General features: G+C 43.3%; 8 protein-coding genes across 25 annotated transcripts; 6 read left to right on the top strand and 2 right to left on the bottom strand.

The window, feature by feature from the left end:
• The first annotated feature begins 985 nt into the window (after positions 1-985).
• On the top strand, positions 986-6,462 carry clic5a (chloride intracellular channel 5a). Of its 3 annotated transcripts, XM_041032153.1 has the most exons (7): positions 986-1,276; positions 1,319-1,537; positions 4,565-4,674; positions 5,041-5,166; positions 5,241-5,347; positions 5,452-5,633; positions 5,740-6,461. In XM_041032153.1, the coding sequence occupies exons 1-7, from the start codon at positions 986-988 to the stop codon at positions 5,902-5,904; spliced, it is 1,200 nt and encodes a 399-aa protein (XP_040888087.1). In that variant the 3' UTR covers positions 5,905-6,461. The 3 variants fall into 3 exon arrangements, with proteins under 3 accessions (XP_040888087.1, XP_040888086.1, XP_040888088.1); XM_041032152.1 differs by having other exon boundaries at positions 986-1,537; positions 5,740-6,462; XM_041032154.1 differs by lacking the exons at positions 986-1,276; positions 1,319-1,537 and adding an exon at positions 3,083-3,328 and having other exon boundaries at positions 5,740-6,452.
• Positions 6,463-8,817: 2,355 nt separating this feature from the next.
• Positions 8,818-74,805, top strand: mgat5 (alpha-1,6-mannosylglycoprotein 6-beta-N-acetylglucosaminyltransferase). 4 transcript variants are annotated; one of them, XM_041032173.1, is made up of 18 exons: positions 8,818-8,974; positions 18,711-19,194; positions 24,227-24,391; positions 36,791-36,867; positions 39,194-39,283; positions 41,400-41,471; positions 42,573-42,608; positions 43,872-44,033; positions 45,236-45,405; positions 45,969-46,103; positions 50,241-50,374; positions 56,143-56,276; positions 65,252-65,401; positions 70,259-70,405; positions 70,501-70,617; positions 71,034-71,108; positions 71,230-71,387; positions 71,744-74,805. In XM_041032173.1, the coding sequence occupies exons 2-18, from the start codon at positions 18,954-18,956 to the stop codon at positions 71,940-71,942; spliced, it is 2,262 nt and encodes a 753-aa protein (XP_040888107.1). In that variant the 5' UTR covers positions 8,818-8,974; positions 18,711-18,953; the 3' UTR covers positions 71,943-74,805. The 4 variants fall into 4 exon arrangements, with proteins under 4 accessions (XP_040888107.1, XP_040888106.1, XP_040888110.1 ...); XM_041032172.1 differs by having other exon boundaries at positions 18,708-19,194; XM_041032175.1 differs by lacking the exon at positions 8,818-8,974 and adding an exon at positions 9,080-9,242 and having other exon boundaries at positions 18,708-19,194.
• A 2,270-nt stretch (positions 74,806-77,075) lies between these two features.
• On the bottom strand, positions 77,076-90,743 carry LOC121178128 (transmembrane protein 163-like). The gene is made up of 9 exons (XM_041032654.1): positions 90,642-90,743; positions 89,714-90,057; positions 88,366-88,485; positions 83,606-83,649; positions 83,408-83,499; positions 81,153-81,249; positions 77,686-77,797; positions 77,251-77,392; positions 77,076-77,148 (listed from the first exon to the last, which is right to left on the bottom strand). Exons 2-9 carry the CDS (start codon positions 89,898-89,900, stop codon positions 77,088-77,090), a joined length of 855 nt encoding a protein of 284 aa, XP_040888588.1. The 5' UTR covers positions 89,901-90,057; positions 90,642-90,743; the 3' UTR covers positions 77,076-77,087.
• Positions 90,744-91,977: 1,234 nt separating this feature from the next.
• On the top strand, positions 91,978-98,076 carry LOC121177739 (cyclin-T2-like). Of its 3 annotated transcripts, none has more exons than XM_041032062.1 (9): positions 91,978-92,189; positions 92,742-92,823; positions 92,912-93,040; positions 93,336-93,396; positions 93,525-93,587; positions 93,824-93,869; positions 95,734-95,897; positions 96,224-96,294; positions 96,387-98,076. In XM_041032062.1, exons 1-9 carry the CDS (start codon positions 92,032-92,034, stop codon positions 97,425-97,427), a joined length of 1,815 nt encoding a protein of 604 aa, XP_040887996.1. In that variant the 5' UTR covers positions 91,978-92,031; the 3' UTR covers positions 97,428-98,076. The 3 variants fall into 3 exon arrangements, with proteins under 3 accessions (XP_040887996.1, XP_040887994.1, XP_040887997.1); XM_041032060.1 differs by having other exon boundaries at positions 95,734-95,933; XM_041032063.1 differs by lacking the exons at positions 95,734-95,897; positions 96,224-96,294; positions 96,387-98,076 and having other exon boundaries at positions 93,824-94,202.
• A 187-nt stretch (positions 98,077-98,263) lies between these two features.
• Positions 98,264-168,329, bottom strand: zranb3 (zinc finger, RAN-binding domain containing 3). The gene is given in 25 exon segments (XM_041032806.1): positions 98,264-99,946; positions 112,518-112,618; positions 113,289-113,420; positions 116,595-116,787; positions 117,794-117,952; positions 120,643-120,783; positions 125,432-125,574; positions 127,834-127,938; positions 129,831-129,834; positions 131,392-131,494; positions 135,827-135,893; positions 136,416-136,657; positions 141,289-141,640; positions 142,715-142,855; positions 142,942-143,121; positions 143,759-143,878; positions 146,847-146,966; positions 150,593-150,709; positions 153,829-154,000; positions 155,353-155,438; positions 158,772-159,003; positions 161,558-161,736; positions 162,000-162,018; positions 166,325-166,476; positions 168,224-168,329. Coding segments are annotated over 24 exon segments (3,297 nt in total). The 5' UTR covers positions 168,263-168,329; the 3' UTR covers positions 98,264-99,946; positions 112,518-112,519.
• On the top strand, positions 167,850-209,370 carry LOC121177737 (R3H domain-containing protein 1-like). 11 transcript variants are annotated; one of them, XM_041032054.1, is made up of 27 exons: positions 167,850-167,951; positions 176,435-176,594; positions 180,513-180,711; positions 184,044-184,061; positions 184,695-184,784; positions 188,204-188,327; positions 189,823-189,901; positions 190,227-190,286; positions 190,980-191,120; positions 191,432-191,540; positions 191,755-191,850; positions 192,331-192,356; positions 192,641-192,694; positions 193,350-193,582; positions 195,432-195,701; positions 196,272-196,426; positions 196,785-196,910; positions 197,923-198,270; positions 198,455-198,590; positions 201,319-201,476; positions 201,849-201,979; positions 204,004-204,107; positions 205,521-205,705; positions 206,381-206,543; positions 206,736-206,833; positions 206,963-207,047; positions 207,991-209,370. In XM_041032054.1, exons 3-27 carry the CDS (start codon positions 180,553-180,555, stop codon positions 208,308-208,310), a joined length of 3,468 nt encoding a protein of 1,155 aa, XP_040887988.1. In that variant the 5' UTR covers positions 167,850-167,951; positions 176,435-176,594; positions 180,513-180,552; the 3' UTR covers positions 208,311-209,370. The 11 variants fall into 11 exon arrangements, 8 of the variants coding, with proteins under 8 accessions (XP_040887988.1, XP_040887986.1, XP_040887993.1 ...); XM_041032052.1 differs by having other exon boundaries at positions 201,846-201,979; XM_041032059.1 differs by having other exon boundaries at positions 201,846-201,979; positions 206,963-207,034; positions 207,991-208,120.
• Positions 209,371-209,735: 365 nt separating this feature from the next.
• On the top strand, positions 209,736-213,328 carry LOC121177740. The gene is made up of 3 exons (XM_041032064.1): positions 209,736-210,065; positions 211,327-211,421; positions 211,511-213,328. Exons 1-3 carry the CDS (start codon positions 209,849-209,851, stop codon positions 212,807-212,809), a joined length of 1,611 nt encoding a protein of 536 aa, XP_040887998.1. The 5' UTR covers positions 209,736-209,848; the 3' UTR covers positions 212,810-213,328.
• Positions 213,329-225,450: 12,122 nt separating this feature from the next.
• Positions 225,451-236,824, top strand: rnd3a (Rho family GTPase 3a). Its single transcript, XM_041032624.1, has 5 exons — positions 225,451-225,729; positions 226,095-226,182; positions 233,386-233,495; positions 234,539-234,673; positions 234,905-236,824. The coding sequence occupies exons 1-5, from the start codon at positions 225,580-225,582 to the stop codon at positions 235,151-235,153; spliced, it is 732 nt and encodes a 243-aa protein (XP_040888558.1). The 5' UTR covers positions 225,451-225,579; the 3' UTR covers positions 235,154-236,824.
• The last annotated feature ends 7,319 nt before the right edge of the window (positions 236,825-244,143 follow it).

Genomic DNA, 244,143 nt, shown 5'->3' with positions numbered 1-244,143 from the left:
TTGAAAATATCATATCTATGAGATAATATAGTGGTGAGTCTAGATTAGAAGTGCATGACCAACTCCCTCACAATGCCTCTTAGCATTACATTGCAGCATTGTATTGCAGTTTGCAAGGCAGGCAGATTTTCTACACCCGCCTGCAGCTCTACATAGGAAGTGATCACAAATGTAGTCTACAATGCGTTGAGGATTCCTCTAGTCCAGCACAGCTTCACTGATGACAGATCAGATATGGTTAAAATAAATTATTAAAGGTAGTGTAAGTAAACATTTTATAAAATATTACAATCCTCCACATACTGACATAAATTTCTCCCTCATTCCTTCTGACATGGGGTTTAACATTTTACAAATTGAAAACATTTAACAGGCAAGGAAGATTGATTGAAAGATACTGTTAAGTTGCATTATGGGAAATGTAGGATCCAGCTCACTGCCAAACACTTCTGATTTTACACAACTGATAAGCCTCCAAATCTAAAATTGCAGAAGTTGAAACTACTTTGAATAAACAAAATCATTGTCTCTGCTTGCATGTGCATTGTGTAACTTCAAGGCAACAGGATCAAGTTTCAGATCTCTGCAAGCTGATTGTCACATTAAATTGAAACAAATGAAACCCAGTTACTTGCTGAGCTAAATACTGAAACTGATGGTGTTCTTTGTTGTAACTGCCAGATGTAATGTGTTGGTTATAGGTAAGTTTTTGGTAATAGGTGCAAAATATTGCTCCTAGTGGCTGAATAATTCATATTTTGAAGCTACTTTCTTTCCACTCAACAACAGCAGTAAAAAGAAGACTATTCAAGTTGTATTCTCCTTTAAGGATCACCGCTGTCTTTTCTTGGCATCACCTTTCCTGTTCAAAGTCCTGGGGTGCTTTTTGATAAGGGAGGCACTGTGTGCATTACAGTCACTCTGCTATACACCCTGACACTCTCCGCCGTCCCAGGACGACCTCTGTTTAACTTCTTCCCCCAGGATGGATCCCTCAGAGGAGAATGTGTATGAGACCCCAGAGGTCACCTATGAGAACCAGTCGTCAGGTATATACGACGTGACCTACGAGGTGCCATACCAGGAGCCCTCAGACCTGACACCAAAGTATGAGAACACTGGACGGGCCATAGGAACAATACCAGCTCCCCCTTCTCTCCCACCACCTCAACTACCCACCGAGGACAGGCGAGGCAGTTCATCCTCTTCCTCATCCTCCTCGTCTTCCTCACATGTTACAGATGAAGAGAAAGGGGAGGTGGAAGCCTGGAATAGGGTGGAGGACATGGAGGAGAAGGCGCAGGAGGAGAAGGCGCAGGAGGAGAAGGAAGAAGAAGAGGAGAAGACAGAAGTGGAGGAGAGCAGCAAAGAGCTCAAATGGGAGAGGGGGTCTCCAGAAATGGAGGTGGACGGGAGGAACTCATCACGCAGGTCCTCCTCATCATCGTCCTCATCCTCATCAGCCTCTGAGAAGGAGACAGTGGAGGAGAAGCCACAGCATGAAAATGATGAACTAAAGGTCTCACTTTTTGTTAAGGTAGGGAGGAAAGAGGACAGGTTTATTATAACAAGTGATTCTGAATTGATTTCAGTTTTTCCTTTGACATTTTATGGTAAATCTAAGCAAATATATTGCACGCACAAAGGTACACACACCGTTTGTACTAAACTAACTCGTAGGCCTCATTAATCTCAGTTATAATCCCATTCATATCAGTTGCTTATGAACAAGTGTGCAAGGTCAGTGATCTCCTTTCTAATTTGACTGTTACACATCTAGAGTTGGACTTTATTCCCTATTGTTTGGGCCTAAACACACCTCAGTGTACTGCTCACACACACTTCTTTTTATAGATCATCGTGTGTAGTCATTTCTGAGTGTGTGTGTGTGTGTGTGTGTGTGTGTGTTGGAGGGGGTTACTCTGGTTCTAAATATAAATTAAGTTGAACTGACAAGAATGTTGTGACTCAGTGCTGGGACAGTTGGGGATGGTTCTCGTCACAAGGCCATGTGACTTCACGTGTGTGTCTGTGTGTGTGAGTGGATTACACTGTGTGCTGGTTTGTGGACTTCCCGGAAAAGCTGTCTATCTTTCTACGTATATATCAACCTAGTAGAAGTAGACCAGCTAAACATTGTACTTTCACACACGCAAACACACACTAACTGAGTCTATTACATAACTGGCAGATTCCTCACTGAAGTTCAGTTGCACTGGAGAATACAAAGATCATAAATCTGACACTTTGAAACCACAACTGCATAAATGATAGTGATATAACCATAAGGTGATTGCAAGAGAACAAGAGTGATTCAGGTCTACAGCCAAGTCAAACCACTTCCATGGTGAGTGTTATCATTGGGGCTTAACTTTTATTACTTCATTAGCTTATTTATTTAGTATTGAGACAAATCTAGCAAATTAAACATCATCAAACGTCAAGTAAAGGTTACTTTTTCTCATTACACTGTTTGCCATACATAACAAAACCAACAACATGACCATCTTTCAGTATTTTCCCAGTCTGTCATACGGTGGGTGAACATCCACCTGTTCTAATTATTTTCGCAGATAAGGAATTGAAACATGGATTCATTTGCATTTCTTTTGCTGAATTTTTTGAAATTCTGTTAAGATTTAAAGCATAACTACTGGCACTCAAGCCAGTTACCTAAAACAGCTGGGCTTCTCAGTTTTTAGCAAACGTTGCTCAAACAGGACGTCAGCTTCCAGCAGAGGCCAGTGAAACAGCTCACATGCAGGCTGGGAACTCACAGCATGGGACCCATGGGTGCTGATGAGTCTGAGGAGGAGACAATGACTCCTGATGATTCAAAGTCACCGGGCTGTGTTGTCAATCAGAGCTATAAGAGGTGAGAGGGGCAGGGCACCCTTGGGTGGCTTGGTCTGCCCTTTCCCTCTTCACTGCATTAGTGCTTCCACTGACATACCCCACCCCCACCCCCCACCCCGGGGGTTATTTTTGCCTGACACTGTCCCGCCCCGCTGCTGAGGCCATGGGTACAAATTGAACCCCTAACACACACCATCCCTTGCTCTCTCTCTCTTTTTCTCACACTCCCTGGTATTCGTCCTCAGCTGACACTCTGACAGAGGTGCTATGGGACTAAGCGGACTTCACCGAATGGACCTGGAGTAGAATCTGAAATTGAGACGGCTCACACACACACTCAAACAGACACACGGACAAATACATCTACACACTTGTAGAAAAAAAAACACTTCACTAAAGAGTGTTTTTCTTGACCATGACGGATACTGCAGCTGAGGAGGACAAGGACCCTGATATTGAGCTTTTTGTCAAGGTGGGGACTTTTAGTGTGTCTGTTTTGGTGTGTGTGCATCGCAAGCTGACAGCAGATCAGTTTTCTTCTCACTTCTAAATTATATTTATGTACAGTTTTTACAGTCTTACCCTGCATTCTTTTTGTGTGTGACAAGTAAAATTTAAACTGCATATGCACATTATATAATCTGTGAAACATCAGTTGTGTGTGTGTGTTATGTTGGGGGTGGTTCCTTTAAGCGTGTGCATGCCATGTTGTTGTTGTTGCGTGCTGATTTTCCGTATGTTAACCTGACACCCACGTGCGTAGACAATCTCTCTCTTTCTCTGTCCTACTGAATTATTACTGGGGTCCTTTCAGTATTGAGAGCAGCAGCTTTAAATGGTCTGAGGTTATGATACAATAACACTGTGGGTTAGTGTGTGTAGGTATGCCTGTGTGTATGTATGCATAGGTTTTTGCATGGGCCTTTTCTGACCAATAGCTTAAACATGATGCTCACTGATGATCTATTTTGAATATAGCCAGGATATATTGTTGTACTTTAAATACAATATAAAAGATTGATACCACTTTTAGATACTTTCAGCTGCCTGTTAGCTTAGCACAGCACAATGACTGGAAATGGGGGGAAACAGCTAGCCTGCCTCTGTACAAACATAAAAAATCTGCCCAGGAGCTCTGCTAAAACTTCTGCTCTTTATGCTAAACTAAACTAACTGGTAGCTTCTCATCTAATTCTCACTGAGAATTAGAATAAGAGTATTTCAATGTTCACAACTCAAAGCAAGTTTTAAGAGTATGCTAATTGACTGTCATGTTGTACTGAAATGCTATGTAGGAACCAGAAGTTCAAATAGGCAGTGAGGCGGCTAATGGAAGCAGCGTGGATTATTCATGTTGGACTCAGTGTCTTATTACAGTGTCCTGTTGCAGCTTTGCACACATACACACTACAGGCTCACATACACACACAGACACACACGCTCATCCTACTGTATTTGATCATATGCCAGTCATAAATTTGTGTATATACACACAGAGACACAAACAGATCACCGGGAGCCTCAAAGACACTGATTCTTGTTCATGTGATGAGTAAACCGATTTGGATGCCTGTCAAGAGTGTGTACCTTGTGTGTCTAGCTGTGAATCAGTGTATGTCTTTGGGCATGCAATAAGTTTGTATGGGTCTTACAGTGTCTTTGCGAATTAATATGCACCTCTACTACAAGTGTGTGTGTGTGTTTACAGGCTGGGAGTGATGGGGAGAGCATTGGAAACTGTCCATTCTCTCAGCGCCTCTTCATGATCCTCTGGCTGAAAGGAGTAGTCTTTAATGTTACCACTGTTGATCTCAAGAGGTAATAAAAATGTCATAATATGAAACTATAATATTATAGTAAAACAATTTGAAAGAGTAAATACTAAATGTTGCAGGCTAAACAGTTAGCATAACACATTTTCAAGCTTGCTTTGAGAAATACATGAGGGTCATGAGCAAACTCTCAAAGGGTCACAGTTAAAAACACTTCACTTATAACAGTAATTGTAACTGGGACATGAGGCGCATGGTAGCTAGCATTAGCAGCAACAGCCACTATGGCTGAACAGACAAAGAGAAGTGAAGAATTCGTTCCCTGACAGCTCCACTATTAACACTCATATTGAAACTGTAATTATTCACGCCATATACAGATGAGGTTGTAAAATGATTCCACTCTGATTAGGAAACCGGCTGACCTTCACAACCTGGCCCCAGGGACACACCCGCCCTTCCTCACCTTTCAGGGGGAGGTTCTCACTGACGTCAACAAAATAGAGGAGTACTTGGAGGCAATGCTGGCACCACCAAAGTAGGTCCTACACACAAAAACGCACAGGCAACAGGAATACAACGCAGAGCTAACAGCATCTTCCTGTTTCTTAGGTATCCCAAACTTGCAGCAAAGAACCGTGAATCCAACACAGCAGGAAACGACATATTTGCCAAGTTCTCAGCCTATGTCAAAAACACAAGACCAGATAAACATCGAAGTAAGCTGTACCAAAACTAACAAATATACACAGTATATCCAGCAAGCATCTGTGTCCATCTATAATCAAGCACTGCTTTATTAAATGTGTTCTTTCTCTTTCAGGTTTAGAGAAAAGTCTTGACAAGGCCTTGGCTAAGCTGGATGAGTATCTGATGAGTCCGCTACCTGATGAGGTTCAAGAGGGACGCAACAGTGGAAAGGGAGAATCTACTCGCAAATATCTGGACGGCGATGAGCTGACATTGGCTGACTGCAACCTTCTGCCCAAACTCCATGTTGTCAAGGTAACCTGCTCTGTACTGCTTTAGTTTGGTTTGGTTTGGTTTGGTTTGGTTTCATTTGATCTCACCAATTTGTGGCTGACAGTAGCATTAAACTTGTTCTTGGCAGGTGGTTGCGAAGAAATACCGAAACTATGATATCCCGTCCGAGTTCAGAGGGGTGTGGCGTTATCTTGGCAACGCCTACAGCCGAGATGAGTTCACCAACACATGCGCAGCTGATGTGGAGATCGAGTTAGCCTATAAGGACGTAGCCAAGAGGCTGGGAAAATGAATTCGTCTCAACCACAGTCCCTATTGTACCTTTCTTCTTCTTTCCTGCTATTAAAACTGATAGACCAGACAATGTTGTTGGAAAATGTTAAGAATGTGTTTAAGCCAAAGTAATTTGTCTTTCATCGGGGCAGTGTCAGCTTCACAGTCACCCAGTGTATTTCAAATTAAAACTTTACGTTCAAACTGATAAATAAGGCTATAATGAAAAGCTGTTGTGTTGACATGTTTAGTGCAAACTGATGATAGTGAATGTCATTTTAATCATGAGTGCCTTAGTAGGAATCAAGCTCTCCTCTGATTTTAGCTCTTTATGTCTGTACAGTATATTATACATATTTGAATGTAATTATTGAAGGATGCTTCCTGCCCCGTGGAGCTGTATGATAATGATATAAACTTATATTAATATGTCTGTAAATGATTATAGCTCAACTATATTCATAACCTCTCTGATGATTAGAACCATAACCCCACTGTGTATATGTCACTTATTTGAATAGTAAATCTATTTTCTCAGAGACTGTGCTTGAGAGTTGTGGTTTTTCACATGAAACTGTCTTGTTGATTCACTAATATGTCTACAGATACAAGGGAATGGATGTTGACTGTCTCTCTCCCAGGAAATCAAGTCGTTATTGTGCACAATTTCCCAGAAAAAGAAGCAACTAAGTTTACTGCTGATTTGTTTATGGAAATACATGCAAAGTCATCGTAGGCGTGTCACGTCTAGATAATCCACCTTTCTTAATGAATCGTGGAAACGTGTTCATGCTGATCGTGAGAAATTTCAAAACGTGTATCCTGCATGAACAACAAAGTGAAAACAATAAGGACTAAGCTTAGATGCTAAGAATGAACACTGCATTTCCCCAAAGGTGCTGCTGTGTACACAGCTCCTCCTCTACTCTTTGCTTTTGGTGTTTATCTCCACACAGCCCTCTGCCTCTTTTCCTCCCTCGATCCCACCCCCTCTTTGCAGTGGTGGAGGAGTACAAAGCTTATTGTATTTCTCCACCTCTCTGTTGCCTATTTTTACTGTCTGAATACTGGTATAAATATCAGAACTCAATTTCCCGGTAGTAGCTGAGTCACAGCATGCACATCTGGAGGATATACGTCACAAGACAAACATAAAATAATGTCACTGAACAAGAGCACTGCTTTTCATACTGAACTTTTAACAAATGCAAAACCTAATTTGTCTTCCAAAATAACTCAGTAATTTAGCTGGATTGAAGTGGCTCTACATAAAGATACAGGGGGCTCATTTATGTGTGTAGCGTCTGACAGTCAGCAGGTGGCAGTAAACACAAAGCTTTTATGGCTCTGTAGTAAAAGGAACAGTTAGTTAGGGATCATCCTGTTTTATGTCTTTGTTTTCTGTTTAACTACCTGTGAGCCAAACGTTACTGAATGTCACTTACATTTATATTCACCAGCAAGGCTCTATAGAAAGTAAAGTAATTCATTTATAAAGGCTGACCAGCAAAAGAGATTTAAATATAAATGCTGTCAAAAAGTGTCTAAGGTTTACATGATAAAGAAAAGAAACTAAGAACTGTATTTGACTTTTATTATATTTCACATGGTTTGGAATAGAAGACATTGATGGGGCCCAAATGTTTCCAACACCTGTTTCTCATGACACATAAAACTCTACTAAATTCCATTATAACTGGCATTTCACGTTCTCACCTGATCATCTGTGTCTCCAGATCATGTCCCCGTCTTCTGGTCACAGCTTTCAGCATCTCTGTCCCTCTTCCTGTCTCTCTGTGCTGCCTGCATTGTGACCAGATAGCATTATTTTACCACAGGAACAATGATTGAGCTTGATGAACATTTTATTTTGACTGTTGTGTTTGTATTATAAGTTTTACTTACTGTAATGTCATCATGCTGTTTAGCTAGCTATATACTAGCAGTATACAAAAAGAGCAGTGTACAATGTACAGTAGTCAGTGGTGCAAGAAGTATTAACGTAGGAAAAAGTATAAATGAGTAAATATACTTAGACTACTTCCAGTAGTAACAGTTACCGGAAACATTAGCTTTGACTTTTAAGCTAAGCTAATGTTAGCTTCTTTCTCCGTTTTTCAGCCGTTACTTCCTCCATGTGTTCTCCTCCGCTGAGTGACGGAATGTAAAAACCCGTTAATTTAACACAACAGGATAAAACGACGAACAAACAAAAGCGACGAACAAAACAGGATAACGGAGCTGTGTGTGCTAGTTAGTCACGCTAATTAACCACGGAGGCTACCTGGTGTACAACCGGGAGGCGGAGTCACAAACTCATGTTTTCATTAGCGAAATTAAACAGGAAATGATGAGTGACAGATCCCTTGACTGGGTTCATTAAAGGAGGACACACTTAACATATTTAGTTTAATTTACTATAATGTCATCATGCTGTTTAACTAGCTATATACTGAGTGTATAAAGAGCACTGTACAATGTACAGTAGTCAGTTGTGGAAGAAGTATTCAGATCCTTTACTAAAGTATTATAATTATTATATATGACATGATTAGATGATTAGTACTGAGACGTCAGTGTCAGCAGCATGTTACTGTTGTAGCTGCTGGAAGTGGACTCAAAATTATGGAATTTCCTTGTAACATGGTGTAGTTTAAGAATAAAGTAGCATAACATGGAAACACCCAAGTAAGATTGTACAACTCTACAGTACTTGGGTTAAATAAATATAGCGGGATGAAAAGTCAAATGTGTCTCTCTGCATTGTAGTGGAGTAGAAGTATAAATACTCAGGTAAAGTACAAGCACCTCAAATTTGCACAGTATTTGATTAAACGCACTGGGCTGCCTGTTACAGCTGTCCTTCTACGTTCCCTCAGTGGGCCCTGAACAGGCAGACGGTCCCTTAACCGTCATCGCGCTGTGCAATTGGGCAGAGCAAAGACAGGGGCTCGTGCGCTGTGGCTGGAATCTCATCTTTTCTAGTCTGCTCCACACAGGGACGTCTCCGATCGCTCCTTCCCGGGATTTTAAGTGTTATTACTGCCTTATAACATCACCCTGAGATACCTACACACATCGTTAAATAGGTAAGCCCCGTTCTGTCACCGTACCCGCCCGGATCTTGTTTTCTGCCCCACTGTTGAGGATATTAGGCTGGTTGAAGAGGCGCAGTGTTTAGCCGTGTGTTGTCGGGAGTGGGCGACTTGTCATTGCGGCGGTGCGTGTTTTGTTGTGAAATGAGTGGTGGTCGACGGAGGCAGCTAGCCGTCGCCAGCCCCCTCAAAATAAAGCGAATTCAGCCAGAAACGGTGATCGCTGGTATGGAAGACGGCTGGCCATTTTAAAGCAAAGCTGGTGGGTAATATATCTGAATAGCTAACCTCTACGCTAGCTGGCTTTCTAGATCCAGTTATGGAATCGAGACGTTAATCGCCGCAGCAAACGGGGGGTCCCATTGTTCTTACACTGTATCTGTAGCTCTAGCTCCAGTGTTATTGTTATTACACGTCAGGTTTAGCTAGTTTATAATACAAGTGTAAATAACACGGCGTGGTAATGTTGACGCTGTCAATAGCATCCTCGTATCGGGAACATGTCTCGAACAGGTTGTTAAAGAATAACGTTCAACTCTCGGTCATTACCAAAATCTTTTGGTCAAGGTGCATATTGGCAGCAGTGCCACGTTAATGATGTACCTTTAGGCTGTTATCTGTAATGCCCCAGCAGTACTCTTAGCTGTTTCAACCGTTTATTACTCCACTGTTCACTTAGGAGGAAGAAGGTAGTTAATAATTACAGCTGGATTCGATGGTGTGTCAGTGACAGACGACCTTCCTCTTCCCCGACAGTGTTGCACTAACTTGTGTTTTCGATCAGTTTTAACATGCAGATGTTTCACCTTGTTATGCATAAACCAGAGAGGAATATTTTCTTGGGGATTTTCTTTTAGCCTCCGGAGATGATGTTGCGTTTCGGTGACACAGACTCAGATAACAGGATTTGAAAGTTAATCATGTTAATTCATAACCTGGAGGCTAACAGTGTCTTCTTTGGGAATACTCACCTGGGAAAAGGGTAAGATCTGTATTTTCGGCCAACATTATAAATAACTCCATTTATGATATGGACTAAGGTTGACATTGAAAGTAAATGTCCAGGGGACAATGTCTGCTGAAACATATTTATCTAATTATGGTAGAGGTAAAAGCCTTATTATGTTATTATAGGATTATTTTTAGTTTTCAACTGTTCATGCCAGACCAGTCAAACCTTATAAAGTGAAATCAGTCAGTAGAAAGAATAAGAAGCTGTTTGTGTTTTGCTCATTGCAAAAGCACTTAGCTCACCAGTACAGTAATTTTCAATCTGCAACATGAGTAGTTTCATATAATCAGGTTATGACATGCTGATGTGATTATATGAGATGCATCCTGTGTTATTATCCTGCAGGCTGTAAAATGTGATTGTGTGTTCTTTCTATAGGGAACTGGTCAACATCTTTATGTGTTCAGGCGAAATGTGTCAACGGGGTCATTAAAGTACATCTTATCTTGTGACCCAGCAAAAAAACGTCCCTCCTTTCTGGTTATGATCCTCGACTTTAGGCTGTGAGCTAATGTTGAGTGTAGTGACCATCTAGAGGTGAGCCACCGACTGCCCCGGCTTTATAAAGAGCTCTTTCAGTCGCCTTTTTGCTGGAGCTCTTGGGATTATAAATCCTGAGGAAAAGGAGCTTTGCTTCGGTGGCATGCTTCACTGGCAAGAAATCGTTGGAGGGTGTGTGTGTGTGTGTGTGTGTGTGAGGGGTGGGTCGAGGGTGTGTGTGCGGGGGGGTAGGGTGTTGTGTTGGCGGACTCGGGTGGAGAGCCAGCAGAGGCAGTGGAGGGGTGAGGAACGAGGGATTGAAGATGGAGGGATCGAGGAGAACTGGGCGGCGGTGATGGATGCCATGCAGGGAAGTGGAACACTTGGCCTTTCTGTGATTAAAGGGCTCCTGTTCTCTCAGCACACAGACACATACACACACCTGTCTTTTCTTGTTTGTGTGGTCGATCTGGTTACTGGTCACTAAGCCAAAAATTTCTGTATCTCCAGTGTCAGCGCTCCTTGAAAGAGATTTGATTTCCAGTGTCGGTACAAAGTATTCTGAAGGTCAGACTGACGTATAAAATCAGCTTTTTGGGGGGAAGATTGTGTACTTTAGTCAGAAACCCCACTCCACCATGGCTCTCCACACTAAAGAGGCTCTTTCCCATTGTGCTACTCTCTTTTGCTTGTTTAGAATCAGTCTAGTGTTTGGAGCTCCGTAGCCGCACAGCACTGATTTACTCATGCTGCACATTTGAGCTGCAGAGAAATGATCATCAGTACGGCAAGTCACAAAGAGTACAGTCAATCCTCTTGAAAAGCTGTTTTCACATCCTGGGCAATGACTAAGACTGAAAAAGAAATGAATGGAAGGTCAGTGATTTTCTAAAGGCTTGTCTGACTTTGCAGGTGGAAGATTGAACTTTTAACTTGTTGTTGTTGTTTTCCCAGTAAGCTGCTTCTCTCAACAACTTGTCAGACCTGGAATACTGGAGTTCTGTGGTTAAATCATTCAGCCCATGGAATCCAGTAATACCAGCTTGTTCAGGAAAACCACTGTCACTGTCAGTAACATGATGTAGTAATAACTGTTTGACAGCTATGTCACCAGATTGTGAGGAGGTGAATAAGCAAATGTTCAGGCTGTAGTGTGGTCTGATTCTCAGAACAACTAAGAACAATCAAATGGGCCTGGCTGGAGTGTGTGTGTTGTTATACTTTATGCCAGAAAGACAGAGAGTGAGGAGACTTTGCCACTCCTGACACGTTTAAAGGGTTTTAGAGGATTTGGACTTGCATTAAGAGTTAAAACCAGAATTAGGATTAGTTTAATGTTAGGGAGAGTGTTAAGAGTTTGACGTGGAAGCGCAGAGGGGTTGGGGATTTCAGGCTTGGTGATATCAGTGTGTGTGTATTTGCATACATCTGATTGCATAACAGTTCATTCCCTTTGCACTTAATTCATAGAATAGCTGGGCTAGCTGATAATATACTTTCCTTAAATTTACATCAAGAGCCTCAGTGTATGTGTGTTTGTATGCATCTTTTTTCACTACTCTAGTGTTGTTCTCTACGTATTGTAATGCGGCCAACCTGTGTTATCATAACAACAAAGCTTGCATGAGGTGGCGAGAGGAAGAAACAAAGAGCCACATCTACCCTCAGCGGCTCATTTGCAGTTCTTACCCACACTTGTCACCCGGCTTGTTTTCGACATTCAGGTCATGTTCAGGGTGGTCTTGTCCTCTCCGTCTGGTCTCATGGCATGTTGTGGCAGGTTAAACCTGTCGGTTCTAGTCTGAGGAAAGGGGTGTCTTAGCTGTGTGTTTTTTTTTTTCTTTTTTTGGCATGGTAGATGGCTTTATGTGGTCGTGAACAAGTATGTCTGTTCCAGCTTCCTTAATCGCAACAAAGGACACCAAAGTATCACAAGTGCTATGGAATACAAAGAGCTTGAGTTTAAGTGTTGGTGCCACAGACAGAGGGGGAGCAGTTCCTGTGAAGTCAGCGTTGTACTTCCTAGGTATTCACCTCATGCAGTTATCAGTGGAATTCACCAGAAATGATAACTATCTTTTTTGCACAGTGTTTAAATACATCTTTCCAAGACTGTACGACCTACAGTGAACTATTCTGTCTTTGTATTTTGGTTTCACATGGTGTTTTATGTCTATATTATGTCTCAGTTGAAACAAGGATTGAAGCATAATTAAAAAGGAATAAAACAGAACACAGTATTGAAGGTAGACTTTTGGGTCACCTCCTACTTGGCTTCCCTTTCCATGACCATGGTGTGAAATTCAGCATGTTTTGTTCTTCCCGTCTCCAAAACTGCTTAGGTAATTCCTTTTTCTGAGGACAGTCAAGGGTTCAGTGATTCTCACCAGTGTGGGAGAAACGCCACTCTTCCCAGGCACTCTGGGTGTCTCAGCTGTCTTTTGCTTTTTAGCTGATAGTACTTAAAACAGAGGAGATAATTTCATAGATATCACACAGATGTAGATGTTTTGAGCTCAGGTTTATCATGATGAAATGAGGCTGCAGCACAGAACTAATTTATGCAACTTTTCTCTGAGTCGTTATGAGATTAAAAATCCGACATGAAAGCTTCAGTCTGGTTTGGCAGAATGTTTCGTGAACACAGAGGAAGCAAATAGCAAATCCACTCATTTAAATGGATGTGTAATATATATCCAGTTGTATAAGAGGATATATATATAGTGGGTGCATTTAGGCTGCAGAGGAGGCAGTGGCACCTTTATCAGACTGATCACAAGAAAGAGATAGACGTTGATGTGACAGTGTTAGAGGTTTCGTTTATTTTTAGATTACATTGTTTTCTTGTGTGTCTTGCAAATGAATGCATGCTTGTTTTCATGGTAATGAAGGCTCAGCTTCCTGTGGTGGGGTTTTACTTGGTCTCTTTGACGCAACACCTCCCCCCTTGATCTCATCATGTGACTTACTGGAAGACTGACTGCTGACTTTTTTCAAAAAAAACCTTTTTTATTTTATTGTATGATTTTTTTTTTTTGGCATCCTCACCCTCACCACCACTGACTGTAGAAACTCCAGGAAGCTAAATTTGTCTGTTATTCTCTTCAAGTCATCAAGTCCACGTGAATATATGTGAACATTTATATGGCTAAACCTTGAAATTGGTACCATTGAGGAGCTGTTTAAGCCCCTCAGTGACTCAATCAAGAACATATTAATATTGATCTGGGTGCCTCTCACATTTTAGACAAACTTCTTGAGCCTAGCTGCAGGGAAAGCCTGTCTCAGACCACGGTGTTAGCTGTTTTTATCTGGTTACAAGCTGGATTCACACCAGTAAGGTGGTGAAGCTGCAGCAGGGCCTGTTTCTTTAGAGGGCCCAATGAATAATTAAGAGGCGGGGCTTATGTGAAGAAGGCCATTAAGATGCAGAGTCACACCGGTCTCCATGGTAGCAGAGCCATATTATCAGGATCATGTCTCCTTCAGCCAGGCAGCAGGCGAAGTAGTACAGTCTCAGTGTGGGAGAAGATTGACCGGGATGAGGAATTTCATTTTTCTGGATGAGGTTTAGAAACAGGACTTGATAATAATCATAAAAACTGAGCCTCTAAGCATCTTTGCTGAATGGAGCTAAATGGAGGCTCGTTACAGTAAGAGAAAAAGGTGGGCTAAGTTCAGCATGAGGCCATTTTTACATTTACATTTTACATTTACAAAAATGTCACTGATTACTTTGACACTGAAGAAAACTTAAAGACATGACGATTCGGAGTTCTGAAGTTCTGAAGCGTCTTTTTCCCTGTGATTGCTCAGTGAGTTTATCACTGCGATGGACAGCAGAGATAATGATATCCTTACTGAGACTAAAAATACGTGTTTAATAAAAAGGTACAGAGTAAAAGTAAGGCTGCTCGTGCCACCACCAGAGAGCTCGGATGTTACCTTTGTGTCAGAAGTCAAGCTCTATGAAAACCTTTTTATATCCAGGAAAAAAAAAATGGATACTTTTCCAAAGGTGATCCATAATTGATGGGCGAGGCTACATCTAGAGCATATTTCACTACTTTCTCTGGTTATACAACAAGCTCTCAGCGTATATTATTTCAGTTCAGTAGAATGCTCTTTCTTTTAGACCTGGAGTAATGCACTGGAACTAATGTTGCCCCCCACCACACTCCAACCCCCCGGCCTGATTCACCTTTATGGAATATCCCCTAACCTACACTTGCAGTTATTTTCAGCTCCAGTCACAGATGCAGAGGAAATGGACAGAGTCTTTACCTCCCTCGGCCATCTGGCTTGGTCTTCAGCTTATGACAAAACAAGGGCAAAGGCTGCATGATTAGGACTCAGCTGAAGAGATATTAAAGCCTTAGATGATTATTTTGAAAATGATGCAATATCATTGTTTACTCTAAATCCCTGTGACTTTACAATAAACCAGTTATGTCTGCAGGGTAAATACACCAAGGACTCGTCTTTGCCGAGACGTACCACTCATTGTTATCATTCATATTGGCTATTGCTCCAACCTAGAGCCCAGCCTGTAGGTATATGTCGATCTGAACAGGTGTTTTTATTTTTTTTTTAAGATGGAAAATGGAGAAACAATGCTCTGCTTTGTTATGTAAATGCTTAGTCAGGGGTTGTTGGTATTCAATTAGAAATTGACTCAACTTTATGTGGAACTTTCAGCATCATAATGAACTCTGTTTCTGTACGTCTGTCTTCCACTTTTCAGTCTGTTACTTGTTGTTGCCTTGTAAACGGCCTCGTAAATTTCTTGTTATTGGTACTTTTTTATTGCCGTTGTCATGGATTTCTTTGGGAGTTTTGCATTCACAGTGCAGTTCCTGACAGGACGTTGAGCCGCCATCTGTTTTACCATCTAGAAGCGTGTGAATTTAACATAAAATTTCTTGTCGCACCTTGATTACAAACAGATGGTGTCCATTTGATTTTTTTTTTATGCAACTCTTAAATATAATCAGCTGCAGCAGATTTAGGTGCGTGATTTTGTTTTTATATTTCTACTTAATTTAGATGCCTCTCTATTCTTGTAGGCTAAAGGCTTTCTGCTGTGCTTAAATTGAAAGGTCACCAGAGCAACAATAAAATAGAAAATAAACAGTTTTCATTAGGAATAGGAGCGTGAAGGCTGTGACACAGGATCTAGGAAACCGATTAAAACCCAGTCTGTAATTTCAGAAAGGAAACTGGGGCAACACGTAGAAAATAAGCACCCTTTTTTCTTCTTCTTTGCTTTGCTCTCTCTTTTTTCAGATGTATGTTTTATGTCTAATAAAAAACTGCAGGATTCCAGTCACAGTTATCAGGTCCATCTTTCAGAATATTTATTTTTTATTTGTTTCTGTCTGGCTCTGCCTATGTGATTGGTACTATAGGCTGAACAAAAAAAATGCAGTTTAGGAGCTGAAATTTTAGCTCTGTTGTCCCCAACATGAAGACGTCCTTTGTAGCAGATTTGGGAGGACACTGATTTCTCCCAGGCTTGAATGATTCAATTGTTTCTGTCTTCACTGCCTCTTGAACCTGCGGGGTTTTATGTGCTACTTCTTTCAACAATGAAAAAAAACCATTCAGCGGGTTGTTTCGTTATCATCTCAAGTTGCAACAGATCATATATTCTGCAACCTTAGCTGGCTGTCAACACACAGTTTCACTGGGCTGTTGCTGCTGAGAGCCAGAGGGCTCCCTGCCAGACAAATTAAGATCCTGAATTAGAAACCAGAAGGTAACTGAGAGGAGATGTATGTGCTGCTGTGTGTGTTGGGGGGGGGGGGGGGGGGGTGACTGGCTGCATCGTCTCTTTCTCTACTGATTACAGCACACAGCCTGTGATTGGACAGCTTCCCTAACAAAGGAGTGATGTTGCGTGATCAGTTTCTGTCTTAAGTAAGATTGATAGGCAGAAGAAATCAGGCCAGACACGAGAGCCAGCTCTGACTGAGAATGTGTGTATTCCGAAACGGTTGAGTCAATGTTCTGTGTAGGTTTTGGCTCGTGCTTCTTACAGCGATGTACCACGGGGTAGTCTGAGCAGCGTTCCTCTCTGATAAACAGCCCCTAAGCCTCCCATCCTTGTCGGCGTCCAACCAGTGAGTGCTGCCAGCCTTTTCCTGCCTTCCTCCAACAGAGTCCCAAGCAATGAGAGACATCCGATGTTATCAGCACTGCAGATTGCTCAGCGCTACTGCCAAGGGCTCGTCTCATGAATTCACAGTGCGATGCAGAGATTTTTTTTTTTTTTTTTTACAGAAGTATTAGAAAAAAAAAAGGGATTTTTTTTAACCCTCTTTTCAGACAATCAGTATTTGTCCCTGCTTTATTAAAATGTATGAAACATCCCTGCCCATACAGGAAACTAACACGAGCCTTCATCTTAAATGACTGAACAGTTATGGTGTGTCATAACCTGCTGTGAGATTCCAGCCCTGTTGGAAGCTGCTTGCAGCTGTCTCTGACCTATTTATGAAGCTGATGGGTATAAGGTAAAAAGAGGCTTTTGTGTGACTGCCTTTTGTGTTTCCTTACTGACAGATCAGTGCTCTTATAACCATCTCTTACAGTCCTAGTAAAAGATGCATAACCACAGTGATTAAAGTGTGGACAGGTGAGAGGGTTATAGTTGTCTGAGTCAAGTTAATATTAGGGTTTTCTGCTCTGATAGAAATGTGTGTATGCAATGATCGATACATAGTTAATAGCAGCCTTAAAGGCTTTAAGATTGTGTTCAGACACTGTGACAGGAGAAGTAAAAGGTGCTGCAGCAAAGTAAAAAAAAAAAAAAAAAACACAAAGTAAAAGTTGCAGTAACAGGAAATGAGTAAGAGCTTGTGGTTCTGAAAATGACTCGAGCTCTTATTGTGAGTGACACTGTCTGGTGTCTTGGATTCAGATAAAATCAAGATGAGGTTTAACGTTCACTTACACCCAAGCCCAATTCATGCCTGCTTAATCTTCACGGCTGCAAGGATTGATGTGATGATAATTTTATCATCCGCCAATGTCAGCGAAGGTCTGTTGCCATTTATTTTCAGCAGGTCTCTTTTTTATATCATAAAAAAATAATGGAATATCTTTGAGTTTTGAAGAGTTGGTTGGATAAAAAGACTAAGTGACAGATTAATCAATCATTAAGATAATTGTGAGCTGTAACCCTCGTTCTATTTAAGGCACAGAGTTGCTGCTGTGAATAAGCATTTGAAACTTAGCATCTCGTGCTTGACCTTTTGCCTCCTACAGATTTTTTTTTTCCTATGTGAGAGTAAATAAGTAAACCTGTGACCTTTATATCTCAAATATATGTACATGTGCTCAACCACACAGACACACACACAGTCCAACTGTGGGAGAGCTTCCTTCATTTGCCTAGCAGAAAGGCCTGTTAAAAAAAATTGGCATTAAAAAAAAAAAAAGAAAATGTAAAAACAGAAAGAGACAGTGTATTTAAAATTCAGTTTGTGCTCTCGCTTGTCAGTGAGGAAGATAGATTGTGGCCTATCCAAATGTTTATATTTTGAGGGATCTATAAACCCTCTTGCATAAATTCCATACAGCCCCATCGATCATAAACGTCACACTGTCTGAGTGGGACAAGGCCGCTCTGTGTAGCTTCTCTTTCAAGAATCAGAGAAGTATTTTATTACCTTGTTTTTAGCAAGTAGTCACAAGTATTTTTGCTTAAAGGCTGTACGGCCATCCCCTCACACATAACCTGTAAAACCCTTTGAAAGAGAAGATGTTAGTTGGACACAACCCTGTGTTACAGTTGTTTTCCTGTTTCCAGTGCATCTAGTCAAATGGTGTGTCACCATTCAGCGTACATACCGTAGGAGCTTCCACACACAATGACCTCCAGTTGGGATACAGTGTGCCTCTGTGCTGTGCGGTCTGCCGCAGCTACAAACTGGCTGCTCGGCTTAAAGCGACAGTCATGAAGATGAAACATTACTTTACGTAGCTGGACAGAAAGCTTTGCTATTTAATTTTGATCATCCAGTAACAGTTTCAGTGGAAAACTCGGAATATTTGCTAGTTTCAGGTCCACATGTGTGGGGAGTTTCTGCTGTTTCATTCCTGGTTCATTCCAAACGTCCGTGTTTCAATTGTAACATGTGAGATTGGATTGGGAACTCCCTCATTATCTTTGTTTACCAGACAAACCAACTAACCACTCATCTCTCTGTGCTCTCTCTGTCTTCTCTGCAGCAGGATGCAACAGGTCAGACTCAGTCCCCTGAGATGCTGCTGAGCGATGAGGATGGGTCAGAGAAAGAAATCATGCTGGTGAGGCAAACAGGCTGCACACCACCCGCCAGAACCCACCGCAGCTACACCAACTGACACAAGCCATGCCCCGTCTGCCCTCCTGATTCTCCTCCCTGACCTGCTGCACCTTCCCTCGGTCCAATCAGAGCCACAGCAGCCCAACAACAGCCTCCCTGTCAAGTCAGCATGGCTACACCCTTTCTGTGGAAGCTTTCATCCCAGAAGCTGGGCTTCTTCCTGGTCAGCTTTGGGTTCATCTGGGGCATGATGCTGCTGCATTTCACCATCCAGCAGCGAGCCAGCCACGAGAACAGCGCTGTGCTGCGGCAGCAGATCCTGGACCTCAGCAAACGTTACATCAAAGCACTGGCTGAGGAAAACCAAAGCGTCATGGATGGACCCTATGTTGGTACTATGACCGCCTATGGTGAGGAGCAGACTCATAGAACCCAACTAGTTTTACCTTTGACTTCCACTGTAGAAAATGTAGGGTTCATATCTGAAAGGAAAGGAAAGCATTTTCATTCTGTGTCTTCATACAGGTTTGCTTTATTATAGCAGAACTAATGTATAAAGTGATGTTGCATGAGCCACAGTGTCTTTCATTTTAATAAAACCATCAATACAACCACAGAGACACCCTTTAACAGAGTTATGATGCTGGGCTCTTCTTTGCTTCCCCTCCCTTTCTCCATCCTCTTTAAACTGGATGGGATGGTTACACTTGTTTACCTCTTGAGGAGGCACAACATTGTCTATATTCAAAAAAAAACTTGTCAGGGTGATTTAACACCGATACAGCTGCATTGGAGCATAATACCGCAATAGTGCAGGTCCAGAAGAGCCTTCAATAAGTTATTCATGCCATTAATAGACCTGTATGGCTCAATGGGAGGCTTCATTAGAAACCTGAGATTGGAATTGATCGTTCTTTAATGCCCAGAGAAACAACAGGATACAGTACAGCTCCTGGAGATTAAATCAGCTCCTGGAGAGCGTAAAGAAGACGGAGCGTGCAGAGAAAGTGGTGCTGTATTTGCATGTAGTTTTGAGGTTACGTTTATTGGTCTTTCTTCTGTGGGAGTATTAATCCGCTGGTGTTTGGGCACATGCAAACATGCGGATAATGTCAACTCACTATGTAAAGTACTACTATACCCCAACCAAACAGTCTTCAACAGTATTGTCTGAGCAGCTTAAAGAAAAGCAAACATCTGACATATTTAATCAAGTTATTAGTAATGGGTAGTTCAATATGACCTGGTATTAATAATGCAGGATGAAGAGATAAGGTTATTAAGGGAAAGAAACAATGCAAACACAGTATATACTGCATTTGCATAGGCATTATCTCACTGTAAACCATGTGACTCATTTGTGTACATGTGATCCAAGCCCTTTCCTGTAATCTCAGCCAGAGTTTCCGGGGGGAGCAGTGTCCTGTCCAGTTGGTTGTGTTCTCTTTATATGATGGATTGATTTTCATGGTGCTGTCAGGGCTGCAGCTCACAGTCTGCTGACTGCCGCCCAGGATCACATCAAAATCCATTTCATGTCCTTGATTAGATAGGGAGGCCGCAAGATACTGTGTGTTTCCTGTTTTCACTCATTGCTCGATGATTTGCCTTGATGCGATTTGTAATGAGTTTAAGGGGAAGCAGGGTTTCCTCCTTTCCTACCCATAAATGACCCATAAAATCTTAATGCATGTGGATTTAATATTGTAGCTGCTGAAAGCCCATTGAGAGCTCGGTTGGAGCGATTGTGTTATTGGGTCGGGCTGATTGTAAGAAACACACCTGTTGGATAATGTGAAATCAATGTGTCTAAGGCAGCTGGTGCCATGCCTGTTTAAACACAGCCGGGATTAGATATTTTCCGTTTATTGTCTTAAATATTTCAGCGATGCAGCCTTTTTCCTGAATGTAGATTTGTCTGAAAAGGTCAGAGAGGTTTTACAAGATATTATACAACCCTCGTGCCATTAATTGAAGTGAATCCATCTAAATATACTATTCTTCATTAAGATTCATCATTTTTGCTGGCGAGAAACCAGTCCAGGCCTAAGACGTGTTTACAGATGGTGTCTTAATTAATTCCACTCATTTAATGACTAAATGGGATATGTTCTCAGCTCATTTCTTTCAGTCACTTTAATTAATGCATTGTGCATCTGTTTCCCAATTTTCCTCTTTAACCTCCAACATGCCTCCTTTAAATATGAGCCTTTTCACAAACATTTGGTTTCCCAGATATATACAAGCCTTATGAACCAAATGTTCATCTTATTGATGAATATTTTAATGCAGAGTTAAAAGCAAACCTCTCCACCCCTCCCTCTGCCTGCTCCCTTATGCTCCGCCCAGCCCTTCACCTACATCCTTGTCGTTTTCGCTGTCTCAGCTAATGCAGGAATCGGGAGCTTGCTAGCCTGTGACGTTGCTGCCATGGCGACATCTTCCAGCAGCTAATCCTAGCTTGAAGCCGCAATTCAAGAGGAGTGGTAGACCAGAAGTGCGTTCACATTTTGTTTGATAGCTGCGAGCTCACACCCTTGACTTTGCCCTTTGCTGATTGGTTAGAAGGGCGAGGCTTACTCAAAAACTTATGAAGGGAGTATTTCTGCTCTGCTGCCAGGCTGTTCAATGACTGTGGCTCACAGAAGCCTTTCCACATTAAGATATGTTTGTTTTCATGCTACATTTGGGACTAGATATAGTTGGATTAGATATGAATACACCTCCGTTTACTGTAGTCCTATAGAACATGACTCTGCAGTATCTAGAAGATTCCAGTAGTCGCCCCATCTGTGCCACATTTACATCAGAAACATCTCTCCACCTGTTCTAAGGTGCAGTTAAACCAGCTTCCTCCTCCACATCAAAGTCAGATGTGGCAAGGATCCGATCGCCCTGAAACTGGTCCGAGCAGCCGAGCGTGACAAGCCACCTGACACCGCATCTTGTTAAAGCACAGTTCAGCAGCTAGTGTGGATTTCCTTTGTGGCGTGGACACATATCACACTCGTACTTCGCGCTGCGTCCGGCTCCGTGTCGGGGGGGTGGCGGGGGCAGTATCGGAACTCAGGGGAATCCTACAGCCCAGCAGCGAGGACTGGGTGTGGTTTGGGCTTATATTGCTGGTCTAATCCTCTTCGTCCTCCCCAGCGTGGAAGGTCATTGTGTGCTCCTTCTGCTTGTGTCTCCTCTTTGTGATATTAAGTCGGTCAGATATGGACACCACTGCCAGGCTAGGTTGAGACTTGCCTTACAGATGACAATAAACCACAGGGATCTCTGATGAATGCCTCTGGCTTATGTTCCAGAGTAATCACTTCTTTCTAACGCACATGGGCTTAATGAAAAATCCCAGGTCGTCATGCATCCAGATTATTATCTTATATGACACTATTCTTTAAAGCAAAGTGAAGTTCAGAGTGTTTACTGCTGCAGGATTTGTTTTGCTACTGCATCACCTTGTTAAAAAATATTGAGACAGGCAGAAATGTGTCCCTAGGTGTGCTATTACTCATCTGGTTACCCAGCAGCAGTGTTAGTGTACAGGAGGACAAGTATTATTCACAGCACCATGGACACTTTTCTAAAACACTGGCTAATGAAGGACTCTGACTCAAAACCTCACATTTAATTTATGTAAAACTTGTGAACATGATTTTATGATGTGATTTTAGTGTCACATTGGGTGAAAAATCCTTATTTGTTGTAATAAAGATTTTTCAGTTTGGATACCTTCACTAAAGGATTTAGTATATACTGATTTTTTGTTCTTGCTGACATCACTGTCTTAGTCTGGCTGTGGTGAATACACTTCAACACAATCGTACACCTGTTGTGTGACAAAATAATCTCCACGAGCAACATCTTTTATTAAGCAAAACACTGAGCTTTCATCTGCACTGGCTGCGATACAGTCAACAAACACAGCTGTTATCTTCATTCGTATGATTTACAATAAGACGACATTTAATTTACATCGCACTGCCTCTGCTTGGTTTTTATAAATATATATTTATTCATTTTCATTGAAGTGTGTTTAGATCTGTACAAAAAAAGGCCTGAAATTCCACAGAGGCTGCACAAGTTTACAAAGCTAGCTGTCCGATAAAAACGTGAAATTTAAGTTTACCTTCAGGCAAACCAAATGGGCAGCAACAAATATTAGAGTTTAACTCAAAGACCAAAATTTATCTTTCAAAACACACAAAACAAAAAAAAAAAATCCCACACTTGATTTAGTAACTCAGTTATATGTACAAGAACTGTTTTTCTCTTTCCCTTGACATCAGCTAAGCTTCAAGCTGAGATATTAAACAAACCTGATGAATTTCTGAAGTGCAGCCTGAAGTCAGTTGGCACAGGTCTGTGTTCCTGAGGTGAACAGAGGGGGACATTAAGTCTGGACTCACCCCTTCTTTCTCAGTTATGTTCATTCTGATAGCTTGGAGCTAGCTTTCAGTTTGGTTTCTCCCTGGTCTCACTGTGCTGCTTTCTGTGCATCAGCTCCTCCGAGCGCACACGGCTCGTCCAAAGCAGACAAATGCTCTGGCATTTGTCTTCGCACAAATCGGGGCTGGTGCTCTCTGCCAGGCCTCGTTGCGCCTTTGCCAATCTCTCTGACGTGATGAAAACTGGCGTGTCAAATGCGTCGCACTGAGGGAAAATGTGGAGCTTGTATGTGATAGACAAGCTGCAATTATCATCATCTGAGGAAAAGCAAGCATAGTGCACTTTGGATCAGGCTCTGTGCACACACAATAGAAGCCAGTGCATAAATAATATAGTATGGGTTTGATGAGTTCTTTGCTGAAGACAAATAGCATGGGCAAACAATATAATATTTGCCATTATACTGTAGGTACAAGGTACAGCAGCTTGAAACAACATCTCTCTGTAAATGTCACTGCAGTTGCTCCAGGTTACTGTATCAGACAAACACCATAATAAATAAGGCTAGAAAATGCCATGCATTAACCCATCCCTCCTGCCCAGTCAACCATTAGCTGTGTCCTATGCAGATAAAGGCCCACAGAAATGCAAGGACCCACATTAAACAATAAGGTCACTTGCAAAAATGTTTTACATTTAAATAACCCTCAAGCTGGATTCCTGAAATCCAAAATCAAGTTTCTGAAATTGCACCACTCAGAGTTCCCTTTTGGAAATTTCACAGATGGGAATTCAGACCAAATAATTCCAGATTTTTTTGTTTTGTTTTGTTTTCAAATCAAAAGCGCAATAACCACAAGTGCCATAAACACAATTGTGGTCAAATGTCACATTAGGTTTCCGCTTCCTTTGAGACTCTAATTATTACAGCTGTTATTTCCTTCCATACCCGCACTTCAGACGCTTCCATTGTCAGATATCTCATGTTATTGGTGGATATATAAAGAACATTAGCACTTTAGCCTGCTGACTGATGCACACTGTCATTTGCAGACTTGAAGAAGACCCTTGCAGTGCTGCTGGATAACATCATGCTGAGGCTGGGCAAGCTGGAGTCAAAGGTGGAGAACATCTACAATGGTACAGGGGGCAACCTGACCAATGGCACCAGCACTGCCACACCCAGTGCCACAAACTCAGAGAAAGTTAACGTGGCAGGTATGTATTACATTTTTTTTATTTTGTCCAGACTCAGCCTCTTAGAAGAGGCTGACTTGAGTAAAGCTGTTATTCTTATGACGTGTGACTCATCTATGCTCAGGCTTTCTGTACTTTCATTTTTCCACAGAAACTCTTCAGGGTATAAAAGTGCACAGTGCGACATATAATAGTTGAAACCAATTAAAGAAATGAGAATAAGCTGATTCTGGCTGTTTTGTATTAGTCTCGTTTTATTTCAAAATTCCCATAGCGAAAAACATTCCCAAGGCATACAGCCAACTAAACTCTGCCAGTACTGCACAGTGCACACCAGGCACTTTATAGGACCAGACCGCATCCTTGGACATAATTCAAATAAGGCCCCCGTTCACGCTGCATGACCCTTTTATTAGTTTTCATTGATTTTCCTGCCAGCTTTCAGATGATGAATTCAGCCCAGTTGAGAGAGCGAGGTGTTGGTTTTTCTGGGCTCCTGGTGGGACCTGCTCTCAGCTGTTTGTGCAGCATTAAACAGTAGGAATGTGGAGTCTGTACTCTGAAGCAATATATGCAGAAATGGATTAGGCTGATTGAGTTGCACAAAGTCACATTTGAATGGATTTAATTCTAATGACAGCTGCCGCGCTGCCATCTTTGAGCAAACTTTGACGCTGCCTTTGCAACTTTTCTAAAACATTGAGTGGAATAGCAATAAGTTAGCTTCCTTATTGAGACTGACTGATCATTAGCAAGACAGTTAACACCGTTGTCTGCCCCCTGAATGTCGAATGACGCAGTATGAAAATCGGACTTCCTTGTTTTTGGATAGTGAACCACTAATGCCACATCCTTTCCCATCTAACACCATCTCGTTTCATCAGCACACGCTAAAAAACCCTTCAGTTTGGTTTGCTTTGTCTTTGGTTGGCTGTCTTTGTGTAAAGCTGCCTGAACCTCTGAGAGCTTTTCTCTTATCTTGGAAATGTTTGTACACTCACATAAATTATAGAAGATACAATCATCAAAAAATATACTTGGGGTTTTTTATAAGAATGTTAATTGCTGTCAAAACAAGTTGCAGTTGTCAGTGGAGCTGAGATGATTAGCTGATTAATAGATTAGTTAGATGTAGTTAGTTGCCATTAGTTGAAGTTAAATGTACACAGAACTAACAATTGTTGTATCTTTTGTCAATTTTTAAGCAAGAATAGAAAATATTGACTAATCTGTAATGATTATCTTTGGGTTATGGACTGTTTGTCATTTGAAGAAGCACAGCATTTCTACTATTTCCTTACGTTTTATAGCAAAGTTAGTGGCAGCCCTAATAAAGACCTACTAGGTGTAAAATAAGGCCACATGAGAGGGAAACAATAATAGAACAACTACAGGGTTAAACAGATTTATATATATAAAATCTTTAAGAACTGACGGCCTAGTTTCCTCCTCTACAAGAGATGGTTCTCAGACAGTAAATGTCTGCGCTCAGTCCGGCCATTGTGGACACTAAAAATGAGACACTAATCTTATATACTATTGTCAGGGCACTCTTAGCCTGAGCTCCTGTGTTCTGGAGCGATCGTTCCTGGACCTGTGACACATGTCAGTAAATCTGCAGCACCTTGTTCACTTTAAACATCCTCCGGTACCTTGAGAGACAACATTTGGATCCTGAAAGCAGGTCAGGCTGACAAAGCGGCGTCCACATCTCTCTCTCTCTGCAGTGAACTAAAGGCGCCAGCACTCCAGAGTCTCCACTGGAGCATGTCTCCTGTCCTGGAGTGGGTGGCAGGCAGCGCTGTTGCCAGCTTCCCTAGTGCTACTCCTTGACTGGAAGGCAATTACAGAGATAAGAATCTGGACAGTGAGGGGAACACGCCTGCCTTTCAGAGAGGCTGATATCAAGATGGAGCTGAGCAGCAGCCCTGGGACTGCGTTGTTTCCACCTCAATTGTATACATTTTCTTACCCAAGGACTCTGGCATGTCAGAGACCAACCCTGGGTCTTGTTAGTGTTCACATAGTGTTTTTTCCTGGCTGCGAGTCGAGGATGGTTTGAAGTTGGCCGCATAAGGAAAGTTTCCATCCAAAATTAGCACAAATTTTCAGGAAATCTGCAAAAATGCAAATGAATGCATGTTTCCATCCACAGCTGTTATGCAAATATTGGGAGTCAGACACACTGAGAACAACCGGTGACACTAATTCTCCAGTCAAGTGTCAATAAACCGTTGCAGAGGAAGATGCTACAGTGAAATAAGTCAGAGTGCCATTCAAACGAATGATGATGAAGTGTTCATTTCTCTGTATTTCATGTATTAATTGGAGTTATTAACACCATGTTGTTAAGACAACATGGCGTTCATTACTTCCTCCCTCTTTGAAATCCCACAATGCACAAATATAGCTGAGGCTATTTTGAAAGAAAAACATCAATGAATCCCACAAATGCTCAGGGACGCCTCCAGAAGCCTCTGATGATTTCCTTACGATGACGCTGAAATTAGTTTGTAAGAATCTGTTTACAACAGAACTTGTTTAATAATATCCCCGGACCTCACTGCGGGCTGCAGCTCACAGACGTGGTTGACAGTTTCATCAGAAAACTCCCATCACAAAGCCTCACACTTCACGCTGAGCCTCGCGTCAACGTCTCTCTCTTCTGCTACTTACTGCTGCTGCTGTTGAACCAACCAGCTGTGCACACATTGTGGAGCACGGCTTCCTTTTTTTTTTTTTTTTTTTTTGTGATTGGTCATCTCGCAAAAATGCGGCCCTGCTCTCTGTGCTTTATAGTCCAGCTCCATTGTGTGAAAACTGCCTTGGCAGTTTGAGGAATGAGGAATGGTGCGAACAGGCCGCATTTTTATTTGCTGCAACGCACGCTCTGTGTGTGTGTGTGTGCGTGCGGGAGTTGCTTCGGCCTTGTGTTGTGTTGCATTTAGCCAAGGACAACAGGCGCAGAAGGCTCCTTATAGGATCAAAACAAGTCGATCTGGGCCTTGGTTCCTGCTCAGCAGGAGGCAGATCGGACGCGGTCCAGCAGCAATCTGTGACGCCTTGTCTTGCCATGTCTCACTGATGTGGCTAATCAGCCTCCACAGTGGTGTTTCATCTGTGGGCCAGCCCATGGAAATGTAATCTCCTCCTCCCACACACACACACACCCAGACGGATAGAGACAGACAGATGTAATGAATGGTCAGGTGCTTATTTGCAGCTTCTTTCTCTTTCTACGATGTATTTCTCCAGCCCGTGCGAGTGTTTAACATTATTGAAGTCCCTTCAATCTCAGCCGCACTGCCCGTGCCGACTGATTTGTCCTGTCTCTGTGACACTGCTGGTCCTTTCAGTAAACACAGACCTGTGCGTTCACAGCTCAGGGTATCTTCACTGCTTTGTCTCTTTCAGCCATTGATCCGGCTGCATTTCGGTTTGCCATTCACAGTGAAAGATGAGATCCAAGGCCTCAGTGTCAACAAAGGAAAAGGGACAAGGATAGGGTTTCAGCAGGGGACTGCAGGCATCCTGCTTACCTCATGATTTCATCGGTCTCTGCACTTCATTTTCATTTCAGACATTTAGCCGATGTTTTTATTTGTCCAAAGCAGCCGAGAGGAGGGAGGCATGAGTGTGTTAGACTCAAGGATTCTTTTCCTGCTAAATCTGCAAAAGCATATCTGCAAACAATCACCACACAATTACCATTTTAATACTGAAAACATCTCATGGGCTTTTCTTGGATTTAGAGTAAAGTCTGTGGTCTCCATTATGTTCTTGAAGGCCTGTTTACTTCCTCAGTGTACAGATCAATACTAATAAAATACACACACGCACACACACAAACACACTCAGTGCTAATAAGTTGCTGAGAGATGCTGTCTGCTCCCACACACTTTCAAACACAAGCATGAATCCTGACACTTATCAGCCATTACTTTGACTTTGTTCACCTTGTCGTTAGGACTCTGCAGGTTGCAGCATCAGGCTGTCGTGAACAGAGTTACTGAAGGAAAAAACATAGGAGAACAATTGGGATTCTGCTTAATCAGTCAGAGCAAACCTCAGCATCATAGACCACAGATTACACTGGAAGTTGTGTCTCTGACGCAGTGAGTTAAAACTGTAGCAATATGAACCTGTTATTAGAGCAGCCAGATCTGAGTTTCGATGCATTTGATGTAGATCTGGAGAGGAAGTGTTCCTCGCCCCCGCGTCATGCGTTTACCTGCCTCTACGAGAGCTTGACGTAGACCGAGGCTCTCCAGGACTTTCCCTCACACGCCGACAAGCACAGGCAAGCTCTTCTACTACTGCTTCTGCCGTATGAGCATGTTTTCTTTTGCGTATGGAATCCGTCACAGCAAACCATGCACACAAGTGTGACTTTGTGCCTGTAGCACGCGTTCTGCTATTGCAGGTCCCAAGAGATGCTTCCCATATGGAGTGCATCCGATCTTCTTATAGCAGTGTTGTAAACAAACAAGAGGAAGCTGCAGACAGTTTTGCATTCATTAAGTTTCCTGCCTGGCACTGTGTATATAGAGCCTGGGAAAGCTTCCTGAGGCGGTGAGATCGTCACACACTTAGCTCGAAGTATGAGGTGCACATTATCTTTTGCATGTTAATACTTAAATCTCACTGATTCCAGTGCTCCTAGAAGCAAAATGTAGAAAACACACCCTCAAATCCCCCAAAAATAAAAATGTTGTCATGAGAAATTTGCATATAAACATATATATAGATATAATGCACCTCCATAGCCATGTCAGATGTCATGGGGACAGAGGGGTAAACTGAGAATGCATGCTATTTCTAGCAGCACACTGCTTCACAGTCATACAGTTCATACCAGAGATACCAGTGTGATTGCAGCCACTGTTTTAGACACTGAGCAGATTCACTGAGGGAGGAAGGCACAACGCTCACTGCTTAAATTCAAGGCTTTATTTAACCAGTTAAAGAAGGCAAAGACAAGATAAATGATCCAAAATAACAACCAAACAAAGCAACTTTTGTTAAAAATAAATATAGATATCAGACATCATTTTTAGACTGCTCTAACTGCTCTCGTTCTTCCAATCAGCAACTGGAAATCTATTGTTTTGACCTTCGGGCTGCTGTTGCTCCTGCCGTTAGTAGAAAAATAGCCCACAGAGCCATTAAAGTGCTCTATTGGACCCTCAAAAGACCTGTTGCATGTTTAATCAAATTTAATGAATCTTAATAGCAGAAGCATCCACTCACCCATTGTTGCAGGGGGCACTGCTGTCTAAGTACACCATATTTAGCAGCTGACCCAAAAAAAAAACCTCACTTCAACACAACAACAACACACACATGCTACAAAGGAAGGAGCCTTTTCTGTTGTGCAGTCATGACTCCAGACAATTTTAGATGGAGGTAATCTGAAACTGCCCCTGAAGAAATTGTGTTTTATTGAAAATGAAAAGGCTCAAAAACGCATTTAACACCTGTTTTTTATTGTGACTCTCATTTATTTAGTTAAACTCCACATTCGTTCCCTGGTGTCTGTGATATAGATCAGCATCTTTGTTACTGTGGTGTTTTTCATTGAAACAGTGGGTTGGAGCAAACTGCAGCATAACAGGAATTATCAGGAATTAAATGAGATTTAGCTTTTTGGTTATCAACCGTAAATTGAATCAATCAAATCGCACGTGCGTTGAGGCCGTTCCAGGGAAAACACACATACAAAGCGTATCCCTCGCATCCACATGCCAGGCCCCTTCGCCCCCGCATCCACACACACACACACAGTTTCTCTCTCTCTTTCCCTGCCTTTCCCCACAGGCAGGCTCGGTCCTCTTGAGGCTGAGGCTGATTGAGGGGCAGGGGTGGGATGGGAGGAACATCTGAGTCTTACACACCATTGGCTGGGACACGTGCACCCCCACTTTTCCCCTGTCTGTCTTTGTCATTCTCTTAACGTACATTTTCCTTCCTTAGTTCATTCCAGTGACTGTTTTGCAGACACTCCACTGATTATGAGATTTCAGAAATGTGCCGTTGCCGTTTCAGGGAGCGTGCGGAGAGTTATGGTCAGAACAGCAGCATTTGAAAGAACAGATTTGCTAAAGGAAAGCAAATAAAAATATACACTATTCTTTCCCCTCTGTGCTCATTGTATTTTGAGTCTCCCTTCTCTCTCCTCACTCTCTGCATACTGTATGGCTCTGCCTCTCTTTGTATGCTGCACTCCGTCTCTCTCTCTCTACATCCTCTTTCCTCCATTGTCTCCTCTTTTGCTGTGCCAGTATTGTTCTTGTGCTGGTTAAAGCCACAGCCCAGGCCCCAGAGGAATATAATCTGCACTGCCTCCTTCTACCAAATATCAGCCATTTCCCTGGGCACAATATTATTATTATTATTTATTTTATAATAATCCACATGAAAACAGTCACACGTGTGTACATAATACACACAAACATCCACAGCACCTCCAGCCTCATCCTACATTCACTGCAGCTCATTTTGCTCCAGGCAAGAGCAGCAGGATCCAGATCAGAGGATGGAGCACCAGATGCAGTAACACACACTTGAACTGAGGATATAATAAAAGAATGCATTAGCACACAGTGACTAACAAGTGTATGATCTCACACACCTGTTCATAGATGTGTTACAGGCTTACAGGGAGCTGAAAACCAGCTCTGTGGCTCTGAGGCTACTTCTCTAATGAATGTTTTCTGCTTGGCTGCGGTGCCCGTGTGTTAAACCAAAGCAGACTGAACATGTTGTCATTTTGCTGTTTACAGGAAATACATATGTGTAACAGGTGACCAAAAAACATTTCTTTAAACGTAGGCTTTCAGAGGAAATGGAAATTTCTGTGAAACCTGTTTGTGGCTATATTTACTTTAGAGACACTTGTGGTTCAATTTAAAGTTCCTGTCAACACAACAAGTTCTTAATAGGGGAAGCACTCGAAGCCCGGCACGTCTCAGAGCTTAAACCCACAGCTTTCCACCAGTTGTCCAAATCAACAGTGGAACATTAGTCATAGCTCTGCAATGATGAGAGCTAATCAAGGTTTTCTGGCCGCCTTGTGTCCTTGCACTGCTCTTGGTGCAAAATCCCGAATCTTGCTCTTGGATATTTTGGGAGAGAGCTGTGGGCCGATCAGATTGCTCGAGCACAAAAGAGGGATTGATTACAGCCAGACGTTGGGCTCTTTGCAGCAGAGGAAAGGAGAGAAAGAAGAAAGTCGATGTGGGCCTGGAGAGCGGGGTTACATGGGGAAATTTGGATTTGGTGTTTTTTTGCCTCCAGGCCTTTCGCTGTGGAACAGTTGTGTGGACCAGAGGCAGTGTGAAACATGTGTTTCGACCAGCTCCAAACACGTGCCCTTCACACTGGGAAGCCCTTCTGGTGTGCGCTGCCCCGCTGTGTGCCTTCAGGTGGCAGACAAGTGCTTTTCAGTGGGTTTTGGGTAATAAAAGGAGATTTAACCTGATATGTACAATAGATCCTCACCATGAACACAAACAAGCTGGGCAGATAGGATGCTGTTTATCGTTTGTTGACTGGGGCTGAGTTTAGAAACTGACCAGTGTCACATCACCTCCTGTCCCTCTCAGAAGTGATGTCATGCTATTTCTTTCTACCTTCATGAGCCATTTTTCATGCTCAGATGAGGAAGTAAGAGTGACAAGGAAGTCAGTCATAGTTTGTAAGGGAATGCAAGAAAGCCCGAGTATACACAACAAATGCGTGTCCTTTCCAGAAACCTGTTTTGCGTCTGATCATCAGGTTTGCCTGCCATCTTTAAGCCTAGCCCAAGCCGTCAGCTAACCTGCTCTGGAGCAGATCAGAGTGGAGGTTCTGTGAATAAGTCACAGAAGAATAAAACTCTCCTAGTGATTAATCATGTTCTTAAATTTTCCTCAGTATCTCAGTAGTCTAAACTGTACTCTACATGTAACATTCGGTCTGACTGGCGTTACCAGATAAAAGCACATGACAAGCAACGTATCTGATCTCTGATGCGGCGTGTGACACTGAGGGGATGATGGGAAGTGGTGAGGCGAGCACCAAACCACACCTCAGTCTAGCAAACACAGGAAACAAAGAAACCAAGGCAAGAAAAAAAAGCAAACAGTGCATGGAGCTAAAAATGACAAAGCTCGTTTACAGAGCATTCTAACAACATTTGTCTTCGACAGCCGATTGAAAGCAGACAGCACAGAGGTTCATTTGTAAGAGATGAAAACAAAAGGTAATACATATAAACAGGACATGAACAGCACATAAAAAGGAAAAATAACGAGCCGAAAGTAGTAACTTTAAATCTACAGTGAACTAGAAGCAGAAAACAAATGAGATCATTCAAACTTGCGTAAGATGCTCAGCGGCCTCTCACAGCACTGAGGTCACCATTAGCCTGCTCCTAGCACACAGTGTTGGCCATCTGATAGCCCTTAAACAGCACCATCTCCGAACAATAAGTGATATTACACACGCAGGGTTATTTTTCCCCTCTCCCTCCCTATGTGTGTGTGTGTTTGTCCAAGTCCATGAGGTAATTTGACATTTGACAGCTCCAGAATTGGATTGAGGACATCTGGTTTATGTTACATCTGGTTTATGCTGTTCTCTTTCTTGTGTACTTCTCTTTTTCTTCTCTTTCTTCCCCCCATCTCTCGCCTTCATTGATTTCATTTTCAGGCACACTAAACTAAAAAAGCTCCCCCAAAATAATATGAAATCTGCTACAGCCTCAGCTTCAGTGACTCGGTTTGGTCAGTGGATGTGACACTGACTAAATCTATTGGCAGACAAGAGGAGATTTATACGTTTGTTACTATTAGGCCACTGGTTCTCAACAAACAGTTTGAAATGAATGGATGTGATTTGAAATAAACGACGTGTAGAGTGTTACCATGGTGATTCAGCTGAGGGGAAAAAAAAAAAAAACTTGAAAGGGTGAAAAGTGCAGCTTTCCTCATCTCTGTGTCCTCTGATTCCACTGGCTCAGAAACACTAATTTTAGATGCACTTTGTGTGAGTTTGTGCGAGCTTTGTGTACGTCTCAGCTGCAGCTCATCAATTAGACAAAAGGCAGAGGCTGGCTGGTGGACGGTGTCCTCGCAGCCACAGAGAATCAACAGCTTGTGCAGGTGGAGAGAAGTCAGGCCTAAAAGTTCAGCTTAGTCAAGGCTCTGCTAATGCTTCCTGACAGTCTGCCAGGGTGTGTTACTTTAACCATGTACAGCTCAGCTTTAATGCACTGCAGCGAGCGATTGACTGTGAAAGTAATAAAGCTTTTCTATGGGACAAGTTAGTCTGTCTCAGCCAAATTACTGATATGAGAATGTAGTCAGGAACACAAAGGAGAGGACCCCAACGCAGACACACAGTTTGCTAACCCAACAACACAAGGACAAACACAGAACTGACAAGGAGAGCAGGGGAGCAGTGAGACTTAAGTACATGAGAGGTAATTAGCAACAGGTGAGTCGCATTAGGGCAGACGATCAACAAGGAGGGAAAAAAAAAGGGACAAAGACAGGAAGTAAACCTTGGAACAGAAACACAAGGGATGTAACTACCAAAATAAAACAGGAAATACGAAACAGAAATGCAAAAACCAAAACAAGAGACCAAAAAGAGTCCATAAGGAGTTCAAAGACAGTCACCAAGGGGGCTAATCATGACAGTTTCTTTGCTATGTTGTAGGTGAACGATGAGGAATCGTCTCCCTTTGACACAGCACCTCCTCTTCTGTGTTTGATTATGAAGGGAGCTATATTTAGTCACTCCTTGGCAGCAGCTTCTTCTGCTTGATTAAAGCTAGGAGAAAATTTGCCTGGTGGCTTTGGCGCTCGCTGACTGACTGGCTGAATGACAGAGTGAATGACAGGCCGCCCAGCTGGTTTTCTGCTTGTATGGTTGGTTGCTGGACGGACTGGATGACTGGGCAAGGATGAGATAACAGCAGCTCGCTTTTCGCATGCGCCTCTTGTGTGCTGTAAGATTGTGAAAGCACTAGACAAGAGGACTCCACAGGATGTGCTTTAGCTCAGGGATTTTCAGAGTCTAACACTGTGTGCCCCCCCCCCCCCCCCCAAACAAAATCGAGACAAACTGAGGGGCCAACACTTTTGAATACCTTAATCGCCTCCATGAATCGTGTGTCACAGCCACTGCTGCAGCTCCAGCTGCTCATTGTGTTGAAAAGTGGGACAAATGAAGGGGACAAAAACAACAACTTTCTGGTTTTTCTAGAACACCGGCATTCACCTGTCACTTAGAGAGGCATCCGCCTCTTTCCCTGATCCCCCACCCCCCCCAGGGAGATTCACTTCACAGTTTGAAAACCTCTGATTCAGCCCACACACACATATAATAAATGCTTGAAATGTCTCTGTTACAGAGTTGGGTGTGTTTATATGCACACCACACGCAGCATGTTACAACTCAGAGCTGCAGCAGGTCTGGGCTCCACTCCTCTTCAGCTTTAATCCTCCCATTTGCTGCCTGACTCCTGCTGGCCTTAGAAACAATAAGACAATAAGAAGCCTTTATTGTGAACTGTGTTCGCCTTGTGACTGGCTGACTCCATCAGAAATGGCTCACTGGCCTAACATTTCCTTTTTACCACATAGCGTTAAAAATCACATTAATCACCTCTATTCATAGAAAGAAATAACACTTCCATTGTTACTCATTTCAAAATATCTCCTCTTAGTTGGCCTATTCCAGCTCTGAGTGGAGTGCTGTAATTCAGACTACTTCTCCACTGTAGCTCTAAAGCTAATGATCAGGTTCATTTTCCCTCACTGTGGATGGTAATGGAAACAGTCCCATGTACTGTACTTGTCATCTGTCAGTTTGAAAACTGATTTTACATGACACACCAATTCCAATGCAGGTACACAGGCTCCATACCCCGTCTTCTCCCTCCTAAGGTGGTGACTGAAGCACCTTCATTGGTAGCATTCCATCTAACGGGTGGTGTTTTTAGTTGTAGCGCTCAACACCTCTCTTTTTATCTCTCATTCTTCGCTGACACACACCCTCAAGGCAGAGAGCCAGGGAGTGTCAGTGAAATATTTTTTCACTCTAATCTGGGTGATAACAGCACAGAGAGAGTGGGGGGGGGGGGGGGGGGGGGGGGGGGGGGGGCAGCTTGTCAGTGCAAATAAACTGAATCAACGACTGAACATGATGTAGGGGACCCCTGCTCCACCCTCCACCCCCTCCCACCCAGCCTGTCATTGTGCTGTAGCCTCTGATTAGCTTCATACACACACACACACACACCTCCATAAACACACACACCCTCCTCCTGAAACACCACCCACAGACTCATTACATCAATCTGTTGTTTGCCTCAAAGCTTTTATCTATTCACTGCACAGCCTACCGTGATGCATTATTTATATTCTTGATATAAAGGTCAGTGCTGATGACGTTAACGTCTCTGAACCGGGTATCAAAAAGGTGATTATATGGAGGGGAAGCCTGTGTGCAGGCCCTGAATGTTAATCCTACGGTGATACTGGCTTCCTGGGATATAGAAAGCAATGTGGAAAAGATATGTGACTCCCTCCTCCACTGCTGCTGCATGAATTTGGTTTATTGTCGAAAGCAAACGGTTTAAAAAAAATAAAAAAAATGTTTTAAATGCTCCTCGACCTGTGTTTGCATCACCGTTGGCTCGACCCATCCCTCGGCTCTTTGTGGTTTCCATTGTTATTGGAGTTCAGAGGTGATCCCTCTGGCTGCCAGTCATCCCTGACCGCAGAGTAATGGGCAGTCTCCAGCTCTCAGTCCAAACGCTTACACAAAGATGATGTAGAGTGTACCACAAACTGGAGAAGACCATGGAAAGCTGTAACTCAGCACAGTAGTGATTTGAGTGCTAAGATGCTCACAATGAGATTGTATATTGTTTATCTTGTCTCCTGAGATACTAGAGCCAGAAAATCACATTTCAGTACTTAATTCGCATATCGAAATCTATTTTCTTTGTTTTTTTATTTCCTTTTTTTTCCTTGGAGCCAGCATCTAGTCTTGTTTTTGTTTGTTTTTATGTCTCTTTATTATTTCTCAAGATGTGCTTTAGAAAAACAACTTTAAAATGCCCTGTCATCTGTCTGCCTGCCTTTTTGTCTCTCTGTTGAGCTGGACAGGAGATTGATCCTGGCTAGGGGATGGTAGTTTTTCCTGTGACCTGCTTTCCTCCCCCCCTGTTCTCCCTCCCACAGACCTCTGAAGGGGAAGGCATTGTGAACTGCAGGGCAGCAGGGTGTATTCCTGAAATGTTAAAGTTTGCATCAGCCTCGTCTCCAGTGTGACCATCACACGTCCTATTAAAGCTACAGACAGTGAAAGACTTTTTGGAGCTGACTATCTTGACCTTATTGATTTTCTCTCTCTCTCTTCCTCTAGACCTCCTAAATGGAGCCCAGGAGAAGTGTGAGCTGCCTCCTTTGGATGGTTTCCCTCACTGCGAGGGCAAGCTCAAGGTGAATCACACATAAAAATACACACAAAGACAGCCTGTACATCTCACGCTCTGTGTCTGCCTTTCACACTGCTACATTGTTTGGAATGAGTAAAAAAGGGAACTAGGCAGGTAGCCGGAGCGAGGAGAACAGCACTGCCCACAGAAATTTTACCCACATAACCAGAAAATACAGAGAATACGATGGCATCTTACCCACAAACCCATAATGTTTGACTGACAAATTAGCTTATGGGAAATGCAGGACAAAAACACCAAAAGTATAAACAATGACCTCGATCACCACAGTGTTTGAGTGTTTGAGCCTCCACGTAGTTAACTAACATCTCGTGTTGATATGCATTGGTGTGGACTGCTGCTTTGTAAACTGTGCCTCAGTTTGATGTTGATCAAGGCAGGAAGCGGGAGTGTGAATGCACCTGTTAGGCTGTGAAACTTGGTGAGCACACTGCAGAAATGCAGGTGTTGGGAATAAGTTTAAGAAAGCGATTCTCTCCTTTTTTTGGTTTTGGTTCGTGGTGGAGGTATTAGGCGATGGACGAGTGCACAGATCAAGAAAGGAAAACAACGAAAAGAGGAGTAGTTACACATTTTTTAAAAAATCGTGCTATTTTTCAAAGATGAATTAGCACATTCGTCTTCCTGCAAATTAAAAGTTGAATTCATGAGCAATAAAAAAAACCCCGGTTAATTCAGTTCACTAAGAGGTTTTGCAGCTACAGCTTTACATGGTCTGGTATGAGCAGTAGCTTAAGGCGGATAACGTTGATGTTACTGTAAAAAGGATTTTTGCTTAGTCAGTTAGCTGACTCTATGACTCTTTTCTCATTACGGATTTCACATCTTCCCGTATTTGTCGCTCATGCAAAGTGGCACCTGTTCAGCAAACGTTACACCGGCTGTTTTTAAGTAAGCATGAAAAAGACATGTACTGAACTGTAACTGTATAAATATTATTATGCTATCATTCTTTCCATTGGTCAATATCTATTATGCGAGTGCAGGTGTTCGCTTGCCTTTTAGTTCAGTTTGATTGGCCAGCTCCTGAGAAAACACAGTGGAAATAAAAAAAACTCTCATACACCTCCATGCAACCCTGGAGTCCATGTGCGTGCTTGAAGATCAAAGGTCATGGTGGTTTAATTTCTCTTTTAGGGACAATGGGGGCAGAGTGAGCCCACACACAGACACAGGTGCATACTCACAAATAACATGTACACACAGATGTACACACAATTTCAATCCAATGTCTCAGATTTTCTGTGTTTGTGTGTGTGTGGGGGTCGGGGGTGGGGTGGGGGGGGGAGTCTTCCCTGGAGCTGATACGGCCCTATCATACACACCATCTGCTCAGCCAGTCCCAGTCCTCCACCGATACTGTCAGCATTTCCAACTGGGTGCCAGGAGATGCCAAAGCTTGTTTTGCACACACACACACACACAGACACACACAGAGACTATACGTGAGCCTGTTTTTTTGCTTCCACCATTTCAGAAAGGCATCAGATTTCACTAAACTAGTATTCCACAGCAGTTTCACTATCAGCGCTCATTTTATAACATCTGACAAATCCATTTTCTTATGTTGTCATTTAAACAAAAGCGATACAGTCTTCAGTGTCTCATCCAGACCCATCTGCCAGGTCTCCTCTCTGTGAACAGCTTTTACATGTCCCTGTGCCCCGCTCCCTTAGGTTACTGTTAGTCAGCATGCATGATGTACTCGAGCCTATGAAGTAGGCAGGATAGCTGTCAGTCCACATCTTAGCTCAGTAGCTATTTGACTTTTCATGTATCCCAGTATGTCATTGACAACACATCAACATGGCTGCCAGGGGTCAAATCAGAAGAGACAGTTTCTCTTTCAAGGTCAAAACTCTCACTCTTGTTCTTGGATATGTGTTCTTCCATCTCAGTCCAGACTATTTTTACATTGATTTATTTCCACACATGCACAGCTGGGAGCTGCGCGGAGCCACCTCACTCTTCTCCTGTTGGCGGCTGAGCACTTCCACTGGATGACTTGATGAATGTGAAATTCTGCCAGTGACTTTCAAGTCACTGTCTTGTGTCTCTAACCTTTCAGCCTGGTCTGATTCAGTGAGGATGGAGAAAACTAGATAGGTCGCTGGTGCTGCAAGTTATGCAAGTGTGCATTGTGTATTTTCTCAGCTTCACAACCCTCCCACGCACCATCACACACCACAGTAAATCATTAGAAGATCCAAAGAAAAGTCTCTAAATGAAAACTTGTGTGTTTGGGTTTATAAGTATGTGTGGTTCAGATTTTAATCTTGCCTCTTCCTCCTCTTCCTCCTCTTCCTCAGTGGATGAAGGAGATGTGGCGCTCAGACTCCTGCTACGCCAACTACGGCGTGGATGGATCCACCTGCTCCTTCTTCATCTACCTTAGTGAGGTGAGTCCTGTGTGTTTATTATAACACATGCATTTGTTGGGGACTGTTATTGAGTGATGTGCGGTGAGTATAAGAGTATAGTAAGATGCAATTGTTGCAACATAGCAGCACACCCGACCCAGAAAAATGGATGTTTCACTGGCACAGTGCCCTGACAACGTTGCTGTAACCTGAGAATGATCACATTAGAATGAAGCGCTAAAAATAAGAGCAAAGGAGAGAGGTAGAGGGGATTTCATTTTTTATGAGAGCAAATTAGAGCGTGTTGAAGGGGACGTGGTGGGAAAAAGAGGAGATGATTCACTGGGTGGGGAGGGACACGAAGGATTGGTGTGAGGTGCTTCTTGAAGAGATGAGTTTTAAGCCTACGAGGCAGAACTTGGAATGACTTTGCCACCCTGCCTCAGTCTCTACATTTCCTCTGCAAACAGGAAAAAGCAGCCAGGTCATACATTATTGACGGCCACTAACATATAGAAGCTCTTGTTGCTTCAAAGGACACTTTGAGACTCTCGGTCTCGGTGTCCTTGCCAGGCCACGGCCGAATATTCATCCCAAGTGATGAAATTATTCTTGTCGTTAATTCCATTTAAAGCCTGACACAGAAAACTGAGCAAGTTTGGGGAAAAGGCTTTAATGCTTTGCCTTTCAGCTTCTCTGTAATGGCTTTCATTCATCCAGGAAATCAACTAAAATTCAATCTGATAATGAATTGTTTTTACACATCACCATCTGAATACAAAGCGTGCTGATGAGACGGTTTGACTCTCTTTAAACGCTCATATTCTCAGACCCAGAAAACAGCTCTGCTTCCCATAAGATGCACCTGTGATTCATCACTGCAAAGATCCTTCGTCGATCACAGCTTTGATCACTGTTCTGTTTGATTGTAGATGCAACAGTGCGTATCACGTTCTCCTTCTCTTGTGCTGTAAGAACATCCATCTTAATAAGCTGTTTCATTAAGTGTTTCATCAGGTGTTTTTGGCGGAGCGCTCTTCCTTCCGTCTTCTTGAAATGTTAGATAATGGCAGAACATTTCTTCAGAAAAGGAGCATTTCAGCTCTGGAAAGGTCAGTAGCCCGTTATGAATATTGTATATGAGCTGAAAGCATTGCAGTCAACTAAGAAGGAACGCAGAAAGCCTGGCCTGCTCTGTATGAAAATAGAAGTGAGATGGACAAGAGCGAAATCCATTAGGAGGAGAGAAACCTCTCCTTTATTTTTAGTTCTATTCACGGAAACAGAAAACAAACAGAATTACTTGCTAAAATGAACAGTTACGATTCAAAACAGATGCATCTACTCTGTGTGTGTGTGTGTGTGTGTGTGTCTCAGTCGTGTTGGTCTAACAGCTCCTCAGCCTCCAACCCTGGTCGCGTGATCCCACGGTTGCCGTAGCAACATGCATGTATTTCAATTCTAGAAACAGCTGTGATGGGTCTCTCAATCCGTCGTGGCTCGTCTGTTAAAAAAACGCAGACGCTCGGGCTCAGATGCACACCCTTTGCCATGTATAATTCATACGCGTCGACCACCGCATTAACCTTGCAAAGGGGCAAACCAGAGAGGGCAGCGTATCATGATGGATGTCAGCGGTGGAAGGTCAAAGCTCAACTAGCGTGGCGTGTATGTTGCAGTTTGAGAAGGAGAATAAACCACACCTACCTGGTCTCTGGCCGCTTTCACAGCGCTGTGTTTTTTTCTCTTGTTGCTGAGATAAGCAAAACACACACACACACACACAGATATACTTCCTCTCTGTGGTCAAACATCAGTCGTGCATGATGAAAGAGGAAGGAAAGAGAGGTAAAAGATGGGGAGGAGAGGCACACCTTAATTTACATCCGATACAAGCATGTGAGTAAATGCTCGTAGTGGCAGCACAGTGACAGCAGCGCAAAATTCTTTTTTTCTCCTCTTTTTATACATGTGTCTCACTTTTTGTCTGCTAGATGGTCAAAACAAACTGTCAGACAATGAAGACATTATCTGCATATGCATTATCTTGCATATATTTGTTTGTGCATCTGTCATCGTGTTTTTGAGCATGTGTTCTCCAGTGCTATCATCGTGGTTACGAGTTGCTAAAAATTGTTTTTGGTTTGTTTAACAGGTGGAGAACTGGTGCCCTCGCCTGCCCTGGCGGACAAAGACCCTGAATGAGGAAACAGACAGGAGGGGACAGGTGAGAATGGCTGTCGTCACAAGACAAGCGAATGGTCTCTTCAGGCTACAACACTGTTACACAAAAAAACCCCCACATTTTGTGTTGTTACAAAAACAAGTTCTGTTAGTTAGCACGTGCTGCTGCTGCTCTTTGTCCACATTTACCCTTAAGGAAAAAAATCTGAGCGCAGCACCATACATGGAGCTTTGTTTAAAATCTAACTTGCATAACTACTGGAAATAAATGTTACTTGGGTGTCAGATTACATTTCAAGTGTCATGGCTGTGGTCCAAGTGTCTTGAATATATTAATTTCAAAGAGGCTTGCATGTGTGTGTGAGAACTCCAGACTTTGTGACGAGTTTGCCATTAACATAAATTTTTTAAACCTGTCGAAATTAAGCCCCACTCCATCACCCTGTGTAAAGCACTGAAGAAAATGACACTATCAAGGCCATTTAATGGAATATTTAATTTTAAGAAACACCAGAGCAAGCAGACAAGTGTACTTTAAAATGCTTAAAATGACTAAATATACCAAAATAATTGTATTTTAAACCGAGGCAGCAAATGGACGAGCAGGCTGAGGCTGATCAGCAATGTCAACATGCCTCGATAGCATAAAAGAGTCGAGCGGCTCCCGTAGACCAAAGCCGGAGTGACGGGACCTTGGGACAAATCTGGAATAATGATCTTCTATCCCTGCCAATGCGGCAGCTCACTCAAATCCCACTTAGAGCTCCTCTCTGGGCCGACAGGCTTGTGCTCAGTCCACAGTATCAGCGCTCCTCGAAAACACACCCCCTTCCCTCTGCCACGGGTGAATCAATATTAAGCACTCTTCATCCCCCTCTCTCTCTGGATGCATCAACAGCACACAGAGCCCTCCGTGGTGGGGGAGATGCCATTTGACAGGCTTTGGAGATTTTAATTCAGGCCCAGATTTTAATAGGTTCAGTCTGCAGAAGTGATTTCCTGTCGTGATGAGGGATGCTAATGCTCTTGCAACAGACTTGTTTCAGCCACCTTAGCAGCTGGTAATGGCACTGTGGTTTCTCGTGTGCTTCACTTCATCTTTCTCTCACTGTCTCATTCACTGCTTCTCTCTGTTTTTTTCCAGGCTGTCCGTGAATCCTTGAATTTCAATATGGGAAAAGTATGAATATTTTCACCTTATAATGATCCTTGCGGTATTCAGATGAGGTGATATTATAGTTTAGCCTGATTCAAAATATTCTGTGAAGTGGACAGCAGCGGCCTCACTTTCATTTCCTCATTCTGCATTACGTTAGTTCCAGTTAGTCACCACTCTCAGGACACAGGAAGGAACTTGAACAACATGTAGTTACATGTTCCACAGCATGATTTGTTTTCTATCACATCTCATTAATGAAACATTTAGATAAAATGTACTCAAGTCTGTCCTTCAGATATGTCCTAAAAATCTTTATTTTGGCTCTTGGCTCCTGTCCTCTCCTGTCCTCTGTAAAGCCTTCAGATAAATGAGCTATTAAAGGTGTGACTGATGGATTCACTCCTCTCGGACCGTACAGCCAGAGCACACATTTGCTCGTAACATGGAGCACTTGGCTCTTTGAATGCTCCGGGTATTCGTTGTTCCTCTCACCATAAATACAGCACGGCACCTTTCTCAGTTTAGCATATTTTTACTCTCTAGATTTATACCAAGGTTTCTTCGATCTCTGGCTCTCAGGGGAGACGTTGTCATCCATTTTTTTTGTGAGCCCTCAGTGTATAATTTCCCCTGCAGATGTCTCTGACAGTTTATGATAGTTATTATCACCTCAGCAGAATCGCTTGAATTCCAGCTTCAGTGATCGTAGAGATGTTTCTTGGACGAGTAGCCCACACAAAGGCTGACGAATGTTGCACAACACATATTAAACATTCAACAATCATTCATCCTCCCATTTATCTGTAACCCATCCCTGCTTTCTTTTCCCTATTCTATCACCCCCCACCCCTTATATTAGCAGAGCTCTTCTAGAAGGGTCTCACTCAAAGAAAACAGCCCTTTGGCAATTAGGAAATTATGGAAGTCATTATTGTAATTTTAAATTAGGTGAGATAAAATTTTAAAGATTGCCTAGGGATTATGTCATGGCAGCAGCAGAAAGGATAAAAGCAGCTAGACACAAACACAAGCGCTGGAGATGATACAGCAAGCGACACACTGACTGAGTCTTCACATTATCTGGTGTACAGATGAAAGAATGCACTGCACATATACAGATTTGTGCAAATGCACCACGAGGGAAAGTAACATTATCAGATTATAGTTACCCACAGCCTTACAGCAGCGTACAAACACACACTGTATGGGTAGCACTGACTGTACCACTGATCTGTGGCGTGTCTGTGTGTGTGTGTGTGTGTGTGTGTGTGTGTGTGTGTGCAGGCGGAGATCCGGACCAGTTTTGAGGAGCTTTACCGGGTGATGTCACAACGGGAGGAGTTCCGCTGGATGATGCTGAGGATCAAACGCATGGCTGAGCCGTGGGTCAGCGCCATTCGCTCGCTAGCTGCCAAGCAGAACCTGGCCAAACGTCGGAGGAAGAAGGTGGCCATCACATACAGTGCATCGTACTACGTTTGTGTGGTGACATTTTGGTTGTGAAAAAAAAAAAAAACTCCCCAGTTGAAATACACACCTCAGACACACCTGTCTCAGGTGCACGCACTCACTCACATACACACACTTATTCACACTTGTAGATAGCCCCACTTTTGCTTGAGGAAGAAATGGTGGTAGGAGAGGTCTGACATGGATATTCCATTGTGTCCCAAGCTGGTAGCAGCTCCCAGCACTGAATAATGTACTCCACACTTTCCACTGGCCTTGTGAATAATTCACATCACATTCCCGTGATACCTTGGTGCTGATGCAAAGCAGGGAGTACAAGAAATGAGAACCCCTGTCTATCTATCTATACATCTATATCACCTCTCACTCCATACTCAATTGAATTTACACAGTCTATAATTAGACAAAGTGTTTTTTTTTTCTCCTGATACTTTCAAAGCCAGGTCTTTATTTCAGCTGCTAATCTCTTCTGGATATTAATCCTCACATATTAATCCTTGAATAGTGTGTGCTCTGGGACTGGGACTGGGGCTGGCTGTCAACAATGAAAAAGTGCTGGTCACTTCAAACAAAGCCTGCTATTACTTCCTGCTCCTGCTGTGGAACACTGTGTTCCCTTCAGCAACTGTAAACCATCCTCTGTGTGTGTGTGTGTGTGTGTGTGTGTGTGTGTGTGTGTGTGTTATTCATATTTTAGTTTAGTTGCATGTGTTTTTCTCAGCATGTACATAGAAAAAGTGGAACTCCTTTCACCGTCCCCTGCTAGGATAAACATGTTTTTTGTGCTCCCCATTTAGTTCTGTTCAAATCCAAAACCAGTGGGGTGTCTTTGAATGTTTTGTCCCCCATTTTTTTCCCCTACATTCTCTTTCTGTATTCATTTGTGTAGGAAAGTGAAGCTGTCAAAATGTCAGGGATGTCTTTAACTCCATGCTCCCTCCATTATTACATTACACATTTACATTCAGAGGATAACAGTCACATTTCTAACTGTTGTCTCTTGCAGTCTTGTCGCTTTTGCATTAGCCTTGAGTAGATATTTTTTCCCATAGAAACCCTTATCAAGTGTGTAACATTCTTATCTACTGTCTCCAACAATAATCTACAAGAAAAAAAAAGACAAATTGCTGATTAAATGCTAAGTAAGTTCACTCCCTACTTTTTTCCCCTTCTGTCAGATCCTGGTTCACTTGGGCCTGCTGACCAAGGAGTCCGGCTTCAAGATAGCAGAAAACGCCTTCAGCGGTGGCCCACTGGGCGAGCTGGTCCAGTGGAGTGATCTCATAACCACGCTGTACCTGCTGGGCCACGACGTTCGCATCTCTGCCTCCCTGGCTGAGCTCAAAGAGTCAGTACCACACATACACACACACCAAGTGCTGTGGTAGTTTGTGGTTGGCAAGACACTGGCTGAACCGCCGCTGGTGTTTAATCTCATTGTTCTGAAGAAAAGGTGATAAATGAGCTGTGAGGTCATTTGAATGAGGGCAAACAAATGTATCTGCCACGTTATTTGTTTGACATTTGTTGGCGGTTTTTCCAGATACAGAATCACCTGCTGACCAACCATAAACTTTTCCAAAGTAAAGCTGCCACACCGACTCGCACTGCCACTTTCAGCATGCCTCCTTTTGTGCATCTCCAGTCATGGGTTTCAAACTAAACAAAGCGGTATCACCTTCTTCTCTCCACATATGGTCCTCATGATGTCAGGAAGGATTTTTATCTGTTGTTCCCAATGATATCAACAAAAATCATAAATACAAGTGCTACAAAAAGATGTTCGGTTCAAACATTCTGCTTCTTAGCTTTGTAGAGCTCTGTATGCCCTTTAGTTAACCCCTACATGCTTTAAACCTGAATGCGTGATCATGATTGAAGTTGATTTTAAATCCAACGTTTCATCCCCAGGATCATGCGCAAGGTTATGGGGAACAAGTCCAGCTGCCCAACTCAGGGCGATAAGGTGGTCGAGCTCATCTACATTGACATCGTGGGCCTCACACAGTTCAAGAAGACACTGGGACCTTCCTGGGTCCACTACCAGTAAGTCTGTAATATTTTACAGTTACATTCAAAACTTATTTTCTCAGTGAGTGAAAAGTTCCTGCATGAACACACAATGCACACACACACACACGGTTTCAGTCTGCAAATTGTGTCAAGGAAATTATTTGTTAAGGGACAAAACCGCTTTCTAACAGACAGTTATAAAACCTGCTGAATCAACACTATTTTTTTTTAACAAACTTTTTTTCAGGGAGGTTTTGCTGAGCATGCATGGTCTCTTTCAACCCCCCCCCCCCAACAGTTTCAGATTGGGTTCCTGGTTCAACCGCTGTTGTCTACCACAGGCTTTTACGCCACTGTTTGATTCATTGATGGTTGACTGTCCAGCACTGTGACTATTTGACATTACTCTCACTTTTTTCATATCATCATGTCCACCGCTCAGTGAATTCACTCATTTGTACAGTTCTTTAACCCTGTGCTATGGCACAAAGTGCTCTGAGTTGAGGCTTGTCTGGTACTTAGTGGGATAATGAATCTATTTTCTTCTCATACATTGCCACCATCTCCTAAAAAGGCTGAAGGAGCGTCTGTTGTTTGTGATGTCTTCACCCACTGAGTCTGTTCTCTCTCTGACAGCTTAGTTTTGAACAAAGCTCTCATCAGCTCCGACTGACAGGAAAAGAGGAGGGACAATAAGTCTGGGGTCTCTAATTGCCCTGCTGACTCCTCCTGCTTGTCACCAGGTTTTGTTTGGCACCTTAAACCGCATCCGCTCCCTCAGGAAACTGCTTCAGCCTCAGGCATGATGTAAGGTCCAGATGTTGTTTTCTGAATTATTCCTCCTGCCATTATTGAACACTTAAGTCGGAGCAGTTCGTACCGCTGCATGCTTTCTAGGAGCTTTGTGAAAGCAGACCTAGACCTCAGGTTGGAGCTAGTTTTCTGTTCCCTTTCTTCTGTCACTACGTGTAAGCTAGTGTGTCTTTTTCTGTGCCGTCTCCTGTCAGGAGGGTATTACATGTCTTGCCTCTGTGGCCTGAGAATCCCTTTGTGGAACCATCTCAATCTTCTCCCTTGACTTTATTTGTCATACAGGAAAGCAGGGAGATGCCCTATGGACAGAGCATGCCAGTTCTGTTTGCATATCAAGCCCTGAATTCTGGAGAACAATAAACTATGTCATTATTGTTCCATTTGTTCTGGTTTGTTGTTTTGTTTTTTTGTGTTTGGGGAAAAAGCAAACCAGTCTGACAGGCCTTTGTGTGATTAATGTGTTGTGTTATTGCCCCAGTCTTCTGGCTATCTGTCTTACAGTAGTGTATCACTCAGCTTTGTACTGCTATAGAGGAAAGGGAATACTCTGAGCTGTTGTTTTCTTGGTGGAAGGTAGGTACAGTGTTGCCCTGTTGTTCGATTTCATTTAATCCTTTCATCCAGTAAATGAATCGGACGATGCACTGCATTCGCAGAAAGCGTGTCAGTGTTTACTGGTTCCATAATGCAGAAATGAAACTGGACAGATGAAGAGTTAGTCACCAACGATGTGATGCTGAGTTTGATTTCATCATTTTGCCACTTCCTCTCTTTCTTTTACCAAGAATTTTGTTTTGACATGTTGTTATGTGCGTAGCTTATGTGTGTATATGGGTGTGTGATTTGTGCCTCTGAGCTTATTCACAGTGTCAGTGTTGTTGAGGTTTTTATGGAGCTGTCAAGACAACATATATAACACGTTACATAGCGGATGTGTCAATCCATTCTAAAATAACCTGAAACATCACATTATGATAACGTGATGTGAAATAATAAAGTCTGTTTTGGCTAAAAGTGAATATTTATGGTTCATGAGAAGGCAGTGTAAACTGAAAGTAACTGAAAATGATCAGATGTTGTTCCAGTAAGAACAAAAAAAAAAACATTACGCTAACTTTTCCCAGCTCCAAGGTTTTTTATAACCAAATCCCGATGTTGTGCTGTAATTCAGCCTGAGGCTTTTATGGGACACGCCACTAACTCACATGTCTGTTTATCATCCAGGTGTTATGTTAAGCCTCAGGGGTGTGCAGACATGTAATGGACCCTCAGGGAGATTTATACAAGACAAGAATTCACATCTGATATCACTGTTCTCTAATAACCCTGCTTTATTTATTGCTGATTTCACATGGGAAATAATTGAGGCAGGAGACCTATCATTCACCATGGCCATTGTAACACACTATCCATTTGGGATCACGTCAGGTGGATCGCATTATGGTGAAATTACACTGTTACTTTGAAAGCAACATCCGCACTCGGCCCAGCTCGATTGCACTATGGCAGCAAGTGTCACTAAGTGCGTTCTTCTGCCACATTATCACGCCCACTGTCAACTGACGCGGCCTCGCTGCAGCCATATTTACATCATGTTCTGGTTCCAGCAGCATCTCCCCATCTGTTGAGAATATATATCTACCAGGGAGGGAAGAGGGTTGTTTTTATCTGCAGCGAGTGGAAATGGCATGTGGGCATGTTGTTGTTGTTCTGCTTTCAGTCTAAAGTTTCCTCATGGTGAATGTGTTTCCCAGCTCTACGCTCTCTCCCAGGGCCTTCCACAGTTCACACAACCAGCTGCACAGCATCTGCCTGGGCGGAGAGACAATCTCTGAGAGAGAGAGAGAGAGAGAGAGAGAGAGAGAGAGAGAGAGAGAGAGAGGGGGATTTTTTAGGTGCAGATGTCTACGTGTGTGAGAGAGTGTGTATACGCTTGGCGTCCATGTCTGTTTACACCTGGCTTCTTCTTATCGTAATGATTAATGCTCAGTATTCTACCTTGAGCCAAAGTGGAAATCACTTTACTTTATTTACCCACAACAAAATTCTGTTCACGGACAACGTGCCAAATAAAAATCACCCTTTCAGGATTTTGTTGCTGTTAAGACGACTCACCAAGGAGACAGGAGATCGTAGGAGAGACAGATCAGTGAATAACATGTGATTAATAGCTTGAGGGGCAGACCTAGATTAAATCATTTGTGGCAGCAGATGGATATCAGGTTTTCTTTCTATCACTGGCCCTTTATCTTCCCAGTCAAAAAGAAAGGTAGATAGCCAGGGACAGGGCAGGCCAGACATCATCAAACTAGCATATAGAAAAGAGAAGTGAGTAGCAACGAGTGAGTTAGTGAATGCAGAGCATGGAGTTAAAGGTCATGAGTGAGTGGTTCTCAGCATATATCCCACTCTGTCTCCTGGTTGTGGTCTAATTAATCCTGTGCTCTGACCTTTGAGTCAGACATGATGTTCATTCACAGCCTCACACCTCCACAGCACAGGCTCTCTCAGTCTCTCTGTCTGAGGATGGAGCCTTTAGACATTAGGGAAAGCAGGGATATAAAATAAACAGTGATATAATGAATTGAGCTCAAAAACCAGATACTTTCTTGCACAGTTGTTAATATTTTATACTGCATATCTAACTGAGAGAGGCTCATGCTGATCCAAGCTGCAGAGGTGCTCCAGCTGGGAGTCATTTAACTCTGGCTATGTGGAAAAATGAATCGGACTTTTACTTCCAGAACCAGGGGCACTTCGTAACTCTATACCACCAAGATCCGGGCCATTGTTATCCAAGAAGGGCTGAACTGAGGCCAACGGGGACTTTGTTGTTGATACCAAGTCCATCTGCCCTCGATTCAATTGTTTTCATTTTGAACATAGCAGCTGGTGTCAAACCGGGGTAAACTGCGTACCTGGGGTCATTGTGAGTCTATGATTACATTCAGTAAAGCGAGCTAATCCATGGCAGCTTTACTGTACTACCAAAAAGTTCATTTTCTAGGTCTTCAGGCTTACTACTGTGGTTTATATGGTTGTAAAATGAATTAACCATAAGTTAATTTCTAGGACTGGTGTGAAAATTACTGGGAGAGCAGTGTGGACAAGGCACTGTGTTGTGGCTTTAACTGTAATTATGTGCTTAAGGTGTGAACAGTTTGTCTTCCAGCACTTATTATAACAACACTGTTTGCATAGAGATTATTTAGAGCAGTGTTTCTAGGTTTTGAATTGATTTTCAGAGCAAACTTAAATGAAAGATATGATGTTAATGTTTAATGCTTATTGTCCATATGTCTGTGTCCTCTGGACTGGGGCAGTTATTTAAACGGCTGTCTTTCTGTCACGTCACAGGTGCATGCTGCGGGTGCTGGATTCGTTCGGGACGGAACCAGAGTTCAATCACGCCCACTACGCCCAGTCCAAGGGCCACAAGACGCCCTGGGGGAAGTGGAACCTCAACCCCCAGCAGTTCAACACCATGTTCCGTAAGTCGACAGGATGTCAGCACACACGGCAAAGCTCTAACCAAAAGCACTTCTGTAAACGATCACTGAAGGCCTAATCGTTTAAAGAAGAAATAAAAACAGGCTGTGTGGTGCAATTGTGGCCTGTGTTGCGTTTACTATAGGTTTTTTTTTTTCAGTGAAAACCATCACAGAGAGCTTTGCTGGTTTCCTCTCAGGCAACTGACGGACTGGAAACAGATCCCTGATCTGTCCTAAATGCAAAGTTCTTTAAGCATTTTGTGCAAAACTCTTCATCTTAACTTTTCATCACCTCTGTAAGTCCCCCTCTCTGTTGTCTAAAAAAAGGTCAAGCTGCCAGACACAGCTACTTTCACTATAAATCAGTTTACATGTTCATTACTCCCTTGGCTGTGTCCTATGTCCTCAGTTCCAGTGAGATTTTCTCTTATGAATGAGATGTTTTGGTTGGAAAAGAGGCATAAAAGACTGAAAATCCAGCACGGTGCGAGCTAATGGAATATTATCAAGCCGATTAAAGGAAAAGTAAGAGGTCAGACACTCAGCTCTCCATTTTGCTGTGATTATGAATGTAGGACGTACGGGTTTTATTGCTCTCTGTGTGTGTGTGTGTGTGTGTGTGTGTGCATCGCTCCTACTCTGAGATCACTCTGTAACTGGAGTCAAGCACATTTGCTGTGGTGGATGAGTTGGTGGCAGTGCAGCAGAGGAGAGAGAGAGAGAGAGAGAGAGAGGGGAGCCAGCCCCCCGGGGTATTGACCTTTTCCCCATGGCTAAGAGAAAGTGAAATGTTACCCCTGCAGTCCCTGTTTGTGAGGTGAAGCCCGGAGCTATTCAGAATACCACTGTACCTGAATAGGCCCTTTTGTCCTCTGAGCAGAGTATGTCTTTCTCATAACACACTGGGGCCTTTGCACAAAATCCAGTTAAGAGTCGCTAGGTTAGATGATATCGCTGGCGAAACAAGTGCACCGTGGTCTGACTGAGTGTTAAAACCACAAAATGGCATCACTTCCAGGCACGAGAGACGAGACAGACATGGGTGTTTTTGCCCCCCCCTCCTTCCTCTCTGCATTGTGCTGCACAACAACTTGTCCCGGAGCGAAACAATTTGTGTACCATGCAACACAAACAGCATAATTTAATAAACACATCCAAGGATGTTGAAATAGCCATCTGAGCTTTCTCCTTGTTACCTGTCCCGCCACAAATGATATTTGCACACTGCAGTGGAAGTGTGTGTTTCTGTCAGCTTGGATTTACAGTGGGTATAGCTCACTACTTGAGGACATTTTAGTGATGGCGGCAGGATGTGCTAAGGTGCTAACTCCTAAATTTAGTTGGAAGCATGTTTCTGCCCCACATTTACCCAACCTAGGTGGTTCTGCAAGCATAGCCACAAGAAATACATTTAATATTTTAATACTATTTGCAAAAACAAAGAAACGGTTTAATCAGTCCAGGTTCGTTTCACAAAAGTGAAACAGTCCAAGAAAGCAGAGGTAGCACAGGGAAAAGGCTAGCTCGAAATCCAGTAAACCAGACAGGGGTCATACACAAACTCAAAAAACACACTCGAACTAGTAACAGCAAGGAACACTGGAAAGCTTGGTAGGAACACACAAGACAATCTGGCGACGAGTGCAGGGGGGACGGGGACTAAATACATCAGGAGGAGGTGCGACAATTACAAACAGGTGAAACACATTAAGGGAGGAAGGGTAATCAGGAGGTGGGAGGAGCACACTGGAGAGGGAAGTCGAGACTCCTGAAACAAGAGGGAAAAACAGTGAACAACAGGAAACTAAAGCATTGTCAAAATAAAACAGGAAACACTTAATAAACAAAACAAAATAAGAGCACCCTGGCTCCCAGGACGAAACCTGACAGAAAGTTAGAAAGTAACTAACTAACTTGTAACTTAACTCTTATCTCACCTATGGAATGTAGACGTAACAACAGACAAATCAGGTAACAGCAGGTTATTTATTCTAGATTCGGATTGGTCCATTTGTTACGATTAGGCAGAGCTCCATAAATCATTGGTTGGGGGAATTGGGAGTATGTGGCCTCTGGCCAATAAGACAAGACAAGGCCAAATTGACCTCATTAATCTATTTCAGAGTCGGGATAGCAGCGAGTGTTTTCTGGTGTACAGTTTGTGTTTCGAATGGGCAGCGCGTCTTAGTTTCGTTGGCTCTGTTTGCCAGCACAAGTCATTTATAATCAGGAGAGCTTGAAAATATAATGTAGTTAACCTTTCCTGTAGGTCAGAGTGAAATGTAGAGACTCAGGTCCGACCAGATCGGTTTTATTTAGTGTACACACCATTACCTTAAAAACAAGTTTGTTAAAAAGGACTTTTTGGTGAAGGATATAAGCCTGAAGTGAAATATACTACACTGTAATGTAAAACATACAGTAGCAGTTGCTTCCATATATCTGCTTATGTCCGTTTTTTTCCCTGTGTATTCCTGTGGCCGAGCGTTTAATCCCTTATAGAACTGATGATTAATACCGGCCAGAGGTCAAACACAGCAGCAGATAATATTTATCTCTGAAGCACAGCCAGCTATGTAATTGACCCTGAGATCTGCCAGGCTGATAGAGCCTGGAAAGCTTTGATTGATAATGTCTCTGGCACACCCACTGACTTAAGGTTTTCAGTCTCTCATCTGTGCAGGTTCAGTACACTGCTGTCTGACGTCTTCAGCACATGCTGTCCAAACCACATATACATATTCTGCAACACCTGAAAACACAAATAATGTACTGATGTAAGTGATTTTGTACTGTAAGATGTAGCAGATGGAAACATTTATATTCTAATTACTAAAGAGATGACTGACACTTCTGACTGTAGTGAATTACTTTTGGATTAAATGCACTTCATTTTCATCACTGTGATGTTGTAGATCCAATGTTCAAATTTCACTTCACCCCACGCACGAAACTTACGAGCGGCCTGAAATTCTCATCAAGTAAAATGCCAGAGTTTCTAGTGTGAAGGCGTTTCAGGTGGAGCTGATTCATTTCCACCCTTCAGGCTCAGTCAGACAAGTCACAGAGGCACAAAGTCTTTTGTGAGAACTTAACTGCTGCTTTAAAGAGCACCGAAGCAGCCCTCTCCCTCAGAGGAGATACCCTGCCCTCCTTCACCCCTTTCCTCCACTCCGCTTGACCTGGTTGTTCCAATATTGACTCCCAGTCAAACAAGAGTGAATCCAGGCTTCCTTACAAAGCAAATTTGTCCCTCCGCTCCCAAGTTTGTCAAGAGCAACAAAGCAGCTGCTTCTCCGGCAATGCTGTCCTCCCAGGCTGTTTGTTAGCTAATAGCGAATGAAGCTGTGGCAAGTTGAGTGACATTTTGAGTGGCGGCTCTAGTGGGAGAGGAGGCATCTGTTGCCAAATGCATCGAGAGGGCTGAACACTAATTAACAGTCTGCCCTGTTTACACAGTTAGTTTGGTACATGAGTGTTAGCGCCGCCTCCTTCCAGGGCCCAGGACCGTCTCTGCCTCTGCCATCAGACACACATCACAGTTACTTGTAGTCATCTGAGATGCTGTGCTGGCATGTTTGTATTTGTTTTTGTTTTGTTTTTTAAGTGCTGGAAATAGGTTCTGTTTTTTAGTTTGTCCTGATTCTGTTCAATTAACCTATCACATCATCTTTGAATTGGCACTTTGTCATAATTAGTAACATTATACCAACGTAGAGTGTATGACTAAAGATGTATATTATTTCTAATTAACAGTATCATGAGTACTACATAGATTTAGTGGTTGCTATTTTCAGGCCAGTCATAAATAAAAAGGACTGAATTGAGGTGAAGACAGAAATACAATCAGTTCATCTCAAATTTAGACTTGGCTGATGTTCTTTCAGCCGTCAACCCCCCACAATTCATACTGTTCTTACTAATGTTATTGTTTAATCACGCAGCATTACAGAGACACTACAGGTATTTTGGGAACAGTTGTTGCGTTTGGCTCCTTCCCACACTAACTCCTCACCCTGATCTTCATTACATCTACTCCCACACTCCTTGCGCGTTCTCCCACACTCATACAATCCAAAGTGAGATCAGAGCACGGCAGCGACTGAAAGGCTCGTCTTTGCATTGTAATGCTGGGAAAAGAGCAAAACAGGAACAGGATTTGAATACAATAGATTATAAAATGCATATATTTTACAACACTGAGACACTGAGCGTCTTTATCATGACAGTCTGGCACTTTTCCCACAGTACTGCATGATAACCTATCAGTACATACCTTGGTTAACATGCTTAGTCAGAGCACCGAAGGGAAATGATGTCAGTGTGATATGTAAAGTTGCCAGTGACTGATATGAATGATACTTTGAGCCTTGCTTCAGTTTAATGTGACGCTGATGTGAATGAGGATCATCACAGGGTTTTGTAGCAGACTCCCGTTCGTGCCCTTTTCAAGTCGCTGGGAGAAAAAAAGCGACGGCACATTTGTGTCATTGTTCAGTAATTGCTTGAGCTGGTGCTGGTGCTCATTTACACTCTGTTTCTTTTATTGTGTGTGTGTGTGTCTAAAGATATTTAGCCAGAGTCAATATGTGAGCTGACTGGAGAGATCGAGAGAACAAACTGTGGCTTTTTGTCGAGTGGGACAAAATGTCACATTCCAGCCACCTCCCTGACAAACACCTTCAACCTTGCTTGTGAAACTGCTGTTGAACTTTGACAGTACATCGTTGTTGGTGCCGTTATCTCCTGCAGTTAAGTCATGATAACAGCACCTATAGCTCTGCTGTCCTATGTTAGATGTATAGATCCTGCTTGTCCTATTACATAAGGTGTTATATAGTCCAGAGGACATTTGCAGTCGCTGAATCTGACTTGTTTAAATTCTCTCAGACACCTGAGTTTGCAGCTGCAGTGTTGAGATTCTTAGCTGAAACAATCTCAATAAATCCTCCTTTTATTTACTGAAGCAAACTCCATCTCCCTGACTGACTGACCCTAATTTGCTTCCGTAGTTACAGTGTTGTGGTAAATGTGAGGTCTGACCACAGCAGCTCCCCCCGGGGGGCTCCAACACAAACCACAACTGTTCACCAGAACACCTCCCTCGCAGCCTGTGCCCTTCACTTCAGAGGGGTGATAGTGGGGTCTCCTGTTCAGCCTGTTTGAACCGCTCATTTTTAAATTTGAAATCATATTATGAAGCTTTTTGTTTCATTTTTGGCTGAGTCCTTTCACACGCCATATCCTTGTCCTCACATTTGTTTTACAAGCCAGATGGCAGTGAGGTAAAGCACTGCCAGCTCCGGGCTCCACACTTGACCTGCTCATCTTGTGGTTCCCATAGTAACCGGTCATCGCTGGGCAATAAGGAATGGTAGGGAACAAAAACCCAGAGTGCCTGTCGAATGGCGTTGTGCTACTGCGTCTGTCCCTCTCTCTGGAATTATGATCTGTGCCAAACGCTGAGGTTGAAATGGGTTTTATTTTAGAGGACTGTGCAAAGCAGACGGGAGTGTGTTAGATTTATTTCAGGCCTTTTTGTTTTTACCTCAGTGGAGCATAAATGAAGATGTAGCTCGCTATGCCTGAAGTCATTCATTGTTGTATTCCCTAAGATTTGATCCCCAACTGTATCTTCTCATCCCCTTTTCTTATTCTTTCTGTAACACACATTATGTATGTGTGTGTATATATATATATATATATATATTAATATTATCTATTTATTTATTTATGTGTACTTGTGTGTGTCTGTGTGTGTGTTACAGCTCACACCCCAGACAACAGTTTCCTGGGCTTCGTAGTGGAGCAGCACCTCAACGCCAGCGACATCAAGCACATAGATGACATCAAGAGACAGAACCAGTCACTCGTCTACGGCAAGGTGGACAACTTCTGGAAGGTACTGTGATCCTTTATACTACATATCCACCTATAGACACATTCACACAGATTCACGCTCACATGCTCCGACGTAGACTAATGTACACACAGATATATACATGTACAAATTCTTTCTGAAGATGAAAGTGACAGACTTCACTGGGCACACCAAAGATAACCTATTTTCAGACCTCTGAGAGCTCTGCAGTGAAACTCTTTGAACAGCCTTCGGTAAAACTTTCACATGAAACTTAATAACGGTCTGTTTTAGGAGCTCAAATTCAGCTTATCGCTTTCTCCGTGGAGTTTTTTAATATATTCAAATGCATGCTCACACTGCGGCACAGAGACCAAGGGATTACTGTATCCAAGACAAAAACGACTTAGGGACTTGGAGAGATTTGCACATTGTTTGGCATGCCGTGGATGGCTGGATTACTGCCCGCGCCTTGATGAGCTTTCAGCCGACACCATGTATGTTTCATAGTGTGTCGCTCCAAATGTCTGACAGAGCAACTCAGTGCAAACGATGATAGAAGCTACAAGAGAGAATTGTCTTCATGTAACATGCCTGTAGTGTAAACGCCTTCTGACTTCAAGATGAAAATGTAGAGAATTAAATAAGACCGATGATCTTGAACTGTAAACACTGTCCCGTCAGACAGTCAGGGTTTGTTCCACGAAGCTTTGTCTAACTTAACCAACTCATTGGCTATACATATAACAAATGGGCAACACTCATCAACTACAGTTCGAATTTTAAAGCCACTTTGCAAGAGTCTGAATCCCATGGTGTTCCGGTTAATCTGGAGGTAGCTGCTGTGGTTTGTGGCTCCTCATACAGAGTCAGAGTCAGAGCACACGCAGTCGTGTGCCATTCAGCTGAGCTTTAAAAAGGGCAGACAGGGGAGCCCATCAGCTCACAGCAAGCGGCATTAGCTGCTAATCAGACTCCCAGGCGTGTTCATTACCTCCTGCTTTTAATTAAAGGGCCATTTTGGGGCCAAGTGATAACGAGCTGACTGGCTTGCTCCGTTTCCCTCCCCCTTCCTTTGAAATCGCGCTGTCCTTCGATCTCTTTCTTCACTTGAGAGGAAAATTATATATCTGGTGTTTAAAAGAGAAAGTGGGACCTGCTGGAAGAAAAGAATTTCTCGCATGAAGAAACGAAGGTAAAATTCACAATGGAATTATATTCAGGTTATGAGATTAATGAGCTAAAGACCAACACTTGCAGAAGGTGCAGTCGGTTCTTTAATATGTAGCTGTAGGATTACAGGGCCTCATATAACACAAGGTTACTAAAGCAAAACTCTAACAGTCACAAATTGTGACTAAATATACAGAAAGTCATGTAGCTTCTGTACATGGACAATTTTTTTATATGGTACACACACACACACACACACACACACACACAAACAGAGATCCTGGGGATTAAAGAGCCAGGTCAGCAAGTAATTATTTTGTTGTTGAGTGTTGATGGTGAGACCCGAAATAAAATGGCCAGACCACCTCTGAGGGAGCCGTTTCCATAGCAACCCAGTTGGAGGAGTAGAAAGGCAGAGCGAGGGAGCTGAGAGGGACTACCTGTCTTTTCTTTCTCTTTCTCTTTCCATACGTACACACACTATAGAACTGTGCAGCTCTGCTCTACCGTTTCAAATAAAGTCAAAATATTAAATATTCTCGCATCGTCTGCATGTTTTCGTCTACATCTCCTTTCTAACTGGCAAAGGTTTAATAAAAGAAGCCAATAAAGCATAATGGCTTTTACCTGGGCTCACCTCATCACTGAGCTACACGGAGATAAAAATCAGTCTGCGTCCCTATTTTTCAGAAGTCAGTGTGTAAGAAAGCGTTTGATGAGGCGGGAGGGAGCGTGGAGAAAGGTGAGGAGTAGTAGGATGTACAGAGAAGGAGAGCTGCAGGCCCTTGGCAGCAGATCAGAGGACATGGTGAAGAAAGACAGATCACACCGATCTGACATGGACACACACATGCATACACTCACACACACACACACACACACACACACACACACACACAGAGCTGGCATATGCAGAGCAGGAAGGGCAACCATCCCACACTCTTACCCTCGCAGGCTCATGAACAGACAGCAGTGTGTTACATCCCTCTTTCATGAAGGATAACCGAGCTGAGTTGAACATTAAACCTTCCTTAGTTTTACTGTGCTTGTCTGACCTGATGAAGCAATCCCCTGTGCCATTAAACTAGCCGTGAGTGCCAGCGTAGAAAGCTCAATTTGACGTTTGAGGAAGGAGCTGTGTTGGAGTGGGAAATGTTATTAAATCGGCTCCTTCTGTCACAGATCTTTTATTGAATCAGGCCCCAGATATTTCCAGAAGGTGCTGTTTGTTACCGCTTTACCTTGTAACTCAGCTCTGTCGTGGTAAATATTATGTTTTCCATTTATCTGAAGCATATTACATCAAGAAAAGGCAACATTTCCTGAAGAAAATTCACACGTGAAATAGTTCGATTCACGTTTATTTATTTCTAAAACTCCCTTTAACAGGAAGAAGCCTCAGACAGAAACGGACTCAGGGTGAGCGAGTGTCTGCTTCGACCAGTTGTGTTGTGAGGAGAGAAATGGGGGAGAGAGAGGGGGAGAAGAGAGAGAGAGAGACCAGGAACAACAACAAAAACAACAACAAAAAAATTCTCAAGAGCCCTTCTCAAGAAAAATCAAAATAATACACAACAGAAGAATTCACTCTAAACTTTAAGCCTTTCTGGCTATACCCTTAAAGCAGTGGTGTCCAAACTGTTCCACAAAGGGCCGTGTGGCTGCAGGTTTTTGTTCCAACCAATCAGGAGCACACAGTTTGACCAATCAACTGTCTGAAGACTGAGATCAGTTGATTAAATGAGTCAAGTCTGGTGTGCTGCTGCTTGGTAACAAATTCTGAGTAACAAATACTCAGAATTTTTGTGCTGAAACTGCTTATATCATTTATTTGAAATTACTCAAAAATATTAAGTACAACTTAAAAAATATGTCTAGATTTAGATGAATGTGTTGCATGCAACCACTTTCAATATTAAAATTGAGTAAATTCAACAAAACATTTTTTTTCAGTGCATAAACTGTATTCGTGCTCTGTGAAGGATCATGGGAGCAAATTCCATGACTCTTCACAGAGGCAGGAAATGGCCTTTCCAGATTTATGAAGGCCAGACAGGATGTAAACAACAAATGTGAGCATGCAACAGAATAATAATCAGTGAAATGAATTAGAAAAACTACAGGAGGGCAACATTAGTATTTTAATAAAAAAACAGGTAATTAGCCCAACTCCATTCACACCACAGTGACCAAGGACTTTTTGTCAGCCATCAGCAGATTTTGTGATAATTAGGCTTGAAATAATAACGACCCTCCCAGTGGCACCTGTTTCCTTCCCTGAATGCTTCAATAAGTCGCACTGTAAATGTATGGAAATGGTGCCATTAGCTTCTCTATACAAGGTGCACGGCTTCTGATTGCACCTAATGAAGCTTGTGACGTTGCAGGTGTTTCGTTGCCGCAGGAAAAGCAGGAGTATCATAGCTACCTTGTGGTTTTTTTTATTTATTTTTCCTGCACTGGGTTTACACTCACCGCGCCCTCGCGTGTGTGCTCAGCATGTTACACTTGGATGATTATGCAGTTCACGTATACACAGCACGGACCAACTTGTCAGCGATCATGTAGCAGCTCCTCTACTTTCTAACAATCAAAAACATGTTCTGGCTAGCCACCAAGCTCCAATAGGTTATAGACTGTTATGTCTAATGGGGCGTGGCAGGGCACTGAAGTAAATAACATCTCCTGACTGCACTCCAAGCACTTCTGTGTACTATTTTACCACCAATGTTCCCCTAGGGATTTCTAAAGTATCTGTTAAAGTGTCTGTTGGGTTTTACACCACATCCATTAAGCTGTTAATTTATAAGTCCAGTACGCGTGTCATAAATTCATCTGATAGTATATTTTTATTTGTAGTGGCCTGCAGCAGTTCCTCAGACGTTAATTGAGTCACGCAGCTGGTCTAATGATGGCAACCACAAACACGCAGCACATATAAAATGACACATGTAGCGAGCGCGCTGATTCAGGGAGCTGCGATGCATAGTGTCTGAACTGTTTTTAAAACTTTTAACATGAATGTTTAAAGCTGCTTTCACAATGTCTGGACCTGAAAACGATGTAAGACATCAGCCTCCTCAGCTGATCTCATATAAATTATGGCCGTGACGTTATATCACACTGGAACAACTTTAATCATTCGTATAAATTTGGTCAAGTTTTGAGGATGATGTCTGTTCCATCCCCCACGTTTATTTATTCAGTGGAGACTGAGTAAAGTAGAAGACGGACCACTGGGACAAAAGGTCAGACTCTGCAGGAGCACTGAGACGTCCCGATAGCCCTGAGAGATGATTAGTATTGCTAAAGTGCCCTTGTGCAAATCACCGCATTTAAAATGAACTAGCACCATTATCACTAACTGACTCAATATTATGACATCGCTGCAAAGAAGCGTGTATAATGGGCTCTGCATGTAAGAGTGTGTGTGTGTGAGTGGTTGAAGTTCCAGTTTTGGGGCCTCAGAGTCGTTTGATAATAATTTGGGATGGGAAGACAATCTGAGGTGCGTTTGATGCTGAAGGCAGCTTACAGGTCAAGTAAATCGCACCAAGGGCACCTGTCTGCATTCTGATGAGCCAATAGCTCCTCTCGCCTCCTGAGGCTACCGCAGAAGACTAAGAAACTACTGCACATTCAGTGTATTTCTTTTCCCCCCATTCAAGATCTGGGTACAGTCGCTATGGAGACAAACACTGAAGTTAAAGAATCACAATGTACAGTGATGTACATCACCAAAATACAATACCATTCATATGGAAGGAAGAACATAAGGAACAAACACAAGGCAGACAGCATCAGTATCAAATACAGTGTCTCAGGAGGAGGGAGACGTGGAGTGTTTCAGTTGAAAGATTAATCTGATCCATCCCCTGTGTCTTGACGCAGCTACCTGTCAAGATAAAGCACTGAAACATCAAAATGTGCTCTGAGCGCTGGACCCGTCTCCCTATACGAACATATAGAGGAGAGGTTTAACAGTGAAAGGGGAGAATGTACTGAACACCCACATGTCAAGTGAGCTGGTTCTCATTTAACCACAGAGGGGCCTGACAGCTCCTGAGCTCAAAAGAAAGAACTGGCCTCGTACAACCAGTACGGCGTACAGTTCCTTTAACATGTAAAGGTGTAGGAGGTAGGACAGGATGTAGGAGGTAGGACAGGATGTAGGAAGTAGGACAAGATCCACCCAGAGTGTAGACATAATGGTGGTGGCAGCAGATGGATGATGGAAGCGTTCATTTGAAAATCACTGGACTTCCTGGAAGTCGAGGTGGTGACAGGGACAGAAATAAAAAGCAGACAGGGACTAACTGACTCGTGGAGCAAGGGCAGAAGGAGGGTTTGGACAACTACGGTGAAACTGTGAATGTAGGGATTTTGATAGTGTGGGAAAATGGACGGTTAAAAATAGAAGAGCTGGAAATATTAGACATCAGCCCACACAGTAATAAAAGCAAGTCATGAGCAAGCAGAACTTCCTTTTTGAACTTTTGCCAAAACATCATTTTGATTTTTTTAATTCTCATTTCCTGCTGGTAAACTGTTGCCTGGTGTGATGTTCACAGTCACAAAGACATTATCAGTGGCTTCAGTTGCATGTTAGCAGTGTATCTTAGCCTCTTTTGTCTTTATTTCCTCGCCGTGTCTCTCAGCCAGTAAGCTTTCTTCCCCTGACACTCATTCCTCCACCCTCCCCTCTGCCGACAGCAAGCAGCCACCGCCTCTCCTGTTTCCTCTCTGAGCCAGGGTTTACAAATTCCCTCTGATTTACAAGGCCATAAAACTCGCCTCCTCCTCTTCCTTCTCTCCTGCTTCAATCAACCTCTCCAGCAAACGCAGTTATTTTATAACTCCCCAAGTATGTGCTCCTGTACAAGGCTGCCGCTATCGATCTGCTTCCTGGTTTCAGATTGCATATGCTCGGAGACGTATGCATGCACACGCAGTGCAGATGAATGCACACACACACACACACACGCACACGGGCCCTACGAGGACATGCAGGGGAACAGTGTCTTGTAATGTTATCAGTCTTCGTGCCTGTTAGTGTTAGAAAGTGGTACGTTTTTTCTGCTTCGCAGTGTGCTGACAGCTGAGACAGGCTTCTGAATTGGAGTTGACATAATATCATTATAAGAAGGAAAAGCAAAGAAAATCCTCAATGGATCTGAAACTGGCGATGCACCCTGCAAACGCGCTGTTCTCACATGTTCCACCTCTGCGTTCGTGACAGACATTTTCATATCGTCCAACCTGTTTCTAGGTTGTTGTTTGTGCTTGTTACAGACCTGGCTCATGATCTGAAACAGAAAATAAATGTCTGAATCTAAGCATAACTGTGTGGATGTGCGTGGGGTTTTTTTTTTTTAATCTGTGAGGGAGAATCCAGCCATACTCCACAGAGCATCTGGAGAGTAATGTCCTCTGACCGTGAAGCTTTGTGTGCGGCTACTGCCTGAAGGGTCATGGCTGCCCACTGTATGTTCCTCATCCATGTGCACACGCACAGTCACGCAATAAACACACATCACACATATCCAGCTGCCTTTAGTGTCTTTATGTCTTACTTTAGTCTTGTTTTTGGATTTTTTTCTTCCTTCCCCTGCTGGCGGTTACAGCTGTATCACGTTACAGTCTTACAGATTATTTCACCCTTTAAATACTCACTGAATTAGTTTATGAGTATAAAAATAATCCATAATCAAATCTCTACTAAACATACATCTTAAGTGTAACTCAGCCCTTAAATTACTAAGCAAAATTAATCTAAACAAAGCTAAACTAAGCTAATTGTGGCTAATTTTTAAAGGGACAACTCCAGACTGGCAGTATTGACCAGTGGGAGGACCGTGCATCCTCCCATCCTCTTCAGAGAGTGGGCATCAGTCTCCCACACCTAGCCATGCATCTCCTGCTTCATTTCAGAGATGTGCTCAGTTCCCCTAACCCTAACCCTCCCCCAACCCTAACCCTAAACAAAATTAAAATAAAAAACAAAAAATAAAAATGAAATAAAGCCTAAGCCTTTGCACCCTAACTCTAATGCAACTAATATCCCAAACTATTCAAAATATTGACAGGAATCAGCAGACAGCACAGGAATCACTGTGTTTTTTTTGGGCCACTTCAGATACCTAATAGTAACCTTCATTTATAAATCCCTCCTCACACACGCATAAATCCTAGCTCAGCTCTCCTGAGTGAAAAGATTACAGGGTAGTGATTTCACCTTCTAATTAGGACTTCATCACACACACACACACACACACACACACACACACACACACACACACACACACACACACACACACACACACACACACACACACACCAGGCTGCTTTAGTTACAGCAGGCTGGCTGGAGGCATCTGATAGCCAGGCCTCCAGGGACCCTGACGAGCGGCTACCTGAAATTTAAGCCTCAAAAGGAAGCAGTGAGATACACACACACACACACACACACACACACACACACACACACACACACACACACACACACACACACACACACACACACACACACACACACACAGAGTGAGAGCAGGGAAATGTCCTGGAGGCAGAGCTGTTTCAAAGGCAGGCTCGTGTGTAAATTTAAAACATTTGATCTGAACAATAATGAGGACTTTCTACCCAATGAGCGTTGAAACTGATCAGTAATATTGCAGCTTGTATGACTGTGTACACACACACACACTGGTGAGTGGGGCCTCTGAGGCATCCTGCCATCATGGAGAAAACAGCCAGCTTTCATCCATACTGCTCGAAGAGCACTCGGCTGTGCTGTGCTCTGCTTCCATACGGCTCAGTCTTCAGCAGGTACACCACAAAGTGAGAAAGACAGATTTTGTACTGCGGCTCAGCAGGAGACACCGGGGACTATTTTGTGTGCAGATTTGGCTGGGTTAGGAAGCAGTCATGTCCTCGTTTTTTGAAAATCAAAGACCAACTGTGACAATCTCAGCGTGGGGACGATCAAAAGCCTTTTATTATGGCAGTAATGTTTCCATCCAATCTGATTAACATGACTTATTTTTTTTAAAAGACGCTCTTAAAAGTTGCTTTATGAGCAAATGATATGCGGAGTAAACACTATAAGCCAGTGCAGTAAACCGCTGACATATTATTTTAAGGTGATCAACACTTTTGGACTTCATCAAGAAATTTTATGACATGAGCTCACGCCACATCCTCAGGCTTACTCCAGCACGCACGTAGCCTTGAGTCGCTTTTACTATTTTACAATATCCTTTATATCTTTTATCATCCTGTCTTAGAACATGCTGAACACACACAACTTATCACTTGGACCACTTCATGGTCAACAAACATGAAAGAATGCAAAGTGCATCACAGCAGCACTTGTGTGGTGGTGAAACCAGTTTGATCTGGACTTAAGGTTTAAAGGAAGCTGGTTTTATTGGAATCCTTTGACCACTTCATTGTCTTTTTGATCAAGGACATCACAGATCAGGTAGACTTTAATAACAACAGCAGTCCATTGTGTGCACGGGTGCTCCTCATACAGGGCTATTTTTAGCCCTCCCCACCATCGTGGCCAGATGGTCAGTCAGGTAGCTCGAACAAAGGTTCACCAGGCTGCATGACAAAGTAATGATACTGATCCGCTCCCGCTCCCTTCAGAAGGTTTTATCCCAGGATGGGTTTTTTCTGGATTGCACCAGCTTAACCTAAAAAACTTAAACTGAATTTTGCAAGAGTAGATGGTATTTTTTTTAAATGAAAGTAATTTACCCTTTCAGGGATCACTTTATTTCCAGGAAAACATAACCAAACTGAATGTGCCTGTTTTCTTTCTCTCTCCCTGTTTGTTCCAGGACAAGAAGAAATACCTTGACATTATCCACAGCTACATGGAGGTTCACGGCACCGTGCACGGCACCAGCACCGTGCACCTCCCGAGCTACGTCAAGAACCACGGCATCCTGAGCGGCCGAGACCTGCAGTTCCTCCTCCGAGAAACCAAGGCGAGTTCACCTGGCTGTAAATTCTCTAACATGGAAAAATGAATCAGTGACCCCGCAGGGAAATAAAAGTGAGAGGGGACGGTTCTTATTAGAAGGCTGCGAGAGCCACAAACCAGCTCCCACTCTTTTCCCTTTGACATTTTTTATCCCTTTGACATTTTTTTTAAATGACCTGCAGACCACTGAGGACACACTGTGTCTTTTTCACATAATCCTGCCCTTTTTCTAATGTACCAAGGCTGTGAAACTGCTGTAAGAAGTGCTCAGATATTATAGATTTACAGCAGATAAAATTACCTAACGAGACAAACACTGATTCTGATTTAGATGTTTTCTGTGAGGGTGAAAAAAAAGGAGTCTTCATGTGAACAGAGGCTCTGTTCTGAAAGAGCCTCGAGCCGAGTGGCTGTAGTTTCTCTTCGTCTGTCCTCACAAGCATTTCCCTCATTCACATCATGACTTGTCCCTTCCTCTCACTACTCAAACCACTCTCCCTCACAAAGACAAGGACTCAGCCACAGAGGCTGTAGCCAGGCTGGAGTGTAACTGTGTGGAGCGCGCTCTCCGGAGGTGCTGACGTATGAACACGCGTCGAAGGCAAAACACACTTAACATGTTCACAGAACGCGTGGTGAGCTGTGGAAACACAAGTAAGCTTTGTTTTGTGGCAGCACTGAGAGCTGTGAAGTGAGGAGCGCGGTGTTACCACAGACTGAGACACAACGAAATAAAAACCATGAGATCTGAAGAGGGCAAGAAAAACTAATAGATTAAGTTAGTTTATTTTACAGATTTCAGGAATTATTTCCAGGTTTATCTCTGGGCTTACTTTTACAGCTGTAATTTCTCGCATTTATGAAATGCAGTGCATTGAATTGTGGGATTTTCATAAGAAAATAGTGCTGGACAGAGCTGTTTTCTTTCCACTGAGGATATATAGCCGATAAATGTCCACGCTCCGTGGACAGTAAATGTTGTGACATGACAACATTTACAGGATTAAAACCTCAGAAAAAAAAAAGTGATTTTGAACTTATTTAACTGTGGAGCTTCCATTTCCTCAGAGAAACAGAGAAATGGAATTAAAATGACATGGTTGTCAAACAGCTGACAGCAGTGTCTGCTGAAGGTGAAAACTATCATTAGAGCCGGAGTCTCTAAGATGGAGTCTGTCTTTTGGCTTTGGTCTTTTTTAGAAGAATGAGGTGGAAGAGCGCTTCAGTTTCTCGATCCTCTGAAACCAGATGCTTTCTTTGTCAGACCAGGGAGGCAAGACAGGGAGAGGAGAGAGACATCAGACGAGAGCTGGTGCAGGGATCATGATTCAGACAGCTCCAGAAAAAGAAAATGGATAGAGATTTAAACCCCTTTCGTATCAAAAAGATTCCGAGCGTTGCTTCAGCCATGAAGCAGTTCTTGGCTGGAAAATCCAGCTCTGTGCTGAACACATAAAACCAAGAACCCAGAGATGTTAGAGACCTTGAGACAGGAGAAAATCAAAGGTGTATTCTGCAGTGGAGCAGATCATTAAAGTGGTGCAAAGGCTTACGATAGACTGACAGGAAGCAGAGCTGTGCAAAGAAATGAAGGGCTTCCTGCATCCAGAGTTATATTGGTAAAGTGTGGCAGGTTAATTTCCACCAGAGTTAAGATTCAGAATAAACTTCTCTATATTCTCATTACATGTGGTTGTGCACAGAGACCCAGAGGAGAACGGCCAATTAAATCCCACAAAACCCGAGCGTTTTCTCCGCATTGTTGTTTAAGAGCTTACAAGGGAAGCAGGAGGTGTTGTAGGCAGTTTTCCTCCGTGCTGCTTAAACAACACATTTACTGTTACCTGCAAACAGACTGCCTGAGCTAATTGGCCTCGTGGGGTTTAACTATCTACAGAGCGCACTGTAAAAATACTCGCCGAGTACGTTGCCGCTGACGTCTGACATTTGATTTACTCTCAAACAGAATTTCCTGAAATAAACTCTGACGTGTTGCGCCGTGCCGTGCCGGGGGAACAGTGTCAAAGATCAAACCGCTCAAGTGCAGCAGAACTTCACTGTGTCATGTCGCAGGCTGATGGAATCAAAGTTTTAGATTTTATTTATTTATTTATTTATTTGCTGCTCCTGGTCTGTCTTCCATGTGTTTCTCACTTTCTTTCTTTTCCCCCCACTCCTCCACACGCCTGCTGCATTATATATTAACCGTAGATTCGTATGTAAGACAGGGATTTAGTCCTGTTACCAGGCAGATTTGAAAGCAAACACATCCCATGGCAGGCGCTGGAATTAGAAATACCAAGGACAAACAGGCTAATTATCTGACACGAAGACATGAGACTCCAAACACCATGTGTTGGAGCACATGAGCGAGTTGGTTCATGTGTGATGAGGGGACCCGCTGAGGGAGACAGGGAGGACATGTCCACGTCCAGGCTGATGCTGTGTGTGGTTCTGGTGAAAACTTTTGGGACCAGTAATGATCATATCAGATGTGTCACAGTTTATTTGAATGTAGCTGTGACACATGCTGATGCTTCTGTATCCAGAGTATTCATCTCCATGAAACTGCCTGCAGGGGGGAATTTCCCTTTCCACACACACACAGATTCTTGTCCTATATTAGCTTTGAGGACCCGCATTATAACATGATGCATTCACCAGCCTCTTAACCATCAAGCAGCCTTTATGGACTGGACAAACACACTCACACAGGTGAAGCTGCTTCACTGATTGAGGTGGGTTGGTTTGGCTCAGTCACACAGGAGCAGCTGCTTCTCCTGAACTCGTTAAAGGAAACTAACTGTTTAACTGATTCAAGTCAAAATTCCCAATGATGGAAAATAACTAAGCACATTCCCTGATGTACTTCAGTACAATGTGTGAGGGACTTATACTGAACTTGCATATTTTCAATTTAAGCTCCTTTATTTTTCTACTAAACCACAGTTCAGCAGGATTATTGCTCTTTTTACTCCACTGCTTTTATTTAACAGTATAACAGTTATAGTGACTTTTATTTGACATATAGAACATTTGATCAACTCACAGAACACACTGCAGTTTAACATGTTAAAGCCCTTGCACACACACACACACTCACACACACACACACACACACACACACACACACACTCACACACACTCACACACACACACACAGGTGTTTTCAGTCAGCGGCTGATCAGACCTTGCTCATGTTGGAGCTGTCACCATTTACTAATAAGAAAGATAAACCTTCTAACTTAATGCACGAGATAATAATTTATGTCTTTTCTGCACGAGAGGTTTAAAAATATATCTTTCAGGAACCCAATGAATATTTTCAGATGCTTTTCAGTACATGTTGCAGGGAATTAAAGCTGCAATGAAAACAAAGGTTTTTGATCATCATGTCATTTTATAAGCAAAAATGTCAAACATTCTCTAGTTTAACCTCTAAAATATGACAGTCTGCTGCTTATCTCTGTCATGTTTGACAGTAAATAGAGTAAGTGAACATTTTATACTGTTAATTAGTCAAAAGCAAACTGAAGACATTACCAAGATCTCTGGGAAACTGTCAGGACCACTGTTTAACGATTTTTTAAATGTTTTATCATCAACTGAAGATAATTCAGATAATTAAACTAGATAAATATTGTATATTGTACATCCTGAATAATTGTGTTCTGTCACATTTAACCCATGTGGTCCAGCATTTCATCCTTCCTACTGGGTGTTATTGCACTTGGCAGTGAGTAAAGCTCAGGATATAAATTTACACGAGGTAGGACACTTCAGCAGGGACACAAATCAATACAGCAACAGCTCTGATCAGCAGCTCCGGCTCTTATAAGCAGGATGTCCTTGATGCACAGCAGCCAGTCTTACTCTGCACATGAACATGAATATGTAAAACTGCTTTAACGCGCACTGATCAATAGCTTTCAGGTGAAGGCCACGATTCTTATTGATCTCTGTTTCCAAATCTGTGCGAGTCACAGAGGAGATGCAGGCGACGTTCATCAGTCTCTGCCTCTGTGTCTCCTCTCTTCAGCCCCTCCCGTCCTCTCTCCCTATAAATAGTGGTCAACTGTTTCTCAGCAGCGTCGAAGAGCTTTTGCATGCACACACACAAACACTACACACAAACACACACACACTACACACAAACACACAGGCTGGAAGAGGAATACATGTACTTTGCTGCCACCTGCCTGCAGAAGTCTGCTGTTAACGAGGCTGTAGGTGTTAATATAGAAACGCTTACGCTAAAAGAGCTAAAAGAGCATCATTCATAACCAAGGTCTGGGTGTGTGTGAGTGTGTGTGTGTGTACAGACACACCTCATGGTGCAGCAGTGAACACTTAAAGAAACAGCTTTTTTTCTCCAAGTCTTTTTAATTTATTTTTCCACTTTTTCCTTGCTGTCATTTTTTTACTGGATAATTTTACTTCATCCAAGCAAAACAAAGAAAATCACTCTCTGGTTTAACTGGTCACAAACATCAGTCACATGACACCAGTGACAAGAGGTCGCACGCAGACGTAGCTTTGTTTTTAAGGAGCAACAACCATTTTTCTTTCTTTGGCAGAAACATTAGCAGCAGTAAAGTTAGATCAGAGGAAAAAAGACGACGGCAGGGCCTTCATACTGTTCTCCTTGTTTTCCCCTGTTTGTTTTAAGGAGAAAAGTGCTGCCTCAGCTGAATTTTGTGCTGAGAACATGGGAGGTCCATTTCAACAAGGGCTAACTGCTGCTATCAGCAAACAACAGAAACTCCTCAACGCAGCCACTGAAACTTTGTTATTCTGGTTATTTTGGCACCTGAAGGCCAGTCCATTTAATTGCTCTTGATATTTCTACTCTCTGCTACAGTTGTTTGTGGGCCTGTCCTTCCCCTACGAGGGTCCTGCTCCTCTGGAGGCCATTGCCAACGGCTGCGCCTTCCTCAACCCCAAATTCAACCCACCAAAGAGCAGCAAGAACACCGACTTCTTCAAGGGCAAACCCACCCTGAGAGAGGTGAGAGGAGGACGGCTGCAGACTCAACATGTGACTTTTACAAGGTGTTAGTTTTTCCTATGATTTGTGTCTTTTTGTTGTTGTCCTGTCTGCAGCTGACCTCTCAACATCCGTATGCTGAGGTGTACATCGGTCAGCCCCACGTGTGGACGGTGGATATCGAGAACTCTGCCGAGGTGGAGAGAGCCATCCGCTCCATCCTCAGCCAGAAGGTAAAGACGGGAAACGACACTGGTTTTTCCAATGAAACGTCTGCGTTGATACGTACATAACAGATTAAAAAGACATGGAAACGTTTAGTGGAAGAGATGATAAACAGGTGGATGGAGGCCTCTCCAGAGACAGAGGGTGAGTGAAAGCTCGGGGAAAAGAAAGAGAGATCCTGTTCCGTCTTCTGGTTCAGGCCCATGCATTTTTAAAGTCTGCACCCCAGACCTCGTGTTGTGCCGCGCTCCGCCGAGCGGGTCGGGGACAATGGCTCTGTTCACCGGACAAGCCTGAGGAGCCTCGTACGCTTTGTGATCCGTGGCGAGCTGCAGCCTACCAGGCTCCGGCACACACACACACACACACACTCCCACGTATCACCCTCCCTGACAGCAGTGTGTGTTTGTGTTTGTGTGATCAGATTGAGCCCTACTTGCCCTACGAGTTCACCTGTGAGGGGATGCTGCAGAGAGTCAACGCCTTCATTGAGAACCAGGTATAGAACCAGCAGACTGTACAGCTCATACAGTAAAATGTAACTGTGGGTATCAAACAGCTGTTGATCTTCACTGTGTTGGTGTGTGTTCCCGTTGTGTGACGTCCTGTTGTGTTGTCAGGACTTCTGCCACGGTCAGGTGATGTGGCCTCCTCTCAGCGCTCTGCAGGTCAAGCAGGCTGAGCCCGGTCGCTCCTGTAAGCAGGTGTGTCAGGAGGAGCAGCTCATCTGTGAGCCCTCCTTCTTCCAGCACCTCAACAAGGACAAGGACCTGGCCAGGTACAACACACACACACATGTATCACATGTACACACATGGACGCACAAGCAGAGACTCACTTCCTCCCAGTTCCAGCGGTTGTTTTAAAAGTGTCCAGCAGGTGGCATCACAACACAGGTTTGAATTCATGTGTGCAGTTTGACATTCAGTTCTGAATTTAGATGAAAGTGCAGTATCATCCTCTCACCACTGGAGGGCCCAGTTTGTTTACTGGGATAAATGGGTCAGAGCTCATCATGACTGATGCCGAAGAACATTACTTTAGTAGCTTCTCTGTCTCTTCTTCTTCTGTCTTTCGGATTTTTCCTAAAGTTAAACCACAGACTGAGGAAAGTGTCTCTCGTCTGTCTCTCAGGTTTGGCGTGGACTGTCAGACGGTGGAGTCCAGCGCAGACACGGTGGTCCCGGCCTACAGCGAGACCCGCCACCACTGCATCTTCCAGTCCGACCTGCTGCTGTTCAGCTGTGCCGGCGCCCACCAGTCGCTGCGACGCATCTGCCCCTGCCGCGACTACATGAAGGGCCAGGTGGCGCTGTGCAAAGACTGCCTATAGCACCCAGGCACCGGTGGACGGGAGGGGGCGGGGCGTGGATTGGGCGAGGTTTGGGGGGGCGTGGCTGGATAGGGTTAAATGAAGTCGGAGCAGCTTAACAAGTGTGTGAGTGTGTTTGAGAGATCACAGTCATGCAGCTGTCAAACACACACACTGGACTCCTGTATGGGCGGACAAACATTCATGAGACTGCGTTTGTTCTTTAGTATTTATTGTTTTCCCCCAACTGAGCATCCGTCAACCCTCCGATTCTCCAGCGGCGGCGCCGTTAGTCCTGGAAGTGGCGGGAAATTACTTGAATCAACAAAGGGAGTGGTGTTCCGCTTCCACGTGGCAGCAGCTGAGCTCTCTGCGTCCTCCTTGGTAGACTGCACATATCAGTGACTGGCTGCCGGTTGGTCTCCAGGTTCACCAGGGCAGCAAGAGACCGAGGAGACTCCACCACCACCACCACCACCTCTTCCTGATGGCTGCCCCATCCCTCCAACCCCCCCCATCTGCTCCACCCTGCGCCCATCACTCCATCCACCCCACCCCCCCTGCTCAAATCTGAAACTGTTTATTCTTTAGGTAGGTTTGCACTGGACTGGCACACACACACACACAGAGGCGCCTAACAGACGGTGGCTAAAGACAAAACCAGTTTTACACTGTAACCAACTTGTTCCTCTCTTCTGGACAAACGCGATGAGAGCGGACATGTAATATATAAATATCTAGATTTTTATTCTGGAAGTTTTATCATTTCCTGACACTTGCTCCGGACGTAACACTGACTTCATTCCCCCTCCACACAGGAAAGTCCTGCTCTGGATCAGTCACCGGCCCCCGGTTGGTTCCTTGATTTTCATACATTTTACTTCCACACCAAAACGAGACGTCTTATTTAAAGTTGTAAAGAGGACCGAGTGTGTGTTTCCATAAGAGGCCAGTAGAGAATTATAAACATGTTGTTGTTGTTGTTCGATGCACCATCCGGTACGACGCACACACCGAGGGGTGAGGATCGGGGAAGGGGGATGAGGGTCATTCTCTGTAGCTAAAGCTGTCGCGTAGAGAGTCGCCGTGTCGTACGATTGTCGTGACGTCGTGTCGTAGATGACAGGCCGTCGTCAGTAGCAGTGGTAACACCCAGCTGCATGGCAGCACAGGCTACGAAGCCTTAACAAGAACTCATTTTCCAAAGACTCCACAGCCTGCAGAGAAACAGGAAACCCTGATCCAGATGTTTGTCTGTGTCTCTCTGTACACAAAGTGAAAAGCTACAAACACACAAAGCCGCGCTCGTCTCCCATCGACCAGGCAGCAGCTGTAAATCCTTTCAAGCGAAACTGTAAGCAACAGAAACGACAACATGCCAACGAAGCGTTCCCGCAAACGCAAAACCTCGCATCTCCTCCTTTTCTTTGGATCATCGTTAGGATCTTAATTTGCCTGCAGGTTTGCAAAGAAAAAAAATATTAAGATAGAAAATCAAATTTGTAGTTCTTTGTGGTGAATGGAAACAATGCACTACGTTTATCTATTTGCAGAGGTTTAACAAGATATTAGTAACACTGTATATTGTTCATATGGGGTTTAAAGTTTCTTTTTTATTTATTTTGTTTACAGATCTTTATCTCTGTTTTGCTGGAAAGCTTTGTTTTTATTTATAGAAGGGGTGTCTTTCTTTTTTCCTTTTATAGATTTTTATTTATGGAGAGTAATTAAAAAAAAAAAAAAAAAAAGCCTGCTTATCTTCAAGTGTATGACCGAGAGAGGAGGGGAGCTTCGCCTGCTCCTGTTCGACTGTGAGAAATGATGTGAGGAAGAAAAAAAAACCTTTTCCATTTAGACCGAAAGGTAAAAAAAATGAAATGTTATAAAGCTAAAAACACAAGTGAAGTTTGGTTTAAAACTTTTTCTCTTCCTCTCATCACTGTCTCTTGAAGACGGACAGAAGTGGACAGATGTCCCCTCAGGAGCAGGAGCCTCATGCACTTTGTGCTTTGATTTCCAATCTCAGTTTCTCTGTTTTGCACACGAGTAAATTCAGACTGAACGGCACCGTCCAGCGACCACCTCTTGCTTCCTCACTGTGTCAGCTCAGACTGTTGTTATGTTTCCTCTGTTTTTTTTTTTTTGTTAAACTTTTATAAGCAGGTCACCGATCTGCCGCCAAGTTAGTGTTTCAAGGAACATGATGTGCCTTTTCATGGTTAAGTTCGCTTCTTGCTTCTGTCTGACTGTCACTTCAACATGTTGAAAACACACAGCTCACACACTCGAGGTGCAGCCTTCAGCCCCAGCGTTGGCTCCACACGCACCTTCGCTCCTAAATCACTTTTATTTAATTCACATGAGTAAATGTCGTTGATCTAAACCTTCTAATTTAAGAAGTTCAATCAAACTGTTCAGGTTCAAAACATTAAAAAACCAGACTGATTGGTCGTTCAGTGTTAACCATCTGACCATCAGCGAATCACAAGTAAAGATAATATCAGTGTTAATTGTCAGTGCAGTGATAAAAACCCAGGAAGCCTGTTATCTTTCCATTTAACTTCAAATATTTATGATTTAGTTCAAAGTAAGAACCATTTTAAAACCTGAATGAAAGGACAGTGACGTCTTAAACCTCGTCTCTTGCCAACTGAGTGAGCAGCTGTGAAGACAGAGTCAGTTTAACCCGATTAGTTGCAGCTAAAGCCTTATTTACTTTCTGTTAGTCTTATTCAAAGCATGCAGTCGATCAGATTATCAGCTCCAACACAGAGCCATCAGCTCTGTGGTGTACGACACCGCGCTTTCTTCACTGTATTTGTCTTTGTTAACCTCAGCATCGAATGTTTCCAGTGTAAAGAAGAAAAAAAAAATCTGCTACCTACAGTCAAACAAACATGAACCAGTCTTTGTTTTCCAATCTCGACCTCTGTTTGAAACCGTCAGCATCCAGTGTCTGATGACTGTGGTCCAAGAAATGAAAAGTGAACAACGCAGTGACATTTTTTTTTTTTGTTTGATTTGTTTTCACAGTCCTTGATGAGTAAGAGGGATATAACTTTATTTTTAAATAAACCTTTTTTCTGTGACAAAAGGCTCTGACTCTGGTTTTACACTTGTTTTACATCACAGCAACACAGGTTCATATTTACACCAGTACAGAACAGTACAGTCAGCACGGGGGCCAAAGAGCAGCTCCAATCCCGCGGTGTGTAAGTGTGTGTGTGTGTATACACGTCTGATGTGTTTGTATACTTTATAAAGTCATACAAAACTGATGGAGTTATGTTATGCCTCATTTCTGAGAACGGGACATTCAGAGCACAAGAAAATGTTTCTTTGAAAGTACAGAAATGAGATTTTGTAGAGACTATTATTACCAATCAATCACTTACTTAATAAAATTATTTTAAAAACATTTTCTGTGCTCACAGATTTTAGACACAAAGGAAACTCTGTGAGCTCGGAACGTAAAAAATATCACTTCTGTTTTCAAATAAAAGCCTTTAAATGTGATCAAACCCAAACAACACTGTCACATATTTGTTTTAGCCATAGAAACTAGCCTCACATCACAGTGTGTACATTCAGTTACAGTCACTGCAGCAAGCACAGACTTCAGGAAAACGTATGAATACTCAGAAAAAAAAGAAGAAGAGAACTTCCTCCCTCCTGTCGTCTCTGACAGTCAAACTCCTGACAGGTGAAACTCCTCCTGATCATTACATTCATGTTCCGCAGTCGCCAAACACTCATCAGTTAGATTAAGGCTTCAGAGTTCAAATGAGGAGGAGGAATGGAAAAGAGTGGAGGACCAAAGGTCTGTCTGCGAAATGTGAGGCTTTGCATGGAAGCGAATTTCCACCGGATGAAAAAAGACAGAAAGTAACTATAAATAGCTGACAGCAGCAGCCTGCCCGGCTCTGCTCTTCAGTCCTAAATTATTAACATAAATCCGATTTATTACCATGTTATTAATTCAGATGTCGACAGGCTTAATTGGCCTGAAAAATTAGGAGTTGCCGTTTAAAACCCCAAAACAAACAGAAGCTCCAGATAAGAGAGGGCACGTATTGACTCTGGGCGCAATATTGGAAAAACAAACATTGACTTGTCTGTCGTCCAAAACCATCACTGCAGCCTGTGAGACGCGACGGGGGGCTCACGAGCGTGGAGTCGTCCGGTGCGAGTGTACAGCTCAGAACAGCCTGGTCTCGCCGTGGACAGAGGTGGGTTCATGCAGGAGAACACAGGTTCAACCAGCACCTTATCAGTAACCCGCCACTGACCAGCAGAACTACAGCACTGAAGCTGCTGGAAAGTGGAATCCTTCACAGTATGTCCAAGTATCTGTAACGTTTCCAGTCAGGTCGACTCCGTCACACCACAACAGTCGAGATAAATACTGTAAACATAAAATCATGTCACTGTGCCTCTGAGTGTGTGTGTTTATGTACCAGATGGGCCTTGTATTGATATATCCTCTCTGTAGTCATAAAAAAGGTAAAACACTATTAATACTCCACTGCTACATGAGCTACATCCATCACTTCAACCTGCAACGTTTCATAGCACAGCTGAGCAAAGGCCTCTAGGAACCATGGGAAAAATAAACGGCTGTGTTTTGACAGGGCGATGAGGTGTAACTGAGGTATTGTACAGCAGCGCGCTGTACGAAAATCTGCTGCTTTTATGGAGTGATGGACTCTCGGGGTCCATAGATCTCCAGTCCACTACAGTCTCAAGCTCATCTCCGTCCAGTTTGATGGTTTCTTTCTCGGTTTAACTTCTCTCTCCACAGCTCAGATCTATTTTACCCTCAGGTTTTAACACGGAGGCATGAAAGAACAGACTGCCCCGTTCACCGGTAAAGGACAGATACACATATTATATGTACAGCTAATTGTAAAACACTTAAAAGGTGCCAAGAGTTGTTTAATCCGCCCACTCTGTCACCATCCGTCCAGATCCTCAGGTCACTGAAGCCTCCACTGGCACCATGAGGACTGAATGTGATTGTCTGTGGAGGGACAGTGGGGACTGTAATCCCCCATCCCACTCCCCTCAGTCAGTCAGGTCAGTCAGCACCCCCCCCCCCCCCCCCCCCCCCACCACCACCACCCGCCCCCCCCCCCCCCCCCCCCCCTCCTGAACCCTCCTCTTGCGTCACTCGAAGCGCTCGTAGTTCCTAGTTTGTCGGATCCGTGGGACCATGTCCAGCAGCAGCCTGCAGGAGGACACGAACAAGAGGAAGCAGAGACAAATTCATTTTAGTCTCTGCTTGAAAAAAAAAATCTGATCTGACTGATGACCTCCACTCGGAACTTACTTGACTCCATAGCCAAGGATGATAAGACCTATGAGGACACCTATTGTCCCGTCCAGGTACCACACCTTGGGTTCATGCTTGAACACTTCAGCACTGATGAGGATGGAGAAGCCCATGACTCCCCCGACCAGTGAGTTAAACCCTGGAAAAAGAAAAAAACAGCTGATGTAATCTTCAAGAGGATCTCGTCCAGGGTCAGCTGACGAGGGGTTTGAAGGCTCAGTGATGGAATTCAGCCCTCGTTGCGTGCAGGCTTCCCTCGGACTCCCGCTAAGAGTCCAGAGGACATGTGATATTGACAGACAAAGGGTCTGACAGATTCCTGAAGTGCCTGACCGCGACCCCGTTTGAGTCGCACTGTGACGTCTGGGATCTGTCAGGTAGGAATGTCAGCGTGTGCCTGAACGGGACAGACGTGTGAGACAGTCCACCTACCATCTGTGATCAGGGCTCGGCTCGTGAGCACTTTCCCAAGCATGAACTTGATCACAGCCAGGATGATGCACACCAAGCCGCTGACAATGGACACGCTGAAAAGGAAGTCGTCCTGAGGGGGGACGAGAAGAGACAGTGAGAGTCATAGTTACCTGAGTTTTGCCTCTCAGGCTACATTCAGGCTGCCCTGAAGATGTTACAACTGAACATCAGTCAAATACATACGCAGTGAAGAACAGACAAGACCACGCCTCAGATGTAAATGCACACAAAGGATGGATGGAGGAGGAGCAGGGAAGGACGAGAGACGAGAAAGGGAGCTGCAGAGCACTCAGTGCCTCTGCGGCAGCATTAATATTGCACTATGGCCTTGGAGCCATGAAAAGCTAATTTGGCGAACTCACAGACATCAAAGCGGAGACGGAGAGAAAACCTCAGCGTGCTGCATAGACCTGAGTCAGTACTGTGACTCTGCAGTGAAGCAGCTGATGTAGGTATGTGTTGGTTTGCAGTGCATCATGTTTCATGGTAATACTCAGTAATCAAACTGGCTGGTGCACGTTTCATCTGACGCACAGACCAACTAAATGTCTTTGTCTTTGCAAGAGAGAGAGAGTAGGAGAGACAGAGCTCATGACAAACAGACCCTGCCCAGAATGTGAACACAGCACTTGACATTTACATTTAACAGCTCGACCCCTGAGCAGAATATGAAAGCAGCACTAACTGTTGTGCTTTCCAGAGGTGGAGACGTCAGGTGAACTCATCTACAACGAGTTTATCACCTACAAGAAACCAGACTGGGACAGAGAGGAAGGAGGTTTTTCATGGAATCGTATGTAGGTCTGAATGTTCAGGACGAACTCTTAAAGGAGGAGACATTTCAGGAAATCCAGTTGTTCCTGCTGAGAGTTGGATGAGAAGATCGATATCATGCCTATGCTTGTACTCAGAACATAATGCTGCAGTTAGGTTAGCATAAAGAGTGGAAGCAGGGGGAAACTGCAAGCCTGGCTCTGCTAAAAACATATAAGCCCAGGGGTCACAGCATGAAAACTCCTGCTGGGAGTCACAAAGTTCTCACAGACCGGTGAGGAAACTGCCTGTGGGAATGCTAAAGCTTCCTTTTGGAAGCTAACTGACATTAATTGGGCCCAGGGGATTAGCAGAGCAGGAACAGTCAGGTGTCAAAAACCAAACATCCTCCTCCACATGTTCCCTCCTCCACTCCCCTCTCTGTCTCACCCCTGCATACCTAAGCAGCTGCTTACCTCATTAACATTTCATAGCAAGGAGGAAGAGAGCGAGGCGGTGAAAACAAACCTTATTTCCAACATCGGCACAGGCTATATATATATATATATATCTCCAACGATGATGCACCAGAAACCAGTCTGGTATAACCCGAGTGTGTGACAGAAGAGGAGCAGGTCGACTCAGAAAAACACAATCTGTCTGCCTGGGTGCTCCCACATTCTGCCTTTGTTTATGCTTTGGTGCTCGCTGTCTGTCTCTGTGCCTCACTGCAGCCACAGATGAATGGATGGAAAACACAGTCGGTCCAATAAATCAATAAGGGATCTAAAAACGAATTGAATTCTGAGCCTGAGTGAGTTACAAAGGCTCAGTGAAACCCTCGAAATGTGCATTTCCTCGTCATGGTATACTTTGGTTCTGCAGCTGAGACAGGAATATGAAAAATATGATTAAAGTGCATCCAGCTATGTTGATGAGTTCAGGTTATCTATGTGCCAATCCTCAAATCCAGCCTTAACTGTGTGTGTGTGCGTGTGTGTGTGCAGCAGCCTCCTGTGAAGTCTTTCTTTTGCAGTAATACAATCAGAGATCGTAATCAGAAATGTAAACAGGATCACGGGGCGAAGTTTGAACGAGGCAGTGAAAAGCCCGAGCAGCAGCAATATCTCTGAAGTAATTTAGCCAACCAAAGCATAATGTTCCCACATTTAACCATTATCATCCTCGTTACGTTCAGATCCTCCACAGTGTTTCTACGGAGATGAGTATTGCCCGGCAACAGGGTGATAAAGCTATTTCAGGAAGTGCGAAAGCTCCTGAGTCTTCACACCTGAGATTTGTGACATTCTTCATCCAGCAGCAGCAACAGCAACATCAGGATTTAGCAACATGTGGAGCTTGTTTGGTTACTTTCAATTAAACCCGATAAAAATATCTTGATAAATAACAATGAGGAGGATTTGTAGGATGAATCTTATAAATATTGATTAGTGCAGAGCAAAGATATAGCTCCACAGCCTGACTTATCCTCTTTGTGTTAAACTCTGCCTGACATGCATGACCCCACAGCATCCAGCAGAAGAACATGAGAGTTACTGTGACAGTCATGTGTACAGTACATAAACATATACAGCTTTAAAAAAAAACTAATTTCCCAACTGCAAGTCTGACAAGATCCCCCACTGATCCCCTCTGCAGCCTCAACATAAGATTAAATTAAAACCAACTCATCTAGTCTTGATGTTAGATTGGTTTTTTTTGCCTGGAGACAAAGTGCCAGAGTCCAAACCTTCCATCTGCTCAGCAGCAGCAGCAGCAGCACTGAGCTGAGAGCTGAGGACTAGCAGCCCTCTCTTTCTCCTTATTGCCGGGGAGGCTGAACCACCAACCCCTCCGGTGACCAGCACCATGTGATGGGCCACAGCATTAACTATGTCGTCTTACTATCAGATCCACCGCCAGTTCGAAATGGCAGGACGGGGGACAGAATCAGCCATCTGCAGCTTTGTCCAAATCCATGAGAAAAGAAAAAAAAGCAATAGCTGTCTGCGTGTTGTTTGTCTTGGATGCTAAGAAGTACGCTTGGATTTTGGCGAGATATTTTTCGATCCAGGCACAAAATCAGCAGGGCTGTTTTTTTTTGGGGGGGTTCTAAGTGAAATCCTGGTCTCTGGCAGACTGGTGGTATTACAGGCGAGCAGATGAGTTCTGGCTGGACAAAATGGTCTTTACTATCTGGCCAAGCTTTAAAAACAGCCACATATTCCACTGAAAAATCAGATTATACACCAAATATTTGGCTTAAATTCTGCAGCCTGAGTCCAGTGAGATGGACAAACCTGATAGTAATACAGCTGTCAGTGCACTACAGTATGTTAATATTAATGTGTTTAGGGTTTTTTTCCCCCCTGAGAGTTAAATGGATAACATAATCTGTCCCATATGGTGGACGCTTTAATCCAAAGCTCTCTTCCATCTCCAATTTGAGTCAAATTCTGACCCCTGCACCACAGTCAGAGCCGTTTTCTGCTCACTGTCACATACTGTACGATCCGTCAGGCAGGAGAATAACATGGGATAATAAACTCTGGCATAATCTAGTCTTATCTAATGCTTTGTTGTGTACATATCATATATAAGTACATATAAACTCACATGTGCTCTGTGACAGCATCTGTGTATGAATGAGGGTTTTGTCGATGGGTTCTTACCACTTCAGGCAGCAGCTTGGTGGCCAGGTCGTGGATGGCCTTACCCAGAATGCACAAGGAGGACAGGATGAAAATCACACCTAGGATGACGCAGGCTCTGCGGAGGAAAAGAAACGAAGAAGACCGCGGTGAGAGAACGTCAATAACTCCAGAGCCAGACAGGAAAAAAATGAAAACCATCCCTTTAAGACAAGTTTCTTCTTTGAGTTTTAGTTCTTTATTCTTCAGATGTTTTGGCAGTGAACAGATCCTGATGCAGCAGTCTGCTCCTGACACTGAAAACACAGGTCGATAATGAAAGTGGAGAAAGTAGCACGCAGCTGCTACCTGCAGGGCTGGAGCCGGGGTTGTAGGAATATAGTTCAAGAGGTCAAGAGAACAAATTCCTCCTGCACAACCCAAACCACGGCACAAATGTTGACTAGACAGCAACCAAACTCAGTGAAAAAAATCAGTGTTTTAAAAAAATCATAGAACTTTTTTATTCCTTTAACTGGTCAGTGATTTTTGAACAATTGGAGCGTATGCCCTCGTCATGCATGGCTACCAGTGTGTGTGTGTGTTCCAGTGTAAAGGCTGCTCTGGAGCCACACTTGGCGTCCTGGGTTTTGACCAGATGAGGTAACCAAGGCAACGCGCAGCATCACTCTGGGAAGTTCGGACGCACACACACACACACACCATGAGAGCGCTCTATCCCCACTAACAGGCCCCCCCGTTGTTTCTTGCACACTACGGAGGTAAAAATGACACCATATCTCTGCGCTGCTGTTTTCTCCACAACAACAACAACCGAACTGTAGTCAGACCACTGAAGGTTTCCAGCAAAATACATATATATTCTGTTTCAACTAATCCATAATGTCACAGGAGGATGAGTTTACTTTTTAATATCAATTACAGCACAGCAGCATCTCGTTCTAACTCTGCCACCATCGCGTGTATGAAGGTGTTTTTGTTTCGAAAAGCTCCACGTCTTCACGGAGGGACCAAACTGCCTAATTCATCTGGTTGTGACATCTTGAGCTTGTTACCTTGGCAACCAGTCAGTACCTGGGCATCACTATTCAGCCAAATCTCCTCTGTCAAACACAGACAGATGATTTTTTTAAAAATCATAATAATATTGATTCTCTGGTTATGAATCAGTACTTTTCTCACTCAGTCTGATGAAGCAGCCGACTGTTAACAAACACACTGCTGGAAGAAAAACAGAGGCACAGTTATGGTGTGTGTGTGTCTGTCTGTGTGTGTGTGTGTGTCTGTGTGCAGTACAAGTGTTTTTCAGTGCCTGTAAACTTGTGCATCCACATGTGTGGGTGTTTTAGTTGCTTGTAGGTGATTCTAAGTTTTCAGGACATTTATGCATGAATATATCCGAGTGCTCAGAGTTGTGAGTGCACAGAGTGTGTGTGTGTGTGTGTGTGTGTGTGTGTGTGTGTGTGTGTGTGTGTGTGTGTGTGTGTGTGTGTGTGATGTAGGAGGAAGCCTGGCCTCTCGGTGAGGCCAATTACTGGCTGAGCAGCTTCCTGAACTTGGTACAAATTCTCCAATTTAGCTGCTGAAGTGACATAATAAAGGCAGCTTTAAAGTGGACTAGTGTAAATCTTTAACACTCAGATATATGTCACTTCTATCAAAACATTTTTTTCTTCAGATTAAGAAAATGTGCTGCTAACTGGAATTTTATTGTTTGTCAGATATTTGAACTGACTCTTGAATTAAAGTCTGTGTTACTGTCTCAGCTCCAGAGGACGTGATCTCATCTGTCGTCTCTACAGCAATTAGCAGTCATTCCTCTGAGACCACGACACGTCTCCGCTCTTGAATGTGGGTGTGTGTGCTGTGTGTGTGTGTGTGTGTGTGTGTGTGTGTGTGTGTGTGTGTGTGTTTGGCACTGACAGATTTATGAATCCACCAGATGCTCGGACAGTCAGGGGAAAATACAGCGAGAATTTTCATTCATCTGATTCATTCGGTAACAGATGCTTTTGTTTGGTGGAACTTCAGTCGGTTTTTATTTTTAGGTTTTTTCAATCAACAAGTTTCTGTTGTTTAAGTGATTTCAGATCATTTGCTTTTTATCTTCTTCATCTTCATCCAGCTGAGCAGAGATAAAGTGACAGACGAGTGGGTGACACTCCTGGCTTTCAGTGGCCTGCAGCCAGAACCCTGACCGTCCTACAGGCTTTGAAAAGTCCATCTGACCTGACACACACACACATCTTGATCTTGATTTTAAAGCATAAACTTACATGTACTCGCGGTGTGCAGAGTGAACAGCTGCGGCGTTGCTGTACCGCCACAACACAATGACGGAGGACAACACATCCAGCGTGGCATCAAACTACAGAGGGAAACCAAAAAGGAGACATTTAACACTCTGTTCAGGAGCAGCACGCCGTGTTATCCACCACAGCTTTAGTGAAGCGGAGGCTTTGCAGTTGACTTACAGCGAATCCAAAAGCTGAAGCGCTGTGGCGCATGATGGAAACAGCTGGAAAGAGAAGAGAGAGAAAGACAATGAGACGTGATTTTATATCAACAAGTAACAGACGCGACATGTTTGATCAAACAGCTGCTTATTTATAACACATCCACAAAAGAATTTAATAAACAAGTGCTCTTTATCCATCCATCAGTCTGAAATCAGCACCTGTTTATGGATTGCCTGATATGAATCTGCATTGTACATGAAATATATTCAAACACTTTCCAGTAACTGTGTGCTTAGCCTCTGGGAGTTTATTCTGTATGCTGCTTTACATGCATTTATGTTAAGTTTCCCTCTGTAATGCTTATTGCTTCTCTGTTGAACACATACGTTCTCTCTCCTGTTTAACTACAGTGACAGATGATTAGCATTTATGTCCAGATCTTCCTGTTTTTTTTTTTACAATTCATCTGTGAAGAAATCCCAGCCAATCAAAGAGCTGCAGATGTGTTGAAAACATTGTGTATAATTATCCACACACACCTGCAACGAGCAGAGAGATGGAGGAAGAGACAAAGGAGAGAAAGATGCAGACAGATAGAGGGGAGGAATCCTCTCCTCTCCTCCCAGGTTTATTTTTAGCTAGACTCACTGGGGGCCAGCAGCTCGCCTCAGCCCTGCATGCAGAAACACAGCATCGTGTGGTATCTTTCCCTGTGCTTCCCCTTCAGCTGCTCATTTTCTTTCTGCTGCAGAAAACTCATTCCTCTCTTTTCCTTCTTGTACCCCCCCTCCCTCTTTTCTCTCCTCCTCCTCCAGTCACCCCCAAACTCCCCTCATCTACACCCTCTCTTTTCCTCCCTTTGTTGTTTCATCTCCATTCAGCTGCTCTCTCTGAGCTGAAGGCACAATCATCCATCCTCTGCCATCGCACTGACCGAAATGAAAACAGAAACCCGTGCTGCCTTCACATTCTCTGGCAAATACTTCAGCATCGATGAACAAGCCTTGAATACAAATTAGTGTGATACCAGAGATCTGCAGAGATGCAGCATGGAAACATCGTCGACAACTGAACAATCAAAATTACCCTTAAAACAGTTTAACTTGTGTATTTTACCTGTCATCACACAGCGTGAACTGTTTGTCGCATGAAAACAGATCACACCATGTTCTGCCTGGCTGACCTGTTCCTTAAACATCCAGGGTGGATGCGTGCCTGAGCTCTCCGTGTGGGAACACACACACACACACAGACACACACGGTACAGCAAACAGAAGTTGACAGCTGTTCAAATGAAAGTAAATAAAGAGGGAGGGACTGTGGAGAGACCAAAGTGTCACGCATCTGCCAGAGTTGACATAAGAAGATAAAAGCAGCAGTTGACATGAGGCGTCCGTCTTTTGTTTGCATGTGAAGGACTTCGACACATGAACCGAGGTGAGCATGTGCACTCATGTGAATTTTCCAACTTTTCAGATTGAACCCCCACAGACCTGCCTCTTAATGTCATCCAGAAATGTATATATGCCCCCCCCCCCCCCCCCCCCTCCCTCCCCCCTTTCCTCCCTTTCTCTCATCCTAGCTCCTTCATTAGGCGCAAAAAGAAGAAATCGTGTATAACTGAATCTGCTGTGGCTCCACGGCCGTCAAAGCTGAGCCTGGCGATGGCTAATTGGCTCCCAGGAAAGCTGGGTGGGTGTCAGCAGGGACGGAGCTCCAGCAACGCATCAGGCTATCACACACACACACAAAGCTGAGATCTCTCATCTCCCTGTCTCCCCCCTCCTCCTCCCTGCCTGTCACATCTCACAAGAGAAGCAGGAGAACAGAAGATAAAGCACAGCTCGAGTTCTGGAGCTGCATTGTGCATATCAGTGAAACACTTTGCTCTCAAGGTTGTTTTCCACTTGGTGGACTTCTGGCGTTTGTCTCTCTCTCTCTCTCTCTCTCTCTCTCTCTCTGTGCTGTTGTGACTCGTTATTAAAGCTGCAGCGAGGGGCCTCGATTGCATTTTCATTCATTCATTCAACTCAGTTCTGCTCCGCTAATTTTATTCTGGGGCAGACTCCAGCTAGCTTCAGCTTCAGCTTCAGCTTCACCTGAACAGGTGTCATCTGTATGAGGAACTTAAAGCTGAACCTGCCTGCCCATAATAACATGCATACACACAAACACATATGCTTAAGTCAAAGCAGGTCTTTGCCACATTTGAATAATGCTAATGTTCTACACCCAGCGGCTGTGAGTCTGCCATCATGTAGAGCTGACAGGGAGCAGCAGCAGGTGGCGATGACTGGTCTGACGCCCTGCAGGGCTCTGCATCCACGACAGCCGGCCACCGAATAAAGCCAACGCCGGGAGGCCCCTTCTCTGCCGTTCGGTCGGGCTTATTTTGTGTCCCGATAATTCAACCTCATCGAGCCGTCCCTGTGCTCCGAAAAATCCCCAGGGTGCAACTGTGGTTTTCAAAAGCAGACTTTTTGAATTGGCGTCCTTCCAGGAAGTTAACAAGAAAAAAAAACTTTCTTGGTATGTGGTATGTTCATAGTAAACTTCTCAAAGTTAATCAGAGTTTTTCCAATGTACTTTAGTTTAGCTTTTACTTTATGAAAGGTTTCAAATGTCCATTTATGCTGATGCTGATATCAGCTTGTCAGTTCAATAATCCATGACCTGCTGGTCTGAATGACGCTGCTGGTACAGTATTTAAAATACAGCACTTCTTATTCATGATCTCTTTATAACTCAGGTCATTAATGATGGACAGTTCTACAGGAGGGCTGATGTTTAACTTATGCATGAAGCTCCATATAAAAACAGACTGGGACTATCTAAGTACAGAGCTAACAAACATGGAGGAGTGTATAATGTGAAGAGATCATGAGCTGCTTAATAACAGCTTTGCACTTTAAAATGTTCCTGTTTACAATGGGACTCAGAGCCAAGGACGTACTTTACATTCAACACACCTTAGCTTGTTTTGCAAAGAGCCGGTGACAGTTTTATAGAAGGTTTAACAAGAGTTTAATGAGCGATCACGCAACTGGTGCAGTGGATTGTTTGCTAATAAATGTTCATTTTCACAACAGTGTCAATCAAACAGGAAGAGCAAAGAGAGAAAGACTCTGCGCTGCAATAATAAGATCGTACCGAATCTAATTTATGCTGCTGTAAACTGGGATAATGAAACTGCTTAGATCTGAATATCAGCTGCAGTAATGTAAGTCTTCAGCTCCGAAATGATAAAATGATACCTCATTGTTTTAAAAGATAAAATCCAATCAGTTATACAATTTTTATTTTATATATTTGACCATATTAAAGCAGACGAGACGTTGCTTACAATGTTTTTTCACCACAATGCAAAGCATCTGCACCACAGCTGTGTGGGACTGGATTCTCTTATTTGAAATGAATAAACCTCTTTCACTCTGAAATGTATGTAACACATAACTCAAGTTACTCTAGACGCACGCACGCACACACACGCGCGACAGGGGAGGAAGTCGTAAGACAGGCCTGTCATGTCCTGTTGCTCTACCAGCATTTCCTTATCAGAGCAGGAGGTGGGTTACATGTTTGAAACAACATGGACTGAACTCAGGGAGAGGTTTGATTTCCAAAACAATATGTCACCATCTTCAGCTTCTTCACTCAAACCACCTGCTGGGTCACTTCACAAATTCTGACCTCAAACAAGACCCCAATATATGCTACAAGAGTTAATATGAGAATTTATACTGCAAAACATTTAAAAAAACAAAGTCATGAATAAGAATAACTTGCTATCGGACTTGCTGTCTAGTCCTCAGCCGTGCAGGAAACTCTCATATCTCTGCACATCTGCAAACCAATGTTGAGGTGATCAACCACACTGCAGCAAAGCGTGTCCTCTTTACTTGTGTATCTGTCAAGTACTAATCTGCATTTACTGCAGTGGGAGAAGAAGGAGCATTAGTTGAATATTGCAGTAGGTGATGGGTAGTGATTTCTGAGACTCGCTAAGTATTTGATATTTCGATAAAGTATTTCACAAAAATCAGAATTTCAAGCACCACTTCTCACTGAGACAAACAAAATACCTCCATTTTATCCCAGATTAGACTCAATGAGAGCGACATGTGACATGCAGAGAAATGAAAAAGAAGTAAGGTAAAGTAATTAATTTCCCTCCTCTTCTAAATCTAAAAACCTTGAATGAGTCATCGTATCCATATTGGGGGGGTGGGGGGGGGTTAACCTTGACACGCAGAGGTTTGATGAAAAGAAAAACCAAAACACTTCTAACAAAGACAGATCCTCCAGCTTGTTCTGCCACTAAAAAAATAAAAGAAAAAACTTCAGTAACTGCAGCAGGATTCAAGGTTGACTTCACTCTCGACACAAAAATGTTCCATCTCGTTTTCCTAATTGAGAGAATTTGTCATTTGCAGTGGAAGCAGTTGGAGGCTAAAGGTTTAAGAGGGAATGAAACAGGGTCTTAGCGTGAGACATGGACTGTCAGGGTTGTGTTATTCAGTCAGCTGCTTGTCCTTCACGTTGTCTTTCATTTTCAGTATGACTGTTTAATCAGGCTTTTGGGTCTCACATTGATCAACAGGGTGTCACAGTAATTAACAAACCTGTCCTTCAGCTGAAGGACCAGGCAGCAGGCACCAGTATCTCCTTGGATTTGGATTTGGCAGATGTCTTTATTTCCTGAACACACGCCAGAAATATAAAAAGCAACACTTCCTTGAGATTCATCAAAGGAGACACCTAGAGGTGGTACTCACTGAAAGCAGCGATGGCCAGGACAATGGTGACCACAATGGACACCCAGGACACCCACAGAGCTTTCTTGCGGTAGCTCTGAGCTTCATGAGGCTTCAGACGCATGCTGCTCTCCAGAAGACCTGCAGACAACAACACAGGACACGGTGACCCTCAGTGTGTAGATGAGACTCACAGAGAGTAGAACAGATGGGGAAACTTAACTTGGTTTTCAATATGATTGTGTGTTACCTGCCTTTTGATTTGCTGTAGCATTACACATGGAGAGGGGGGTGATTACTAGTGCTAATAGAACTATAGTACCATGAGCAGTGAACTGTTATTTACTGATAAGTACCAGTAATAATGAGTGATAATCCATATATCTTCCTTGTTAAACAATGACATTTGCTGAAATGTCTCTTCAGCGGCTAAAAGCTCAATTGCTTTCACCTGCTATTTGCTAACTTTGTGTGTCTGCTGTCTGGTGCTGGTTATGGTAGTGTACCAAAAAAAAAAACAACAAAAACAAAAAAAAAACAGCTGGCTGTTGTGTCTGGAAATAAGATTGATGAGAGCAATAAAGCCTCACAGAGCTGAGGGGACCTGCTGAGTCAGATAATTCTCTTTGGGTTCATCACTATGAGCCACTGCTTTGATTAAAGTTATTAACTTTTGCAGTATAAGGCTTGTTTGCACACAGACATGCATTAAATTGGGTACAGTTGGTTTGAATGACCACATTGTGTCTTTCCTATAAGAATTTATCTGTCTATACTGCTGATATTTTACATTTCTCAAAGCATGCTGCAGTGTTTCTGGTGAACAGCCGTTTTTAGTTTGGTCAGAGTTCCTGGTTTGTTGTGTTGTAGGAACAGATTGTTCTGACAAGTCTGAAACATGAACACAAACCCGTCTGTGCCATATTTGGGATGTGGAACACCTGCCGCTGTTTAAATGGTTGCCCGTGGCTTTCACTCTTTTTTTCCCGAAAGGCAATCCACTAATTTATTCACCAAATCTGTAATCACAGCACAACGTTTCAGACAGCATATGTCGACCAGAGTGCAGGTATGCAGACTCTGTAGTCCATTTCTAACCAACCCTGTCAATAATTTAGTTTACTGACCATCACATTAAGGTGTCAGTCATCAGTTATATCACCTCTCAGTTTGGAACCTTTGGAGGTTAATTATAAGAAACAGAAGAGCAACATTTTGCAGTATAGTTGAATGGACACAAGTGTAAACAGATTTCCTCTGCATGTACAGTAAAATAATGTATTTTCTCCGTGGCGTTACGCACAGTGTGCGCCCCGGCCACAGGGCATCTGCTAAATCCTAAACTTTGAACCTATTGCACACCGCCTACCTCGGTCATCTATGCTGTCTGTTATCTTCATCTCCTGGTCCATCTTGAAACCCTCTCCCTGACTTTCTGTGCTGGGCTGCTGCTGCTGGGAGTCCGCCTGCTCACACTGCCCGTTCACCGCCGCGGGGTCCACAACTACAGCCGAGTGCGGGACGGCGGTGGGGTCTGGCGGTGTGGAGTCCGTCATCTTCTCGGCAGGTTGCGGTTCCAGTGAGGCACTCCAAGAATGTCACACCTGGGCGAGAAGTGCAGGCTTTCAGCTGGGGAGAGACCCAGAGACGGAGAGGGATGGAGGGAGGGAGACTCCTTGCCGGGCTGCAGGTCCAGTTGCGCCAAATTACACACTGTGAAGCGAAATGATACCGGAAATGAGAAGATGTGGACATCAAAACAAACGTCCGTCAGCTGAAAAAACAGTTAAATTTAAATTCCTTGTTCAGAACACATAATTAACATATAAAATTCGGTGCATTATTAAATAAACTACCTCATAGAATATAAGGCTGTTAAAATTAGCTCTATTTGGAGGTCTGAAATCATTAAAATGCTGCAAACACATTAAAGTGTCAGCAGACAAATAAAAAATGTGTTTATCATTAACCACGATAAGCTATAGCCTGATGGTCATACCACACCACTTAAAGCTGTACCACTACATGTAGCCTATTGAGCTGAGCAAAGGTATGATTTACTGTTCTTTAATGAGAGGAAGAATGTGTTATTTTCTCTCTGTCTATATAATTTTGCTGTTTATAAATTGTTGATGCTTCAGTTCATTTGTAATTAAGCAGGCTAAATGTAGCCCCCTAGCGGGTTTGCTTCGAAGTAAAGGACTTGAATATTTATTGCACCTCTGAAAAACAATTTCAAGTGAAAATTTGTGTCGCTCTCATGGAAGAAACTGGCTATTTACTTTGAAGGCACTTACCGGAAATTTTATGTCTTCGTGCTCACAAACCTGACAGAAGATGTTGCGCAAAGACTGGACAAGCAAGAGGAAAAACCAATTTTACAAGCGGCTCCTTTTCGCGCTGTCGTGAAAACAACACACCTGGTCTCTAATTAGCTCAGGAGACCTCCGCACGTGCGAGAGAGACGGACAAAGATGCGGAGCGCGCGCGCGGCGCAGCGGCAGCAGGGAAAAAACACCTGTCCCATGTGGATTGAGCGCGCCGGAGGACGTGCAGACAGACGGGACCCGTTACTCACCTGTCACGTACACCGCTCAGAAAAAGAAAACACAGTTGTCATCTACGGCTTTACTTCTGTTCCGTCAGATAAACAGTTATTTCCTCCTCTGAGGCCAAATCACTGACGATGGATGGCGTGAGAATTCAAATCTCACAATTCAAGAGTGCCTCTGATTACGTTTTTGATTGGGCTAATTATTACACTACACTGGGAAAAGTAATGTCATTCGGGTTGCTAAGATACAGGGCAAGACTACTTGATAAGCATGTAGACGAACATGTTTACTTTAGATTAATTTAAATTTTTTTAAGACACGTAGTAATGTAGGGAGGGTCCATTATGTGGTGTTTCATTGAACATGCTGTTGTTTTAAGAAGCTACATCAATTTGAAAGCAATCAGGGTAAAAGTTTTTATTTATTTATTTTTTTAAGTTGGCTTAAATGCTGAATGTGTCCTAAATGTAGTCTTAACTCTTTGTTAATTGGTGCACCGTGCTGCTTGGTGGTGTTTATGTAAATGCTCCACAACAATGTTAGCTCTCTTACTATTATTTAATTATGAAAATTTTATCATTATAAAATAAATCATTTTTAAATGATTTATATTCTGTTGACTTGGCTACGCAAACAAAGAGAAGAGTGAATGTAGGCCTGTAGCCTGTAATGTCCAGGATTAAAATCAAAATGACAAGGTCTCAAATACATAACTTCTCATGAGTGCTCCTCAGGGCTGCGCAGTAATGATGATCATAACTGGTCCAAAGTACAAGCCTGACCTCTAGTGGTTAATCCGGACATTTCAACCCCAACTGCTTTATTTTCTTTGACACATGAACTAGTAAAGGAACAGACGGGTTATCAGTGGCTGCTGGCTAAATACACGGACCTAATAGATGTGAACGGATGTATTTTGTAGTGGAGAAAATGTTTCCGACAAGATGGCTGTTTGCACCACTTTGATTTATATAGATGTGCCTATGTGCACCACCGACCGCTGGAGGCGCTGCTCAGAAAATGGATCACCGGTTTTTGAATCGGCCTCGGCTGCTCATTTCGTCCTTCCGGTGCCCCCGTCGCCCCACTCCCTCCCGATGCTAACACCGTCGGGCTTGGCTGTGGGAGCGTAATGGCGGTGCACCGGGGACCCTCTACGAAATGGCTCTTCACCCGGGAGCAGCTCGAAAACACACCGTCTCGACGCTGCGGAATAGAGGCTGACAGGGAGCTCTCTTACCGCCAGCAGGCCGCCAACTTAATCCAAGATATAGGCCAGAGACTCAACGTGTATCCTTTCTGAAACGCGAAGGCTAGTTGGCCGACAGACGGTTTAGCCCGAGTTAGCATTAGCCGATAGAAGGCTCGTAATCGCAAAGCTTGTTGCAGTTCATATTTAAACTCTTTGATCACACTTAAAATCTATGGATATCACGTACATAGTCCTCTGTGACAAGAGGGACAACGGATCTCTGTTAGCATTATGCGTATAGCCTGCTAGAGGTGCAGAGGCCTGCATGCTAGCTTAGCTATTGTTTTGTCTCCTGCAGATCCTATTGTTACCGTTATGTCTTAAGATACCACTGATTAAAGATCGGTGATTCTGGTTGTTTATGCTGTTCAAACTCAGGACAACGTTACAAATCGATTCCTACATAGTTGGACAAATCGAAGCTAGTGATTTGATTTGCGCTTGGTTTTAACTAACAGGGCACACGTTTTGCTAGCTGACCACTCAACGCTAGCTCGATGCTAATGTACCAGGCTTTTTACACTCTAGCTGTCAATCAGCTTATATTTACTATATGTCATCCATGTATTATGCCTTAACTGTGTCAACAGCTCTCAACTAATTATCAACACTGCTATAGTATATATGCACAGGTTTTATATGATTCACTCCTTCACCAAATTCCATAGAAATGTAAGTACCACAGCAGGATTGTCTGATACCATAATTATTGGTGGTGATACCAGCTATGAAAACTGACCCGAGCTTTTCTTCTTTATAGATCATTTCCCAGACCACGTTGTTCCTGGCAGCTAAAGTTGAGGAGCAGCCCAGGAAGCTGGAGCATGTTATTAAAATAGCCCATGCCTGCATTAACCCACAAGAGCCTGCCCTCGACACTAAGAGCAACGTAAGTGAAGTATAACAAAGATGTAGATGTTGTTTTTCTACAAAAGTACTGCTCCTGTTTCAGACTGGATGTGTGGTAATCTGGTTTACATGAATGCTAGGTTGTTAAAATTCATCTGTGGCCAAGATACATGCTATAGAAAACATCATTTTCTGAACTGTTATATTACATTTGTTTTTATTTTGCTTTGCTATATGCTTTTATTTTGTAGTAATGCCGATAAGAAGTCCGGGTGTCTGTGTCAGTTTATTGGGAAGCAAGATTTTAAATTCTCCATTGGTTTTATCTTTTCCAGGCATTCCAGCAGCAGGCACAAGAGCTTGTAGCACTGGAAACGGTAGTGCTGCAAACACTGGGTGAGTGCTGCAGACTGGGAGGTGTATGCTGACAGCGGGTCATTAAACGGGACTTTTCCTTTCCCATAGTTTGCGAGCGACATTGTGCTTGGACCAGTGGCTGATCATTTTCAACGTGTTCGTTGCAGGTTTTGAAATAACAGTTGATCATCCACACACAGATGTTGTGAGGTGTTCCCAGCTAGTGCGAGGTATAATCTTTTTTTTTCTCCACTTTTCTTACTTTAAATCACTTTTTTTTTGTGCTCAAGTTTGAGTTGTCATATATTAAAAAAACTTTTTCTTAGTGCAGATCCCTTTTTTGGAACCAAGCTTTTGATCTGTATGAACTGCCTAATTTAAATCTGTATAAATGCAAATGGGAAAAAATTAATGTTATTTTAAAGATCAACTCGGTTCTAAAGCAAACTTTCTTCTTCTTTTACAGCAAGCAAGGATTTGGCACAGACTTCCTATTTCATGGCTACCAACAGGTTATTATCCTGTTCCCATTATTGCACTGTAATGGCACACTATAGCTTCCTGTCCTGCAGGGTCCCCCTTCCTGTGTCCAACGCCCTGTTTGCACCTGGATCCTGGGAACCCCCATTGTGGGGGAAGTACCAGCCAGGCTGCTGTGTGCGGTGTATTGTACAAGGGCTCTGTGTTGGCACATAGGGGTTGAATGCACAATGTGGAGTGTAGTGGTGCTGTTTACCTCTCAAGGTTGTTTGGTACGGAGTGCATATGTCTAAAAAAAAAAAAACTCAAATGGTAGCCTGAATATAGATTGCCACTAAAGATTCTTAAACTTATAGAGCGTTTTGGTAAGTATAGTTTACAGTTCTTTTTAAAATTTTCATTTTTTTGCAATTTTTTTTTTTTACCCCAAAAGCTAACAGTGAAACACCAAACTATACTGCAAACTGAATGTGTATTCTGTGGGGTAGAAACCAAAAAGCAAGTCTTTTGTATAACTGTGTTAGGTTCATTGAGCCCCATACAAAAACATGTTTGTATTCTCATCTTAAATTTGTTCATGAGCACCGTAACATTTGATCATTAGCATAATTCATTCCCTCAAATTGCTGTAGAGCTTCACTCCATTAATGGACACGAAAGAGGAACCTCACCCCATGTAGCTTCCTGCTGTTCGGTCAGTAGTGGCATTAAAGGACCCAAAAACCACTGCCATCCAGCTGGCAGTCACCTGTATGGTGACAGAAACAGGGGAATGTCTTTGGAGATTCGGTGCCCACTGCTGTTGCTGACTTTGGATCCACTGAGTTTACTGTGCTGTTGAGGTTTTTGTGTTTCTTGTTTTGCAGAGTTTGCTATTTTGATATATGAGTCTGGTAGATTGATGGTGGTCTTTACATTTAATACACAATGATGACGATCTGACTTTAGCATTGCACTTAATCTCCAATAATAACTTTTTCCTGCAGTGTCTTAGGTTATTTTTAGCCCAGGGAGGACTTAACCACCATGTTGCTCTTCTTCTCTCGTCATTCATGTTTTGGTTCCAGTATGTGAGAACCGGTTTGCAGTGTAGTTTGGGATTCTGGGTGCAGGGGAAACTAACCTTAAAACAACGTAAAGCCTAATCATTTGTCTTGGCTACCAGCATCAGTGTTTCTCAGTCTCTCTCATTGAGTTTCCATGTTTGCGGCTGTGAAGTTTCAGTGATGATAGAGTTCAAATGTCGTGGCATCACTAATTTTACACCAAAACAAGTAATGTATACATTTTATTTAGTTGTTTGAGTCGAGACTTCCTGGATATTTTCTCCATTAAGAGACTGATAAACACTGCTTTTACTGTTTTATAATTTCCCCTCTTTATATCAAAATCAAAATTAACGAGGCCTGGTACAGGTTAAAGAAATCAACATTTCTACAGTACTGGTCAGAAGTTTTAGAACACCTCCATTTTACCAGCTGTTATTTAAATTCACATCATTCAACGTCTCAGTGTTTCTGAAATTTGCCATTTAAAAAACCTTCTTGTTGAACTAAATTTAATCAGTTTTGTGATGTAAAACCTTTGATCAGTAGTGTCTATTATTATATAAAGCGCTGTCTCATTCAGACATTTAGGAACATGTCCTAACAAATATAGGTTTTCTTACATGTTCCAGTTCTATCAGGTAAGGCTGTGTGTATGTGATGTGGTAATTATATCTGGGTTTGATTGCCAGCATTGCCTTGAACTCCTGCTATTAATCTGATTGTATGTTAAAACTGTTTTTTTTTTTTTAAATTGTCTCACATGTATAACATATATTTGTGTATTAGAGTCACACCTGTTCAGCTGACAGTTGCATGTTTCTCCTGTGTTTCCTGTCTCCTCCTGCAGTTTGCACCTCACCACCTTCTGCCTGCAGTACAGGCCCACGGTCGTCGCGTGTGTCTGCATCCACCTGGCCTGTAAGTGGTCCAACTGGGAGATCCCTGTGTCCACAGATGGCAAACACTGGTGGGAGTACGTGGACCGCACCGTGACGTTACAGCTGCTGGATGGTACGAGCTTCTGTCCTCTTTATCCTCTTCTTGAACGTAAATATAATTTTAAATTCATCCATGAACAATTGTATTGTTTATCAGAAATCTTGTTGAAGTTATCTACAAATTAAATATCATCACAGACCGTTTTTCTTTGTCTTGCTCCTAATGAAGTTATGCGCTGCTCCCTTCACTGGATCTGCATCAAACAAAGCAGCTGTCCCCCCCGTCTCCCCTACTGTGCATAGCAGTCCCAGCCGTGATCCAGTGTTGGAATTAATGTGTTAAAATGAGCTTAGGTGACAGAGCGGTGGTCACTCACATGCCGTCCTCACTGTTTTCAGAGCTCACGCACGAGTTTCTTCAGATCCTGGAGAAGACGCCCAGCAGGCTGAAGAGGATACGAAACTGGCGGGTATGTTAAAAGTACTGAGACAGTTAAGAGGACAGTACAGGACATACAGTGTCACTAAATAATGTTAAACTATGCTTCTCTGTTGTTTTTAGGCCATTCAAGCAGCTAAGAAGCCAAAGACAGAGGGCCCGACAGTGGACAGTGCCTTCCAGGGGACGTCCTTAGATAGCCTTCCTGGTGTCACCAACTCCTTCTTCCCCTCCACCTCCGCATCAGACTCTGATTCTTTGTCCTCCTTGAACTCCATTGCAACCCCCTACGCCTCCTACCAGCCGCTCAGCGACCAGTTCTCCCAGCCTCCCCACTCAGACTTCACTCTGGTCAAACACGAACACAAATCTGCGGGTGGGTCTAGCAGTAAACACCAGCAGCTCGGCGCGAACGCCGCGGCTTTTTCGCGGCCGCAGAAAGTCTTGACTTTGGAAAAGTACAGAGAGAAACACGCGGCGGAGCTGGCCTTGCAGAACGGCATCAAGGAGGATCCGAGCGCGGACGTCTACGCGCCTCCTCCACCTCTCTCCTCGCACCACCACAAGAAACGCTCTCAGCCACAGCAGGCCGGCCAGTCGGGTGACAGCAGGAGAGAGAAGGCCAGCTCTAAAAAACCTCGGCTGCCTGCTTCCTTCGCAGAGAACGGCTCCGCCACCAGCGAGGAGCTCAAGATGAGAATCAAAGTTTCATCCGAGCGTCACGGAGGCTCGGAGCAGGGCGGGACTCTGCCCGGAAAAGACAAGCACAAAGAGCACAGCAGTCACCGCCACTCGAAACATGGACACTCACACTCATATTCCCTCAGCGGGAACAGTAGAGGGACAATAGACAACACCTCCCTATCCCTACGAGCTCCCAGCAGCCACTGCAACGACGGGAGCTCCTCCGGCTCGTCTCGGAAGAGGCCCCACTCTGACGCCGGCAACCACAACCACCACCACCACTCGACCAAGAGCAGCAGGAGCTCCAAAGGAGGCCTGAGCTCATCTCACTACTCATCAGAGAGTGGCCAGAGGATGATGGAGCACCACGGCCACGACGGAACCAACGGCATGCTGACCTCCAACGGCCAACACACCGACTACAAAGACACTTTCGACATGCTGGACTCTTTACTAAGTGCCCAAGGAATGAACTTGTAACCCTCAGAGAGCCCCCAGTGTTGTCTAGAATAAGGTATTCCCATGTTTAATAGAATTTTAAAAAATGAATTTATTTGTTTTAAGTTATCTGAATTCTGCATCGCCCTCAGTCGTGTCTACACACTGATTATTGATGATTCTCTTTAAGCTGTCAGAAATGTAAAATTATATGCATAGAGCTGTGTACTACTAGCTTGCAACAAAAAAAAAAAAAACGAGAAGTTTTAAGAATGTGGCTGGAAAAATCGAGTTTTAAACCTTATTTTAACGCGAGCCGACATTATGATTTTAACGTGCATGTTTTCAGTCACAAAAGGGAAGACATAGCTAGTGTTCGCAGCCATTGTGACAGTTTACAGACAGTTTTTTTTTTTTTTTTTTTTTTTTTTGTATGTTAAGACATTATGTTCCACTAAAAATCTCAGGTCTTAAACTTTTTTGATAAAAGAACGAATCTTCCTCTGTTTGGGTTTATTACCTGTATCTGTGGAGACGTATCGCCTCGTCCGTTTGCTGACGACGACGGCAGAGCTTTGGTCTCTGTCTTAGGAAACACGATCTGCATCAATAGTTACAAAAAAAAACAACAACAACAAAAAAACAAATACAAATGGGAGCCCGACTCCATTTGCTGTCTATTTGCTGTCTATTGGGACCTCCAAGGCCGCACCTGAACTTAATGTGCAGACTCATTATAGAGCTACAAATGAAGTTTACGTTACATCTGCTGTGAAAGTGCATTTAAGATATATCGGCTAAAATTGCAAAAAGGCCTTGTGATTGTACCTTGTCAATCGCTATTCAGTATGATAAATGTTATTAACTATCAGAAAATGAAGATCTCAAAAATACAATTGTGTACATAGGACTGTAGTTCAGATTTAAAACTGTTGGTTTATTGCATCAGTCCAAACCTTCCTCCATTCAGTGTATCATGAGATCTAAAGCAGACTGTATTGATGTGTATTGGGAGCCCAAATAAAGGTGTAAAAGTGATTTTTACACAGAGGTGTTGTGTTCCTAAGTGTCTGCTCTGAATACATTAGGTTGGGGAAGGCAATCACTTCTGTAAAGGCATGTTGAACAAAGAGAAAAACATTTGAAATACTATGTGTTATGACTTTTAAAAGTTTTCTTTCACGACGTGGTTAAAAGTTTTAGGTCTGCAGCTAACAACTATTTTCTTTATCATTATTCATATCTGCTTGATTCACTGTTTAGTGGATAAAATGTAAAGAACGTGTGGAACAATCCTAAGATATTAAGTCTACAGTCACTGAAGAAAGCCAGAAAATATTTCCACATTTGAGAAACTAGAACAAGTGAATTTCTTTTCTGTTTTTGATGATGGTTTTTCAGCAAAAACTGCCCCAAAAAAATCCACTGATTTTCACCTTTGGATGAGCGGTTGGGCCAAAGAAACTCACTTGGCTCTGCTGGAGCTTTCAGCTACATCTCAGTCTTCCTCACAGCAGATGGAGTTTGCTCAGACTGCAGAATTTGCAAATGCAATTGAAAGCTCCCGGAGAAAAGTGGACCTTCAAGTAAGAAACTACTCTGACCATTTTCATTCGGTATGAAATGATATGACAAATAGTCCTGTGCAGGGTCCTCACCTCTGTCAAATCTCATTATAAAACTGACATGAACCACTTGGGATCATCTTGACTCAAGTTCTACTGTTGAGTGCAAAACAATAAAAAATAAAGCCCCTAATTTTGGCCTTGAAAACACATACAGCATGCAAAAAAATGAAGAACTGCCCAATCATGCTGATGGTAACACTGGATTTATTTCTATTGAATTTGTCAAACGCTGCCACAGGAAATTCTCATCAAAATGGAAAACATGATGGTGTCCTGTCGTCCGTCCGCTGACACGCAGTCGATTGATTAATCGATTGTGATAAACTAATGACAGGAAGGATTGCATTAACTGACAGCATTATCACCAATAAATAGAGGAGCTGTAATGGAGAACTGAAGTGATTAGTAGCTCGGTTGCTGTGCTGCTGAATTAGTAATGTTAATGGGAGAAACAAGGCGTGATTGCAAACGAACGTTGAGCTGCTGAACGAGCAGAATATTCAGCTTGGCAGCTCAGTTGCTGAAAAACCTTAAGGGTGTTGTTTTTTTTTTGTTTTTTTCTTCTTCTTCCTAAAGAGACGAGCAGGAAAGTCTGTATTTGACAGTGAAACCTGCCATTTGGTCCCTTCAACAAACCTCAAGGGGCTTTCATGGTTTAGCTTTGGACTCTCTCACACAATACAGCCTCGACGGCTCATTTGTGAGTGGAACATAAATCCAGTTCCTGATAATTAACTAGCACCCTCAGAGCAGACGCAGCGTTTTCACCAAGTATTACCTTCTAATTTTAGCGTGGAAGACAATGGGGAAATTCAGCAGGAAGACGTCAGTGAAAATTCAACCATCTGGACATTCTTGCGTACTGGTGGGAGGGTGATGATTTATTTTCAGCAGCCTCTCAAGCTGAATAGGAGACGCCTACTGCTCGAAAATCTGCAGAGAGAAAGAGAGATGAGAGCAGCTTTCGTGAGCAACAAATCCCAGAATTAAGAGCCATCTGAAAGGAAAACACTGTCCAAGCTCTAATTACAACTCGGGGAACAGAAACAGATATAGCCATGCACAGGCAAAGGTCACAGACACAAATACCATTATTATCATTATGACTGCTTCAGCAGCAAAGTAACGCATGATCAAGTCAGACTTTAAAAGATGATTCAAAGGCATTTTAACACTCCAATCATTCTCCTTTCTGATGTTATCCCAGATGAATGGATGCCAAATTGAATTTATGAAAGGACACGTCATTAGTTTATTTTGTTTCCACAGAACTGCAGGTTCTAGTGTACAGAACAAATCCCTCTTCATGTCATAATGTGTCTCTGATCCACAGCTGTTCTACTGCCTCCTGTTCACTAGATGGCAGTATTATCATTGGCCTTCAGTGCCAGCAGAGCAGATCCACAACACAAACACCCAGCATCATTTTCTCTGTTTTTACAGGAATTAAAAAAAAAAAAAAACAGCCAGCAAACAAGACGCAGCGTTGAATAACCTTGAAGAAAGGACGCAGCTTTTCATGCCATTAATCCAAGGTGCTTCCCTGTACGCTCTGTGATCCCCGGTCACAACAGTCACGCACGTGTCAGCTCGTAGTGCCACAAACTTTGGACTTGATCCATCTAATTAACAGATTCAGATAACCGTTGGACGGCGGAGGCTCTGAGACATTCCAGGAAATGTCATGGCACTTGGTAATTTCAGCGGTGGAGTTGATCAAAAGGCCTTTGCAGAGCAGCATGTGGTGCACTTATACCCATATGAGTCTTAATGCAAATGATGCCCAGGAAATTGTGCAGGAAAGTGGCATAATTATAAGCCATTGAAAGTCCATTGTCATTCCTGTCTGAGAGGTCTCTCTTGAAAAATCAGGAGCTGATGGAAACCCCTCTAAGTACCTGAGATAGAGCCGGAGGGGGAAAATGACTGGGCCTGGGCTGCCATTATGCCATGGTAGTGCAATTATATCCAATGATTGGCAGGAGCATAAATTAGCCTATGTCTTCATGATGTGGTTTACTTTTTGTTTCCAACCGGTGCTTAGGTATCTGTTTTTCACCAAAAAAAAAGAAAAAAAAAAAAGATCTGCATCGTTCTCTTTAGCCAGATGTTCTCAGTGAAAAACAAGACATTATTTTACAGTTTCTCTCTGTAATTATTCCTTTTACTACCCCGGTTTTATTTCTCCGCCCGATGCAAATGCATCCTCTTGTGGCCTGAACACCAGAGATTCATGTTTGTGGTGGGAACCGCAGAGCACCAGCTGTCCTTTAAAAAGAGACAGCTAAAAAAAACCACACACACACACACAGTTGATGTGAAATGTCTTCCTCCCTACTCGTCCCCAATCATCAATATTTCACCAGCTTCGACATTTGAACTAATTATGGTGCACCAATGGCCTATTTGAGCAGGGTCCTGTCAGATGAAAGCTGCTAGGTTCTTCCTGTCAGCGGTGGAGGCAGCAGAATGAAGCCACGGCGGTGGAGGCTGAAGCCATTAAAATGAATGGAGAGAACCTCCGACAAACACACACACCTCTCTCTCTCTCTCTCTCTCTCACACACACACACACACACACACACAAACAGGAACCGCTGCTTCAAATACACACAAACACATTCAACATCGTCCTTTGCTGCCTCACTCACAGATGTACCACACTGACACACACACAAATACAGGAAAAAAAACCATGAATTGCTGCCTCACACACACCCACACTCACACAGACACATACAGACATGCATAAACATGATGTGCTACAGTAGCTCACGCACTCACACACATACACACACACACACACACAGTGATGTGCCCGCCACCTGTGTAGGTTGTTTGGCCTCCTCATCCAGACCTCTCTGGTTTTAATTAGCCTGCTGCTGAAGTGTTTTCCTTTTTATATTCTCTGAAGAGCGATGATAACGGCTACAGCCGAGATGGAGGCTCTCTGCTGGTTTGTTTCATTAGGGAGAGCATAATGACCCTGCAATCACAACACCAAGAAAATACCTACCCTAATAATTATTTTTCCTCCTAATGGTCCAGTTTATACTCGGCTAAGCCTTTTGTCATCAGCGCCTCAATAGCTAAAAGGATTAATAATACTGTCAGTTATACTAATCTTGTGTATTTTTTTGTTTTGTTTTTTTTTTTAAAAAACATAAAGGAAAAACTGGAATAAATGAGTGTACATGCTTCCATACAGGGCACAAGGCCTCAGTGAATAGTTTAATGAACGTGAAAATGATTTGAATCATACACCACAGCCTACACAGTCACAAATCTCAACTCAGCAACCATGGGAGATATTCGAAAAGTTCTCAGAGTATCTATGCAAAGCAGTGTTGAAGCTGTTGGTGGCCTAACACTTTACTGAGACACTTTATGTAGGTGTAAATAAACTGATCTACTGCAGTTCCAATACTGGAGCCACACTCACCAATGTCTTCATGCTAATCTGAAAAGGGTTGTCCATAGCAAAGAAACCACAAACAGTTATCATCTGACTCTTTACGAGGTGTCCAAACTGTTCCACAAAGGGCCGTGTGGCTGCAGGCTTCTGTTTCCAACCAATCAGGAGCACACAGTTTGACCAATCAGCTGTCTGAAGACTGAGATCAGTTGATTAAATGAGTTGAGTCTGGTGTGCTGCTGCAGACACATGGTCCTCTGTGGAACAGACTCTTCAAGCGACTCCAAATGATTCTAATGCTCTGTGTGTCTGCAGGATGTGTAAACACACGAGTGTTTGCTGCCGTCCTCCTACTGCTGTGTTTCACAGACTGATCTGCTGCCCCACCTGCATGAAAGACCGAATCAATTCTTCTTTCAGTATAAAACTTTAGCTTCCTCAACCTGATCAAAGAGCTAATTTTCTAGGTAAAAATCAATGACTGATCACTGAAAAAGAAAGTCATGGACTTCAGTAAACCCCCCTCCAAACATTTACAAGGAATTCATTTTGTTTCTTTGACCAGTTTGTTTCTTACTGTGGAAGAAGCTCCAGACGAGAAAAGCGGCTGAAGTTTGCCCAGAATACTTAACAAATAAAGAACCAGACGGCTTTGTGAGACTAAATGAGCTTTGATGTCTATTTATGTATTGAATGTATCTTTGTGCGAGCAGCCTCAGGTAGCACTGAGGTCCAGAGCAGAAATGCACTGAGGTCAGAGCTTTCATATCTGAAGACGATCAGTACAACGTTGAAATAAAGTCCAGAGCCGACAGGCTTTTATGTCTCTTGCATCATACAAGGATATTCTGTAGGCTAAACGAAATAATACAAAAACATGAATGAATTATTAAAATCTTTTTAACCGTGATGATCTTCAGCTGCTAAATCTATTATCTAGTTTGCTTCTAATAATGCTTTTGTGGAGGGATGACCAGTTAAAAAAAGCGACTGTAATCAAGCTGTTAAAAGTCCTAGGACGTCCTATACTTAACACGTCACAGAGGCGCTATTTGGATCATCAGGTTTCCGTGGGAGATACAGCTTGGTGTCACTGGCGTAACAGCGAAACAAAAAAACGGTATGGATTATGCGGCCGAGTGGGAGTATGAGGAGGAGGATGAGTTGGTTATTGAGAAAGCTGAATTGGAAAGGTAGGAGTTGAGGCTTTCCAAAGCTGGATTTGGGTCGACAGAGCATAGAAATCTGGTTTTTTCTGTGTTCGCTGCAGCAGGGTGAAGCAGTGGGGGTGCTGCCAAGGGTTTATTGATATTTTAAGGTGAAGCAGCACAGATGAAAATAGTGACTCTGGTTTTGGGTTTGAGATATGATAATGGTATCTTACTTCTGTAACTGCTGCAGTTTCATAAGATATATTACACAATGATGAAAAACACTAAAATCTATTTATTTTTATACCTGCTGCGCCAGACAAGCACAGCAGGTATAAAAAGCAGCAACAGTAATAACACTGAAAGGGTTTGTGTTTGTGCTCGTATTTAAAATGTTTTTTTTTTTTTCACCTACGGTGCCTAAATGCAATGTCAAGTATTACAGCGCTGACATTGAGATAATAACAGCAAAAGATTGTTTTCCCGTCGAAACATCTGTAATCTGCTATCCACATGTCCTTAACAGCAGAGCTATGTGTGTGTGTGTGTGTAAAAGGCAGTGATTCATGCTTTTGTGTGCGCATTTGTGGGTGTAACAGAGCTAATCCTTTGTATGTGTGTGTCTGAGAGAAACATCCCAAAGATGCACCTGCTGCAGGATAATTCCTCCAGTGTGTGCTCATGTCCTCTCATCTTCATTTTCTCTCTTTGAATCAGCTTCTCATTAACGTGACAAAGACTCAGTCACTCATTACAGCACATATGTTACAGCACATCTGACTCTATCAATAGCTTATGAAGCATATTTGTCTGTCTGGGTATATTTATATACAACATCTTAATACAGTCCCCTCATACAAAGATGCTGCATCTTTATTTATTTGCTTCCTTTCTCTGAATATGTCTGATTGCTGTATTTACTGGCTGTATCATCATTACTCTCCATATACCTTTTTTTTTTCCTCTTTAGCTAAAGCAAAGTTCCCCAAAGACATTATTAAAATTTCATCTGAACTTAGCTAATCTGTTCAAGAGCCACAACCATGATGCTGCATGGTGTGTGGAGAAATGCACTGCAGTCGAATGTGAACAGATACATGAGAGAGCGGTGGTCAGCTCTCATGAGAAAGATTAATTAAACAAGAAGACATGAATCTGTCTTTCCAAAACAAAATGATTTTATGTTTCATATGTGCTTTCATTCATATTTTTTTAATATATTTGAGAAAAGCTGAAGCAAGAAAATGTTGAAAATGAAGTGATTCGTGTGTGTGGGGACTGAAGCAGCTGTGAACCTGATCTTTCTGTCAAACGGTGAGCTTAGAAGATGGAGGGATAGTTCCGTAAAGACGATTTAGGAAGATGGGAAGGTCAGAGGACTTTATTGCGGAGACAAAGTCGGCGTCTCGCCCTCCTCTGTGATTTACCCTACTGCCAGACAAGAATGTTGAGACTATGCCTCAACGTGCTGAAACGTCACATAACACATCTGACACACACTGACGCCTTTACCACCACTGCAGATACAGAAAAGTTACAAATCAACTCCGTCACTGGAAGCTGTCCTTGAGACAGAGACACTCTATCCCTGAGTTCTTGTTCCCCCTCACATGCAGAAAGACATCATGCGTCCTAAAAAAAAAGTGAAATTATCTGATAGTGTGGACTTATATAAACACTGGCACCGTGTTGACTCGATTTTTACACTCTCAGGATTAGCACCGATGCTCCTGCCGCCTGTTAAACCGTCCAACTCCCTGAAAAGCCCTCGCTTCTCCAGGTATGGCTGAACACCTCGCTCCTTTCATCACGGCTGGCAAACCTGCCCGCTATCACATAATTAAATAAGATTTATATCATCACATAGAATAATTCTGTGTGGGCTGATGGTGAATGTTGCTGGAGCCAACCCCCCCCCCCCTTTTTCTTTTTTTTTTTTGCACCAGCCCACTCACACAGTAATTGAGAAACTGGCATTACTGAATATACAAAAAAAAAAAAAAAAGGAAAATGTGGTGTGGGTGTGAAGATGTCCACGGTTGAGTGGCCAAATGCAACCCACTCAAACAGCCAATTGTGAAAGTACTTATCAATAAATTTCAATGGACATTTGTGACACAGGTATAATTGGTTTAGCATCAGTATGAAGTCAGATTTACATATATGATGAAAGATTGATGACAGATTGGTTGCATTTCACTTGGCTGCAAATTTGATTTCACTTGTATTTTTAGCATTTGTGTGCAGCAGCAGCTCATGAGATCAGTTTCAAACTAATCAGAGGACAACCTTCATAGAGTTTTAGTTTTGTTTATTCATACTATCAAAAGGAAAGCAGGCAAATGGCCCTTTGCTTGTGGTCACAGGACTTTAACATTAACTGCTCCTCATTGTTTTTATCAGCCAAACTCTTTGGGTATCTTAGTATCTCTGTGTGAGGGAGAGAAGGCCTCCCAATAACTTACGTCACAGCTTTAAAAAGCCTTGGCTGATAGCATTAATATAAGTGCCAGCAAAACTATGGAGTATGTGAATAATTGTATGTGCTGCTAAGAAAAGGTGTCTCCTTCCGTCCGTGTTTGATCGGACTAATTTGTCAACTATAAAGCGCCCGAAAAACGTCCGCCAACGCTGAACAACTCTGAAACTCCACCTTGGCCTTTGTAAACTTCTCCCAAAAGTTTTTGGAATCAACTCTCGTCTTTTTTTTTTTGCTAGTTTCATAACTGTGGCTACAAGGTGATAATCATCTAGTGGCAGAAATCCCAGATCTGGATCACCACCAAAGGAGAATCAATTGTTGCCGAGTCCAAAGCCAATCTGTCCACCGACATCCACTAAAGACAATACAGTTTTAAGATAAGATACCCTGATGAAAACATAACCTTTCAAGGTGGATATAAGACCTAATGTTTCTGCTGAACTCTGGTGAAACATACTATTAAAGCTGCAAACTTGTAGCTCAGATTTTAAATGATTTGCAACACACGTGTGAGAAGGAAGGTGGGCCGTTCCTCAGCTGCTGGACGGGTGCAAGTGAACAGGGATGAGGTTCCCTTCTGGCATCTATAAAGCATTACACGCACTCCAATATGAAATTCAAAGAGCCTGAGAACACAACCAAAAGTAAGTCATCAGAGTGTGGAGATTTTTAAGAGTTTGACATGCCAAGAATTTGCAAAATGTTTGACTAGGTGCTAAAAAAAGACTGCTTTAGTAGATGTAATCCAAACATGTCCTGCCAACTGGAAAGAAGCGATCACATAGAGGACAGGCTGCTGATATTTCCCCGCAATGACTGAAAAGTGCCTCGATTTTTTTTCCATGCAACTGTCACGTGATCTTATTGACTCCGTAGAAGTGTGGATAAATATCAAGCGAAGCTAAAAGGAACTTAGTCACAACGTCTTCAGCTCTGAACCTGCGATGAAGACGTTTTGGCAGATTCCGACTCAGTGGCCCCTGCATTGATGTGTGACAAGATATCCGCCACTGTTCAGTTGCTCCCGCTGTGTGTTCAAGGCATTATGGGATGTTGTACTGACGGAGCAGAGGGCTGATGGAAGACAGTCGCAATCGCCCTCTCCTCATTAGATGCAGGGCTGACTGTGCTCATTAGGCCGGCGGCAGCGCGGTGGGGATCTATTCTCCTGAGGTGACCAAAGGTGCTTACACAGACCTTCCAAGTCTCAGTAATGATGCCCCAGACCTGTCACTCTTGTCACAAGACTGACATGACCTTTTTCTGGCTCATGTGTTGAAGGAAAAAAAAAAAAAAAATCCTAATTTCACAGGATGAGGCAAGAGGCAAGAGAAGCCCTGTTTTGCCCCCCAAAATGTGAAAATCTGTCCAGTTTTGCATCAGAATGCACCGCCAAACTTTCTAAGCTGTTGGTTCACTTTTCACAAAAGTCAACAAAGATTATTTCCTGTGAATTTATTGGTGATTTAAGTGATTGCGATTCAGGTTTTAATCTAAGCACAAAAGCCAGACCTTGCCATTAAGACCTATGAAATAGAGGCATGCTGAGCAGCGACAGAGCGGCTGAATAGATGTCTGGAAGCAATCTATGAAAGATGGCTGATCAATGGCCGCAAAAATGAAATAGGAGATGAAAAGATGTCTTTTAAGGCTCATGAAAAGGGAACTTGTTGGAAGGCGTTTTGTTCAGCTTTCCATTTTTAACCTCAATCATCTGAACACCGCATAAATGAAAGGGGGAAACGATAAGACTGTGGCCCACTGTGGCTTTCTTCCTCTGATGTCAAGTGTCGCCAGGACTCTTATGTTGACTGTAACGTCTTAATATATGAATTGAACGTTTTGTTAATGCTGTACACATTTCCTGTCTGGTCTTAGTGTTATCATGCATGTGACTTGTTCGTTAAATTCTCAACAGTGTTTTTTTGTTGTTGTTGTTGTTGTTGCTACACAGATTAACAAGCTGACGCAGTCTGCTGGAAAAAGCAAAAGGAGAAAATCTTAATGATAATAAAATGTAGATGAGATCGCATCAGTCCTAAATTGCATTAGGTACAGATGCCTTGTAAAGCGATGTGGTCAGATCCAGCCCTCACAGGGGCCTTTCCAAACAAAGCCTGATTGTAATGGGCCACATGAAGTGCCAATTTAGCCCCACACGAGCTCCAACATACAAATGAGAGCGAGCTACAGCAAAGACATACATTAATCCTAGCCAGATTGGGGACTGTATGAATTATGCTAAGAACCTTATCTGTTATTTCCCCTGATCTCCTGCTGGGTGAATTGATTGCGTTTTTGGTCTTAATCCGCAGCATGCCATGCATCTTGGGAGACAACCAGGGAGCCATCTTGAATAAATAGAATTTGGACTTGACAAAAGCCACCTCCAGCTGAGCAATGAGAAAGCATCCTTTTACCACTGCACTTCCCCTTACTACGCCGAATGACATTAGAAAATAGCCAGCCGCGGTTTGCATGGAAATCGTTGTATCGATTTTTGTTTTACTCGCCTCAGCTGCAGCCTCTCTCGGAGCATCGCTTTTGGAGAACGCCTTCTGTTTGCGGCGATCCTCGAGAAGCATCTCTGTGCAACCAGAGAGGGTGTTTTAATGAGATTAATTAGATCGCTTATGAGTGATGGTCCTCCTCCAATTACCTGGGCCATAATACCATTTTCCTCCACCCAGGGCGTCGCGCTCTGCCAAGCAGTACCAGCCTTCTGCAAGCGCGAGGCTGCAGCAGGAAATGATTAATCATCTCATCACCGTCCCAAGAGATAATATGACAATAAAGACAAAAGCCTCTCATCGGCTGTGGCTGTTTAAAGCCAAGACCTGCTTCCTAAATGTTGACTCTGGAGTACAAGCTTTCTACATGTTGTAACACAACACCACAGAGGTCTGACTGGAGGTTCATTCTTTTGCTATAATGAGGTTCTGCAGTTCACATTCCACCAAATGACAGAATATCAGAGGTGCTTTGGCAAGACACAGACGGAGCCGCTTCTGTTTTTCACTCCTGAAGGAGAGTCGTGGGGTACGGCCTCCCTGGCGTCTATTTCCTTTTCCTTGCTGAAGGGCACGGAGGGTCACAGACACAGAGGGATCACAGCAGAGAGTATGGCAGCCAGGAATCAAACCACAGCAGGATTCAGCCACGGATTGGAGAGCCGACGGCTGCACGCAGCGCGCTGTGCAGGCTTTTATTGGCCCTTCTCCATCACACCTGTCACACAAGATTGGGTTTGTAGAAGCGCTTCCTTCAGCTGAAAAGGCCAAAGTAGATTATGGGGGCAGGCGAGGTTGAAATGGAATAACCAGTGGAATGGCTCCAAATGCAAACGCCTTTCTGTCTGAATGCAAATCACGATTGAATTATGAATGATTTGTACAGTTTACTGTCAGTTGTTGCCTGGTTGCAACACATTCACACATTTTCATGTCACAGGCCCCGAAAAACGACACGTTCTGTCAGCACAACCTATGGGGGGATGGTACTGAAAACAAAGCCTACAATTACGAATAATTCTTATACGTAATATAATGTCTTTAATTGAGGAAATTCCTATGGAATTGAGTTACAGCGATATTAATCTATTTCTCAATTTGCTGTGGACCCCCCCTGAGCCCTGTCAGGGCCCCTGGAGGTCCTCTGACCCACATAGAGAAACACAGTGGTAACTCTGACGTCAGCGTGCAGAGGTATAGCATTGTTCTTGTTTTCAATGTTCATGATAAGACCAAAATCAACAACAGCAGCAGCGAGTGAATGTGATTTGGTGCGACTAGTTAACCTGCCCATCATGTAAAACACATTCAAGGATCCCTTTAATACAAATGACCTTCTGATTCCTGTACTGAAATTGCAAAAGAAATAGGTGTGGCTTATTATAGCATCATATGAAGCTGGGGAAGTGGAGCCTGAAGACTCTTCACCTCCACCCACACACCTCTGACTCACATTGTTGAGATCTTGAGAAGGAGGAGGATAAAGAATTAGACTTAAATCGCATTTTCTTTAAATGCAAAACACATACTGTAATGATATTGCTAATGATACTAGAAGTCAAGTGTGGTTTTACACAATGGGTGGTATTAGCTAGTCACCATTAATTGATTTGGATAAATTCCAGCATGAACATGTTGAAATAAAATAAAATATATTTTTTTACAGTTTTACAGCTGGAGAAAAGAGGGGCCTCAAGAATGATTTTAAACATATTTAGCATGTAACAAGAACTAAATGAATAATTAACATCACGAGGCAGGCCTAGAACTCACTGTGTCTTTGAAGCCTGTGACATTTCTGTTATATTAATTTGTCTTCAATTTCAATATGGCAGATTCACTGCTGTGCTGTCTTTATAACTGCAGTTCTTTCTAATTCTGTTTGGTTGGGTTTTCTTCAGATGGCGCTATTTTTCTTTTCTCTTCCTATTGTCTTCCCTCTGTCGCCATACTGTGATTTTCTAACTATATGCTATTATTTCCGCTACATATTTGCCCAGCTAATTTTGGCCATGTGACGTTCACTGTATGCCGTGTTGCTATGTGACCTGCTGAAATGTCTCAGCAGCAGCGGCACAGAGGCAAAGATGCTGATTGCACTTGATGGAGAAAAAAAAAAAGTGAGCTGGGTTTTGCTCTGATGCTGACTTTAAAAACGGGAGGGGTGTGTTAGACAGAGAGCAAACACACGGACCTCTGCAACCGTCCGTCAGTGTTTGAGTCCATCTTTATTACTGTCATCACCTGCGGAGGTAATGTTTTTCCTCTGGGCTGATAGGTTGTCCAACGCAAACAGTGTCACGCGGCTGCAGCGCCGCTCTTTACCCAGCAGACCCTCTGGGAAGAACACGAGACGTCTTCATCTGGGCGCTGCCTCATTATGGCTCCGTCTGACAAACACACACACCACTTCCTCCCTCTTCCAATATACACTATTCCTCTGCCAAACACACGCTTTATTTGTGTAACGCGCAGAAACACACTCAGCTACACTTTCCCTCTGCTCTCCTTCTCCCGCACACACACATGCACACACACACCTTTTGGGTGTAATAAAACAGCAGATCAGAGTCATTGGCTGCTGACAGGGACTGACACTGAAACCTGCTGTTGTTGGAAGGCTGCCTGGGAGATGTTCATTACTCACAAAGCTTGTCGGTTTGGACAGGAGAGGAACAACGGTCTTATTAAGTGGAGACCTGGAGCAGCCGTAGGGGAAATACACATACACCCACGCGCACACCCACATGGGCTCTGAGAAAGTTTGAAGCCGTGGCTTCAACCCAGCGCTCTGATAGGCCGAGAGAAGTTGGGGCTGCCAGAAAAAATGTGAAACTTTCCGCTGACGGCGGATTTTGCTGAATTCGGAGTTTGACACGGCTGACAGACAGACAAATCGTGACATGACAACATCTGCGACATCAACGATGGAGCCTCAGCGCCGAGAGGAGGACGTAAAAATTCTGCTGCGGAGGAATGTGACGGCCTCATTTTCACAGGGGCCTGCTGATATTGATTAGAGTTTCTGATGTCTGTCTGGCTCATTGTATAACTCACAAGAACAGATTCAATATTCCCGACATTGCTGAACCTGAAGCCTTGTTTCCATAGTAACTCTGCTCTCCGTCTCTCTATACATAGCCCTCCTGACTGACTTTAGCTCTGTTCAGATCATCAAGCACAGCTGAAGAGGAGGTAGATGCGTGGACATGGACAATAATGTTCCTGACTTGAGGCGATGAAACGATTTGCTAGCTTGTCAGAACAACCAACGTCTCGGTGTATTTACAGTCCAAACCGTGGTTAAAGCACCAGAAGAGCAGGAGGAGTCAAAATGAAACAAGATGAGAAAAGGTTTTATTTCACTCAGGAACATTTATCTATCATCCAAAAAAAAAAAAAAGAAAGAGATTTCAAGGGTGTCACTGGCTCCCAGTGAGGACACTTGGTTGTGTTTTCTGCGGTGGAGTTTTCATCACAAAGCCCCTCACCTGCAACTTTTCCCAGAGTTTGCAAAATCTTAAAATAGCAGCATCTTTTCTAAACAACCTGCTCCATTTCAGCCTCGAGCAAAAGGGGGACGTCATAAATCAAAACTACCACGCCTGTGACGGTTCGGGGACGAGCGGGGAGTTGGCTGAATTTGCATTGGATGTCGTCGTCGCTTTTTATTTTCGGTAAATCTCCATTGCAACAGCAATTCCCCGCAGCACCGTCCAACAGGGTGGCGCTGACATAATCGGAGGGCGAGGAAAAATAAGAGCGGTGATCTTTAAGCAATTAAAAGACAATCTGGCCTTCCTGAACTGGCACAGCGAACAGCTTTTTGATACTTAAATGTGAGTTTCACCTTTGAAAAAACATGATGCGTCTTCAACCAAAAAAAAAAAAAAAAAAAAAATTACCTCCACTAAAACTACTCTTACTAAATCTCTGTGTCATTAACCTTCATTTCCTGATGAAGAACTTGGTGATGTCTGACGCAACCTTGGAAGCTGAAACGCGCTTCCTCATCCTGCTGCGCTCTTTGGCTTGCTGAGCCGTCCTCTGTGGAGGCACTGAAGAGAAAAGTGAGATCAATATATTGAGCATCTCTAGATTAAAGTGTCTGAGCGGTGGCATAAACAGCGAAAGGATCCCCTTATCAGAAAGCCCAGTTCTCCACATCAGTTTATATATACGTCAACCTATGAAGCATCTCGTTCCAAACTGACACCCACTCTGACAAAAATGCTCTCTGGCGTGAAAGTAAAGCACATTTTAGGTCACAATGAAAGCTGTGTTTTATTTACGAAACCTCTGCGCTCAGATCAGTTCTGTTTTTAAGAAGCGAATTGTCTGCGATTATGAAATATTGACTGAAGAAGCTCGAGAAGGAAAAATATTCCCAAGACAGATATATAGCATTTGGCTTCAAATGCTATATATCAATATGTCATACAACCACATCATGTGATGTTATTACAGACAATATATGGCTTTGTGAGGAGAGGTACAACTTTTGATCAATGTGTTTGACCATGTATCACATTACTGCCATCACATATGATCCTCAACATGAGTGATGAGACTTTCTTTTTATGTGTGGATAAAGGAGAGGTCCACCCACTGTGCACCTTAAGTGTCAGATAAATTGCTTTTGCCCCTTAAGCCCTTTCGCTGTAGAAGAGGGTGTTGTGGTTGTTCTGGGCGCAGCGAAGCGTGCGTGTGCACGTACCTCTCTGTGGCAGACGGTACAGAGCGTCTGCAGGTTGTCCAGAGAGCACTGTCCTCCTCCGCTGTAGACCGGCCGGATGTGGTCGACCTGCCAGAAGTCCCCTTCGACCGGAGCGCGGATCATTTCGTTCAGCTGGAAACACACACAGAATGAAGCAGTGAGCGTCTCGGAGCGCTGACTCCCCTCGGATGTGTTCACATACTGCTCTAAATCTCCAAAAAACAAGCTGTGATTGCACTTGCCCTTCCAAACCATCCATCGATGCTAAAGTTAATTTTTTCGAACTGATGTGATTTCTTTAGTAGAGCTCAGCCTTCCTGAGCACTATAGCGACCCAAATTGTTGTTTTACAACACGCAAATGCACATGCACACTCGCATAATGAAATAAAAAAGCAAATAAGACAGGAAGGCACATAAATGGCAGAAGTTTACAACAGGAAATAATGAAGACAAAATGCAGAGGATGGCTCTGATAAAGGTTTAAACGCTGAGATTAATGTAAGCCTGTGTGATAGGGAGGATAAGACCAGTTGATGAAAACAATAATTGCACCAAATCAATGACAGTGAACTTTTGACTTTCTATGATCCATCACCAACAGAAGCCTCAGGCGAAGCCACATAAATCACCCGCATGTTTATGGCCTACATAATGGGCAGCTGTGGGGAAACCTAATCAGTGAGAAGTCTGCCAGACAAAGACACAGAAATGAGGTCAAAATAAACCACAGGGAATAACATGATACAATAGGATACATACTCTTAAATTCCTCAACTTTTGCTTTCTGATAATACTTTAATGGTTTAATTAGAGATGTAGGAAAATTTTCTCCTACATCTCTACACAAAATGCATTTTTTAAGTGATTAAGTGATTTTATTTAGGGGAAAAGGGAAAAACTATCCAGATCCACTAAATCATGAATTAAATCATGAATTAACTGAATTAATCATGTTCTCTTTGGACAGCTGAGATCAATTTCACTAGCCACACCCAGGCCTGATTACTACCAGACTTGTTGAATCAAGAAATCACTTAAATGAAAAGAACCTGTCTGACAAAGGGAGGCAGGCCAAAAGATCTCAAACAGCAAGACATCATGACTGGATCCAAAGAAATTCAGGAACATATGAGAAACAAAGTAACTGACATCTGTCATTTCTAAAGCTTTGGGACTCCAGTGAACCACAGTGAGAACCATTATCCACAAATGGTGAAAGCATGGAACAGTGGTGAACGTTGCAAGGAGCGGCCAGCCTGCCTAAATGCTAATGCTTGACTGCAGTTGTTGCTGCTGAGGGTGGCACAACCAGTTATTAGGTTTAGGGGGCAATTACTTTTTCACATGGGCAAAGTAGGTGTGGATAGCTTTTTTTTTTCATCACTTAAAAACTGCATTTTGCATTTACTTAGGTTGTCTAATATTTAAATTTGTTTGATGATCTGAAACATTTAAGTGAGATAAATATAATATTTCAAAGCACTGTACCTTTACAGAACCTTCTGAAGTGCATATGGCCAAAATCTTTTAATTTAAAAAACCTGAAAAGAAATATCAGAGAGAGAAAGACAGAAACAGAGAAAAGAAAGGAATACAGCTTAAAAGAGGGAATACAGAGGAAATAAGTGGAAGAGCTAAAGATGATTGAGAGAATTAGAAACAGAGGAAGAGAAGCTTGATGGGAAGAGTTCAGGGCCAAAAATCAATTTTCCTGCTTTGAGTGCTACTCTGCCGACATTAAGGCAGCGAGCTGGAATTGATCCCAACAGATTTAAAGACCAGGCATGCTCACAGGGGCAGAGTTCACATCCTTACACACACACACACACACACACACACACACACACACACACACACACACACACACACACTCACACACACACACTCACTCACTCACACATTTCAGTCAATTGAACCTGCTTTTGTGCCAAAACCAAGCACCTTGTTACACAAAACCCCACTACTACTACTACACACTGAGACACACCAAAATTCTGCTTACAGGCGCCTAAAAATCCACACACACCAAAATACCAACACATACATGCCAAAATAATCACACACACCAAAGGGGACCCCAAGGTACACATAAAGACCCATATACACATGTGCACACACCGGGAAACACACACAGGCACAGACACACACACACACACAGAACCCCCAGTATGAACCAAAGAATGAGCCTATAATCTTGAGGCTCCTCCACCGCTGTGGCGTCTTATCATGTGGCTGAGTTTGTTTCCTCTAAAGCTTGGTGCATCGATTGGCGCTGATGCTGCTGCCGGCGGCACTGGAAAGGAGGGTTAGTGTGTGTGTGTGTGTGTGTGTGTGTGTGTGTGTGTGTGTGTGTGTGTGTGTGTGTGTGTGTGTGTGTGTGTGTGTGTGTGTAAGGGGGAGGGGGGGCTGGCTTTGCAGGATAACAGCCAACCAAATCAAACAGGCTTACTGGTCGAGGCCTGGCACTGGGAGAAAAAATCAATGGGCCCAGCAATCCATTTACTGGGAGCTGGCCCCTTGGAGTGCAGATCAACCTGTGTGTGTGTATCAGTAAGGGTGTGTGTGTATGTGTGTGTGTGTATGTGTGCGTAGGTGGGTGGGATGGAGAGTACAGGGCCCTTTTATTTTTGTACTTATACAAACACAAAGACAAAAAATGGCTTTCCTTGTCAGTTTTTTATCTCACAACAGGAGACTGGTGTTTGCCAAGATGTGTGTATTATACTGTAAATCCATGAAAGTGGCTACACTATTATATACAACATTATTAGCTTGTTAATACTAATGCCACAGTGTGTGAGGAGAATGCTACTGTTGCAGCGGGTTGAGCTAATTTTAGCTGCTTTATCTAAAGTTAGAGAGTTTAGTTCAGTGGTTCCCAACCTAGGGCTTAGGACCTTTCCAAAGAGTCTCTACATAAATCTGAGGGGTCGTCAGATGATTAATGAGAGAAGAAAGTAAAAAGTAAAAAGTTCCTGCTTCCCAAATCTGTACTCGTTTGACCTTTTCTCTAATCTCAGCCTTTTCTGATATTGGATTATTTTAAATCTTTGTGCCTCCAACAGTTATTAAAATGAAATGATCAGATGATGTTTAGGGGAGAGAGTCGGTGAGTTTTATGGATGTGGATGAAACCAAGTTTGCATTGAGTAAGTACCTGTGGGAGCTGTAGTTTTTCCTGTGCTGACTTTGTTATAATTACAAAGGTTTTCTTATATTATGGATACTTTTAGTTTTAACTTCCAAAAAAACATCTGTAAGAAAAAAAGTTAAAATATTAGTTTCCTCTGGCCTGGTGTCCAACCTCTTTGAGTGACAGCTGAGCGAGACAAGTGTTCTCCAGCATCTGCTTGCGCTGGGAGGGCTGAGCACCGCAGACCTTCAGGAACAGGTCATGGGCGTGGAGGCCGCAGGTCTGACAGATGCCCCGCTCCACTTCCAGCACCTTTGAGCGCATGTACGATTGGCTGGAGCGCAACTGGAAGTCCTCCTGGCACCTACGGGTGGGAGAACAAGGAAACATCTGGACTTCAATCTAAACACTTTTACATTTATAACATTAACAGTTGAAATTCTTCGATTTTCGTAAACAAAGTTATCGGCTTTTACTGACTGTAGTTACAAATCCGCTGAAAGAAGCGCCGACATTAGAGTGTGTTAAATTTTAATAACACCCAGGCAGAGAGGAGTGAAGTGTCACCTTGACTGAATGACCTTCGTTTGGCTTTTGAAACCCACTTGTGGAAATTGAATTTGTACCTTAAGCAGGTAGCAAGACTAAAGGGATGCACAGATGCAACACATTTTACCAGTTCTTAGCATTTAGCAGACAGTCTTATTCAGAGACACCATGTGAGAGAGCAGGAAAGGTGCAGTGTCTTGCTCAAGGACAGGAAGACATTGCAGGGTTTGAACCGACAGCATTCATCCGCTTTGTGTTAAAGTATTTCTTTTTTATATTGGTGTTAAAATGCAGTGAGTAAGAACTGAGGAAAGGATTAGGCAGTGGACCATTATAACTACAAGAGTTGCATTCTAATCTGGTAAAAAACAATGTCTTCTAGTCATGGACAAACAGTATTTTTCTTCAAAGCAAACCAAGGTGAAGTCACCATTATACTGTTGTCTTTGAGTTTGTTTTCGTACACACACTCTCAGAGCTCTGACTATAATTGAATTTCTAGGTGCCAGATGGGTGGGCTTTGGCACGGAGAACAATGAGTAGTGGAAAGTTTAAGAAATCACAGACACAAACTATTTGAAAGTTAATTTAACATGCTCTTCCATGACTGACATCTTAACAAAGACTGTCTGAATTGCCCCCGTTGGGTAAACTCCACCCATCTGGTGCTCCAAGCAGGGAATGCTTAGATTTGTATGCATCTGCTATTTGACACAAGTTTGGCTCCACACTTTTTATAACCTTTTGTGCAGCTCTCAGTTCTGTAAAAAGACCTGACAGTGTCCAATCCATTCTTCTGTTTGTATTTAGTGTCACTATACCTGTGGCTGCAGAATTGAGTGTCCCAGGTCCCACCGGTGGTAAGGCAGGCCTTCTGGCAGGACAGACACAGAGGGACACCCTCACTGTCCACAGCCTGCAGGTAACCGGACTGTGTTGACGGCTGCTCCTCCACTGCCTGGCAGGACTCCTCATCTTGCCTGCAGAGACAGAAATGTATTACATTCAGACAATGGAGCAAAGGACTGGCTTCATTCTTTGTCTTTTGTCCTGGATGCTGATAGATAAAAGATCTGTTTGTATGTCAGATGCTGCGTGGGAATTGCAGTTTAAGCTAAAGCACTTCAAGCAGTTGAAGTGTCAGTTGAAGCCGAAGCAGTGAAAGGCACTGGAGTGTCATTTGAATTATATACAATTATATAAAATTACAGAATATTTTCAAGGGGCACTCCAGTAATTTAACTCGTTAAGTTCAGTTTTACTTGTCACGACAAACACACAAACTGTGTGTCACGTCTTCTGTGGCGCAGGAGGAGCTTTGTCAGGTCTGGGGAAAATAACCCTGATGATCGGGGTCATCGTGAGTTAGGCCTCAGGCTTTAAATAGTTCATAGAAAATCTGTTACAGACTGGAGGCATGATGTTTAAAAGATGAAGACCTTTAACGGGCAGGAAGGGTTTATATGAGGATACTAGTGAGTTGCATGATGGGAAATGAAGGACGCAGTGTTTATGAATACGATGCAAGTCAGGCTACCTTCGATTTTGACTGATCTAATATGTCTCTTGCAATTCCCCTTACTTCATGCAAGTGCAGTTATAAACTGCTGGAGTAGGCAGCTTATTATTAGCCAGCTGGCTAATTTTCAGCTGCAGTTGTTTGGCAAGATGTTTGAGAACCATTAAAGTGGAAAAAAAAAAAGCCTGCATCTAATATAAGCCAAATAAAGGCCTGGTTATTTGAGAATTTACTACAGGTCGGTGTACATGTCGACACTTTAGGTCTAAGACTTGGCACTATTCAGAACTAAGATAAGGTGTAGTACATAAAATGCTGCTAAACACATTTATTCCATCTATGTGTGCAATCTGTTATTTATATGACCTATATATGATATAGTTTTTACTGAACTTTCCGTCCAGATTCAATGTAAAGCTCAGTTCTTTCAACATCACAAGAACAGCAAACACAATTCAATATCTATTCACCCAATAAAAAAATAGCAATGCTTGCTTTATGTGCTGCAGATGCAGAGCTGAGAGACATATGGCTGTGTGTGTGTGTGTGAAATGTGTACATACATGATGGGGATTCAGAACATTTCAAGAATGTGTATGTGCATGCCCGTCCTTTTGGCAGAGGACAGCAAGTTTGGGCATTTGCCATGTTTTCACAGCAGGGTGCTAGAGCCACGTTGGAGGGGACAGATGGACTAAATTCTCTTTCCCCATGGTTTACAATTCAGACAGACAGAGAGAGGAACAAAGAGCCAGAGAGACAGAGCGCTACAGAGGGAGATTTAATCATTGAAATGGAGAAGAAAACCCTCTAAAAAAAGGAACCTTGCCGCTTCAAAGTTGAGAAGATACCAAAAATTGGAAGTACCAAGAGACAAATGCTGTGCCAGCAACGTCTAGTGGATGAAAGAGAGACCGAAATAGACTTTTTACTGGTGTGCCCAAACTGAGAATGGTGAAAACATGGGCATGTACTTGGGCAAAAAAAAAATTTACCCAGAAATACATGGTTTGCTGGGGACTGTGAATGTCGAATGCATTAACCAGAACTCCACAATCAAGTCAGAGAAATCAAAACATATTCAAGACTCTATCTTTGTTAAAATTAATTAATGTATGTCCTTTACATGTAGCTTCAAAGTCATTTAAATTCATACATGCACAAAGCAAGTGAGCGTGCTGGCAGCTCTACTTCGCAGCATGAGGTAACTCTCTGAAAACTCATACTTCAAACCCCAGAAATCACGCAACATGCCTTCAGCAAACGGCACACAGCCTGCTAATGTTTACCACCGTGCCTCAGCTCTGATGCTTTATACCAAAGGAAACCAAAGGCGGTCGAGGGGACAAAAAAAGATCTGACACCGCTAAGTCCACCTGTCAGTGCGTGGAGTGCTCACTCACTGCTGATCAGGAGGCAGAGTCTATTTTCTACATTTTAATTTGTGGCTTCCCGTGGACAGAGAGGCGACTGCACCAGACATGGACACACACACCTGCAAGAGAAGGGCGTCCATATTTCCCAAAGTAAGGATATTTTATAAACAGTACTGAAACCCTAACCCTACTTCTTCAATCAGCAGGAGCACTGAGAATTTTCAAACACCCAGCCCCTGCCTATCACGCAAATTACATGTACTCTGTGTACACAGTATGTGTGTACATGTGTGTGAGAGTGTGCGTTGTTTGTTGCAGGTTTCCATAGCGATACCTACCACCCCGACGGGCCGAGCTGGCCGTTGCATCTCACCCAGTGATTGTATTATGGTCTATATTTACTGTACAAACACACTGAGTGGGCCTTTGTGCGTTTCCTACAAGGCACAGTCAGATCTGCATGGAGACAGCTGAGGGAAGGGAAATGAAAATACACCGAATCCCAGAGAGGAGGCCACGTGATGAGACAGCCTACCTTCCTGCTCAGACCATGAAACCTCATGGTCTTTGAAACCCGAAAACAAGGCTGGGCATGATTTACTGTTAAAAATCCTGTTTGTACAGAATACAGCTGAATTTAAATTGAAAGATTTTATGCGTATCAGTTCAGCTGTGTGAAACTTTGACAGATATTACTCTGGACTTTTAAAGACCTGAGGACAGTTTAACCTTTCCTGCCCTGAAACATCCACCCACGCTGCCCCCTTTCACCTACCTCTCTGAAGAAGGTGGTGTTTGTGCAGAGGCCGAACTGCTTTTGGTGAAAAAGTTTTCTTTGGTGACCAGTCGGACGCTGCCCCCCTCCTGCTGTGCCTTTCTCAGGGAGGCCTTGGCTACATCGTCTCTACTGAGGTACCTGTGAAAACAAGATAAACAGGGCTGTGAGGGGATGGAGGATTTGTAGATGTTATATAAGCACGATGAAGAGAGCTGATTCACATGGAGAGCATGGGGGAGTAGTTGCAAGGAGATGGATTCATAAACTTTTTCTTGATGGCGTTAGTACAAGGTAAGATAGGAAATTTAATGTTGCTAAAGCCTGGTGGTAATCTTTTCGGGACTGCAGTAATCCTGGGACTCACCCACATCCCTGTAACACACACCATCGCCCACAGAACTGCCAAAACTCTACAAATGGCCTCAGTGCTGTGCCAGATGCACTTTTATATTTTTCTTGGCACCAATCTGTGCTTAAATGCAGAAATTCTTCCTTTCATTGCTTATTTTCTATTCTGTTTGTGTGCTTATATTCTGTTTGTCCTCATCCCCTGCTGAATCCCATTACTATTGCTGCTGCAGCAATCTAATTTCCCCACAGGCATCGTCAATCATCTAATCTAATCCATCTACTCCGCCACTGCTTTTTATGGTCCTTGTAATACAGATGCTAGGTGTGCAAGTTGAAAATTGCACTAAACACTACGTGTCAATCTGGGCAGGATTAAAATGACCCCCGGATGTCAGAGCTGACATGGAATGCAGGGGAGGAGCTTGGGGATGGATGGAAGAAAATACTTGGTGGTCTTGAAAGAAAACCAATAACCAAATATCCCCAGGTAACATTTAGGCTTTCCAAGGAGGAATGATGTAACAAACTAACGGTCCCCATAGAGAAATTATCCTTTTCCTTTCCTCCTCTACAGGGAGGTCAGAGGTCAGACATAGCTGCTAAACATCAGTCCTGCAGAGAGAGAAATGAATTAGATTTATGACAATCAGTACAGCAACCCAACTAACTGCTGCTTGTACACACAGGACACAGATACCTGTAGTGAAGCAGGAGAAGAGCAGGAACTAAAGAAAGGTTTTAAAAACCAGAGGCTGAGGGAGGGGGAAAAAATGGACGGAGAGACAGGAGGAAATCATTGCGCGCTGTGGCTGCTTCACAGACAATCAACTCAGGTGATGAAACTGTTCGCTAATTGTCGTGTCGATCGATAATTAATGCTATATTTTCCAAACATTTGTTCTGACAGCTGTGTCAATTCTTGAACTTAGTTTGCTGAAACTTTATGGCTGGCAGACAACCAGTCGCTCTGCCACCTTTGAAATAAAATCAATATCTGGATCGGTTCCTAGAGCTACAAGACATGTAGAGAAATAAAGGTAAAACCATTTAACTAAGAAGAAACATTTACTACACAGTAAAAGACAGCCGAAAAGTGCCTGCTGCTATTTGTAGAATGAGTTATTTAGTCTTTTGTCTTCATGTCATCTTCCTGAAAGGTTGTTGATGGCACGTTGATCAAAATGCACAAGAAAAAAAACCCATATATGTTTAGATGAAACATTCATTCACTGAATGGACTATCAAAGGCTTATTGTAGTCATTTAATACAAGATGAATTGTGAACATGAATGTTATTTAATTCTTACTTGAATGGTTACATGATGCGTTTCTGTCTTGATTGTGCTGATTTCCTGATTACTAATGAAATACTAGCCTCCATGGAACACCTTGCTATTTAAAGAGGAAGGTAGTGCCACTTTTAAACTCTGCTTTTAGTGCTTCGGAAAGGCCCTGCAGGCTATGCAGTGACATTTTTATGCATTTCCAACACCTCCATCTGGACAGAATACTTTCTTTGGGAGGGATATGGAAAGGAGGTAGAAGGAGGAAAAAAAAAAATAAAGGAAAGATGGATGACAGGAGGCAAAAAGTGAAGGAGGGAGACACATCAAAGAGGAGAAGTTTCTGTGGAAGCTGAGGGGAGATGAGGAAGAAGGTAAGTCTCCATCAAACACAAGAGCTTCCTTTGCTTCAAACAGTCCCAGCACAGAGGCTGCATGAAACGAGATACCTTACACTAAACAGGAGTCCAACTGTGCTTCTGGGAGAGTGTGGATGTGTGTGTGTGTGTTTGCATGTTTTTATGCAGCATGTAGGAGCTTGGACAGTAATTCTGTACACTAAGGTGACTGCTGCTCCTTCCTAATGCAGTACATTTTCTGTCATGATCCGAACCACTCCAGTGTTGCCCCAGTATCCGGGGAAACCAGCCAGGTTCATCCTTCTGGGAAAAACTGTGTATAATTTAAGACACATATAAAAGAAGAATCACTTTTTAAATGTTTTTGAACACAAGGTAAATGAGCAATATCTCGTGGTACCAGGGAAAAAAATCATTTAGTCCAATAAAAATGCTAAATATGTATTAAAGTTACTCTGTGGAATTTTCTGTCACTTGGACTAAGGAGCAATGTCTATACAAGAGGGACCCTTTGTTCCTGATATTGTGCAAACACATGCACAATACAGAAACACATACGTCTCTGCTTGCTGCTTAACTGCTTGGCTGCTGGTGATATAAGTGAATAAGCATATTTTTCCTTATTTAAAATAACTTTCAATAGTTTGGACAGTTACAGTAAGTCACAGAAGCAGCGGAGGTTACAGCAGCCAACATGATTTGTACTGGATTATCCGGACATGCTTTTCTGCTGGTAGCCTTTTGATGCACAGACGCAGGAGTGCTGTTGAAGCGCCTGTGCTGGCGGCGGGTTGCTGACGGGGTACCTGCAGACCCCACAGAGCTGCAGACAGCAGCCGGGCTCCGCCCAGGCCAGCCTGTGGTTCAGCACCGGGTCCAGACCTTGCTCAGCTGTGTGAAATCAAACTAACAAGCTGCTGCTCCAGTCTGGCCCAGCTGAAACTGCTTTGATTGATTGCTGCTCTCCTACACTGGCCTCTGTAAGACAGAGCTTGTACAACAACAGTCTATTAAATGTGGGATGTAAGAAATTCCCAGCTTTTATTTAGTGGGAATTACATGTACTGCAATGGTCTGAAATGGTACATAAAATCTGTCTATGTGTTATAGTATCAAAAATGGGCTCTGATAAATAAATAATCATTTTCAAAGGACACCCCACCCATTTTCTACATGAAGTTCAGTTTACTCATCATAAGGAATACGGCTCAGCCTGTGAAAACGTCCTCTGTGGGTCTGGAGGAGCTTTGCCAACTATGAGAAAATAACCCTGTCTTCTCTCAGTTTTGGCTTGAGATTTTAAATTTACAACGGAAAGCCTGTGTTCCAAACTGGGCGTGTGGAGTCTGAAAGATGTGGACATTTATCAGGGAGGAAGACGCTATCAAATTGCATAATGGGAAGTGAAGGATCCAGGTTTTTTTTTTTTGTGATTCATTCTAGGGACAAAAAAATCAGAATATCTTGGCATCTGTTCCTTCAGTTTTCTGACTTTTCTTTTTGTTAGTGTGGGCAAATAATAGATTTCATTAATTTTGTATACGATGAATGTCTTGGTTTAAAGTATTCTTCTCCACTTTCTCCATTAAAATAATTTTGACTTTACTTTTTCAGTGTTATTTTGTAAAACTAATGTTGAGTTAGTCATCAGCTATAAATACATGGGGGATGTGCAGACTGCATCTATGTGATAATAAACCTTTGCTGACAGTTCAGTGTGTTAATTAACAACAGTCAATTAACACATTCAATTGTTAACTGAATCTTACTAACCGCTGCTTCTTACATGTGTTGCTTAGCAAAATGTAGAAAATTAGTACATACATGAACAATTGCACATTACAGAAGCCACATTATAAACCATTTGTTGTCAGTGTTTGCTGTAATTCTAGCAATGAAGCATGCTTAGGCAGGATGCAAACCGGATTAAAATCCTCTTAACTCTTCTAAAAAATCACCACGAGTGGCTTACGACGAAAATATCCATAGTGTTGGAAACCCAGGCAAAGTGCATTAAGTTTGAAGTAGCTGAAAACTGAGCCGTCTCAGTGCTGTGAAAGCGAGCCGTGATCGCCCCGCTGAGCAGAAGCTGGAGCTTGATTGGTTCTGATTAGTGAATAAATCAAACAGGTATCAAATCAAGCCGGGCCAATTGCCTCCTACTCACACCTTGATTAGGTTCATGCACCCAAACACGTTCCCCAGTTGAGAAACACTCTCTCTCTCTCTCTCACACACACACACACACAAACACACACACGAGTCTACTCTGTAATTGGCAAACTCTCCCTTCCTCTATCCACGCCAGCTGTAATTAGTGTGCCAGCAACAATGCTTGTTTGTCAAAAAAAAACACACGTGCACATACACAGAAGCTCATCCCATCCTCTCTTATGCCTCAGCTGACACCCTTTGATACACCCACACACACACAGATACTATTCAGCATCCATGACGCCTGGGGCAGTTAGTATTTACAAATCCACTCATTCCTCTGTGAAATCTCACACGTCGCTTCTTGAATTCTGACATAATGTTGGGAACTAATTAATCTCACTGTTTCCAGCATTTTAAAATTTACACTAACTGGCACAGTGGGGGAATAGGTCAAATTATTTCTTCCTTGTCATCTTAAAGGAGAAGACATTTGACCAGAGTGGAGGAGTGACACTGTTCTGAGGAGGGGTTTAGCAAACGGTAGTTTGTGGTACCAGAATGTTTATTCCCAGCAAAGTTTTTGAAAGTCAAACTAACGCATTTCCTTCAAGAACATATTTCCAGCTGGAATCTGACCTCTTGGTGCTCAAGTGAGGGTGCTGGGCGGTGGCCAGCTGTTGCAAGCCGAGAGCGGGGCTGTGGAAGAGGAGGCCGCTGCGTCGGAGCAGTTTCTTCTTCATGGCTGCCAGGCTGCTCCACTCCTGTACGAACCTCAGCACCTGCGGGGTTGACACGACATCTCACTTCATATTCAATTTCAAGCTGAAACCAAAAAAAACCACTGGAGCCTTCATCTTCAGCACAAATTGATAGTTTGGACACTGGAGACGCTTTAAAAGCAAAACATTTCTTCAATTCTGAAAATACACTTGAGCTGAAAACAAACAATCTAAACTTGCCGGGCTCACATACACACTGATACGCACAAGGAGACAGTTTTCCAGATAGCTGAACAAAACCCATCAAACCAAGAGAGAGCTCTATATGCTTTCAGCCAAGTTAAGGATTCAAAGAAAATCCTCTGGCAAAATAACAAATAACACACCGAGCACCAAGGCCTAATGGGCAATTTACCTACGTATATTACACTTGAGGAGTGTTATTTTTTCCATGGATGATACTCTCTCTCACAAAAAGATTATTTCTGTGAAGATAAAACTCAGTATGCATTATATTATACACTGCTTTCAAAGCTGTTATAACAGCCAGGCTTGCTTTGTTGATGTCTTCGCAGCTGAATCATGTATATTTTTGACAGAAATATTCAACTTAGTTGTCATTAAAAGCAAATGTTAAACAACAGCACGTATCTAAAATCAGGTCAAACATAAGAGAAGTGGAAAAAGAGACATCCTGACAATTTCAGGATCCCAATATCATTGATTGATTGAGTGACTGACTGATATGATTGTTGCATTTGGGTCAAGCAACAACATAAAGTAAGGTGGAGGGGAGATCAGGAGTCAAAGCGCTGCAGCCAGGATGTAATGTCATGACTCTGCTCCCTTCCTGAGATGGTTACAGCTTCATGAGGCCGTCACCTGCTATATGAAAGCCAAGGAGCAGAATCAGATGTCAAAAGTCGTGACTGAGGAGGAGAGTGGGATGGTGTTTCCCACTTCCAGCCTCTCAGAGGTCAGAGGGGTTAATAGGTGAGTATCAGACACTGTGTGGGTGGTAACTGGGGGGCTCTGATTCATCAAAGTGAAGCTGGACAAAGTTGTATGTTAATCTTGCCCTTAACTCTTAAAGGATGAAGTTAGATATGAGGGGTGTGCCATATCATACCGTCCACAATAATACCGCAATAAATTTGAAATATCGTGATGTAATTTTGAGGCTGTATTGCCCACCCCTGGTAGATATGTTACGTTATTGCCGACAGATTCCATGACAAGGCAAAAACCAGCAATGAACTCATCCTACTCTCCATTGTTGTCCAAAAAACTATTCTATGGAATCTCGATTATAATGACTGAACGAGACGTCATTGGTCTCCTTGGTTATACTGAGTGAGTTCAGTTTCCACGCCACTGCCACCGTGTCCAAGGCGTGTTGCTGCCCACATTAAACCGCTTGCTCAGTATTGATTTTGATGGACAATTGGGGTGTAACAGGGCATAAATGATGGGTCAGAGCATGGATGCAACTCACGCCTGCGTTTTACAAACCGACATAAACAGCGTGACAGGTGGGGCGTCTGTCAGCGGCTCTATTACTGCCACGGCAGATTGCAGGATTTAATATTAGCCGGTTGGCGTGTGGGGTCGTTTGAGGTGATGAGCCGTCTCCTTTAACGACCCTCATAAAACGGCACTTTCTCTTTTGCTGTTCTTCTCGGCTGCCCAAACCCCCCCAAACCGCCCCCTCTCTTTTCTCCTCTCTCCATCACACCCCCCCACCCCACCACCAGGCTCTGCAGTGGTGGAAGTGGGCGTCCACACTGCACCTATCCGTCAGGACCCTGATGCTGAGCCGCTCACCTTCCTCCTCATGATCAGTGGTGTCATTAGATTCTCCTGGTAGTGACACACACATATCTCTTAGGTTTAATAACCCCATCGTCTCATCGGTGGAATTGGGGAAACAGCTCTATTGCCTGGGATATCAAACTTAATTATCTAAGGTCGTCCTTAAAGCAACCTATGGGAACAGTGAAACACTTTCAGCTGCATTCATTAATATATGCAGAATTTTATACCATCCTGGAAATCGTGTAGAGTCATATGGTTGTTTTTTTCTTGTCTTTCTAATCAATCAAAGAGGAAAATATTGGCACATTTTACAACCTAAAAGTCAAATCCAGTGGAATTCCCCTTTAAGGCGCTTTTACAGTAATGACACATTAACTGGGAACATCTCCCCTGAGTAAACAAACCAATCCACATCAACACCCACACACATTCATGAATATCAAAACATATGCAAGAGACACACACACACACAGACACACACAGAGCCTGGCGGGAAGGGCAGACCTGTGTTCGATTTTCCTGGTGCCGGCTGAAGGCCTGGGGCAGGTCGTCCCAGCTGCTTAGTTTGATGTCCAGAGGGATGAAGCTCAAGTTCAGCGGAGTACCATCCTAACGCAGGAGGAGACAGAGACGAAGAAGACAGCCTTAAGCAGAAAGATTTGTTCCTACTATTATTACTACTACTATTGCTACTAACACCACCATCACTGTTACCGGAGCATATTTGCCCCTTTTGATCAAATAAAGTGTTTACATAATTGTGCGTCTTACTTTTGAAAAAAACATTTTGTAAGAAACTGAAACACCCTCAGTCTCATGCTAAGGTACAGAGGAACACCCATAAAACACACTCTAGTTTCTCTGAAGCAGTGTTATGCTCCAGTATGTGGTGTCAACAGCACACTACACACAGTCCCTTCATGGTTCTTTGGAGGTTCCTGCCTGGCTCCTCATGTTTTCCAAACAGTTGGTGAGACGTGGGATTTTGCTGCTGACTCACTGGTGTAATCAAAGCAAACAGAAAATACAACCACGCACGTTTACTCGCTCCCTGTCCTTCTCAGTGAATGACGACACTGCAGAGTTATTGTTTCACTTGCCTGACAAGAATAAATGTCAGGGTAATACTGTGGTTATGTCGCTTAGATACAGACCGAGGAGGAGGGATTGATTGCAAACAAACCTTCCTGATGCCACCAAATAAATGTTACCTGAGTCAAACAGGACCATGAGAAAGTACAAGGGACATTCCCCTATTTACTGAACTCACGTTAGTTTCCACCGTGCTACATATAACTACACGGCCATTAAATAACCAGTTTCACAGTATATAAATTATGCTTCAATATATAAGGTACAGGTATCTTCGTCATATCTTCAACGTCTAATTTGCAGAACGTGAACATAATTACATTCAAGTTCTGTAATCTGGTCACACTTGACTCTTTACTGGTTGCCATGGTAATTCTTGTGGTAACCAAGGAGCTTATTAGTAATGTCTCTTGTTTTCTTCCCATTATTCTAATATATGTACATGACTCTGAAAATAATGCTTCTCTTTTCACAGGACACATGTAAAATAATGAGGAATTATTAAGAGTATAAAAATCTGAATATACCCACAAGAATGTACCTTAGTGTTATTAGAGGTAATCATGCTGCCGGGGCTTGGAGGTAACTGCATAATCACTGTGAGAAAATAACTACAATAACCAACATTTTCCCAGTTATTACTGTTTCATTAGTGCTAACTCCTGCCAATTTGAACCGTGAGAAGCCTCTTACCCTCAGCGTTAGCTTCACTCAAACCACAGTGATTGTGCCAGACATCAGGAGCATTTCACAAGAAAGAAGCTGACCAGTGAATTTAGATAAAAGCCAGAATGTGGATTTCAGCTGTCAGAGCCACTTCAGGCATGGAAATGGTGGACGGAGAGGACAGACAGGAGACAGGGGAAAGGATAAAGTCTAAAGGTTAATACCTGCTGGCAGCCGACACATGGATTTGGAGATACAAATCAACATTAGAAAGTTTTTTTTTTTTTCCCGTGCTGTATCCTCAGCGCACAGAGGCCCACGTGTTTATTTGGATTATGGTAAAATAAATATCATGGAGAGTCAGGGGAACGGTGGAGCGAGCTGTGCTGTAACAGCATGGAGCAGGATTAGAGCTCTGCTAGGTGTGACTGAAAAGAGGCATCCTACGCTCCCCACTAACAAGCTCATCTGTAACAAATATATACATTTAAATATGAGGTTTCATTCCACAGTCCTCTCAAAAATATGACTTAAACTCGTAGTCTAATGAGTCTCATGTCTAAATAAGAATTTTTATAGGTATAAGATGTTATTTTTTTTAGTAATAACAACCAAAATAAATTGTTTTCTGTGTGTGCAGTTTACTGTGTATAGACAGAGTATAATGTGTGTGTGAATCACCCTGACTTGGTAAGCCCCACCCATCTGCTACTCCTTGTCTTGACATGAAACAAACCACCCACCTGCCTGAGAGCAGGGACACCGAATCCTTGAATAAAACAACTATTTGATGTGTAGAAAATGGACATAAAATTCCTAATACTCTCAATATTTCTCATTCAATCCCCGGTGACAAATCTTCCTCTGATTGTGCACTGAGCGGCCCCCTGTGTGAATTCAACGCCTGGTCCAGGATTATCCCAATGTGACGGCTTTCCAGCCAGAATTCCTCCAGTTTATCATTTAAACGACAGCGGGGGACATTTATCTCCACGGCTTATCGTCTCAGCCACGCGTGCACGACACTTGTCTATTGCCATCAGGGTAATATTCCATTGGTGATTCAGTTCAGTGCTTTGGTCTTCTCTCTATGTAAAACCTTCTTGTCTCTTATCTGCGTTAGCGGGGAAGGAATCTGATCCCTCATGAATGAAACAAAAGGGGCGTTAAGTATCACAATCCGATCAATACAGAGGTCTGTTGGCAAGTGGCACTCAAGAGGAGTGCCAAGAAAGCACAGGAGTGTAATCAGAGTCAGACTGGGGTTAAACTATGGTTTGTCTTGGTCTGCTGGGGAGCAGGAAGCTCAGTGTTCAGGAAGTTCAATGACAAAAGCGCCTGAAAGGACATTTTACTTGATTACGTGAATGAAATAAGTCTTCAGACAAAAGCTCCCTGTCGGTGACAGCCTGCAGTTTGTTTGAAGTGTAACCTGACTGGTAGTTTGAGGTAAACTGTCTCTGTTTCCTTTTCTGGCTCAGTGACTTTGTCGCTATCTCTCGGCCAGTTCTTTCAAAAGGAATCAACCGAAGCTCATCTGTCAGAGGATATCTGTGAATTTATGAGTAGCACGTATCCCCTCAGTGGTCTCGAGCTTTCTGCAGCTTTTCGGATGGTATCATTCAGCCACAGGTGAGGCAGGTTAGAGCGAGATGGTTTGGTGGATAGAAAACACAGGCTATCCAGACACAAGCTTTGTGTAGAGCTGAGAGACTCTGTGGCATCATTGACCTCTAGTGAGGAAAATATGCTAAGAGGAGGCAAACTAGGGGCGGCCACTGATAAAAAAGTGGGTGGGTGACAGGTTGTGGAGTTTGCGGCAGAACGAGACCAGAGGTGGTGGAACAGAGGGCTGATACAGTGGAGCGAATGAAAAAAATAATGGTCGGAGAGGTGCAGAGGCATGACTGTCAGTCTGTGGCACCGTTTTGAATGAGAATGAGGTCATCTGTAGGTAATTCTTAAACTTTTCAATTTTTATTGAAAGAAAGAAAATGAATGGATTTGAAGAGGTTTTCTCTCCCCTCTCACCACACAGCCTCGATCAGTCTCAGAGGAAGAAAAAAAAAAAAAACCTCTGAAATGACTCAGACAGGTTCCTGTTGCTCTGGCAATAGTAAGGAGTAAATCAGGTTTAGTATCAAGCATCAGGGTTATTCAGTAACAGTATGTTTTGAATACTGTGCCATAGTGACAAATTAAATCGCTGCTGCCAGAGTGATGCAGAGGACATCCAATGTCAGAAAAAATGAAGATTTGAACATAAAGTTTAATGCCTGTGCTTAGCAAAGATCAAGTCAGAACTGCAGGCCTGGGTAGACAGGATGGGTGGTGCTGGCGTCATCTTCATTATTGTTCTCATCACCGTCATTAGCATCAGCAGCAGAAGACACCGCAGCTCTGCAGTCTGCAGGGAGAGAGAATAGAATAGAATAGAGTTTTATTTGCCATTTGCACAGATAAACTGCAGTACATGTGCATTGGCATTCTTGTGCATCCCTCCCCAGAGTCAAGCTTAAGGTTTAAATAATACAATAAAATAAGAAATAAGAAATAAAATAAAATAACCAAGAAATAATACAAAAGAAGAGCGAGATAGTGCACTTAAAGTACAGGGAAGATTCTTAGAAAGCTTCTTTATAGCAACAACATATTAAAAAAAAAAAAAAGCTCAGCATCCATGTCAGGTGAGGAGACAGGAGCTTCGAATAAAGACAGGAAGTCTCCCAAAATTAGACCTGATTGGACAGTCACAACACATGCTGGTTACTAGTCTTTACTTAAGTTTCTGAATAAGAGGTAAAAAATAAAAAATAAAAATAAGCCATGCATTTGCAGGATCATGCTTTGTTTCTGCTCAACACTGAGTGATAAAAGTGGCTGTATGATTCATTTCCTCCTGGACTTGTCCTCAGTTTTTTAATTCAAGCATTAGTCTGTCTTGGGGTTCTGCATGTGGCTTCTCCTCTCCTGTGTTTGTGGCTACCCCCCCCCTCTCTCTTTATAACAGCAGCAAATCGTGCCATAATCTAAACACCTGCCCCTCAAATCTGATAACCGGTCTAACACACAGGTGTTGAGTTCAGTTTTTCAGACTGAAAACACAATTAACTAAAAACTACTTCACTGAGGGTAAAAAAACTGATTTCACTGCAAAATTTATTTTGTTTTACATGCTGGTATTATTTTCACTGAGTTCACTAATTACTGAGTTAATTAGTCAACTTTAGAGTAGTTTTTTTTTTTCATTACTTTGGACAGCACAAGGTTAACTGTGTACCCATGAGCACCAGTCTTTATTTTAAGCTGGGCTAATTACATCTTAAATCCACCTCTGTCCTTACCACACAGACATGAGGTTGATGTCAATCCTCTAATCTTACTCTTGAATAAAGAAAGTGAGCATATTGCCCAGATTGCCCAGAACTGTTCCTTTAATGTTTGATGTGTAATGCTGTGCAGGTACATAGGAAGGTACATAGGAAGCAGAAACCTCCCAATTTATTTTTCACAAGTTCAGTCAAGAATTTGCTGAAAAACAGGATGGAAACGCCGCTAGAAAGTGAAAGAGAGAGAGAGAGAGAGAGTAACAGAGTGACAGTCACAGAAGGAGAGAAACAGAGAAAGAGAAAAGAGGGAGCAGGTCATTAATGTCAGCTATGTAGCTTGCTCATCCTGCCAGCATCTAGCGAGAAAAGGTCAGGCGGTGGAAATGAGACCGCCGCTGCTCGACCACGCTTCATTTAGACAATGACCTATAACACTCTGATGATACTTGCTTTAAATCACTTCCCGTGGCCAGTTGTCTGCCTTGTCTGTGTGTGTGTGTCCATTTGGCTTGCTAATGGGGGAAAATACCGACACAGCCTGATGTCTGTGACAAGAGTGTTTCCATCGAACAAGCGCTGCCATGCACCTGGACCAGGTCTCTGGCGGCTGAGGGGACAAATCAGCTTTGGTGCTGAAACACTGAGAGGGCTGAGTGACAGGAGAACACACTGGAACAAAGATTTCCATCCCATCATGCCTTGAAAGCTGTCAGCCTACCAACTGAGCTAAATATTTTAAAATTGTGATTCATTATAATCAGTCAACAGAGTCATGTCATACCACTGCACTGAGTTTGTCTTTTTAACACAAACAGTTTTCATAGACCAAAAATTCCACTTTTTGTCATTGTTATATCCTCAAACTCAACACTGGCTGTTCACTGAAACGTCCTCTTCTTTCTGACGTAGCTTCCACCCCTGATTTGTCTAATATTTGTGCTGCAATTTGATCTGAAAACTTTTTCTTTTTTGTTTCAAGGTGAGATCATCCTGATAAGTAATTTCCTCTCCTTGACCTTTCCCGTACTCTGTCCATATCTTTCATTTTTATGTTTGCCATTCTTAAAGGTGTAATTTTCCTGGATCTGGTACACGCTGTTCTGATCTCACCCTGGCTTCTGCTGGTATAGGCCAGCACTTCGTGAAAATACAGAGGCGACCGGCCAAAAGTAAAAGTAAACCTGAACCAAAACATTTTTAGGACACTAGCTCTTCACAAAATCCCATCTATCTGTCCTTCTACATCTGTAATGAAGCAACCTAGCAGCTCTGCAATGTGCAGCCTATATTTGTTGTAAGCAGCTACCCCCCCAACCCCTTTTCTTTTCTTCTGTTTGCAGTGGCGGAACGCGCCAGCTGCATTAAGTGGGCCATTTATACGATGGGGGCAATTCATCTTACAAAGCCGTCTTATTAGACTGTCACTTACACAGTATGAACAGTGCCTTCAGAACACCCCAAGGGATTTATCTGTTATTTTACTGCGAGAGAAAGAAAACAACGCCTAATTGGACTGAGTCATCTTCTGCAGGATCGAAACAAAAGATATGAAAAAAAAAAAAAATCTAAATGTGCTGTTCAAGTAAGAAGACATTCGGTGCAGCTGATGCTGCTGAAACATCTGCCACTAACATCCAAAACACATGTGCATCCAATGTTTGGGTCATGCAGATAGAGCGACAGACAGTAAGGAGAGAGAGGGAGAGAGAGACAGGGAGGTGGAGGAGGAGTGATTGCCTGTCTGTGCTGTGAGGAAAGTAATCTCAGAGCAATCAAGAGGTGGGGGCGGCCGACAGCTCTGCGGTTTGCCTTCTAAAACCACGGGCAGGTAGAGGAAAATTATTAGGCACCGCTCCTGACCCCATAGGTCACTTTTATTGGACAATTGCTGTGTTTCGTATTAAACCCACACTGCAGGAGACAGACTGGCAGCGGCGTGTATCTAACAAACTGACGAAGCACCAACGGGACAGACAGAGAGAGACAGCTAGCTAGGGTTAGTGAAGTAGACAATACAGACAGCTAGACAGGTTGACAGATGACAGAAAAATAGACAAACTGATAAATGGACAACAGAAATATAGACAGAGAGACAAACAGATACCTAGCTAGATAGCTAGGTGTACTAGATATAGAGAAAGAGAGAGAGAGACAGATATTAGTTGTCTCCAGAGAGAAGCTCATGTCTTAAGGGGACGTAGGGGCCAAGCTGGCATCCAGCAGTGTGTCTTTAGTGCTGCCATTTCAGATCGACAGTGAAGCTTTTACCTCTCCCCTAGAGTCGGTCTAAACTGAGGCGCTCTCTGAAAAAGAAAACAGGCCTTTCATTCACCTTTGGTACTTTTTTTCTTCACCTGAGAGTGAGGAGGCCCAGAATGCAGAAGGCACTGCAGGGGAGGCTGCACTGGGATTTAATCCGAGACCGTTAGGGGGCACATGTAGCTACAGAGACGCGAAATTAAAGACTTGACAATCTCTGGGCACTAATAGATGTCAACGTGTGTCTAAGTTGTGTGTGTGTGTGGCTATGAAAGGAGAGGAATCTGTCAAGCTCTTGCACACTGATCTTAGGATGTTAACGGGTAATAGGGGTTGATGGCTTGCCTGTTAAATCCTAACTGGCTTGGGCAATATTCATTCCTATGTTAAGTAACTGCTATCAGCTCAGTTTCATCCTTCAATAACTCTGACTGAAATGTCTGCGCACTTTGAGAGGCAACACCCAGGTCACAGGCTTTTCTTAGACTCTGCAAGTCTGGCAATTTTTTTTAGAGCTCTTCATATTGCACACAGTGTAATTAGTTCTTTGTAATTAGCGCAATTTATTGCTTTGTGTATCCCTTTGAGACACAAGTACTTGAACACAGAGGTCTTAATTTGCAATATTACACACTGTGTAATTGGGAATTTGTTTCTTCACGTCCCTCAGAGACATGCAGACATGAACACATATAACCAGAGTGGACGGGGAAAACAGGTCGTGTTTCAAAAATCAAGTTGGTTTAGGGAGGGAACTTGAGCCTTTTATGTAATTAGACCCCAGCCAACTTTATTAAAAACAGCTGGTCAGAGGCTCATCAGTTACCTGCCGGACAGTGATCAAACCTCTAACCTTGTGTGTACTTTGGTACTCCAAGGAGGTCACTTGTTTCAACAAGCTGCACTTTGGAGATTAGGGAGGTTTTACTCAATATCTCCTGTAGCTTCCTGAGTGCAGAAATAGGCAATATCCCCAACTAGATTCTTACTAATAATAGTAAGAATAATAATGTCTAGCCCCATATGGAATGAAATATAGTCCCTTATTGGTTTGAAGTGATGATATTAAACAGCATTATATGGGCAGGTGACAATGCAGCACCAGCCAATTTCCCTAGATATGAAAAGGAGAAGATTGCAGGTGGGATTACCCTGTGTGTGGTCAGGGGGGAGGCAGGTGCCGTGGCCAGCGACGTTGTCAACTCGCTCTCGCTGATTGTTTGCCTTTGAGCCGCCGCTTTTCCCCCTTCTTCTGCTTCTGCTCCTTTCCGTTGATCTGTTTGCCTTTGAGCTGCCGCTTGTACTGTAGGTTTTAGTTAGATGAGAGGACGAGGAGGAGACAGAGGGAGACACAGAGAGAGACAACACGCTGCGTCTGAGGATATTGTGGCAGAGACACGTTGGGCTGCACAATGCAAACAGTTTCTGTTTAGTGTAAGTCCAAAAGTTGGTGGAGATTTACATTTTAGAAACAATTTTAGTTTCCTCTGTCACACTGATAAAATTCCTTAGAAATCTGTGTCTTAACTTAAACAATGATGCAAGAACTTTCATTTTTGTGTTAGTGATGAATTCAGTGATGACGTTATATGTTGACTAAGTGACGTCCTTTTTCTGGACAAATTAAACAGTGGTTATCTACTGGTGTCTGTGATGACTCACATGAGTACTGCATTCCCCACTTCCTGTGTTGCCTTTGAGCCGCCGCTTGTCCCCCTTCTTCTTCTCCTCTCCGTCAATCTGTTTGCCTTTGAGCTGCCGCTTGTCCCCCTTCTTCTTCTCCTCTCCGTCGATCTGTTTGCCTTTGAGCTGCCGCTTGTCCCCCTTCTTCTTCTCCTCTCCGTCGATCTGTTTGCCTTTGCGCGGTTTCAGAGGCTGGGCTTTTCCCAGGCTAAGCTCTGGCTCCCTGCTGTCGGAACTGGAGATGGCGATGCACACCAGGTCTCTCGATGTTGAGGGGGTTTGCTGAGGCCTGGGTCGCTCTGAGCCAGCACAGAAAGAGGGAGAGGGGAGGGAGGAAGAGAAAGATGAAGATTACTTTATTGGCCGAGTTGCAGAGTGTAATCAGACTTTGAAGAGTTTCATTCCCGAGCGAGATATCCATCATCTAAAGAGTGTGACAGTGTGACAAAATGACTGCTGACATGAAAGTAAAACTCAATATGGCTCATTAGTGATGTCATTAGCTATCATAAGTCCTTCACTGACAATTTTAGAGGATGTGACTGTGTGGAATATGTAAACACACCCAAGTCTGTTTGGGAGGACGGATTTTAAAAAGGAAGCATTTACAGTGCACATGAAGCATTTTGTCTGAGGTATGTTTTTAAATGATCATATTATCTACTGGCTGAGTGCTGCATACTGAAGGCGTACACTGCTGGGGACATTGTAGTCTTTAGATCCTTGCTCAGCAGCATGTCAGGAGTGAAGCAGAGAGCTGCAGATGGAACACCTGCCCACCACCACCACCCCCCCTCTGCCTTTCACCAGCTCTCAGATCAAACAGCCAATATAATGTGCTGGGAGAATGAATTATGCTCGTGTCACATTGTTTTGTTAATTGCACGGCTGCATCGTGTGCAATCAAATCTAAACAAAATAAGTGTCAGCGATTGCTGCATCTGTGCACCTGGGTGGTATTCAAACAGCTGATAATGGCAGACTGCCAATCGCAGAGCTTGCTTTAAAGAGTCAGCTTACGGCACCTTGTAGACCGGTTATCGAGCTTGTTCTGCAGTACCGCTCTCAAACCGTTCCTGTGATTTTTTTTTTTTCATTCACGCAGAATGCTGTAATTCTCTGAAGGTCAAGCAGAAATCTAAGCCACAAAAATGTTAATGAATGCAGGGATTAGGCCATCGCCATTCACTGACTTCGAATTATTTCAAATTGTGCTTTCAAGTCATGCTCTGAGGCAATGACACTCAAAGACTGAGTGTTTGATAGTTCAGGTATCAAAGCCTATTTGACAGGCAGATGGAGATCTCACATTCAATATGTACTGACTGTTGCGTAGAACTTCTTAAAGAAAAGTACTATACCATTTCCTTTCCCTACTTTCCTAGTTAAATATAAATCATATGCTTTTGCATTATTTGTTGAACTTGAGGTGCGAAATCTAACAAGACAGTAAGTTGTGAGACTTTGGGACGCAGAGGGCTAATTAGTGATCCTGCCTCTTTGTGGCTCGTTTCTTCAAAAGGCCAGCCTCTAGTCGGCTTCCTCAAATGTCATCTGAGTCTCCGGGCTCCTGGCCCCACCGCTGCCCCCCTTCGCTAACAAGCTGAGCGAGACCGCAGAGAGACGGCTCAATTTGTGTTAAGCTGCCCCCCCCCGAGGAAGATGTTAACGGGGAAATCCTAGAGGGCCGTGCCTCGACTTTACCAGTCAACCCCCTTGTTTTCCCTCCAATCAGGTCCCCATTATGTCTGTAGTGGCTTGATAAGATTCCAAAACTGAGTCTTGAATCCAGACACACAAGCATAGTACTGCGCACAAACGCAATCAAAAGGCATGTGATCCTGTGCGTGAGCCAACGGCATGAGCTTATGAGGATTCACATAAAAACTTAGCACACTCCAATGGCTGAATAAAACAGGAAAAGCTTTTTTTGCAGTCTGCAGGGAGTCGCACAGCTGCAGCACAAGTATCAAAGAAAAAGAAAGCACTGGGTTCTCAGATGATCTATGAAATCAAACAGTTAAAGACTCAACTGGACTTTGTTGTTAAATGTTAAAAATCAGGACAGGGATAGAGTGCTAGCTGAGAGGTGTAGAGAGCCAGGAGATAACCAAATTGCCCTCTCCCTGTATACATCTCTCACAGTAGGTGCTGAGAGACAAATTGCTGGTCTACTGGTGAAAGAGCTGAAGGAGTGAATCATGCCCACGCTCTCAGCCTGAAAAAGCTGCAAACACAGGAACTCAACACCCCTGAACACGGCTGAACACAAGCTGTCTGGTTGTTTACTGGGGCTAAATCAACTGATGGGTTCAGACAAACCCACCTGAGATGCCAAACCCTGTCACATAACGAGGTAACAATCCATGACAATTTGATTAAGACTAATTCAGTTTGTATCCAATTAATGAAAAGCTGTTTTCTTGGAAATTTTAAAACACTGGCTTTCACTATGTACCAATCCCTAAATCCCTGCACTGAAAAAGGCAATTGTCCAATTATGGCTTAGCAAGAGAAGCAACTCATGGCAGGCCTGTCAAGCTTTGGATTTTTCAACATGACAAAGTGGCAAAGTGACAACATGACAAAGACCTATACGCGATATAAGGGGTTCCGGAGGATTGTGTCTTGCCTTTCGAAAGGTGAAAACACAGAAGCAAAAGTGCGCAGAGCGGATTAAACAGTGTGCTATCTTTCTTTTCTTTCTTATTTCATGCATCTCATTCTGTTACATTCTGGTATATTTCCTTCTGGTACAAATGCCTCATGGTACAACAGACCAATATCCTTCTGCGTGCTGACTGGTCTTTGTCTACAGCTGCTGGCTTGTTGTATTTTTGCCATGCTGCTCAAATCCACCGACAGCGGAAGCCAAATGCCTGGGATACTTCTTCTTCTGTTCCCTTACTTGAATATGAATCCCTGATGTCCTTGTGTCATGTGCCGGTATTCTGTGAATCTCTGCACCATGTCTATGCCAGTGACAGAACTTGTGACACCGTGTCACAGCATTGTATTTGTTGTGAGAAAATGTTTATCTTAAAGTTCTAACATGTCTCACGTCATACTATAGGCTCTGAACTGATTATTTTCTTACATTTCCACAAGCTGAGGACTACGGTGCCAAGTTGAGAGATATCTCCATAAATACAGTTGTTATTTTTCAGCACAGTCTGTCATTTACAAATTTAGCAGGTTGTTAAATTCCCCGTCTAGTGAGCTGACACAGCCTGCTGCTGTGAATGCAGAGTGGCGCTTGTGACAAAGAAGAGAGTGTGATTGCTGAATAGTTATCAAGCATCTGCTGCAGCTGAGCATGAAATGGGGGGTGAATAAAAAGTGTGTGTGTGTGTGGGTGTGTTTTTGTGCTGCTCAAAAGCTGAGGTGCTGGTTGTTTGAACTGTGTGTTTTAAGTGCGCCATCCTCACTTCCAATGGACCGAGCAGCAAACAAACCTTCAGCCAAGCCAGTGTTACACTAAATATAGGTCCTCTATTAGCATAAAGACACCTAAGAGTCATTAATGCAGTGTCAAACTGTGTTTTTACAGACAGCTGAGAAACTGAATGTGTCATAAACAAGATATTAATGTAAAATCTTTCAACAAGTAACATTTAGAGCACTGTATACATGTTCCTTGTCAAACTAACCATCCTCATTGACTAATTCATGCTCGTTTTGCATCTTGTATCAAAACCTTGGCTGCTTCCTTAATTAATAATGTCAATTATCAAGGCCTAGATGCGTTGGAAGGTGAATTTTTGAAATTTGGAGAGAGCTAGGCTGACTATTCCCCACTGCTTCCTGTTTATGCTAAGCTATAAGCTAAGGTAAGTGCTCCAGCTCCAACTCTGGCTTCAGAATTAGCGCACAGACACGAGAGTGGTATCAATCTTCTCAGCTAATTCTTGGCATAAAAGCAATTCTAAACGTCTATGAACATAAAGAGCAGAGAACTCTCAAATAGAAAGATAGTATGTGCTGGACAAAGCAAACAAAAAGTCTGGATACACAACATCCTTCACTTTCATGCCTTTTTGTAATTTTTTTCAGCCGATTATCAGTGGAAGTCTGTGTCGGATAAAATGGATAAGATGTAACAACAGGAGCCAAGTTTCATCCAAGTGTGAAGCTATGTAGGTTTGTCTGGCTTTAAATTACAGGGCCGTGAATATCAATACAACCATAAAATTCTGTGGAACATCCTGCATTAAAAGAAGCACTAAAACTAATTCTGCCTAAACATTACTGCTGCTGAAACTGCATCGGAATTTTAGGATATTTTTTTCACGTCATCTCTGAGCCGATCTGATGCATCTCAGACATTTAAAGAGCGTGGACCTGCAGCCTGCCAGGTCATAACGACTTCCCTCCCCTCTCTTTTGCAAGATACAATCATAGGCTGTCAGAGATATCAGCTAGAGCCAGTTCAACTTTTCCCAACTTTGTGCAAGACGTTTGCAGCAATAGTAGGCGCCTGTTTTCTCTCTCTCTCTCTCTCAGCTTGACAGGTGAGAATTATACTGTGTCCTTGTCATCTGCAGAGAGAGAGAGAGAGAGAGACAGACAATATTCTCCTAACAGAGCTATTTTAGACTGTGGCAAGCCTGCCTCCATCTTTCGCTATCATGCATCTCCATCTGGTGAAATCTGTAATGCTGTTCAAAAGTCAACAGACTGCTACGATTGATATTGACGGGAGGGAAAATAAAGCAGTGAATGGATTTCAGCTTCAGGTGATTCATTTCAGACAAGAGATGATGGAATTATTGTCTTTTTCTTAATGGAATCCAGTTTGGTTTGCAATCAGTGAAATGAATTAATAAAAAAGAAAAAAAAATAGAGGAACACACGGACAGACACACACACACGTTAGGAGAGGATAGATGAGATGATTCGTTATTATTTGTTCCTTGTTTCATAATCGTACCTGACATGGCAGCAGAAGTCCAATGAATGAGTTTTGACTTCCGTGGGACCATGGAGGTGACCTGAGAGCCAGAGCCGGTCCTCCCAGCCCCTGACCTTCCCCGCAGCCACTTCAGCTGGGGGGAGATGTCCTGGCCGGGTGAGGTGGAGGTTTGGGTGCAGGACTTTTCTCTCCTCTTCTCTCTTTTTGTTCCACTGCCAGCTGGAGCAGCAGTCAGCTCTGAGGAGATGGGGGGATCTGTTCCTTCATCTTCTGTTCTCTTCCTCTTCTTCTTCTTCTTGTTGCCGGAGCGCGGGGAGAAGAAGGAAAAAGAAAAGAAAAGAAAAAAAGATTCAAGCTCAAGTTAGTTTTACTCTCTATAGCACACAGTTAAGATTTACTACATGCATAATAGGTTTCAATCCACCGGTAGAGCAGCACAACATGGATGACACAAATCTCCCTTGTTACCATTGACAGAAGGCAATAATTTTACCTGCTGCCATGTTGTATCCTGGTAACACAGAAGAGAAATCTGAAAACCACCCAACTGCAATTGCAGCTCTGCACAGCTCTTTCAACAGGCCAGATTCCCGCTGTAATCTACTGCACATTAAGTGTCATGCAACCTGTAAGTGTGTTTTAAACACACAAAACTTTCTAAGACTAACTTTTCTCCTGATGCCATCAAAGTCAGTAAATAACAGTCCAGATGCACTTTGTTTAAGAGACCAAAATGAACTGAAGTGCTTTTCGAGCTCTGTACGACTCACAGTTGTGTTTTATATTTCAGTCATAAAGCCACATGAACTGACAACAGGTGAATATTCAGATTCAGATAGTTCAGTTCAGCCTCAATCTATTGTGCAACTTATTGCACATTGTCAAATTTAGTTTAAAGATGCATTTCCTCCCCATCATCTCTCAAACACATTTACACCACAGAAGGCAAAACTAAGTGTTAGGTACTGCAGGTTCCACAGTTATTGAATATGGAGCAGGCAGACGTTAGAAAGAAACAATGGGCCACTCATTCGGAGGCGAAGATGTCAAAGTATTGTATACTGTAGGTTTTAGTTAGATGAGAGGACGAGGAGGAGACAGAGGGAGACACAGAGAGAGACAACACGCTGCGTCTGAGGATATTGTGGCAGAGACACGTTGGGCTGCACAATGCAAACAGTTTCTGTTTAGTGTAAGTCCAAAAGTTGGTGGAGATTTACATTTTAGAAACAATTTTAGTTTCCTCTGTCACACTGATAAAATTCCTTAGAAATCTGTGTCTTAACTTAAACAATGATGCAAGAACTTTCATTTTTGTGTTAGTGATGAATTCAGTGATGACGTTATATGTTGACTAAGTGACGTCCTTTTTCTGGACAAATTAAACAGTGGTTATCTACTGGTGTCTGTGATGACTCACATGAGTACTGCATTCCCCACTTACTGTGTTGCCGTCCGGTGGCACCACCATCTCACTTGGTGTCCACGCGCTGGCAAAGTTGAGGAACATCCACTTGTCCTCGTCGTCCTCGTCTGCCTTCAGGTATTCCTTCTTCCCATCCAGAGTGCTGTTGGTCACTCTTACCTGAAGGACAGCGGACATTCAGTTCTACACTACAGTGTTTTGTTTTGTTTTTTTTTAATCATGTTGTTACATGTTACCCATGTTACCTTCTTGTTGATCATGGACCACATGACAGCATCAAAGGTGCCATTGGCAATGAGGTAGTGCACGTTAATGGAGGAAGTTTGCCCGATGCGGTGGGCTCTATCTTCCGCCTGCTTGATATGACCGGGGTTCCAGTAGAGCTCGGCAAAGACCACATGGCTGGCAGCGGTGAAGGTCAAACCCTGGAGAGGACACACACAGGGACAGACAAATAATAACCCAATCAGAACAAAAATACCTCATTCAACCACCACAAATGGAACACTCCAACCATTTCCAATGAAATTTAATTTGGTGAAATCCTATTCAATAACAGAACATTAGATGAACATTAAATTGCCGTGTAAGTGCTTCGAGCATCTACCTCCTTTGACTGGAATGCACAATATTGGGTCCCTTGGAATAACTGATGTCAGTGAGTTTATTAAGTTTGCTATTAAGAGTAAAACATTTTCAGCACTTATTTCTATTTGGACAAACCCTGATTGTGATTCACTACAACCAATAACAGATGTCATTATTGCTAATACAAACCAAATGACTATATTTAGCCTATTAATTGTTGCACTGTAGTACTACAGTGCTTATTCATTTCCCTTCCCTTGACTAGTGACAGCTGAGGCCCACCGAAAGAGGACAGCATTTATTAAGTACAGTATTTGGGGTAACTTTATTAAACATTCTTGTTGATGAAATACAATTATCTTTCAATGACTATTTTAGGACGCAGAGTGTGATTTGTGACCTCCAAGTCATCTGAATTGCAGATTTTGTTTACAATGGTTACAGCTAGTTACTTTTATGCATGTGTGTAAATACCTGACCAGCAGCCTGAATGCTGAGAACGGCCACTCGGATTTTCGGGTCACTCTGAAACTTATGCACCAGCTGGATTCTTTCGGAGGGCGGGACCTTTCCGTCGATACGGATATAACTGGCCTGACAGAACAGAGACAAGAATATTTAATTTTCAGAGGGAAAGCTCAGTTCACAATAGCTGACAGCAGGGAAGTGCTAATCCAGACAGTGATGACTGCCATGTGCGAGCAGCAGCAGGCAGCTATCGCCAGTGAAAAACACACTGTATCCTACCTGCTGAGCACCAAACGCCACAAAGTTTACTTCGTGTTTTACTTTGTGATCAAACCATGGAAATGTCTGTGACAAAGTATAATGTAAAGGCAGCACAATAGATGCATAAAAGTCATGAAGTCAGCAAGTCAGTTATAATATCTGTCTAAAGTTTGTTAACATTGGCTAACATTAACATCAGACCAAGTAAGGCTGAAGCTGCAAAAGTGCTGAGTGTGTTGAATTGAGGAAGCAGCCGTTCCACTGGTTGTGAATTCAACTTTTCTAGAGGAAGTGAAAAGTGACAGAGACTCGCCATAATTCCAATTTTCAAGGCCAGATCAACAAAGTCCTTTGTGACTAATAGAGACGTGCACTGGCCTGGATATGTAGCCAGGCTGTCATCTGAAGTGAACCTCTCTCCTTTATGCAAATGCATATTGGGGAAGGATCATGCTAATAATTGTAGGAGATAATGTAAGCGTGGTTGTTTGCACATTCCATTTAGTTCACTAAAGGTTCACACAATTTGCAAGGGATACTATTGTCTGCCTTTAAAAAGCTGGTGCACATTTGTGCTGGAGCATTAAGGGAGAGGAGCGTTTCATTATCCTGTTTTCTATTCTGTCGATTTTCCAATGACAGACGCGAGAATAAACGCACAATAGGAAACACAACATAAAATAGCTTCTTTGAAAGAAAATGAGAGCAGTATTAATAACACAATATTTTGTAACATTTTGTAACACTAAACAAAGAGAGCAGTGGCTGCACGTTCATTAAAACCTGAACTTGACATTCGCTGAGCTGCTAATGCACTCTGTGGCCACTGCACTCTTTTGATTTTGGTCCACCGGTCCCGTGGAGCTGCTCAGTGGCTGTCAGTAGGAGAGTGTGTTCATACTGTGCAGCTCCCACATGTGAATGTAACTGTAACTGCGTGAGCATGGAGGAGATTCTCGCTGGGAAAGAACACAGAGGTCTGTTTGACTTTTCCTGCAAAAATAAAGGTCAGATAAATATGCTCACAGAGAACCAGGCGGGTTAAACAACATCTCAAGGTCATAAAAACATTCTCAAATCAACCTGCTGTTTCAACAGAGCTGTTTGCCTCTTGCATTCAGTGCACCACATTTACCAGTTTAAAATATTTACAACTTTATAAAACCAGTTTGACGCCAGCGAGAAATGGGAATGTGCGGAACATAAAATCAGTGATAACGTCATGTGATTGGAGCAGAGTCGCTCGTCTCTGCCGAGCTTCTCATCACAGCACTTTGCCTGTCGTTCCTTTTTTTAGCCCATCTCTGTTAATTGGTGAGTGCGAACGCACCAGAGAATGAGCGTCTCACGGAGGAATGTGTTATCACACGTCGTACCGCAGCATTACATTCAGTCAACACCTCCTCGACCCCTGCGACACACACACACACAAGCACGCGCATATACGCAGACACACACTTGAACTCTTTCACAGGTTGCCGGCACCGAGCTAAAAGATATCGTTTGCTTGTGATGACTTGTGAAATACGCCTTGGGAGATTAGTTGTGGAAGTAAAGTTTACTTTAGAGAAAAAGAAGAGTTTTCTTTAAGAATGAGAGAAAATGTAACACTCTTAGATGGTAATTAATAGATAACTTATGTTCTGTTTTACTGTGTTTCAAAATTCTAATATGTTAATTATCTAAATACTATACCTGCATTACACTGTACACCTGAATTTAGCATATAAGCGGAAGGCTCAAATAATCCAGGACTTCTAACATCTGCTGTATATCCCCTGCTGAAGCACAAGCCCAACCTCTGAGCCTAGAGCTCTGTACACTGTCTAAGTTAATCATGGATATGGAAGGGATCTGACTTATAAACACAGCGGGACTATGGATGAAGGAATAAAATGTAAGTATGGGGCCAATTACCTCTGGTTAGCCAGAAAGGTGGAGTGAAATATGGATAAATTCTGCACATTTAGTGTTTCCAGGTTACTGTTAATGGGTAATTCAGGTCTCTGTGGCTGGAAAAAAACTTTCAAATCTTAAATGGAAATGACGGAAGTGAACATTTGTGCCAAGCTGAAATATCAACCATATAAAAACAGTGCTCCCTCTTGTCGCACAGTGATTAATAGCACAAGGCTAACACACATCCTAGGTCTTTTTAAAAGACCTCTACGAGGACTTAGGAAACCAGATCAAAACTTTGAGGAGCGTTGTGATATAGAAGCTTCGTGCACAGGAAGCTGGTTTTGGACTGTGCTGACAAATTAAAACGTATAACGTTTGCTTGACCAATCACCAGTGACAACAGGACCCCTGCAAATACCTGGAACTTGGATTTAGTATCACCAAATTTATTTCCAGGAACCCGTGATGATGGGTACGTGTTATGTTTCTGCAGTGAAATAGACTAACTGTCCATGTATCGGAAATATAGATATATCTGTACATATATATACACACCCACTCACATAGAAACATCTTTGGAAATCCATACATATACACATACATCCATAAATAGATAAGTGTGTCCCTGCAATCAGTGCAGTATTGTGTTCAGAGCTGCAAAGGAAGATGGGATGCAAAGATGTGCTTTAGTATCCTTTATCTACCTCTTGATAGTTATGGCTTTAACTAAGATCCTAAAGATCGGGGTTGGGGAGACCAATGATTTTAGAGTCAGTGTCTGTGATAAGGGCAACTGAATTACTCTCATTTTAAAAAATGACAGTAGTCTGTTTGGAACCCTAAATCCTTCCTAAGCACTTCCTTTCAGGTGCTACCACCGCTCGAACACATTTTAAGAAAATCCAGTTGCCTGCGAACTGCCTGAGGTTACCTTGGCCTCGATGACGGCCTCGGTGCAGGCCTGCAGCATGGTGTGGTGGTGGGCGAACACCAGGAACTTCAGCTGCTCTGCCTCCAGCATCGCCTTAATGTAGTCCTTCACAGCTCCCACCTGACCACAGACACACACACACACAGAGAAACAGAAATAGACACAGATGAAAGAGAGCTACTGAATCCATCACTTCACTGCTCGACCACACACAGAGGAATCGGCTAGATCAGTGAAGAAGTCAATTAATCACCACGGCATCCTTTCTGTGTGATCGATTCTCTATTGAATGCCAGGGATCCAGACTTTAAAAGGAGAGAGCACACAGAGCGACTGGGGCGCATTTGTCAGCTCACAGATAGTGAGAGCAAATCAATAACTCACAACTCGGAGATATGATTGGTGTGTGCTCCCTGTTGTTTTTTTTTTTTTTTTTTTTGGAGGGGGGGGCTGGTGACAAAAGATACAAGAAAATTCACCTTTTGATCCACTGCAAACCAGACAAATGTCACAATGTACAACAGCTTCATAAAGATAAAGCACCTTTTCAAATGTAACTGAAGGACTGTTTTTTTATAAACCAGAATTAAATATATTTAATGTAGCTATCAGGATAACAATCTGTTTTACTGGGCTGATGTTGTAGTGGACTGACAAACTAAGTAAATTAAAATGTTCAACACTTTATGTGACTGCACTCAGAACCTTTTTAGATTTTTTCCCCCAAAAACAAATATATTAGGCTGGTTACCTGTCAAAGTGACAGTTAATACACTAAGTAAAAGTTCAGTTTCTCAACTATTTTACTCTGGAGTTATTTGCTTGTTTTTTTTTTTCCTTACATAACCCTGTTTTTATTCATGCCTGACATTTTTTGTTTTCTTTTTACCTGTTAGTCTTGTTTTATTTATGAAGTCATGTGGTAACAAAGCCTTAAAAACATCACAGTCCAAATTTAACAGCATCTTGCTGGTTTCTGCTGAAGCCTCCGACCTTGATTGACAGTGTGAAGCTAACAATCTAAAAAAGAAAGCAGCAGAAGTGCGAGTGAGTTAACTGTACCCTGCAGGTATCCGTATCTATCATTTCACCGTGCGCTGCTGCCCAGCGATCACACTGTGATGGCTGTGGCCGTTCCCGCTACCTTCTGCAAAGCTGGAGTCGATGTGCTGTATGAGCGTGTCATTGAGCATCCGGGCTCGGCTCATTTCAGAGCCCCAGGCCAAAAAGCTGCCAAGAATAGCACCAACTAGTGAGAAATACTGAGGTTTGATTTGAGTCAAACAGAGCCCTTACTAGACGGTTTTGGAGACAGGCCTTTCTCCATGGTGTGAATCCCACCCCTATAATCTCCGCACCTCCTGCAACTGACAACCTCTGCAGCCATCACACCTGCTCTGGTGGGAGAACCTCTGCTTTGCCTTGCTGATAATTAGCCGATGCGCCTGATAATGAATCTCTCCGCCAGGCCTGCCGACCCTGTTCTGATCTGGGGGGTCCTCATTACTGACGGCTTGGCTTCGCCGGCTTCCTTCCGCTGAGTTTAATTAGTGCACAAACTTCTCGGCTGTCTGAAGCGGCCCGTTAGCTTGCTTTAAAGTCCAGCTTTAGAGCTGTCCTCTCTGGGTAATTGGGAGCAGATGCTTGGCGGGTAAAGCAATAAAAATACCCCAAAGGCGTTTGGCAGCTCCGTCGCCAGGCAGACTGGCAGGCAGGCAGGGGCCGTGATGCTCGTCAGAGTGACATAGATGTGTGAATCTATCACACCATCCCACCCCTCCCGATGATCCAAAAAAAGAAGAGAGAACGCATCTTTTTTTTCTGAAGTAGAGAAAGTGTGTCTGACTCTAAAAACCGATAGGAGAGGAAATGAGACTGGGCCAGAAGTATCGGCTTTGAGGTGGGCGAGGAGGTAGGTGGGCGAGGGGGGGGGCTTTGTAATGAAAGGAGGTCCAGTGTTAGGCTAAACTGAGCAGAAATCCAATCAGCAAACAATGCCAAGCGCAAAAAAGATCCAAGCTTGGAGGCAGGCTGAGCAAGAAGCATGTCGATGATTGCATTCTGTGGTTATCTCCGGTCTTCGTTGACCTTGGGGCCGCGCTCCTCATGGCTGAGGGCGTCAGGCTAATTGAGAGGAATGCCAGCCCTCGAACATGGCAGATGATTGGAAACAGATACTATATTTGGTGGAAATGTTTACTCAACTACAAATCTAAGACACTGAGGAAGTGCCTCTTTCTTCGCATGAGGATTACAGAGGCTGGGAACTGATGAGAGGTTTAAAACTATATTACTATGTTAAAAATGTTTCCACTGAGGAACAGGAAATATAAATGCTTGTTAGGTTCTCATCACCAGTTGCTCTGACCCCAACCTTCCTCATACTGTATGCATCCAGCCACCTTCCCACATTGCTTATTTCTCTCTCATTAAAAAAAAAATGTCACTTCAAACTGAGAGCCGACTGAGTTTCCATGGCAACAACATCACAGAGATGCTATTTTAGTGCGGTGTGTAACTTTGAGATAAGGTGTAATCATGCCAGGCTGGACACAACTAAATAATACCTCAGTTATAACTCTCTACTTTGTCTAAGTGCTTTCACTGGCGACCATTAGGCTCTGTTACCATGGCAATGCTTTCCCATGAGATCTCACTGAGTGGTCGGCCAAGCGCTCAAATTACGTTCCTTAGCCAATTTTAAGCTATTTAAACTGTTCTGGATTATATATATGTAGTTTGTTTTTTGTTTTTTTTTTAGCTGTCAGCTTTCAGAGGAGTTACAGAGGTTAAATATCTTTGGAATCTTAACCACATGCCACATTTCCATCATTCTAGGAAAGTATCTGCTGTTTTGTTGACTTCATGTCAATATGGCGCTAATGATGTAATGATGCCTGTTTTCTCAGTTTGTCTATCTTTGGAAAGCTACACAGGGACTACAAATACTTTTAACACAAATATTATTAAAACTGTAAAACATATAGATTCACGGCTGTTGCCATATTCCCTGTAAGCTAATTTAACTTTCATAAACCATGAGTAATACTGGGGAAGCAGGTAACCTGTCCATGCATATTGGACAACCTGTACTGTCCAATATGCATGGAGCTCCAGGAAATACTGGGCTGCAGACAAAAAAAGACAAGGATTCACATGTCTTCTTCTTGTCTGAATGAATCTGGCTAACCCGTTTATTGTTCCTCCATGAATCTGATTCATTCAGTTTTTAATGATCATCCACACTTTAACTGAATCCAATGCTGCTCTGTCTGAGCTGCTGCAAAAGTTAACTTTTTTACTGCCGGTTAGATAATAATAAAACTGAGAGCAGAGCTAGTGGTGAAAGCAGCTCATGTTAGATGTTGACTGCAGCTTACCGCCAATAAAGGTCTGAGTGCATTAAATACAAATGCCCTGAGATGAAATATCACTCTCTGCATCTGGGCATTAAACTACTATGATGTATAAAGGAGAGGGCTGATGTTGTTCTCTGTTTTTCTTATTGTCAGCAAAATCCATGAAAAGCCCAACACTAACAATGCCTCAATACTTTCTTGATTTTTCTCCCCTGTCTGTGGCACACAGCCCCAAACCCATGGGCTCCTACTGAAGATCTTTGAAAAATGGACCACAAATATATATTCATTTTTAAAAAAGCCAATTTTGACACCAGATCTATTGTATGGCATAATGACATAGGTTGGACTAAAGATATACTCTACCACCACCTTTTCTCCCATTACCTTGGCTATAGCTGTTTCCTGGTACATCTGTGCGACCAGCTCCAAGACCTCAGTGGGCCTGTTTGACCCCCGTCCCTTCATCAGACGCTCCCATTTGGCTAAGCTGGCTGAGGCCTTCTGCAAGCAAGGAGAGTGCAAAGACAGTGAGGCTGCGTCCTTTATTTCTTCATCCACCCTTCTCTCTCTCTCTTGTTCGCTTCTGTTTTTGAGATATAAAGGGCAAAACAATTAATGGTGCTGCTGGGTGTCCTACTTTTCCTGGAAGAGAAAGAAAAAGAGAGGAAGAAAAAAAGGGAGAGAGAGTGAGAGAGAGAGAGAGAGAGGGAGAGGGAGAATTCCCAAGGATGCCACCCCCTCTGACTGGGCTGCTGTGTTAGGTGGGTCATGAGCGTCTCCCAATTATAGCCGGCTTGTGACAAGCTGGGGTCGAAGATGGAGAAGCAGCCAGGCCGGTGCAATAAATCAAAAACGGCTCGCGTGCTCTCAAGGTGATTGGCGAGAAGTATTTAAGGTGGGAGTGGAGAGCGGAGAGAGGATCGCAGTTGGAGAGGCTGCTGGTGAAGAGCAGCATATGCTACTCCGCTCATAAACAAGACACGCAGAGAGGCCGCGCATTTGTTGTCAACATGTAGGTTAGCCCTGTTTATCATAAAAACAGGACTCATACAGAACTTAGTCAAATAGCTGCAGGGGTCTGCACTTTTTTTTTCATTTTTTTGTACTACAATGCAACATATTATGTAGAACTCTGACAAGAAAAGCAGCGTGTCGTACGTTTGATTCAATTTTCGTACAATAACTCCAGCATATATTTAATTTCAAGTGCTTCATAAGAGTGCTGAACCCCCTTGACTTTTTTAAATTGTCTAACTTTAAACCACTTTGTCATTAAAGGTTATTTTGCGCCTATTGTTAACAACTCTCAGTTTAATCTGTCTGAATTCAGGCTGCAAGATGACAAAACGTGTAAAGTTTCCACAGGAATGAGCACTTTCTTACAGCACTACACATCAGCTGAAAAAAACTGTGAACCATATGGCAAGCTGAATGAAGAGGTGGCTGCGCGTGATTAAGCACATACACACACATCACGGCGGGTGAGTGTGAAGGGGGTCGGAGGGGAAGAAAACAGGGTGAGAACGGGAGAGAAGCCTTATTAATGAGAGCTCACACACATATAATGGAGGCTTCCTCAGAGAACAAGTTTCAGTACTGCGTTTTGCCTGAGCTCGACACTGGTACAATGAAAAAGTGCAATAATTAGCATTTCAATAGATTCAAACCTCGTCAAAGTCAAGGACGGTAGAATGAATAAATAGTATCATATCGGAGAAGCACAAAGCTGCATTTCCTTTATGTTTTCCCTCAGATGTTTCACTGAGCAGCACCTGCAGAAACTGCTACGACTGTCTCTCAATGTTGTTTTTTTTTTTTTCTAATTAAAAATTTTACATTCCAGCATTTCTTTATAATCTGCTGGAAAAAAAACCTGAGTGGCTAAACACTCCACCCTTGATGATATTCACTAGACTAACACTAACAAAAGGCCAAGGCTGAAAATGTAAAGGGCAGGAGGGGCATAAAAAGTGTCTGGCTGTGGAAGATAAAAGCCGTCATTAGGGAGTAAAATGAAATAGGAGGAATGAACTGGTGAGTGGTCCTGTTATACAGTTTATATCGTCACAGTTTGTTTAGAGGAAAATAATGTCCACCCAGTCTTTTATTTTTATATTGTTCATATTTCCCTGCTTTTGTGCTTTTAGGAGGCGCAGTGGTTGTGGATTTGGGTGACTGGCCGCCTCATACCTCCCTTTTTCATCTCACAACCAGTCCACTTAGCTGTGTGGATGAAATGTCTGTCTATTCTTCTCAGAGGACAAATTCATATTTAAAAACTATATAAATAAAACTCACAGATTCATCTCATGAACAAAAAAAAAACCTAAACTGTAAAGCAGAATAGCTTTTGTGCCGTCGTGTTTTTGGGGTTTTTTGGGGTTTTTTTTTGTTTTCGCAAAAGACAAATGATCTCCAAGCTCATTCCTCTAAGGATATCACGCATGGAAGCTGCTGTTTCAGCCAGCTTGAGATAAGAGAGCAAGGCGAGAACAACTACAAGACATGACATGAACTTTTCCAGCAGTTCTACACGTACGTGCGGTGGCCTAATTGGTGCCACTATGTAGAAACACTGACCATATTTAGCCCCCAATTAAAGCGTCACTTAACATTTAGGGAGATTGGGGTAAAATCCTGCATCATCACTTTCCCGAGCAACTTCCTTATTGTTGTGTTATTCCTGGGATGGTAGCTGGGAGCATAATTAATGCTGAAAGAGCTTCTCCGGTGCTTTTCCACTACTGCTGATATAATACAAAATATAACAAAGGCTTCTTAGTGGATATTTCTGTGTGTATTGTTGCACCCAATGGGAATCTAACCCTTCGTAGCTTTGACACCAGTGACCCAATGCAGAGAGAGGAGGAGACACACTGACAGGCACGCAGGCCAGGTCAAAGCCACATTAGCATTCACGTGTACATTCCCACGCATCCAATGTGGCGTGGGAGGCAGGAACTGCAACCATAACTTTGGGGAGGCTAAAAGAGATGCGAACACCTACACACGAAACATGACATTTACTCTACAAATACCCTGGTATCCTTTTTACAGTGGTGGAAAGACAACACGCGCACTTGCACACGCGCACACCTCATATATACACAGATCTCAGTGTATCTTCGTTTCATTGAAAGTAGAGTTAATTTTAAAGCAGCAAAAGGCAGTTTTACAGACAGTTAGGTCCGAATGGAAGCATCACGCATCATAAATGAACGGATGGATGAGTGAGCGGCAGGCATCAGGTTCATGTTTAGCGGGATGACCGGTCTGTGACGCCGAAAGAGAAAAACAAAGGGATGATTCATTTATGCTATAAAATATAGCTGAAAAAAGAGAAAGGGGGCACACGCAAGAACATTTTCTTGTTCTTATCCTAAAATCTCTCTCATATTCTCTGTGTGTGTTGAGGAATGTACCAACCTGGAGATAAGAGAATTTCATTTTGGCAAACAGTGTGAATCTGTAGTTTCACGTTTAATCACAATGTGACTCTAAATTGGTCATTTAGAAGTAATAAGTCTGGTCCCCGTTTGAAATTCTGGAGACATATATTAATGAGCATAACAAGCAAATGCCAAGAGAAAAACATCCCCTCAGCATCACCTAACAAGTACCTTTGCAGCCTTCTTGGGCAGGTCGAAGGCGATACGCTGGCGGATTTTGGGGGGCAGCTGACTGAGCACATTGGCCTTGAGACGACGGATCATGATCTGGCTCAGCTGCTGGTGCAGCTCCGTCAGGTTGGACGCACCACGACAATCCCAGACCCTATGACACCCAAAGTACCTGTGAGATATTGAATGAGAGGTGAAGCTAAAGCTGGGCCTGCTGATGCATTTGTGTGTGTGTGTGTGTGTGTGTGTGTTGTTTTTTTTCCTTACATTTCTCACTGAGAGAAACTTCCGAAGAAAACATACTTATTTACAGCACTGCCCTGAAGGAATAGTTAAACACATTTAAACATTCCCACCTGGGAGCTGCCCAGCACTACAACAGCTTTTACCACTGAGCAGCTCTGCTGGAGCAGTTGGAGGATCAGTTTTTTGCTTAAGGGCAATTTGCAGAGCAGGAAACTATTTTGTCTAATGGCCACGGCAGCAGGTTCATCCCAAAACTCACCGGCAACTTTCACAATTTATCAGCCAAATGGATTTTTAGAATAGAACTGGCCCTACATACAAAGGCTGGTTATCTGCCATATTGGCTGGAAGTGCGGACGAAGTTAACAAGGCACTGCCAAAATTTGCTGTTTCACACTTCGGTATTCAAACTCGTTGTTGCTGAGGGAAGAGGAACTGACTCACTCCTCCTAAAATAATGTTGATGCCTTGTGTGGGGATTTGAACCAGCAACTGTCCACCTGCTTTTCTGTCTCCCGGGCTGCTACCACAGTAACTTCACTGTTTTAAAGGGAATGCAATAGGAACACTTTGCTCACATGAAACCGCCTCGTGCACCTCTCTGCGTTTTCTGTGAATGTGTGTGTGTGTGTGTGTGGCTCTGAACGGCATTCCCCAGCCACACTAAGTGCTATTATATACAAAGTGTTATCATAAATGGCGTTGGGCCCATCCCCGACCGAGCGACTGACTTTGATGGACATCCAAAACAATGCATTTGATGTGTTTGTTCACACATGTAACTGATCGTCACTGGCAACTAGCAGCCAGTTGGCATTTAACGCTTGGCTTAAGTTGCAGCCTGGCTCTGACAACAAACCCTCAACTCCAGATTCAGGTACAGCCTGACTTACCCCAGCAGACACTTAAAAAGAGTGAAAATTAAATGGTTGGTGAGATTCATTGAAACTATATACATACTAGGGAAGACCAAACTGAGGAATTACACTTAAAGGACTAGTTTGAAATTTTGGAAAATTTAAAAAAGAAAAGGAAAAACAAATAGGGAAAGCAACTAAGAAAAGAGGAAAAAGAAAAGAGAATTTACACATAATACATGGTTACTACCTTGTAGACTGACAAGCTAAACAAGGACCCTGAGGAATACTTTGAGACTATGGTGTGTTTATTTCTGAAATATAAAATATGAATGAAATGAGAAGATAGAGTGCATGTAAAGAAGAGCAATGTTGTTAAACATTTGTACAAGGTGCATGTCAGTCTGTGTTGAAAGGTCACCTGTAATGGGCATTGCAGAATTTCACGGCGAATTCAGTCCAGGTTCCAAACCTCTTTGGATAGAGGGCATCAATCTGTGTGAACAGCTGTGCAAAAACACAGACAGAGAAACAGATCTTAACCACAGTTCTTCTTACAAGTACTAAACCACACAACACAGGGTGTGTGTATGTGTGAATGCATGTGGCTGTAAGGGGAAAGAGAGACTGACTAATTTAGCAAAAGTTACGTAGCCCCCCCTCTCAGTTCAGCACACTCAGTATTTGGTGCAACAGCCTCACCTGATCTGACTTGCAGGTTATACTCACTATTGTTAGCAATTGTTAGTCAACTTGAGACAGACATTGTGTAACAGGAATTACTGAGCCAGTTTGCGAGTTGTTTATGAGTCATTTATACTTCTGCTACTCACAAAGGTTAAACAAAGAAACAAGCTTCCTCAAAATACCATTAACTCCACATAACTGATGCAGTCATGGTTCAACTATGGACTAATTTCACGACCTTTGGTCACCCCTTCACTTTCTGTAGACACAGGATTCAGTCGTAACAGCAGCACCAATCACCTCATCTTATTCTGAGCCAGAAAGAAAATATTCCTTTAAAAAAAAAGTTATTTTTCTATTATGTCATATACATTTTAAAAATCTCCTTGACAAATCTGGCAGACTTTAGAAGTACATCATGAAGACTGCATACTGTTTTAGTTCCCGCAACTTCTCAACTTTCAGTTTTTGAAAGCTGAAAGAACACTATAACTCAAACCCTTTTTTTGGCTTGAGACACAGACCTTACCTGTTCTCACGATTAGTCTACTGTCATGAAGTGCATCTTGTGTGCAATTTATTCAAGGTCCTGTTGTCCTTCGCCTAGTTTGCCAGTCCTGTGCAACTGTGTGGTAATTTGTGTCAGCGCCAATTAACCAGGTCAAACCGTGGTGCAGTCAGACTAGGCAGAGAAAGCGAAACTGATTTGAAAATTAAATGAAATACGAACAGAGAATATCAACGACTGCTGCTAAATACTGACTGCTGACACCAAAATTATGAATCCTCACAAGATCTTATCATCACTTGATAAATTGCAAGCACCTGCTTTCTGTCATCAGTGGACATATGGCATTGTGAAAAAAGCCTTTTCATACATTAAGTAGGTAAAGACTGTGTATGCATCGCAGGTTGCAACAAAGCTCCCAGAAAGTGTGTACACACCACATCCCTGTCAATTTTCTGTATTTGCAGCAATTTCTGAAGTAATGACAGGTAATCATCAGCAAGGCGATCTGAATAAGCAGCCACAGTGAGAGCGCTATTCTAAATTCAGCGCTTGTTCAACAGGAGCTTTGCATTTTCCCCCCTCACACTGTTGATATAATAGGTGGGTGGAATGAGGGCACATCATGAACAGTGCAGCATGCCCTGAGCTGTGTGCTAACTCGATGTCAGAGCCACAGTGAGTAATGATGGCAGTGAGGAGACTGGCACAGAGGCAGGGACAGGGCTTATCAGGTTTATGCTGCGGATGATAAAATGTTATATTCAGTTTCAGATTCTAGTGGCAGAGAGAGAGAGGCAAAAAGATATCTAAAAACTAACCTCACCACTGCAGGCAGGCAGTGGCAAGGACAGGATGGCATGTATCACACACACATATGTGCAATATATAGCGCACACACACACACACACACACACACCTTCTCCGTGACACACCTTCTTGAGATTTCTTACAAGTAGTAACTTCACTTCATTTTGGAATTAATTAGCTGCCTCAGTTTCATCAGTTAATTATCGTGATCCAGCCTAGGCAATAATTAAGTTTTCCTCACAGCAACGTAGCAGCGAGATGACAGCAAGATCTGAGTCCTGTGTCACAGAGATACTTTAACATAGTCTTTAACACAGACATCCCAGTCAAAACCTATGATGTCAGGCCTGAAAAGTAGTTACGCAGCTGGTTATCAGCACAGAGTTTTAACCAACACCTTTTCCCCAGTAAGTGTCTTTACACAACCGGGACGCAATCTGATCACATCACGCCAAAGGTTGCTATCCTACAGTAGCCCCCCGGTCATTGATTTTAATATTTCATGAATAACTATTTCTATTCTTCAAGATCTCACAGTTAATTACAAGATCCTGATCTTAAAATAGTCCCAAACAAATACACAATTTCATCCTGTCTCAGTAAAGTTTGCACAAAACCTACAGTGCCAGGCTGGTCTACAACATTTCTGAGCCTTTTTTAAAAATCAAACGAGGTATTAGTTGCTCAATCAGGGTAAGGAAGATAGAAAGTAATGATTTTACTATTGCTCTCCATGCAATTTGCTGACAGTATGAAAAAACAAGGCCGGTCAACATTTGTCACACCCACACAGTCCAGATGAGGCAGATTAGCTGATTTTTTTTGACAGCTGAACTCTTAATAAATAATACCCAAGGATGCTTTCGTGAACTTTAACACTGATAGTTGCTTTTTTAAATCATGAATATTTATTTCAAGACTAATCTTCTAATCAACTTTATTTTTTCTATTCTAATATATAATTCATAAAAGTCAAAAGTTATGCGGCACCTGAGGCTGAATGGAGGAAATGTAGAGACAATGTAAATGCCTATGCACAAAGTTGTATCAGTGCCCCATCATTAGGATACAGTGGACATACAGCACTTGATTGATACTGTGCTGTATTGTTATTGACACTGTATTGTGTCTTCACATGGAGAAAGTGAAAAGATTTTCTATTCACAAAGTCCACTTCACCTTCTGCAGCTGCAGTGATGGAATGCGCCTGCAATCTACAGCTTCAATATAACATATATAAGAATGATATAATAAATCATTATGGAGAGGGGAACGGCTCGGCTGCTCTCCCAACACTGTTGTCCTGTGAAGAGCCCTTCTTATTGTCTCTAAATTCAATAGTTTCTCCCCCTGTGTGCTTCTTTTTATTACTTGTCTCATTTATTGCGGTGCAGTGTCTGTTCATATCGGGCTTTGTAAATGAAGTTTTTGCAACAAAGGTTATTGAAATAAGTCCACAGGATCCTTGAGGATAAGTGATGCCGGAGAGAGTTAATTGGCTTTTTGAATGTTGAATCTGAGTATTACCTGCTCTGGAGCAAGTTACCATGGCGATCCACCTGCACTGTAGAGTGTAACACCTTTGTGAAAAGCCAGAGCTGAGCCCTGAGTTGGCCTACTAATCTTTCGTCATGGGTTTGGGCTAACAATCCCTTTCGAAGCATATGGATATATTTTTAGAATCTGTTCAATGTGGTTTCTTAGATTAGTTCACATTTTTCCTTGTTGATTAGTTGTATGTTCAATTTTGCATCAAAAATTAAAAGCTACAGCTTGAGTGTCTATTGTTTCCCCACAGGACAATATTCAGTTCTCACTTCATCATATTTTATTACCTCTTCAGGGCGACCCAGGGCTGGGGTGCCCGTGAGCAGGATGGCTCGCTTGGCGCTCCGAATGAGAGGAACCATAATCTTGGTCCGCATCGCTTTCCTGCACTTGAGGTAGTGTGACTCGTCCACCACAACCACAGCGAACTTCTGCCTGGTCAGAGCATCCACCAGCAGTGTGGCGTTTGAGGTGAGCAGCCCATAACTCAACACTGTTACCTTACTGCTGCTGAAACCCCTGAGGGAACAAAGACACACACACACACACACACATTTCAGTTTCATTTGGAAAAAAGTACGATATACCACATATAAAAACTAAAACATTATGACCTCTATTTATTCAGATTTTACTGCAATGACTTATTGTCTTAATCAATTATTTTTCTGGTTATTCTCTCAATTTATCAATTAATCATTTGCTCAGTTACATGTCACACGTCACACACTAATGAAAAATCATAATTTCCCGGAGCCCAAGATGACATCTTCAAATTGCTTGTTTGGTCTGACCAACAGTCCAAAACCACAAAATATTCACTTTACAACAATACAAGTATTAGAAACAGAAAGATTCACAGAATCCTCTGTAAATTAGCAGTTATTTCTGTTAGATTTGGGGGCTGTAACTAAGTCACGTAGCTGCTCTGAAACAGCAAAAGAAATGCACACTTTTTTTTTTTTTTACACAAATAATAAGTCAGGAAATATTCTATCTTGCACCTACAGTGGCATGCAAAAGTTTGGTCAAAATTTCTGTTAATGTGAACAGTTAAGCAAGTGGAAGATGAAATGATCTCCAAAAGGCATAAAGTTACTCTATTGTAATATTGTAAATAATATCAGTGTATGATTTTTGTTTTCTACAATTTTAGAGTGAAAAAAGGAAAGCAGCACCCTGCAAAAGAGTGGGAGACTTGAGCTCTCAGGTAACTTTGACCAAGGTATCAGACCTTAATTAGCCTGTTAGGGTCACAGCTAGTTCACAATCATCATTAGGAAAGCCCAGGTCATGCAAATTTCAAAGCTTTATAAATACCCAGACTCCTCTAGCCTTGTCCCTACAATCAGCAGCCATGGGTTCACACACAATAATTGTTAATACATGTAGGCTCTATTCCATGTTAGTTTTCCTGGGATTTGTTGGTGATAAGAAAACTCTAGAAAACCATCTGCCTCACTGCAGCACTTAGAGTGGTCACCTTTAATGATGACAAATACGATTCAATAGTTAAATACAAACTCGACATCTGTACAAATGTTCTAGAGTAAACCAGACTATTTAAAAAGGTGTGTGGACTTGATAAATGTGAAGGCACACAAATGCAGACACACAGATATGGACACAGTGCCATACACAAACTGGGACTGCAGCTTTTTCATAAATCTCCTCTTCTTGAGCGTTTAAAAAATCCATTCCTGGGCTGTATTGCAATTTCTATATTTTCCAGGTTATACGCAGCCCTAACACAAACACACAGATACACAGGCATAGTCACAGATAAACAAACAAACACAGAAGCGACATTCAGCTGCATGAAACTCAATAAGGATCTCTGAGAAATCAAAAGGCTCTAAATCTTTGCCTTCGCCACACACACATTTCCAAGCTGAAATAAAATCTAAGGTGCCATTCATGTTCTACAAAAGAACAAGTGAGTCAAAATACTGGGAGGAGGTGCTGCATAATTTTTTTTTCTTCCCTTCTCGTTCAGTCATTAACACATCCAGTTCAAGGACACATTTTCCCCAGAAGGCTTTCACAACCTCTTTGCGCCTCATCTGGGATGTGAGGTTGGGAAGGTTTTTTTTTTCCTCTCGATGTCACAAATATAGAAAGTTTGTTTCATTCAAAAATAAAAACTAAGAGAACTAGGGGGAAGTTGAGAAGATAATAAAAGTAGCTGTTTTCGAGGTTTATACTTCACGTTGGTCCACAATGCAGAAATATACTGCAAACTCAAATCAATATGAACAGCTGTGAAAATGAGGCACTCCTCTACGACAGCATTTTTCCACTTCCTGCATTGAAAATTTTCAGCTCTTGTTCAATATTGCAGACGTCGCCTTGACATGATTTGTCTGTCAGCGCTGTCAAACATCGGCCCCTGCTGGCTCCTGACACCGAGGGACACTTTGAGATTAATTTGTCAGCCACAACTTTTCTGTCTGTCACACTGCCTCACTTTCACACTGTGTGACCAAGTGTGTTTGAGGGGTTTTTTCTTTTAAATTCCAATCTCTTTAGGTTAATTATTAGCACTTGCATGTGTAAAAGCAGATGGCTGGGGAGATGATGACATCAGACACAGACACACAGCTCGTTATCAACTTCCCCTTAACTGAAAATGCAAAAAAGGCCAAAGCTCACATATTCCAGCCCCTGAACTGAGAATATTTGCTGTTTTTTTTTTAAGTCATGTAAATTGACCTGATAGTAAATTGAATATTGTAGGGTTTTGGCCTGTTGATTGGACAAAACAAGGAAGGAAATGTCCATTTAGACTTTAGAACAATGTGACGGGTATTCTTCTTAATTTTCAATTAACAATTAATCAGGAAAATAAGGAAAATAATTGCTCCTTGTAATGAACCAGAGATGTTCAGGATGTTTTAGCTCATTGTTTTGGCGTTTGGCTTTAAGGTTCACAGATTCTAAAGACAAAGTTAGCAAGTTTCTAACTAGTTGTCCTGAAAAGCTGAAGGGGTTATTTCACTATTACATGTATGTGTAGCCTGGCAGAGGTGGTTGGGAGGAGGAGGGTGGAGCGTGGTATGGGGGGATGACCTACATGGTGTGGCGCTTATTCTTCACCAGGTTGATGTCTCCAGGCTGCAGCTCGGGGATCCACCTCTCCAGCTCTTCGATCCAGTGATATTTCATGGAGGCTGGGGCGACAATCAAGAAAGGCCACTCCTGCCTGAATGCGCACGCCACCGCAATGGCCTGCACCGTCTTCCCAAGACCCATCTGGACCGACCAAATCAACACACGGCGAAGGGGGAGAAAAACAAGTCAATCGTGCAGCGACTCTGCGATAAATTGCATATGACGGCCGAGCTGATGTGAGGCCCAAGAGTAATAAGGTCTCAGAATGATTCTTTTGTCAAAACAGATTAGGCACGTGGGAGCGCAGCACAGGGCTGACAAATTAATTTGGAAGGCATGCAGCGAAGTCTCAGGTTCATTTTTTTGGAAAATAGATTTCCTGAGCCAGCGTTGTGTGTGCTTACCTCATCAGCAATCATACATCTGTAAAACAAAAGAAAAAAGAGAAAACTTTATCAGATGGGTTTTGAGACAAGGAAATTACTTTGTAGAGCTGACCAGCAGGCGATAAAACCTATATGCTATAAAAAGACAGAGTTTAAAAAGACAACAGACCCTGCAGCACGAGGGCTTTGCTCAAGGGCACAACAGCATTAATTAGAGAGGCTTTTATTCTGATAGGCTGTTAAGACATTTCTGGCTTGTCCAAGGATTCATACCAGAAACTGTCCTGTCACAAGCCGATTTCTCAAACCTTTGTGGCTGCGGAAAACGCACACACAAAGTCAAAGTCGTGAGGCACTACTGCCACCTCAGAGTCAGCTGCTCTTGGACAAATTTCAAGTCTGTCGCTTGTGATTTAGGGATGCAGTGGTACTTTGTCTGAGTCAGAGAACTGTTGTTGCTGTTCAATATTTATGTTGTTGTTCCTATTGAATATTTCTGTTTCTGATGTAGCTGAGAGCCTTTGGAGAGTGTTTGGGTTCATCTGGTCCCCACTAAAAGAAAGTAACATGCCGAGTGATGCAGATGTACATCTAATCAGAGTTTAATTCCTGATATAGAACGATAGAGGAAAATGTCTAAGAAATGTCTAAGAAAACAAGACATCAAATTTGTTATTATGTCTGTTTAAAGCATAACAAGTTGTTGCACAGAAGTCAAGCTTACACTCTGGCAATACTCACAGGTACAGAATGAGCAACTGAGGTTTAAAATATATTGGCTGTTCATTTAATAGTTCATACAAGTCAGGGCTCTATTCATTGTCTAAGGGGAAACGCCAGATTTAATATCTTGGGGACATCAAGAGTTCAGGGGTCAGTTCTCCAGCTGAGCTTTAAAGAAGGGGTGGAGCGTTTTTATTTGTATTGACATAACTATGATGTGAATCAGTTTAAGCCGTGGTGGGTTGGAAGCAAAGAAGGTGGACAACATTTTACACTCCAAGAACAAAAGACAGGCTATATATACACAGAGAAATGGCAGGCCCATTCATTATGAGATCGCATCATGCAAAATATTTGTAAGAGAGCAAGATTAACCTGCAAGCAATAGAACAGCCAACTAGCTCCCTTTCCACTGTAGATTATAAGGAACAATGAAAGCACGACACAGCCCTCAGCTCAAGTTGTCCCCATGGAAAAAGTGTAGATAGATCAACCTCTGGTTCTCTCTGCCCAGTGGGTTTGGGCCTATTGTCATGACCTTGCTTATTCATAAACGCTTCCAACATCATGTCAGAGCAAACAGTGCAACAGAGCAGCTCTGAACACCTCAGACACACTCTCTCATTATTCTTTCTCCTCCTCCTCCACCTCCTCCCCCCATCTCCGCCCCATTTCTCTCTTTCAGCCGAGGAACATGATTAATGTGCACCTTGCCACTGGTGGTTTTTCTAATTGCCAGCACACCGGCCCAGTCAGCGCAATGCGCATGCACACACACACACGGGCCCTGTGTGTGTAAAATGCACACAAAGGAGAAGACATGCAAAAAATACACAAAATACACACAGACAAGTGAACAAAAGGAAGTCTGCGCATAAATGCAGACACATGTAAACTTACAAACACACACACACATATATATATGTGTGTCTGGATGTGTGTGTGCTTGCGCATACACCCACCCACCCACGCTCGCAAACTAGGGAGGGAGTGCGGCTGGGGCAGGTGCTTGCCATTTCTCAACACATTAATCATCCTCCTTTAAATAACCTGAGTGTCGTCTTGACGGTTTGAGACTGCGAGGATGCTGCAGTGCTGTTGCCTGACGACGGCACGGTCCCTGTCACCGCATCTTTCTAATGTTATCTCTGAAACCCACAAGCCCCAAAGTGTCAGGAAATGGGCTCCTCTACCTCCCAAGCTGGCTACGATAATTTGATGGCTTTGACCTCTGCACGGTGATGTGTTGTGTGGCCCTGTGTCTAACCCCAATCTTCCAGCCCTGTTAAGGTTCTCTTCTGAGGACTGGACTTGTAGTGCGCCCTGGTCAGCGGGAAAATTGCTCAGAGGTTGGACGCTGCACAAAAGGCTGACTCAAAGGGTGCTACAGTATGTCACGCTTGGACCCACTGGGCTCTCGCACACAGTTATGGGTTCAGAGTGCAGTTTTGCTGTATACTGTGAATGTACTTAAAATCAAAACAAAGTAGCCTTTAGTGGAAAAGGTTTTAGCTAGAGTGGAGATGGAAGACTACTCCATGTTTCAACAGCACGTATGACTTTAAAAGGAAAAGTTTAAATCCTAGCTATATGGGGCAACCATTTTTCATACTACATATTAGAACAAATCTCCTGCCGTTTTCATCCGAGCACCAATCAGGATTTAGAAACACCTGAATCAGAATCTTGCTGCTGAATAGCACAAAATGATTTTATGGAACCACTGTGTACAGGCTCTATCCGTATTATGAATTATCATGATATCATTTTTATGGGCCAGTACAAATAAATGCATTATTGCACAATTGCCTAAATACATCAACTTGTGTGTGTACAAAGGACAAACTCCCTCACTGGAACGACTCCTCTCAGTGATTTGACCATCACAGGCAGAGACAATGCAGCGTGCTTATTGATCCCCTCTCGCCTCAGCAGAGCAGGCCTTATTCAATAAAAGCACAGACAGTCACTTAAAAAATATTTTGGACAAATCAGAGCAGGTTGGACATGAACTGAATCACATGGCTGGATTCAAACTGCAGTCAACACCTTAATGGAGGTGACCAAGAGCCCTTAATGGATTTACTTTTACTCCAAATTGATGCTTTTTTTTTTTTCATTATCTGGGTAGGCCCACTCAGAGTACTGCATTTTACAGATGCACCCTGGGTAAATTTTAGAAATTTTAGAAATATAGATGTCAGCACTCAAATGGCAAACTTCTGCTGAACTTTCCAAACAACACAATCAACCACATCTCATGGGTTTTTATTATCATACTGTACCACAACTTTCCCACATTATCCCTCATCTAACTCCATAAAATTCACTCACCCTCCTACACAGACCGATACAACGGGCTCCATAAGTATTGCAACATTTGATGTTTTGGTTCGGTACTCTTGATGCTCTGGATGTGAAAAGACACAATGACTATGAGATTTAAAGGAAAAATCCGCCCACGGATACTCCTACTCTGTTAGATATCCAACATCAATCTGTCAGTATCCAAAGATACTGAATGAACAAATAAAGCAGCTCCGCCCTGTATTTAGTTTGGGTTATTACATTCCTGCAATCTTAGCCAAACATCCTCAGTCCTCCTCCTAAAAGCCTTTTCTCTTCTAACATTAAAAGTGAAAACATATTGTCAAACATCAAACATCATGTCAGTGTTCGTACTTTCAGATCTCCCTCTGCCTATAATTTCTCGTTCTAATGCCTCTTTTGCTTGTCTCCAGAGAGAAGCAGTGCCCGCGCTCCTCTTCCTGTCACATTGATGCCAACTGACTGAGGTAGCTGTCCACGCGATGCAGTGAGAGCCAATTGACTTCTGACCCACCCGAGTAACAAAGCAGCGCCTCCCAGTGTTCTTGAATCAATATGGCCGCTCCGCATCACAGTAGCGGTGCTCAGATTGGCTCCCCCTGTGCTGACCTTCCCGTGAAGCCAAGCGTACATCAACTGGTCGGGGAGGAGGAAATGGACAAGTCCTGCAGCTAATGCTCACCACAGCCAAACACGGATTTAAGGGCAACTCGGAAACTTCTCATGGACTGGTAATAGTTTTCAAAGATATAATGTGGACTCTTTCTGACCGTCTGAATTTTGAATATATTCACATACACTCTTGACTTTTTACTTGCTTCTTGAGCCATGTAGCTTGGTTGGAAATCACATTTTTTCACTGCACTACAGAGGCAGGGTGAGGCTGTGTCCTTTAAAGCTCCATTAGGCAAATTATCTACGTAAATTTGCCATTCTATTAGACTAAATCACACACTGATGCAGCAATAAAGAGAATGAAGATGTGCTATGTATGTCCAGATGAATTTCTATTATATGGAGACACAAACTGAGCATCTTCATCATCAGGAAATGAAAAATCAAAACATCAGTGACCAACAGAACTTCCAAAGTCGGTTGACAAATGTGCAAATTTTCTGTTCTTTGTTCCTGACTTTGCAAACAAAACGCACGCTGACCTTTATTTTCAACTGCTTTAAATAACTCTTTTTCTGAATGTTATTCTGATGTCAGAGATGTACCTTAACACATGATTTAACATTAAAATTTTCAAAAACATAACTAAGATATACAAAGTGACTGGCACTGCCTACCGTCCATTCTTTGATAAAGCAAATTTCACACCCTTTCTTTGGAATGGCATCAGGCCCTGCAGAAGCTTCTGAGGGAGGCCTGACAGTTGCTGTGACCATCTTGTATCACAGCGAGAGGTCTGTAGGTCATCATCATCCATTTTCATCAGTTCCTGATTTTATGGTGGGAAAAAAAAAATCACAGTTAAAAACAAAATGTACATCTTTTCCTAAAGTATTTTTGGGGCTTTTTGTGCCTTTATTCTTGAAAAAGAGAGAGGGGAATGACATGCAGCAAAGGGCCAGTTGATGGAACCCCAGGCCACTGCAGGGAGGACTACAGCCTACGCTCATGAGGTGACCACTCTATCAAGTGAGCTATACAACACCCCATAAAACAAACATCTGAATGCTCCCGCAACACATATTAGACATATAAGAACACATTTGTTTATTTATGAATTCAGTTTCAAAACATATATCATACGTAAATACGTACTTTCCAATACACCACTTTCCACTAAAACTAATTAAACAATTACGAACGATGGCAAATTCAGTTTAACAAAATGTAGCATCCTTAGCTAAAGCTAGCATGAGACACAATGTATAATTCAATTTTCCACGAGAAACAAAGTATAATTCATAGACTAATTTTGAATTCTCCGAGGTAGTATCCTACAGCTCTACCTATGAATTGAGTTTCAAAACATATATCATACGTAAATACATACTTTCCAATCCGTCTGAGGACAAGTTACACTAAAACTAATTAAACAATTACGAACGATTGCAAATTCAGTGAAACAAAATGTTGCATCCTTAGCTAAAGCTAGCATCATTAATGGGACGTAAGGATACTTGCTTACCAAAAAAAAAGTGCCACTCGTGTTTAATAGTACTTCGGCCTTTGTCAGATAACATACTTTATTATTTTTAATATTAACCCCGGAAATGCATTTTTCGTAGTGGTGTGTTTGAGGCTAATAAGCTAGCCGTCGAGCTGGTACTTGGCTTCCCTACGGGAAAAAAAACGGCATGCTAGTATAAATGCTATTTCTCGACGACATTACAACGTAGCTGCTCCTCAAAGCAGAGCCCGTATGGCCACATACATATCGTGAGTTGGGGCAGTAACAATATTCTGTCAAATAACAGACATTTAAAACAGTTGTGTGTACGAAGTTAACAAGGAGAAAGCACGTTATATTTCAGCGTGGTTTGCCTACCCGGTGAGACGACACGGCAAAGCGCTTTACCGAGTCACGAGACTGAACAGAAATTAAGTTCAGGTGGCAAATTAAAGGTGCGCTTGATTCATAGCACCTGGTCGCAGCAGGATGTAATTATCAGAGTTGGTTGCATCTTCCTGGCACTTTGTGACCAAACTAAATCACAAGTTATTTTCAAGTACAGTAAACACTTTACATCTTTGTTAAAGGAATTACGGAATTGTCAGATAATTTGCGTGCATGCGTGCTGGCGTAACGCAAAAATATTTTCAGCACCCTACGTGTCGAACGTCAGGAGCTGACGCACTCTCCCAGCCTGCTGGACTCCGCTGCTTCTCTCTCTCACTCTGCCACAAACACTAGCTACTTCACCCTCGGTAGAGACAACGGCTGTGCACCGATTATAAACCAAAGCGGTAAGGCAACATTAGATATCTGCAGTGTCCTGTCCAACACTCACCGGTTTGCTAAAAAATTGTTAACCGGATAGTAGTAAACATGTAATACGCGCTAGTTAGCAGTAAACATCTCTCTTGCTAATCAGTGACAGCTCAGGGCGCCGGTGTTTGGCCGTATTCAAGCGCTAGCAAGCCACAATGCCAGGTGATAATGGTTAGCTTAGCCCCTACACGAAACGCAAATGTAGCTCATTATGTTGCCTTCCTCGGAGGCAGAAAAAAATACACACCTCGCAAGCAAACACCGTGTCCAAACTGTAAGCGGCCATAATTAAATTCGGCTTTGGTCCGAAAAGAAAAATAAACAGCAGTTATTCAGTATTAACACCATAATTCAATAACTTTTAGGCCTGGCTCCACAGCTCCTCTACCAGCTGTATGCGGCAACGAACAGTGTGCACTAAGGTTAAGTGTTAGCCATTTCAGTAAACTGTGCTGCAATTGAATTGTTGTGCTGCTTGATTAAATATCTCATCTGCCGAATATTAGATATGTTTATCAATTATCGGACTGAAATGTTGCACGTTGTCCGGGGTGTATAGGTTTGCGGATACCAAGGAAACATTAAATGATCACATTTCTAATGGAGTCTGGTGTGACGGGCTCGCTGTGTAGTAGGGAAAACTACCGGAGACTAGCATTTAAGTTCCACTGCTCTAAATGATCAAAACCCTTAGTGATTATGGTCTCTTGTCGTTGTAGTAGATACATGACAGTTAATGTTACATTTTCTTGCTCGATGGGGGCATATAAAAACAAGTCACACAATTATTAGTCAAGCACACATATTAACCAAGATGGAGAGTTAACCAAATAAGGGCAAAGGGGGTTAATATTGTATTTGAATATCTCTCTCTATATATAGATATAGATATAATGTTGTATTTGTATTATATATATTTTTTTTCCAAAGAATTTATTCTCGTGCACATTAATTGTAAATTGGATTTAAATAAATGAATGGTGCATTCTAGATGTCTTGATAAATTTGTTTTAAAAACTCTAAATGATGTTTAACATTGGCACATACGGTAGTTTAGTAAATCTAAGCAGCAAAATCTGCCTTGAACTACATTTATGTTAGTAAAAGGCCAAAAATCATACAGTTAATAACTCATTTTGTTGCTTGTTTACCAGTAACCCTTCTCCACTATCACTGTGATTCATTACTTCATAGACTTGGTATGGATGGACAAAGATGGACGTGAACGCTTACAAGTTGCCAGCACGGAGGCTGAGCATTCACGATAGTATCATTTTCATTAAGGTACCAGCGGAGCCTGGTGGGTGGAGAGTGGATGCTGGTTCAGTCCCTCCAGCAGCTGTTATAGAGAGTGGAGACGTTGTGCTCATCTCTACAGAGCTGGCAACTGTGCTGTCCGGCAACATGCTCTTTATTGGTGTTGTGTGTGTTCTATAACATGCCCTTTTGTGGGATTATGACCATAATTAGTATTTGTGTAAGCCACAGTAATTTGGAAGACCTCGATCTGGTTGTTCCCATGTTAGAGTGATACATTTTTACATCTGTTTTTTTCCTGCTGGGTGAGGTGTGGTGTTTTAGGAAGTGGTAAAATCATGTCTCAAATGCTCTCTTGTGATCTGCACTCTGTGACACACCCCTCCAAGGCTTAAAATAAATGCTAATAATTGTTTGCCGAAACAGTTTCACCCGCTGCTGCTTAGGCCACTGCAGCCGCGGCTCTGTTGACCATTCATTACGCAGGTTAAGGCATATTTGGAGCTGATGACATTATAAGATATTGAGGCTGAGGATGCTATGTAATAGCTTTCACCAACGATGTGGCCCCGATGACTAAATAATTCATCGCCTTCCAGGGGGAAAATCTCTCTTTCCTATAATATTTGGTCAGGGCCATTAAATAATTCATCCGTCTATCCATAAATTGTTTGTTCAATTGGTGACCTTTTCATGGGATTAAGGAAGCACAATAATAAATTCTTCAGAGACCTGGCATAACGAATGGTACAATTATGAGGCAGGATTGGATCGGATCGGTTGTCGCAGCCTGGTGTCGGTTGCTAAGTGACAGCAGGAACTTTTCCGCCCACTGTGTTTGCTGTTAAAGTCTGAGTGACTGAAAGGACAAAAACAATCACATTATGGCAGTCTAGACTTCGGCTGCGCGCAAGACCTGTTTGTGACTTCCTATGTCTTTGACAGCCTGTCAGTCACTTAGTGATGAAAGCTTCATGAAGTAGATTATATTCAGAGCTCATTATCACTCTTATCCACGCTCGTTCCTCTGCATGTACAAAAAAGACAGGGCACTTGATCTTTAATGAAATAAACAAGCCAAGTGAGTACCGGTGGAGGCTATGATCCCTTATTGTTTTTTCTATTAAATCCTCTAAAGTCATGAAAGGCAGATTTAGATGAAATGGAGGAGGGTTAGGGGTGTGGTTTCATCATACGCGAGCAGTTGCTCCTTTTCTTTCTGCAGTCAGTGTGTTTTCTGGCTAATCGACCAATAAGCTTATCTTAGATGTGCCTAAAGCAAAAATGTTTTATTGCAGCATTTCACTTTTCTTTTTCAGTAATGGGTGACATTTCAGGTGGTGCCTGCCTCTCTGAGTCAGTGGGATTAGCTGTAGCCTTGTCGTCTTGTGTGAAAAGCAGGGTGCCAGCTTTAATGGGAAGGTAGCCCAGCGAACAGCTCGGCCTCTCAGCGGCCAGCGCCTCCCCATCGACTCTCCACCTGGTCTTTGAGCACCTAGCTGGCCACAGACATGTCGCTGCTGTCCCCTATCCTCTCCTCCTCCCTGTTTGTCGCCTCGCTTTCTCCTTCGCTTTCTTTTTTGCCTCCTCTGTGCCTTTCTTCGCCTTTTCTCTCTTACCACTCTACCGCCCACCCTCCCGTTTTTCTCATCTTCCTCTCTTCTTCCTCTCAGTCTCCTTCTATCTATCCCATGTCCCTGGCTGCCCTTTCCTCCTCCTCCTCCTCTTACCCCCGCCTCCATCCTAAAGCAGAGTAGCTAATGAAGAGCCCCATTTAGCCGGTGACTTTGGTTCAGTCAGCGCTCCGTAGCGCCGGCCGGCCTGGGCTGCCGTGACTGGCTGTTCAGGCTCTGACATCACACAGGGGCCAGCTGTTGATTTGGCGCTGTCTCCAAGGCTGGCTGGCTTGATGGCTTGTGGCAGGTAGACTTGTGCTCACACAGCACTCTCCCTCCCTCCCTCCCTCCCTCCCTCTCTCTCTCTCTCTTTGTGACACCCACTCTCCCTCGCCCTCTCCCTTTACACTGCCCTCTCCCCGTCTTACACTCTCACTCAGTTGAGCGAGCGTACAAGAGGCAGCAGGCAGCTGCTGAGGAGCGAGCTGGGAGGCGACTCCAGCCTCCTCTCCAGCAAATTGCGCCTCCTGTACAATGGAAACTAAGCGGTCGAGTAGCAGAAGGGATGGAGGGCAGAGCTGCCGGGCAGGTAGGTCCTGCAGCTTCCAGCCACTTTGCTAGTGAATGGGCATGGATCTTACATGCCTTCTCTGATTTCTAATTTCCTATTAATGTTTCTTGTAGTTTATTTTATTGTGCTTTTTCAACATTTTCTTTGACATGTGCCTTTGAAGCTGTTGATTTTTCTGCTGTTTATTGCCACATAAATTGAACACACGTTCTGACAAGAGAAAATCTCCTCAGCATCAGCTTTCCTGTTTTGCATGACAGTAAGTCAGCGAGCGAGTGTGCAGTCTTTTTCTTTGGCTTGTTAAACTAAGCGCAACGTGAGATTTGGTGTGCTGTCGGCGCTGTGTTACTCAGTGAGCTGAGCCAGAGCTTTCGAAATCTCCTCGCCAGTTTGCCAGTGCTGCTTCTGCTTTTCATTACGGGGATAATTAAGCAAGATCAGCCAATAAGAGGCTTCGCTCTGCATTGTTCTCCAGCCAAGCTCATCTTCTGTCTCCCCTGTTCCCCCTGTTTGTTCTGCAGGTGTTGTCTGCAAATGGACTTTTAATGACTCTGATGGACTTTTTGAGTTATTCCTCTCACATAAGGCTCCATAGATCAAAACTGCTAGACTTGCATGTTAGTTTTCTGTGTTTATTGTTTCTCCTCTAATTGCCTAGATTGATATTCCCTGGAAGCTCTCCTATGGGATAGGTAATGGATTACCTACATGCTCTGCTGTGGATTTAATTTATTAATGCTGGCTGGCTGCGCCTCTGCTGCGCCGCACCATGCTCACACCGCCTTATGCGACCTGGAGGCAGAGCGAGCAGCACAATTAGAGGCTCATTTGTGCCTGTTTATGTGGGTTTTTTTTTTTCCTGTTTTTTTTTTTTTTTGGTTAATTCAGTCTGAGCTATTACAGGCAGTTCCTTAAACTGACACTGCCTCAGTCGGCCCGAAAATTGAGGCAAGCAGTGTATGAAAGTGATATAATTTCATAGGCTTTACACTAATCGTTTTCTGGTTCAATTATATAGCTCCCCTGTCAGTGCTTTCCTTGCTTTGCAATTAGCAGAAATGGCTAGAAAATGGGAGATTAGTTACTCAGTTAAGCAAAACACTGAAGTCAATTTTATTGCGGTTCCATGAATGTGAACCAGCATTAGTAACCTAATTAGCTGTTTATTTGATGCCTGGTTTTATTTGCCAGAGTGCATGTCCTGCACTCTGCCGAAGCCGGCTTCCTCTAAATCTGTTTGTACGGAAGTCGGCAATTAATTGCTTAGCCGTAAAATGTTTGGTTGCGTTTGCTGTGTTTCCTGTGGTTGAAATGGACAACTTTAGAAATCGGCTAAGAATAAGTGGTAGTCTTTAGTCAGAAATGGCAAGCAGGTGGCATAAAGCTGTAGCCCGTAGACATGGCATTACCTTTGTATTTGTGCCTGTGCTTTTGTCTCACGGTGCTCCACTGAATAGAGCTCTATTCAGTATTCTACACCTCTGCAGACAATATCCCAGCTGTTTGGGCACCGCTCCTGCCGTTGTCCTTTTTACGTGACACACGAGCAAAACCTCATCAGCAGCAGTAAAGCGTGAATTATTTTTCGACACATAATCTGCAACTGTGCATAGACAGAAAGATGCTGCAACTTCTTCTGTTTATTTTCTTTTTCTTCCCTTTTTTCTTTTTTTTTTTTTTTTAATTTCGCTGAGGCGCTTAGAAATCATCTGTGGATTTTCTTTGTGATCACTCAGAAGCTTGTGAAGGTGATGGCTTGTTCTTTTCCGCCCCGTGTTTGACTCATCTCCTCGTTCTCTGCCAGGAATAGAGCCGGGGATAGAGTAGCAGATAGAGGGAGGGATTGAGGGTCCTTCACCTCCAGTTGAGCTGGTTATAGCCCAGACAAGAGCCCTGATCCACGCAGAGCTGAGCAGAACAGAACAGAGCAGAGGTGTGGGAGGGAAAGGTCATCCTTTGCAAGAGAGAGGCAGGTGTGTGTGGTGTGTGTGTGTGTGTGTGCGTCTTTGTGCTTGTGTGAAGGGGAAAGAAAATAAGTATACTGGAGAGTGCTTGCCTGCCTGTTCCTGTGCATGTGTGCCATCACCACCAGGCTCTTATGCGCTTCACAGTGATTGAGAAATTTCTCATTAGCCTGCCATCGAACATAATTGTCCGTGAGAGTAGTCCGTTAAGAGCCCGGTGTATGATTAACTCGGCTCCGTGGACAGCCACCCTCATGACCCCTCTGTAGGGTTTTTCAAGAATTCAGGTCCATCAAGAATAAATATGCAGAGGAGGCTTCGTGTTTGAATGTGTGAAAAAATGTTTGTTTGCATATGTGAGTACACGGTTGTGCCAATAGTCTTGATGATTTTTGGAATTCTTGGCATCTTTGATATTAACATTATTATAAATTACTATTAATTATTTCCACGTTGAGATCGATCTGTGTTATTAATACATATATGTATTTTCCTTTTGATTTGGTGCAAATGGGAAGGTTTGAAGCATCTGTACGTGTGCATGTGCGTGTGTGTGAGGCTGCTGATATGCCATCGAGCACGGCGATAAAGGTGGTGTGAAGGGGCGATGTGACACTGAACGATGCCTGAGGGAGCCTCTTTAAGGTTGCTGCGCTCTGCGGCGACTGTAATACCAATGAACCACTCCCTGTCAGCTACAGCACAATACTGGAGGACGCACAGGCAGACGGAGCATCTATACAAGTTCACTGCTGTGTGTGTGTGTGTGTGTGTGTGTGTGTACGTATATGCATGTGTGTGTGTGTGTGTGTGTGTGTGCGTGCGTGCATGTTTTGTGTTAGAAGCCACAATCAGAGGGTGATTTCTTCCCATGACCGTGTCTGTCAAAACATTTTTGGGGTGTGCATTGTTTGCACCATTAGCATTCATGGCACTGTCTCCACCATACTGCACACACACACACACTCACACACACACAGGCTCAGTGTGAAGTCCTGAAGCCAGCCGGCTAAGCCGTGGCTGCACTGTCCGCTCAGCAGCTCTGGTCATAAAACCTGGAGCGCCCACGGCCAGATTCAGCCGCACCGCTGTCAGAGCAACTTTTACACTCTGTGTGTGTGCACGTGTGTGTGCATGTGTGTGTGTGATAGCTGCAGGACCAACACTAAATTACAGAGCAAGCTCCACATTTTTCCATTTCAGACATTTAGCTGGCACTCCTATTCGCAGCAGCTTGAATTGGCACCACTTCTGCCTTCAACCATGAGCAAGAAGGGCAAAATCTGGAGGCACAACACAGAGATGATGGTCCTGTCACACATGAACAACCGTGTAAAAATTGCTGTATGCATTTAGAAAGAGATCAGAGGCAAAAAGAAGAGCTGAGGGGTAAAGATAAGAGCATCTTGGAACAAGAGGAAAAAGATATAGGCGATTCAGACGAGAGTTGATTCTGTGTTTCCATGGCCAACATATACTAATAGATTACCTGGCTACAAACTGCATATACTAGGTTTTGCACTCTCTAGATGTAATATTGATGAATGGATCCTGCCTTGGGCATTACTCTACCGTTTTCCAGTGCCAAATAGAAATGTTACAGGCTGAAGGGGACATTTCCCTCATAGATTTGCTAAAATGTCAGTCAGAAAAGCTTTGTAAGTTTCAGTCTTCTGCTCATATTATATCACTGTATGAGATCGCATTTCGAACATGCACCAAATGGTGAATGTTCATGGTTCTGTTCATCTCTCCCACCCATCATCATCCTCTCAGGCTGCATCTCTGGTTGCAGGCTTAGGTGTCATGAGAAGGAAGATTATTAAGTGAGCAGGGATTCCACTTGACCTTTCTGTCTGGCACGGGGGTCGCACCAAGACCATGTTGGGAGCAGCAGCCAGGCCTTGGCACCGCTGGGTGCCAGAGCCAGCGTGGCACCTTGCCCGCTCACTGAGACGGAGATTAGAGGAGGAGGGAGAGACTGAGAGAGAAGCAGGGAGACAATGAGAAGCCTGGACACGGGTCAGTTATACATTTCGCTGTTGGAGAATGTGATACAGTAATTGATAAGTTGTTTGACAGAAAATGAATCAGAAACTTTTATATATTTCTTGTAAAAATGCCAATTATTCATTGGTTCAAGCTTCTCAGGATTTTGTGCTTTTCTGTGTTTAATATCTTTGTAAATTGATCTTTTGATTTTGTACTGCTGGTCGCACAATTAAGGACATTTGAGGACGTCAGTTTGGGGTTTGAGAAAATTTCAATGTTTTCTGATCAATTAATCAATCATTTAATGCAATAAACAATCAGGGGATTAATAATGACTGAAAATAATCATTAGTTTCTGCCCTAATCTGATGTTTAGCAGCTTCATTTGGCAGCCACAAGCAACTGTAACCACTTTTTCACAATATAGGGGAGGTTGCTAACTAATTAAAGCAGCAGTTCAACAGAACTGTCAAGTGAAGTGCACAGAAGACCGCTGATTTAGTAACGGAGCTGGAAATCGTATTTACTCTATCACAATTCCTATTTCAAAAGTCTTTCTCTCCAATATTCTGTCAATAGTTTGCAGCTCTGTTGTTGTTTGTGTTTTCAGATGTCTCCCCTGCCCAGCCAGTGTCACCCTGTAGTTCAGCTGGAAAGGAATTGCTGGAAAATAGAGATTGTACGCTAGGCGGTTTGAAATTTATGTGCCACCAAATGGCAGAGGATTTTCAGCTGAGAAATGCTATCTTCCCCCTCTGCTCTGTGCATTCCTAATGCTTGGTTTTTACGAGGTTGGCAGGGGTGCCTTCTCCTGTTGCCTCCACCGCACTCCCATCTCTGCTCTCATCCATTATTTATGGCGCATAGGCACGCATAGGCCCAGAAATACACACTCACCACACTTTTACTTTTTACTCTGACTCACACAAATGTTGCGGAGTTGCTGACATCCTGACTGCTGTCAGTCCGTGTGACCTCAGTGTCAGCGCCGCTCCGAACCTCTGACCTCTCTCGCCCCTAACACCACAGCGCTAACTCCGTGCCTCTTTCATTGGCAGGTCAGCAGGGGTCATGAGGGTGTCGGAGGCCCCGGTTGCTGTTCAGCGCAGCTGAAGCAGACATGGGCAAAGAAGTCTCGGATGGCATCGGTAGGCTCAGCCTCATCGACTTCACCAGCTACATCCTCCTTCGCCACAACCACCACTGGCTACGTATCAAGTACGTCTGTTTATTTCTGTTTGACAGGAATAGTCAGGGAATGTGATAAACACTCTGGGGAACTCACTGTTCAAGTCAAGTTTAAATCCGGGTGTAGAACAAATTTTAACCGAAAATCTGCAAAAGAAAATGTGAATTCTGCTGTTATGTGAATACTAGGAGTTGGGAGTAATCAAGAGAGACGGTTGGTGGTGCTAATTCTCCAGTCGGTGCCATTAAACCTTTGCAGAAGAAGAAGACATAACGAGATAGCCTAATTAACACAGCACCAGTCAAATCACAATGATGGAAAACGTGATGGAAGCATGACGTTTGTTTTTATTTGAGGAAGGTTACAGTCTCCTCATCGCTGCACACAGATCTGATGTTTTAGTCTAACGCAGTTTTTTGTCTTTTCTTTTTCTCTTCAGTGGAAGCTTGAGTGAAATTTAAGTCATATTCTTCATGTACCTCATAATTTATTCACTAACTCTGTTTCGGTTTTTTGCATTTTATTTTTATTTGGCAAAACTTTTCTGCACATAAACACAAGTGGATGGAAACACACTGAAACAGGAACGGGCTGCATGGACATAATTAATATCTCAATAATTATCCTGACATTAACTCTAATGTTGTTATGACACACTGTAAATATGGAAGTGTATCACATGATGCCGATTTTCCATCATTTGCAGGAGATGGTATTTTTCAGTTCAAGGACACCAGACTATTCACACCAATTGAACACAATGTAATAGTGCTACACTGTGAAAAAAATGTCAGTCAGAAGTGTTTGATTTTTAAGAATCCTTTCTAAACACTCAGTGCTGCTTGGTGTTTTCTTAAATAACAATATAGTAAATAAATGAGCCATTAAAAAAAAATGTTAATTGAATCTCATTTACATCAATCTCAGCCCCAGTGGGATGCTTTGGTACAGCGTTAACATGAAAGAAGTAAAGAAGTGTTTATATACCTGTGGAGCAGTGAAGGAAAGCAGGAATTCATTCAGATCAAACACAACAATTATTCTGCAATGCACATGACTGATGGCGACTCGAGTTAAAAGTTTCCTTCCTGCTACAGTGCAGCAACATCAGCTGATGAAAGCAAATAGCTGTCATTACACAGAGTGGATTATTCATAATATGACATTACAATATCATTAGCTATATATATAAGAAATGTATGATGTCCGTTCCCAGTCTCACTCATAAGAGACCAATTTGCTGCTCCCGAAATTCCAAAGCGTTTCCTTAATGTAAGAGTAAGGATCAAATGATGATCCATATTACTTATGCAGTCAAAACATCAGGGATTCCAAACAGGCACACTGTGCAATTACCTCGGCTATGAGAGACGAGACAGTGAAATTCGAATGCATCAAAGTCTGAAGCCAAATTTAGTCCAACACTCAAGTCCCATGATAAAATGTGTTTGGAAGAATGAATGATTTGGTGAGGGACAAAATAGCTATCCATCACAAGCCTGGCTCTTGAAAATATCTGTCCAATATTGCAGATCTTCAACCAAGCGACTCAAGAGACTTCACTCATCAAAATGTCAGCAACAGACACTAAATATTCAAAGGCGTGCGCAGCACTCTGGAGTATTAAGCTGTTTTCCTTCAGAATGTAAAAATAATGTAAAGCAGCAGCCGGCGTTGCTTTTGTCAAACCTCTGACAGGTCATTGAAATTCAACATCTGACTCTCCAGTGCCCAGCTAAATTTTAGCTCACCTCTTAGCCTCGCACAGCATTGGGTTAGCGGTACATTTGCCTGGCAGAGGAGCTCAAGAGAGCAGCGGACCTCACTGGAAGTCCATTACTCTGACATAGAGGAATCGGATGCCACCTTTTTAAAGCTGTCTCAGCTCTTTTGGGACGGAGATAAACAATCAAGTCTCAGCCTGCCGCTTTGCTGCTCAGCGATCAGATAGGAAAATGGCTCTGATCACTGCTAGGCAAATAGGTTGAGGCCCCCGCTGATTGGTGGGAGCTGAAACACACACGCGGCCAGTCACGTACACACTCGAGCACAGAGTAAGTGCTGTCATGTGTGGATCCAGTTTTGATGTGCAAAGTGAATTTGATGAGCCCGTTTCTAATTAACCTATTAATCATAGCTCTCATGTACCAGATGTCTGCCCTCCCTTCTCATGTGTGCGCGTGTGTGTCTGTGCGTGTGTTTCGCTGCATGGGGCCTGCCTGCATAATTAGGGCATATCAGCAGGACGAACTCGCACCATGACTTAAACATTGGGAGGTCATGGCATTACACAGATATTTCCTACAAAGGACCATAGGTGCAAAGCAACTCCTGTTACAGGATCAGCAACAATGTGAGGTTCCCAGCCCGCCAACCCGAAAAGTCTCCATGTTTTATGCACAATATTTGCACCAGTGTCATTAAAGTACCCACACTGAGGATTTTTGGAGTTAAAGTCGGGACGCGGGCCTTTCACCTTCATGTCTTTCTGCTGAGATTACCTCTATATAGTTTTGTGCTGGTAATTAAAGTTTTTTGGGCGACTGCACACAGATTCAATTAGTAACTTTTCCCCGTTGGGACATTAATCAAATGAAAACACAATTTAATAATTATGTTGTAAATCAGTTTAATACCAAATTAAGTTTAATACAAAATAAATACCTTTATATGGTGATTAGGAGCATTTCTGTCAAAGTTATATTATATTTTTTGGGGCCCAAGAGGAGACAAATCTAAATCTGTCTCGTCTCATAAGAGCAAGCTGTCCTCCTGCTGTCCTGTCCAGTCATGTCCATTGTCTCTTGCTGAACAGCTGCAGAGCTGTGAGACAGCACAGAAGAGAGCAGTGACTGATGACCACAGACTGTTTTGAAGACACTAACTGCCCCTCTCCTCTTTCACCTGCTTGTCACTTCATTGACCTTTCTCACGGCGGACATTTTGAGTTGTCAAGCACAGGTGTAACTAATAACATTAATAATGGCTGAATTCCATTTACACTTGGAGCCTTCACTAATGTTATCAGTTACACCTGTGTTTGTCCTGCTGTAACAACTCTGAATGTCGGCCGTGAAAACATTTGTTCGGCTGGTCCGTGGGAAATGTGCATCTTTCCACTTGATGTGAGTCACTGTTTTTTGCCCCTGCGGTGTCGTAGCTTTCTCTTTCAAAATAATTCCCACAAGAAAAAATGAAACAAATAAAAAACGGACTGCACCTCAGGTGAAGAGCAGGTGTTTTTCTGTGGACCTGATCTAATGATCCAGTGTGAGCAAGTAAGTTTCCTTTATTACTTCTTGCATAAATAACTATTTATCAATTTATCTACATTTATCTGTAGTGTTTTTCCAAAGTGTAAGTGCATATAATTGCATTTATATTGCTGTTTGCATTTTTCAAATGAATAATAAATAAAATAAAGTAATTCTGAACTTTTTCATCTTTGTCACAGTCCAAAGGAGAAGAAGCATGAAGATGATGATGATGATGCTGCTACCACAGCCATTTTACTCTTTACTGTGTAGGAGCAGAAAGCTGGATATGCATTGATCTTTATCTTGTGCCTTTCAAGATTTTTGCAGCAGATTCTGATGCTAATATTTGAAAAATCCATTAACAATAAATCAATATATTTATGACCAGTATATTCACTGAGCAGGATTGCAGTTGAAAAACTATTCAGTGATGGATCTTGACATGTTTTCTAAATGACCTCAACAATATCTTTGGCATATGATTTATTCTGTAACTTCTTGTTGCTTATCAGTTGCTTAACATTTTTTCAGTGACTCAAGGCTTTTAAACTTAAATAAAAGATTGTAAAAATTGTGAACTACAACTTGTCCTAACTTGCAACCTACGAAAACCTTTTGTCATAAACACCTGTGATTCTTTTAATTTGTTAAAAAGAAAGTGTCCCTTACAATCATATTCCTTCCTTTCAGGTTCTCTCTATTTGCCAGCATCTCCCAGTAAGACTTTGCAATGAGAATGTCCGATACTGCTGACAGTGAAACGATGAAGGTTTCCGAGGCCACCGACCCGGTGTCATCTCCAAAAGACAACGCCACCAAGTCTGAGGTTTCGGACCAGAGCCAGAGCAGCAGAGATGAACACGGCAGCAACAGTAAGAGGGACATACAGGTAAAGAACAGTGACGCCTCCTGCAACTGAATGAGATTTATTTTCACCCTAAAAACTCTCAAGTCCCCTTCCTGTATTCCTCTGGTCAGTATTGACAGAATGATTGAGCACTTTTGGTAAAGAAAGTGTCAGTTTCAGATAGTCATTTTTCGACATTTCCTCAGCCCTGTCTATAAGCATCTCATCGTGGAGGGTTAGAGGTGTCAGTAGTCTGACCGAACCCGAGACTGAGCTGAGGACACTTGACAGTTTACCAAATATTTTCACTTTTCTCCACACTCCTCTCCATGAAAATTCAGTAACAGTCAACGTCAAACACAAACTGCCCCGGGGATCTCCTGTCACCTGCAGCATTCAAGATGATTTTCCCGACTGCTCCAGCAAGCAAAATTATTCCTGAGAAGTATAATCTGCACAGGCTGAAATAATAAGGCTCGACTCCACTTTGCCGCAGCACCTAGGCCAGTCAGAGTGAGACTCACTCCCATCTGTCTGGGCTGCTGAGAGACGTCCAAGTTGTAAAAATCATCTGGGCATGTGAACTAGTGAATCTCATGTATCCTCCATGGGAGACGTTTAAGCAGCGATCTGCTGGGGATTTGGGACAGCTGAGATCACTTTCAAATAAACTGCTAATTAATTAGGTCTCTATGTCATTGCAACAAATGTGCTTTGGGACTGTGGAAAATTTGTACATGTTAATTTGGCTTTTAAAGTAAAACTGGTGCTGACTGGTTTGTGCCCACAGAGGAATGGACACTCAAAAAAGCAAAACTGGCGAAACAATGTGAAATCTCTTCAAGTGTGGTCAAGGAAACAAAATCCAGGAAGGGAAAAGGATTGTCTCTTTGGCTGCAACCTAAAAATAGGATTCAGGCCAATCTGGCCTTGTGGTTGGAGGCAGGCAGAGCGAGGGAGTCAGGCAAGCAGATAATCTGGAGCTCAAATCCTGGCTTATCTACCAACTTCCTGTGTCTTTGTTACCCTGAGGAACAGAATGACACCAGCATGGGGGAGCTGCAGTCGAGAGAGGAGGGGGACCCAGGAGGAAAAGGGAGGGAGGGATGAGTTGAGAGGTTGTAAGGAGGAGGGATCAAGGAGAGAAGCAAGGTAAAAGAACATGACAGACAGGGTATTGAAGAAAACAGGAGGTAGAGCAGAGGGAAAAAGAAAAGCGTGAAGACAGAGGTGGGGAAACGATTTCTCCTCCTTAAATCATTCTTCTCAGCAGAAAAGAAAAGCTCAAGTAATAAAGTAAATCTGGTCAAAAGAACTAGCCACAGACCACAATACTTTAAAGCTGCATCTGTTCCGAGCAAAAAAAAAGAACTTGAGAGATGAAACGGCTCAGTCTTCCTCTTGGAAATGAAAAGTTGACTTCATAAGCAATAAAACGCACCATTGCTCAATTCAATACAGTCAGAGGTTTTGCTGCTACGGCTGTATTTGGTCTGGTATGAACAGTGGTTTATGATGGCTAATGTTAACAAACCACTTAGATATTGCTTTATAACTGACATCACTGGTTTTTATGACCATTCTCCGCAAGGGCACCTCTTTTCAGTTCCGTTACGTCGCCTAATGATGATGTCTAGTGCAGGAATACATTGACAAAAGACAGAAAAGGAAAAATGAATGTAGTGGCTGAAATTAGCAGTGGCAAATCTCTCTGCCCCCATGTCTCAGCTTAAATTGACTTTGTATGTATCCCTGCCCCCTCTAATGTTTTCTGTGACCTCTCCAAATGTAGGCTGTATCTAACTTCTTACCTCTCGTTCTGCTCCCTTTCCTAAAACTCACCCTGGCATAATTATTCCGTGGTCACGGGATATGCCAAGATATGCTGACGGCACTGAAGCCCCTGACCTTTCCGCTTGTAGTTTTCAGCAGTAGAGGAGGTGAAGCTAATTCTGTCGCTCTGTGTAAGAGCAACGGTTAAATGCCTGAACTGTTCATTGTGGGAGAAATGGAGGAGGTAGGGAATGCGGATAAGAAACGGGAGACTGTGGCTGGAGGGGGGGCAGAAAAGCATTCCGACAGAGGAAGGGGGGGCGGGGAGGGACTGGGTGACTTTGCCACCATCTGCCTCCAGCTCTCCAGCTCTGTCCTCTGCGGTAGGACAGGTGGCTGGTGGCCGCCCTACTTCTGCTGACTTCAGCCCTTTCCCTCTCCCCCTTTCCCATTCCTTTATCTCCTGCCGGCATTGTTCATTCCCCACCGGCCCCACGCCACTCAATTAGCTGGTGTAGCGGTGCGCTCACAGTCCCAGCCCTCTCCTCCACCCACCTCCTTACCCCTCCCCTCCACATCCATATTACCTGATACAGAAAGGGGCGCGGCAGGTCACAGGCATTGGAGATGGGCGAACAGTGGTCCATTTCAATTTTTTATAGGTGTTATTTGGCCCTCGAGCTCAACGAGGGAGGGGTTGTCCTTTTGATTTTTAGAGGACAGGTGGGAAGGACAGAGCGGTGCGTGTGCACATGTGTGAGTAGATGCATGTTGGGATTAGGAAGCAGAGGACTGGGCTCTGTTACAAGTTAGACTGAAATGGCTCCTGCCAGGTCTCCCCCCTCCTCCCATCCTCCCCTCCTCTGTGCGTGCTACTGAGAGACCTTCTGTTTATACGTACACGTACACACAGACACAGCCACTAGTGCGTAAAGCGCAGAGGCACCGAGCTGTCTCACACACTGTTGGGCGGCTGCATCTCACCTCCAGTGCCTGGGTCTGATTCACATGACAGCTAAATGGCGCTGGGAGCAACGCATAAAACTGACCCGAATCGCTCGCAGCCAAATGTCTGGCTTTTGTTTTCTGCAGTATGTGTGTGTGTTTTCAAGAGAGAGTGTGTGTGTGTGTGTGTGTGAGAAAGAGGCCCTACAGTGCAACCACTTTGGTACCATATGTTCTGCAGAAATTAATTCATGCTCCCAGGAAATTGTGAATGTTCAACTTGAGATTTCATGCTGCAGAAGGGATTTTTCTTTTATTTTTGCAGATCAATGCACCTAAATTTTGTTCTGTGCTCTTAAATTTTTCAGTTTAGGAACAAACATAAAAACACGGGCAGGAATATATATGGGGATTTTTTTTGTTTTGTTTTGCTTTTTTTTTTCTTGCCGTCTTGAATTGTTATGCTCTTTTGCAGAGCTAGTAGCGCACGCACGCACAAAATGTAGGCCAGTCATATTTAATTCAAACTTCTGCACTTTTACCACGTTTATAAAGTAACAATCCTCTTTTCCCCTCCAAACTTCTGTGGTTTGTTTGATTTTTTTTTTTTCCCCCTGTGCACTTCTTCCCTGCACCCCTCCCCTACCTATGGACAGCCTGTGAAGTACTCTAAGGTAGGGTACGTTCGACATGCATGTTGTGCAAGGATGCTCCCGCCTGTCTCATGTGCACTTGGACTGCGTTGTTTGCTTGAATTGAGTTGGAAGTTGTACGTGTGTTTCCTGTCAAGCAAGTTGTTATCGTACGCATTGCTGCTGACACATAAAATGACTTCAGTGCAATATGTTGAGATGCCATTACATGAATTACAGTGGAGGCTCTGGTGTGAGCTGTGCCTGAGAATACAAATAGTTTGAAATGGGCATTTCCTGTGTGCTTGCTGCATCGCTGTTGACGTTCCCTCAGGAAAAACACGAGAAGGATTGGGTTTATGTGAAACTGCTTACTCTGTTTTTTTTGGCTGAAGATTGTTCTGATTAAGTTATCTGAGAAGATCTGCAGCCACAGGTCTACAGTCATCTTAGCAGCGAAAAGCTCAGTCACTCTGGAAGAGATTTGTCAGCTAAAATGTGAAATATTCAAACTGTATGATCTGCTTGCAAGAATTGATTGTGCTCGCTCGCTGTTTCTGTTTTTACTTTGGCTTGCCGCTGTGATCCGTGATGATATTGATGCAGTTGTGTGTGTGCATGGTTTTAACTGTGCATACCTACCTGCCCACACCAACCCCCCCTCCCCTCCCTTAGTCCAACACCAGGCTAAAGCTCGTGCGGAGCCTGGCAGTGTGTGAAGAGTCCTTTCCTTGCCCTATTCCTGAGCCTTCAGCAGCACCTCAGGTAACAGCCTCCCTGAAAAACCAGAGTGCATTCATATTAGAGATGTGCCGGTACACCATTTTTACTACGTACTGCCAGCTTTTTTCCATTTCTGTTGGTAGCCTGATTATTGAAGTGTTCAGAGGACACCACAGGATGGTGGTGGATGTAGCACAGTACTGTATTCATGAGCACTTTGGTTTTAACGAACCTTGAGAGTGACCTTTAATCTGCCACAGAGGCATAACGACCACAGCAGAGACCAGAGAATCAGGATCCTTGCATGTCCAGCTCCTGCTGCTCAAGCCACGACTTGCTATGCTAAGTTCACCTACTTCAATGCTGCAAGGAACAAACATATTCACATTTCCCACATAGTGTTTGTACGCTTGAGTTTTCGCTGGTGCTCTTTTTTAATTACATGACCTTGTTGCACCCTCTTCCTCTTCAGTAGCACCTGAATTGAAAATTAGCACCACCGGCTGTTTATCTCAATGAGGCAACTCCTCATATTTGCATAACAGCAGTGGATGGAAACACGCATAAATTGATGCTTTCTTATGACAATTTTCGGGAAGTTCATGTACAGTTTTGCCTGCATTTTGATGGATACCTTGACTAGTGTGCAGGATTTTTTTTTTTTCCAGTTCTTTCAGAGCTTTCCAGAAGAAACCTGAACCAGATCATGTATGAAAACAGGAATGGTTACATAGAATTGATAAGAAACTGAAATGATTGAATAATTTAGTCTTTAAACAACCAACCTGCTTTTATTTATGGTTTTTCTAGTATATTTGTTCATTTGCAGAGTCCAGTAAAGCTGCAATTACAGTTTATTGTTCAGTTTGTTAGGTTTTAATAGAATACAAGGTCCAAGATGATGATGTGAGGTAATTTCACTGTGTTTCAGTTCTAATATTAGTGTTTCTGGAAAGTTTCATTAATAATAATTAGATTTTTTTTTTTGTGAAATTAATCGTAGCATGAAAATGTGATACCGGCACGTCCCTAATTGCAACCACGCTCTGTTCCTATGGAGCAGAATTGTCTTCATCTCATCAAGCTCAGTGTGACGTAGGTGGTTCTACGACGCCCCAGCCCGGTTCGTTAAGCTACAGGTCCATGTGCATGTAGCGTTGAAGTGCTGACCTGGGATCAGTTGTTCATTCCAGCTCATTACAATTGAGCAGGTAGACCTTCCGATGCTTGATTAGCGGCCTTCGTCTGACAGCTATGATTAAATACCTGGCCGTGACCGCCTGATGAAAACATCACATCATCAAAACAGAAAGTGTAGAGCTCCAACCGTGAGCCAGCCGTCACTTTGCTAAGTCAACTCTTCTTTTACATCGTATCTCCGGGCAGAGCCCCCCTCTGACCAAACTTACTCCATTACATGCCACTCTGCACAGCTCCTGGCATTCTTTCACACACACACACACACACACACATATATATATATATAAATATATATATACACACACGCACACACACAGGTGTGTCTGTTCCAGGCGTTTCAGCCAGTCAGCACCGAGCTCCATAACCAGAGGGCGGTGTTATTCCCACAACAGTCTCGCATCGTCTGCACTCACACGACGTCCTGTATTACTGCCATCAATCATGTCGAGGAAATTACAATTTCCACACGTCAGCTATAGAGAGCTGTGGAGCGCTCTAATTGAATACTCCTGATATTTCCCTCGCTACTGTTATTGGGCCCGGAGTCGAGACTCCTTTTGCGGCAAACTAACCTAGAGGGGCGAGGTAAAGCAATAAAGAGAGAGGAGCAAAAACACATTAGTGGAGTACACATTCAGCTGGAGGATCAGTGATTCTCATTCAAACCCTTCTGATTATTGAATCTAAACATTTCCCATTGTTCTCCATTTTGCATTTTTGTCTCTGCTGTCAAACGGTGAGGACTAACAAAGGGCTGTATGGATCTATAGGCTGTCCAAGCCATCTCCACATCTGCCCTTACATTGTACGCCTGGCTGTCAATTTCAATCAATGGTCAATAGTCGAGGGCCTCTGAATACGTGTCGTACTTTTTGTTTTAGACTGACAGCACGTTCATTACATATTCAGAAGACCATCATTTTCACGCTGTTTTTCCTTTATCTCAAGGTAAATGGATGTCAGGAAACAAATGAGGCAGCTCGCAACAGCTGCACATCAACCAGGCAGCTTCCATGTGATGCCGAGGGTGGAATTAAGTAGCAAACATCACCGCTTCTTGCCAGGAAAAAAAAAAATTTAAAAAAACCCCTTTGCTTTGAAAAACACACACACACACACATATATGAACTCGCTGTCACTTCCACAACACGCAGCCCGAGACTCATTTTCGCTTTCTCTCTGTCGCTCGCTCAGGCAATTAGTCAGTCACGTTTCTCATTAGCATATTACATTTTCACGTATATTCAGAGCGTCTTAAAACGAAGGAGAACGTAGCGTCTCATTATCTGGCTTCGCAGCTGTTACAGGGATCAAACTCGTGACCTTTTTTTGGTTATGAGCTGCTCTCCCACCACTAGGTCACCCCCTCTCTCACTCATTCATTCATTCCCTTCTCTCTCTCAAACACACACACACACACTCTCACAGACTCTCTGATGTTAGCTTTCCAGACTTGTGTTTAATCCACTTACGGTGCACTGGCAACCCCTCTCTTCTATACAACTTTCCTTTTCAGCCTTTGTAGAATTGCCTGAAAAGCAAATCAGATGCTGCTCTGAGTCGAGTGTTGAGTGAGTGTTTGCGAGGAAGAGCACGACTGGGGGTAAACCAAGGCCATTTTTAATAGATCTCACAAAGCATCCACACCAGTCCTCCAGCCAGCTTGCAGCACGGTTGATTTTCGGAATTTTTACAGTTGGAGGGGGATTACAGCTAACTCCTCATTCTGTTGAATTTTAAGGAATGAAATGTGCTGTGTTGTTTAATTTCAGGCTCAAATTCATGTATTATTCAGGTGGTTTAATAAAAACAAGCTAATCTGGCAGATTAATTGCCATAGTGATTTGGAATTCATGGACGCAGGCGCATTGTTACCGGCATGGAAACAGGTTTTCGATGATAAACCAGGAGAGTTTATTAAGTGTCTTACACTGGCCTCTTTTGCCCATGCTATTCTCTAATTAACCTAGAACCTCAGGCAAGATCATAGAGAATTAAATGCCTCATATTTAATGCCTCCTTTCTAAATGAATGTCTGTTCATCGTTCAGAACAGACTCACATTTAACGCTTGACGCTCTTGTAAAATGCTGACATTATTGTACTTGTGTGTGGTAACTCGTCGAAGTCTAAATACTTAAACTGAGGCCATTTGGCGAATCCACACACGCTCCACCATTTTATAAACAACAGTTTCAAACGCATACCTCGTAATCCATCTTTTTTTTTTTTTTTTTCAATTATTTGTTCTTCCCCAAACAGGATGGATTCCTTCTCCAGCCCCTTGAAAAGGAAGAACGAGCCACACAGGACCAAGCTGAGAAAGAGGACAGCTGTGACAAGGTGGACAAACCTGAGAAAACACAGAGAAAGAGGCTGTCAAGAGGTGAGAAATGCAATTAAACCTATTTTAGAAGTGTGTCTATACAAATGTTTTTGTTTTTCTCTTTTAGAAATGTGAATTTTCCAGGATACTATCACCTTCTCTTCTTATTCTTATGCATTTTAACATATTTATATCCTTAAACCAACAGTGACAGCTATATTTAAATATGTTTTAAGAATTTTTATGTAAGTTTGATTTGATTTGAGGGTTTGATGAAGACCTGGTCAGACTGGTGCCAGTGAAACAGATTTGCCATCCCAGTCACAGGAGCTGAAATATTCCCATTAACACCTCAGCTTTCTTTACATCATAAACACCTGGGGCCTCATTTATAAACATTGCTTACCCCTGAAAAAGAGCTCGAAAGATGCATGTGCATTTTTTTTTTCCCAAACAAAAATTGGAATTTATCTATAGTAAAGATGGCAGGAGAATATGTGCACCTGAGATAGATAAATAAATAAATCCTTTCTACATATATATGTTTATATAATCCATGATCTCACTTTGGTGACCGTTTCTGTGGCGACACTGAAGGCAAAGCGTTGAAATGAAGCCAAATGCCTTAATGATACTTATCATACAATCCATGTCACTCAGCCAAATTACAGCCCTTTAATAATTATATCCTTTACCATGTCACAGGGAACATCCAATCCTAAACATTTTTTTTTTCCTGGCGCAGTGCCCTCCAGTTTGTCCAAAAGCACTTCTCCATTTTAAATGATTTCTCATTATGGGCCGATAATTGGCGTGATTCAGTTAATTGCGACAAGCTCAAGGTGTGAAGCAATTATACGGATTCCCACAGGCGTATAAAGGTGTCTGCTTCCCTCTGTGGAGCAACACTACTGATGAGGCAGCCTCCAATTATAGAAACCAGACACCCACCGAAAGGGAACGAGCTCCGGTGTCCCCCCTGACTCCCACTGATGGATCCTATCCTTTTGTTGGTGCACAGGAACATGCTTTTTCTTTTTTGGTGTCAACTTCGTTATCCGTCCACCTCTTCATTTCTTAAATGGTTCAGCTGGCAGCGATACAAGCGGCCAGATTTTTTATTTTTTTCCTTCGTAGTGGTCACGCTAAGAACAACCATTAAACAGCACGGTCAACAATGTCACCCTCAGTCAGGTTCCTCTTTTCTGATGTCTTGACTTTTCCATTTTTCCCCTCACAAATACTTGAATGACAAGCTGGTTAATTTGCATATCAATATTCACAACGGGCGTTTCATTAACTGTTTATCATTAATTTGGGGGAGTTAACGAGGTGGAACATTTCAAGTTCCTTGTTATTCATATAAAAGGAAATTATACTGAGAAAATGACATGCTGTTAAGCTGAGGGACTGAGCTCATGACGATTTCTCTTCAGCGAGCAGTTGGAGTCCATACACATCAGCGTTTTTAGAAATGAGATCTGTGATGCATTGCCTTCATTTCAGCGGTCGCCTTGTTGATTACTGACACGAGACTTATATTTCTTTTGGTTAGATTCCAGTCAAGACTACACAGATTCAACTGGCATAGATCTCCATGAGTTCCTGGTCAACACATTGAAGGGCAACCCCAGGTACGCTCAACATGCACACTTGAATAAAAATACAAATAAATGGTTTACGCTGTGAATAAACATTCTGACAGCAGTATACAGTTTTGCTTTAACTTTCAAGGCTTCATTTACTCCCTTTGGAAATCTGTAGCCGTGTTTTTGAAATGTACATTATTTTTCTGTTTTTTTTTGTTTGTTTTTTTTGACTCTGGGCAGTTTACTGCTGACCTTTGTACCACTGAAGGTTATTCACTGGACTGGAGCTGCTGAAATTTAAATAAAAACTGGGGAAATGGGGCTGTTCTAAAACCTTCTGACTAGCAGTGTATGTATTTTGTTTTCTCAGGGATCGAATCATGCTTCTGAAGTTGGAGCAGGACATCTTGGACTTCATCAGCAATAACGAGTAAGAAATATTTATTTAAGATTTTATTAAAGACATATTCATTCAGGTTCTAACCCAGACTAAACTCCACAGCATCTGGTTCCATTCAAACACATTTAACCAGAGGAGAACTTGAACGCAGCTGCTGTAGTTTTGAGTGCGAGTGAAAACCTGCAAAACTCGTCAATCGTCAAATTAAAATGTTTTTCCAAACTCGCCTTTGAGCTGGCAGGAGCTCTCTAGAACACGAGCACAGAAGGATCCTTACACTTTGAGATGGGGCTGTGCTTGATGTCCCACAATGAAGACGAGCAGCTGTTCATGGTCCCAGCTGTGTCAACTGTGACCGCTCTGTAGCGTCTGAAGCCCTGTTTGAGTGTAGTGGTCATCAAATTCTCCATTTACTGTCTTTGTTAGAATGGAACCTTCCCTCTGAATCGCTGTCACTAATGTAGTCGTGTTTGTTGAGAGTTTGCTGAGGGCTTGATGTTCTCTTCAAGTGAACTCGGGAGTGCTTTGAAACATTTTCAAAATAGACCCGAGAGCACGTATATCCTCAGAAGGTAAAACAACAACACACTGCTACCAGATGAAACAGATGAAGCTTCACTTGCCCCCCCCTCACTCAGTGAACTCCTCATTTCAGACTGGGATTGTGACTGATGGGATTTTTGAACTGTAGACCATTAACCACATTCCTGTGTTCCTCCCCAGAAGCCAAAAGAGAAAGTTTCCGCCCATGACGTCTTACCACAGGATGCTGTTACATCGAGTGGCAGCCTACTTTGGCATGGACCACAATGTGGACCCCAGTGGAAAGTCAGTGGTGATCAACAAAACCACCAACACTAGAATGTGAGCCTCTCTTTGGTCTCTGATATATCCCAGTGTTGCCACAGTGAACTTTTAACACATAAATAATAGTATTATCAGACTGATGGACATTTGTGGCTGAGATGAGGATATGATCACTGAATATGATCTCTTATTATAACTATCAGTTTACTTGTTAATTGCTGGTAAATGTTCTGCAGCCATAGTTGCTGCGATCAGTCGACAGATAGGTGGGTTTCCTGCCCTGCTTGCTGGTTAACATATGTTGCTGTCAGCATCTGCCTGAAATTAAGCTGCCACCAAAACTCTTGCGAATTCCCCTCCACCAACAGACCCGATCAGAAATTCTCAGAGCACATCAAGGATGACAGGGCGGACGATTTTCAGAAACGCTACATTCTCAAACGAGACAACTCCAGCTTTGATCGTGAAGACAGCACGGTAGGTGTTTTTTTTTTTTTTTTTTTTCCACCAAGCTGTCACTTTCATTTCTGACATGTTGGTAAGAGTGGGACAATCTGGCGTCCCTGACATAGCTGCTAAAGAAGCGTGTGTGTCGGTATGTGTGTCTGTGTCTCTGTGTGTGTGTCTGTGCGTGTGTGTGTGTGTGGTGTGTGTGGTGTGTGTGTGTGTGTGTGTGGTGTGTCCTTGCCAGATTCGAATGCGTTTGAAAGCTGACAAGAGGAGCAAATCGATGGAGGAGAGGGAGGAGGAGTACCAGCGAGCCAGAGAAAGGATATTTGCACATGATGTGAGAGCTGTTAGTGTAGGCGGGCTGGGGGGCTGGGGGTGGGGGTGGTGGTGGAGGTGGTGGGGGGGTGGGGGGCATGTTGCACAAATCTTTGTGTCATTTCTATTCATGTGCAAATTCAGTGGATTTCTTGCTACCAATTACCACTGCTGGATATATGAATTTATAGACGGGGGTTGCTCCAGTTTGGAGCCCCCCTTTTGTGGAGAAGTCAAATTTATAATTAGAGCTGCAAGCAGGTGCAGCAGGGTCACAGCACCTTATATTTATATTTATTGATAAATTGATTATTCCTGTAGAGTCAAATTCATACGGACAAAAAGCAGATTTTTTTTTTTCATGACGCAGGGACGTGACACGTAGCTTTCAGCAGAGCTCAAATGCAAAGAAGAGAAGTGTTTGAGGTAACAGTCAGAACAGGCTGTGCTATGAATGAACTGTACTCCTGGAACTGACTGTAATTTTCCTTTTCACCCACAGGGAGATCACTTCATACTAGATAGAAGGTAAGCAATGAAACTGCAATTATCACATGACCGCTGACTTTGCTTCACCTCTCATTAAGTAATAATTTTGTTCCAAAAGGCTGTATCTAATATGGATGATGAATTGTCGGTTAATTGGCTGATTTCATCCTTTAAAGTGTAACTAAAGCTCTTCGCTTTTAAATGAATCACTTTTATAGTTTTGCTGTCAGAGCAGCAATTAGAGTCAGCTCTGTCATGTTTTAAAATGGTGGATATCTCATTTTGTCAGCGCCTGTTCTGTAATACCTCTCTCCTCCCTTCAGCGCTCAGGATGAAGACGCATGCATGAGCACCCAACAGAGGCGGCAAATGTTCAGGTAGGACCACCCCCGTCACACATCATTCGGCTCTTTTCAGAGACTGAAACCGCAGGCAGAGAAAACCCTTTGAATCGCCGTCCGTCTTAATCGGCTCGCTCAGGAACAGGAGTGCTGATCTGAGGATTTTGTTTTTTTGCTGCTCAAGAAAGCTTCTGTTAAATAGGATTTTCTGCCCAGGCCTCCTCATGTGGGTCAGGCTATTTGGACCAAAGCTTGCCAATTAAACCATGAAAACGTGTGTGGTTTTTTTTTTTTTTAAAGATGTCATCTTTTATTGATCAAGCAATGATCATGCATGAATATAATGTTTCGTGGGAGAAGATGCAGTCTTCCTGTATTTAAATCCACAAAATAATGACCATTGCTGAATATGGTAAGATGTCATAACCTGAGTAATCTAAAGGCAGATACATCTTTTGTTTTTAAAAACACTTTAATACAGGTTTCTGGTTTTATTTTGCCCTCTTTTTTATAATTTTACAACATTAAACTACATAACCTTTGGTTTTCAACTGCACCTATACTATTTTGTATTAATGATTAATAGACCACTTGAGAAAATATGAAACATTTTTGAGCATTTTACATTATTAATACAACCAGAAAACTTCAGAATAAAAATTTTAGATGCCAATACTTTCCTCTCTCACAGGTTACGGGCCGGCCGGTCGGGCGCCAGCCGGCAGAGCAGCTCTGAGACGGAAACGCTGCCGCGGCACGGCGAGCCTCGGCCGTGGAGCAGCACCGACAGCTCGGACAGCTCCAACCATCTCGCCCCGCGGCCCGCCATCACCAAGGCCAGCAGCTTCAGCGGCATCTCCCCCGGCCTCGTCCGAGGGGACAGCACAGCCAGCAGCAAGAGCACCGGGAGGCTCTCCAAAACAGGCAAGAGAGACAGCTGGGACTGAGGCAGACAGACTAGAGCCATATCTCACAGCTGTAATACAATATTTAGCATTTGCTCAGATCCTCAGAGTCCTCAGAATAGCCTCAGTTTGTTTAAAATGAAACAAAGCAGTGCAAATATACCTCAGTGAGGCACTCTAATATACACAACACTGCATCCACTTGTACTTTAAAAGAGTAACAGGCAATTTTCCGCCTTCTACACGTTTTAATGACTTGTTTTTCTTGGGAGAAACCAAGTCATGTTTTATCAGATTCAGCTGTTCTGTGACTGATGGTGATTACATTGTCCAGGTGAATTCTGAGTGTCGATGGAGGAATTTCTCTGGTTGCCAAGTCAGCACGTCATTTATTCAGTTACTCAGACAAGGGAGAGGACAGCCTGCGTTCCAGCGTGAAGAGGAAAAATTCACTAATTAAATAGTGCTCTGGGTAAAAAGGGGAACAGAAATACAGATTTTGCATATTCAAGCAAATTCCCCATGAATTCGGGGTACCTGAGATCTTATCCGAATAAATGTTTGTCGTCCTGCTGTGGTCAATAAAGTCTGTGGGTCGCCCTGCAGTCGGGCAGCTGTCAGAACTAATTACCGTGCAGCAACACAGTGATGGAGCAGGCTCTTTAAAAGCGGTGTAACAGCAGTAGTAGAAAACCTAGCAATGAGAAGGTGCTGCATAATGTATAAGTCTAAGCGCTGGGAAGTGCCATGCAAGTCACTGAGATGAAGTTAGGGCTTCTCCCCAGCTGCGAGTGCTTACTCCACAATATCATACATTTGTAAGTTGATTGGCGGAGATGAGATAAAAACTGTTCTTCGCTGTGGGCTCGTCTGCTGTATCTCAGGGTGGAAATTCTCGGTCGGCCTCTGCTCTCCCTTTTGTTCCCTGCCACTGTTTCCATCTAGCTTTTTTCTATTTTTGCCATTTTTTTTTTTTCACAGAGAGGTAGCAGCAGCAGGCTTCTTGCCTGAGCAGTTTTTTAAGTTGTGTACGAGGCGGCTGGCTGCCCTCACTTTGTGTTTTGGGAGTATAAGTCCAGGAGACACATCTTCCCTGTGCTGCTGCGTTCTTTTGTATTTGCCCCTCTCCTCAGCCCTCAAGAAAGCTTTCCTTGCAACAGGCTGCAGGCCATCTCCACCTGAAAATAGGAGCTTATATTTGATAGAAATTAGTTTGCGATATGGTTTTTTACACAGATCAGTTCGGATAAAAATTGTTAAAATTACATCTGCTCCTTCTCCCTTAGTGAAAAATCCATAGTTTATGAATACGCGAATATTGAATGTGAAAACGGCCTTGTAGCGTCAGACTGTGTACAGTGAAGCTCAAACATCCAAGTGAAGGAACAATTGTCAAAACAAATCTCTGAGTGGAGGGGGACTTTAAAGGTTTGAACACTTCCTCCAGCAGCTTCAAAATGTGATTTAAAGGGAAAAAACATTGTGGCCACATTGTGGTTTGATAGCAGCAAACACTAAACCCTCTCAGGCCCTAAACACCAGACTGCAATGTCAGTCCCTCCTCCCAAAAACCAAGGGCTTCTTTGCACGCTTACCATTTTGCACGGCATACAGTAATTATACAGGAAGACATCCACCACAGACAGGGCAGAGATACCAATTTCTCCATCAACAGTTGCCTCGAGAGACCAGAATGCAATGCAGTCACAAGAGATGTAGCATTATTAACACGAGGCATGACTGTGAATTTTCTCCCCTGCATTATTATCACCATCGACCGGCAACAAGTTCACGCTTCTCCTCTCAGAGCCTGTCTTAAAGTCATTCAGACAAATGTAGGTAATCTTTTTGTTCTGCCCTTTTTCCAGGTTCAGAATCATGCAGTAGCGTCGGTTCCTCGTCCAGCTCGCTGTCCCGTCCCCAGCTGCCTCTCCCAGTTCCAGCCTCGTCCCGGTCTAACATCCCCAGCGCGCCCTTAATCCACTCAGCCGCCGACACCAGAGGCCCTGGACACCCTGAGATGATCAAGAGCGTCCCTTCACAGCCACCACCAGCTACAGACGCAACCAACTATTATGTGTTGCCGATAGAAGCCTCAGGGATACCACCTGGCAGCGTCCTGGTCAACCCCCACACAGGTGGGTGATACAATGTCTCTGTGTGAACATGAAAAGCCAGAGTTTCTATTTAAAAGCTCCTTTGTTGTGAATTAGAAATCACCAAAAAAAAAAAAAAAACACAACTTGAAATTGTTTCTTTTCTCAAGGTCGATGAACGAAGCTCAATCTACTGCATTAAATCAAAGAAAAGTTTCCCAAAATAAATTTCTCCCTCTTGTTATTTTCTGGTTTCCTGTTGAATATTCATGACTTGGGGACAGAATTTCAGATTGGCATGGGGCTACACTCGGTTTGTCTGTCAAATTAGTAGTCAGACCAAAGCATGCTGATCAAAATGCATTGAACAGATGGGAGAAATCTGTAAATATTCATCATGGGCCTAACGCACAGTTGTGCACTTTTGGGCTGCAAACTGAACTTCAGATGCTGCCAAATCTCCGCTCTCCTCTCACGGGCTGTGTTTGGGTGTGTCCTTCGCTGTCACACGGAACATAATTCAAGTGTTTTCTTTCCTATGATGCTAATCATGAGTGTGTGTACCGTTCACATCACTGTGGTTTTTGGTTTCTTATGAATTTATTTTGACAGGCAAGCCTTTCATCCATCCCGATGACAGCACTGTAGTTTATAACCCGGCGAGCATCGTCTCCGCTGCTGGCAGGAACCCGCAGCAGGGGAAAACCCCACAGCAGACAATCTCTGCCGTGAGCCAGCAACAGGCAGCCAATCATCTACACTCCCAGGTCAGTGGGCGGGACTATATTTTCAGTCTGGAATCTTTTTCCTCATTCCCACTGAACTGGTGTAAAAACTTCAGAGGTTTTCCTAACTTTATCTCAGCCTCACTAACAGAGAGTGTTAAAATGGGAGCTAATGAATGGTTGGAGCTTCACTAAGCCATTTAATTGACTATTTACTAAACCCCTCCCCCAGACAGCAGTTGTCCAATCATCACTTAGCAACCGTTTCTAGGCATAACTAATCAAGCAAAAAAGGGGCTTATCATATGGTGAATTGAAGCTCCCACCATTTTACTAGCAACCTTTGTCAAGTCTCATCTCCTGTTCCCTCTGTCCATCTTTTCTTCCCTTCCCTCCTCAGCCGATCTGTCCTCCTCTCCAGCCGTCCTCCGAGCCTGTCCACAACCCAACGGTTTCTTATCCTCTTCCTCCTCCTCTTCCTCCTTCTCAGTTCCTGCCCATCTGTCCTAACCAGCAGTACACTGTGGTACAGAACTTCTTTCTTCCATTTTATTATTCTTCCCCCGCTCCATCTCCTGTCAGACCTGGCTCATTAAAAATTTATTTATATCGTGTATAGTTTTATAGACTTTTCTCTGAGCTGTGAAATTAATAAGTTAAAGTCCAGCTTGTGTCAGGCTAAAGAAATGCTTTGAGCTCTGTTGTGACCCAGGTCTTCGTACTGTATGTATGTCCCTTTAAACAAGCTCCTTCTGTGGTTATTTAAAATGGAGCTACATTTTTTATCTGTTTTAAAGTGTGAATTTAGCAGGCAGAGTTTTGTATTCACCTTCAGTGTAGTTCTTTTTTTTTGTCTTGAGTCCACATTGTTGGAGGTGTGGCTTAACAAGATCTTTTTAGTGTTTCTCACCTTTCCAAACTTCAGCACAGACCTTATTATTCCCCCCGTTAACTATTCCATTTTTTATTTTTTATTTTTTTTGGTGGAAAGGTGCATCTAAATCCAGCAGGAGCCATTACCCACATATATAGACCATGCATTCACTTAACCTCATTTTTGACCTGGTTTTAGTGAAAGACATGCCTCTGTGACTAATTATGCCTGTGGAAAGTTCCATTAATATTTAATTCATCACCAGATGTTAGCGCTGAATAATCCATGACTAAAAACACTACTTTTCCAACAACATGTCAGAAATGACCTGGACTGGCTTGCGCGCTGGTGATACAGATAAATAGTTCACTGGAGTCTGCTGGTCTCTGTAGACCTGGGTCAGATTTCAGCTCTGCATTTGTTTAACCTTCAAGTGAAAGTCAATTTAACAAATGTCTTTGATTTAGCACTTAGCTTAGAAATCAGCTGACTGTCCCTGGTGGTTGAACTGTATTGATCCATATTCGGAGCTGATTTAATGAGTAAAATGCTGTGACCCAGGTTCTGATTGTCAGTGCTGTATGTTTGTGTGTGTTTGGTTGTGTGTGTTGTTGCACTGAATTTAGCTTTTGTCCGAAACTTTAACGCTAAATTATTTCTCCAGCCTGACGTCCTAAACGCCCAGTTCAGTCACATGACTCTGGCGCAGCAGCCACCCAGTGACAGCGGAGCTTCAGCTCAAGACACCCGCCACTATCAGACGGTATACCACCACCAGCCCTCCCATGTGGTACTGCAGGGAGCCCCTCCGCAGCAGGTCGCCAGCTACATGGTGGCAGGGCCATCAGGGGGACACTCAGGGGTGCTACAGGGTCAGCCGATCCCGCTCCCGACTCCAGGCCCCGGCCATTCATATTCCAGCTCCACCCCGGGCCCCGCTGGTTTTCCCGGGTCCACGCTGAACCAGCCGCTGCTCCAGCAACACGCTTACATCCAACAGCCTGTCCAGCAGGTAGAGACCGTGCTTCTGAAATCATGCTGCTTCCCCATAACTGTAATTTGTCATGAGTCATTCCTGCAGCGGAAACCAGCTTTATGACTAATCCTTCATTTCTCTTGTTGCTAGGAAATGGATTCAAATGGGACTGCTGATGTGTCATACAGGTCCTTGAATCTGTGCTCTGTGTCTCTTACAGATGTCCACGTGTTACTGCTCTTCAACCCACCACCCACACTGCTCCACCCAGCAGCAGCAGCAGCAGCATTACCGGCCCCCCGTCAACCCGCTGCCCTATAACTGCCCACAGAGCCAAAACCTGCCCCAGCAACAAGGTACGAACACGGTCATTTTAAAATCAGATCCATGTAAACTACTGACTTTTTATTATATTGGAGAAATAAATCAGATTATTTTCACTTATGACCTGAGCATAATTGGCCTCATGGTGGATTTTTCCGCAGCTGATAAGGTTTTTCTACACCTGTGAAAAATTAGACTGAGTATGAGATTAATTGACCTGGTCAGACGGAGAAAGTTTTCACAAAACATACACACACACGCACTAAGGTGCACACATCCACACATGGCCCTATTCAAAAACAGTCTCTTACACTTTTATTGTCATTATACCCAATTTAAAGTTGTGTTGCATGACAAATGCACCTGAATACCAAAAAGCAGCACGTCACCTCAGCCTTTATTTCTCCAGTTTTCAGTGATAAACCAAAGCTACAACTTTAAATGAAGCTTTGAAATAGTTAGATGGCGGATCTAAAGACGGATCAAAGGCTTTTTGTTTTAATGAATAAGATCCTCAGTCTCTGATGTGAAGTGACTGAATTTTTCCTTAAATTTCCAGACTTCATGTTGTCAAGAACAAAGCTCAGCCTTGCTGCTTTTCAGTAGACTTTGTTCACTTCCCGCTTTCAGCTCTTAGATAGCTTTTTTTTTTTGGTTGTTGTTCTTGTGTTTCTTCACAAGGAAGCCCTGCCAGCCGCAGTCCGAGGGCTCCGGTGAAGGACGGATATTTCTCCCTTGCTTTCCTCTCTGTTTGTTTATTTTTACGAGTTCAGATGTCTCCCTGGGAGTCATCCACTTGATTATTCTGTTTCTGGGTTGTTTTTTTTTTTTTTTTTTTTTTTTCCCCTTCACCACAGGAGTTGAGATTGTTAGCTCCTGTTCGGTCTCTCTCACAGCACACACACACACACACACACACACACTGGCTCTTTCTTAACTGGATGTAATCTTTGTACAGCTGTAACTTGTACAGTCGCTCACACACACACACACTGGTACACACACGTCTCTGTAAGTGGCTGCGGCACTATTCTGTCATCTGTAGGCTGCAAATGCGGCTTCCCTGCTGGGGACCCGGGGAATAGACAGCGGACAAATGAAGCTGACCTACAAAGGCAAAGGACAGCAATTATTTCTCAGGGAAACAGGAAAAAAAAATGACTTCAGCGCCGCGTTTCCCTTCTGTTTCTGCATTAATTAAAAAAAAAAATAAAAAGCATATAAGACAATCTAAAGGTGAAGACACTGCAGCATGGGTTGCACACATAATAAATAAGTTATCAGGAGAAATTCTCTGATGGCTCAGCCCGTGTCCACAGAGAAACCTGTGAATGTTTCCCTCACTTGCATCAGACAGTCATCACCACCACAGGGCTTCATCTCCAGTCATTGTCATTCTTGGAAAGCATCTTATATTATACATGAAGGCACTGACCTATGTAATGGTGACACAGTTTCGAAATGACTTCCCGTACTACAGTGTCTCGGCTGACATATTTCCCAGTGTACCTGCAGTACGCTGGTATCAGCTGATATATCAGCCTGGCCCGATGAAGCCCGATGATTTTATGCCAAGGATGGAGTGTCCTGAGCCTGAGAGGCGGGATGCGGGGCCGGGACGCTGTCTGAGAGGCCTCTATGAATCTCACAGTGAACCGGTCTCTTTTTCAGCCCCTCACTCCTCGCCTGCAGGACGTACAGTAACGGTCGCCGTGGCTGGACACTCATTATCAGCCTGTGAAGGAATTTTCTAAGCAGAGACGCCACAATCGTCCCTCATCTGCTGCCTGGAAGAATGGCACAGAATTGTGTGCGTTTGATATTACGGTCATTTCATGCTTGGTTTGTAAGTGAAGGTGGGAGAAGAGGAGGGTGGATAAAAATAGTCCTCCCTCCTCTGTTCCTTGCGGAGCACTTTCATTGTCTAGTTGTACTTTTCTCCCAGGGCGGCAGACTGTAAAGACACCTTCACAAAAGGACGTCCTCTCCTTTGTCACTTGGATTACCACGTGTGTGTGTGTGTGTCACAAGGGACAGTATTTTCAAATGTCTCTTTTTGTCACCTTGACATTTAAGTGTCCACCCCCCCCCCCCCTTTCCCCCCCCAGCTAGGAATAAGTGCCGCCATTTTAGGCCACTCGGAAAATGGCCGGATCTGTGTGACTTTGTGTCGTCTTTTGTGTGTCATTTTCTTTGGGCGCTCTAAGTGGATTTTTAACAAGTACTGTAGAAATGTGATCCCATTTTCTGTTTACCCCCCCTGAACTTAATCACTCCTGCAGGTTTTTTTTTTTTTCCCCCTTGTTTTTCAGACAGACGAGTGGCTCGGCCACTCAGGTTGCAGGTTCAGGCCACCGCAGGCGAAATCAAATATATTGACTTTCTCATTTATTCCAAGTGCCTCAAATCTGCTTAGCTGTAACAGCTCAACTCCCCAAGCAAGGTCCCAACTTCCACAATCTTTCAATCTGCCTCCTGTTCTGTTGTTCTCCTAATGTGGCTTCAATGTCTCCTCATTGTAAATGTTTTTACAAGAAAATTTCACAATAAAATCCTTCAAATCTTGACCTACTTTCTTGTAAAATCTTGATCACTGAACCTTGTTCCTCCGATCTTTTATTAGTGTCTTCTCCTGCTATGTTGCACACGAATCATGAATATTAATCACAGTGTGTTCGTGTCATGTTATTATCACATTGTTCCTATCAGGAGTCTCCTTTCATTCGGTCACAGCATTGTGCCTTTCTCATTTTGCCCCAGTGCACCAAGCCGTGATGCCAAACCCAGCGTCCAGCTACCAGACTGTAGTGGGCGTGCAGCCAACACCCAACCTCGCTCTCACTGGCAACCAGCAAAGCAATATGGGCAACCAGATGCAAGGCATGATGGTCCAGTACCCTCCAATGCAGTCTTATCAGGTATTTTTGATAAAGGGACGCTTCTGTGAGATTTCCCTTTGACTGTCAGATAGATTAATATCACCAGACTTAAAATGAAAAAGAGCATTCAGTTCATTTTGTCATGAATGAAACGTGCTCCTCTTGAGACGGCTGCAAATGAGAGCGTGTTCTTGATTAAAGGAGAACACCAGTTATTTGTCCTTAAGAAAATCTTGAGAAAATGAATGTATTTGCATGTTTTTCATTTGCACATACCTTTGCAACAGTTGTCTATATGCGCTGGAATGAGCCAGCAAAGCTTCTATGATTTGTTTGGTTTATTTTCTTGATTTATTTTTATTACTAACTGTGTTTTCTAATCTCTTTTTTTTTTTTTTTTTTCTGTAGCAGGTTTCTGTGCCACAGCAGACGTACCAGCAGCCAGTGTTTGTGTCCTGCCAGCCAGGACAGGGGGCAGTGGCTGTTGCTGGCATGCAGCCCTGCTACAGCCTGCTCCCCCCTAACCAGCACACCACCATGAGGTACGAGCACAGATTTAACACTGGCTGTTACTGTGGTTGATTATTTGATTCGGGCATGTTGGGTTCAGATTTGAGAAGAAATGCATCACCACCAGCATGAAAGCATGTTTTGATTATGTGTTTATTTTAAAAGGAGTAAAAGGTTGAGAGATTTCACTGGAGCTGAAGGAGGAGCTGCTGCTTTTGTGTTTCATGTGGTCATAAACTCACTCACATTTTTCACCATAACCTGACATTTTATAGACCAAATGATTAATCGATTATTAGACTAATTGAGTAAATCAAATCTCAGCACAGTTTTGGAGTGTTTAACTCTGTGCGTTTAGTGATGAATATTTAATGTTCAAGACAAATGAACATTTGAAATCATTTAAGTTGTTTGATTGCTTAAGAAATTGTTCAGTTGTACTGCTCAAACCAACAGTTTCACTTTAATGCTTTGATAAATGGGAGTAATTAGTTTTAAAGTAATATTTCAAATCCATGTTTGGTATTAACATGATTTCTGTAATAACCCAGTTTACATTAATGCATTTAATAATCAGTGTAAAGGCCCAAAGCAGCTGCCTAAAATTTTTACGAAGAGTTAATTGGGTTTTCTGGTGCAGCTTTTTGCTCCAAAATTAGCTTAAGTTATGTTTACACTCACGCTAAACTTGTTCTGATCCGTGGCTATCTGTGTATCATGACAGTTTCTAATGTCTCCACTTTAATCAGGTGGAGATTGAGTTATGAGCTCAGCTGTAGACCTACTTGGTCACAGAAACCAGTTTGCAGGCACTTGACGCTGTTTCTCACTCCTGAAGGTGCCTCTTATTTATAGACTTAACAGGCGTGATGAGTGAATCCCCAAAGCACCTGCGAGCCAAGGTCATCTTTGTTCACTGTGGGGGGAAAAAAAATGAAGTTATTACCGGAATGCTTTTGGTGAACTGGGTCTGCGTAGAGCTGATGAATGTCGACTCTGACGACCCTCTCAGAGAGAGCTTTAGTCATTTTCCTCCATTACTCTGCTGCTGTGGAGTAGTGTAGAGCACCGTGCTCTCTCTCATTATAGCTGATTGATAGAACTAGTTCACAGAAAGCAAAACATGTAATTAGTTTCTACCTCCGTGGACCCAATCAATCTGGATACTGGTGAGTGGGGCACTACTGGGACCACTGTGAGCGCACGTATACATAACAAACACCAGACATGAGCGCAGCAGCCATGTACGCAGTCATCACCTGCAGAAGAACAATGAAAAGACACACACACACATGCAAGGAGAGGTCACTCTCTCATTGTCCCAGCTGTGAAATGAGGCTGCTTTTGTAGGGCAGCCAGTGTGGAAATGATTTATGCGGCAGTGTTCTAACAGCTCGCTCTTCTCCCACGAGGATGGACTGTCCACCTGCAGCCTGCTTTTTTTCACCAGCTGTACACGAGTCCCTGCAGGCAGGCTGCTTACCGAGCAGAGCACCTACTTTGCAGATGGACTTAAAGTTAAATTTTAAATGTAATACCTCAGCTGCAGCGTTAGGATCTCAGAGCTCCTGGAGATTTACGTCTGTGCAGGTTTAGAAGGTATTTTTTTTAGGATTTTTCTGATCACCCTAAAGGCCCGCTTAGGTGTGAGCATCATATTAGACTTATTTGTCTTCAGGTGTTCAGGCTCTGTCGTGCCAGAAGCACTTAAGCTGACAAATTTGGCAATGTTTACTTCTTAAACAGCAGATCTGCAAGTTTGCATCCAAACATTTTCTGCTGCCTGTCCAGGTCCAAGCCATGTATAATGAATAACTATTGATAAAGATAAATAGTTTATTGATTAATCAATTATATGACTACAGCTTTAATTGTTATATATGGCTTGGAAGGAAAAATGTGATATAAATGTCAATAAATTCGTGTATTTGGTAAATACTTATTACTTCTGGTGGTTTTTATGGATCTTGTTCAGTTTAACTTGCTGAACCCTGCAGAACCCCTATTATAAAACACGTGGTTTACTCTGTGTGTGTGTGTGTGTGTTCATTCACAGTTCAACAGTGAGTTTCCTGCCCGCTCCGATGATGGAGCAGCTCCAGTTTCCACAGACCTCGTCCCCTTGCATCTCCCAGCAGCACCCAGGCCAGCAGTATGCAGGTACGCTCTCCTCTGAAGCCGACTCACAGACCAGTCCGAGACCACATTCAAACATAGTGAGGGATCGTGCAGTAAAATAAACCTGCACTTCATAATGACATCATCTTCCCTGGGTTTACTTTGCCATTGCGTGTGCGTCAGACGCATGATTAGATTTTCAAAATGAAAAATAGTGAAGCGTGGTGATGTCGGCTCCCTGGAGTTTGGGATAAGTGAAAGCGATTTGCACATCCACCTCCTTCCTCCAGAGCTGGACGGAGATTAAACGGCTAGTAGGTCGACTGTTACCGATGTTAGGTTGGCAGCTCATTCAGCATTTCGTTTGGTACAGTATCATACTACTATTACTACCTATTTTGGTCTGTCTTACACTGCAATTTTTTGTTACTTAATTTGCTGACATACACAGATACTGAGTATAAGATATATTAGCAGTCCAGCCCTAACTGATATTTAAAGTGACACTGACAAAAATATATTAAAATTGTCCAGTGCTTCAAAAAAAAAAAAAATCACTGTATTAACCTGTTTTCATGTATCGCCTGTTTTATATTGGCCTTTGGAGGCTCTCAGAATCACTGTCCAGAGACCCAGGTGGGGCAGTCTCCTTACTAATGACCTTTATTATTCATGTCTGATATGATGGGGGAGCGGTGGAGGAAGCCATCATTTCCAGCTCATCAGTAATGAGGGCAGATGAAGGTCTCGTGGCGGCCTTACCTACAGCGTCACCTGTAAACATTTTTAATTGGCTGTGCCAGGGCCAGAAATAATCCGCAGATTAAGTCCAAACATTCATTGTCCTTGCTACTGTTATTAGGTATTATTTCATAAATCAACAGTGGTGTCAGCTGTGCAAAGTTTTCAATATGATTTCCACCTAATGTGAGCTTTATGTAAACAGAAATTAATTACATGTAAATATGTTATGTTCATAAAGCAGAAGGTTACGTCTCAACCTGTGATTGTTTGTTGTTGTTTTTTTGAAGTCACATCATTCACGGCCATGCCTCAGAAACTAATTAGATAATTGGATCTCCTGGATCAACGCCGTGGGTTTTAGCGGGAAAAAAGGGAATGGGCTGTTATTGCACTGCGGCCATGCCCTTATAATCAAGGCACTTAAAACCTAAATGCTCAGCAGCTCACGGTGTGAGAGCAGGGTTTGCACTGATGAGGTGTGTAGCTGAACAAAAGTGCTGAAAAAGAGCTTTTGGGCAAAAACTCATTTAGTGTGTCAGTTTATTCTGGTGCATAAATGATGAGCTGATGTGATGAATTAAGTTTAAAAAATAGGCAGCATTAAGTTTCAGTCATTATCAACTGTTTCACATCCAGCTTGTGTGTTTGTGTCTGTTTTTTTTTTTTAATCCGTGTGTGTGTGTGTGTGTGTGTGTGTGTGTGTGTGTGCAGGGTTGTTACCCCCGGCCCCCGGCAGTGGCATGGTGATGCTGCAAATGACTGCGGCCCCCTGCCAGCAGCCCCGGGCCCCCTCCCCCTGCCAGCGGAAGCAGCCCGGCTACAAACACCCAGGCCCTGAGCACCAGCGCAGCCGCAGGCCCGCCGAGCTCCCTCCACCTCCAGACAACAACGCCCAGGTACAAACGCTGCCCGAGTGCATCGATCAGGAGAAGACAACGGCACACAAACAATCACCCTTTTCACACCATGGGCAGAAAGCAGCACGTTTGTTGTGTACATTGATAAGATTGTATTTATAACCTTTAAAAAAAAAAACCTTACTGAGGTTGTGTTATTGCTTTTTGAAAACATTTAATTGGCTAAGTGGCCCAGAGGTTTGAACTTGACAACAGCAATTTCCAAATAATTTTTCGATTAAATTAGAAATGTGCTCGGGTGGTGCTCGCCACATAGGACAATGCAGTACATGTCAGAAAGTTGAGATCACAAGAAAGCAATTTTAAAGCCAATTTAGTTTGGTTGTCTTGACAGTGATGTGAGACTGGTCCCCCTTGAGCCAAAACCAACCCCCTCTGCAGCCAGGCAGGTTAAATGTCCTAGTAAATAGGCTCTGCAAATGAAGTCAACACTGCCGCAACCTGAAAATGAGGAGAAAATAGTCCTCAGCATTAGGGTGTAATGGTACATTAGGGGAACTAATGTGGATGGAATGGCACATTAAAGCAACAACTTGAACGACAAAATGACTTTGTGAGAGGAAGGCACAGCCGAGGTTGCTTTTTTTTGAATGAAAGTGTTTTGTGTTCCTCCCCCGTTCTCTCCCGCCGCTCCCGTCGGTGTCTTGTGTGTAGAGCAGCCTGCCCTCGTCCCCGGCGCTCACGCCCTCGCCAGGCCAGCCCCCCAGCGTCAAGGGCCTCCCATCAGGCATCTCGTCCATCCCTGTCATGGCCCACCACCCGCACCCGCACCACCACCACCCGCAGCTCCCTACAGCCTTCTGTCACAGTGGACAAGGTCAGAGACGTGTGTGTTTATTCACTCACCCACCAAATGCTAAAGAGAAAACATGCGTGTCCCCTACAAAATAAAATGTGTGCTCAGGATTGATGCACAGAAATAACTCAATTTAAACTGCAGAGATTCAGTTTTTGGTTTCTACTGGTCTGACAGTTTTTAATAACTTTGTGTTTTTGCTGTGACATGTAGGTGAAGCGCACTACTCTCTACTGGGCCAGCCTCTGCATTACAAACCCTCCATCAGACCTCCGCTGATCCACACTGCCCACATGGTGTCCAAACACCAGGTCAGACACCTAAATGCTTTTTTTTTTTTTTTTTTTTTTTTAAATCAGTAATATTACTTTATCAAATTTAAGTTGGTGTATGGTATTTCAGGTCAGCAAATAACCCTAACTGTCCTCTGTCCTCCTCAGGGTCCACTCGGGGTTTGGCGTAGCGGTCATGGGAGGAAGGCCAGCAGAAAACCTCTGTCTTCAGATCTCAGTGTAGGTGAAGCAGGTAATAGGAAGTCCAGAGGGAGGCTTGAGTTCAGTGAAGAGTTGAACAGCAGTCATTTCTTCTACTTCAGACATTTTTAGCCGCGATTTGACGACTTCTCCGCAGAAAGAAGCCCCGAACGTTAATGTTGGTGCATCACGAAGTGCTTTCTGCTTCGTGTTGTGTAAGAGTTCAGGCTGGCAGTTTGTGACGACACGCGGTCCTGTGCGAAACATCAGGCTTTCAGACGTCAATCAGAAAAGGAAACTCGTGTTGAGATGAATCACAACGATAAGTCCAGCTGCTGCGTAGCCTGTTTAGCAGATTAGCTGAAATAACACCACGTTTTTTTTTATTGTGTCAGAATATGCTGCGCTCCATAGCTGCGGAAAAAAAAAAACCCACGTCTGTTTGTGAATGTAAGCAGAATAAATTACAGACAGGGCAGAATCCACACCTGGCAGTGGAACCTGCAGCCCTGGCGGTATTTGTGCCGAAAAGAAATGTGCTGATTATTTCAAATATCGCGTTGTGTGTTTTTTGCACTCGCCCAGCTATTTTTCTGCATTATTCAGGTGCTCTTGTCAACAACCTCACTCCTTCAATCAACAAGGAGGGAGCTTACACGCAGCCCTGTGTGGTGGTGGTGGTGGAAAGTTCAACATGACGTCGCTGTCTCTTTTTTTTTTTTTAGAGAAAAACTATAAAAAGCAGGCGCACTGTTGGGTATTTTTGAAAATTTGATATATCAGGAAACATTGAAAACACAAAATAATGTTTAATATCATTTTGCTTGAGCACGCTGCAACAGGTTTGACCGTCGTTCCACCTAAAAGCTTTAAAGCTGACAGCAGCAGTTTATTGAAGCCTCCCGATGGTGCAGGTCTGATTTTTCTGTTCACCCATGACAGTTGTTTTATTTACTGGCTCTGCTGCTCACAGTGCTGTCTGTGTGTGTCTGCAGTGAGCAGTCAGATCCTGGAAGTGACAGATCCTCCGGAGGGGATCAGCTGTACAGACTCCCACCACCTCCTGGCAGAGCTCTGCAAAGGGGGCGAATTGATCCTGCGGCTGTCGGACCATCAGCCCCGGCTGTGCTACACAACCAGAGACACTCCCGGCGGAGACCTGGCCTCATCATACTCTATCTTTGCCATGCTCCCTTCCAGATACGCCGCCCCGAGCACTGCGCTCCACCACAGCGGCCCCCAGGCCACCTTTAAACTCCGAACTAGCACCAGACACAAAGGGGAGCTGCATGACTCGGACAAAGCCGGCTCATAGCTGCTAAGATCTCGGTGCAACTAAGGAGCGCCACACGAACGCACATCCAACCACCTGCCTCTGCTGCCTCAGTCTGGACCGTCCCCCAGACTCTGTCTAAATCAAAAACAGTATCAAATGTTTGAAGAATGAATGTTCACTTTTATTTTCTTTTAGTTTCTTTTATCGTTTCTCTGGCCAACAGGTCTGTTCAGGGTGGAAACCGAGCACCACCTACCACTTCGGTTCTGTTTGTAAGAGGCATCAGTGACTGCCTCTGTTCTAAAATTCAAGTTTGCTGTTAAAGAGTGAAAATGTCTGGAGAGCTTTGGGATTTACACGCCAGCTAAGATGTTCATGTCTCCACTGTGGTTCTTTTGATAGCAGGCGTGTGAGTGTGACAGTAAAACGTACACATAATCTACGTGATCCTGGTTCAAGAACGGTTTTGTGGCCACTTTAGAGGATATAATTTAGCATTCATATCAAAGCAAGAGTTTATTTGTTTTATTTAATTAACTTTGATCAATAAATCCCTCAGCTGCATCCCAGTTAGATCTCAGTCACTGGTCCATGAAAGTGAGGAGCATCTATCTCACGTTCTAGGTACATAAGAATGGGTTTCCTCTTTTGTATAACATGCTCCCAACAGTAACACACAGCAGCAGTTGTACCATGTGAGCCCATCCAATAATAAACACTGAATAATATACTACCTGAAATATTTAAAGTCACTTTTATACACAGTGAATGTTGCATTTGCACTGAAGTGATGATCAAGATGGAGAATGGGTGAAATCAGACAGGGCCTGGGTTTCCTTTTAACCCCTCATACACATGTTTGTTGCACTCAGCCAGGCCACTTCCTTTTATATTTAATTAAAATGTTTATATGCACAAGAGAAATGCAATCAATTTCGTCACTCTACTTGGCTTCATTTTTTTTTTTTTTTTTTTTTTTTTGGATTTCTGTTTGTGTGAATCACAAGAGGTGTTCTGTGTCTTGTGTGGCTTTATTTCTTTATTATTATTTTTTGTTTGTTTATTTGTTTGTTTGAGTCTAATAAATATTTTCACCACACATGTTGATATAACTTCTTGCGGTCTAAAAGGCAGGTAATAATCTGCAGTCAGCAAACTGAGAACCGAGGGTCTATTGAAATGTTTCCTTGGAGCAAGATGTTCCTTTAAAGTGTGGAGAAAAAGAAAAAAAAAAGCAACAGATGAGGCAACTTCTTTGGAAAATGTTGCCATGAAGTTTGTATCTCTGCCTTTTGGGCATTGCAGAGATATTTGCTCTGCTTAGCAGCCTCATTTCCAGCTGCATAAATTGGCCATTTTGGATAAAGCCTCTGCTCAGTGAGGGAAGTGTGGAGAAACAGCGACGCCCAGTGGACAGATGCTGTTACTACAGCGTGTGTAACTCCTGCACAGCTCATAGCAAAGTGAAAGTGGAAACTTAACTGTTAGGGCGAAACTGTGCGTGTGTGTATAGCAACGTGTTGTGAGTGTGGCAGAAAAAAAACGCGCCTTTTGTGTTGTGATGTTTGCGAGGCTTCATGGCCACGACCGGAATGGAGACCACCGACTCCTGGGACGGCAGCCGGACGGTGGTCGTGTCCGGCGTGCCCGACCTGTTACCCGCGAGCAGGATGGTTGACAAGCTGACTATCCACTTCCAAAGCCGCCGGAGGAGCCACGGAGGAGACGTGGAGGGGGTCAGGTACCCGACCAACGCGAGGGGAGTCGCCTATGTCACTTTTGACAAAGCTGAAGGTAACGATGGGCTTTAGCTAAACACAGGCTACAAGCTAATCTCACTGAGCCACGAGGAGCACAAGCTAAAGTAAATAAGGTGACAATAGATAGGATAGCGGTTTATTGTTTGTACACCAAACTCCATTTAAAAATAGGCGGTTTTAAAGCTGATTCTTGTGTTAGTAGCTTCGGTTTGTTCCTCTCTCATATTTCCACATTCAAGTCACAGAGCTGAGGATCCAGTTTACAGAAAAATAAATACTTGGTCACCTTTGAAAATCACTGGAAGATACTTGCAGAAACCTTCAAGACTCTTCTAACATCTGGATTTACAAACAATATCTCAGATTGTGCTTCTAGTTCCTAATTCAAACAAAAATGGTGACAGGAAGTAGCATATCTCCTTTCTCAGTCTGTGCAGTGTGAACCAAAATATGAAAATAGATGTTTAAGACATTTAAAAAGTACTTTGCTTTGTAATTGCTTCTGATATGGTTTTTCCATAAACAGATGTTCAGCTACCTGGTTAAAATGTCTTTTAATTTAATTTAATCCTCCCTTATTTACAAAAAACAAACAAACAAAATACAGGAACTATAAATATGCAAAAGCAGTTCATCTCAAAAGTGTAACTACAGGACACAATATGGCCCCTGTATCAACAAAAGGTCCATTCTCAGTGTGTGTGCACTGCAGGCACAGGTAAGCTTTCAATCTTACAAAAAGAGCAAGTATTTATTTCATTTCTGGATCAGGAAATATCATTGTGATATAAGAAACAATTGATTTTTTTTTTAATGAATTTATTTTTCTGAAGATCGGATAATTTGCTCTGTGACTCGGTTGTCATGGTAACACAGAGAGGCACAAACTGAGGCTGCTTTATAAGTGAGTGGAAATGAAAATCCAACACATTAAAGACTTTTGACATTAAACCAGCGGCACTGTATGTAATCCACTCGCACTCATTGTTTAACACGTCTCCTGCTGTAATTGGTTCCCATGAGAATGAGGTGGAGTATAAATGAAACATTTATTTACATGAAGTGCTGCTTGGATGTATAACTATCTGATGACGACTTTAATTTGTCCTATTATCGTAGTCACATGCTGTTATATGCAAACCAAACCAGCATTAGACTGGTAGATAATGAGCAGAGGTAGACTCCGTGCGCTTGGTGTGACAGGAAATAGCTGACAGGCTTTATGGCTTCATGAAGCATCATTATCATGTTTATATGGCGACAGACCACAGCAGAACAGTACAAACTTTTGGCAGATGCAGAGAGGGTGGTGCGAAAGGAGCAACAGATCATGACGGACAACAAGTTTCCTGAAGACTACCTTATCACGGTGTTCCCCTTCACCAGAGACGTAAGTATGGCCATGAGTTTGACAGTCAGTCAGGTTAGTTTTACTCTAATCAAACAGAGTACTGATTCAGGTGTGTTCTTGTGCTGCAGGTGTTTCTGTATGTCGCCAGCGCTAAGGTGGATCTCTCCGTATTTGGCAGCAATCAAGCGTCACTAATCGAGAGTTTGCGGTCGATTCACAGGTCGGTACGTTTCCAGCCTTTGCCCGGCCAGAGGAAAGCCGTCATCGAGGGGCCTTTCGCTGCCGTCAAGGCCCTGAGAGAGGACCTCATCCTCAGGGCCAGCCAGCCTAAATCCACAGTCTCAGCCACAACTGCTGCTGTCGGGCTAAGAGAATCTCTCCCTAATCCGAGGGTAATATCTCATCCAGAGTCTGTCAGAGCTGAAAGCTGCAGCGGTTCTAAAGCTAAGCGAGAACCGGCGGCCTCAAACAGCTTATCAACGCCGCTGCAGAGCACAGGTGAGGCAACTCAAGTCCAAAGCCTGCTCTCAAATGCAAAAACTCTAAACGCTTCCTCAAGGCAAAAAGTTTTCTCGACTGTAGAGAGCTTTAGTGACACAGACAGCGGTGAAGAGGAGAAGCTGGGAGCTGGGTCCAGGCTCAGAATGCCCACAGAATATATAACCAAGCAAGCAAAGGCCAACTCCAGACACGTGTTCGATCAGGTGATCAGTGCAGGGATTAGATCTCCCTTATCAGGCGTGGACCTGGTCCCTGCAGAGAAAATATCAGCGAAACACCCAGGACTCGATGATAGTTCACAGATTTCAGCAGCCAGGACCAAAGGAGGGAATCCTTTAGGCTCTCTCCATAAAAGCACAGACTATCTGAAGGAATCAGATCAGAGCAGCTCAGCAGTCGCCATTAAGCTCCTCCAGACCAGACTTAAAGATGACTCAGCATCCTCCGAGAGCAGCGCTAAGGACGCGGAGGAATTGTCTGCAGCCTGTTCTGAGGATCCAGAGGAAACCTGCATGTGGGTCGACTCATACACTTTCAGATACATTGTAAAATTTGACAGGAAGGAGTTTGACAGGTGCTTGAAAGGTCTCGAGGTGTCTGTCGAGTGCGTTGACAGCAAGGACCTCACGCAGATACTGTTGACTGCGAAGCAGACCTCCAAGACGGCGTCAGGGATCCAGCAGGCCCTGACAAACCTCAAAATGTTGGTGAACCGCTGGATGTCGATGTTGAGAGTTCATCAGATCTCCTGTGACGAGGCGGAGAAACAGAAACTCACTCAGATCTGCAGCGATGCAAATTTCGTGTTCAGCGACGTCCTTTACACGTTCGAGGATTCCCGCGTAACAGTCGTCGGCCCTTTTTTATCTTGCCTCCTGTTCTGTGAGAGAGTGAAGGACGAACTAAACTCAAAGACACTCCCGTGAATCTCATAGTTGAATCCAAAGTAAATGAATGTACTTTGATCAGTGAGCACAGGGTGGTGCAATTGTGTAGCACATCGCCTTCATAAAAGCAGCTCGGAGCACAGTGTGTTAATAACAAGTGTTTATTTATCACAGATGCAAATAATTAAAGGTACAGAAAGGAATTATACTGTATCTGTTCCACATCTGCTTCACAAAACTCAGCACAGACATGTTCAGTGCTCTTATTAAATAAATAAAAAAAACTCTCCTCCAATGCTTTAGCTCTGTGTCTGTGTTCCTGTGGTGAAGCGTTCCTTTTGTTCATGCATGGATTAATAATTAGGCCTTTAAACACCAGGTCTCAATCCAAGCAATGTTCTCACAGCAGTAGGGATGAGTCTTAATTAACCCTCCTCAAATGTTAATGACAAAAGATAAGCTTCTAATTAAAAACAAAAAAAAAGACAGATGCCAACCTAACATCTTTATGGAAATTGTCTATTTCATGGCAGATTTAAAAAAACATTGTTTTTTTTATTTAACACATTTCAATACAGCCTTAACTTCATCCAGACACATAAATCATACTTTAAATAATAATTTGTGTATGAAATATTTTTTTCTAGAAATGGTTTAAATTAAGTGAAGAAACAATAAATAAAACTGTAACTACAAATATTTATTTTCAGGCTCTTATAGCTGTTCAGAGCTCGGCTGTGGTGTTCATAAATCAGAAGCATGGACCAACATTGGACAGTAGGGGGCGGTATGACACCACTTCCTCCCATGTGGTGGACCGGGTTGAATTAGAGACACTGTATCTGCCACAGCCCTGCTCCCTGAAGCAATTATGGCGGCTGGGTTTGGCAAGCAGGGTGCAGATTGGCAGGCAAATGATGTCAGTTGGACGTCCCATTATACACCTTCTCCCCTCCACACACACACACAGACACACACACACAGTGCTGTGCCTTTTTCAAGGGAAATACTGTTCTGTGTGTGTGTGATGTGTGAAGATGCTCAGTAAACTCATGTTGTGTTCAGAGCCTTTTTTTTCTCTCTTTTCAGTCTGCGATTATTCAAATGAGCTCGTCCACAGCCCTGATAATTGATTCATTATGTGAAAATAAGCCACACGACCACAATGAACGCACACAAACATAAGACAGTGGCTCTTACACACACACGCTCTGGGTTGTTACCATAGGAACGTAGTGGAAGAGGTTGCCGAGCTGCAGCGCCAGGCGTTGCTGGGGGGGAAGCTATTGAGTACGATGACAACGTCCAGAAGGATGGAGGAATTACATTTCAGGCAGAAGAAGCCTCCATCAAAGGCGAAGCAGAGGAGGCAGCGCTGCTTCTGAACACCCAGGCCTCTCTGCTGCCCCTTTGATAACACGACTTGAACAATCACCCATTATCTGGATGGGGGCTGGAGTTATTGTGCTGAAACAGAAAGGAGGGTCAACAAGCAGAAAGCAGGGGTTATTGTTCCTGAAATGGTCTGGTCCTCCATTACATGTCTTTTCATTCTCTGTCCTCATTATGCATAGGGTATAATTAGCTAATTGCGTTTTGAATATATTAAGCGTGTCTGACTTTCAGGATGGAGGTCGAAACCAGCAGCAGGCCAGGAAAGGAAGCCTGAGTGTCTTTTTCAAGGACGTCTTCATCAGGGACGGACTCTGTTGGGGACCAAACCTGTGACTGGACCATGGATGGATTACTGAGCAGGCCGGGGGCCCGGGGGGTCAAAAGGTTACTGGGCCAGAGCCTCCAGCTGCCTGCCTGTTGTCTTGTTTATGAGTGTGTATACTTGTGTGTACATGTTCAGGCACATGCATATTGGAGGTCAGAGGTCAGGCAGACAAGCACGAGGCCTCTGCGTCTTTCTCAGGGTGAGGAATGAGAGCCGCTGGTGATGGATAGCCTTCTTCGGGCAACGCGTGTGCGCGTGTCTCAGTCACAAATTGCCTCTTAATGATTCTCTTTACAGATCATCACCCCCACCCGGGAGAGGGAAGGTGGGGAGGGACACGAGTCGTACTCCCTTGCTGCTCTGCCTAAGTGCGGTGTGGGTATTAGGGAGTAGTGATGGAGGAGCCTTGTAGGAGAAATTGGGGGCAACAGGCCGAGACAGCGATTTGTGTGTGTGTGTGTGTGTGTGTGTGTGTGTTAGCTGTGGAAAAAGAATGAACGGTATTTAATTGGTCTCAGAACATATGACCCACAATGTAAACACACCAGTGGTAATGATAAGTGTGTAACGTGTGTGTCCTCAGATTTGTGTCACCACAGTGATGCTACTCATTGTGGTGATCTTTTTTTATTAATGAAAACCTGTTCCAGGGGACACATTCTTCCTTCCTCCAGTCCTTTTATTCTTTGTGGACACTGTCAGTCCCCGTCTCTCCACCAGTCTCCTGCCTTTGCCATTCACCTGATGCTGCGCCTCCCTGCACACCTGCCCCTCGTTGCCCTCATTAGCCACAAAGTACACCTGCCTCGTTAATGCAGTGGCTTGTCAGAACATCAAACAGTCTTGGACGCTCAGGTCAAAAATAAGACCCAGATATCGCACATCGTCTGCTCCGTCTTCCTCCTTTCCCACTTTACAACGCCTCCTCTGTACAACCCTCACTTATTAGCCGATGCAGGAAGTGTCGGTATAATTATCAGTCTCTCCTCTGACCATTTCAAAAAGCTTACAGTTAGTGGGGTGTGAAGAAGAAACGTGATTGCCTGTTAAACCTCGACACCGCGGGCCACAGTGCTCGGCACACGGGCGCCACATGTGGGCCCCCCCTGAATTTAGAGCAGTTATTTTGCACTTGGATATTTAAAGACAGGGGATTGACAGGGGGACTGTTTGATTCCTGTGTCCCTGAGCCACAGATTGGCTTTAAATGTGATATAGAATTAGTTTTAAAGAGAGCAAAGAACAGTTCTGTGATTGTTTTGGGATGAAAGTCCAGAGAAACTAAAACCTTTGTGGGGGGAAAACAGAGTAGTACAGTGGTGGATTTGCTCTCTGACACAGGCCCTGATGGGTGAACCTTTTCATTATCTGCTGTGATTGTCCGCAGCTGGTCCAAAATATCATATGATTGGTTATGCTGCCTTGTGGGAGAGCTTCTCAATTTCAGTCCTCATCTCTCAGCTCCATTAACTGACAAAAGATACCAGGGGCCTGAGAGAGAAAGAGAGAGAGAGAGACACATTTCTCAGGTGGCACGACATGGCATCATATAATTTGTGGACCTTTTCGAGTATTCCAGGCACTCTGTCTTATTTTAAACTGTACATGTGATGGATGTGTCCAGGAGGGGAAAATACTCCAGAAATAGGTCTGATAATTCAGATTTGTGTGAAAGCACCTGCACCATTTTAATGGCCCCGAACATTTTCAAAATTGAAAGCCGCTGCAGAAATGGCATCGGTGTCTCGCACTCTCCAGCAGCACTGCCCGTAATAGGTGATAAAATTTGTGAAGGTTCACATCTTGTAATCAGTGTGGTGAGAAATGCAAAAAGAAAAGTGAGAACTTTGCCATTTTACTGTCTGTTTTACAGCCAAACAGAAAATCCAAGAAATCCAGTTCCAGTTGACAATGGAAAGATTTACATAATTATAATGGGAAACCATTACATAAACTGAATCCTTTCATTCTTCTTCCTTCAGGCTTGCTGTATCTACACCAGTGTTATCTGCATGTTTTGGGGTTTGTCTGGACCAAATGGCAAAAAGGGAAGGGACAGATGGAGAAGAGAGGCGACGGCGTGTAAGAAAAGGTGGTGAATACATCAGTGGCCTACGGAGCCAACGGGACGTGTCAGCATGGGTGTGTTTGCACATGCAGGTGTGTGTGTGATGAGTGCATTTGTATGCTGCGAGCACCAGAAATCAGCGGCGTGGTGAAGATGAATGGCACCGGCTTTAAGTGAAATGTTAATGCTCAGACAAAGGACAGAGACGTATCTAAAGTCCACCACGGAGAGAGAGATGTAAATAGATAAGAGCTCTGCTGAGGGACGTGCATCTGTGGTCTTTTCATTCATTCAAAAAAAGCACTTAGACACAATGTCTCCTCATCTCCAAGCCTAACTCCTAAGAGGCTGACCGCATCCATGCCACCTAACCTCAAAGAGAGAGAGAGCACGCTGATTTGATTAACCCGACTCGAGTCTTTAAAGTCTCCTGGAAATGTCAGCAAAATCATCAAAGAGGCCGTCTCCTTCATAAAGCCTTGATCAAAGGCATTCTCCACATACTGCGCCTTCTATATTGTTAGCTCACGGGCAAAACGTCTACATCTGCACAGCATTATTGGTTTTATGGGAGTTTTATAAGTGGAGACAGACTGAAAACGAGGGAGAGAGACAAGTGACATTTTCCCCTCTCAGCTACACCCTCGGCCCACCTACTCTGTGCTGCGTTCGCAAATGTGTCACATGTACTCTGTGTGATATCACCCTTGTTTTACAAGGAATTCCTCTTTCCTTGTTCAGGCTGCCTCCTCCCCATATTTTACGTTAATGCACTTTCTCTGCATTAACCACCTCTGCAAGATAAGGTGCCCTCCTTTCTGCCCCGCTCTGGGTTAAACTGAGCTCGTAATCTAAATGTTTGTTCTCATCAGTCTGAGGAACGAATGGTGGGTTTGGCCACACAGACCAAACATTAGTCAACACGAGGGAAAATTACGCACAGTCATTTTATGAGAGGCCACTGGAGAAATAAATCATACTTGTTCTTGTGCACAGCATCTTTATCATACATCACTCTGAGATCCAAACCCTGACTCCATATTTACAGTAAAGTATTTGAATTAAATGTGTAGCTTTCAGCATTTACAAAGGCTGAAAAACAAAGGTGGTTTCAAAAATACGGCTTAGTCCTACTCACGCCATATTTTGTCTTATAAATAATAGAATTCTTTTGTCATACAGCACATAACGATATTCTGTCTCACATATAATGTGTGTGAGAGCCTGTGAGTGAGAATGATAGTGTTTATAAGACAAAGGTGTGTGTGTGTGTGTGCACAAGTATGATTTATGAACTAAGCAGCCTCTCATATAAATCTCACCTGACACATATTCTCATTAAAACAATTACCTTTCAGTGTGATGCCGTGCGCTGTAGTGTTTTCATGCGTAACCTTGGTTTTTATGTCTTGCATTACACACACACACACCTCCACCCCACCCACTTACCCTCCACCCACTCCTCCCCACTCACAGCAGGCTGCACAGACCTCAGGCCACTTGAGCAGATCAAAGAAAAGATGGAATGAATCCCTCCACCACCTGCCTCCCAAACACCTCCAAATCCCACCAACACCACCCCACTGGCTCCAAGTAACCCCAAAAGGCTTCACCTTCAGCCAGTTGTGTGTTAGATCACACCGCCTGCTGCTGTAAGAGTGGGCCTCTGTTTGATTTCCATTCCATGCCTGGGATGTCCCGACCCCTGTGAAACATGTTTGATATTCAGGGCTTTGTTTGTGTACTCGCAGACGTTAAATATCCATGCATTCTCATATCATATTCCTCTGTACGTATTCTCGTTTGCAGGATTCCCGCAGATAAATGCGCACTCACAGATGATGACACAATCCCAACCCTCCTCCTTCTGCACCCATCCCCCTCCTGAGCAGCACTCTGTCAGTTTGGGCAGTGTTATGGTTTGGCTTGCTGCGTTGCATCCTCGCCTCGTCTGCTGCTGATTGCCAGGCCACAAGTGCAGAGGCTTGCCAAGCAGGCAGGGAGTGGGTGGGTGCAGGCTGAGCTGTGGAAGAGCTCTAAACTTTCTCATGAACCTCACCGGGGTGCTGACCATGAACAACACCAGGACCCTGAGACTGAAGCAGCTAAAACGGGTATATTTAAAGAGCAACACAATGGAAAGACAAAGCAACGTGTATAATTAAACATTTCCAAATTTAAAGTCTGTCCAGAGCCGTGGTTTGTCAGGCTGTTAAGATTTAACAAGACACGACGTACTTTAGCACATCATAGCCCTGCAGAGGCTCTCAAAGCCTCCCAGCAGCCATGTCTGGCACTTTCATATAGGTCTGCTGGAGAGGTAGCACATATATGGGCCAGAGAGATGGCCTGGTTGTCAGCTATATTTAGCCCGAACATGAAATATCTGAGAAGGTTATTTTAGTGTGGATGCAGGGGGCCTTATTTAAAGTGTGAGAGGGCGGATTTTAAATTGAAAGTGTCAAAAAACAACACAACAGGAACACTCTGGTTAGCCCGCTAAAGGTTTTAGGTCTCTTCAGTTTTTTTTTTTAAGATTTAACGACGCAGTTTTTATAATACTTTTGGTTTGAATTCTGAACCATATTTCATCAACTATTGTCAAACTACCGCATTAATGTGCAAAGTAGGCAGAGTCACGGGGCAGACTAATTACAGAATGATTTCATCAGCTGCTGTAGAAACAGAGAAGCCTACAAAACATGTTCCATCTCCCATTTAAATGAAAAAAGACATTTAATTCAGAAAAAATACACCAATATATTACGTAACCAGATCAATATCAGGTGTTTCATCCTGTATGATGAATGAATTGTCTTCTTGATGAGGTAAAACTGTCCCCTGGTCCTACATTTAGAACTACAGTCAGCTTCTATCTGCCATTAACAGCTGAGGACCTGCCAGAGGGTACGTCATGTCTCAGAGTGCAGTAAGAACACATCAACACCTTCTTATCATGTCAGAATTAATCGGCTGTAATTAATGTTTCATAGCTTTAGATTAGACTGAAATCAATGACAGCAGCCGTTGTATTATCTTTTGGCTTGTATTTGAGCTCAGAGGGCAAATTTCCCTCCTGACATTAAACTCATCACAACACATATGGAGCCTCTCATTTACTGTTACGACCATAAAGAGCTGGATGACACTGGAGGCTGTTTCCCGGCCGTCACCCTGATCTCCACCTCACACATCACATCACACACATGCAGACACACACCACCTCAGATCTGTGATGTGATTTGCCTCATCAGAGTGGCTGTGGTGGGTCCGCACACACGTTGTACAATAAAAAAAAAAAGGAAAAGCCACATCCGTGCGCGGCAGCCGCACATTTCCTATCGTGAGGAATCACAGCAGGAGCTGGTTTGTGTCCCAGACTCGATGACTGCAGGAGACAGTCAGAACCGGGGTGAACTGGGCAACATTCAGTTCATCAGTTACCTTTTTTTATTCCCCCAAGACGAAACAAGACTAGAAATTAATAAAAATAACCTCAACAACAAAAACTGCAGAGAAAGATTTTACAGCTTCTTCAACAGATAGTAACTAAACAATAAGAGGAAGACAGATGTTCTCATGAACAGCAGGCCACATTTCAGAAACATTATGTCTCTGCATGTTAGTGAATGTTACCGCCTTCTTCTACTAAATGCATCCACAAAATCCCACTAAAGAATAGTCAATGAAACAGCTGGGACACAGCACAAAAACAGGCAGAGGTTTATGAAAAGGCGAGCTGACGTTCTGTGTGTGTAACATTAACATACTTTACATCTGATCAGATCAGGACAGGTGTCAATTAAAACCAGATACAAACCTTTTCTTTTTTTTAACGATCTTTTCACCGTTGTGGTTTAATGATCGGACTCCCAGATCTCCTGTGTTCCTGTCACGGAACTGACAGATATGATTATTGTCCCGTCATGTGGTTTATCTTGAGGAAATGCTAATGAAGATAATTTCATGTGTCATTAACCCCCAAACACACAAACACACACACGCACACACACAGATGCTCAAACTTCCCTGAAGAATCAGGTCATCCCAGGAATGATTCATCCTTCAATCTATTACACACACACATACACACACACACACAGACTGAACACATTCACTGTGCCTCATTACATCAGTGTGTGTATCCATGCTTGAACAGACCTAATGACTGACTGGCAACACTTGACAGACTTACTGTACTCTGTCTAATATGCCATTGCCTGTCTCCTCTATGTGTGTGTGTGTGTTCCTCTCACAGTGTGTGTGTGTGTGTGTGTGTGTGTGTGTATGTGTGTGTGTGTCGTGCCCTCGCTGCCTCACATTACATCCAGCGGAGGATATTAAGCTAATGGTTTATTAAAAGAAAATGCCGTGTGTTAGTAAGCCAAAGGGGGGAAGAAAGGGAGCTGAGGCTTATTAGGCTTCATTAGGGGGTTCCAGTCAGTTACCACTGTTTCATGCACCAGAAAGCCCACAATGTAAGAATGACTCTTCTTGTTGTTCTGCAGACTTTTACATGCAGTGTGAGTCTGGTCCTGTTGGCAATTTACCTGTTAAACCAGGAGACATTGTGGCTCTGTTGCTCCACGCTAACATTTTAGCTGATGTAATGTTCAGTGATACCAGGTGACTCACACACCCAGTGTTTGGTAAAACTGTGTTCTCCCATGAAATGTTTTGTCCTCCTGACCTCGGATGAACTTACTCATGCTTATTGCTAATGGAGATTAAAGGAGGATCTCTGGTTCAGTATTCTTCTCTGAACAGGATGAGCTCAGAGAGCTTCTGGAAAAGATTTTCAAGACTTTTTTTTTTAATGCTAAGAGGAATTTTGGAAATGTTCCCAGAAACCCTCACTGTGTCCAGCCCACATTCCTGTTATATTATATCTGATTTATCAGACAAAACGATGCTCGCTGCTGCAGTGACGTCACTATGAGTTGTTACACAACAGTGGTATAAACTCTAGATATAACCATGTCTGATGATGTGTGATGTTACAGAAACAACAGGAGGGCAGTACAGGGCCCACACAGAGGTGGTGACCAAAGGGAGAGCAGCAAACCGGTTGATAGGCTGATGGAGAACAGGTGTGTCAGGAGGCAGCCTCTCTGCATACCTCGTTTGCTGCTTCCACATTTCATTGCCGCCATAATGGGAAGAAGTCACTTCATCACCTGGAGCACGGTCTGTGATGTGTTTGGCTAAAATATTGCCGAGTCATGTTTACCTTGCACCTGCTTTGCATCAGTGGTTGTGTTTGTTTACAGACAGAGCGGGGGTTTAGCAAACTCGCCGCAGTAAAATTATAATAAGGGACATCACACACGTTCAGGAACATGAATCTGCGTGTGAACATGTACACACATGTATTCACACACACACACACACACACATACATATGTCATCAGGGATCACTCTCACTGGCCCAGCTGGTGTGAAATAACATCCCTCCTTGTTCTGAAACTGGAGTGCTTTCAGACTGTGGCCCCCTGCCGCTGTCGGCCACAGATCAAGGCTGAGAGCTGGGAGCAGAGGCAGTTAGGCAGAACTCTGCGAGAGGTCAAACAGCTCTCTGACATCTCCGTGCATTTTTATTTTACGGAGGCAGTTTGAAGATTTTATTTAAGCTTTTAACACAAAAGCCAGAGCCCGGGACACATGAGACAGAGCAGTTAAAGGATGATTTAAAGATGCATGTGGATCAGTGATCTAAAAGTTAATCATGTATGTTTTTAATTTAAGATTTCTACATTTTATAAGTGTGACTGAGATCATTTTATTTTAATGAATAAGAAGGTCAGGACAGCAGTGAAAATATACTACAATTCATCCCATGGTGTTTTCACTTGTTTTTGAATAAAAAAAACAAAGAGACGCCCGTCACTGTTTTTCCCTGAACTGTTTTGAATCTGGCCTTAATTTCCCAGTCAGGGTGACTAACCATCGAGGAAACCCCTCTCAAACCGAACCAATGCGAATGTGTGCTGTATTTTGCCCAAGCAGTAAATGTCAGTGCTCCGCTGATTGAATGCACGTCGACAGACATAACTGTGGGGCATCGTGCTGTCAGGGCAGAGAGAGAGGGAGAGAGAGAGACCCAGTGACCTAGACTTGTCACACACCTCCAGCGTTGCTGGCCTCCTGGCTAAAACCAAACCACTTCAGAAATTCTGTTATTTGTTATTCACTCTTCATCATCTCGTGACCTGTTCGGTGTGTGAGAAACTCCAGATTTTATCATCATTTCCAAATGGTTCCATGCAGTTGCGAAACATTTCTGGAAATGGTTGCAGAAATATGGTAAATCCCTCTCATTTGGTGAGCCAGCGTGCTCTCACACTGAGCAAGAATTATGTGCACCGGTGTGTGACCCAGACCTGAACTGTGCTGGTTATCACAGATAGCGGTGGGTGCTCGCCCAGCAAAACACTCACACACACACACACGTTGGAAACTACAGTGTTTCTGCTTTGAGGTATTTTCAGTGTGAATAACTGAGATTATTTATAGCTGAAAAAAATATCTGCTTCTGATTTAATGTTGGTTTTCTGTGCCAACACTCTGAACAGCAAAATGGAAATGTTGAAAATGGGAATAAGGACCAAGGTCCTCTAACATTCATCTCATACAGTCTGAGTTTTATTAATTACAGTGTATTAATTAACATGTACAGCAAACCACAGGCTTGTTATTATAATTCGTCTGCAGCTGCTACATTCATTCACAGAGCTGACAGAAATCCTTCACTTTCCAAGGGCATTTCTGCCTCATGTTATTGTATGTGACAGGCGGTGAAGATGGTAGGTAGCTTCAAAAGTGGTGAAGAGACTCCCAAAGGAAACATACAGTATTTGAGCTCATCAGTGTTTCAGACAAGGAAAAAAAATCCTCCCTGAAACACAGCTGATGCCGAGCTGCGTGTTCTGTTCACCCACATTATTTCCAAAATAAAGATGATTCTGCTCTGCTGTCCTCCAGTTTAAAGCCTCTGAAGACGCCTCATGACAATGAAAACATCACTACAGTAAAAAGAGGTAAAGATTATGGGATGAGGATTTTGGTGTTAGCATGTGCTCATGGAAATTTACAAGATCTACAGGAGGTTGACAGCACCATGTGACCAGAAACAGGTGGTACCCTCATTTCTATTCTGGGAACCATGTACAGTATTTGGGCAACTGTGTGGCAACGCCATTGGCAGAAAGGTCCAGTTTAGTGTGGACTGTGTGTCCATCTTCCTGTAATTTAAAAAACATCAATCACACTAAAAAATAAAGATATAAATCTGTTGTAGAAGAGGAATCAGTTCGTATATTGACATAAGACTCAATAGACCAGAATGCAATGCAAATACAAGACATGTTAAGTTTAGCTTCCTCTTTACCGGCATATGAGTTTTTCTACTACTCTACAAATGTTTAGTCAGGCTTCTCTGTGCTCTGCAATGCATTGTGGGACATGTGGCAGAGATAAATATTAATGAAGCAAACATGAGAGACTGATAGTATCACATATGTGAATAGAAGGAGTTCTCCTTTTATTATGCTTCTGCATGATGTCAGTGTGCAGTGTCTCACTTTGGCCCAAATGTGCGGCTGCACCAAGTGAGACTGGCAGCGCTGCAGGCTACAGCAGAGAGGCACACACACACACACACACACACACACATACACACACACTCAGAGAAGGAGAAGGGCACAGGCATAATGTGTAAACACCTCAGTTTCCTGCACTGTCTCCTCTGCTATGGCTCTCTCAATCTCAGCAAGATGACTGTATTTGGACGTAAAGAGATATCAGATTAGCAAGAGAGCATATTTTTTAAATAATCACATGAACACACTGAAGGAAAAGCACAAAAAGACAAGCAGGTAAAAGCTCCACAATCTTCTATTTCAGCCAGAATCTGAATGAGGTCAAATGCATATGGTACAGAGATAGCAGCCAAATAGCAGAGCTATAGTGTGTAAAACCCCCTCCTGTCCCTTCTCTCCTGGCAGTGCTGTGTCCTGGAGGCAGAGCTCCCACACAACAGACGGGACTCCCACCACACAGCCTGCAGGGTGGAGCTGTCTCACTGTAAAAACGCTGCCAGCTACACCGAGAGTCCAATCACTCTGTCGCAGAGGGGAGAGCTGATGCAGAACGCTGTAGTTTTGCCATTTTGTAAAATTAGCAGTGATGCTGTGCTGGGGGGGGGGGGGGGTGGGTGTAGCCTGAGGGCTGAGAGAGGAGGCCTTAGGAGCAGAAGGGTTCCTGTTCACACTGGGGGGGGAAAAAAAAGATAGAAAAATGGAGAATGTGGTGCATTATCGATCCTGTAGGGAAATTTCATTTCCATTGTTCCCTTTTTTCTTGTGTCTTCTCATATGGATCTGAGTGAAAGCTAATGTGTCCTCTCTGGCTGGATGTGCCACGATAAGTTCTATTACTCACAGATAAGAAGGGAATCCTTGCTGGAAACTAATGATGCTGCTCACTGGAAACCTGCAGCATCTCTTACTGGGTTCACTGGGTTTATTGTTTTTTAACGTGCCTAAGATATAATGTGCTTTTATGCATATTTGAAAAAAAGATGCACATATACAAAGGACAAACTTACATATATGAAAGACTATAAGCTGTGTTGTATGTGCCAATTGTGTTTTTATCATGTGTTTAGGTTTCACAAACAAAGTATAGTATGTTGTCATTTTAATTTTTGATGTAAAAGTTGTGCTGAGTCCAAAGGGGGGCGCCATCGTGGAGGCCGGGGCCCCTGCAGGCTGCTGTGTGCAGGCTCGCAGGAGGGACGAGCCTGATCCAGACGGGAGGAGAGCCGCAGCCATTGGCTCCTGCGACGTTATAAATACAGGCAAATGGCATTTACCGGCTCAGAGCAGGCGGAGACACCGGGGGAGGCGGGCAGGCAGGCTGGAAGGAAGGAACCGCATCTGTCGCCTCACATCTCGACGATTCACTCACTCACTCACGGGACTGGACTCGATTTTTTTCCCCACTCGATCCTGATTGAAATCAATGAAGGAGAGACGCTCGTGTCAGAAATTGTCTCTGAAATCCGGCATGGATCCCAGTCAGAGCGTGAAGTGTAAGATAGTGGTGGTGGGGGACAGCCAGTGCGGGAAGACTGCGCTGCTTCACGTGTTCGCCAAGGACTGTTTCCCTGAGGTGAGACCCCCGCACACACCCCGCACACACCTACCTGATTTTTAATAAGACACAGTCATATTAAAATCAAACGCCTCCTGCTTTCTGTCTCCCATCCGCTGATGCTTCAGCAATAATGAAGGATTATCTATAGGATGTGTGCTGCTGTGTGTTACAACTGTTAGGCTCAACATTAATGCAGGTCTAATAGTGATAACAGTGCTTTGTAATATTGTGTCAGTGTTTACACCAGTTGTTGTTAAGGTGATGATAATTGTATTCACCTGCTTTTATTTTGCCCATTTTCACCATAAACTAAGGTTTAAACACTTCATTTCCCACAAGGCTTTCTTCCTGATATGCACTCTCTTCATGTTCCCCTGCAGAGCTACGTCCCCACGGTGTTTGAAAACTACACAGCCAGTTTCGAGATCGACACGCAGAGGATCGAGCTCAGCCTGTGGGACACCTCAGGTATTCATTCACGCTCTCCATCACACCTCTCTGTCTGCTTCACCGTGTGTGTCACAGCCACAGTCCGTCCCGATGAAACGTCCAGACGTGTCCAAACATGCTGGTCACTCGCACAAAACCCTCTGTGGCCCCTCTATTTATCCTTAGAGACATGAAATCTGTCCCTGTTTGACCGTATCTTTGATACCTAACACTAATACTCAGGTATTTCCCTCAAAATGTCCAAATCACGAGACAGAAACAGGCCCAGGGTTGAATTTTTAATAATGAAATGAATCTGTGACCCATTTTAATCGATAAAGCTGGGTTAATCCTTTCTCATAGCCTGGAGGTGCATTTCCCCTCAGATTTGGAAGGTTTCACCTTTTACCTACATGGACGTGTTTGGTATTGTTTTTCAGTGTGAACACAGACATGCAGCAGGGGAGAGGATTGCATTATTCATTCTTCCCAGCTGAGTGACGCTAAAGCAGAAACAGGAAAGATAATGAGAGGCTGAATGGAGCGCACACTCCTCCATCTGGAGAACACACTTTTCTTCTTGTGACTTTTGGGAAACTTTTGTTGTGCAACACATGTACTGGCTCTCTGCGTTTTATCGCTCGCTGGTTGGACTTTGGGTCCAAACCAGCTGCTGCATTCCCTGTGTGTGTGTAAACAATCCCACTTTCCCATCCATCAATGCTTGAGCAGTGAATAGCACAGCAGTCAGGCGTGAGTGAAGCGTATGGTGTGTGTGTGTGTGTGTGTGTGTGTGTGTGTGTGTGTGTGTGTGTGTGTGTGTGTGTGTGTGTGTGTGTGTTGGGGGGCTGTGATGGGTGGAGACAAACCAGCAGCCAGCTGTTGCGGGTCTCTGGCCTGGAATTCCTGAGCGATGTTGGAGTGAGTTTCTCAAATGTAAAGATCAGCGTGAAACTTTTTTTTTTTTTTCCTTCACAAGAAACTAAACTAAACAATCAAGTTACAAGTTCTGATTTTACTCAAATTTCAACCCCCAGCTGGATCTCTGAGCTACGAAAGCAACATCTTAAAGTTTGATTTCTTGGCCTTTTTTTTTTGTTTTTTTTTGTTTTTTCCTCGAGAGGGAATGAAAATAAAAGCATCAGCAGATAATACTCATTTCCAGGCTCAGTTACACGACGAGCAAGCAAAACAAGCAGCTCAGATTTCAAATTCCTTCGCCCCTGCAGTGTGTGTGTATTGTGGAAGTGGAAAGTGGAAGAAATGAAAGCCGGCGAGAGTGAGAATTATGTTTTATTGCACTGTGTTGGCCGGTCGCCTGGAGCCATTTTTCTTTTTCTTTTTCTGCTTCATAAAACAGCAAGGGGAGGGGAGAGGGGGGGGGGCGTCCTATTAGATCAGTGGGTCTGAGACAGAGCCAAGCAAACCCCCTCCCAATCCTAACCCCCACCCAACACTCTCACACACACACACAGGCACACACACACACCCACTGACTGATTGATACAGCTTTCGGCTCGACTGGTCCCTTTGTAGACAAACCCATCGGCCTTATCTCCTTAGGTGTGCTGGAAAGGTGTGTGTGTGTGTGTGTTTATGTATGGATGTGTGTGACCCCAGCATGCACTCGGACAAAGACCAGGATGCAGGAGATGAAGACTGGATTGCTATCCCCCTCCCTCACAAACACACACCTACACACACCGTGGTGGTCTTTGTTCTGCAGTGATGAGTGGCCTAATGAGCAGCCTGGTGTGTGTGTGTGTGTTTAAAAGGGAGGGTGATGAGAGTAATTCAGGTCATTAAGGTAAATGCCTGCCAGTTGTATTGCTTTCCATTTGTCCCCCCACCCTGCTTGTCTGTGCTGGCTTTGCTTCCCAGCCTGAGGGCGGGGCCCGGCGGGGGCCGAGGCAGGCCGCAGCCTTTGATGCTCCGTGGCTCTTTCACCGGCACAGGAAGCGGTTTACGTTGTCTGCCCCGGCCTGCGTGTCTGAATGAGCCCCGCAAAGGTGTTTGTTTGAGAGTCAGACAGGAGGATAGGACGACAGCAAAGGTAAACAGAGCAACCCCTGTGGCTCAGCGCCTGCATGCCTGAGGCCTCTTCTCATTTTCCACAGTGGAAATGAGAAAAATCTCAGAGCCTGTAAGAAGGTAGCTCAGGCGGGGCCGCAACTACAGGCTATTTTCATTATTCACAGTTTCTAAAATGTCAGAAAATAGCGAAAAAATGATTTTTCAAAAGGCCCAAGGTGAGGGCTTTAAATAGCTTAGCTCTGTTTTGGTCTCCACTATCTCCTGCTGCTAAATGCTCCACTGTGTTCAGCGACGAGTTGTTCATTTTGTCATCAGTTTTCGAGCTCTGATAAATTCACCACAGCCATGTGGTGAATTTATCAGAGCTTTTTCTCTCTGGAAATTCCAGTTGCAACAAGAAACTGGAAACAACTGTGATGAAACATTAAAGCTGTGACTCGTAAAACTAAGAGCAGAGCTGAGAGGGACTGCAGAGCTGGGTGATGATTCAGAATTACACTGCTGCTGTTCAGTTTTCTCTCATTCAGCTAATCGTTCCAGCTCTAATCCCAAAAGCTTTCGTTTAAACAGATTTCGCACCTTTGCACTGTTGAAATATTCACGTTGTACTTGTACGCTGCAGTGGAATCAGCCTCAGACATCAGTCTGCGATGTTTTGTTCCAACTTAGGAAATTCCCCAAAGCAAGGACAAATAAAATCCTAGCAGAAAAACGCAAGAACCACAGAATCTCAGGCATTTTCTCATCAAGGACTCCCACTGAGACGTGCGTTGGACCCCATGGATCTCATTTGATCATATTTCTCCCAGAGAGACTTGTTGTTTTTTTTTTTTGTTTATTGAACAGCTGCCACCTCTGCACATTAAAATATGACCTACTTTGAAAACAGGAAGGAGAATCAGATAAAGGAGTTTTAAAGGAATATGCTTAATGACAGTTTGGCCGGAGCAGCCCAGATTACAGTTTCCTACTGCGGTCTCCAGAGCGTGTTGCATGTGCTGCTGCCCCTGTAATACTGGACAGCTTAGTTGTGAGACTTTTTTTTTTTTTTTGCTGCACTCTGTAAGCTCCTCACACACACACACTGTGCCCCCTTCATTCCTCCGTCTGCAACCATTGTTGCATTGGATCACATTTCTGGGCTCAGCGAATTGGAGCCGCATGTCTGGCATTCCTCAGACTAAAGGTTTCTACTTCCTCCTCCACAAAGACCCCTATTGTACCCAGCAGGCCCAGATCCTTAGTGGAGTGAAAGAGAAGTGGCGTGGCTCACTAAAGCCCCACCTCGTTTCCAAAGGAAAATTGAATCACGGTGGAATTTGCCGACCGGTGGTGCGACGGCGATACGGTGTGTGAACTGAAGGACGGCTGAATCCTGGGAGAGATTAATACGCTTCCTGCCTGCTCATGTCACGGAAAGACTTTTAGTGTGATGTTACACCTGACACTGAAATCTTAATGTGTCTTATGCAGAGAGAGAGAACCAAATGTTCTCCTGGTATCATCTTCCAAACACGCCCATAGACCTGTGAATATTTCCTAAGATTCCTCATTAGTCCAACTGACGCCGTATGATCTCAGATGTCATCCATCAGAGTTAAACTGACTCATACTGTTTCACATATGAAAGTTAGTACGTTACACCTACTTTAGGAAGTGCTGGACAATGTTAGGCCTTGTATTTGATCAATAATTGATATCTGGCAGGTCAATGCATTTGTCCCAGCTTGCTTTGAACATGCTGTCATTCAGCTTCCTCCATCTCAGATCACTTAAAACCCTGTTTGTTAAAGATAAGGAGATAACAGAGCTGGTTATACTATGTTCTATCATCATATTGCATTGCTACGGTACCTTTTCAGATTTTACTCTGCAGGACGTGAGTGTTTGCAGCAGCAGACATCTCAGTAACCACAGCAACTACAGCTGATAACGTTTCAGGTGATGTCAGTTTTTGCGTGGCTCTTTCTCTTCTGCTCCGTTTGCGTCGAACGCGTCTGTCTGATGAGAGGTTCTGTATTTCAGCTGGATGGTGTAGGACGGCTGGACGTGCCTGTCGCTGTTTGTTGTTTCCACAGGTGTCCCTGAAGGCTTAACGCCTCTCCACACACACTGACACACACACACAGGCGTTCACTGCCCCTCAGCTCTGCTCTGCTCAGCTATGTCAGCTATGCAGTAAATCAGCAGACCTGTTGCCATACCTCCAGACTGTCAGTTGCAGCTGGCTCACCCCAGGTCTGCATGTGTTGGTGATGGGTAAAACATCATGGAAAACTTTAGAACTGAATTCCACGCCGGCAACATCACAGATTTTTTTTTTTTTTTTTTTTTTTTGTGGAAATCAGAGAACATCTGGGAATTTGAATCATGAATCACATTGCATGAATAGAGCAGGATGTATTTTCCAACATGTTTCATGTATATTTATTCCATTAAGTGGTGCTTTTGTATCCCAGCTGTAGTGGAAACCAGCCTGAAAAAGCTCATTAACAAACCAGGAAGGAAGAATATTTTTACATCTTGGAGCGTCCACTCACTCAGTCATGGAACAGGATCACAGTGGAAGTTAGGTATTGTTTCACATTACGCTGTATCCTCTCATGTCATTGTGCACAACAGTATTCATTTGCTGTGAGCTCGACACAGTGTGTTTAAGAGAAGGCGAGAGGAGGCTGGAGAGTGTGTGTTTAAAGGACAGAGAGGGAGGACAGGGTGTGTGTCTTCCTTCCAGATTTAGAGATCCTGTGGGAGAACAATGACAGGAGCTAATTAGATGACAGTCACCAGGTCTTTGTGTGTGTACACATGTGTGTATGTGTGTGTGTTAGCTCTGGGATTTCCTCTTATCTTTCCAGTTGGCAGGAAGATGACCTCAGAGCAGAGTTTATATCAGATGCAGGCCTAAAGCAGTTACAGCTCTGCTATAAAACAGAAGACGTCTCCTATTTAAAGTCCTCTGAACTCCATTCAGAGCTGTACACACTCTTCAACACGCCACATGTTTGAATTTCCTGTTTATGTTGTGCAGCTTGAAATGGTTTGCAAAGATGTACTTAGAGGATTTGCAGCTATAAATACTGGAATCTCCAGGTAAATTCGCAGGAATAGGAGCAGACGCTCGGAGACGTATCAGCAGTGGGACCTCACACGCTGCGCCCAGCAACACGGATATGTGTGTCTCGTCTCTCTCAAATGTCAGCCGACTCTAAGGCTTACCCTTTCGGTCACAGGGTCCTGTTTTTCCAGTGATTGGTTCCAGGCAGCGAGGGCTGAAAAAAGAAAAACTTCAAACAATTCAGTGTGGTTGTGATTGATTGCGAGACAACCATGAAAAATAGCAAAATAAATTCTTGCGGGGGGAGGAGAGGGGAGGAGAGGGGGGGGGGGGGGGCGGGGGGGGGGTCCCCACATTCCTTCTCGCCTTGTACTTCCTGTGCTGTCGATGATAGCTGCTCAGCGTGGAGTCTTTATTATTTAGGTGGTGTCACCTATCGGGCGGCTTTCCAGATGATTTCGCAGGGAGGGAGCGGGAAAAGCAGAGGGTTGATGGGAAATCGCGAGTCTAAGTGCTCCCATCTGAAACACATTATGTTTAGATCAAGACTTCAAAATCATTTGCTCTGTATAGCTGCTGGCATCCAAACCTAAATGGCATTAAGATACACAAATTAGCTGCAGTCTGGATGGGCCTGTGTATGTCAACATTTGGGAAAGTGATACTGTAGAATGCAGGGTTTGAGCCAGAGCACACAGTTTCAACAGCGATGCCTCTGAAAACATAAAAAGTCTGCGTCGCTGCGACTTCCCTTCCCACCCAACTGCAAATTAAACTGCTGGCCTTTGGCAGCGTTTCCCTTCTCAAGTTTATTTTCATGTTGTTGTTGTTGTTGTTTCAACGGTTTTCACAGCATTGTTTAGCATGACGCAGGTTCATATGTTCACATGCAGCAGTGGCACATTTACTACACGGACACTCAGCCAGTGTCACGCTCTGCTGTGCGAGGCCCAGGCCTGGAAGGAAGCGTGGCTTGTTTAAACGATGTCGTCTCCCACTGAGACTGTTTAGATTAGAAACATTAGATCTGTGTGTGTGTGTGTGTGTGTGTGTGTGTGTGTGTGTGTGTGTGTGTGTGTGTGTGTGTGTGTGTGTGTGTGTGTGTGTGTGAAGACAGTGCATTCCTGGCTTTTCTCCACAACACTGTTTAGAGAGGACCTCCCATGGAACCTTCAGTTACCAAAAACAAAATTCTCCAGATTCTTGGCAGCCGCTTGTGTGTGGTCAGCTCTTGCTTGTCATGTGATCTTGACTCACCTTGACATGACGCCACCTCCCCCCTCCCCGCCCTCCCCCTTTCTGGCGGGGGAGATGGGGCGTCTCCCTCACACATGGTTTCAATTTTGAGGAGGCAGTCGTTTCCTCGCTCTGAACTTCTCTGTTCCTCCAGAGAGGATTTCTTTCGACAAGTGATCTTGTCGTCGTCAGCACATTTTTTCTACTGATGCGGCGTTATTTGTTTTCCTTTTCTCGCCTGGTTGCCATGGATTACGCCCGGGCTGCAGTCATGTCGTAAGAAAATAACAGTCCGAAATAGTTTAGAGTTTAAAGAAGTGATTGGGCCCTGTTCGTGCATTCAGGAAATATTTCTGAGTTGGTTTATAGATCTGGTTGATGCCCTTCATTTGAATCTAGGTATTTTCTTTTCAGTGAAGCCAGACCTGAGGATTCCAGAGGAGTCAGGGCCCAAATGTCTACGTCCCCCAATGCAAACATATCATTTTCATGTAGAAAGCTCATTTCTAACTCCTTTCCTGTCCTGTATATGGAGAGTTATGAAACAACTTTTCTGTTTTAAAGCACTGATAAAGGTTTTCCTGGAGCTGGATCCGTGTTTGGATGATCCCGAAATAGCAAATTGAATCTGGAAAACATCTTGGCCTCAGCTGCCACCTGTTCCTCGGACTTGTGTGGGAGCAAGTGAGGCTCGCTGCACGGTCATGAATAAAGCAGCTGAAGTGATTTCTGCAAGCTGCTCATTAATTTATCAGGATGAACTGAAACTAAGGGTCACGGTGACGACTTCTGTTGCATAAACTCGGGTGTGATCAGGTCTGTGTGTGTGTGTGTGTCCGTGTCTTTGCGTAACAACTTTAAAGACCAGCTAAATCGAATCTGAATGGTTGTGTTGTTTTTCCCCTTTGTTTCAGGATCTCCCTACTACGACAACGTGAGGCCTCTCTCCTACCCAGACTCTGACGCTGTTCTCATCTGCTTCGACATCAGCCGCCCCGAAACGCTCGACAGCGTGCTGAAAAAGGTTTGTTGCTCCTCCGCGGCTCAGTCATTCAAGAAACGATCATCAAGCCTTTGATATACTTAGTGGAAAAGTCTTAGCCTTTAAACTCGAAACATTCATCTACTTAAAAGCGTGTTCGCTTTGATTTTGTTTGATGTGCTATCAGAGGGCCGTGTTGCATTTAACGGGATCAAAAGTTTAGGCCTACAGTTGGGAACCTTTGTGTTGCCTCGCTCAGATCTTGTGATGTGAGGTTGTAAAGCTGTGGTGTGACTGGAAGGTCGCCGGGTTAAGGCGGCTGGGAGAAGGAAGTAACACCCTCCGCTGCCTTAAACCCGCACTGAGGTGTCGCTGAGCCACCGGTTACTCACACGGAGCTGCTGGTGGTCGACATCTGATGACTGTGGGTTTGGCTGACAAACACATGTCAGAGCGTGTAATGAACATGAAGCAGGATCAGTCATCTGACTGCTGGATTATGACTCTAAAAATGTAAACTCATTGTTGTGTGTTTCCTTAATGTTGTTCAGCCTGAGGTCAGAGGTCATGTTACACTCAATGGTTGTCTACAGTGGAATTAGCGTTGCTATAGGCTTTTAGTCAGGTGGTGATTCACGCAGACAGAGAGTGATAGACAAACAACTTCCTCTTTGGATGTCGATGAACTTGATCCCCTGACCAGCCAGCCCTGAGGCACAGTAGCCTCAGATTAAAGCCCCCGGGAGAAATACCATTGATCACAGAGCATTTATTGTTGTCAGGGAGGAAACATGGGGATTACTTGTAGTTCCTTTCCAGGGTTCAAAGCGCGAGGGGCTCCAGGAAGTGGCAGCTTTAACCTTTGTGCTTAAAGGGCGGGTGACGGGGAGGGTGGGACTCATGGGATCTCTCATCATTCTGGCCAACATGCATATTTTAACACATATTTGACCACTGCATCATTGTTGAATCATTTTCAAACTCAAGGCTTTGTCTGGTTTATATTTATTTCTGCTCTATGGTGTTGAATGAAGTGCAGTGAAAACACTGTATTCCTGACTGAGAGCTTTTGTCTTTCTCCGCAGTGGAAAGGGGAAATCCAGGAGTTTTGTCCCAACACTAAGATGCTGTTGGTTGGATGTAAATCAGACCTGCGCACTGACTTGAGCACACTGGTGGAGCTTTCCAACCACAGACAGACACCAGTCTCTTATGACCAGGTAAGCACTTTAAAAGTGTTGTCAATGACACATTTTTAAACACCAGATATTTGAATGCAATTCAGTGACTGTAATCTCTGATGAATGAGGGCTCATTGTTCTCGACTTTAAGCCATGTTTAATTGATCCCTAAGAGCCAGAATCCTTTCGTCATTGTTGACGCGAGTAAATGTGTTAACCTCTCCGCCTTCTCTTCCGGCGCTGACCACATGTGACCTCTTCCCTCCTCAGGGTTCCAGCATGGCCAAGCAGATCTCGGCGCCCTACATCGAGTGCTCGGCCCAGCAGTCGGAGAACAGCGTCAGAGACATTTTCCACGTGGCCACGCTGGCTTGCATCAACAAAAACAACAAAAACGTCAAGCGCAGTAAAGCCGCCCGCGCCAACAAGAGGATTTCGCACATGCCCGGTAGGCCCGACCTGGCCGCCGTGGCCTCGGACCTCCGGAAGGACAAAGCCAAAAGTTGCTCGGTCATGTGACTGGTCAGACTGAGGGGGATTAGACTGAGGAGAATGAGGACAGAGCACAGTGCAAGCAGGAATCTACGGGGCAGCGCTCTTTCCTGCATGTTAACGACCCCTTATTTGTCTGGAAAGGGGTTTTATAAGCTTCAATTCATGTACATGTTACTGGAATACTCTGCACCAATGAAAACTCAATGCGTAGTAGCGTCCCAATCCATGTGGCCCCCCCGCCCTATCAGACGAGGAAGCTATCTGTCAGCGGGCTACCTGCTCGGGGAAGTGACCCGCTTCCTCTGGGAGGACGGAGCGGATGCGGTCGAGGCTTCCCACACCGACAGGAAATGAGGCAGGAGGAGTGATGTCATTAGGAGACGCTCATTTGTAAAGGAAGGGTTTAAGAACATGTGATCTTTTGAATGAGAGCCAAAGGCGGCGATGGGGGTTTGCTGCCTGTGAAGACAAAAAAAAAAAAAAAAAAGAGGAGCTGCTGTAGTTTGTGCTGGATCAAAAACTTTTTGCTCGGAGGGCTTATACAACAACTCGTCACTGTGGTTCAGAACTGATTCACTCTCACTCCTGCTCCTGTAACTGACATTAGAGGAGGAATTTCTTAGTCCTGCGCGAAGGAAACCTGACGCTGTGTGTCCCCCTGTCTTTGATATGTCGTCAGTATAATGTGAAGTCATTGGTGTGTAACTGCGTCATTGTTTTATTTTAGCTTTTCATCCTGTTGAGTTTCAGCCTCCAGCAGCTGATCCTAGAAGCCGAACGATTAACGGCAACCGAGCTGTCTGAGTTTAAAGCTGCAGGTTTGTATGGGTCAGAGTCAGGCAGCCATTCTGTATCTGTTTGTTTCAACAGCTATAGATGGAGAACGACTCTCTGAAGACAGATTATCCTGACTGTTCTCCACACTGACGGCTTTATGGACCGTCTGGGTGAAACTGGGGTGCCATAACCAAAAAGGCTCAAACTGTATTCAGCCTCTAGCGTTTGGCCGAATGATTCCTACAGACCATGAGATAAACAGATAAAACTCAACCCTTCTTTTTTTTTTTTTTACCAATTTCTAATCACTCCTTTGAAATTAGAAAACAGAGAGAACACTTAACGAGTGAAAGTTTGGCTAATTGTTTCAAACGAGGACGTCCTAATAGGCTGGCAGCCAGTTTGAGCTGTGACTCACTTTCCCACTGCACTTTAGAGAGGGAGTGCAAATGAAAGCAACAATTAAAGCTTGTTTATTAGTCCCTGAAAACATCAGAGCTCTATGCTTTGCATGTCTCTCTGTTGTTAGGTAATATCTTCATAAAGGCCCAGTAACAGCAGCATCCCTGGCCGGTGTGTTCGTGATTAGCTTGCCGTTACAGTAGTTTACGAATGAACTCAAATGGAAAATCTGTTCTTGAATTTGTGGTTTTCTTCTAAACAGTGGAATTAAGAAGCTGTTTGAACATCAAAGGTATTGATGCACTTTTAATCTAACTCTCAAACTTTCCCATTATCTTGTCCCAGTGACCAGTGACCCAACTCTTCATTTTCTGATCTGTTGTCTCTTCCCCGTGTACATGATCATGTTTTCTTGAATGTTGATGTCACCTTTCGAAATGTCTTTGCCAATGTCGTTGCAACAATATTTATTGAATTATATATTTTCCCTTTAGAATAAATGCAAATGGAATCGAAGAGAAGTGTGTTTTCTGATCATTGAGGGACAGGAAGATAGAAAATGGACGAGACAATCCCAGAGTCACTTTAGCACACCTGTCTTCCATTTCAATCAAACAGGAAGTGTTGATGGACAGACTGAAGCCAGAGGTTTACATGGAAGTGAATTCATTTGGTTGTTTTTGCTCACAGGATACATATGAAAAAATATTTTAAAAAACATATTGAATCTGGTATTTTTTTAATTAGTTTTATTTGATATTAATTTGAAAAAATCTGCAAATATAAAATGAAAATGAGGCTCGCAATGATCTGACAGTTGCACAGACTTTTCTGACCATTGCGTCACTGGGTTCTCACCACATTTCACACTTTCCTCTGAGCTGAGGAGATGGAAATCACAAGTTCAGGCTGAAGTCGAGCTTCTCCCCCTTGTTGTTCACCTTGAAGTTGATTCATGTAGAAAACAGCAGCTTAGAGTTATTATTATTATTCCTTCTACATTTATTTTCATTGGAGATGGTGCAGAAAGATGGCGGTATGTTTCAGTCGTAAACAGAAGAGAGCTTGTGCAAACACAGGAATCAGATATAGGTCAAAGCAGGTAAAAACATACTCTCAACAAAAACCAGATACGGACGTCATCACCTGTGGTGTAAACAACTTAATTCCACACATATCTGTATGTTTATGTGAAGAGCTTTGCAATCAGAGCAAAATGAAGCAGGTGTGTTCTTCCTGTCAGTGTAAGATACAGAACAAGAACCTCAGTCTTTCAGTCTACGTCACATTAAATGCATTAAAAGGAGGTTTGGGTATTAAATCTGTTTAAATTCTGAATTAGAGCTGATGTATGTTTGGCCTTAGATATTTCTATGGGACATATTTTCTTTTCCTTCACTTGATAATCCTGTTAAATTGGACTGATTTGGGCTCAGGACACACCTGTGATCCCGGCTGCACAGGTGTGGTCTATTTAAGACCTGTTAGTGTCCTGGTCTGTAACCCCCAGACAAAGCCCTGCAGCTGAAATGTGATAGGGGTTTTCAGCTTTTTGTTTGCTCTCTCTATCCAAAGCTTTTTTTCCCCGTACAATACACAGACATGTCCGGCTTTGGCGGATCATGCAAAGTTTATTTTTGCCCCCATTCAAGACTTTTTTTGAGGTGGTTTATTAGTTTTGAATGACCCAGTGAAATGGAGAGGAGATGGGAGCTTTGTTGAAGCCCGGGTGGGGAATAAGCGTTAGTCATGTCAACAATACATTAATCCTCATTGAACCCTGTTCCTCTTACACTGATAACTGATTTAGCTTGATTTGACTGTTGATGATTTGACATAGGCCTGTTTTCGTTCCAGTTTCTCCAGCCCAGCATAAAGTTTATTTAAACCTTTTGTCAGCACAAACACTCCTGAGATCCAAACTTGTTTGTTCAGTTACTGGAAATCTGAATAGACTTCCAGGATCCAGCTCTGGTTGAGTTACACATCGCAAATCCCATGTCGAGCAACATAGAAAAGTAAAAAAAAAATCAAAAAGGAATGACTGTAGATAAACATTACATGGGATAAAATAGTAAAGGATTTTCTGAGCAGTGTTTTAACATACTGCTCTCCAGTATGACAGCAGTCTCTCCTTTCAAAAAAACAAGTTGGACTTGAGTCCTTGACTGCCTTGACATCTCGGTGAAAAGCAGATTTTGTAGCCGCTGAATGGAACAAAAAGCTCTCTGTGAGTCAGACCACATCGTCTCGTCAGCTTGAAAAGCTACAGTATCACTCGCGGGCAGGCAGTGTTGCACAGGCCGCGGTAAAAATTCCCCGGGGCTGCCGAGCATGCAAACTGCTTTTTCTCACACAGCGAGCCTATATATCACGCGGTGACTTCATCACGTACATAAGGTCGGAGATGTATTAGGTTGTCAGGAGCAGGAAAACAGGGCTGTCAGGTGAAAAATAAATGTCAGAGATGAAAGATGCACAACTGTGCTCCTTATGGCTGCATGGAGGAAACATTTTTTTTTCAAGTAACATCCATTAAAATCAGATTTAAATCCAATTGTAAAGACTTAAGACTCACTTCATGTATGTTTGCAGACTGCAGAAACAATATCCAGATATCTTTGAATTTATAACAGCCTTTGAGGAATTAAAGGAGTAGTTCAACATTCTGGCAAATGTTTCTAGAGCTAGTTTTGCTTCTATAGTCACCAGACACATAAGGGAGTAGTCTGTTCTGCAAGATGTAGATCATGCAACACGTTCTCCACCCACAGCGCAGCCTCAATAAACCAGCCTGTAATAAGTCTTTAGGACATGTCGAGCACTTGAGTGAAAAATCCAACTTTTTTTTTTCCTTGAGTGGAAAACACCCGTTTTCCTGCGGTTGCCTCTTCCCTTATTTTTCCTTTTCTGACAATACACACACTCTCACGTTCATGACACAAATCCGAATGGCGATTTCCAAGCAAGTGCTCGTTCAAATGCATTGTGGGAAATGAAGGAAGCAATTCACCGAGGTGGAATGAAGCGGGGTGGAGAAAGAGGAAACCACAAAGCGAATTCCGACGCTCTTTCGCCAAACAATTCCTGCAACACTGATCATGTAAAAAACAAAAAAAGATAGGACAGTACTCCGTGTTTTCCATAGCAACAGCAGCTAGAGACAGAGCAGCCCTCATGCTATCATGTCAGACCATGCAGCTGCTCTTTCATATTTGTTTACCACTTGAAACGTTTCATGGCTGAGTCACTGGAATAGCAGTAGTGGACCGACACTGACCCTCACAGAGAACACAACATCTCTGAGCCCATTTAACCTCAATTCTGCAGCTGGGTTCAGGCTGTAATTGTATTTAGCCTGACCCAGATACTGTAATGAGCAAGGAATCCCACTAAAGCAGAGCCTGAGCACAGCTCCAGTCTTTAACACTCCATATGGGTGGACTCAACTGGCAGAGAGTCAGTCTTTAGCATGTCTGCAGTCCACCCTGTCCTGTACTGTAAGCGTCCCACAACGGCTCATTTTACCCAGCCGTGCTGTATAAGTCTGGGAGGTGAAGTGAGCTAATCCACTGATTGCAGATGTGCTGCAAGTGATTTCCGCCGTTCTCCCAAGGTCGTGTTCTTATGGTTTGCAGATGTTCAGACACAGTGAGTGTGTGCAAGTGGCATGATGGCAATGAAAATCTCTCTATTGCATCCACTGACAAAGAGACATCACACACACACACACATGCACATGCAGTGGTGGCATTTATGTGAGTGAAATGTGACAAGAAGCCACTCCTATCTGTTGCCTGTGAAAAGGTTGAGCTCCATTGTCGCCTGTGGCAGCTCGGTCCCAAATGACGGAACGTGTTTGAAGAAAAGCGATTAGCGAATCTTGTTATCAGATTCCTGTGTTTACACCTGCCTTCCAGCCTGTTAAACTGACAGGTGACAAACTGTGTGCCATCACCTCACTGGACGTTTTTTTTTTTTTTTCTTAATTTCAGAGAAACAAGTGAATCACAGCATGAAAAAGCTCCAGTTTTTGTCACTTTGCCTTGGATTCATAAAGGGCGAATCTGTAAACCATCCACAAACCAGTTGCATCACTCAGGATTTCCCCGATGTGCAGTTTGACAAATAGTTTTAATATAAAAGCAAAGATCCCTTTTCCCACTTTCCACCGCAAAACAAAATAAATTTCTGTATCTGTCTGCAGTAACAGGCTTAGAGAGACAAGGACACTATTCATCACCACCTTTGTGGGACTGTTTTCATCTTGATTAAGAAATAAAATTGCTCAGATGAACTGTTCGGGCAAAAGCAACAACTCGATAGAGCAGGAATGATAATCTATCAACCACGTATTGCTTTTTTCGTGCAATCGACTCGTCTTATATTGAACTGGGTGAAGTGAGGTGGAAGTGAGCGGGTATGTTTCTCGCAACAGCTCAGCAAAGCAGAAGTATTCTCACACACTTTTTGAAATCCTCTGAATGTAAATCTGCAGCCTTCCTGAAGATGTTGTGGTGTGTGGGTGTGTGTGTGTGAGAGAGCCAACCTCAACCCCCCACAGTTTCCCTATTTTCCTGCAGGACCAGCTGGGACGGACACAGACTGGGAGCGTGGAGATCAATAGGTCTAAACTGGTGGTGCATTGTTTCTCCCCCCAATCCTCCTGCCTCAGACAATCAGTCATGCACAGCTGTAAAATAGAGACAGACTGAAAGGGAAACAATGGGCGTTATTTTTTTGTACTAAAAAGCTTGTGCTGGACTCGAGCTGAAGGTCTTGCGAAAAGAGGATGAAGAGAAGAACGTGTTCCCTGTGGCACTGAGGCGTTCAGACGGCTTGGGCTTAATGACAAGCCTTTTAGTTCGTAATGAATGAACTGGTGCAACATGGGAAAAATGGGTGACTCAATCTTAAATGCTTATACTACTGGGCAAAGTAATCAGCCATGAGATGTGCTGAAGTGTTCAGATAATAACAAATATCACTGGCTGAGTTTACAGGGAACACGTGCATATGTTTTTTTTTTCGTGTGTTTCCTGAATTAAGCAGAAGTTCATATAAACTTCTGCATTAGTAGATTTTGTTTAACAGCCTTTCTCCCATGTGTAGAAAAGTTTGTGTTCATGTATGAACCCACTGCTCACAGTGAGACGCTGATTGAGAAAATAGGTTTTCGGGGCTGTTGAGAAATGTATAAATATGCGCTGACTGTGTGTAATTTTTAAGACTTCAGATTGTTAAGTGCTTTGGCATTCATGCCACCAGCTCTTATTTCAATAAAATGGAAAATGTTTTTGTTTTTTTTTCACTTTGGCTCACTGCTGCCCTCCACGGGGGATTGCGCTGGGAGGAGGACTGTGGGAACAACAGGAAAACCTTTTCATGCTTCCTTGGTGGAATTTTTCTGTGGTGAAACGCAGAGTGAGTCCAAATAACCAGAAAAGTTCCTGACTCATGTTTCACTGGGAACAGAGTTTGCCTTCAAGACAGCCAGAGCCAGATTTTTCAGTGGATTTTGGCACAAATTGAGTTTTGACTGCAAACTTTGACATTTTGAAACTTGACTTTCCATGTAACCGATTTTTAGATTCTCCCTCGTCTTTCTCCAGCGCGCTCTCCTCTCGGGTCTGGTTTGCCATATGTCTGATCCTCACCGTGGGCCACATCCAGACCACTGACCTCCTGCATCTCTCCTCTCCTTGCCATCTGCTCTCCAGCTTGGCCTTTTTGGTCAGGGGCCAAGTGTTCACTGACTCAACACATGTCTGAGCATGTTGCCAGGAGAGAGTCCTCGCTGCCTGCTTGGGCTCTGAATCTATCTTCATATCAAGTAACACCACGATCTGCCAGGGAAACGGGGATGATTTTGTTTTTGTATTTTTTTTTCCATCAATATGCAACAGGAAATCCTCTTATTTTACACCTGACGCAGTTTCCAGTTGCCAGTACTGACTTTAAGTCCATGACTCCTCAGACTCCGTGGTATGATTCAGCTCTTGTTTTCTCTCCATCTTTTAACAGCAGCCCCTTTTCCAGACTTTAACCTTGTTAACCTCAGCCATCAGCACTTCCTGTGCAGCAGCCCAGACTTGGCTTTGGTTCACACACACACACACACACACACACACACACACACACACACACACACACACACACACACACACACACACACACACACACACACGTGCGTGCGTTGGGTCACAGCAAATCCAAATTCCATCCGTTCTCAATGAAGCGTTAATGCCTGTGAGTGTGTGTTTATTCATTAGTTAATTTACAGTTTCTCCATGAGTTGAGGACCCCCTAAAGATTACAGAAACTAGAGCATCACAGAAAGCACTTTGTGTGTGTGTGTGGGGTGTGAAAGAGAGGCTGAGAGAGGGACTCCCCCCTTTCCCCCCCTGCTGAGTGTGTTTACTTCACCAATAACACAAAAGCACCCAGGACTCCCACCTGCCCTGATTAGCATGAATCAGCTCCGGATGGGTCCCTAGCATGCCAGCCACCCATCAACGCCCCAACACACACACTCACGCCTCCCTGCCCAAACCCCCACCCCACCCCCCCCACCGTGCCACTGATGCTACATTAAGCCAAAGACGCTTATCAGTTGTCAGCCGCTCCTGCTGCACTGCTGAAACCCAGCGGTGCGTCTGTTTTGCTGAGCTGTAACTCAATTTTCTTTAAAATCTCTTTTTTTTCCCCTCCTCACGGACATTGTTTTCCTTTTTTTAAATGCAGTGAATGTCTCAACATCTTGTTTTCTTAGTAAAAAGGAAGCTCTGGCAAGTTTTTGCCTCAAGTTTCAATGCAAACGAGCCCATTGTGCGAGCATGTGCGTGCTCTGATTTCGATTTTGTTGTGTGCTGAAAGAAATAAACTGATGAAGGAGTAAATCAAGCTTTTATGAGATTAGCAAGAACATTTGTTGTGCTGCAAAAGTAACACACAGATGAAGCTCGAGCTGAAACTAAACATCATCTTAGTTTACTATTCATGCACATTTTGTAGCTGGCTAATGATCACCTTCTTAATCAAAGTTGTGTTATCCATTTGCTGCTTCTCCTCTCCCAGGCTATTAAATCACAATTACATCCCTGCTGCGGCTGTTTGTTAATGGACTGTAATGTATTCAGATGCATTAGCTCAGCAGAGAGCCTCTCAAATAATTTTTTGGATGAAGGGGAGGGGGAGAGAAAAGGCTCTTACACTGAGGAGTCGACCCAGAGGAAAGAAGGACACACAGAGAAAGAATCTGGGTGATCGTTCACGGCCCAAACTCTCCACGCACTCCACAAAAAAAAAAAAAAAAAACCCCGCACAAAACATTTCAGTGGGTTAATTACAGATAAAAATGCAAATACAATTAGTAGCATCTCCACACGCCCCTAAACTGTGGGTGACTGGTGTCTCAGCAGGGAGGAAGAGGGGAGGAGAACACCTCTGGGAGTCACCCCCCCCTTTTCAAAGTGCTGATGGAGCAGCAGGTGGAGACGCAGCATCATTAGCATTACTGTTTACAGAGCCGATCAACCTCATGCCAAGGTCAGATATGTGACCAGTCAGGTGCCAGTCTCTATGTGATTTGTTTCCATGGTGATTTCTCCTCCTCAGCATTATTAACTCATCTGTTACTTTGGTTTATAGAGTATATTAGGTGACAGTCTGAATGGTCAGAGTGTACACACACACACACAAACACACACACACATTACAAAGTGTAGCTCAGACTTTCCTCCTCCACTTTAAGCCAGCTAGATAATATCTCTTCAGCCTGGTAAAAAAAAAAAAAAAGAACCTGTCAAGGTTAGGTGGCCCAACACACACACACA

Source organism: Toxotes jaculatrix, chromosome 24, assembly GCF_017976425.1.
Source record: "Toxotes jaculatrix isolate fToxJac2 chromosome 24, fToxJac2.pri, whole genome shotgun sequence".
NCBI classification, from domain to species: domain Eukaryota; kingdom Metazoa; phylum Chordata; class Actinopteri; family Toxotidae; genus Toxotes; species Toxotes jaculatrix.
This window is presented reverse-complemented; position numbering and strand designations above follow the sequence as displayed.

What these genes read in the sequence shown, in the direction of transcription:
- clic5a (XM_041032152.1), top strand. Translation starts at nt 986, where the DNA reads ATGGATCCCTCAGAGGAGAATGTGTATGAGACCCCAGAGGTCACCTAT. An exon ending in GCAATGCTGGCACCACCAAA is followed by an intron (nt 5,167 to 5,240) that starts GTAGGTCCTACA and finishes CCTGTTTCTTAG; the next exon opens with GTATCCCAAACTTGCAGCAA. An exon ending in AAGACCAGATAAACATCGAA is followed by an intron (nt 5,348 to 5,451) that starts GTAAGCTGTACC and finishes TTTCTCTTTCAG; the next exon opens with GTTTAGAGAAAAGTCTTGAC.
- mgat5 (XM_041032173.1), top strand. Translation starts at nt 18,954, where the DNA reads ATGGCTACACCCTTTCTGTGGAAGCTTTCATCCCAGAAGCTGGGCTTC. An exon ending in ACTGCGAGGGCAAGCTCAAG is followed by an intron (nt 36,868 to 39,193) that starts GTGAATCACACA and finishes CCTCTTCCTCAG; the next exon opens with TGGATGAAGGAGATGTGGCG. An exon ending in GCAGTTCAACACCATGTTCC is followed by an intron (nt 50,375 to 56,142) that starts GTAAGTCGACAG and finishes TGTGTGTTACAG; the next exon opens with CTCACACCCCAGACAACAGT.
- LOC121178128 (XM_041032654.1), bottom strand. Translation starts at nt 89,900, where the DNA reads ATGACGGACTCCACACCGCCAGACCCCACCGCCGTCCCGCACTCGGCT. An exon ending in TCTGCACACCGCGAGTACAT is followed by an intron (nt 81,250 to 83,407) that starts GTAAGTTTATGC and finishes TTTCCTCCGCAG; the next exon opens with AGCCTGCGTCATCCTAGGTG. An exon ending in ATCCTTGGCTATGGAGTCAA is followed by an intron (nt 77,149 to 77,250) that starts GTAAGTTCCGAG and finishes GTCCTCCTGCAG; the next exon opens with GCTGCTGCTGGACATGGTCC.
- LOC121177739 (XM_041032060.1), top strand. Translation starts at nt 92,032, where the DNA reads ATGGCGGTGCACCGGGGACCCTCTACGAAATGGCTCTTCACCCGGGAG. An exon ending in GGTAGTGCTGCAAACACTGG is followed by an intron (nt 93,397 to 93,524) that starts GTGAGTGCTGCA and finishes TGTTCGTTGCAG; the next exon opens with GTTTTGAAATAACAGTTGAT. An exon ending in GTGTTCCCAGCTAGTGCGAG is followed by an intron (nt 93,588 to 93,823) that starts GTATAATCTTTT and finishes CTTCTTTTACAG; the next exon opens with CAAGCAAGGATTTGGCACAG.
- LOC121177737 (XM_041032052.1), top strand. Translation starts at nt 180,553, where the DNA reads ATGAGAATGTCCGATACTGCTGACAGTGAAACGATGAAGGTTTCCGAG. An exon ending in TCCAACAGCCTGTCCAGCAG is followed by an intron (nt 198,271 to 198,454) that starts GTAGAGACCGTG and finishes TGTCTCTTACAG; the next exon opens with ATGTCCACGTGTTACTGCTC. An exon ending in CTCCAGACAACAACGCCCAG is followed by an intron (nt 205,706 to 206,380) that starts GTACAAACGCTG and finishes TCTTGTGTGTAG; the next exon opens with AGCAGCCTGCCCTCGTCCCC.
- LOC121177740 (XM_041032064.1), top strand. Translation starts at nt 209,849, where the DNA reads ATGGCCACGACCGGAATGGAGACCACCGACTCCTGGGACGGCAGCCGG. An exon ending in CACTTTTGACAAAGCTGAAG is followed by an intron (nt 210,066 to 211,326) that starts GTAACGATGGGC and finishes AACTTTTGGCAG; the next exon opens with ATGCAGAGAGGGTGGTGCGA. An exon ending in TGTTCCCCTTCACCAGAGAC is followed by an intron (nt 211,422 to 211,510) that starts GTAAGTATGGCC and finishes CTTGTGCTGCAG; the next exon opens with GTGTTTCTGTATGTCGCCAG.
- rnd3a (XM_041032624.1), top strand. Translation starts at nt 225,580, where the DNA reads ATGAAGGAGAGACGCTCGTGTCAGAAATTGTCTCTGAAATCCGGCATG. An exon ending in CCAAGGACTGTTTCCCTGAG is followed by an intron (nt 225,730 to 226,094) that starts GTGAGACCCCCG and finishes GTTCCCCTGCAG; the next exon opens with AGCTACGTCCCCACGGTGTT. An exon ending in CAGCCTGTGGGACACCTCAG is followed by an intron (nt 226,183 to 233,385) that starts GTATTCATTCAC and finishes CCTTTGTTTCAG; the next exon opens with GATCTCCCTACTACGACAAC.